The 249269-nt window shown below is 43.5% G+C and overlaps 4 protein-coding genes and 1 pseudogene across 7 annotated transcripts; 1 reads left to right on the top strand and 4 right to left on the bottom strand.

The window, feature by feature from the left end:
• Positions 1 to 16831: 16831 nt before the first annotated feature.
• Positions 16832 to 17193, bottom strand: LOC129519880 (endothelial differentiation-related factor 1-like; annotated as a pseudogene).
• Positions 17194 to 32838: 15645 nt separating this feature from the next.
• Positions 32839 to 83158, top strand: USP42 (ubiquitin specific peptidase 42). Its single transcript, XM_055339231.1, has 18 exons — positions 32839 to 32943; positions 37193 to 37442; positions 40256 to 40456; positions 63213 to 63323; positions 65273 to 65375; positions 66275 to 66342; positions 67047 to 67117; positions 68014 to 68096; positions 69112 to 69223; positions 70019 to 70159; positions 70338 to 70438; positions 71539 to 71692; positions 73097 to 73813; positions 73940 to 74034; positions 75921 to 77408; positions 78403 to 78704; positions 81023 to 81066; positions 82158 to 83158. Exons 2-17 carry the CDS (start codon positions 37202 to 37204, stop codon positions 81028 to 81030), a joined length of 3996 nt encoding a protein of 1331 aa, XP_055195206.1. The 5' UTR covers positions 32839 to 32943; positions 37193 to 37201; the 3' UTR covers positions 81031 to 81066; positions 82158 to 83158.
• Positions 83159 to 83362: 204 nt separating this feature from the next.
• Positions 83363 to 171680, bottom strand: CYTH3 (cytohesin 3). 4 transcript variants are annotated; one of them, XM_055339233.1, is made up of 14 exons: positions 150943 to 151041; positions 150486 to 150636; positions 107238 to 107320; positions 106613 to 106677; positions 106002 to 106068; positions 98020 to 98138; positions 93546 to 93626; positions 92338 to 92450; positions 92084 to 92232; positions 91779 to 91890; positions 86806 to 86882; positions 86647 to 86718; positions 86416 to 86570; positions 83363 to 86013 (listed from the first exon to the last, which is right to left on the bottom strand). In XM_055339233.1, exons 1-14 carry the CDS (start codon positions 151003 to 151005, stop codon positions 85941 to 85943), a joined length of 1380 nt encoding a protein of 459 aa, XP_055195208.1. In that variant the 5' UTR covers positions 151006 to 151041; the 3' UTR covers positions 83363 to 85940. The 4 variants fall into 4 exon arrangements, with proteins under 4 accessions (XP_055195208.1, XP_055195209.1, XP_055195211.1 ...); XM_055339234.1 differs by lacking the exons at positions 150486 to 150636; positions 150943 to 151041 and adding an exon at positions 171531 to 171680; XM_055339236.1 differs by lacking the exon at positions 150486 to 150636 and having other exon boundaries at positions 150943 to 151029.
• Positions 171681 to 201240: 29560 nt separating this feature from the next.
• On the bottom strand, positions 201241 to 219732 carry FAM220A (family with sequence similarity 220 member A). Its single transcript, XM_055340706.1, is given in 6 exon segments — positions 201241 to 201371; positions 201374 to 201557; positions 201559 to 201647; positions 201650 to 201803; positions 201806 to 201894; positions 219363 to 219732. Coding segments are annotated over 6 exon segments (1017 nt in total).
• LOC129519638 (small integral membrane protein 10-like protein 2A) lies at positions 218916 to 236155 on the bottom strand. Its single transcript, XM_055340354.1, has 2 exons — positions 235762 to 236155; positions 218916 to 219807 (listed from the first exon to the last, which is right to left on the bottom strand). Exons 1-2 carry the CDS (start codon positions 235945 to 235947, stop codon positions 219787 to 219789), a joined length of 207 nt encoding a protein of 68 aa, XP_055196329.1. The 5' UTR covers positions 235948 to 236155; the 3' UTR covers positions 218916 to 219786.
• Positions 236156 to 249269: the final 13114 nt, after the last annotated feature.

Genomic DNA, 249269 nt, shown 5'->3' with positions numbered 1-249269 from the left:
TCAAATAGTCATACTCTTTAATCCACATACAGGAATATATACAATGGTAATAATCAGAATGATGAAAAAAGGTAAATCTATAAGAGTGTTCATCAAAGTGTAGTTTATAATAGAAAAGCACTGGAATAAATCCAAATTCCCAAAAAGAAGAGCGGTTGGGATACACCCATGCAGTGAAACCTTATGCAACCATTACAGAACTTGAGGGTGAGAGTGGGGGAAGAGTATATTTCTCTCTTGGCTTTCATGGTATCACACAATTCTAGTTTTTCTCTATTTTGCTGGCCCTTCATCTTAGGATTCCTTTCTGGATTCTCCTCCAAATGCATAATTCTGTAGGGTTCTTGTCATGTCACTCCAAATTCTCTCAGGAGATAACCACATGCATTGCTATCACTTTACATAGTATCTCTAAGCTGACAACTCCCAAATGTATCTCTGTAGCACAGACTTGTTCTCTTGAATGAACTCAAAAGCATCTCAAATTTCTGAAAGCAAACTCACAATATTCCTCCTAAAATTTGTTTTCTACTACCTCTCTTCATTCAAGTAGCATATAATCCACCCACTTGTCCATGCCTAAAATGTGAGAGTCAACCTTATTCCATAACCAGACTATATCTAGGCTGCCCACAAATTAATTAAAAATAGAAACATGATATAGCATATAAACATGCAATATTAAACATGCAGTTAACTGGAAAGGAACCCAAATGGCCAATAAACATAGGAAAAGATGCACAAATTTCTCTATGTACAGGTAATGCAAATTAAACAGTGAAATAGTTTAAGATGTCAAACTATTATATTTTCAAAGTTAATCTTTCACACCAAGTGTGGGTGAGGATGTGGAGGAAAAGAAGCTATCATACATCACTAAAGACCTGCTTAGTGGGCAACCCCGGTGGTGCAGTGGTTTAGTGCCGCCTGCAGCCCGGGGCATGATCCTGGAGACCTGGGATCAAGTCCCACGTCAGGCTCCCTGCATGGAGCCTACTTCTCCCTCTGCCTGTGTCTCTGCCTCTCTCTTTCTGTGTTTCTATGAATAAATAAAATAAAAAATCTTCAAAAAGAAAAAAGACCTACTTAGTGATACTGAGTAAAGTCACATGGTGCATACACAAGATCCATTAATTTAATTTCCATTGAGGTTTCCTTTGGGTATTTCTACATGTGCCCAAAGATAGGTATATTATGTGTATGTCCTCATGTCTTATCATGAACATTGAAAACAACACAGCATAAGTTGCAGAAGGTTTTATGATAGTAATCATAATAAAATAATAATTGCTATTTACCGAGTACTATGTCAGCTCCCTCACCTGTTCTTTTTTTTTTAAGACTTTATTTATTTGAGAGAGATAGAGAGAGAGAGTAAACGAGAATGAGTGGGGTGAGGAGCAGAGGGAGAAGCAGGCTCCCTGCCAAGCAGGGATCTCTATATGGGGCTCAATCCCAGGACTCCAGGATCATGACCCGAGCTGAAGGCAGAAGGCAGACTCCCAACCCCTGCTCAACCATCTGAGCCACCCAGATGCCCCTCTGTCACCTGTTCTAAGTGCTTTCACAAATATTAATTCATTCAATCCTCAATACAAATTTACAAGCTAGGTGCTGTAATTAGCCTATTTTATAGTTGAGAACATAGATGTAAAAAAGAGCTTTTCTTTTTTTTTCTGATAGTCACAGAGAGAGAGAGAGAGAGAGAGAGAGAGAGAGAGAGAGAGGCAAAGACACAGGCAGAGGGAGAAGCAGGCTCCATGCACCGGGAGCCCGACGTGGGATTCAATCCCGGGTCTCCAGGATCGCGCCCTGGGCCAAAGGCAGGCGCTAAACTGCTGTGCCACCCAGGGATCCCCTAAAAAGAGCTTTTCAATAAACACCTTGCCTAAAGTTGCACTACCTGTTGTATTTGGGCAACCAGGACTTTTTTTCACATATCACCTTTCACTGCTCTCTACTTTTTTTTTTTTTTACAACAGCTTTATGAGATAACTTATATGTCACATAACTCATTCTAAAATTCTTTTTGAATGTACAAATGACTGGTTTTTAGTATACTCAGAGTTGGGCCATTACCACTATCTGATTTTAAAACATTTTTTGCCACCCTATAGAGAGATTCATTTGCGGTTAGATTCCTTTTGAATTCCCATATATGTTCCATCAATAGGGAAATGAACATATACACAAATGAATATTATAGAATTGTCACAATGATTCAACTAGATTCAAGGTGTTAAGTTAGGGCACTTCAGGGGATCCCTGGGTGGCGCAGTGGTTTGGCGCCTGCCTTTGGCCCAGGGCGCGATCCTGGAGACCCGGGATCGAATCCCACATGGGGCTTCCGGTGCATGGAGCCTGCTTCTCCCTCTGCCTGTGTCTCTGCCTCTCTCTCTCTCTGTGACTATAATAAATAAATAAAAATTTAAAAAAATTAAAAAAAAAAGTTAGGGCACTTCATGCAGTAGGTGGAGAAAAAAAGAAACAAAATGCATGCAAACACACACCAACAGTGTGGCCCTGAATTTGACCCTATGAAGTACAGTATGATGCCAGGTATGTAAAATTTTAAATATACAAAAAGCATATTATTCTGGGACATATATTTATCGTAAAAATATTAAAATATAGATGAAGAGTGCCTAGGTGGCTCAGTCAGCTAAGCAGCTTTGACTCAGGTCATGATCTCAAGGTCCTGAGATTGAGCCCCTCTGGCTCCCAACTTAGGGCTCATCGGGACTCTGCTTATCCCTCTGCCCCTCCCTCCACTCATGTTCTTTCTCTCTCTCAAGTAAGGAATGACATCTGACTTTTATTTTTTGTAAAGATTTTATTTATTTCTTCATGAGAGACGCAGAGAGAGAGGCACTAAGAGTAACCCTAAGGGATCTCCTGTATTCCAGATTCTTTCTAACTTTCACTGTGGAAGTAAGTCCCATTTCTCCTTGGTTGTCAGAATCAATTACCCCAGCCAGTATAGTAACTCCCTTTTTTACCTGTTGCCTTAGAGTCATGAGGAGCCTAAGGTGACTATTCAACAATCTTAACTTGCAATTCAGTTGAATCATTGTTGTGTCTACATTAGAAGAAACAAGACCTTTTGGAAATCCTTTTGGAACTAAGACCTCTAAGCCAGGAAAGCATAAGGTCACAGAGACAGGAAGAAAAATGCTAGAGTCACTTGGGGGTGATACTGAGTAGAGCAACTCCCATTTCAACTCCTTGATCTACAGACGCGTGGATCCTGAATGAGGGAGAAACAGCACCATATATTTATTGGGCACTGACTCAAAATATAAACAACCCTGAGAACCTTACCCCAGTCCTTCGAGGTGTGACCCCTAACTGGCACTGTAACTGAGTCCTCAAATGGCCATTGCATCAAGTCAGTTGCTTCAGGAAAGTAGGAAACATGGTAAGACAAGAGACTTCCATGAGCATGGGTCAACTGCCATACTTTATTTGCTAGAAAATGGGTTCCTTTATCAGAAGCAAAGCTGTGTGGAATACCATGACAGTGGATAAAGATATTCTGTAAGTCCACAAAGGGAAGTTTTGGCAGAATAATAATGATAATGATGATGATGATAACAACAACAGCAGCAGCAGCAGCAGCAGCAGCAGCAGCAGAGAAAGCAAATCTGTACCTATAGTATCTATTTTAGTAAAAACAAAACACTGCTCGTCCATGAGAGGAGTCTAATGTAATCGACCTGCCTCCAGGTAGCTGGCTGATCACTCCAGGGAATGATGCCATACTGGGGGTTCAGTATTGGTCTCTGCTGCTGGCAGATTGGGCACTCATGTGTAAGCTATAGCCAGGATAGTCTTGGTGAGTGGAAATCCATGGTTCACTGCCACCATAGCCACTTTGTTCATGAGCCCACTAGGTGATAACAGGAGTGGCTGACGAAAGAAGCTGACTAGTTAGTATCCATAGATGGGCCATCCTATTGACTTGATTATGAAAATCCTCTGCTGATGGAGTGACTGGGTGGCTCAGTGGTTGAGCATCTGCCTTTGGCTCAGGTCGTGGTCTCAGGGTCCTGGGATTGAGTCCCGCACTGGGCTCCCTGCAGGAGCCTGCTTCTCCCTCTGCCTGTGTCTCTGTCTCTGTCTCTCATGAGTGAATGAATAAAATCTTTTTTAAAAAAAAGAAAAAAGAAAACCCTCTGCTAAGATCACTCTTTGGTGAGCATTCACATGGCCTACAAATACCTTCATATTTTTCACCCATCTAAGAGAGATCTATCCATACCCGTTCCCCAAACTTCCTCATCACCAATTTTGCAATCATATTCCTTCCAAGTCCTTGACAATCCAGCCAAATTATTGACAACATCCCATGAATCAGTATATAATCAAATATCTGGCCGTTTCTCCTTTAAAGCAAAATGAACAATCAGATACACTGCTTGGAAGTTCTGTTCACTGGGAGGATTTCCCTTCACCACTCTCCTTCAGGGATGTTACAGAAAAGGGCTGTCATGCTGCACTTATCCACTTTCCAGTGATGCCTGCCTATTGTGCAGAACCACCTGAAAACAAGACTTGAGTCTTTTCTGTCTCTGTACAAGCTCTGATCATAGAGAACTCCCAATGAAGCCATACATGCAGGCTTGGAAAAAGGTATTGTAGCAGGAGTCAGGGCTGTGGGCATTTGAGCCATTTTTCATGTAATCTGTGCACTCAGGGCCTGCTTGGGCATGATCTCATATATACCACTTCCATGATGGATGTGCTTCTGTACACACCCAACTTTATAACTTACTGGATCAGATAACACCCAGTTCATGATAAGCAACTCAGGTTGTGTGGTAATTTGGTGGCCCATAGTTAAGCATACTCTATTAAGGCCCAGTACCAGGACAAAAGCTATTTCTCAAAAAGGAGAGTAGTTATCTGAAGATGAAAGCAGGAGGCCAGTTGGTTCTTGGGATGGGCCAGCCCTTCCACTGCATTTAGAACAAAATTCAGACTTCACTGCATGACCTACAGGATGTTTCAAGAGCTCCTCCAACCTTCCTTGCCAATCTCTGCTCAGGCCACTCTCATGGCAGTCTATGGGATCACACTAATGAATGAACAGAAAATAAAGATCCATGACTTAAGCATTCATGAGAGGGTCAGAGCAGAGGTGGAAATTGTTCTTGAGGTCTTAACCTCTAGAGCAGGGATAGAGTCACACAAGAAGTAGGACAGAAATCTCAATGACTTAACAATTGTTGGCCTTTGGCTGCATAGATAGCACCCTTACCCACCTTCTCCATCTATAGTGCATGTACAGTATAGCTTTTCCCTCACAATGAAGCAAAGACAAACTCTCTAAAGAGACAGAAACTTGGTATCCCTGAGTGGCGCAGCGGTTTGGCGCCTGCCTTTGGCCCAGGGTGCGATCCTGGAGACCCGGGATCAAATCCCATATTGGGCTCCTGGTGCATGGAGCCTGCTTCTCCCTCTGCCTGTGTCTCTGCCTCTCTCTCTCTCTCTCTGTGACTATCATAAAAACAAATAAATTAAAAAAAAAGAGACAAACTTTTTCATGGCATGGTTGAGAGTTCTCAAAGTTGATTATTAGAATGCAATGGTAATATTTTGTAGATCTCTATTGCCATAACATGCCACAGACTCCCAGTGCTTCCTTTGCTACTGGAGTCACAAACATCTTTCAATCTAGCCCAAATTAGAAAGCCAAATCCAGAAACCCTGGAACAAGAAATTGGCATTCCAGTTCCAGAATAGGCAGTGTATTTGTGTCTGTGTGTATTCGTGCACCTGGGTATGTGTGTGCACAATTGCCAACACAGCCTCTCCTCTACCAACCCCAGTACCAAGCCCCCTAATGAGAAGCCTTCCCATAAATATTTACATGGACTTCAAAGTCAATTCTCTTGACTGGGAAAATATTAGGAACATCAGAGGAGGGCAGCCCAGGTGGCTCAGCAGTTTAGCATCGCCTTCGGCTCAGGGCGTGATCCTGGAGACCTGGGATTGAGTCCCACGTCAGACACCCTGCATGCAACCTGCTTCTCCCTCTGCCTGTGTCTCTGCCTCTCTCTCTCTCATGAATAAAAAATTTAAAAAAAAATTTTTTAAAGGAACATCAGAAAGGGCAGCTCCGGTGGCGCAGCGGTTTAGCGCCGCCTGCAGCCCAGGACGTGATCCTGGAGTCCCTGGATCGAGTCCCACATCAGGCTCTCTGCATGGTGCCTGCTTCTGTCTCTGCCTCTCTCTCTCTCTCTCTGCGTCTCTATGAATAAATAAATAAAATCTTAAAAAAAAAAAGGAACATCAGAGGAAGCCACCACTAGCTACCTTTATTAATCATGTTACATATTACATATTACATATTATGGTAGAAGGTAAGTGCTATAAACCTTAACAGTTTAAAGTTAATGTTATTACCATACATGTTTGGAAATAATAAGATGGTAAGAGGTCAAAATTTGATTTTTTATTTAGTGGGTAATGAAGAGATAGTCTCAGTTGGATGGATGAGCACAGGGTTATTTAAGAATATTACACAAGGTGGGATGCCTGGGTGGCTAAGCAGTTGAGCATCTGCCTTTAGCTCACGGCATGATCTTGGCGTCTGGGATCAAATCCTGCATTGGGCTCCTTGTGGGAAGCCTACTTCTCCCTTTGCCTCTCTCTCTCTCTCTGTGTGTGTTTCATGAAAAGATAAAATATTTTTTTTAAGAATATTACACAAGGTAACTAATAATGAGTTTAGTTCACTGTGTAAAACTGTGGTTATGTACATTTTATCCTCTTCCCATCCTGCATCATCTGATGTTAAGGAAATTGTATGGTGTTGCATTCTCAGTTTGACCAGTGTTCCTAATTCCTTTATTTCTACTACAGCTTTAGGCATCCTGTAGGTATCTGGCAAATATGAGAGTGAGAGATTGGGAAATGGTCTCACACCAAGAAAGTTGGCCTTCAAGACCGCTCCCAGTGATTTCTGCTTCCTGGTCTTCATAGTCTTTTCAAGTTCCCTCTCACACTGTACTAAGGTAGGTCTGTATGATCACTAGCACACAGACAACAGATGGTATGAAACTTCTAAGATTAGTTTAAAAGACGCTGTGGCTTCCATCTTGCTGTTTCTTCCTTATTTTTGCTCGGCGGTAGGGGGGGGAGGTGGGGGCAAGCTGCCACATTATGAGCAGCCCTAATAGCCCATGTGATGAGGACCTGAGGCCTGCTAGCAACAGGGAAATAAACTTGGAAAGGATTCTTTATCCCCAGTGGATGGGATGCTGCCATCTTGAGATGTCAGAAGACTGCAACTGATGGACTGAGGCAGAAATACCAAGCCACACTGCTCTGATTTCTGACCCTCAGAAGCTGTGGAGGAAAACAGATGCTTGTGTGTATGTGTGTGTGCGTGTGCTAATTTGTTACACAGCAATAATTAAACATGCATTAAACTAGTTATCAGGCATCTAACCAGGGTAAGGAATGCCCTAAGCCAACACCTCATGAAAATTCTGTTGACCTGGCTGGCTCCCAAGCAACAGTTGTGATGTCATCAGTTAGAACCCTAACTTACAAGGATCTTGCCAACCACTTGACAGGAAATCCCAAAGCAAAGGGGACTTTTCAGGTGAGCACATCTGTCTGCTTTCCTCTTTACTTTCCCAAATAAAGTGAATAATCCAGGGATCTTCAAACCAAAATTGATTCTTACATTCCTTATGTCCACTGATATATTTTTAATTTTTTTATTTATTTATGATAGTCACAGATAGAGAGAGAGAGAGAGAGGCAGAGACACAGGCAGAGGGAGAAGCAGGCTCCATGCACCGGGAGCCTGATGTGGGATTCAATCCCGGGTCTCCAGGATCGCGCCCTGGGCCAAAGGCAGGCGCCAAACCACTGCGCCACCCAGGGATCCCCACTGATATATTTTAAATGGCAATTTCAACTGGTTACTGCCAATTAGAGTGGATCATTCCCATTTCAATCCTGGGACTTCTTTCAGTTTGGGGGCCTCAATCCCAGAGGAATGTGCAAGAAATGTTTCTTATTTTTAACAATTTTTATATAGGGTTACAAAATTGACAGGTATAAGATACTAGAAAATCATTAATAATATTATTAAAATGAATAGCTCTGTAAGCAAAAATCCCCATTTTATAAAACTAGGCTATAAAATATTTCAATGAAAATATCAGGATGCGTATTTGAAAAAGCAGATCTTACTTAATGCCTTCCAGTTTCCATCCAATGAGTCATGTAATGTAGACCTAGAACAGGTTTCGGGTAGCAGTTTTTTAAGCTCTTTTGAGACTAAACAGTGAAATACTGCACTATTTAAAATGTCTTTTAATATTCTTTTGGGAATTTCCCAATAATATTTTTATGTTCATATTCCCATAATCCCCAACTCTTCGCCCCTTAATCCCTTAATGGTGGATTTTATCTTCCAAACTACTCAAACGCCATTTATAACAGTGTTGGTACTCAAATGGATAGAAATGCAATTTTTAGTCATTTTAAAGTTATTATATAAGGAATATGTTTATTCTATATCCCCCTCCAAAACAAATGAATGAGAATAAAGTTCTATTTTAAATAGAATAAATCCCCGTCCCCCTTCCCTCCCTAGTCACTGTTATCAGTTTAGTGTACATTATTCTGTTTTTTTTTTTTTTTTTTTTTTTTGCTATTCGCTTACATAGATAGGTACCACAGTAAAACAGCATTGTTTCGAGGGCCTGTTTTTGCCTAAAAGAATGACTAAATACGTATTGTTCTGCAACATGCATTTTGTTCTCCACTCCAAAATACGTCCTGGGGAACTTCCAATGTTGGTACAACAGTATTCCATAACTGGGTATTCCATAGTTAATCCAGCCATTCCCCTAACTGAAGGGGAAATGAGGCGTCTCCAATAGGTCAATATTCCAGACAACCTGAAAAACCACCTCTGTATCCAGTTTTTTTACAGGGACTTCTGCCACTAGTAGCTGTGATTTTAAACACAGTCTTTAACCTGTGTCTCAGCTTCTTGGTCGAGAAGATTCTACTACCACCCAACCTTACGGGATCGCGGTAAGGATTAAACCCATTGATATATGTATGGCCAGCTCGTTTTAACAGTCAGCAGCGTTATCTTCTTTGATTAGGTCCGATCCTTTGGTCTTGGCTCTTAGGAGACTGGACTCTAGCTTGCATGCGCTGAGCGTGACCTTCCAAATCAGAGTTAAGTCTGAGGCTGGTGGGAGTGTCTGCCTCCGACATCCTTTATTCTCCCGCTTTAAAGTGCGATTTTCTGACAGTTTCGGCTTCTCTTTCCAATGGTTAACCCGGGTGAGCTCCACAAGCATCCTCCAACATCCTACTCTTGGTCCACAAGCCGTTCCCTTTACTGGGATATCCAACCTGGCTCCTCCCCACCACGCCCGGGGCCCGAGCCCTCTGCCGAGCCGCCCTCCGCCACGCGCTCCCGAGTCCCACAGGTACCTCCCAGCATCTCCGACCGCGCGCCCCGGCCGCCGCCAAAGCACCCGGCAGCGAAGGGTTTTCTAAATCCGTACGCGCGCCTTTCGCCACCGGATCCGGAAGTATCTCCTCGCGAGGCGGAAGACCCGCCCCAGCCTCCCGCGCGCGGCTGGCGGGGGGCCGGCCCTGCCTGAGGCTCCTCCCCTCCTCTTCCCATAGGAGGAGGGGATGGACTGGCCCGGCGCGGGCGTACCCCTGGCGCAGGCGCGTTGGTGGACTTGGTCCTGGGGCGGTGGCCTGTGGGGCGTGGACATTGGGTTCCTGCCACGCCCCGAGGGGGGGACCCCAGCCTGCGCCACTGGACGCCCCTCTGGGCGGTCTTCGACAAGGTCTGAAGCTCCGCCTGATGATCACAGCCAATCTCGGTCTTCCCCCCAAGAAGTAAGCAGTTTATCTGTCCAGCATCCTGGTATTTATATTGATTAGCACACACGTGTATATATAGGTTGCCGATCAATACACAAAATACCATATCGTAAGGTGGTAAAACACAGACTCCAAGTAATAATGTGAGGACATATGTGTGGGTACGTATAACTATATATACATATATATAAATACACGAAATATACTTTTATTATACATAGGAATACATGTGCTAAGATGTGCATATATACATATGATTGTATTTATATACACACAAACCTCAATAAATATATTTACTTATATACTATGCAACTCCAGTCTATAAAAATTTATTTATTTAAAGATTTTTTTTAAGGTTTTATTTATTTATTTGAGAGAGAGAGAACACAAGTAGGTGAGCGGCAGAGAGAGAGAGAGGAAGAAGCGGACTCCACACTTAGCAGGGACCCGGGAATCATGACCTGAGCTGAAGGCAAACGCCTAACTTCTGAGCCACCCAGGCATCCCAAGATTTTTTAAGTAATCTCTAAACCCAATGTGGGGCTCCAACTCACAATCCTCAGATCAAGAGCCACATACTCCACTGACTGGGCCAGCCAGATGCCCCAATACATATAAATATTTTCTATGTATATGTACATATATATACATATGTATTTATGTTCATATATACATACACATACCCCTACAGAAAATACATATTATTTAGGATTTGCGTGTTTTTTATAAAGATTTTATTTATTCATTCATGAGAGACACACAGGGAGAGGCAGAGACATAGGCAGAGAAAGAAGCAGGCGCCGTGCAGGGAGCCCAATGTGGGACTTGATCCCGGGACTCCAAGATCATGCCCTGGGCTGAAGGCTGGTACTCAACCGCTGAGCCACCCAGGGATCCCAGGATTTGTGTTCTTATTGCCCTACCAGATGCAACTTTACATATCAACCTGCAACTTACTTTTTTCTCTGGCTCTTTGAGAACCCTTCCCCCTTAAAGTAGGTCTATTCTTCTTCCTCCTCCTCCTCCTCCTCCTCTTCTTCTTTTCAGTTTGTTTCATGGTGTTTCTCAACTGGCCTATTCAGAGCTGTTGTGGGAGTGGTTAGGAACCAGTAGGAAATATTTTAGGATCTCTGGCAAAGGTGGTACTGGTGGGTTAAAATAGTTTCTTAACTTCCTGCCTCATTTTCCTAGCTGTAACATGGAATTATTAATGGTACCAAACTCCCAAGCTGGTTGTAGGTCCTCATGAGTTAAGGCATATAAATCACACAGAAGTACTTGATCCTTTGTATCTTTCAATAACTTTTATTCCTTGTTTGTATTTTGCCTTGTTAGAGATGATGCTTTCAGCTTTCTCCCTAAGGACGTTTGATTCTTTTTTTTTTTAAGATTTTATTTATTTATTCATGCGAGACACACAGAGAGAGGCAGAGACACAGGCAGAGGGAGAAGCAGGCTCTCCATGCAGGGAAACTGATGTGGGACTGGATCCCGGGCCTCCAGGACCACGCCCTGGGCTAAAGGCAGGCGCTAAACCGCTGAGGCACCCAGGCATCCCAGGATGTTTGATTCTATCTGCCAGACATTAAAGGACATCACTCAGACCAGTAATCACGAAGCCCAAGGAATGGTCTCTCCTTCGGTCTTCCTTTTTTATCCAGCCTTACTCTGGGATATTTTTCTGAGCTGAGGAGGCCACTAGGTTCTCCAAACCCTCACTCCCACATCTGCTGTTCCACCTGTGTTCCGCACTGCCTGCTCCAGCCCCCATTTCACCTGGTTCTTTGCTACCCATCTTTCTCAAGTCTCCTTCGCACCTCTTTCCCTTCCTAACATGACAGTGCAAGAACTCTTGATGTCTGACCAATCATTTTTTTCTCTCACTTATTGCAAACTCATAAAGAAGACCCTGCAGTTAAATGTGTTAATGAATGAGTTTATTGCTCAGAGGAACACTTAAAACATTTTAATGCTGGAATGACTACTCTTAATAAATTCTTAACATAAAAGTGTAAGGACACGTTTGTGAAAAGGAATTTCGTATTATTTATTACCCACCCGTTCCCGGTAGCTGTACAAAGTAGCTTCTCCTGGAGCAAACACATTAAATTTGCTGGCTAGGAATCCTAGAACGAACCTCTAAAGTTTTACACTTTTGAAATTTTTTTTGGCATATTATCTTTTATAATTACCTCTAAGCATTTTCTTTGTTATGCTCACCAATGCCTTAAGGGTGCATTTCTGGAATCAAACACTTGCCTTCTCAAGGTTAGTTTAGATGAATAGAGTGAAAGCCAAAACAAAATCAGATCTTTAGCCAAACAAAATTTTTATTAATAGTACTATACAAAGAATATGTAAACTCTTCTGGGAAAAATTAAAACATAGCATTTAAGTCAAGTTCCATTTGACTATACTCTAGCCCATCTTCTTTTCCCTTTTGAGAATTAAGCGCTTCTCATTTTCTATTTGTCCAAATCTCTTTCTATTCATTTACATGCATAGACATATTCCCATAGAAAGCATATAATATTTTGGACTTTTGAACTTTTGAATAAGTTTTTGAATTCTTACTACATATTGTATGTATTGTTCAAAAACTTGCTTTTTCAGTCAATGATTTTACTTCAGGAACTTTTTTATTCCTGCCTTTTAAATACTAACATGCAGAGCTTCTATAACAGAGTTGGACACAGTTGAAGAATATTTTCAGATATACCAGGAAAGATGGATTTCTATTGCCCACGATGCCCTCTTTCTGACTACCATTGCCACCTTTTATGCCAATGACTCCACCCCATTCATTTGCCTGGTGGCACTTTCCTGGTTTTATTTTTTTTAAGCCATTCCCTTTTCATTTTTGGTAAAAGGGGCATCTAATTCTCTCTCATAGTGTTTTTTAACATAATTAATGAGTTAGCATGTGTAAAGTCATATAGATTATATAGAGGATGTACCTTGTATACAATAGTATCACAATAGCATATGCTATTTATATATTATTTGATTAGCTCTAATGTACTTATTACCTGGTAAGCAACTCTTGGAGACTTCATCCCATCACAGACACTGATTGACAGCACTGAGATCAGAGAAACCATCCCGGTAATAGCAAAACTTCTTTAATTCTTCTTTATTGTACTAAGCTGAGACATTTTTCAAAAAGAGTTATGGATTTTCTCCAACAGCTCCTGAAGATAATCTGCATACTGAGCTCTTTCTCTCTTTCTTCCCTTACTGTCTTTTTGTTAAGATTTTATTTATATTTGAGAAAGAAAGATGGCAAAAGAGCATGAGCGGGATGTAGGGGGAAAGGGAGAAGCAGACTCCCCACTGAGCCGAGAGCCTGATGTGGGGCTTGATCCCAGGACTCTGGGATCATGACCTGAGCCAAAGGCAGATGCTTAACTGACTGAGCCACCCAGGTGCTCCCCCTTACTGTCTTTTATTTCAGCCTTTATGTATGCTGTCCTGTCTACCTAGAAAATCCCCTCTGTCTCAAGCCCCCATTTCCAGTTTTACAGTAAATCTGTGTATGTACAGTTTAATGCTGAGGAATATATGTTCTAACACTAATTGTGAGGTTATGAACAAAGTAATTAACCTCTGATCTGTAAAATTGAAATATTATACCTGCTTCATAGTCTTGTTGTACACAATAAATGAGTTAATATATTTAAATCATAAAGAAGAGGTGCCTGGGGCATAGGAACCTCTCAACCATTTGCTGGTATTAATAACTGTTCCTAATGATGATTCTTCATCTTTGCTCCTAGGAGGCTGATCTTTCCTGCCACCACTGGGTGACATCCGCTCAGATACTCTGACCCTGGTGGTAGTGTTCATTGGTCTTTTGCCATTAGAACCCAGGCAGAAAGATTTCTTCTGTGAGTGTGTGATTTTGTGTCTTCATTACTCATTAAGGTGAGTTAGACATTATGCTTCCGTTCTCCCCTGGTTTTCCCCCCACCCCCACACCTCTCCTGGAAACCTAAGAACATAAATGTTGAATGTGGTATGGTAAAGTTAGTGCAGCCACAGGAGGAAACAAATATGAGGCTTGGAAGGAAGAAATCTGTTGTACTCACAGGTCCCAGAGAGGGGAGGTCACCACATGCCATGCAGGGCCACAGGGGAAGCAGCAGGTGTTGGTCAGGTGGCAGAAGACCAGAGTGAGGGGGAAGCATGAGCCAGGATCTTTTTTGGGATTTCCACTCTGCATGGAGTCAGCAGTTTAGGATTGGCTAGTTGGAATAATTCCAGGAGGCTTTGGGCTATAGGGGTGGTCTCTAGTTGGCTGGTACCTAGCCCTGGATGATTTAGGGCAGAGGAAATATTGGCTTGTATGTTATCATTAGATAAGGAGGTGGCTGGGTCTGTATACTTGGGATTGGTTGGTTTGTACTGGTTGATCAAGCACTTTGCTATCTGTAAGATTTGGCTATCCCAGCCCTGGCAGGGACAGTCTCTACAGGCCAGCAAGCTTTTTAAGATGTGAGAGCATCATATAGACAATTTAAAAACAGGATTACTAAATGCAAATCTAGTTCCTTCTGACTAGAACATTCCTCTGCCTCAGCCCCACTTCACCTGACTTCCTATTACTTATCACTCAGGTCTGTAATGAAATGTGACGTGTTGCATTTACACATAACATATTACCTCCCTCCCTTTGTGTTAGTTTGCTAGGGCTGCCATAACAAATTACCACAGACTGGAAGCCTTAAGTAGGATAAATGAATCCTCTTATAGTTCTGGATTCTGAAAGCCCAAGGTCAGAGTGTGAACAGGGTTGGTTCCTCTGAGGCTGTGAGGGAAAGTCTGTTCCATGCGTCTCTCCCAGCTTCTGGTGATTTGCTGGCCATCACTCATGTTCCCATGGCCTATAGAAGCATCACCCCAATCTCTGCCTTCATCTTCACATGGTGTTCTTCCATGAGAGTATGTCTGTGTCCGAATGCCCCCTTTTTATAAAGACAGTCATTGGATTAAGGCCCTCATTAGGACCTCATTTTTTAAAAAGATTTATTTATTTATTTATTTATTTATTTATTTATTTATTTATTTATTTATTTATGAGAGAGAGAGAGAGAGAGAGAGAGAGAGAGAGAGAGAGAGAGAGAAAGGCAGAGACACAGGAGGAGGGAGAAGCAAGCTCTATGCCGGGAGCCTGATGCGGGACTTGATCCCGGGACTCCAGGATCGCTCCCTGGGCCAAAGGCAGGCGCTAAACCGCTGAGCCACCCAGGGATCCCCAAGGACCTCATTTTTAAAGTACTTGATTGCTTCTGTAAAGACCCTGTCTCCAAATAAGGTCCCATTCTCAGGTAGTGGGAGTTAGGACACCAACATATTTTAGGAGGACACAATTCAGTCCATAATGCTCCCCTCACAGCTCTCCCTTCATCCCTTTATGTTAGGGCCCTCCATTCTGCACTTTCCTAGTGCCTGTATCCACACCCCAGAGCCCTAAGCACACTTTATTGTAGATGTTACTTTAAAAAAAAGAGTTTATTTATTTATTTATGACAGAGAGAGAGAGAGAGAGAGAGAGAGAGAGAGAGGCAGAGACACAGGCAGAGGGAGAAGCAGGCTCCATGCAGGGAGCCTGACATGGGACTCGATCCCAGGTCTCCAGGATCACACCCCTGGGCTGAAGGTGGCGCTAAACTGCTGAGCCACCTGGGCTGCGCTAGATGTTACTTTTTGGAGCCAATTCTACTTCTTTCCTACCCAAATATGTCTCTGACTCCTCATTTTTCTCTGTGTCATACACACACTTATATGCTCAAGGGACACACTTAATGGAAAATTGATGAGTGAATAAAAGCATGAACTGTTGGGGGATTGGGGAGAGAAGATCACTTGTGTGCATAGCTGTAATCATAATTTAATGTTTATAGTCCAGAGAGCCATTTACAACATTTTCACTAACTTCCAGAAGGAATCCTCTTGGGATTCATTACATTACACTCATAACTTAATTAAAAGGTATTATATATTTAGTTTATCACCAATTTATTATGTTCCAGGAAGAACTCTTTGCAATCAGTTTTATCACAGTCACAATCTAATTTGGGGACACATGATACTGGTTCAATATTGAGTTATAACCCTGGCATTTGACATGTTTCCCTTGGTTATGTTTGATCACATTCTTCATTTAAGACCTGTGAGTTATTTCAGTTTGTTATTTATTATTTGCTATTTTGTTTCAGCTACTGTGATGAGAGTCACTGCTCGTAACATGTTCTGAGTTGTTCTTGTTGATTTATGGAGATCATTTGATTTATATATGTTTCTTTTTAAAAAATATTTTATTTATTTATTCACGAGAGAGAGACACACAGAGAGGTAGAGACACAGGCAGAGGGAGAAGCAAGCTCCTTGCAGGAAGCCTGATGTGGGACTTGATCTCGGGTCTCCAGGATCATGCCCTGGGCTGAAGGCAGCACTAAACTGCTGAGCCACCCAGGCTGCCCCTGATTTATATATGTATCTTTTTTTTAAAAAAAAAAATATATATATGTGTCTTTTTAAATCAGCTAACATTTTAGACTCTAATTGGGTTTCTATTGATTATACTGATTCTCTCTCATTTAATTTTTATTCTTGTGTTTCTACATTGGTCCAAAACACAAGAACCATATGTAATCATTATGGTAATAACACACATTATGGTTTTATTCCTGAATAGATAGAAGTTATTTATTTATTTACTTACTTATTTTTTACTCTACAAGGTTGTTTGTTTGACACCAGGTATGGTAGGGAGGGTTCCTGGGTAGGGCTAATGCCCCATGTTCCACTCAGCCACGTGAAGAGACCCATGCTAGAGCTGGTGGTCAAGGGCAACCAGCCAGATGAGATCAGAGGGAACATACTGATTTCCAGGTTTTGTGTTCATTTTGCCCTTGGCCCCTTTTTTGGTTGGCTTCCTAGTATCCTACCCTCAGAACTTGAAGCCAATAGCTCTTTGGATTTTGCCCAGAACTTGGTTATTAGGAATGGCCTGTCCACTCTTGTAGTCCACTGTGCCCTGAAGCTTTTCATTGATTTTCATCGCCAAGTCTTTCTGAGTCAGCCCCTTGCTCTGCTGGCCCTGCTGGATCACCTTGCCCACCTCTAGGGTCACCTGATGATGATCCAGCTTGGCCATAGTCTTGGTGATCAAATGCTGTTTGTTCTGGTCAGCAGCCCATTCTTGGAAATCTCCACATCTTCTCTTCATCTCTGAGCTGCTAAGATGGCCTGCTTGGATTTAGGGCCCTTTCTTCACAGGACTGTCACCATGTCCCACTTGTTCTTGGCCATGGCAGTCACGCAGGTCTGGCTGGCCATCTGGTGGCTCCGGGGCAACTGCTCGAGAACTGGACCTGCAATGTTCCCTCACTGCTTGGCTGCTTCCTGATAGAAGTTATTTTAAATTTAAGATGTTACATGATCCTTTGTATGGTATGTTTCCTCTCCTTCCTTTGAAAGTTCATGCCGTTATGCATCACCACTCTTTTCTGCATTTTTCTTCTGACTTCCATATCATCTCCTTATGTTCATGGGAAGGCTACAGTCCCCAACTCTGTTTTAGCCATCCTTCTCTTCAAATGAAATGATCACTCTCAATTTTAATAACAAAACAATGCAAGGTCACTTTGGTGTGTATAGTTTCCACAATTTTCTCAAGAAAGTGGGAAAAATGGTGTATCAGAATTAATGGCTCCTTGAACTCTCTGAAGACTCCCAGTGACCACAATTCTCATATTTTTCATGTGTAACACTTATATATTATGTCCAAGCAAAAAATTAGCATTAAAAAAATTCTTAAGAGTGATGTCAGCAAAAATGGTAGAGTAAGATTTCCAGGGGCTCTCTCTCCCCATAACACTGAAAATCTCCCTTAACACTGAAAATCCTGGTAAAAACTGTCAGAATCAACTTTATCAAAACTCTAGAAGATAGTCAAAGATTTATTTTTTTAAGATTGATTGATGAGAGACACAGAGAGAAAGAAGCAGAAACACAGGCAGAGGGAGAAGCAGGCTCCCTGAAGGGAGCCCAATGTGGGACTCAATCCCGGGACTCCAGGATCACGACCTGAGCTGAAGGCAGACACTCAACCACTGAGTCACCTAGGCGTCCCAAGTCAGAGGTTTATGGCCATGAGGCAAATGCTTAATCATGAGAAAGGTCACTGAAACTAGTGGGGATGAGGATCTGGCATTTTAACTTAGTCTTACCCCATCCTTTCCCAGTGCAGCAGCAGTCTCAAAGGCAGCCACCATTCCCAGTGTGCACATCTAGTCCAAAACTTCAGGAGACTTTGATCAAGAAATTCTGCTGGTCTGTTTCAACTTGCCTATGGGTCCTCTGAAGAGCTGACACACAAGGGACCTGCTTTTGTTCTTCCTAATCCAGAACTCTCTCAGGGTGGAAAGATGCCCATGGCTACATGGAGGATGCTCCTGGAAAAGAATGAAAGCCAAATGCTGTCTGGGGCAAGAAATAATGGTTGAGATAAATAAGAGACATTCCGAAAGCTGGGGAGGAAAAGCTAGAGAGTGAGAAACTTTGGTGAAAAGGGCTTTGAAAGACTCCCACACACAGTGGAGGACCTAGAAATCCATATGCATGGCCAGGGCAGGATGCATGCTCACAAAAGACCTGGGAAGATCATAAGCTTTCACCACTGGCTGGTCTTTAGACTCTGCATAAACAGAAAATGAAGGCTTAGGCAGAGTTGTAAACAGCCTGGTTAATTGTTGAAGGAATGCCCCAACACAGAGCTAATCTGCAAAAAACGAGGGAGTTTCTTTCTTTCTTTCTTTCTTTCTTTGCTTTCTTGCTTTCTAGAATACACCAAAATGTCCATCCAGTTTTTAATAAAAAAGTATGAAGTATGTAAAGACACAAGAAAGTATGGCCCATTCCCAGGATAAAAAAACTGAACAATGAATAGGGGGAAATCTGCACTATTGCTTTACTGTGTTTCTCCTTTACTCTCACACAAAGACCACACTTAAAACACTTCTGACACCAGATGTTCAGTGTTTTTTCCCACACCAAAGCAATTCTGTGATACTACCTGGGTGTCCCACATTCTAACTCAATTCTGACACTATCAATAGTGTCAGATCTCACAAGTCAAGGACCCACTCTCATGAGAATGCCCCCCCACTTCAGATGCCAATGGCAATTAGTAGGTCTTCAGGTTACCCACAAGTTCTATCTAACTTGGCTACAAATCAGAGGTTCTTGTGACTGCCCCCCAACCTTGGATTCAATTATTTGTTAGAACAGCTCACAGAACTCAGTTTACACTTACCAGTTTATTAAAAGATATGATAAGGGATACAGATGGCTGGCCAGATGAAGAAATGCATAGTATGAAGTCTGAGAAGGTCCAAAGCACAGAAGCTTCTGTCCCCATGGAGTTGGGCTGCATCAACCTCCTAGTACTTAAATGTGTTCACCAACCTGTAAGCTCTCTGAACCTCACACTGTTGGAATTTTAGGGAGGCTTCCTCATATAGGCATGATCAGTTATTAACTCTACTTCAAGCCCCTTTCCAAGGTTTTCGTCATGGCTTGGTTTTTCAGATGGCCAGCTCCCATGCAGGAGCTATCCAGGAGCCCACCCAGAGTCAACTCTTTAGAACAAAAGATGCTCCTACTGCTTTTATCACTTAGGAATTTACAAGGGTTTTAGGAGCCCTCTGCCAGGAATGGAAATGGAAACTAAATATTTTTTAAATAATAAATCAAAATATCACAAACAGAAATTATCCTTGAGAAAATACAGACATTAAAGCAACTATATTAACTATGCTCCAAGAGCTAAAGGAAATATTAAAAAGCTGAAGAAAACCAGAAGGATTATGTCTTAACAAATAGGGAACGTCAATAAAGAAATAGACATTATAAAAAAGGAAATAAAATAGAAATTTTAGAGCTTAAAAGTACAATAGCTGATATGAAAAAATTTGCAAAGTGCTTCAACAGCAGGTTTGAGCAAATGAATCAGCAAACGTGAAAATTGGTCTGATGAAATATTTCAACCTGAGAACCAGAAAGAGAAAACAGTGAAAAAAATGAACAAAGACTAAGTGACCGGTGGGACACCATTAAGTGGACTAACATATACATAATAGGAGTCCCAGAAGGAGAAAAGAGAGAGGAAAGGGGCAGGAAGAATAGTTGAAAAAAAGATATGGAAAATTTTCCAAATCTGATAAAAAAAAAAACCATGAATCCATATATTCAAGAAACTCAGTGAGGGCTCCTGGATGGCTTAGTCAATTAAGCATCTGCCTTTGGCTCAGGTCATGATCCCAGGACCCTGGGATTGAGCCCCACAATGGGCTCCCTCCTCCCCAGGGAGCCTATTTCTCCCTCTCCCTCTGCCTACAGCTCCCCTTGCTTGTGCCCCTTCTCTGTCAAATAAATTAATAAAATCTTTTTTAAAAATTCAGTGAACTCAAGTAGAATGAATACATATTTATACACACCAAGACATAGGACAAGAAGGAAAAAAGGAATCTTGAGACAGGGGAAGAAGCAACTTATAACATACAAGGATCTTCAGCAAGATTAACAGTAGATTTCTCATCAGAAGCCATGGAGACCAGTAGGCAGTGGGGCTGACATATTTAAAGTGCTGAAAAGACAAAACCTGTCAACCAAGAATTCTATACCTGGCAAAACTATCCTTCAAAAATGAAGGCAAAATTAAGACATTCCTGAAGAAACAAAAGCTGATGGAGTCTGTTACTAGTAGATCTTCTCTACAAGAAATGCTACAGGGGGTGCTACAAACTGAAATGAAAAAATACTACATAGTAACTTGAAGCTATACAAAAAAATAAAGAACACTGGTAAAGGTAATTACAGGTGAGTATAAAAGCTACTATTACTCATGAGAGACACACAGAGGCAAAGATATAGGCAGAGGGAGAAGCAGCTTCCCCATGGGGCACTCCATCCCAGGATCCCAGGACCACCACCTGAGCCAAAAGCAGATGCTCAACCACTGAGTTACCCAGGTGCCCCTGAAGTAGACTTTATTTTTTTAAATATTTTATTTATTTATTCACGAGAGACAGACAGAGAGAGAGAGAGAGAGAGAGAGAGAGAGAGAGGCAGAGACACAGGCAGAGGGAGAAGTAGGCTCCTGCAGGGAGCCCAATGTAGGACTCGATCCCAGGTCTCCAGGGTCACGCTCTGGGCTGAAGACGGCGCTAAACCACTGAGCCACCCAGGCTTCCCTGAAGTAGACTTTAAATCAAAACTGTTCTAAGAGACAATGAAGGGTATTATTTAATGATAGAAGAGTGAATGCATTGAGAAGATATAACAATTATGTAGATACCTAACAGAGCCCCCAAATATATGAAGAAAAAGTTGACAGAATAGAACAGAGAAATAGTTCTACAAGAATAGTTTGGAGACTTAAACACCTCACTTACAATAATGAATAAAGTAACTAGACAGACGATCAGTGGGGACATGAAGGAAGTGAACAAAACCATATGCCAGCATTGTCCAGGGCAGATCATATGTTAAGCCACAAAACAAGTCACAATAAATTTTTTAAAAATGGAATCACACAAAATATCTTCTCTGACTACAATGGAATGAAACAAGAAATTTAGAAGGAAAACTAGAGAATCCACAAAATGTGTAAATTAAACAATATTCTTTTTTAAAATGTATTTTTAAAGTTTGTTGTTATTTTTTTTAGTAATCACTACATCCAACATGGGGCTTGAATTCATGGCCCCACATTGAGTTGCATGCTCTTCCTGCTGAGCCAGCCAGGCACAGTTAAAAAATAAAAATTAAAAAATATATATATAATATACATAAATTTTATATATATTATATATGTTTTAACATATTTTTATATATAAAGTTTATTTATAAACAATACATTCTTTTTAAAAAATTTTATTTATTTGTGAAAGAGAGAGAGACAAGGGAGAGGGAGAGAAAGGAGAGCATACGTGGGGGAAGGGGCACAGGGAGTCCAGCTGGAGCCTCAATCCCAGGACCCTGAGATCATGAGTTGAGCTGAAGGCAGATATTTGACCCACTGAGCCACCCAGGCACCCCTAAACAATACATTCTTTTTTAAAAAATTATTTATTTATTTTAGAGAGAGAGAGATCACAAGCAGGGAGGAAAGGCAGAGGGAGAAGTAGACTCCCTGCTGAGCAGGGAACCTGATGCAGGACTCAATCCCAGGACCCTGAGATCCTGAACTGAGCCAAAGGCAGATGCTAAACTGACTTAAGCCACCTGGGCACCCCTAAACAATACATTCTTAAATAACAAATTGATCATAGAAGAAATCACAAAATAAATTAGAAAATATTTTGAAATGAACAAAAACAAAAATAATCAAAACTTGTGACATGCGGTGAAAACAGAAATTTATAGCTATAATGTCTATATTTAAAAGAAAGGTCTTAAATATATAGCTTATACTTTAAAGAACTAAAAAAAGAAGAGCAAACTAAGTCCAAAGTTAGCAGAGAGAGGAAAAGATAAAGGTTAGAGTAAAGATAAATTAAATCATGATCAGAACAACAGAAAAAAAATCAATAAAACCAAATTTAGTTATTTGAAGATTAATAAAATTGACCAAACTTTAGCTAGATCGACTAAGAAAAAAAGAAGACTCAATAAAATCAGGAAAGAAAATGGGGATCTTACTACTGACTTTACCAAAAAAAGCATTATAAAAGAATACTATGAATAATTATATGCCAACAAAGTATGACATAGATGAAATGGACAAATTACTAGAAACATACAAACTCCCAAAACTAACTCAAAAAGAAATAGAAAATCTGAATTGAATGTTTTTATCATGAGTTGGATTCTGTCAAAGGAAAAGCCTTTGACAGAATTAATTGAGAAGATCATGTTCTATTAATGTGGTGTATAACAAATTAGGATATTGAATTGATAATCCAAAACCTCCCAACAAAGAAATCCCAGGACAAGATGGCTTCACTGCTGAATTCTACAAAATATTTATAGAAGAATTATCATTAATACTTTTCAAACTCCTCCAAAAAATAGAAAAGGAGGAAACATTTTCTATCTCTTTATAAGGCCAACATTATCCTGATACTAAAGCCAGACAAAAACATCACAAGAACACTGCAGACCAGTGTATATCATAAATATAAATGCAAAAGTCCTCAACAAAATACTAGCAAGCTAAACAATGATTATAAATGTGACCAAATGGGATTTCTCAGGAATGTAAGAGTGGGGGACACCTGGGTGGCTCAGTGGTTGAGTGTCTGCCTTCAGCTCAGGTTGTGATCCTGGAGTCCTGGGATCGGGTCCCACATCAGGCTACCTGCTTCTCCCTCTGCCTGTGTCTCTGCCTCTCTCTCTCTCTCTCTCTCTCTCTCTCATAAATAAATAAATAAAAAATAAAAAAAAATAAATAAATAAATAAAATCTTTAAAAAAAGGATGTAAGAGTGGATGAACAAGTGAAAAATCAATTGGTGCAATATACCACATTAATAGAAGGAAGAGGAAAAAAGCCTAACCTCCTGATCATATTAATTCATATAGCAAAAACATTTGACAAAATCTAACACTTTGGGGATCCCTGAGTAGCTCAGTGGTTTAGTGCCTGCCTTCAGCCCAGGATGTGATCCTGGAGACCTGGGATCAAATCCCATGTCGGGCTCCCAGCATGGAGCCTGTTTCTCCCTCTGCCTATGTCTCTGCCTCTGTGTGTGTGTGTGTGTGTCTCTCATGAATAAATAAATAAATTAAAATCTTTAAAAAAAAATCTAACACTCTGTCATGAGAAAAACACCCAACAGACTAGCAATAGGAGAGAACTTCCTTATTATAAAGGAAATTTATTAAAAACACACCAAAAGCACAAACAACAAAAGAGAAAATAAACTCGGTTTCATTAAAATTAAAAAGTTTTGTGTTTTAAAGGACATTCTCGGGAAGCCCGGGTGGCTCAGTGGTTTAGCGCCTGCCTTCAGCCCAGGACATGATCCTGGAGTCCCAGGATCGAGTCCCACATTGGGCTCCCTGCATGGAGCCTGCTTCTCCCTCTGCCTGTGTCTCTGCCTCTCTCTCTCTTTCTCTGTGTCTCTCATGAATAAATAAATAAAATATTTTTTTAAAAAAAGGACACTCTCAAGAGAGTAAAACAACCCCTATCAGAGAAACTATCTCCCAATCATATATATTTTTAATGTTATTTATTTATTTGAGAGAGTGAGAGAGAGGGTAGAGCACAAGATGGGGGAGGGGCAGAGGGCAAAGCAGACTCCCCACTGAGCAGGGAACCTGATGTAGGGCTTCATCCCAGGACCCTGAGATCATGACCTGAGCCTAAGGCAGACACTTAAATGACTGAGCCACCCAGGCACCATCCCCATCTTATATTTGATAAGTCTAGTAACCAGTATAAACAACTCTTACAACTCAACAATAAAAAGGCAAATAATCCAATTTAAAAATTGACAAACTAGTTGAATAGACATTTCTCCAAAGATGAATGGCTAATGAGCATGTGAAATAATGCTCGACATCATTAGTCATTAGGGAAATGTAAAACCACAATGATACACCAGGAAAAGAAAAAAAGTAATAACAGGTGTTGGCAAGGATGTAAAGAAATTAGGACCCTCAAGTATTGGGAATGCAAGATGGTGCAGTCACTGTGAAAAATAGTATAGTGGTTTCTCATGTTAAACATAGATTGACTATATGACCCAGCAATTTCACTCCTAGGTACATACACCAAAGAATTGAAAACAGGTATTCAAGCTAAAACTTGTATATGAATGTTCATAGTTGTTCTATTCATGACATCCAAAAGGTGGAAATAATCCAAATGTCCATCAGCAGGTGAATGGATAAATAAAATGGGGTATGTCCATACAGTGGAATATTATTCAGTTGTAATAGGGAATGAAGTACTGATATATCCTACCATGTGAATAAATCTTGAAAACATGCTATGTGAATGAAGCCAGACATAAGAGACCTCATGGTGTGTGATTCCTTTATTTTATTTTATTTTATTTTATTTTATTTTATTTTATTTTATTTTTTTAAACAAGATTTTTAAAAATATTTTATTCATGAGAGACAGAGAGAGACACACACACATACAGAAGAGAGAGAGAGAGAGAGAGAGAGAGAGGCAGAGATACAGGCAGAGGGAGAAGCAGGCTCCATGCAGGGAGCCCGACGTGGGACTCAATCCGGGGTCTCCAGGATCACGCCCTGGGCTGAAGGCGGCGCTAAACCGCTGAGCCACCTGGGCTGCCCATGTGATTCCTTTCATATAAAATACTTAGAATAGGTAAATCCACAGATACAGAAACAAGATTAATGGTTGCCAAGATTAAGAGCAGATAGGGAGGGATCCCTGGGTGGCGCAGCGGTTTGGCGCCTGCCTTTGGCCCAGGGCGCAATCCTGGAGACCCGGGATCGAATCCCACATCGGGCTCCCGGTACATGGAGCCTGCTTCTCCCTCTGCCTGTGTGTCTGCCTCTCTCTCTCTCTCTCTCTGTGACTATCATAAATTAAAAAAAAAAAAGAGCAGACATTAAGCATTAAGAGTAAGCATTAAGAGTAACTGCTTAATGTGTAGGTTTCCACTTCAGGGTATTGAAAAAATTCTGGAACTAGATAGAACTAATGGTTGCAGAAAGCTGTGAATGTACTTAATGCCACTAAATCACACACTTTGAGGGGCACCTGGCTGGCTCAGTCAGTGGAATGTTACTCTTGATCTTGGGGTTGTGAGTTTGAGACCCACATTGGGTAGAGTGATTACTTAAAAAAATCTTTAAAAAGGGTCAAAATGATTAATTTTATGTTGTATTTTACCACACTTCAAAAAAGCAATGAAATAAAAATTATTAGAAATGCTTTGTAAGTAGCATGATAGTCTTCAATGGAAAGATCTCTAAGGAATTTCTGTGAAGTTATTAAATATCATGCTTAAAGAGTTTGGGTTTCTTTTTTAAAGATTTTTTTTAAATTTATTTGAGAGAGTGTGTGTGAGCAGGGGGAAGGGCAGAAGGAGAGAGAGAATCCTGAAGCTGACTCCCTGCTGAGTGCAGAGGCCAACATGGGGCTTGATCCTAGACCCTGAGATCATAACCAGAGCTGAAATCCAGAGTTGACCACTTAGCCTACTGAGTCACCCAGGCACCCCTGGGGTTTTTTATATATGTACAGCTCTGTAGCTTGTTTTTATCACTTGATAAGGTACCCTACAGAACTTTTACCCTCAAGTAAATATAGAATAGTTTCTACTCTGATGATTAGTATTATACAGACCTTTACTCTCCAATATGTTAGTGGCTAGTGAACAACCTGCTATGTGGCTCATACTACATGTTTAAATGATAATATTTGGGGTGTATTGGATTAAATCAAGTATATTATTAAAACTAATCTCACTTTTAAAAAGCCTTTTATTGGGATCCCTGGGTGGCGCAGCGGTTTGGCGCCTGCCTTTGGCTCAGGGCGTGATCCTGGAGACCCAGGATCGAATCCCACGTCGGGCTCCCGGTGCATGGAGCCTGCTTCTGTCTCTGCCTCTCTCTCTCTCTCTCTCTCTCTGACTATCATAAATAAATAAAAAGCCTTTTATTTTTATTTTTTAAAGATTTTATTTATTTATTTATTTATTTATTTATTTATTTATTTGAGAGAGAATGAGCAAGAGAGAACAGGAGTGGGGGGGAGGGACAGAGGGAGAAACTGAGCAGGGAGTAGGACACAGGGCTCAATCCAGGGACTCCAAGATTACGACTGGAGCCAAAGGCAGCTGCCCAACCCACTGAGCCACCTACGCACCCCTTACAAAGCCTTTTTAAATAGGACTACTAGAAAATTTAGAAATATGTATGTGGCTCACATTATTTATATATTTTTAAAGATTTATTTATTTACTCATGAGAGACACAGAGAGGCAGAGACATATGCAGAGGGAGAAGCAGGCTCCTCGCAGAGAGCCTGATGTGAAACTCGATCCTGGACCCCGGGATCATGCCCTGAGCCAAAGGCAGACTCTCAACTGTTGAGCCACCTAGGCGTCCCTCACATTATATTTTTATTGGGTAACGTCACTAGACATCAGGGTGTGTTTGAGGCCCACAAGAGTAGATTGAAGGCCAGGAACGAATCAGGGATCCCAGACAGGGCAGGTCTATATTGAATGCAATGTATATTTGCCCTGACCCTCCTCCCTGATGTCCAGATTTTGTAATTCTTACTAGATTTCTCCACGCCCCTCATTCGAGTTGTGTATTTTAGACATTCTCCCATTTAGGTTGTTTCTTTCAATATTATAAACAATTCTATGGATCCCTGGGTGGCGCAGCGGTTTAGTGCCTGCCTTTGGCCCGGGGCGCGATCCTGGAGACCCAGGATCGAATCCCACGTCGGGCTCCCTGCATGGAGCCTGCTTCTCCCTCTGCCTGTGTCTCTGCCTCTCTCTCTCTCTCTCTCTCTCTCTCTCTCTCTCTCTCTCTGTGACTATCATGAATAAATAAATAAAATCTTTTAAAAAAAACAATTCTACAGTGAGCATTCTCTAACCAGAGTAACTTAGACCTGTGTGTCCAATACTGTAGCCGCATGTGGACATTTTAGTTGAAATTAGTTGAAATTAAAACTGAAACCTAGTTCTGAGGCATCCTGTGCCACATTTCAAGGGGTGAACAGCTGCATGTGACTAGTGGCTACCGTGTTAGCAAGGACTTTATCATCACTGCAGAAAGTTCTCCAGGACAGTGTTGGCTTAGAGCTTTAAGAATGTGGATTCTGAAGCACCTAGGTGGCTCAGTCAGTTAAATGTCTGCCTTTGGCTCAGGTGGTGTGATCCCAGGGTCCTGGGACGGAGCCCCACATCAGGCTCTTTGCTCAGTGGGGAGCCTGCTTCTCCCTCTCCCACTAGTATTATTAAATACTAGTAGTATTTATGTCAAATACATAAATATTTTTTTAAAAAGAGAGAGAATTTGGGTTCTGCCACTTCCTAGTTGGTATGACCTTGCCACACATTAATTAACGTATCTTTGCCTCAGTTAACTCACCCATAAAATGGAAATGCCCTATAGTACCTACCGCATGAGGTAGTTGCAAGAACATGTGCAAATCTTTACAAGTGGTGTCTGGCACATAATAACTTCTGTTAGCAGTTACTAATATTATCTTAAAAACTGTTGAGACCTAGGGATCTCTGCGTGGCTCAGTGGTTTAGCGCCTGCCTTCGGCCCAGGGCGTGTTCCTGGAGTCCCAGGATCGAGTCCTGCGTCGGGCTCCCGGCATGGAGCCTGCTTCTCCCTCTGCCTGTGTCTCTGCGCCCCCCCCCCCCGCTCTCTATCATGAATAAATAAATAAATCTTAAAAAAAAACTGTTGAGACCTGAGTCTATCATTGGATGTTGATTGTCACTCTTCCAAACAGAGAAACTCTGAGCTCGGTGGTAGCCTCTCCCTTTGGCTACCACCAAGCTGTGAGTTGACCCTATGTCGAGAAATTTTTCTGATACAGTTCTGATCCAGTTTCCTTTAGATACTCACCAAGGTGAATTATTGTCATCAGGTTCTGCTTTCCTCTCTTTTGACTTTCTCTCTCCATCTGTTTCTGTGTCTCTCTGCTCTGGGTTGCCCTTACTAATTTCACCTTGCACATTGCCACTCATCAATCTGCAGGGGCTCAGTCTCAGGGAGCCTCCTGCAGGAAAGCCTCCTCTGCACTTCCCCTCCCACTTATCTGGCCCCTCCCACTAAACTGTTTTCTCCTACACTTCCTTCCTGCAATATTGGCACTCATTGCTCACCTGCTTTATGTAAAGATCCTAAAAGCTCACTGAAGGCGGGGACTAGCGCATTATCACTGCTCTCTCTGATTTCCAGAGTAGATGGCAGGAGGGTATTTATTTGGGCAATGAATGTGTGAGCTGTTTCAAGAGAAGGGAGCCATATACAGTTAAGTGTGAAGTGTATTAATGAATGGCTTTATTGCCCAGATGAATATTCAAGCATCTTAGTAAGTGCCACACGAGTCCTTTTAGGACTAACTGCATTGCATTTGTAAATTTATTTTAATCTTCATATTATAGGCATTTTATTGAATTCTGGAAAGAATTTCTTTGGGAACAGTTACAGTACCCTTAAAATCTTTACAAACTGAAGTATAACCCTTCATTCAGAAAATATTTTTTTTTAAAGATTTATTTATTCATGAGAGACACAAAGAGAGAAAAGCGGGAAGCAGGCTCTTCGCAGGGAGCCGGATGCGGGACTTGATCCCGAATCCCAGGGCCTGAGCCAAAGGCAGACACTCAACCACTGAGCCATCCAGGCATCCCCAGAATATCTTTAAGAAAGCTTTTTAGGGATCCCTGGGTGGCGCAGCGGTTTGGCGCCTGCCTTTGGCCCAGGGCGCGATCCTGGAGACCCGGGATCGAATCCCACATCGGGCTTCCGGTGCATGGAGCCTGCTTCTCCCTCTGCCTGTGTCTCTGCCTCTCTCTCTCTCTCTGTGACTATCATAAATAAAAAAAAAAAAAAAGAAAGCTTTTTAGGACTTGGTCATGAGTTCTGGGTCCTGCACAATTTTCAAGTTTGTTATTTATACCTTAGCATTTTGTTTTAGCTCTTGTGACTGTTATTTTTCTTTTCTTTTTTAAATTCATGAGAGACACAGAGACAGAGAGAGGCAGAGACACAGGCAGGTCCTACAGCTCCTTCAATGTATCATTCCTTTCCTCCCTAAGTAAGACTTATGCTTGTCCAATTGGGACAACCTTAGTGACTGGTCTAGTGGCCATGGGGGCTTTGGGCAGATCCTAAAGAATGCATTGTCTTGTAGGTATTTGCCTCATTTGAGGATTCTACATTGTCTTCAGGTCGGGGGGCTAAGATGGGTCACTTCTGAAGACCCAGAGTTTAGGGCAATCTGAAGTTCCTATCCCTAGTCTTGGGAATCTACCACTTCTTTATTAGAGCCCTGACTTCAGTGTTGGAGACTGACCTTGGCTGAGAAGTCAATCACTTCTAAAGTTTGGCTTCTTCGAAGTGGGCCCCTGAGCCTGGTCCTTAGGACTGCCAGCCTGTCCTCTGACTCCAGATGATGGTTATGGTGGGGCACTAAAACGTCTCTCTGGCGTTTATGCTTTGCTTTACATTGATGATGAATAGCCCAGGCCTATCATTTTCCTTCTTCAAAGCAGCAATGGTCATCGAATTTCACAGTTCTTCCAATGACTGTTTTCCTCACGTTCACAAACACCAGAGAGATTGAATAAGCCAACGCATGCCCTTCTACCCATTTCCCAACTCACTTTCCCCTAGGTGGGAGTCTTACACAATTGCATGGAGATCGGTGAATCACATATCACCTGGAATCTTATCCTTAGACTCTCTTGCCTAGGACCTTTTCTGGTACCTGCTGTCTAGTCAGGCTACCTAGAAGCAGGGCTTGAAACAGATACATGTGACATATCGAGGGTGTGCTCTGGGGAGAAAGAGAAGGGAGGAAGAGAGGAAGGAAAGGAGTCAACCTAGGATGTAGTGGAAGACGAACTTTTCTCTGATCCCACCGGAGCTCTGGAGTATGCACTGCACCACAGGGCTGGTCACAAGTTGAGGCAAGGCCTTTCTAAACTCATTTATCAGTGGGACATTGTTGTAGGCTATGAGGGTGGTAGGCGTGGTTAACCTCCCTGTGAGGCAGCGCCCCCATTCAGCCAAGAACAGCTGTCAAAAGGGGCAGCTGTAAGTTATTAGCAGCTATCACTCATAGCAGCTGGGAGGGGAATGGGTGCATCAGCCAGTAAAGAGGATCTGGTAGGGCATTTACAGCATCAGTACAGGCTCCCTAAGTGTCTAGAGGTTCTCAAAAAATCTAATTTATCATTCTACTACTTTTGGTTCTTTATCTGGATTGGAAGGCGAGGACATTTGGGGTGAGTTGGCTTCTGGCGTAAAGACAGTTTTTGTAAAGGCAGCGGGCTAAGTAATCTGTGAAGTTCAGAAGAACAGAGGCAAAGTGAAATCTCCAAACAGATTCATTTTGGATAAGCTCTGGTCTGGAAAAAAACAACTTTTTGGGGCAAGTTGGCTCACCATCTCAGCCAAAGACCCATCTGATCCTGCCTCTAAGAGCCTGTTTTGGTAGAGAATGAAAAGGGATGGTTAGAACATAACAAAAAACAAAACACACACACAAACCCTCTTCCTAAGTTGCTCAGGTACTGTATTAAGGGGTGGATTCTGGGGGTAACTTTGTTAATAGAATGCAGAATGAAAAATGAAATTAGAAGCCAAACATCTAGTGTGACTTCCAAAGGAAGCATTTTGAACTGCCACAAGAGTCAGGTGAATATTAAGGGTTTGGCTCTTTAATTCCTTCTTATTCTGTATTTGACATCTCAAAGTCATTTGAGGGAAGGCAAGTAAATAATTGAGTCCATCCCTGTGGCCTTTCTGCTCTTGCAGATCTCTCATTAGTGCTGAAAGGGCCACAGAGGTGAAATTCCATAACCATTCTTCATCAGAAAGTAAGTTGTGGTGTTCATCCCCAAAATGAGCCCTGAATTTTGGAGGTTTGGAATTCACCTTTTCCCATCTTGTTTCTTCAAAGTACTTCAATGTTCTGCTCCAAACACACAACTGATATTGTTAATCACACAAGTGATCTCTTTCCATAACAAGAGTGAAGTAAGGGCCACCATAAAAATATGTGCAGTCTTGTAAGGGGGAGTAGTGAGATTCTGATGGGGGATTCAAGCGGGGCTCCATGAGGAGGCACAGGCAGGGCTTCCCCAAGCAGATAGATGTAGGAATGGGGTGTTTGTAGGAAAAAAGTCTGCTATGGCTGGGACCCACACAAGAAGAAAGGTAACTGAGGCTTCAGTGTCAGGTGAAGGAGTTTAGACTATTCTGCGGGCAAGAGGCTGAAGGCTCTGAAGAGAGCAACGTTTGACCTGTGTTATGAAGGATGAAGGAGATCACAGGAAAATAACGGTGGAAAGGGAGTTGAGACTAGGAGGAGAGCATCAGAAGGGATACTGAGGGAATGGGTGTGGCGAGGAGGTGGCCTCGGCTAGGGTCGGGTGTGACTCGGTGTTGGACGTTAGACCGTGGGAAGGGCTCGGATTAGTGCAGGAGAGTGCCCTGTCCTTAATCAAAGCCGAGAAGCCATCCGGGACAAGCGGAGCTGCAGCGCTGAATCTCGCCGCGGAAACCCAGTAAGTGCTCGGGAGTAGGCACCCGGCACTGGGGAGCCAGAGCTGCTCTAGCTGTCCCATTAAGTGCGAGGAACGCTTGGACGGAGGTGCAGTCGTGACGGGCTGTCCTTTTCAAGGGCCAGCCTTCAAACTCTCCTTCCCGCCGAGTGCCTAGGAATCCCGACTGGCGCCCCGCGCGCTCCGGCGTCCTTAAATGCTGGATCGCTAGGCCGAGGCTCTCCCGGACCCGTGTCCGTTCAGGGGACCCTGGCCCGCCGCGTCACCGCGCAGGCTAGATGGGCCCAGGCGCGGCGAGGGCGCAGGGAGGGCGCGGGGAGGGCGCGGGGAGGGCGCGGGGAGGGCGCAGGGAGGGCGCAGCTCGGGCTACCCGGCCGCCGCGCGCTCGGGGCGCTCCGCTCCCGCCGGCCGCTCCGGGGAAAGACCGCCCTGGCCTGCGCCGCGCGGCTCGGCTCAGCCAATCAGCGCGCTCCTTCCGCGGCGCCCGGCGCTCCAGTGACGCGCGCGACAGCCTGCGCCGGCGGCGCTTTGACGACCGCCCCTCCCGCGCTCGCCCGGCCCGTTAGCTCCGCGCCGCGCCTCTTGTGCGACGGCCCCTGGGCGGCGGCGCGTGCGGGCGCGGCCCTGGCGCGCCCCCTGGCGGCCCGGCGGGGCGCTGCGGGCGCGGCGCTGACCCGGAGGCGGCGGCGGCGGTGCCCGGATGGAGGCACGTCATTGTCCCCCGCCGGGCGGCTGGGCTGTGTGCGGCGGCGGCGGCGGCGGCGGCCGAGGGGGATGGAGCGAGCGCCGAGCCGGGTCAGGTAAGCTCCCGCCTCCTTCCCGCCTGCCGCCGGCCGGCGTGGGGCCCGCAGAGCGCCCCGCTCGCCTCGGCCGCAGCTGGCCAGGCCGCCCCTGAGCCGGCGCGGCCCGCAGGGGACTGGCGCGGCCCCTCGCCTGCCGCCCCCTTCGCAGCCGTGGGGCCGCCCGGGACCCCGCGGCGCCGGTGGCAGCGCCGCTACCGCCGGCCGGGCCAGGCCGCTGGGGAGGGGGCGGCGGCCGGGGCGGTCGGGCGCCGGGAGAGCCGGGCTGCGCGGGGAGGCCAGACCCCCCTGGTTGCCATGGACACTGCCCTCCCACCCCCACCCGGCCCCAGCCCGCCCCCTCGGCCCGTGGGCCGGGCCGGGCGGGCGGCTCCAGGGCGGCCTGGCCCGCATGGGTCTGCCCGCGGTGGGCGTGTGCCGGTGCCGGCCGCGGAGCCCGGCGTCCCCGGCCCGCCCGCCGCCCCCCGCGTGGCTGCCACCTCTCACCCTCGGGGCGGCCCTCGGAGCCCGGGGCTCGCCTCCCCGCCCCCCCCGCGCCCCCAGGGAGACAAACTTTCCCACCCCGGCGCCCCTCGGCGGCGCGCCGGTCCCTCTCGCGAGGCGGTCCACCTGGCTCCTCAGCCGAGTGTCCGAGTTCCCCACGCCGGCCGCCGGGGCGGAGCGGGCACCCTCGGGGGTGGGGGGGCGGAGGGGCGGAGGGGAGGGGAGGGGAGGGGAGGGGCCGGCCCCGGCGGCGCGTCCCCCGGAGCGTGTGCGCCTCGGTCGGGTTCTTTATCCTCAGGGCAGGGAGAGCTGACTTACCTGGAGGGGGTCGGGGACGAGGGTGATCGGTTTCAGATGTTTGAAATGAAGATTTGACGGGACAGAAGTTTTACGATCCTAGGACTTTAACCTCGTTCTAATGAATGCAGTCGAGATCACTTTTGTTGAATGGCGCTTTTATATTCAGGGAGGCCTTAGGGTTTACTTGTTTATGGGAAAACATGTTGGTTATTTAAAGTAAAGACACTCGGATAATAGTGAAACTGGTTGAGGAACGTGTTCAGTTAACACCTCTCTTTCAAGGTTAACAACGGTATTATAGGTTCTCCTACGGTTTTGTGGCGTCTCGAAATTTTTTAAGAGAGTTGTAAATTTTAAAGATAATTTTACTCTCTGGGTTCATTCATCGTGCACAGGGGATATGGATAATCAGTTTTACTTATTTGTTTTTATTTAAGGTCAGTTTCACTTTCTTTTCCTATCGTTGAATCAAGTCTACCCTGGTTTGTAAAGCTTTAAGGCCAGTCGTTTTATTTACCTAAAAATAATTGAAATCAAGGCTTTATCTTTTTAAAGCTTGTGTGTTTTCCTTTTAAATAGAAATGTCACAAAAACGTGGATTACGTTGTTTATGAAGAAGAGTGTATCATTTTCTTTACATGTATTGATGTTATCCCTTTATGAGCAGTGCCACAGTGATTTTAAAGTAGAGATATGCTTTTCTTTTTTTAAATGAAAAAAAAAGCATATGCTATTTGATAGAAATATCATATAAGGGACTGAAAATTTTAAGCCTTCCAAATAAAAGATTGCACTTAAGGCAAAGGAAGCATTTGTGAACTCCATTTGTCTCATTCCTCTACACATATCCAGCCTTGATTCAAGTACTCATTTTTTTCAAACGTGCTTTTATAACTTTTTGTGTATCATTAGAAGATGCTGAGAGAAATTTTAACTTTTCACTGAAATAGCTGCTTAAAAGTCCTGATATAACCATAATGTTTAGAAGCTTTACTGAGAATAAAGAACTTCTTTAACTGTATGAATCTTAGGTCCTGTGCAACATTGTTTGACTTCTAGAAAGGATATCTCCATAGCAGATGGAATTTAGTTTGGATATTTGATGGTTTTAGGATAAGTAAGCATTCATTGGCCGAATATACAAATGAAGACAAATGGATAGTTTTGGTTTGTTTTCCTCGAATTATAATGCTATATGGTTTTTGATGATTGAGTTGTTTGCTTTCCTTAATTTTTTTTTAAGAGCCCGCCTCCCCGCCCCCCCCCCATCCCAGCCCCCAAAGGCAATTGGAGCAAGTAAAATGGTTTTATTTGGTCATTTGTTAATGATTGTCCTGAAGGGATGTTTACCCTGGGAAAATTGAGGCTTTTACTAGTAAATGTTATTGTAAATGAGGCCAAATTAACCTTTCCTCAGGACGCTGTTTTGACTTCTTCATTTTGCTCCTCCTTGTCTTCCTCCTCCTCCTTTGTTTTCTTACACATGCTTGCCTCCACTGTGTTCCATGGTGTAGACTTTATTTGGATAAAACAGCTCAAGCTTTCTTCCTGAATGAGGATCCTGTATCATAGAATTAACTTAAAATAGTTCCGTTTTTCTTATTTTATTAAGATGTAATCTGACATCTACTTTTTAATTTCTGCATAAGATTCCAGAAAAAATTTTAAGGTTGTGCTTTTGGGGCAGGGGACTGTAATCATGCCATCATTTAAAATTATAACAAATTTGAGGATTTTAAAAGAAGCTCACTGTGCGCAGACTGTGCATCACAGCATTTGTTGAGGTGGCATACGCATTGGTATTTATTCTTTCACTTGACTGTATTGAATATTTTTTAAGACAAGTTTTAAAAGGCTGTTCCTACTTCAAAGTAGGAATGAGATACTGTATATGAATGAGATACTGTATATAAATCACTCAGCACAAACTGGTGCTAAAAGCAAACACTGGTTACTTCCTATCTTCAGAATTCATTCATTTGCTCAGCACATGTGTGGCAAGCTTTCTGTGTGCCAGGTCAGGAAATAGAAATAAAAGTATGACAGAGAGCAATGAGTGAAACCGGCCATGGAGTGGGTGCTATAGCGCTACCATAGAAATCGGCGCCAGGGCGCTGTGGGGGCTCGCAGGAGGGGTTCTAACCCAGTGAGAAATGTTGTCAAGGAAAGTGTCCCAGAGGAAATGAATTCTATGCTGAGAAGTGGAAGTGGTAACTGGCCAGAGGTGGAAGGATGGAAGAGTGTGAGGTAAAAAAAGAACAGGAGGCGAGGAATCAGAGCAGGTAGGAATGGAACGTGGGGAGCGGTTCCTAGGTCAGGCAGGAGCAAGTCTGGGTGTGGGGATGTTGTACCTGGGGCAGTCGGGACACGCCTCAAAGAACGGTTATCTATAGAGGAGTGGCACACTGGATTTGGTTGTCACTGGACAGTTTACATTCCCAAAAGGATCCCCTTGACTGGGTGGGTATAGCCAGAAGGAACTCTTGCTGGGAATATTGGGCCAGGTGCCTGGTTCTACTTGGTGACTAAGTTTGGATTATAATTGCTCCATTTTCTAGACCCTGTGGACTCTGTCCAATTTCTCATAGGTCCATTATGAAAATTAAGTGAATCTATGTTCAGTGATTAACACAGTGCCCAGCATATAGAAAATGGTTAAGTGTAGCCCTAAGATTTAAAAGTAGGATTCAGAGAGAAAATTATAATTACTTTATTAACCTGTATTTATGTTCAAATTTGATGTCAGTAATATCTTATGGGTTTTGTTTAAAAAGTCACATATACCAAATAAATGAGCCTCTTCAGGAAAACTTTTCAAATGTGTGACTTCCTATTGTTTTTTGAATAATATATTTCAAACAAGTCATTTTGGACTTGAAGCTTAAAATTAAAGCTAGATAGAACAAAATATATGGGTTTTTGGCAAATGTATAGAATTGGAAATTGAGGTACCTGATTATAAACCGAAATATGAGACTAAGAAATTTTAGGGGGCTCTCGGGATAGAATGACAAGATCCAATCAAATATTTCATTGAAGTTTTTACAACTAAAATTGTTAACATGTTTAGATGAGCACAATGCTAAATGTTCCAAGGAAATGATTTCAAAATTTAAAAATACTGCTGCTGGTATATTACAGTGACTTGTTTGACAATGATTAAATATGACTAGATCTGAGATCCCTGGGTGGCGCAGCGGTTTGGCGCCTGCCTTTGGCCCAGGGCGCGATCCAGGAGACCCGGGATCGAATCCCACGTCGGGCTCCCGGTGCATGGAGCCTGCTTCTCCCTCTGCTTATGTCTCTGCCTCTCTCTCTCTCTCTCTCTCTCTGTGTGTGTGTGACTATCATAAATAAATAAAAATTTTAAAAAATGACTAGATTTAATGGTAGATTAAGATCTAATGGTAGGTTAAGTAGATTACTTTTCTCACTTTATGAAACAACTGTATTTTGTCTTTTGCAGAGTTGAACAATGACCATAGTTGACAAAGCTTCTGAATCTTCAGACCCATCAACCTATCAGAATCAGCCTGGCAGCTCTGAGGCAGTCTCACCTGGAGACATGGATGCAGGTTCTGCCAGCTGGGGAGCTGTGTCTTCGCTAAATGATGTTTCAAATCACACACTTTCTTTAGGACCAGTACCTGGTGCTGTAGTTTATTCCAGTTCATCTGTACCTGATAAATCAAAACCATCACCACAAAAGGATCAAGGTACTACTTTTTTAAGGACAAAATTCTTCCAAGAAACTTTTATATAAATGCTGTCAATGGTTGGTAGTTTTGGAGAGGGTCTTCTTTTGTAAGACATATTGCTACCCAAGTAGCCAGCAGGCTTCATTTTTCTGCACTACTTGTTTATGATTAACATGTATCATAACAGGGTTGCCTTGGTGGCTCAGGGGTTGAGTGTCTGCCTTTGGCTCAGGTCGTGATGCAGGCATCCTGGGACTGAGTCCCACATCAGGCTCCTCGAATGGAGCCTGCTTCTCCCTCTGTCTATGTCTCCACTTTTCTATCTGTGCCCCTCATGAATAAATAAATAAAACCTTAAAAAAAAGTATCATAACAAGGTAGATGACTTTTATTCAGTTACTATAACATTTGTAGTTTCTTTTATTCCTAATTTTTTGGAGGATAAACTTCATCTTGGTGAGATTTGAGATGGGCAGGCATTTTGTTAACTTGTCAGGTAACCATAGTTCCCTAGATGCCTATCTTAAGATTTTTGAAGATTTAAAAAAAAAAATTATTCATGAGAGACACTGAGAGAGACGCAGAGACATAGGCAGAGGGAGAAGCAGGCTCCATGCAGGGAGCCCAGTGTGTGGGACTTGATCCCGGGACCGCAGGATCATGCCCTGAGCCAAAGGCAGACGCTCAACCTCTGAGCCACGCAGGCGTCCCGGAAGATATTTTTTTAAAAATGGTTGCCTTTTGGGCAGCCTGGGTGGCTCAGCGGTTTAGTGCCGCCTTTAGCTCAGGGCCTGATCGCAGAGACCTGGAATCGAGTCCCACGTCATGCTCCCTGCATGGAGCCTGCTTCTCCCTCTGCCTGTGTCTCTGCTTCTCTTTCTCTCTCTCTCTCTCTCTGTGTCTCTCATGAATAAATAAATGAAATCTTAAAAAAAAATAAAGTTTCCTTTTAACAAATGGCTCCACCTAACTGTGGGTTTTTTTTAGTATTTGGAGTTTTGGCCCGTTAAAATCATCTCTGGTAATAAAGTTCTTTGAAAGACAGCAGATAATGTAAATGCTACATTTGTTGAAACTGTGTAAATGTGGTTACATTTGTTAAAACTGATCTGATAAAATGAGACATTGACACTTTGGTTGGTACTTCTGAGACTTCTGGATTTGGAAGCTTTGAAATGCAAAGAAGATAGATTAGTTCCGACTCAGAATGTCATTTGGCTTAGAATAATTTGGCCCTTGTATTGTTTTGCATCCTCATAGTAAATGTGGTATTGTGATGTGGTGGGTGGTGTGATTTGCTGAAGGTGTTTCAGTGGGAGGAGAGTTTATATCACAAAATAAACAATTCAGTGTTACACATAGAGTTTAAAGATTTTCACCAGCAAGACCTTCCCACAGCACTTCTTTTCACTGACTTGAACTTCCCATTACTTGCTGGGGTTCCTTTCCGTCCCTCAAGCCTTAACTCACAGCACCCTGCCATGCCCTTTCTGGAGCCCTTGTCCCACTCTCCGCAGACTCATTTCCTTTTTCCTAATTTTGCTTTCCATTCCCACTGAACTGAAGCCTACCTTTGCATACTTATTACCCATTAATTTCTTAGTTAAAATAGAGAGCCATCTGGTGAGGCGTTTCCATCTCCCAGTAGTGCCAAGGAACTGGCAAACTTTTGAAAAAGTAGTCCTCAGATGAATGATCAAACTTTCCTAAATAAGTTGTTTTTGAGCTTTATACCTGATTTCTCTAGCATAGTTATCATTAATAATCTGTTTATAAGTCTTGAAAATAAACATCTTTTTAGACTACTTAGAGCATACTTGTGCATGGATGGTGGTGCCCAAGAAACAGCCTGAGTTCAGAGCCTGTTTCTTTTCTGGTAAAATAAGAATGACATCACTACTAACTCTTAGAATTGAGACTGTCTGACAGCTAATAAGGAAGGATTCAATATGTGGAGTGCTGGTGGAGAGGACAGTGATGGTGGTGGTACTGAATAGAAGCATCCAAGCAGATGTTGTAGAGAGTGGACTCATCCTGGATTCTATAGATTGTGTTGGAAAATTTTTAAGTAGATCTCAAAGAGTGATTATGGTGAACTCTCATGTACCATCAGTCAATGTTGACATTTATCAACTCATAGCCAATTATACCTTCACCCATTTACTCCCCTGTCATTGTAAAGCAAATCCAAGACTTTGTATTTCATCTATGATTATTCTAGTTTGTGTATCTAAAAAATTCTTTTCTAAAATTTAAAGCATCAAAAAAAAAATTTAAAGCATCTTTAAATTAAAACTCCAGCCAATGTTAACATTTCTCTGATTGTCCAAAAATTTTTTTTACCATTTCATTTGTTGACATCAACATCAATACAAGGTCTATACTTTGCATTTGGTCGATGTCTTTAAGTTTCTATTAACACACCCCCTTTGGTCTGTACTATTGAAGAAACCAAATCATTTCAATTTCCCACATTCTAAGATCCTTCTTTTAAAATATCACTTTCTTCCCTGTATTTCTGGTAGCTGGTAAAAACCTAGTCTTGAGGGACTCCTGGGTGGCTCAGCGGTTTAGAGCCTGCCTTCAGCCCAGGGCATGATCCTGGAGTCCCGGGATCAAGTCCCACATCAGGCTCTCTGCATGGAGCCTGCTTCTCCCTCTTCCTGTGTCTGTCTGTCTGTCTCTCTATGTCTCTCGTGAATAAGTAAATAAAATCCTTAAAAAAAAAAAACTAATCTTGATCAGATTCAGTTTGATGTGTTGCTATTTATTTAGCTTGAGAAGCGTGCAAAGCTTTTTTTTAAAAAAATATTTCTTGTTTGTTTTTCTAGCCCTAGGTGATGGCATTGCTCCTCCACAAAAAGTTCTTTTCCCATCTGAGAAGATTTGTCTTAAGTGGCAACAGACTCATAGAGTTGGAGCCGGGCTTCAGAATTTGGGCAATACCTGTTTTGCCAATGCAGCATTGCAGTGTTTGACTTACACACCACCTCTTGCCAATTACATGCTATCACATGAACACTCCAAGACATGTAAGTGTTCTGGGCTATGTTACTTGTGTGGTGTTGTGGTATGCTAACCTACTTTCATTTTTTTCTCTGTAATGATAGTGAAGAATTAAGCCAAGAACTCTATGATCACTAGGAAACTGGTTTATTCTTTTAGAAACCATGGAAGAAGACTCTTAAGATTTGTATTCAGGTTTCATAAAAATCATTTTGCACCTAACTTGACCTTTGAAGTTATTTAAAAAGAAACATATTTTATCAGCATTTGCCATTTCTGAACCCCCTGCTGGCTTTCTACACTTGCTGAAAAATGTGATATTAATGTCTGTCGCCAACAGCTTGGGACAAGCAGAATTAAGAAATCCTGTCTTTCCTGGCTTCTATCCTGTATTGTAAGGCTTGATTCATTTACAGGTTTGTAAGCCTTAGTGGAGAGGAACCTCTTGTTACAGCCCCCAACCTCCTGAAAATTCATACAGGACTTTAGTGTGTGTGTGCGAGCTCAGTTTTCAACTAAAGGGCAGGAAATCAGTTAAAATATATCACGTCTTTAACAGGTGACAGCCAACTCAGTGGTTGACCAGTAAAATTTAGAATTTAGAAAATAACTAGTCTTTGAGGTTTGATCTTCTAAATATATTGTAAATATCCTTCATTCTTATAAACAGAGCCTCCCTGTCTTTGGATCTATATTAGTGCTGAGGTGTGTGCGTGCGTGCTATTCATTAATTATCAGGGTGAAAACTCCTTTTGCTGCTTCTTTTTGAATAGTCCTTTACTTGATGGAGAATTTAAACCATTTCTTTTAAAACTGCTTACCCCTCCCCCAAAGAGCAAAATAATGCTTGTAAAGAATTTGGAAAGTACAGAAAAATTTAAAGAAACCAAAGGAAAATCACCTAGAATCTCACTGCCCAGAGGTGTTTGGTATGCCAAGGGCTTTTAAATTACAGAATGAACATTTTGTTTACTCTCATTTTCCACCGAAGTTCATAATTCATTCCCCACAGACAGCTTTCCCATTACTTTTGTGTTTAATGAAAGTAGCATGTGGATTAAAACCCAGTCCTGGCACCTGGGCCACGAGGGGCGAGACCAACAAAAAATTCAGACGCTCCCAGTGTCCAAAATTAGTGCCTATCTTTTATGCTATTGGTAGCTTTCATTTGCTTTCTATTGTTCCTTTATTTAGATATCTTGGGGCATGGTTATATACATGTTAGTTACATCTCTTTATTATATATGTGATTATATATTTTCCTTTGCTTAGGTTTATTGAGGTATAATTGACATACAGTAAATTGCACATACTTAAAATATATATTTGATACATTCTGACATTTGTATACTCTCATAAAACTACCACTACAGGGATCCCTGGGTGGCGCAGCAGTTTAGCGCCTGCCTTTGGCCCAGGGCGCGATCCGGGAGACCTGGGATCGAATCCCACGTCGGGCTCCCGGTGCATGGAGCCTGCTTCTCCCTCTGCCTGTGTCTCTGCCTCTCTCTCTCTCTCTCTCTCTCTCTCTGTGTGTGTGTGTGTGTGACTATCACAAATAAATCAAAATTAAAAAAAAAAAAACTACCACTACAGTTAAGGTATTGAATATATTCATCACCCCTGAAGTTTCCTAGTGCTCCTTTGAAATCACTCCCATCCCTTCCACCCCAGGCAACCACTGATGTGTTTTCTGTCTACTATAGATCAGTTTGTATTTTTTAGAATGTCATTTTAATAGAATTACATAGGCATATATTCTTAAATTGCCTGACTTACTTCATTTAGTGCAGTTATTTTAACATTCCATGTTGTTGCATCTATCAATAGTTTTTATTGTTGAGTAGTGTTCCATTGCATGGATGGTACCACATTTTGTTTCTCTGTTCACCTACCTATTGATGGAATTTGGGTTCTTTCTCGTTTGAGGCCCTCACAGATTAAGCTGCTATGAACATTTATAAACAGGTCTTTATAAGGACATGTTTTCTTTTCTCTTGGGTAAATATCTAGGAGTGGAATGGTTCAGTCTCGTAGTATATGTTTGTTAACTTTAAGGTAAACTGCCAAGCTGTAGTTCCCAAAGGGATTCTGGTATTTTACATTCCCAGCAGCAGTGAGTGAAAGTTCCATTTACTCTGTATCTCCCCATAATATTTGATGTGGTCAGGCTTTCCAGCCTCAAGTCATTCTGATAAGTATGTAGTATAGCAAGAACTACCCTACTGTGGTTTTAAATTGTACTTCCCTAATGAGTAATGATGTTGAACATCTTTCCATATAGTTTATTGGCGTCTGTATACTATTGGCTAAAGTGCCTGTTCATATCTTTTGATTTAAAATTGGGTAGTGTTCTTGTTGTTGAGTTTTGAAAGTTTTTTTATATATTCTGGATACAAGTCTTTTATCGGATATGTAATTTGCAAATACTATCTTCCAGTCTGGAGAAGAACATTCTCTTCACACTGTTTTTTGAAGAGCATGTTTTAAGTTTTGAAGAATTTCACGTCATTATTTTTTCTTATCACTTGTATTTTAAGTGTTACATTAAGAAATCTTTGCCTCACCAGAGGTCTCAATGATTTTCTCTATATTTTAGAAGTTCTATAGTTTTAGCTTTTATATTGGTCAGTGATCCATTTTGAGTTAATTTTTATTAGTGGTGTGAAGAACGGATCGAAGGTCAGGTTTTTCAATATTGGATATCCAATTGTTCCAGCACTATTTGTTTGAAAGATAGTCCTTTCTCCACTAAATTGTCTTCTTAATCAAAAATCAATTGGCGTATCTATATGGATCTATTTCTGGGCTCTATTCTGTTATGCTGACACTGTCTATCTTGACACCATAAGACGGGGGTCTTGATTACTATGTATTTAAAAGTTTTGGGGGATCCCTGGGTGGCTCAGTGGTTTGGCGCCTACCTTCGGCCCAGGTGTGATCCTGGAGTCCTGGGATTGAGTCCCATATCAGGCTCCCTACATGGAGCCTGCTTCTCCCTCTGCCTGTGTCTCTGTCTCTCTGTCTCTCTCTCTCTGTCTCTCATGAATAAATAAAATCTTTAAAAAATAATAATAATAAATAAAAGTTTTGTAATCAGGAAAGCCGTCCTCCATGTTCTTATCCTTGTCCTTTTTCAAAGTTGCTATGGCCATTCTTGGTCATTTGCATTTCCAAGTGAATTTTGTGAACTTCTACAAAAAAGCTTCCTGAGGGTAGCCCTGGTGGTGCAGCGGTTTGGCGCCACAGCGGTTTGGCGCCGCCTGCAGCCCAGGGCGTGATCCTGGAAACCTCGGATCGAGTCCCACGTTCGGCTCCCTGTGTGGAGCCTGCTTCTCCCTCTGCTTGTGTCTCTGCCTCTCTCTCTCTCTCTGTGTGTCTCTATGAATAAGTAAATAAAATCTTTAAAAAAAAAAAGCTTTCTGAGATTTTGATTGACATTGTGTTGAATCTATGAATTAATTTAGGATGAGTTGACACCTAAACAGTATTATTTTCTGTCTTTAAACAAGGTATATATCCCCATTTATTTAGGTTCTCTGTAATTTTTCTTAGCAATATTGCTTAATTGTCAATGTACAAATATGTGAACTTTTTTTTAAGATTTTATTTATTTATTCATGAGAGACACACACACACACACAGAGAGAGAGAGAGAGAGAGAGAGAGAGAGAGAGAGAGAGGCAGAGACACAGGCAGAGGGAGAAGCAGGCTCCATGCAGGGAGCCTGATGTGGGACTCGATCCTGGGTCTCCAGGATCAGGCCCTTGGCTGAAGGCAGGCGCTAAACCGCTGAGCCACCTGGGCCGCCCCAATGTGAACTTTTAAATCAGATTTATCTGTGTTTCATATTTTTGGAAGCTGTCAATGGTAATACTTTTTGAAGTTTAATTTCTAATTGTTTATTGCTAGACTCTAAAAATGCAAATGATTTTCGCCTATTGGTCTTGTATCCTACAACCTTGAGTAAATGTATTAATTATGGTAGTTTTGTTTGTTTGATTGTTTTAAGATTTCTTAACATTTTATATGGAGTCAGTCATGTGATCTATCGATAAGGACAATTTTACTTCATTTCCAGTCTGCATGCTGTCTATTTCTTGCTATGATTCACTGGCCAGGACCTCCATTACAGTGTTGGATGGATATGGTGGAAGTAGATGTGACAACCATGTCTCCTTCTTCACTGTGGAGGGAAGACATTTTAGTCTTTCACTTTTACATACGTTGTTAGCTGGGGAATTTTCATAGGGGCACCAAGCATTTGCTTGAATGCTAAGCCAAATTTGCATTCCAGAGGTGAGCCCAGCTTGGTCACGAGGCATTATGATTTCTGTACATCATTGAATTTGCTAAAAATTTTATGTTCTTGACGAATAGTAATCTGTAGCTTCTTATAATTCCTTTTTCTGATTTTGGCATCAGGGTAATGGTGGCATCATGAAATATGTTGGGATTATTTACTTCTATTTCCCGGAAAACTTTGTAGAATTTGTGTTATTTCCTACTTAAATGTTTGGTAGATTTTAGTGAAGCCATTGGGGCCCTGGAGTTTTCTCATGGGTAGGTTTTTAACTACGTATTTAATTTCTTTAATAGATATAGGCCTCTTTGGGTTATCTATTTTTTCATCAGGGAGCTTTGGTAGTTTGTCTAAGGAATTTGTCTTACATGTCAAATGTACTAGCATAAAGTTGTTCATAATGTTCTGTTCTCCCTTTTTATTCATGTAGTATTGATCTCAGAAAATCAACTCTTGGTTTGTTACTTTGTTTTGTTTCATTGATGTTTGTTATCTTTTTATTACTTTTTTTCCTGCCTACTTTGGATTTAGTGCCCTAGACTAGTTTCTTAAAGGGGAAGCTTATAGGTCATTTAATTTGAGATCTTCTTTTCCATTCTGTTTAATGCCATAAATTTCCCTTGAAATGCTGCTTTACTTGTATTCCAGGCATTTTGGTATTTCATGTATTCATTTTTATTCAGGTCCAGATACTTTCTAATTGCCTTTGCGATTATTTAGAGATGTGTTTAGTTGCCAGGTATTTTGAGGATTTTCCAGAAATTGTCCTGTTACTGGATTTTAACTTAATTCTCTTGTGGTCAGGGGATGTATTTTTTATTGTTTGAATCCTTTTAAACTTGAGACTCGTGTTATGCACCAGAACATGGTCTAGCTTGGTAAATGTCCCATGTGTACTTTATAAGGATGTATTCTCTGCTGTGTTGTGTGGAGTTTCTCCATGATGGTCAATTACTTGGTAGTGTTGTTGAGGCTGTCTTCTGTGTCTTTACCACTTTTCTGGCTACTGTCAAATTTTGAGAGAGGTCTGCTGAAATCAGATATATTTGTAAATTTGTTTTTTTCTTTGTTTTGTCAGTTTTGCCTTGTGTTTTGGAGCTTTGTCATTTAAGATTATTATGACCTCCTTGATGAAATGACCTATTCATAATTGACAAAATTACCCTCTTTATCCTAGTAATGTGCTTGGTTCTGAAATCTACTTCGATATAAATAGAGCCCCTCCAGTTTGCTTACGAGTAATGCTAGTATGGTATATCTTTTTCCATCTTTTTACCTTTAACCTATTTGTGTCTATGCTTAAAGTGGATTTTTTGTATAGATAGCCCATAATGTAATTTTTTAAACAATCTCTGCATTTTATCTTGGGGTGTAACCCATTTGTATTTAATGAGATTAATTGATAAAGTTGGGTTTAAATTACCATCTTGTTGTTTGTTTTCTCTTTGTCCTATTCTTTGTACCCTTTTTCATCTTTTTCTGCCTTTTGGAGTAATTTTATGATAATCTTTATTGGCATATTTTCTGTAACTTTGTTTCCTTTTTTTAGTGTGGCTTTAGGGTTTGTCATACTTCTTTAAATGATCAGTTCGCCTTCAAGTAATATTCCACTTGTGTATTGTAAAGACTTGGTGGCAATCTTGGTGACAGTGTACTTTCATCTCCCCTCTCATGGCGTTTGTGCTGTTGTCGTCACACATTTTATTTCTACCTGTGTTATAATCACACAGTATATTGTTTATTTTTGCCTTAAACAAATTATAAAGGTTTTGCTTTAAATAGTTCAGATGTTTTTAGAAATCTTTTGTATTTACCTATATAGTTATCATTTCCAGTGCTTTTTAATTCCTTTATGTGGATTTAGATTTCCATCTACTTGTTTCCTTATGGCTGAAGGACTTTGCTTGCTGGTGATGAACTCTACTTTTAGTTTTATGTGTTTGTTTTATTCTCAGTCTGAAATGTCCTTATTTTTTGCCTTTTTAAAAGTTAACTTTTTTGTTTTGAGCTAATTGTAGATTCAGTGCAGTTGTAAGAATGACACAGAGACCTCTTGTGTACCTTACCCAGTTTCTCCAGTGGTGGTAACACTGTATTTCAATATCTCAACCAGGATGTTGACATGGATACAGTCCCGATACAGAACATTTCTATCATTATAGAATCCCTCATGTTCCCCTTTTATAGCCACGCCCACCTTCTTTGTGCCCTGATGTCCTCCTTTAACCCCTAGCAATCTAATCTGTTTTTCATTTCTATAATTTTGTCGTTTTTAGAATGTTATGTATATACATTAGGTTGTGCAGTATTTAACTTTTATGGATTGGCTTTTTCATTCAGCATAATTCTCTGAAGATTCATTTAGGTTGTATGTACTAATAATTTGTGGGGTTTTTGTTTTTGTTGTTGAGTAGTACTCCATAGTATGGATGTACCATGGCTTGTTTTAAGCACTCATCCACAGAAGGACATCTGGGTTATGTCCAGTTTGGGGATATTATGAATGGAGCTGCTATGAGCATTAGAGTGTACAATATACATGTGAACATGTCTTTATTTCTCTGGAATAAATGCCTAGGATTGCAATCACTGGGTCATATGGTAATTGCATGATTAATTTTACAAGAAACTACCAGTTTTCCAGAGTGGCTGACCATTTTACAGTCCTACCAGCAATATATGGGAGTTCTAGTTTCTGTGTATGTTTGCCAGCATTTGGTGTTATCACTATTTTTCATTTTAGCCATGTTGATAGGTATATAATGATACCTTCTTGTGGGTTATTATTATTTTTTTAGATTTTATTTATTTATTCACAAGAGACACAGAAAGAGAGGCAGAGACACAGGCAGAGGGAGAAGCAGGCTCCATGCAGGAAGCCCAATGTGGGACTCGATCCTGGGACTCCGGGATCATGCCCTGAGCCAAAGGCAGACGCTCAACTGCTGAGCCACCCAGACGTCCCTATTTTTTTTTTTAAGATTTTATTTATTTATTCATGAGAAACAGAAAGGCAGAGACATAGACAGAGGGAGAAGCGGGCTCCTTGCAAGGAAGCCCGATGTGGGACTTGATCCCCGGACCCAGAAACATGCCCCCAAAGGCAGATGCTCAACCACTGAGCCACCCAGGGATCCCACCTTCTTGTGGTTTAAATTTGCATTTCTCTAATGCCTAAAGGTCTCAAACATCTTTCTGTGTGCTTATTTGCCATCTGTATATCCTGTATGGTGAAGTACCTCTTGGCTGTCTTTTGTTCTTTATGGCATTCTTTGTTTTTATACTGTTGAGTTTTAAGAGTTCTTTATGTAATTTAGAAACCAGGCCTTTGTTGGATATGTAGGTTCCAAATAATTTCCCCCAGCCTGAGGCTTGTCTTTTCATCCTTTTAACAAGGTCTTTCACAGAACAAAAGTTTTTAATTTTGGCGAGGTGTCTTACTTGTTCCTTTTAATGGATTGTGCTTATGATGTCAAGTTTAAGATCCCTTTGCCTAGCTCTTGATTCTGGAGATTTTCTCATATTTTTTTTTCTAAAAGTTTTATAGTTTGACATTTTACATTTAGGTCTGTGATCCATTTATTTATTTATTTATTTTTAATTTTTATTTATTTATGATAGTCACACAGAGAGAGAGAGAGAGAGAGGCAGAGACACAGGCAGAGGGAGAAGCAGGCTCCATGCCCCGGGAGCCCGACGTGGGACTCGATCCCGGGTCTCCAGGATCGCGCCCTGGGCCAAAGGCAGGCGCCAAACCACTGCGCCACCCAGGGATCCCTGTGATCCATTTAAGTTAATTTTTGCATAGTGTGAGGTTAGGGTGAAGTCAATTTTTTGTCTCAAATGCCTTTTAGCCACTGCACGCACCATTTGTTAAAAAGGCTATCTATCCTCTATTGAATTGCTTTTACAACTTTGTGAAAAACCACTTGGACATATTTGTGTGTTTCTATTTCTGGGTTTTCTGTTCTATTCTGTTGAGGTATATGTCTGTCTCTCCACGTAGTTTTGCAGTTGTAGCTATGTAATAAGTCTTGATATCAGATAGAATGATTCCAGCCATGTAGTCTCTTTCAAAATTGTTTTAGCTATTCTCATTTTTCTGTCTTACCATATAAAGTATAAAATAATAGTGTCTATATCTACAAAAAATCTCCCTGCGATTTTGATAGGAGTCGTGTGAAACCTTCTCAGTTTGGGGAGGGAGAATTGACACCTTTACTTACATTGACATTTTCAATCTATGAACATGGTATGTCTCTCTATTTATTTAAATCATCTTTACTTTCATCCCTGTTGTGTTAGGATGTTTTGTCTTATTAGATTTACGTGAAATTTTTTTATTTTTTGAGGGATTGTAAGTGGCATATTTTTAATTTTGGTATCCACATGTTTATTGCTGGCATTTAAAGATACATTTTATTTTCATATGTTGATCTTATATCAACTGTGACCTTGCCAAACTCAGTGATTAGTTCTAGGCATTTTTGTTTGTTTTCTTTTTGTAGTGTTCTTGGATTTTTCTAATAGTCATGTTACATGCAAGTATGGACAGTTTTACTTATTCTTTTTTTTTTTTCAGTTTTACTTATTCTTTACTGATTGGTATGCTTTTTATTTCCTTTTCTTATTTCACTGGCTAGAACTTTGAGCAGAGTGGACGGACATCCTTGCCTTGTTTCTGATATTAAGGAAAGGAGCATTTAGTTTGATATTAGCGGTAGGTTTTTTGGTACATGCTCTTTATTAAGTTAAAGAAGCTTTCTGGATTTCTTTTTTTCTGACTTCTGCTGTCTGTCATGAATAAGTTGATTTTTGTCAAATCCTTTGTCAATATTAAACTTGATATGATCATGGGATGTTTAGTTTTTAGTTTGTTAATATGGTGGATTATACTGGTAGAGTTTCCAATATTGCGTCCTCTTTGTATCCCTGGAGTAAATTCCATTTGGTCACGATGTATAATTACTATTTTAAGTTTTTGTTTTAATTTCCCGGTACTCATCATGACAAGTACATTGCTTAATCCCCATCACCTATTTCACCATTGCCCCACTTACCTCCCCTCAGATAACCATCAGTTTGTTGGCTTTAGTTAGAGTTTGTCTCTTTTCCCTTTGCTTGATTTTTGAAATTACACATGTGAGTGAAATCATATGGTATTTGTCTTTATCTGACTGACTTTTTATACTTAACATTTTGCTCTCTAGGTCCATTCACGTCATTGCAAATGGTAAGATTTCATTCTTTTTTAATGGCTGAATAATATGCCACATCTTCTTTATCTATTCATCAGCTAATGGACACTTGGGCAGCTTCCATATCTTGGCTATTGTAAATAATGTTGGTACAAACATAGGGGTGCATGTATCCCTTTGAATTCTTTGGGTAAATATCCAGTAGTGCAATTGTGGGATCATAGGATAATTATATTTTTAATTTTTTGAGAAATCTCCATACTGTCTTCTATCTTCTAGAGTGGTTGCACCAGTTTGCATTCCCACCAGTAGTGCAAGAGGGTTCCTTTTTCTCCTTATCCTTGCCAACACTTGTTTCTTGCATTGTTGATTTTAGTCATTCTGATAGGTGTGAGGTGATATCTAATTGTAGATTTGATTTGCATTTCCCTGATGGTAAGTGAGGATGAACATCTTTTCATGTATCTGTTGGCTATCTGTAGGTCTTTGGAGAAATGTGTGTTCATGTCTTCTGCCCATCTTTTAATTGCATTATTTATTTTTTGAGTGTTTGAGTTTTATAAGTTCTTTATATGTTTTGGATTCTAGCCCTTTATTGACTATGTTATTTGCAAATATCTTCTCCCATCCAATAGGTTGCCTTTTATTTTGTTGATTGTTTCCTTCACTGTGCAGAAGCTTTTTATTTTGATTAATCCCAATAATTTATTTTTGCTTTTGTTTCCCTTGCCTCAGGGGACCTATCTAGAAAAAAGTTGTTATAGCCAATGTCAGAGAAATTACTACCTGTGCTCTCTTCTAGGATTTTTATGATTTCAGGATTCATTTTTAGGTCTTTAATACATTTTGAATTTATTATTGTATCTGGTGTAAGAGAGTGGTCCAGTTTCATTCTTTTGCATGTTGCAGTTAGTTTTGTTTTCCCAACACCATTTGTTGAAGAGACCATCTTTCTCCCATTCTCCTGCTTTGTCAAAGATTAATTGATCATATAGTTGTGGGTTTGTTTCTGGGTTTTCTATTCTGTCCTGTGTGTCTGTTTTTGTGTCAGTACCATACTGTTTTTAAGATTGCTTTGGCTATTCTGGGCCTTTTGTGGTTCCATACAAATTTTAGGGTTGTTTGTTCTAATTCTGTGAAAAATGCTGTTGGTATTTTATTTTATTTTTATTTATTTATTTTTAAATATTTTATTTATTTATTCATGATAGTCACACAGAGAGAGACAGAGAGGCAGAGACACAGGCAGAGGGAGAAGCAGGCTCCATGCAGGGAGCCCGACATGGGACCCGATCCCAGGTCTCCAGGATCGCACCCCGGGCCAAAGGCAGGCGCCAAACCGCTGCGCCACCCAGGGATCCCCAGCTGTTGGTATTTTAATAGGGATTGCATTAAATGTGTAAATTGCTTTGCATAATATAGACATTTGAACAATATTTGCTTCAGTCCATGAGCATAGAATGCCTTCCCATCTTTTTGTGTCCTCTTCAAGGTCTTTCAACAATGTTTTACAGTTTTCAGAGTACAGGTCTTTTTCTTTCTTTTTTTTTTTTTAAGATTTATTTATTTGAGTGGGGGTAGGGAGAGAACAGCAGGGGGAGCAGGAGAAGGAGAAGCCCCGCTGAGCAGGGAGCCCAATGAGGGGCTTGATCCCAGGACCCTGGGATCATGACCTGAACCGAAGGCAGTTACTTAACCTGAGCCACCCAGGTACCCTAGAGTACAGGTCTTCTACTTCTTTAGTTAGGTTTATTCCTAGATGTCTTACTATTTTCGGTGCAGTTGTAAATGGGTTTGTTTTCTTAATTTCTGTTTCTGCTGCTTTGTTACTGGGGTATAGAAATGCAGCATGATTCTGTAGATTGATTTTGTATCCTGCAACTTTACTGAATTCATGTATCAGTTATAGCAGTTTTTTGGTGGAGTGTTTTGGGTCTTCTACATATAATATCATGTCATCTGCAAATAGTGAATGTTTTACTTTTTCCTTACTGATTTGGATGCCTTTTATTTCTTTTTGTTGTTTGATTGCTGTAGCTAGGAGTTCCAGTACTATGTTGAATAACAGTGTTGAGAGTGGATATCCCTATCTTGTTCCTGACCCTAGAGAAAAAACTCTGTTTTTTTCCCATTAAAGATGATATTAACTGTGGGGTTTTCATACATGGCCTCTATTATGTTGAGCTATGTTCCCTCTAAACCTACTTCATCAAGGTGTTTATCATGAAAGGATGTTATACTTTGTCAAATGCTTTTTCTGCATCCGTTGAAATCAAATAGTTCTTTTCCTTTCTCCTATGGGTGTGATGTATCACATCGATTGATTTGTGAATATTGAACTACCCTTAAAACTCAGGAATAAATCCCCTTGACTGTGGTGAAAGAGTCTTTTAATGTATTATTGGATTTAGTTTGCTAGTATTGTGTTGAAGAGTTTTGCATCTGTGTTCATTAGAGATACTGGCCTGTCATTTCTTTTTTAGTGGTGTCTTTATCTGGTTTTAGTATCAGGATAATGCTGTCCTCGTGGAAGGAAAACTTCCAACTTCATTCTTTTTCCGTTTGTCTTTTGGAATAGTTTGAAAAGAATAGGTATTAACTCTTCTTTAAATGTTTGGTATAGGGAATACCTGGGTGGCTCAGCAATTTAGCACCTGCCTTTGGCCCTGGGTGTGATCCTGGAGTCCTGGGATCGAGTCCCACATCGGGCTCCCTGCATGGAGCCTGCTTCTCCCTCTGCCTGTGTCTCTGCCTCTTTCTCTGTGTCTCTCATGAATAAATAAAATCTTTAAAAAAAAAAAAAAACTTGGTATAATTTGCCTGTGAAGCCATCTGATGGTCCTGGACTTTTGTTTGTTGGGAGTTTTTTGATTGCTGACTCAATTTCTTTGCTGGTAATATGTCTGTGCAAACTTTTCTATTTCTTCTTGATTCAGTTTTGGGAAGTTCTGTATTTCTAGGAACTTAATCTGTTTCTTCTAGGTTGTCCAGCTTGTTGGCAAATAGTTTTTCATGACATTCTCTTATGATTGTTTATATTTCTGTGGTGTTTGTTGTTATTTCTCCTCTGTCATTTTCATTTTATTTATTTGAGTCCTTTCTCTTTTTTTCATGATAAGTCTGGCTACAGGTTTATCAGTTTTGATTTTTTCTTTTTTTTTTTAAGATTTTATTTATTTATTCATGAGAGAGAGGGGGGGGAGAGAGAGAGGCAGAGACACAGGCAGAGGGAGAAGCAGGCTCCACGCAGGTAGCCTGACGTGGGACCCAATCCCGTGTTTCCAGGATCACGCCCTGGGCTGAAGGTGGTGCTAAACCGCTGAGCCCCCCAGGCTGCCCAGTTTTGATTTTTTTTCAAAGAACCAGCTCTTGGTTTCATTGATCTGTTGTATTATTTTAGTTTCTATATAATTTATTTCTGTTCTGATTTATATTATTTCCTTCCTTCTGCTGGTTTTAGGTTTTTTGTTGTTTTCTTTTTTTTTTTTTTTTAGATTTTAATGGTTTTAGGTTTTGATGGTGGTTCTTTTTCTAGCTCCTTAGGTGCCCAAGAGTAGATTATTTGAGATTTTTCTTGCTTCTTGAAGTAGGTCTGTATTCCTATAATCTTTCCTCTTAAAACTGTTTTTGCTGTATCCCAGAGCTTTTAAACTGTTGTGTTTTCATTTTCATTTGTTTCCATGTATTTTTTATTTTTTTTTCTTTTATTTCCTTGGTGACCCATTCATTTTTAGTAGCATGTCATTTAGCATTCATGTATTCGTGGGCTTTTCAGATTTTATCCTGTGATTGACTTCTAATTTCATAGCGTTGTGGTCAGAAAAGATGCATGGTATGACTGGTCTTTTTTTTTTTTTTTTTTTTTAAGATTTTATTTACTCGAGAGAGAGAGAGAGAGAGAGAGAGAGAGAGAGAGAGAGAAGCAGGCCTCTCACAAGGAGCCCGATGCGGGACTCGATCCCGGGACTCCGGGATCACACCCTGAGCCAAAGGCAGATGCCTAACCAGTGAGCCACCCAGGTGTCCCAACTTTGCCCAACCAGTGAGCCATCCAGGTGTCCCAACTTTGGTCTTTTTAAATTTGTTGAAGCTTGTTTTGTGGGCTAATATGTGATCTGTTCTGGAGATTATTGCATGTGTATTCTGCTGTTCAGGAAGGAATGTTCTGAATATATTCATTAAATCCATTTGATGTAGTGTGTCATTCAAAGACATTGTTTCCTTCTTGACATTCTGTTTAAAAGACCTGTTTGTTGATGTAAGTGGGATGTTAAAGTCTTCTACTATTACTGCATTGTTATCCGTTCCTTTATGTTATTAACTGTTTTATTTATTTAGGTGGTCCCATGTTGGGTGCATAAATACTTACAATTGCTATATCTTCTTGTCGGTTGTCCCTTTTATTATTATATAGTGTGCTTCTTTTTCTCTTTTTACAGTCCTTGTTTTAACATCCATTTTGTCTCATATAAATATTGCTACTCAGGCTTTCTTTTGACATCCACTTGCATGATGAATATTTTTCCTAATTTGCAGGTGTCTTTAGGTCTAAAATGGGTCTTTTGACACACCTGGGTGGCTCAGTGGTTGAGTATCTGCCTTTGGCTCAGGTCATGATCCCAGGATCCTGAGACTGAGTCCTGCATCAGGCTCCTCACAGGGAGCCTGCTTCTCCCTCTGCTTATGTCTCTGCCTCTCTCTGTGTCTTTCATGAATAAATAAATAAAATCTTTAACAAAAAATAGTAAAATGAGTTTTTTTGTAGGCAGCATATAGGTGGATCTTGGTTTTTTATCCATTATGTCACCCTGTGTCTTTTGATTGAAGTATTTAGTTCATTTACATTCAAAGTAATTATTGATAGGTATGTGTTGATTTTATTACTCATGTTATTACTTGTTTTGTGGGGTTTTTTTTTAAAGATTTTATTTATGAGAGACACACAGAGAGAGAGACAGAGACACAGGCAGAGGGAGAAGCAGGCTCCATGCAGGGAGCCCCATGTGGGCTGAAGGTGGCGCTAAACCGCTGAGCCACCTGGGCTGCCCATTTGTTTTGTGGTTGTTTTTGAAGATTTTCTCTGATTCTTGTCTTTTTTTCTTGGTTTGCTGGTTTTCTTTAATGATATATTTGGATTTTTGTCTTTATTCTTGGCAAAATTATTAGTGGTTTTTGATTTGTAGTTATCATTAGATTTATATGTAACATCTACATGTAGCAGTCTAATATATGAAGTGGATGATTAAGTTTTAACCTGTTCTTTACTCCTCCCCATGTTTTAGGTATGTGGTGTCATATTTTACATCCTTTTGTTTTGTTTCTTGGCTAATTTTTGCAGAATTACTCATTTTTACTGCTTTTTCCTACCTTCATATAATCATTTTTGGTCTTTCCACTCAAAGAGTCCCATTTAATATTTCTTGCAGGACTGGTTTAGTGCCCACAAACTCCTTTAGTTTTTGTTTATCTGGGGAACTCTTTCTCTCCTTCCATTCTGAATGATAGCCTTGCTGGATAGAGTATTCTCGGCTGCAGGTTTTTCCCATTCAGAAATATATACTTTGAATATATTATGCCATTTCTTTCTGTCTTAGAAAATTTCTGCTGAAAAATCTACTGATAGCCTTATAGGGGTTTCTTTTGTATGTAACTGTCTTCTTCTGTCTTGTTGCTTGTAATAGTTATTCTTTATCACTATATTTTGTCATTTTAATTACAGTATGTTTTGGTGTATATCTGCTTTTGTTGTTTTTTTTTTTGGGGGGGGGGTTCTCTGTGCCTCTGAATCTGGATATCTCTTTCCTTCCCCAGGTTAAGGAAGTAGTTATTATTCAAATAAATTTTCTGCCCTCTTTTCTCTTCTTCTTCTGGAATCTCTGCAATATAAACATTATTATGTTTGATGTAGTTACTGAGTTTCCTAAGTCTGTTCTCATCTTGCATAATTCTTTTCTCTGTCTTTTGTTCAGCTTGATTACTTTCCATTACTCTTCTTCCAGGCCATTAATTTGTTCCTCTGCTTTTTCCAGCCTGTTCATTCCATCAAGCATGTTTCTCATTTTGTTTATTGAGTCCTTTATCTCTGCTGTGTTATATCCCTTATCTCTGTGTTAATGGTCTCACTGATGTCTTTTCTGAAATCCAGTGAGTATCTTTATGATAATTGCTTTAAATTCTCCATCAGTCATGTTACTTATAACTGTTTTTGCTTAGATCTCTGGCTGTGTCTTCTCATTTAGTCTAAGTCTCTGTGCCTATTTCTTTGTGTTAGGAAAGTTACCATGGCTCCTGGTTCTTGAAAGTAGTGGCCTTATGAAGAAGAGGTTCTGGGGGCACCTGGCTGGCAGGCTCACTACTTAGTGGGGAGTCTGCTTCTCCCTCTGTCCCTCATCCCACTGTACCTGCGCTCTCTCTTTCTCATGCATGCACATTCTCTCTCAAACAAATAAAATCTTTAAAAAAAGAGAGAGTTCCTGTAGTGCCCAGCAGTGTAGTATCCCCTGTTCCCCAAAGGCCTGGCACTTCTGGGATGTCTCCAGTGTGTGCTATGTTCATTCTGCTGTTGTATTTTGGTCACTTTATCTTTCATCCAGTTGTCTGCAGAGACTCTCTTTGCCTATTGTGGGCAGTGTTTGGTCCCTGGCTTGAATGTGACAACTTTTTTTACTAGATGTGCTCTGGTCTGCTAGTAAAATGAGATGTGTTACTGCTGCCACCTGGAACCAAGGTCTCACAAAACACCCTGGTGAGAAGATGTGTTGGCAGGAGTTTGGGCTGGTCTTCTGAGGAGAGGGACCTGCCACACTGGGACTGAGGGAAGTGTAACTGGGAAGGGTGGTTCTTCCACAGCACAAGGCAGCTTGGTGTAAGTAAGCAAGTTAGGTAGTGTGGGTGCTGCACTGATTCCCACAAGTGTCTCTGTGTTTATGCTGAGGGTGAAAGAGGACAGTGGTGCTGGCCAGTTCCTTCATTCCTTAGGGGGTCTCTCCCTGAACAGTTTCTCTGGGCCGTGCTTCGAGGTGAGCAACTAATCTCCCTGCTGTGTGCCCCAGGCCTTCTTCAGATGGCTGTTTGCCCTGTCTTTTCTCCAAGAGCCCCACTGGTGTCTTTGGAGCTCTACCAGAGCCAAGCACTCTGACCTTTAAAACTCCAGGGTTTAAGTGCCCTTGGTTGTAAGAACTCATGAAATTTGGACTCTTTTGCTTTCCAAGCCAGTGGCTCTGGGAATTTGTCTTCCCCACACACTGTCCCGTGTGCTGATTTGTCTCTCACCCTTCTCTGACACTACAGCTCCCTCCCCACAGCAGTTGCTGCATTTTCTCTTCCAATCTGGGTCTTTGCACTTGCTGCCTGGGTCTCTGTACTTCCTGCCTTCTTCATTTGGCTTCTTCTCTCCCTTCAGTTGTGGAGTTTGTTCTGCCATCCTCAGATTGATTATAGGATATTTAGGATAATTTGATAGTTGTCTTGTATTTATGGGGATGAGGAGAACCTAGAGTCCTCCTACTTGGCTGCCATCTCCCTTCTCTCTTCTGATGTGTAGTTATTTTTATATTTTGTTGAATTTTTTTTGTAATATTTCATTGTTTTTATGTATCTATTCATGAGAGATATTGGTCTGCAATTTTCTGCTTTTGTACCATTTTTATTTGGTTTGGTGTCAGGGTAATACTAATTTTACAAAATGAATTGGGGATATTTTTCTGTACTTTTGAAGATATTGTGGAGAATTGATGTAAATTCTTATTTAAACATTTGGTAGAATTTATCAGTGAAACTATATTGGCATAGAGATTTCCTTTTAGTGAGTTTTTAAATTACAAATTTAATTTTTGATATCTGCAGGATCTGTATTGTTATCCTTGGTTTTGTTTCTAATACTGGTAGTTGCTATAAATTTTTCTTTCAGTGCTGCTTTTTTGTGTGTTCAAATTTTTGATTTGTTTTTTTCATTTTCATTCAGTTCCGTGCATTTAAAAATTTCCCATGAGTCTGTTCTTTGATCCGTGGATTATATAGAAGCATGTTATTTAGTTTCCCGATGTTTATTGTTTTTCTTATTTCTAATCTCTAGTATGATTCCAATGTGGTAGAAAACATATCTTTTATTATTTCAATTCTCTTAAATATTTTGAGGCTTGTTTTGTGGCCCAGGATATGGCCTGTCTTGGTGTATGTTCCATGAATGCTTGAAATGAATTTGTGTTCTGCTTTTGTGTGAAGGGTTCTATAAACTGACCATATCCCATTGGCTGATGATACTGCCGAGTTCTGTATCCTTGCTGACTTTCTATTTCAATCATTTATTTACAGAAGGATGTTGAAGTTTCCAGCTGTAGTTGTGGATTTCTTTATATCTGTTTTCAGATTTTTTTAGATCTGTTTTCAGTTCTATCAGAATTTGGTCCTTGTATGTGGCAGCTTTGTTGCTTGGTACAAATACATTTAGGATTGCTATAGATGGATATATATTTTGATGGAATTTTTATACTGTCCATTCTCTGGTAGCTTTCTTTGCTCTGAAGTCTGCTTTATCTGCTATTAATATAGCTGTTTTTACTTTCTTTGAATTAATAAACATTAATTATGTTTTGTATGGCATATTTTTTTCATCCTTTTTCCTTTGGCCTGCCTACATTGTTACATTTGCCCTGAGTTTCTTGTAGATAAGATATCACATGGTTGAGCCATGGTTTTTTTTTTTTTTTAAGATTTTATTTATTCATGAGAGACACAGAGAGAGAGTGGCAGAGACAGAGGCAGAGGGAGAAGCAGGCCCCATGCAGGGAGCCTGAAGCGAGACTCGATTCCGGGACCCCAGGATTACACCCTGGGCCAAAGGCACGCGCTAAACCGCTGAGCCACCCAGGGATCCCTAAGTCAGGTTTTTTTTGTTTTTGTTTTTGTTTTTTTTTTTAAGGATTTTATTTATTCATAAGAGACGCAGAGAGAGAGGCAGAGACATAGAGGGAGAAGCAGGCTCTCACAGGGAGCCTGATGCGGGACTCGATCCCCAGACACAGGATCATGCCCTGAGCCAAAGGCAGACGCTCAGCCGCTGAGCCGCCCAGGTGTCCCTCAGTCATGTTTTTCAATCTACGTTGCTAATCTGGGTTTTTTAATTGGTGTATTTAAGAACATTTACATTTAAGTTTATTGACAGATCAGGACTTAAGTCTGTCCTTTGTGGTTTTTTTTTTTAAGGTTTTTAAGGTTTTAATATTTACTTATTTTACGGAGAGAGAGACAAGTGGAGGGAGGGAAAGAGATGAGCAGACTCCATGCTGAGCATGAAGTTTGACACAGGCTCGATCCCAGGACTCCGAGATCACAACCTGAGCCAAAACCAAGAGTCAGATGCCTCTGAATCAGATCACAACCAACTGAGCCAACCAGGTGCCTCTTTTCTTCCTTTTAGATGTTGTAGGGTTTCTTTCTTTCTTTCTTTCTTTCTTTCTTTCTTTCTTTCTTTCTTTCTTTCTCTCTCTCTCTCTCTCTCTCTCTCTTCTTTCTTTTTTAAATCATTTCGTTTTTGTTGAGAGAACTTCTCTTAGTCATTCTTTTAGGGTATGTCAGCTGGTGACAAATTTTCTTAGTTTTGCTTCATCTGAGAATGTCTTGATTTTGCCTTCATTCCTGAAAAGTGTTTCCACCGTACGTAGGATTCTGGGTTGACAGTCTTTTTCTTTCAGACCTTAAAAATTGGTTTGGCACTTCCTCTGGCCTCTATGGTTTTTTATCTGAAATCTTCAGTCATTTTTCTTTTGTTTATTTCATACACACACTTTTATAGGTAAGGTATTGTTTTTCTTTCACTGCTTTCAAGATTCTGCCTTTTGTTTTCAGGAGGTTAATTTGGATATATTTTGGCATAGATTTCCTTTTCCCCTGTTTGGAGCTTGCTCAGCTTCTTGAATCTGTAGAGACTTCTTTAACCAAATTTGGGAAATTTTCAGGTTATATTTCTTGTAATATTTTTTGAGTGCAGCCTCGTCTCTCCTCTCTTTCTAGGAATCTGATGACATGTGTGCTAGATGTTTTGTTAGAGTCCCACAGGTCCCTAATGCCCTATTCATTTTTCCCTCAGTCTGTTTTCTCTCTGTTATCCAGAGTAAATAATTTCTATTGTTCTGTCTTCATGTTTACTGCTTCTTTCTTCTGTGATTTCATTCTTCTGTCTAGCTTACCTACTAAGCTTATTTTGTTATTGTATTTTTCATTTCTCAAGTTTCAATTTGGTTTTTTTATGTTTCCTATTTCTTTGTTGAGTCTATATTTTTTATTTGTTTCTAGTGTGTTCATAATTATTTGTTGAGCCATTTTTATCATGGCTCCTTTAAAACCTTTGTTAGATAATTCTAACATCTCTCACCTCAGTGTTGGCCTCTTTTTATTGTCTTTTTTCACCCAGTTGAGAAATTCTTGGTTCTTGGTATGATGAGTGATTTTCAGCTGAAACCTGGACATTTTTGCATTAGAAATTTTATGTGGATCTTATCTAATGATTTTTTCAGCTGGCTTTCTATGATACCACTCTGGCAAAGGAAGTTGTATTAGAGTGAAATAGAAATCCAGCTTCCCTATTCCACTGACACTCATGGTATATGGGGCAGGGAGTTTGGGATTCCTCAGCCCTGCTCCCCTCCTGGTTTCCATTGACACCACAGTGGCTTTGCACTACTGGGTGATGATGAAAGTCCTGATTCTGAAACTATTCCAGTGGAGAATTAGAGGGAGTCTCCTTTCTACCGGGGGAGGGGGATAGAAGTCTAGGCTCCTAACTTGATCTATGCTGTGGGATTCGGTGTGGTTTGTAATCACCCAGTGTGGATGAAAGGTCCAGCTCCTAATCCATCTTCTCTAACATTGTTCCAGTGGGTGAGCTGGGATGCCTCATTACAGCCTGGCAAGTGGAAGTTTAGCCTATCGACTTGGCCTTTGCTGGTCTAGGGGTCGGGGGTCGTAGTTTTTTTGTGGTTGTGGTTAGAGAATTACTGTCTAAAAGTTCACTGTCTCACTTCCTGGTATTTTGGCAGAAGAAAGCAGGCTTTTACTGGGGCTTTGTTCTATTTGTTGGTGTTTCCAGGTTGCTGGCCTCTTCAGCCCTGGACTATAGGAGGCACAGAGAAAACCTAGGGAGCATACCACAGTGTCATTCCTGGGGTTCCAGAGTCACTAGCTTGTCTTTTTCTCTCTCTCATGGCTTTCTTCTGTTTACTTTACATCCAGTGTCCAGGACTTGTGTACTTATGGAGGGAGGAGGGAAAGGAACTTCTATTCCATCTTCTCTGAAGTGAGAGTCTGTCTCATCTTTGCTTTTGAAAGATGTTTTCATGGGGTATAGAACTCTGTGTTGACATTTTTATCCTAATACCCAGATGTTACTGCACTGTCTTGTGTTGTTTCTGACAGAAAGTCTGTTGTCAATTTTACCTTTGTTTCTGTGTACATGTTTTTACTACTAACTGCTTTTATGATGCTCTCTTTATTACTGTTCTCAGCAGTCCGACTGGGTGGTTCCTTGTATGGTTGTCTTTTGTCATCTTCTGTTTGGGATTTGTCAATGTTCTCAGATCTGTAAATGTACTGTTTCAAATTTGTGTGACTCTGGTCATTGAAAAAAAAACTCTTATTTCTGTAGTTAGAACACTATTAATCTTTTCTCGTGTATAGTTCTATGAATCTTAACACAGGTATAGATTCCTGTAAACTACCACCTCTTCAGGACACAAAACTGTAGAATCACTCTAAAAATCTCCCTTATGCTCTCTGTAGACAGTAATTATTTCCTGAGCTATTTGTTCTGTCCTTTCAGACTCCCAATCACAAGTATATTTAGGAACTAACAGGAAGGAGTCCCACTGCTTACTGATTATCAGCTTATCTGTTTGTTGTTGTTGTTGTTTGGGATTTCTGTGTTTCATTATGGATGATTTCTGCTGTTAAATCTTCAGGTTCAGTGATCCTTTCTCCCCTTCTGTCTAATCAATTGTTAATCTCTCCTGGTATGTTATTCATCTCAGAGATTCTACTTTTCATCTATAAAGTACATTTGGCTCTATTTCCGTGGCTCCTTAACATGCTCGTGCTCTTTTCTAACTCCTTTTTTTTTCTTTTCTAACTCCTTGAACATGTGACTATATGTATGATGTCTTTTTTAATGTTATTGTCTTTTGATTTTATTATCTGCCATTTCTGGATCTGTTTCTGTTTATTTTCTCCTTGTTATGTCATTCTTGCATCTTTGCGTGCCTTGTGGTCTTTGATTAGAACTTTATGTTCTGTGATGCTGGAGAGTTTTTTTTTTAATATTCTTATAAATATTTTTGAGCTTTATTCTGGGACACAGTTAAGTCAGTTGGAAATGATTTGAATCTTTCAAGACTTTGTTTTTTTAATTTTAGCAACTTTCTTTTTTTATTATTTATTTATTTATGATAGTCACGGGGGGGGGGGGGGGGCAGAGACATAGGCAAAGGGAGAAGCAGGCTTCATGCACTAGGTTTCCAGGATCGCACCCTGGGCCAAAGGCAGGCGCTAAACCGCTGCGCCACCCAGGGATCCCCCTTTCAAGACTTTTAAAGCTTTGTTAGGCAGATTCTGAGAAGCTTTTAGTTTAAGGCAGAGTTTCTCAGCTTCAGCACTATTGATGTTTAGAACCAGATAATGCTTTGTTGTGGGGGCTGGCCTGGGCTTCTTGTAGGATGTTTAGCAGCATTTGTGGCCTCTACTCACTGGATACCAGTAGAACCAGTTAGTCATGAGCTAAGAATGGTTTTCACATTTTTTTTAAAGTTGTAAAAAGGAAAAGAAAAGAAGAAGAATATACAACAGAGACCCCTGTATGTGGCCAACAAGACCAGAATATTTGCAGAGTGGCTTTCAGCCTCTTGTATGGTGACATTTTTGTACTATTTTAGACAAATGGTGGTATAAGAGACAACTTATTTTTCTAGTATAAAGAGTAGTTAAGATTACAGGCTTTGAATATGAAAAAAATATTTGAGTCTAATATCTATCTTCCACTTAATTTGACATTGGGCAAAAATTTAACTCTCTGAGCCCCAGTTTCCTCTAAAATTGAGCCAGTATATACTTATCACCTGGGTTTGTTGGTGAATTAAATGAAAATGAATGAAAATATGTAGCTGAAAGTGTGACACACAGTAGCTGTTGCTGTTACTTCACTTCAGGCATGTGCCCCTTATTTAAAATATTCTGTGATGTCTGTATGGAGTCATATTTTGCTAATTTGGAGGATTATGGTCTGTTATCTTTCAGGTCATGCAGAAGGATTTTGTATGATGTGTACAATGCAAGCACATATCACCCAGGCACTCAGTAATCCTGGGGATGTTATCAAGCCGATGTTTGTCATTAATGAGATGCGGCGTAAGTATCATTTGTAATAGTTTATGATAGTATTTATTAGGTGTAATTGGTCTTAATGGCATAATTGGTAAAAGACAAACTGCTGGTGTATTGTAGAAAACAAACATGTTTTATCGTACATGGATATGTCTTTAAATAATAACATATTTTTAGTAAAACATATGCTATAGAAACATACTTTGAAACCTTAAATAATAATAAATATAATAAAGTATTCAGTTTAATATAAGAAAAAAATTTTTTAAACTTTTAAGTGAGCTCCATGCCTATGGCAAAGCCCAGTGTGGGGCTAGAACTCAAAGCTGTGAGATCAAGACCGGAGCCAAGATCAAGAGTCAGACTTTCCACTGACTGAGCCACCCAGGCACCCCACAGATTTAAAAATTTTTTAAACTCACTTTGTTAATAAAATCATTGATAAGTTTTACGGTGATTTTTCCCCAGATACTTGAATTACTATGCTGAGTTATACTATAATGTCCCACTGATTTCTTTTTTTTTCCCCACACTGATTTCTTTAAATAGTTTTGAATTAGTTTTAATTCAGTGAATGGGTAATTTTAATTCAGTGAATGGGTAATTATATGTATATATAGCATCAAGAATTATGAAACTAGTTAATTATATGTTTAAAGCAACATGTAGACTCATAACAGCAAATTTGTGGATAATTTCACTTTATTTAATTTTTAAATGACTTGAAAATTTTCTTCTGCATTATAATGACCTGATAGGGTATGTGAAATGTTTTAATGCACTTTCTATATGTTTTTGTAATAAATTTTTACATCTTAATTAACTGAGTTAGGGAGAAAAATGCATACAAATAAAAAAGAAACCCTAACTGTTAATCTGGAATCTAGCAGGGTAATTATAGCTGCCGAAGATTAAGAGGTGTTCTATTGGCCCTTGGCACTATTAACAGACCAGAGGAAACAACACAAACATTTTTTATTGTTGTTGTTAAAGGTTTTATTTATTTATTCATGAGAGAGAGAGAGAGAGACAGAGACACAGGCAGAGGGAGAATCAGGCTCCATGCAGGGAGCCCAATGTGGGACTCCATCCCGCACCCAGGATCACCAGGCAGACTCTCAACCACTGAGCCACCCAGGCGTCCCCCGCAAACATTTTTTAAACAGTGTTGGATCCTGGCAGAATCTTAGCTAGGGGAAATTTTATTTCTTTAGTGTTGTGTATATATAAGGAATGACTAATATTTTTAAACCTAGACTTTAAGAAAAGGTCATTGCTGTTTGTGTGCACGTATATCCACAAGCTCACATAACACCCAGCACAGCCGGTGGGATTATGGGATTGCCACTTATGTATGCAGCACTGGCAGCACGTCATACGAGACAGCGAATATATATTCACATAGAGAAATTTCTCTATTCATGATTTATTGTGACATTGTCTATATCTTGTTGTTTGTTGTGTCATTTTGTCTTGTGGCTGTTTAGCCCATTAGAAACAGGGCTGCAGAGCTGCTCTGTAACTGAGATGCTAAAAACACAGTGTGTTCTGTGGGTTGTTGAGACAGAACTGAGATGGGTTCAGACTTTTATGTTTGCCGTGGATTCTCTTAGGGAGATATAGCACCAAATTTAATAAGATTGTATGTGCTAACATGTTTCGAACAAACATTTTGAGCATTTTGAACAAATTTTTGAGACAATACAGTTGAAGTTGAATTTATTCAAGGATAGTTTTTTAACTTGCTGCAAATCTGGAGTCTCTGGGCTCTTAGGAACTCTAGCCTATGTGCACTTGTAATGGTCTAAAAGGCATGGTGCTAGCTGTTCTTAGGATAGTTTGTGTTAGTGCTATGTCCTCATAAAATAATTATCAGGTATTTTCTAAACGACAGATGGTCATTACTCTGGGGAGTACAGCTGGGGCATGTAATCTGTGATGATAAGGCTGATGTCTTTACTTAAACTTCACAGGTATAGCTAGGCACTTCCGCTTTGGAAACCAAGAAGATGCCCATGAATTCCTTCAATACACTGTTGATGCTATGCAAAAAGCGTGCTTGAATGGCAGCAATAAGTGAGTATAGCAAAGCATTAGCCATTTCTTCCCTTGGCATCACTGGCCTATCAGTTCAGTTTTGCCTTTTACGATGAATGCACAGAGCTGTGTGTTTGCTTCACTCTGACTTTGCACTGCCTTTTCCTCAAATGATTTCCCTCATTTTAAAATGATTGAAACATTTAAAGGGGTGCTTACTATAACAATTTGAATTTAATTACAGATGTCAAGAATTGGGTATTGATTTGGCCATTACTTAATTTCTGAGTAGCAGCATCCCTTTGCAGATCTACAACTAACCACTTCTTTCTAGTTTCTCCAGCATTTTTCCTGCTCCTCTCCACCCTCTGAAATTTATGTGTGTTCCTTGTATCTTTCTTAGTTTGGTCAATTACCAATTCCTACAGTTTCTTCCTTAAAATCTAAATGCAGACTCAAGAGGAAGATTGCAAATACAACTAGATACCAAATCCTAACTCACTTGCTATTGTGTGAACACACTTGGTAGATCTCCTGTTCTCGTTCCCACTGTTGCTAGCCTGCCTTGACTGGGCTCTGCTCACTTGTATGACAGACCCCAGAGCAGAGGAGAATGCTCTCTACTCCCTGCCTTCTTCACCAGCCAGTCCACACACCCAGTGTCATAGGTGTACTGCTTGCTTCCAGGTCAAATTCCTGCCTCATGTCAAAGCCCTTCTCAGTACTGTCCTATCTCTTTCTGCCTCTCCCCAAACCCTCAGTGTGTTCTGGTCCAGGCAAGATGACACTCTGGCTGCCGTGCATACTGATGTCTTTTTATTCCGTGGCTTCCTGTTTGAATTCCTGTTCTTTTATAGATGTCCATGCTTTTAAAATTCAGTCATAGCATCTGTAATTTTTGTACAACTCTTGTCTCATATCACTGTTTGTTTTTTCAGATTAGACAGACATACCCAGGCTACCACACTTGTTTGTCAGATTTTTGGAGGATACCTAAGATCTAGAGGTAAAGTTTTATTTAAAGTTGTTGATAAAGTGATAATGAATATGGTTAGAAAAGTGCAGTAGGAAAGGTTTAGTACTGGAAAGTGTGTCTCCTGTCCCCCTCAGAGGCAGCCCCTGGCCCAGTTGATAGTATAGCTTTCCAGTACTTTCCTATGCATGAGAAGCCTGGGAGTATGTTAGATAGATCTCTTTCCTTTTTCTCTTAACATGATAAATCTTTTTACGTTTTAGTACATGTAGGTAACACAATCTTTCACAGCTAAAGTAGAAATCTATTTACTTGAGTCCCCTAACAATGGATATTTAGGTTGTTTCTAATTCTTTGGTGTTGTTATTACCATTAGTCATTCATGGAACATCCTTATACATTGCCTTTATGTTCATGTAAAAGTGTCTAAGTAGGATGGATTCTTAGAATTTCTGCATTAAGGGGTACCTGTATTTTAAATTCTGATGCTCCAGATCATCCTTCCAAGAGGTTATACCAGTTTACATTCCAACCAACAGCATACGTGGGCTGCATTCATGACACTTTGGCTCACACTGTGTGTAGCATTAAATTTTTTTGCCCAATCTGAAAGAAAAATGTACTTTATTTTGATTTTTTTATTTTGAAATAATAATATTGTGTTCTGTCATTTCAGTAGTTGGTATTGCCAGAAGGATTACACTTTGCTTATTCTTTGCATTTTATTTTCATTTCAGTCAAGTGTTTAAATTGCAAAGGTGTTTCAGATACGTTCGATCCATATCTTGATATAACGTTGGAGATAAAGGTATGTTTGCTAATTGTAGTGATGAGGTTAGAAAGACAGTCAAATTTTGTGTAACTTTTTCTGCAGTTCATTTATAACTTAGACTATAGGTACTAGAGAATGTGAATTGAAACATTTCCTATGCCAAGATTGTATTTAGAGGGGATTATGTAAGATATGTAGCAGGTATCATACAGACTTAAGAGACTTCATCTTTTTTCTGCCCTTTGACTTTTCTCTTGATAGGTCATGATAAAATCAGAATCTGATGCCGTATTAGCCCAATTTAGAGGATTGTCACTCTTTAGAAACTGTTTTGTTTCTTGCATTTTCTAAGCTATTTTTTGTTAAGCCTATATTTTTCTGATGACAAATGTAATCCATGCTTATGATAGAAATGAAGTGTTGCAGATAGGTAGAGGGTCCCATCCCTCAGGATGAACCCTTAACAATTTGATATAAACTGTTCCACACCTACTATTTACTGCTTATAAAAATAGGATTACACCTTAGGCCTGTTTGGCCGCTTGCCATCTTCATGTAATTCTGCTTGGGGGCCTCTCTCTATGTATGCCTTGACAGTCGTGCCATAGTGCCTGGTGGGTGCAGACACCATGATGTACATGTCTGATTCCTTGCTGGTGCATATTTGGTTTGTTTCCAGTTTTATGCTATTTTAAATAGTGTTGTGGTGAGAACTTGTTTACACATCATTCACTTTGATCCGCATGTTTTTTTTAACAAGGGGAAGATAATTTGATGTATACTTGTATAAAAGTGAATATCATAATAAAAGAGAAATTTATTTCTACACAAAAATTTACATTTGCTTTTATACCTTTGAGATATCTTTTTCTTTTCTCTCTCAAGTGGCAGTGAGAGGTCACATGGTACTGATGCTGTTGTTCTCTTCCCAGGCTGCTCAGAGTGTTAACAAGGCATTGGAGCAGTTTGTGAAGCCGGAACAGCTCGATGGGGAAAACTCTTACAAGTGCAGCAAGTACGAGGATGTGACCACAGTGCTGGGGTGGGATGGGGGTAGCAGGGGGGTGGGGAGCACATAACAGTGGGGTAACTTGCTGTGGTGTTGGGGGTGTCTCAGGAACCCCCTCGAAACTCCTGTGAGCTCCTGTGGTGTCTGGGAAGACACCAGGTTTCCGTGCTCCCAGGGTCGGAGATGTGCACCTCTGTCCTTGGGAGGCTTGGTGTCCCATTACTGGGAAGGTTTGTGGGGGGCAGTCCACGGTAGCTGCCATGTAGAAGGGTGCGGCCCAGATGATGTGTCTGTGGTAAGCAGCGTTTTCATGGACTCCTTGTTAGGAGAGGCAGTGATGGAGTGGGGTTTACCTTCTAGAGCGATGAAGGCTCTTCCCCTCTCATCCAGTTCTCACCTAGGATTGGGGTGGTATCTGCTGGAAACTTCTATAGTTGATGATTGATTCATTGCTATATTTTCCTGTGAAATCAAGAGAGCCTCTATTTGAAGAAAGTCCTGCTTCACATGTTTTAATAGATTTTCATTTTAGAATCAGGTACTATGGGTGATCCTTATCAAATACTCAAGTCATTGGGGAATAAAGCTCCCCACGACCACAGGGACTTCTACTCTAAGCTCCACAAATGTTCTAATCTTTACTTATATTCTTTTTGTATCTGGATAGGGATTTGTTTGCTAAGAATTATACTAGCTTGAAAACTGATTAGCTTTCCAGTTTGTTTTGAATTGAGAGAAGTCTGTAATCACCTGATTTTAAAATTATCAATGACTGGCTTCTCAGAAACTGTTCTAGCTTCCTTTTTACTTTCATGCTAATTGAGCAATCTCCCGTTATAAATTTTAGTGTTTTGATTGTTGATTGAGAGCCATGGTGTTTCTTAGCTAGTAGCTTTCTTTTAGGTTTGGTGGAAATATTTCAGATAAATAACAATGGAAAGACCAAGATACCAAAATGTGTGTGTGTGTGTGTGTGTGTGTGTATTAATCTTCTTAATCTTTTGTTTCTGTTTATTTCAAGGTGTAAAAAGATGGTTCCAGCTTCAAAGAGGTTCACTATACACAGATCCTCTAATGTCCTTACGCTTTCTTTGAAACGTTTTGCAAATTTTACTGGTGGAAAAATTGCTAAGGTATGTAGATAATATTAATAACCTTTTACATTGAGTCTCTCAGTAAATATCAAGGGCTATAAACGACCTAATTGAACAGTTCTGTTACCTGATTTCCTAAATTCTTCTAGTACTTAGTAGTGAGGAAAAAGCATTGAGCTAGTGGTGATGTGTTATGTGTGCTTGTGAGTGTATGTTGTTTCACCTTTAGCTGGTTAGACTTTCTGATGATAAAACTGGTAACTATGATCTGCATGTGGGCTCTGTGGTCAGGGAAGGTGGTGAGATACAGAGAGAGCTAGTGTTGTTTGAAATCCAAAGAGAAAAAAAAAAAAAAGAAATCCAAAGAGGATGCCACTGCTAGATCTCAATACTCTTTCGTTAGAGTTGATTTTCCTATTTGTTCATATTGTCTGATAGTAACACACTGAATTTTTGTATTTTCTTTCTACTTTCTAAAATAGAAAATATCGGAAATCAGTAGTACATAAGAGATCTAAACAATCCTTTCCCAAAGTAGTAAAATTCAGTGAGACAGAAGTCCAGAATTAGTGTTCCATTGCATCCTTGGCCTGTTCAGAGGATTCACTTCATGTAGATCCTTGTTTGCTGCAAAGAAATCAAGAATACAACAGGAGCACATGAAATAACTTGGGCTCCAGGCTAATTGTCTTTTGAAATGTAGTTCATTGTGTTAGGTTTTTGCTTGAACATCTGAGGGTACTGAGCCTTGTGCACAGGTCTCCACGTGGATATGCAGAATGATCTGGGCCTTCAGAAGTAACCTTCCTTTATCCTCTTTCCATCTCTGTTTAGGATGTGAAATATCCTGAGTACCTTGATATTCGACCATACATGTCTCAACCAAATGGAGAACCAATTATCTATGTTCTGTATGCAGTGCTGGTACACACTGGCTTTAACTGCCATGCTGGCCACTACTTCTGCTACATCAAAGTAAGCAGACTTTACTGTTTTTAAAGTAGACTCTAAGGTAGCTCTGGCACTCTTAGGGGGCAAGGTGGGACTTCTACAGCTAAAATATGAAAGCCCATGTTTCTTATATTTCTCTTGCTCAGTGTTCCCTCTTTGTCTAATTATATCTGATTTCTCTTTTGTTGGCTCTCTTTTGCAGGCTAGCAATGGCCTTTGGTATCAAATGAATGACTCCATCGTATCTACCAGTGATATTAGATCGGTACTCAGTCAACAAGCTTATGTTCTCTTTTATATCAGGTATCATCAGGAAAACAGATTTTCACATTTTCTGTTATGTCATTTCTCTTCATCTCATCAACATATTTAAATTAAATTTTTGGTTATTTTCGAAACAGCAACTTAATGGAGACAACAGAGTAAGGGAGGTAGTTTTGGGGTATGGATTAGGAGTTGGATTTAGCTTCCAGCTCCTTGGCAAGTTGACAGTGAAGCATGCCGAGAAAGGGCATGGTGATGGTGTAGGAGGGTAGGCTGCTGCTGCTGGAAACACACAATGTGGGCCTGGGGGCTGAGGAGGCGATGTGTTAGAGGCCTTAGGAAGGGGCCTCTGAGGACCTGGGTGTGGTCACCTCTCAACCACTGAGCATAGGCAGCCAGTCACCTTCCTGGGGCACACCTGGGTTGGCACCAACTCACTTCTCTCTTGTTGCTGCTGCATACTCTGACTTCACTAATTCCATTTCTGCAAGTATGTGGTCTTGGAAAAAAGTCTGATATGTGCTCCAAGGTATTGATTTATAATAGCTGAAAATTAAGAACATCCTAAAAATTCCAATATTAGCAGAATGAGCGTGTAAATTGTAGCATAATCCATAATAGTTGGACTATTACACAGCTGTTAAAAATAATTCTTATGATGCCTTTATTTTCTTTAACGATATGAGGAAGTGCTCAATATATATATGGAGGAAAAGCGGTTTGAAATCTTTTATACTGGTATTGAAAAAATCAACACAGGCTTAAAATTTGGAGGATATTCCAATAAATCTGAAGAGTAGATGCCTCTCATGGGTGAGATGAGTTACAATGTTTGTGTTTCTAACTTCTGAATACAGACTTCCTATAATCGGATATATTGATAATTAGAAAAATATAAATAAACAGAAAATAATCCCTTTCAGGTAGTGGCATCTCCAGAATACACAATCAAAAATACCACTTGTATGGCTTTTGTTATATCCCTGTTGGAGCATCTGCCACTAACCTTGACCTAAGGAGATCCTATGCATAGCTCTGTGCACGCCAGCTTCTCAGTCTGTTCTCTGGGGGGCTACAGATGAATCTCTCCTAAGGTTGTGCCCTCTGAAGCCCTAACCACTGTCACTTTCTGTCCCCAGGTCCCACGATGTGAAAAATGGAGGTGAACTCACTCATTCCACTCACAGCCCTGGCCAGTCCTCGCCCCGACCCGTGATCAGCCAGCGTGTTGTCAACAACAAACAGGCTGCGTCAGGGTTTATCGGACCACAGCTCCCTTCTCACATGATAAAGGTAACATTCCAGAGGTAGGATGTAATCTCTGTGGTAACTTTGGTATTGTTCAAAGCCTCTGGTTAGCACTGCTGTGGCTGCCATGTCCTTGTACAACTGAATTTCTTGTCAAAAAAGTTAATTATAAAGTATTTTAAATATACAGAAAATCTCAGCGTATGAATGTAATAAACAAGAAGAAAGTCTGAGTATAGGTATATTTAAATGCTAGAGATTTTTAGCTCTCACTTTGGACTTCCATTCTGTGAGTGGACTAAGTATTTGGGGATCCCTGATGGAGGCTGGAAACAGAAAGCAACCCTTTCACAAAGAATATTCTCAGTGTGTTCCTGTAGCCCTTTCAGGAGTGTGGTGTGTCCTGTCTGCCACCCAGCAGGTCGGACACACTTCCTGGGAGAATCAGAGGGATGCCTCAGACACGTGACACCCATATCTTCAGGAGAGAAGGCCAGACATTCACTGGCCTTATGCAGTGATGATGGACAGCCTGTCTGCGAATGGAAGCACCCCTGCCACCTGCTCCAAAGTTCTTAAGCCTTTCCGTTTGAGTGTGATTTGTTTTGAATCAGCAGATTGTCTAGTGTGCTGTTTTTTATGGATGTTGGAAAGTATTTGGATTATAGTCAGAGTCGCAAATCAAATGCCTCTGGGAGCTGGGCAGGTAATGGGTTCCTGCATTGGGCTCTTCTTAATAGTGGCATCAGGACACCAGCCAGCTAGAGAGAATGTGTCCTGTGTGGAGAGGTGGCTAATACTGATTTTTCAAGGTTTTTTGTTTTCTTTCATGTGAAACCCTTCAAAGTTAAGTTTAGCAAATAAATCAGATATTTAAGAAAACTCTGTGAAGGCCAGGCACAACGTCTCTGTGAATGAGATCTCACCCCTGGCCACCAGTTTGCCTCTAGGATAGAGCTGCATAGGTGGAGTCTGGAGCAAAACAGCTCATGAGTAGGATTCACAGGGGACAGCACCCGAAGCAGCTCTTCTGTGTTTGCCCATGCCACCCATCTCCCTGGCTCCTGTGGTCAGTGGTAATTCCCCACTGGTGGGCAGTTCCTTCTGCCTATATAGCAGTGGGCTTCCAGGAAACCAGGCTGAGGAAAACATGTGACTCTGTGCCCAAGGGAGCCTGTTTATTTCTGTCAGATTGGAGCAGAAAGAATTTGGGCTTGGAGTTCTCAGAAATAGTTGTTGATTAATTACCAGAGAACACTGACCCATGGAAGGTTTATGGTGGTCAGAAGCAGATAGGAGGAAGAGGTGTTCCTAGGTGGGCACCATGATATTCCAAAAAAGAAAAAAATGAGCAGAAAAGAAAAAAATGAGCAAAATGGGCCTCCAGCCAGAGTGGATTCTTTTGTCCATTTCTGGGGCTCTCACCAGCTGGGGTCTTCTTTCTTCCAGAACCCACCTCACTTAAATGGGACCGGGCCATTGAAAGAAGCGCCGAGTAGTTCCATGTCAAGTCCTAGTGGAAATTCCAGTGTCAGCCGGGCTGGTTCTGTTAATGCTTCGACTTCTGTGCAAAACTGGTCCGTTAACAGGCCTTCAGTGATTCCAGAACATCCCAAGAAACAAAAAATCACGATCAGTATTCACAACAAGTTACCTGTTCGCCAATGCCAGTCTCAGCCTAACCTTCACAGCAGTTCTTTGGAGAACCCAAACAAGCCTGTTCCCTCTTCTACCGTTACCAATTCTTCTGCAATACAGTCTACCTCGAGTGCATCTACGACGGCAGTTTCTAGTAAAGTCACAAAGCAGATGACCCCAAGCGAGTCCTGTTCCAAGCCTGTGATGAATGGCAAGTCCAAGCTGAACTCCAGCGTCCTGGTGCCCTATGGTGCTGAGTCGTCTGAAGAGTCTGACGAGGAGGCGAAGGGCCTAGGCAAGGAGAATGGTCTCGGTACGATTGAGAGTTCCAGCTCTTCTGTGCAGGATGCAGAAGACGATGAGGCCTCTCTGCTCGAGCTTCGAGAACCTCTTGCTCTAAATGGTGCTGACGGTACAGACAGTGACCTGCAGGAAAATGGTCTGTCCTGTGATGGTGCCAGTTGCCAAGTCCCACCTGCGCTACACTCAGAAAATCCCTTTTCGAAAGCGAATGGTCTGCCCGGGAAGGTAAGGGTGTTGGGGGTTTGGGGGGCGGGGAGGTGGGTGGGAGGAGGGTAGGCTTTCGACTCTCAAATACAGCTGGCCACTGTCCAGCGGCAGCAGGATTTGAAAGAGCTGTGTTTTTTATTATAGTTGATGCCTGCTCCTCTGCCTCCTCTCCCAGAAGACAAAATCTTAGAGACCTTCAAACTCAGCAACAAGGTTAAAGGCTCGACAGAAGAAACCAGGTAAGATAATGACAGTGAGGAAAGGAAACCATGACCATGTGCATGCGCGCTGCTACTTTAACTCTGCACACATCTCATCGTGAACCTTTTGGATCCTGGAATGATTTGAATCATGATCTAGGGAATTTGTTAAGTGCCTCTGAGAAAAGGAAAGGAAAAGTTTATTGGAAAAATTACCATTTTTCCATGAAAACGATGTCCTTGAGCTAACACTCTGTTCTCCTGCCCGGCCCCGTCTCTCTAGCTTAGGAACATTGCAGCATGCTTTCGAATCTGCCCCTAGCGCTGTCTCACTTCATCCTTCAGTGACATATGTATGAAGACTCATTAAGGTTGTAGGGCAAGATTTCTTGACTCCATCATGTTGCAAATATTTTATTCTGTTCCTTCAAGAATCCTTAAATTGCAATCATAGGTACAGTCTGTCTCTATATTTAATGTTTTGTTTTACTTTTTTAAATCAGTACATTTCCTAGGTATCATTTAACAGGAGTGAAAGACAGGAATATATAAGGCAGTGGCGTTTGGGTTTGCACATGTCCGGGTGGGCCCATGCTCCTGCACGATACCCCGTGCGTGTTTTTAGCTGTACACACATTTACTGTGAGCCTCACTGTGTGGAATGTGGCCTGGTGTCTGGAGCACAGTCTCACGCACACATTTCACGGTCAGGGGTATGATGTTCTCATGAGGGACTTTTGGTGACATTCTAATTATCTCTGGATTTACACAGTAGTTGTGTTCCTGGAAAATGTCATGTCCATGAAAACTGCCAATGATACCGTAACTTGGGGTTTTCCCCCATGTGGACATCAGGATGTGGGAAGTGGAATGCTAACTCTCTACATTCCACTCCCCACTGCCTTCTTGGCTCCCTGCCTGCTGGTGCTAGTAGGGCTCCCCTATCTCTGTGACAGCCCAGGATGCACCCCACATTTCAAAATGGCCCCTGGGAGGTGGGCTGTACTTCCTGAACAGTGGTCAGGAAGGTTTAGTTATTGAAACGGAGTGGAGTAAATCTGTAGGCGAAGAACACTCCTTTCCAGTTGACCTTCAAGAGGGGCCAGCGTGAACCCTGTCACTTCAGGGTTCCTTTTGTTCCACTTTCCTCTTGTTCCTTTCCTTGTCTAGTTTAGTTTGTCCTGTAATGTCTTGTACATGAGGATTACCTGTGTAGATGGTTGTATACACAGAACCACACACAAACTATAACCTAGTGGATGTAGCTTTCCATGCTGGCTTGAAAATCTCATGGTCACACTTGAGGTAACTTGTCTGTACTGATCGCACCTGTGTTCTCTCTCCCAGGTATTCTCTCACTAACGTGGGGCCCCTGTGGGGCTTTCCTCGTTTGCTGGCAGTTTTCATTAACCTCGAGCATGCCTTGGGAGCTCTATAGTGGTCAAGGGCACACAAAGTTCATGTACTGCAGGAAGGTTTTCTGAAATCTCACTAATTCCTCCCAGTTCATAAGTTTCAAGGAGGCGTTGGTTCTGTTTGGAGGCAGTGACTCTACCTCTGAGGCTTGGGAGAAACACAGAGGAAAAAGTTAGAGCCTTTGGTCATCATTTGATTTTTCTGATTATTCGCAGTTATTAAGAATTAGACGTGTATCTGAAAACAGAAGGAGCCTGATAAGTGCAAGATTACCTGAAAAATGGGGAAGTAGATAAGCCTGATAGAGAATTTTGTATTTTTATTTAATGAGGAAAAGAGAAAATTTGAAGTTTCCAAAAATGATAAGCCTGGAATTGGGCTCCTGCCAGATAGGTTAAAAGCATAGATTATTTAGTAAACAAATGTTTTGAAGTTTTTGTCCCTGTGAGCCATAAAGCAATCAAGCCAATGACTGACTTATTGATTTCTTTGTTTTGATGGGGCTGCAGTACACCTGGACCAGAGGAGAGTCCTGCAGAGGGTCCCGGTGCGGAAATGGAAGCTGGCAGCCCCTCTCCAGATCCCCGTGAGAAACTGGAGACACTCACAAATCTTAGCAGCAAGCTAAAGAAGACTCTGCCACCCTTAGACCCCAGCGTCAAATCTACCAAAGAAGAAGTCTCTGAAAACATTTTAGCAAAACCTGAGGAGTCTTTGCCTAGTGCCAACACTCTTTGCAGCAGCACCAAGAATACCACGGGGGACGATGTGCTCCCTAAACTATCTGGCCCTGGGGATTTGATGGACGACCAGAGCCAACCACTCCAGGCTATACCTGGGGCATTCATAGAGAGCCCACGGGCCTCGGCTGCTGTGGAGACAGTGGGGGGTTCAAGCCCAAGTCCCCCAGTACGTTCCGAGGGGGCCTGTGAGCATGAACTCTTAGTCTACATCAGTCGAGACAAGTGCACGGACACGGAGGACCCTCCCAGGAGCACAGGCACAGCTGTTGAGGACTTGCCCTCTCCCCAAGTAGACAAGATGACAGAAAATCATTCAGAAGGGGGCCCCGAACAAAGTAACAGTGAGAAATGTGAAGAAAATAAGGTTGGACAGAAGATTCCAGATCATTCTCCAGTTAAGGAAAAAATCAGTATCCTAAGAAAAGTTGATCGAGGACATTACCGCAACCGTAGAGACCGTTCCTCTAGCGGAGAACGTGCACGGGAGAGTAGGAGCAAAACAGAGGACCACTACCACAAAAAGCGCCACTCGTACCTGCGGGAGCGAGCCAAGCAGGACCGCTACAGGACGGAGCCCTGCGGAGGGGCCCAGCACCACCCCTGTCACAGTGAGCGGCTCAGCCCCGGTGAGTACCGCTCCCTGGGCCGGTACAGCCACCACCACTCCCGGAACCGAGGTGGGTCAGACCAGGACTGGAGCAGATACCACCACTCAGAGAGTGAGCACTCCTGGGGCCGGGAGAAATACTACCCGGCCAAACTGAGGTGGGACAAGTGCAGGTATTACCACGACAGGTATGCCCAGTACACGGCCAGGGAGACGCGCGAGTGGAAGCCCTTCCACAGCGCCCGCGACTACGCCAAGGCAAGCCAGTACGGCAGCCGGCCCTCCAAGGACTACTACAAGGGGAGGAAGGGCTACGAGCCGGTCACCAAGGGCAGGGAGCGGCACCACTTCAGTCCCCGGGCCGCCCCCCACGCCCTCCTCCCATACCCCGAAAAGTACTCCCATGAGAAAATTGCACTTGTAGCTGATGACGCCACCTGTAACCTCGCCGAGCGGTTTCATGAGCACGAGAACAGCAAGTCCCGGAAGCGGAGATATGACAGCATGGACGACAGCGATGGTCACATCGAGAAGAAGGCCTGGAGGGGCATACAGAAGGAGCCCTTGGAAGAGCCCAGAGCGAAAAAGCACAAAAAATCAAAGAAGAAAAAGAAATCCAAAGACAAACACCGCAGCCGGGATTCCAGGTGAGGGTGGCCTGCGTACGGTGGGAGAGGCCAGGCCGTCCCCATAGCCCGGCAGAGACCCACGCAGGGCAGCTCTGGCGGTGGCAGCAGCAGTGGCAGCTAGATTCGTATTTCCCATCCTGTGGGTTGTGACCTGACACCTGCTAGATCTTGACCCAACTCTGTGCTGACACTCCCTTACTTCATGGTACCGTGAAGTGCCTCAACCTCCCTTTGTGAGATGGTGATGCCAGTTTGGGTCCGTGCTTTCAGATCTGTGGGAGGAAGCATGCCACGGTCTGTACCTGAGAACTTGGGAGTTTTGGACTTCGTGACTGGGGTTAATATTCTTACTTGTCGGATGTAGTTACATTTTATTACCTGTTAATGTTTTCTTGCAACTCAGAGGCCACTGGGCGGCAGGTATAGGGAGCCCGTCCCCCGCTGCTGTGCCCACCAACGGCGTGGGTCTGAGTGACCACTGCTTCCCTCAGCCTTGTCCGTCTCTCTGGCTCCATTCTCTTGAAAATGACTTTTCAGTGACAAGATGTGTGAGCAGAAGCAGCAGTGCTCTGTACCCAACACTAGAGACTTGACGTCTGTTGAGATGGAAACCCTGGGGAAAGGTCACCAAGAGCCTTAGGGAGACACACGGTTACCCATGGGAAAGCCTCCTTCCCTCCTGTGTGTCTGAGTCTCCTGGCGAAAGCATATTTTCCCCTCACCCTCTAGTTTGAGGAAAAAGTAGTAAAGTCCTTCCTCTGGACTTGTGGCCAGCAGCTGTAGCTCCTGAGTGGAGCTCGAGGCAGTGGCAGGTGGGGTCCAGGTTGGTGAACTCATACCCTGGACCCCAACACTTCCTGCGGTGAACACAGCACTTTTGTACTTAGGTAGGCTCTTCACCGGCGTGTGCGTGCTGAGTGTCTGCTGTGGTGGGGGTAAAAGCCAAGGACCAGGCCTCTTGGAGGTGGTTTTGGTTTTTTGGTGGTTTGAGTTCTGGCTTATTTCTCCACAGGCATCAGCAGGATTCCGATCTTTCAGTAGCATGCTCTGATGCCGACCTCCACAGACACAAAAAAAAGAAGAAGAAAAAGAAGAGGCACTCCAGGAAATCCGAGGACTTTGTTAAAGACTCAGAACCGCACCTCCCCAAGGCTGCCAGCCATGAGACTGTTGACCGTTTCCGGAGACCGGACGGCACCCTCCCCCTCACCGACGGGCTGCCTCTGGAAGGTGTCGGGCCTTTCCGTGAGAAGAGAAAACATTTAAGGATGGGAAGCAGGGATGACAGGTGTCCTCTGTCTGAGTGTGGCCAGGGTAAGAGGAGATACTTGGAATTAAGAATATAGAAATGATTTCTTGTTAACAGAGGGGAAGAAGCCCTCAGATGGCAGAGAAGGCCATGCGTTCCAGCGGGAGCCCTAGTACCTGTCCGCTCCCCCCTCGGCCCCCAGCCGCACGGTCCCAGCTACGGGCCGAGGCTGTACATGTGCCAGCAGCTCAGTGACGCGGACTGGCTCTGCGGGGCCTCTAGCGACATCTCTGGAGGCTGGGGCTCTGGCTGTGTGTGTCTCATGAAGGACCAGGACTTTTGTTTGTAAGCCGTTTCTGATAGAAATATTTTCAGTGTGTTTTTTCTCTCCTGAGTCTTTAAACCTCTTGTATTCTGAGTATAACCTGAAACTCAGTTTGAGGAATGTCAGCTGTCAGCCCTTCGTGGAGCCAAGGCCTTGCAGGTGCTTGTACTGTGGGACCCTGGCTCTTGCCGAGTGAATCCCTCCGGCCTGGGGTTGGGGGGCTTGGATTCTTACCACCTTTGCACCGTGTCTTCCAATGTCATTCCATACCCCTTTCTGCTCTGACTGCACTTAAAGCAGTCCCTCTTCCCATTCTGATTTGTGTCTGTGACCCTCGGCTGTGGGCACCCACAGGAGCCAGGGTGCTGAGCAGGGTCAGCCAACTGCAGCCCATGGGCGCCACCTGTCTCCATGTGGCCTGCTGCTAAGAAAGGCTTTACAGGCTTTAAATAGCTGGACAGTTCCGAAGGAGGACATTTCATTGCACGGGAGGGTTGTGTGGACCTGATATGCAGCGTCCGGAGCTGTGCTTGGGGTGAGCCAGGCCCACTCAGTTACATGGGGCCACACTGCCCTGGTGAGTGGCTGCCAAGAGCCTGAATGGTCCCACCCAGAACCTGGTTATGCTCTGGCCTTTTGTACAGAAACCTCGCCCACCCCTGCCCTAGATGCCTGAGGTGCGCTTTCAGGACTTTGATGGTTGCCCAGAGGCCCTTTGGTTCTTGACTGTGTTGTGAACTTGAGTGGGACATCCTGTGTTTTGGGGGCAGACCAGTCCCTGCAGTGGCCCACTGTCCATGTGGCTGTTGAGTGAGGAGGGACAGACAGGTCCCAAGGGTTGGCATTAGAGAACTGGACACCATGAGGGAGGTACTGTCCCAGCGGGAAGGGATGTGCAGTGTGACGTGCCATGACATGCCCAGGGGGCACGGGATAGAGAAGAGTGGGAAGTGATGCTGGACTGTTGTCTGCTCTGGGTTATTTTTTATTTAAAGATTCTATTTATTCATGAGAGACACACAGAGGCAGAGATACAGGCAAAGGGAGAAGCAGGCTTTCTGCGGGAAGCCCAATGTGGGACTTGATCCCGGTTCTCTAGGATCATGCCCTGGGCTGGAAGCCGTGCTAAACCACTGAGCCACCCAGGTGTCCCTCTGCTCTGGGTTTTTTAAAGAGATTAATTATATGAATCTTCAGACTGGTTTCCCATGAGCATTTGGTGATTTGGGGAAGGGCTTGGCCTGATGAAGATGGAGTCCTTTCTGACCTCTCTGGTGCTTTGGGAGGAAGTGTAGTGGGCATCATCCAGGGGATTCTGCTTTGTTGCCAGAATCTTCCCGTCCCAGCTGCAGGTCTAGGCCGCGGCGCACAGTGGAGGGCGGCTCCCCCACAGAGATGGTTCTAGAGGGAAAGCAAGCTGAGTGTGAACCTTGGTAGTTGGCATTTGGGGGCCCAGACAGGTCTCCAAGGGCTGCAGTCACGCTTTGTGTCAAGTGGTGGCTGTTTCTGTTCTGTCCGATTACACTTGGTGGCTGGTGTGTTGCCAGCACTTCTGGGGAGAACAGACTGAGGAACTCGTGTGCCTGTCCCTTCTGTCCTCCTCAAGGACAGGGACCACCTGCTTGGCCTTCCATGCCCAGCATCCCTGTCTTCCGAGAACGCCTTGCCTGCCTGCCGCGCGTCCCCTCTTCTTGGCACGTTGACTGCTCACCTCTCAGATGCCTGTCCTCGGGCTCCATGAGACTCTCACTTCAGTGTCTCTGGTCTGAGATCTGTTCTGTCCTCCTGTTAAAATGCTGATCAGTTTGATGGACTGAGAGCAAACTGTTCCCACAGCGTATGTATGGCTTTCGCTCCCCAGGCATCACATAAAGTCTTGCTTTGAGGGGTAGCAGCGTGACAGTGTACACCTGCTTGTCTTGTGCGGGGCAGGTGTCAGACACCCAATCCCCGGGAATGGGCTCTAGATGTAACCACTTGATGCAAGCACACAGCACAGGCACGGAAAATTCTGCAAAAACAGTATTAAAATCTCTTTCCTGATTCTTTGCTTTCTAGGTGATTGAAAACTTGGCCTCAAAACAAAAAATTCACTAGTTATGGTAAGCAGCTTTCCTGTCTGTATATTTCATACTTGTTTGTAGAGGCACCAAGGGGGACACACACAGAGTTCGCAGCCTTGGGGACACAGCCAGTGCTGCGGGGAGCAGGTGTGGGAGGTGCCTCGTGAGGGAAGCAGACTCCTCTGACCACCAGGCCAGTGGTGGAGCTGTGCTTAGTTAGACCCCTGTTCGTCAGCTCTGGCTCTGAGATGGTGTCCCTTAATCCAGGCGGCACCACCTGCTCCCCCTGCCTCCCCTTATGGTAGGAAAATGAGAGAAAGTTGAAAGCGCAGGCGACGAGGATGGAGAAGCCCCTTTCTCCACCTTACCCACTGGCCTGAGGGGCTCCGCCCACACACAGGCACCCGTCCCGTGCTTGGGGCACAAGGGGCTAGCATGCCCCACACCTGACGCGCTCCCCAGCTGGCACAGCGTCCAGGCCTGGAGCAACAGGTCCCATAAGGACCTAGAAATCACACCGATTTCAGACAAAAGGAACTTTGTGTTATTGGAATGAGGTTGGATACCTTCTAACAGATCAAAACTTTGCCAGTGTCTAGTGATTGACTACTGGAATTTGATCCATGGCCGTGGGAGATAGTAATTCACGTCTGCGGTTCAGGACGATGTGCCACCTTGCTCTGGAAGGGACTTACGTCCAATGTGTGACTTGTAGTCAGCAAGGGGGTGGGGGGTGAAATGGATTTCACTGTATTGTCTACCGAAGATTAACGTGCAACTAATGCTTTCTCAGTGTGTCTTAAGGAAAAGACCTAAGCCTAAGTAAGGAATTAGTCTTCTCTAGTGAAAGGGAATTAATTGAAGGAGCGAGCCGATTAGCCGAGGCCCAGGCTTGGCGAGCCCAGCAGGTGGCTCCCTCCGCACGTCTGGCCCGGCAGCCCCCTTCCTGTCCTGCCCTTGGAAGGAAGAAGAGCTCCCCCAAAAGGCCTGGTGCAGCTGTGCTGACAGGAAGCCCACGAATGAGTTGTCCCATTAGGGATGCCCGGCCCTGCCCGGCCCCCTAGCCCCGTGGCCCCTGTCCTGCCTCGGGAGGTACTAATGCGTGCTGCTTGCCGCCTCTTGTCTTTCAGATCCAACGTGTTCAACAGAAGCCATCCCCAACCCAGCTTAAATTATAAATATAGAAAATAACTTTGTTCGAATCTGCGTGGTGCTTCTTTAGTAAATACTGTACAGATTTTACCATGGAGAACTTTTTTTTAGTTTTTACCTTTTCGTAATTACCCTTATTCCAAATGGACGAACACTTTCTACAACTGCTGACCATTGTAAAACACCGTGTATATAAATCCCATGGACAGTAACGCCCTGGACTGGAACATCTCAAATGCTGCTTAATCAGACTCAGGTGGACCGCTCGCATTCCATGGAAAGCTCCTCCCAGTTAGACATCCGGCGCGAGACCAGCCGGGAAACCATGGAATTATTAAAAGTACAAACTGACAGTGTGTATATTTAATTTAAAGACTTATTTAAAGATTCACAAGCTCTCAACTAGACTTGAGAGCAGTCTGTTTTCTGTAATGTCTGATACTAGAAACTAATTTGCTTCATATTTTAGTTGTATTCAAGATTTGAAAATGTATTTTATAGACAAGTTCTGTTTTTGAACTTTGTGGAACTATTCCAATCAATTTACCAGTTATGATGAGTATTTACATTATGAATGTATAATCCAAACATTATTTGTAAAGCCTACAGTATGTTTTTATTACTTAACACTTTTTTATACAGTGTCTCTTGTCTTGACTATGATATTGGAGTCTGAGTTGTCAGCTTGGTCCCTTAAAGTTTCTAGTTACAGACAAAATCATACTGTGATTTTATTTTTAATATGGATATGCTATCAAACTGTGATACACTTATAATTCACTGGTCCTGCATCAGGAGATGGAGTGGGGAAAACTGTATTTAATACAGTTTGTATCTGAATAATCTGTATGGTTTATACAGTTTGTGTTGTTCAGAGATGTCTAAAGTTTGATCTTTGTTTTTTTAAAGATTAAAAAAGCACTTGCCCCACTGTAAATATACAGCATGTAAAATTTATATAGTATATAAATGGCAGCAAATTAAACATTTTGTGTCTTATTCTTTACTGCTGTTTCTTCCCTTTGCTTACCACACCCTTCTCACCAACTTTTTCCTGCTGCCTTGACTTTCTTAGCCTCTGGAGCCCAAGCTACAGCCTCCCTTCTCGGCCTGGGAGGACGGAGGGACAGGGAGAGGGTTGCCCGACCCAACCATCTATTTTAGAGAACCAAGTCACAGACCATCTTGTTCAAACAATGCATTTTTAATTTTGTGAACACAGTATTTGCAATTTGACGGCCATACACCTTCCATTTTTACTATTCATTTTACAACAAAATATTGATAGGGTATTCATGCAGGTGGTGGGAGTATATACACTGAATAACAAACACTCCAGAAAGCTCTATGTACATTATTTACATATTAACTATTTACCGTAAATAGAAATGTCTAAGAAAAAATAAGAAAATGTGAAATCACAACGTGTGGTTTCAGGTCTACAACAGACCTAACTTCCCCAGCAAAGCACATCTACGTCAATAATACGCATTTTAACTTTAAAAAATATGCATTGCTTTATATGAAGCATTAAATGCTGCTTCACCTATAAATAGCTCCTATTTTGATTCAGTTTGGTACCACATTAAACTGTTGACAGTTGTTCCGTGATCCTGAAGACACTTGCTTGCCTGGGTCCAAGGTCATCCAGTTAAACCTCGAGCGTTCACGGAGGCCTGCCTGGCGCGCCCCCCTGCACTGCCACCTGCCCTTGGCCTCGATTCAAGTGTGCCACGCAGACATGGGGGTGGGGAGGAGGCTGAGGTCCGGGAGGCATCCTGGACAGGCCTGCCCGCAGGTGGAGTGGGTCCGACGGCTGGTGTGCCCGTCGTATTAATACTGTCACCACATAGACGGGGAACGAGAGGATCTCCCGTAACATGGGGGGCAGGTCCCACGGATTCTAAGCACCGTGGCCTCTGCCTCGCTCCTGGGGAAAGAGCCATGACTGGGGAGGAACAGTTCCTACCGGGCTTTCCTGAAGCTTGCTTCTCCCAACCCCGCTGAGGCCAAGCCCGGGGCCAGAAAGCCCTGCTTCCCCAGGGGCCTAGCTGGGGCGGCCGCAGGACAGAGGGATGCTCTCTCCCTCGCGGGAGCTACCAATCAGGCCACCGCCGGGGCGCTCTTGAGCAGCGCTGGGCCCGGGCTCCGGGCACCGCGTGTCCGTGGAAGACCAGAGGCCAGAGTTGCATATATGCCGGCACATATACTTGCCTTTCTCAAAAACTACAGTTTCGAATTTGAGGTATCAGTACAGTAACAAAGCCTAAAAGCTTGGGAATGAAACAATCAGTTCAATGCAGGTCAGAGAGTCGTGGGCTCAGACCCCTTTGCATTTAGTGGGACTTAAAGCTACGTCAAGGTCAGCGGCGTCGAGGCCAGGGGCCCGCAGCCGGTCAGTTCCAGCACCAAGGCAACTCACAGGAACAGTCACTTGTACTTAACATCTTCACACAGGTGCTCACGGTCTGAGGGCTGCTTTCCGGAACTTGCATGTGGCACAGGACGGTCCGGGGACCCACCGCCAGAACAGCCGTGTGGGCCAGGGGGTTCCATCCCAAAGACCCAGATGCAGCATCCCAGCACACAGCACCCCAACCTCACCCACCAGCACCCCCGTTCTGCTCGGAGATCCACCTTCCCTCCGGCAGCCGCCCTGAGCACCTTCCATGAGATCAACAGCAACCTGACAACTACCTGATGGTGGATCCTCTGAAGTTCCACCAGCAGTGCATATGGGGGGTTTTACACTATTTACAGGAAACCCTCAGTGCCCCGTGCCTTCATCCCACAGCGTCCTCTCTCCCTGCTCGTAGCGAGAGAGTAAGTCTCTGAAAACATGGAGTAAGGTTCGTTCTCGTTATTTGTCTATATGTGTTAGGTTAAAAGATCTGGTCAAATTATCATCGGGTCTGTAAAAAGTATTTGTTTTGCCAACAGGTTTTCAATAGCGAAGACTGACCCACATGGAACCGCTAGCTGGCGGGCCACACAGGCCAAAGCAGCCGCTCCGTGGGGCTCAGCACCCAGGCTGCGCAGGACTGCAGTCACAAGAGAAACACCCAGAACCATCACTTCGATGTTAAAGATCTGCCTTTTCAGAGGGTACTCTGTGGGGGCACAAGGTCTGCGCTGAAGAGTAGCCCCGGGGCCCGCCCACCCCCTGGAGCCCAGCCCTGGGCCCCTTGGGGGCACCGAGGTGCCTGCCCCTCTGCACTGCACATGTGTGGACAGAGGTTTCCTCAGTGCACGTACTTGTGTCCTGTACTTGTGCCCAGGAGTTCTGTTTATAGCTGCCATTCTAAAAATACTGTTAGAAAGTAAGTATCTTTTGTTATAATTTCAGAATATAAAAAGGCATATAAAAGCTATAATCCTATATATCTGAGAAAAAACTCTGAATAAAAAAGTGGTAGCTTTTCCTTTCTTGTCCTGATAGAAAACGGCGGCTTCTAGAATGGTGAACACAGCCACGGGGAGTGCGCGTGTGGCCCGCGGGGCACGAGGTCCTGTCCACAGAGGCGGCATTGGGACACGCGGGCGGCGCCCCGCACAGAAGGCCCCTCGGAGCTCGGGCCACGCCCTCGGCGACCCCAGAGTGGCGCCTCCGTGAAGCCGCCGCCCGGTGCAGGCACTGCCTCCTCTGGGGAGGCAGCAGGAGGGCGAGGCTGGGCCCAGGGTGTCTGTGCGGGGAGGCTCCCAGTCAACTTTCTGCTGTGGGATTTCGGCTTCCACTTTCACCTGTTCCGGCCAGGAGGGATCTATTTCTTATTGGCAATCCTCCTCTTCCTCGTAGCCAGCATGTCATAGAAGGGATCCCTGCTGATGCTTGCTCTGGGGACAAAGGACAATCCTGAGGGCGGAGGGCGGCTGTAGCACGTCTCTGCAGCCAGGGGTCAGGCCCGGCACACAAGTGTGCATGCGCTCAGGCAGTGCTGCGTCTGTGCAGGCACTCCCACGCATGCAGGTGTACACACTCATGCACATGCATTCCCCACGCATGCATGCCTACTCGTGCACACCCACGTGCAAGCATTCCCACGCGTGCAGGCGTACACACTCGTGCACTCCCACATGTACCGGCATACACTCACATGGATGTGCACTCCCACATGCACACGTACACTTACATGCATGTCCTTCCACACGTGCAGGCACACACGCTGTCCCCAGCAGAACCGCGTACACAGATAGGACGGGGCCCTGGGGCTCTGAGCAGGGGCTTGGGGCACGCACCTGATGGATTTCATCCACTCTTCCTTCTCCTCGGGGCTCGGGGCAGAGATCCGGTACACGACGTGGTTCCCCTCCACCACTCGGCCGTCCGCCTCCGTTTTACAGGCCTTGATGACCTGGCCCTTATGGCTCGGGTTATAAAGCTCGAAACAGTTCTGGTGGAGACAGAGGGCCGTCACCCTGCGCCGGGGCCGCCCAAGGGCAGGGGCAGCAAGAGGGAGCCCCGCTTACCGGTTTCCGGGGGTCCTCCACCTCTCTGATGCTGAGGTTTTCCAGGGGAATGATGCCCCTGGGCTCCTTGTCCTAGGAGAGAAGAGCGCATGGCCAGCCTTGCTCAGGTCCGTGCGAGGGGCCTGGTCCCCGGGGCACCGCAGCCGGCCCCATACTTACTGTCGTGTACTCGAAGTAATAGAGGCAGTTGTCGGTGAGGATGAACCACCGGCGCTTCCAGGTCTTCACCCGCCCTCCTAGAAGCAGAAGGACCCCGTGAGTCAGAGCCCCAGGTGCTCGGAACTGGGACCTACAGAAATTACCGTATTTTCAGAAATGTCACCAGGAACCAAGCTCGGTTTTACGCTCCCTTCCTCGTGAAAACGTTGGACATTCCACTCAACACTTAGCCAAGGCCTAGACAAGCCTTGTGGCCTGTGGCCTGGCTGGTGACAAGCGGGCGCAGGGCGCTGCCAGGGCCCCACATGCACCCCCACCCGGGGCCATCATCGGCGCCCCTACCACGGCCACGGCCACCTGAGCCCTCTACTAAATTCAATTGCTCTCCAAACCGGCTTTCTGGAAACGTTAGTGGTGATGAATGGGCTTAATATCCCCGCATGGAAATGACAACAGGATGAAGTCAGTGCCACTCCCCGGGCCTGTCCGGGTTGTAATCCTGTTACCTCAGGTCTCTGGGTGGCCCTGGGATCCATCAGGATCAATTATTCCTCAGTCCGGGGAATTACTCGATTGAATTAATCTCTTAACAAGATCAAGACACACATGTAAACACACACGCGTGCACACACACACACAGCTCGTCTGCATCTCTTCTCCTTTCACTACAGAAAAGGAAATCTTTTACCCTTAAATATTCACAAAATGGGCTTCAATTTCCAACCCTGGCTCCTGACATAAAGTTCAAGAAAACACAATCTACTAGAAAAACATACACATGGTAACAGGATCAAGCGGTACGTGGGCAGGAGCGGATCTCCCTACTCTGTCTCGCCTGAGGTGGCATCCGGGCGCAGCTCACCCACCTTTCTCTATTACGTGAGCAGGTGAGGGCTGTCGGGGCTGAGGGACGAGGGTGTGCAGACAGGATGAGGGGAGGAAGGCTGTGTGGGTCACGTGGGGGGAAGGGGTCAGGAGGGACAGGAAGGCACACTTGCCAGCTTCCCAGTTCAGCCTGGGGCTGAGGCAGGACAGCCTCCCAGTCATAATGTCTGCAGAAATCCAGGCAGGGAGGACACCTCACTTCAGGGGGAGAGGCACGACCACTGGGATTTGGTGCCACTGGGCCAGGTCCCGGGGAGGTCCCTCTGGGATCCCTCAGCCCTGCCTCACTGAACAGACATTGGACCTCCTCTGGACAGCCTTGGGCAGGCCAACATCCGGCCGGAGAGGCTGGCGTGTGGGATGGGATGCCTGGCAGTGGGGACAGGGCCTCAGCTGTGTGGGGAAGGCAGGCCTGCTATGTCTCCCCCGTCTCTGACCGACACCCCCAGCTCCAGCCACCTTCACTACTGCTCCCTGTCTGAAGGGTCTGTGTGCCTTCCCCAGATTCCTGTTGCCCCCTCCACACCCCCAGGCCTACAGACACGTCCCCTCCCCATCCCCCAGTGTCTCTCTGAGCCCCAGCTGGACCCCTGCTCCCCACACCCCTGTGCAGCTACCCTGAGACTCTCGGGGGGCTTCCCTGGAATCCTCTGCTCCCCCTGGACCAGGCCTCATCTGTTCTTCTGAAGAGCCAGCACAGAGCTGGGTAGAGGAGCCCTCTTTATTCTCCAACCTCCCGAAGCACCCCACGGAAGCCCAAGTTCACAGGGCAGTGACCCAGGAGACCCCTGTCCCAAAGTCCTCCAGTGATAGGACAGCAGGGACTCTCTCCAGGTACATCCCCTGCCCCCACGAGGTCTTTCTCTGGCCCCTGTCAGCCTCACCACTGTCTCCAAACAGCAGCCACAGGCGTCCCTTGAAAGGACAAGTTCATTCCAGCTCTCGATGCCTGAAGCTGCCAAAGGCTCCCACCTCAGCTGAAGACCCCAATCCCTCGGTGGCCTCCATGGCCTCCTCCTGGCTCCCCTCCCTGCCCCTGCCCTTCCTTCTGGCTGACATGCCAGCTGCAGCTCCGACTCTCCTGCCAGCACCTTCCCTCTGCTCGCCCCACAAGCAGTTCTTGGAGAATCCTCCCAGGAGTCCTGCGCCATCCACTTGTCCAGCACCTGCTCTTCTGTCCACGCTCCTGTCACTGGGTCACTAGGTGGCGGTCTAGGTGTTCCGCTCACCTCCAGGCCCCACCGCAGGCGGTCCAGGAAGGCTTCTCAGCACTTAGCCCCTGGGCTCCTGCCCCACTGCTCCTGCGCTCAGTCGCATGTCCAGGGGAGCCCCAACCCTGGTCCAGTTGTCACAGCCAAAGGGCCTCCCAGCCCTAGGTACGCTTACAGCTCAGGGCCTGCCCAGCAGGGGCGGGCGTGGTGAGGGGGCCACACTTTTGGTGTTGGAGCCACCCCAGGTTTTGCTGCAAGGGAACAGACAAGCTCTGCATGTGTGTTCCTGGCTGAGCTTCAGGAGATGGGGATGGACACACACACACACACACACACACACACACACACACACACACACACACACTTTCACTCCTGCAGAAAGGAGCCTTGCTTCTCCACCCTGTGAACTTCCTGCTAGTTCCATGGCCATTCCCAGGCACACGGCATGTGGGCACACATTACCCTGCAACAGGTTTTCTGCAGGACAGATCAAGTCTGATCCACGTTCCTGTTTTCAACACAACTGATCCATTCTCAAAATTCAGCGACTATAAGGCCTTTACTTGACCATCATGAAGAAATGCTACAATGCTCCCATGCTCTCGCAAAGCATGCAGGCCTTTTGAAAGTGCCACCTGCCCTAAGACTACATTTTTTATGAGAATCACGAAGCAAGGCCACGCAGTGACCTCTGTTCCTATCTAAGCACATGCACAGAACACACACTGTTTCCTACCCTTGTGTCATAGGCCTCTGGCCAAGCACTTCTGTGTCCAGGCCTTGGTCTGCCCTGTGCTGGATAAGGGCCCAGAGCTAACCCAGGCCAAGCTAATGCATCTTTAGCATCAGCTTCCAGCAGATTTACTGCTTTCTTGGTCTTCAGAGCCCAACACCAACCGGCTGCCCCTTAGTAGCCAGGCCAGTGTCAATACTGCGGGGAGGCGGCCTGTGGGCAGGATGGTCTCCAGGCCTCAGCAGCTCTGGAGAGCAGACCAACCTGGGGAAACGTGCTCTCTGGACGGCTACAGCTCTGTGAACACAGCGGGTACAGAGGTTGCCTGGGCCAGAGGGAGGCAGCAGCAGGCTTGCTGGCACTCCGGGAAGGTGGCTCCTGGGCAGTCACTGGGCTGGCCAGCTCAAGGTCTGGGCAGTGCCATCACTGCTAGGTCTGTGACAGCTAATGAGAACACCAGTGTCATAACTTACACACACACACACACACACACACACACACACACACGCAGCGGCGGAACATGGAAGGAGCAGACCTTGGTCCTCCCACCTACCCGCTGTGCCAAGGCCATGTCTGGCTGTATGGGGCCCATTGGGCACCTACCCAGCACCCAAGCCAGTTCTGTGGCCCCTAAGGGTGCTCTGGGCACTGCTTACATGTACAACCAGAACACAGGTTGGAATATAAGGCCTGTTGTGCCTTTACCTCCCTCATTTTGTTCTGTCTTTAGAAGCAGGCGCATCTCCCACTGGTGCTGAGGCCACACCAACTGCCAGGCAGGCTTGCACTGTCACTGTCACTGTCACACGAGGGGCATTCCCTGGCCATGCAGGAACAGCTGCTGGTGTGTCAGACACATCCCTCCTCTGCCCTCACCCCAGGGCCACAGGTGTGACGTGACCTCAGAGATGCATCTCGAAGTCCATGAAAGTATTCAAGTCCACGCTTAGGGCTCTGAGTTTCCAAAGATCTAGAACTCCCCTAACTGGCAGCACAGGCAGAGAAGTTGGAGCAAGACCCCAAATCAGAATGGCTGAGCCCCAGCACACACCTTCATGCCTCTTACCCACCCTTGATTAAAAACACAAAGTTGCCGGACTTCTTGATGTCTTATAGTATGTTCTCAGAGTGCCCGGATGGTACACAGTTGTCACGTCTCACAGGCTCTCATGTCACAGTAAGGCAGAAATCCCAATCTCCCCAGAGTAAAAACAAAACACCCCACCCTAACAATTCATTAAATTGCCCAGAAAATATCAATGTTTCTGTACTTCTTTGTCAATGGTTAGGAAGCCTTGTAAACATTTCCGGATTCCGTCCAAGGGTGGTGCAAACATGCGTTGTTTGGTTAGTATGAGAGGCAACCGGTGATGTACGGGAATGGAGCAGGCAACCAGCAGTCTCGTGGCTGCTCAGGCCCTAAGGACACTGAGGGGCAAGCTCGTTCCCACACGGCATTCCCATGCGCTCCCGGGCGCAGAAAGGCTGGCATTCCAGCCATGCCTCGCCTGGCCCCAGAGGTGTAGGTGTCACATTCGCTGCACCCTGCATGAAGCTAACCCCGGCAAGTCCAAAGCCACATGGGTCAGATGAATGGCAGCCACAAATCAGAGCTTCACACAGACCAACGGGGGAGAGAAACTGAGAGAGGAATGAGCAGCTGGGGAAGGGGCAGGAAGCCACTGGGTACGTACCTCCTAACGCAGAACAAGCAGGGACAGCCCGTCACAGAACAGAAAGGTGGGAGCCACAGGCAGAAGGAAAACAAGAAGGCACATTTAAACCACTCATCAAAAATCAGCCACACCAAACCAAGAGAAAGGCACGCAGGTTCTCGCAGTAAATGCACCTGCCTCTGGTACAGAAAACTGCCTTGGGTCTATCTGGATGCTAAGTGAGCAGTTTTCTCGGACACTCGTGCAGCCCGGGCGTTATTCTCTGCCGTGGACACTGACAAGATGGCCTCGTTCGGACAGGGCAGGGCTCAAAGCAGCAGCCATCAAGTCTGGGGCGTGCGGCCGGCTACCGTGGGCGGACTCGGCCCAACAGCCCTTGCTTCTAGCGGTTCTGCCTTTGGTCGGGAGCCTTGGGGGCCGAGGGCTGGGGGCTCCGAGCGCGGGGCCCACCTGCTGGCCGCCACTCACCCAGCTTCAGGAGCCAGCCCTCACGGTCAGGGTTGAAGAACGTGTGTGTCAGGTCATTGCCATCATCCTCGGGGATCTTAAACGGCTCGTTCTTGATACTCTCGTATAAGTTCTGCGAGGAGCACGGGTGACAATGGTCTCAGGGATGCAGCCGGGGGCCAGGGGTGGGGAGGGCCCAGTCAGCACTGTGTCCCCAAGGGCGCCAGGCTCAGTGGGACCAGGGCCATGAGGTGCCTGAAGGTTAAGGGGCGGCGGTGGCAGCTCCTGAGGGGCGAGGGCCAGTTCCGTGGAAGAGGGAAGCTCACCCGCAGCAGCTCCTCCGGGAGATCCCCTCCCTCATTGATGCCACGGTTCATGGTGACGAAGCGCTCAGCCGTGGGCTTGTCCCGCACATTGTGGTTGTGGAGGCTGGTGTTGAGCATGATGATGGCAAACGACAGCACATAGCAGGTGTCTGAAAGAGGACAGAGGGAGCCGGGGCGCTCAGCCGCCTGCCCGGCCAGAGGCACCCCCTCCACCCAGCAGAGGCGCACAGTGCTGGGGCCCAACCCTCACCGACCTGTGGACTGGAAGACACCCGGGTTGCACAGGCAATAGCGGGACGCAAACGCCTCCATCATGCGGTCGATCTTCTGAGCCTCCCCCGGAAGTCGAAAGCTCCACAAGAACTGCCTGCGAAGACACCAACACCAGGGGATGATGGTGTCTCTCCCTCTAGAGGACCCCCAACCCGGGAATGTTCCAGGCAGCCCCTGGATGGCAGAGGGAGGCACTGGGGGCAGAGCCCCAGGACCCGCAGGAGCAACATGGCGGCCGCCACTTGCTGCCCTCAACTGTCTACCCAGGGACAGCCGGCACCACCCGCAGGAACACGTTGGGGACCCCTGGCTCCAGCCAGAGACTGACCAGCTAAAAGAAATGGAACCCTGGCTGCCATGACCACATCCCAGACTCGCCAGGCCTGTGTCTCTGTGTTGCAGAGTTGTCAGCACCTCCTTCAGCCCAGGCCAGCTGAGACACTGAAGAGGACAAATGGCAGACAGCAAAGCCACCCCCAGCTCTGTGCAATTTGCAGAAGCCGTATGGGGACAAGGGCCAAGAGCAGGACAGAAACATGGTCAGTCACACACTTTGCAGCCACAGAGCAGGAAGTAGTCGCAACGGAGACTGCATGGCCCTGGCTTGGGGGACAGCCATCGGAGCCTCAGCTGGGACACCAGGAAGGAAACCAGATCCTCTCGGTGGTGCAGGAAGAGCAGAGCGTACAGGACGATGCCTCGAGTGGACATCCAGAGGGATGACCTGGCACCTCTACCACGGTAGCCGGCAAAACCTCAGGGCCACACAGGGCCATCCTCTTGCATTCACCCCGATGACATGTAGTGACGGCTGGCTTTGCCTGGACAAGGCAGGGACTAGGGGGCAGCCTCTGACAGCAGGCCGTCCACACGCTCCCCACCCACACTGGGGCATCCACGAGGCAGGCATCTGAGACCAGATGCCCCAGGAAGCAGGCCCATGCCTAGGCCGCCCCAAGACTCTGCTGCAGCAGTGGGAAGAAAGTATGCACTGACTACTGAGTACCAACTGAGATGAAGGAGAAGCAAAGGAGTGGGGAACGGCACGCACACCCAGCGGTCCCACCAAGGCGAGCACAAGCTCGGTCTGTGAACGCCTACCCAGGCCCTTGGGCAACACCCTCTGAGGGTGAGCCCCGGCCTCCTGCTCCAGCACCTCCCCACTAACAGCTGAGACTCTGACACTTACCTTAAGGCTTGGACAAGGTTCAGATCAGCAAATTCATGGAGTTCGACAAACGCCTGGAGAACTTTAATATTAAAGTCGTCCCTGGGAAAGAAAGCAAACACAGTCCAAGTCCACTGCACAGAATTTCAATCATCTCAAAAGAAAGATATTTCCTACATCCAGCAGGTGCTTGTGGTTTTCCATTTTGCCTAACTGGAAGTTAAGATGTATTGCATTGCATGTTCATTCTCAGACTTAGGGCTACTAACACCCCTGGCAGCTTCCAACATCCCTATCTGCTTCCACTTTTCTTTCATCCTTTGCCCTAACACCTTCTAATATATGACAGAAATGGTTTTCACATTATGCTTATTACATACTGCCTATATCATGCCAGCAGAATATGGCTCGAGTGGATGAATCCATCTTTTCTAACACCACAACCCATGTGCCTAAAACAGAGCCTAGCATGGACTCAGAACTTAGTATTTTTGTGGAACTCAAAACCTGCAGGCACTCAGTACTTCTAGCAACAGGAACTGCCAGACTTCATATTACACAAATGTCATAGTTCATCTCATGCACTTGCCACCAAACGATGGAGAATTCAGACTCTAAACCTCATGGCACAGACAATTAAATGAAGTGCTGCAACCCCTGGGCCACTGTTCAGGCTTTCTGTGGGTTTGTTTTTAGCAGCTTTGTCCTAACATAATTCACATCCCATGCAATTGTCCTATTTCAAGCATACCTTTCTTTCTTTTTTTTTATAAATTTTTATTTATTTATTTATGAGAGAGAGAGAGAGAGAGAGAGAGAGAGAGAGAGAGAGAGAGGGAGAGAGGGAGGCAGAGACACAGGCAGAGGGAGAAGCAGGCTCCATGCACCGGGAGCCCGACGTGGGATTTGATCCCAGGTCTCCAGGATCGCGCCCTGGGCCAAAGGCAGGCGCCAAACCGCTGCACCACCCAGGGATCCCTCAAGCATACCTTTCAATGGCTTTTAATATATTCACAGATGTGTACAACTGTTACCACTATCAATTTCTGAAGACTTTCATTACCCCAATCCCAAGCACTTTCATTTCACCTATCTCAAGCACTTCATGTAAAGGGAGGAACACAACACATGGTCTTCTGCAACTGGCTTCTTCTATTATCTCCCTGTTTTCATCCACGTGGTAGCATGTACCAGCACTCTGTTTCTCCTTTTACCAATTAATATTCCATTGTATGGATGTACCACATCTTATTTATCCACCAGTTGAGGGACATCTGAGTTGATGGACATTTGAACTGCTTTCACTTTTTGGCTAACAAGAATAACGTGGCTACAAACATTGGTCCGGGTTCGTATGTATGTTTTTACTTATCTTGGGTGTATACCTAGGAGTAGAATTACTGGGTCACGTGGGGACATTAGTATTTTGAAGCACTGCCAACTACTTCCCACAGCTACTGCATCGCTTATCCTACAAGCAGTGTGTAAGAGGTCTGATTTTCCCACATCCTTGGCAATGCTTATTATCTTTTTATTATGATTACAGACATCCCAGTGGGTGTGAAATGGCAGCTCACTATGGTTTTGATCTGTAGCTCCCTGATGGGGGCTAAGGATGCTGAACATCCTGTCGTGTGCTTATGGCCTTATCATATATTTACACATCTTCTTTGGAGAAATGTCCATTCAGATGTTTTTCATTTCTAATTGTCTTGTTACTGAGTTGTAAGAGTTCTTTATATATTCTAGATAGCAGTCCTTCTCAGACTTATACATGACTTGGAAAGATTTCTATTTTGTAGATTGCCTCTTCACCTTCTTGATGACATCCTTTGAAACACAAGTTTTCAATTTTGATGATGTCCCATTTACCTAGGTTTTTTTTTTTTTTTTTTTTTTGCTATTTATGTTTTTGGTGTCACATCTAAGAAACTCTTGCCTAATCCAAGGTCACAAAGATTTGCCCCCAACATTTTCTTCTAAGTGTTTTATAGTTTCCTTCTTAAATGTAGGCCTCTGATCCAGTTTAATTTTTGCATATGGTGAGTGGTCCAGTGGTATTCTTTTACATGTGGATATCCAGGTATCCCAGATCATTTGTTAAAAAAGACTCTTCTTTCCCCCACTGAACTGTCCTGATAATGTTACTGAAAATCATTTGACAGGAGTGATTCTCGATGGTTCTGTTAAGCTACCTTAGACTTAGGTCATGAGATCTCAGGGTCCCAGGATCATGCCCAGTGTCAAGCCTCTCTGCCCCTCCCTTACTTGTGCGCTCTCTCTCTCTCTCTCTCTCTAATAAGTAAAATCTTAAAAAGAAAATCATCTCACAGTAAATTTAAGGGTTTATTTTTTAGATTCTCCATTCTATTCCATGACCTAGAAGTATACTCTTACACCAGTTATCATGCCATCTTGACTATTTTAGCTTTAATCTGTCTTATAATCATAAAATGTAGGTTCTGCAAAACTCTGTTCTTCTTTTCCAAGATTGTTGCTATTTTGGGTCCCATGAATGTCTACATTAATTTTAGGATGAGTTTGTCAACTTCTACAAAGAAGCAAGCTGGGATCTTGATAGGGAATGAGTTAAATCTGCAGATCAAGGTAGGTGGTACTGCCATCTTTGTAATACTAAGTCTTCCCATCCATGAACATGGGCCATCTTTCCATTTATGTAGGTCTTCTCTTTTTTTTTTTCAGTTTTATAGTTCAGAATAAAAATTTTATGCTTTTTAAGTCCATTCCCAATATTTTATTCCTTCTAATGCTATTATAAAAGAGAGTTGTTTTTCTTAATAGCTTTTCCAAGCTTGCTCATTGCCACCATTTAGAACTATAATTGAATTTGACATAACAATCTTATATCCTGCAGCCTTACTGAACTTATTAATAATGCTTTTAGTGATTCCTCAGGATTTTCTACATATACAATTAAGTCCTCTACAACAGTTTTATTTCTTCCTTTCCAAAGTAGATGCTTTTTTTTTTTAAGATTTTATTTATTTATTCATGAAAGACACAGAGAGAGGGAGGCAGAGACACAGGCAGAGGGAGAAGCAGGCTCCATGCAAGGAGCCCGACGTGGGACTCGATCTCAGAACTCTAGGATGACGCCCTGGGCCGAAGGCAGGCACTAAACTGCTGAGCCACCCAGGGATCCCCCAAACTAGATGCTTTTAATTTCATTCTCTTGCCTAACTAGAACTGCCAGTACCATGTCAAAGAGAAGTGGTGAGAACAGTCAACTTTATCTTGTTCTTCTTAGGAGAATGCATAAAGTGAACTTGTAAGTTTTACAGGTGCCCTACATCATACTGAGGAAGTTCCCGTCTTTTCCTGGCTTGTTGAGTGCTTCTGTCCTGAAGCAGTGAATGCTGTTAAATGCCTTTCCAGCATCTATTAGGATGATCATGTGGGTTTTACTCTTTATTGTATTGAAATGGTCTATCGCTTTGACTTTTGCATGCTGAACTAACCTTGCATTCACAGAATAATGAATGTATGTATGGGGATGAATGTATTAGCATAGAGTCATTTTTACATATTGCTGGATTTAATTTACTAATATTTAATTGCGAATTTTTGCTTCAATAGTCATAGGAGATACTGGTCTATCTACTGTTTTGTGTTTTTTTTTTTTTTTTTTATTGTGAGGTCTTTGGTTTGGGTATCAGGTAGTTGTGGCCTCACAGAATGAGTTAAGTGTTCAGCTTTCCACTTTTGACCAAGTATTTTTAATAAAAAGCTAGAAACAAAAACCACTCTGGTTGAACAACTGTTAGGCTCTTGTTTAAAAACTCTCTTGTTTGGTCCTTGACTCAGGGGACATGATTCCTGCCCTAACCTGTGCTAAGCACAGCAAATGGACTGTTAACTGGAGAAAGCTGGGAATGTAAAATCTGACCAGCTTCTCTCCATTTAAAAAATTAATAACTTCCCACGTTCACTCATCAGCCCCAAGCAACAGGGGAAGAAAATCATGAAGAAATATGGTCTATTTCGGGGCAAAACTTGAAAAGAAGATTAAGATGCTTTCTGAGGGGGCACCTGGGTGGCTCAGTTGGTTGAGTGTCCGACTCTTGATTTTGGCTTTGGATTTTGGTCGTGATCTCAGGTCTCAAGTCAGTTTCCATGCTCTCAGTGGAGAGTCTGCTTGAAGTGCTCTCTTCCTCTGCCTCTCCCGCTCCCTACTCTCTCTCAAATAAATAAATAAATCTTAAAAAAAAATAAAAAGCTGCTTTCTGAGGTACAAAGAAAGGCAGCGTCAGTTTCAGTTCTGCTGTGGCTCCCGAGTAAAGGCTTCCAGAGATCACAGACCCCACCTGGCCCAAGAGACCCATACCTCCCCCAAAGGCAGAGAGAGGACATGAGAGCATAGGGCCAACTCGGTGGTGGGGAGTGGCCCACACAGCCCTGGACCCACAGGAAACTGTGACAGACCTTGATGTGGAGGGCGAGACCAGGTTGCGCTGCTGATTCTCCTTCAACTTACCTCTCACCCAGATAGTCCCCAATCACGGTCTTATTTAGGCCTTCTCCTTTATACAGGAACTGGGCTACGTCTTCTGGGGAGTTCTGCAGCAGGTCATTTTCTATTAGAAACTGAATTCCCTGAAGAGGGACATAAGGAAGAAAGCTCTGGTTAGGAGGGTCGCCCAGACTCATTTTTCACAGACAGAAATACATCCAGAGTAATGATCTTACTGGCTGGGGTATGGCAAAAACAACAGGACAATCTGATCCTCACCCCCCAGAGTACACTTTGTCCATCAGAGGAAAGCACATTCATTCCTCCTGGCACGTTAATGGGCTAAAAGACAAATAAACGGGTTACTGAGAAAATCATTTTAAGGAAGTTATTGGAGATGATAAAGGCAGAGGTGGTAACAATAGCAAATTTCCCAAGCTCAGAAGATCAATCTGCTTTGTGTGTGAGAGCAACGTGTCATATGTGGTTGGCTAACCCATGCCCTCCACAAGCTCCCCTTTATCCTTGCTGTTCCTCACTAAATAATCACATTCCCAGCTTCCCTTGCAACTAGGAGTGACCTTGTGACACAAATCTGGTCAGGAAGAAGTCTGTAGGGAGTGCCTGGGGAAGCTGTCACTTTCTTGATACAAAGGGACTCGTGAGCAGCCACTGCTCCTTCTTCTTCCTTCCTGACTTGAATGCAGACATGAAGACCAGAACCCTTACAGCCAGTGGACCAGAGAAAGGCCCCGATGAACACAGGGCCTGTGTCCTGCCACTTGACACCCTTCAGCCACCTCTGCTATGTAAGAGGAGAGCCCACTGTGTAAGCTGTATTGGCTGTGGCTGAACATGCTAACTGATCACTGGGCCAATGAGCTTAAACTGGTGAAAATCCATGCCCACCTTAAGGCCCAAAAGGGCACAGGTGACAATTTCTAAATGAAAGGCTGCAGGGGTACTGTCCTGGCCCGAATTAGCTATGCTCCTCTCCTGAGAAGCCCTAATAATAGCAAAATTTTACCTCTGACACAGCTTCTGAGCTGGTTTCAAAATACACGTTGGCAAAGCTGGGGAGGGGATTCTGTCCTCTATTTGCTGGAGGTTATTTCTACAAATTCAGAGAGATTTTCCAGCTACAACTCCCCATGCCCGGGACCTGGGCTTCCTCACTCCATGTGCTCCATCTGAAAGTCTTTGTCATTTTTTTCAAACACATGAATGTCTACAGCAGCCTTATCTAAAATTCCCCAAAACTGAAAACAACCCAACACCTCATCAATAAGAGAAGAGATAAATCTATTCTGGTAGATTCCAAATGATGGGACACAATACAGCAATAAGAGAGAATAAGCGTACAACATCGATGAACCTGCCAGACGTGGCATAGAGTAAAAGGATGACACAGTGTGTACCTTAATTCCATTTATATGAAGTTTTAAAACAGGTAACCCCACTCTATGGTGATGGGGTGGAATTCATTCGCTAGGAGGAGACACCAGAGAGACATTTCTGATGCCCTATAACCACATCTTGCTCTGGGTTACACAAGGATTTCAATTTGTAAAAATTTGTCAAGCTGTGCATTCAAAGTTTGTGCACCATATGCTGTTCTTCAAAAAATGAAAAAGTTTACCAAAAAATCAGTATGTCTGACTATCCTAAATTAACTCTCATCTATTTCTGGTGGGAGCTAAAGTGAAGACCAGCCCCCCGTCCCCCACCATATCATCCTCTAAGTGGGAAGGCATCCACACAGTATAAGGAAGCGTTCCATCCCAAGTATGCGCCTATCCTACCCAGTCCCCTGAAAGCGAGGCCGGGGACAAAGGTGACAATGCTGGTGTTTATTCACCCACAGAGAAGCATGCTGGATGGGGAAGCAGAGCTTCCTGCTTGTTGCAGTGGTCTGTGAGGGAGGGGAGCCCAGGGCAGGAGGGGGGCTGAAGTTTACAGTCTGACCTAACATCCCTGGAAAAGTGGTCCAAGGCCACAGCTGCCCTGGTCTGCCTGTCTTGACTCCGTGTCCCAAGGGTGGGTAGAATCAGCAGACCCTGCTGCCCCCCCATCCAAAACTGCAAGGGATGGGGAGAGAGCATCCAAAGGACCCGAGGTCTTGGGACCAAGGGCCCAGCAGATACAGGTGTTCCCTGGGGGGTGCCTGGTTGGCATCTGGGTGACATCCCTGGCCTGGTCTTTTGTGACCACTGTGGCTGCAGTACTAGCCAAAAGACAGGGGACAGGGGCCCCACAATTATGAAACCACCACTGCAGGCTGTCCTGTAGTCAGGTCCCTTCTGCTGCCATTACTCTCTGTGCACCTTCCCTGGGGCCATGGCTTTGCATCCATCCCGCCCCGTGCCCCTTCCAGCCTCCCAGCCTCCCAGAGGTCCCCAGAGCCCCTAGGCCCAGCAACTGCCACAGTCACAAAGTCCCAGGTACTCCATCAGCCTACGCTCTGCCCAGAACTGAATGGGCCTGGGGATGAGGTTTTCTGAGCTCTGGATGCTCATGACCTGCTCTAAAATTCAAACACTCAGGAGCTCCTCAGGGAGGCTATGCATAGCCTGAAAAACCAGATTTGAGAAGACCAAGTAGGTCCAGAACAAGGTCATCTCTTCTGTGCCTCAAGGTTATGGGAGACAGCCAGAGGAGCCCCAAACCAAGCTCCAGCTCCCCTCTGCAAGAGGTACTGGAAAACACAGCACCACAGGGGTAAGCCCAGGCCAGGGACTGGAAGAGAAAATGGAGCCAAAACCCAGAGTCTGAGAGAGCAGTTACGAAGGAGAATGGAACTATTATCAGGGAGGAAAAACCAAGAAGCAGAAGCATAGGACAACAACACAGGAGCCAGGGAACATGCATCCTCATACAGGACAGAAGCGGCGGCATCACCATCCATGTGACACGCAGGCTGAGTGTAGAGTGGTGGGTCCGCAAGCCAGGGAACACCAAGGATCACGATCCCCCGTGGAGGGAAGCAGGGAGCAGACTCCCCATCAGAGCTTCCAGAAGGAACCACTCTGCCCACACCTGGATCTTGGACTTCTAGCCTCTGGGCCTGTGACACAACCCATCCTTGTTGTTTCAGGCCATTGAGTTTGTGGTCATTTATTACAGCAACTCTGGAGACCCAAGTATGCTAGATAAACGTTAAGGAAAGAAAGTAAATGTTCTGGTATCATTAGACAAGGTTAATGTTTTAAAATATCATTTAGGAAATCAAATAGGAGAATCTGCTGGAGGGGGCCACCATTCAACCCACTACTCATCTACTTTTCCTATTTCCTGGTTTTCAACCCTGGTGCTATGGGTCCTGGGTGCGTGTCTCCATCAGGACACATCTGGGCTTTATTGTTGTTTCTTCAACCTGATGTCAAGGTGCCTTGTAAGCAGTAACTGAGCACAAATTTATGGTGATTATGGATTTGCTACCACTTGATTCCTGGGCCTTCACGTACACTGGGTATTTCTCATGTCTTTTCAGCTTTCTGTTGAATTAAGTTTTCTTTATTCGATGTTTCCTAGTTTGGAAATCCTATCTTATCCCTAACTTCCAATGGTTACTCTTAAAATTTTAATATTTAAACTTACATTCATCCATGAATGTCCAGAAAACCTTAGCCAACCTTTACTTCCCTGCTTCCCTTCTCCCTTGCTATGGATACAGCTGACCCTTCAACAACACAGGGGTTACTGGCCCCCCACGCCCCACATAGTCGAAAATCTGCATGTAACCTTTGACTCCTGAAAAATCTGACTCCTAATAGCCTCTTGCTGACCAGAAGCCTTACCCATAACACAAGCAGTCAATTCACACATTTTCTACATCACATGTATTCTATATTTGTATTCTTAAAATAGTATCATAGTATTATAACCACATTCTTATAAGCTGGAGAAAAGAAATTGTTACAAAGAAAATCGTAAGGAAGAAAAAATACATTTCCAGTACTGTACTATATGTTTAAAAAAAACCCATGTGTATGTAAATGGACCCTCGCAGCCCAAACCCAGTGCTGCTCAAGGGTCAACTGTATTGAGGTAATCTGGGGGTTTTAATTTGTTAAACACTCTTTCAGTAATCAAGCTCTCATTTAGACTTAACCATATGTTTGGCTGGTTTCTTTGCATCTCTGTTTCATAGTGCAGCTGCTCTTGGATTTGGGTCGGTTACAGGTGTGCTGCTCCAATCGTGATTTCTAGAGTTCACAGAAGGCATTAGCAGTTACTTTTGTGAGACTTTGCATATCTGACATGTCTTCACCTGCCTCCTCACACAGGTGACAGTCTAGATATACAGAATTCTAGGTTTTATTATTTTTATCTTATTTGGTTTCTCGCAGCTCCACACCAGCCTCCCCAGAACTCCAGATTTTAAATCACACTTCCTCAGACCTTGGAAAACACTTTCCCTGCTGTCTTTGCTCCAGTGTTTCTGGTGAGATTCTGGTTTCTTCCTAGATAATCTGGTCTTTCCGTTCTGGAAAGTCAGTGAGTTTCTCTTTATTCACAAGCTTTCTGGTATTTTACTTGATATTTCTATGGATCAGTCTCTGAAAATTTTATCCTGCTTGGCATTTAGTGAGCCCTTTGAATTTGAGAATTTTCTCTTAATCTAGTTCTGAAATACTCCAATATTAATTTGAAATACATCCCCCACTGTCTTCTAGCTTCTCCTCCTGGAACTTCTATGGGATAAAATCCGAGCTGCCAGACCTGCCCCCCCACCCCCCATGAGTCTACACAGAGCTATGGAAAATATGGAGGGAGCATCATCCACCCTGCCAGCGTCCCTGATCCTGCCCCACACCGTGGGTTTTCACAGGGCTTTGGTTCTTCACTTCCACGGATCTTTCCCACAACTCCTCGTTTTTGCACCAAGGATAAGCCAACACCCTATCATCTCTGATGATATTTTAATATACATAACATCTTACTTTTAATGTTTCCTCCTATGTTAGTTCTGCTGTGGAGTTTGACTTCTCTTTCATGGGGTCGAACAGTTTATACATTCAATGATTCCTGGCTGGGTGTTCACCTTAGTATTTAAGAATCTCTGATAGTCTCCCTGAACGCCATTTGTTTCTGGAGCAAGTGATGCGGCCATTGGGGTGCTCAGAAGATGGTCTCCAGAACAGGTGTTTCTCCTCCTCCTCCTCCTCCATGAGGCCAGCAGAGAAGAGACCCCTCCATCTCCCATGTGGAGGCACACACCACTATTTGGCGCAAGCTCAGCCAAGGGTGAGTGGTCTGGATATCCCCTCAATGGTCCCAAGCCCCAAACGTGCTGCCCTGAGTGAGCTGAACCCCTGATGTGGTTCTCACTTCCCACGGCAATTCTTTCCTGATGTGCATTGGGCTACTGTTCATCTTTTTATCTTTCAGGGTTCCCTCAACTTCTAGTCCTCTAAGTGAACTCGTGCTTGTTATAGAGCCATACATTATATTTTTAAAGACATTCCAAGGAGGCTGGGAATAAAAAAGAAGCTGTAGTATGTTTCCAGCTTCTTTGATTGAACCGATCTTTCCTCTTGCTCACTTATAACCTGACTGCTACTTCTGGGTATCTAATGTCTCTGCACAAACAAAAGCTCCTTGCTCAAAATGATACCACTCTGTGACTTAAAACATTTCCTACTGGCCTGGAAGTCTTTACTCTGATGATAGCCTGTTTCCCAAGCCCACATATGACATCACTCAGTGCTGTTATGGACTGAATGTTTGTGTTTCCCCAAAATTCTGATCTTGAAGCTCTGACCCTGTGTGATGGTATAAGAAAGCGGGGCCTTTGGGGGATGCCTGGGTGGCTCAGTGGTTGAGCACCTGCCTTTGGCCCAGGGCGTGATCCTGGGGTCCCGGGATCGAGACCTACCCCCTGCATGGAGCCTACTTCTCCCTCTGCCTATGTCTCTGCCCACCCCCCTCTCTCATGAATAAATAAATAAAATCTTTATTTAAAAAAAAAAAAAGGAACCGGGGGGCCTTTGGGAGGCAGTTAGGGTCAGGTGAGGTCATTTGGGCGGGGCTTTCATCTGATGGAGCTAATGCCCTTATGAGAGGAGACACCAGGGAACTCTCTCCTGCTTCTTCTCTGCCATGTGGGGACACAGTGAGAAGAAGGCCATTTATAAGTTGGGAAGAGAGGTCCCACCAGAACCCAGCCATGCTGGCATCTCAATCTCGGACTTCCAGCCTCCCAAACTGTGAAAAAGTCAGAGTCTACTGTTCAAGCCACCAGTCTATGGTATTTTGTGAAGGTGGCCCCAGCAGACTCAGACCAGTGCTATGGTCATCTATAAAGTGGAATTTTCATTACTTTTCCCCTGCAGGTCACATGCAGACTAAATTTAGCATCTGATTTTACCTAGCAACATGATTACAAATAAGTTGTTGGGCAGAGCCAATAATTAGTATCTTAGAAATTTTTTGGGGGATCCCTGGGTAGCTCAGCGGTTTAGTGCCTGCCTTCGGCGTAGGGCATGATCCTGGAGTCCCAGGATCAAATCCCAAATTGGGCTCTCTGCGGAGCCCCATCGGGAGCCTGCTTCTCCCTCTGCCTATGTCTTTGCCTCTCTCTATGTCTCTCATGAATAAATAAATAAAATCTTTAAAAAATGAAAAAAAAATTTTTCAGGTAATAGGATGCCTGAGTGGCTCAGCAGTTGAGCATCTGCCTTCAGCTCAGGGTGTGGTCCTGGGGTACTGGGATTGAGTCCTACATTGAGCTCCTTGCATGGAACCTACTTCTCCCTCTGCCTCTCTCTGTGTATCTCTCATGAATAAATAAAATCTTAAAAAAAAAAAAATCTTTCAGGTGAAGAGGTCTATATGTAAAATGAAGCCTGTAGAGCAACTGGCCATGGCCTAGGCAAGCAGATAAAGCCCCTGCTTGCTTAGATGTGGTGAAGAGGATCCCCAGGGCTGAGCAGGGTTCCGGGACATCCAACCCCAGAGTCCCACAGGAGCTCAGGGAAGTTCAGTAGTTACAGGCCTGAGTCTGAGATGGATTCCTGGCTCAGGACACTGGGCAGGTCTCGGTGGTTCTGTGCCCCATTGTCCCCAACGGCACAATAGGAATTAAAATGGAACCCACCTCGTAAGATTAAGTATACTAATTACAGTGCTTCATTAGCAGTTCCCAACACGTGCCAAGTGCTCAATAAACGTGAGTCAGCCCTCATGATTATAAAGCTGACACCTGGTGTTGGGAGACTATGAGGACAGGCAAGAACCTGAAGAAGTCATGGAACCACTAAAATATAGGTTATTTGTGTTTCACTGGGGGAGGACGTGGGCTCATCCATGACCTTGCTGGCGCACTATCCTGCACTGCACCATAAAACATTAAGGTCCAGTTTTTAAAAGAGCCACTTGTGAAGTATCACTCGAGATGCTGCCAATGCTTAGCACATCTGTTGATTAAGCCAAATCTGTGAACTCGACTCAAGAAAGGGGTTTGTGTGGCAGGTTTCATTGCTTTCAGGTGTTTTCCTTGACAATCCAACTTGAACACTGTATTGGCTGAAGTCAGGAGAGCTCCCTGACCCTTCATGCAGACATCTTCTCTCAAAGGTGAACGAAAGGAACAAAGTCCTCTGACTTGAAGCATTTAACCCCCCAGCAGCCCCACAGGCTGCAGCTCTGCCCACCAGCCCCAACCTGTGCCCTGACCAAGCACTCCTCGAGCTGTGGGCCATGCTTCAGCAGAAGATATAGTGCTTGACCCAGCCCCACCAATGGTCCCACTATTGGTCGGCACACACCCATCACTCCCAGGAGGCCCAGCCTCGCCTGGAGCCTCACATGCGAAGACCAGGGACCAGATCAACAGAGCTTCTTCTTTACCCTACTCACCAGGATCCCCTACATAGTAAAAATTTAACATCAAGTCTCAGTATTTTTCATGAGGGCAGATGACCACCTCTGTCCAAAATGAGAGAGCCAGTCAAATCGGTGAACCTCAATTTCTTATATGTCAGAAACCTGGGATGTCTGCTTACCTTTTTGGGATCCATGTTGAATTTCTTCCTCCCCATGGCTATCTGCTTGTTCCTCTGGGTAGTTTTGCTATGCATTTCAAACAGTGAAGAAATGGTTAGCCAAAGTTTGCGCCAAGCGCAAGGGGGCGTGCAGTCTCCGTGGCACTTTGGTCAGCATCTCGGTGCAGAAAACTGCCTAGGCTCCCCCACGCACCCCTCTCCCTCCACCCTCTACCCCCTAAAGCAGAAGTAGCACACATGGCTTCCCCAGGCTCTTCTCTACACTGGATTCCTTCTCCAGAAAAAGCCAATAACAAGGAAACGACTATTTAAGGGAAGCACAGTTCCCTGCTGTACATAAAGGCTGCTTCTGTGGTTAATTCAGAGGGGCCTGTGCTTCCAGAGAAGAGAGAGGACAGGCTGTGGCTGTGGCCCCTGAAGAAGCACCCTGACTCCTCCACGGAGAGCAGGAAGGGGTTGGGGGGTGGAGAGCAGAGGAACCAACGGCCCCACAAAGGCTGCCCCACTTTGAGTGTCTCCAACGGTCCCGCCCGCCCCTGCTGTGGTCACATGGCAGCTGAGGCAGGGAAAGAAGAGGTTAGTAACTCAGCAGTGTGGCACCAACTGTTTACCTCTCCTCCACTGAAGTCAGATTGTCAATCTCAGTCATCACTTCGGCAATTTCATATTTCAGCCTCTGTCAAAAAAAGAAGACAGACATTTGGGCACAGGCTCCTTACCGTCCCCCTCCTAGACACAGATAAACTTTAGCCTCCCAGACAGAAGCTTCCCTGAGGTCTCACGTGGGAATCTTAGGGATGGAAAAATCAGTACTTTCTATCCAGACAGAGAGAGCTTCACAGTCAGAACAGCCCCAACTCTGGAGAAAACACAATTATTACCTATCCACCTCTTACCAGAACAAGCTCAGAGGGGTCAACCAGGCAGATTCTAGAGTGTCTGTGTGTAAAACTGTCCTGAGCCACTCACTGTGGCTCCTCCTCCCCACCCTCTGACCATGCTCCCTGCCTTCTTCACAGCCATGGTCTTCTCTTCTCGGGAAGACCGGGGAGAAGGTGCCGAGGCCAGTATCAGGCCCTTAACCACCAGTCTCAGGGTGAGGTTCTATTGCTTGCCTTCACTTCATGTGTTAGGATACAGACACACGAGATTCCCACTTTTTACATTTTCATGAAGCTACTTGACTATTTGACCTAAAAGCAAAAACCAACTAGAGTTTTTGGTTTGCTTTTTTACCTCAATGTCATCAATAAGTTCCTTCTTTCTTCGACGAATGTCTAAAAGTTCTTCTCTCTCTTCTAATGAGAGGTCTTCAGGCACTGGAAGAAAAAAAAATCAAACTACTACCAGTCTGGAGCCCATGTCGGCAGTATCTAGGGAGGTTGAAGAAGGGATGTGAACAAGCTGGTGGGTCTGTAGGTAGGCATCCAGCCTGAGGAGAACCCTAGGTAGACCCCACATAAGATATTCATAGCAGCATTGTTTGGACTAGAATAAGCACCCAAACATCCACTAAACATGGTACATTTTTAAAACAGAATCCCACGCAACAATAAAACATGGCTGAACTGAGTTAACACAGGTGAGCCTCTGAGAATGGGGAAGTAAAGCAGGCTGGACACTGGATATGGCCCTGTTTGTACAGGCTAAACGTCGAGCACACACTTTTGGAGGTGTGCACGTCTTGGATATGTGCATGTATGTATGAACACAAGTGCACACACAGGAATGAGAAATCCCAAGTTCTTGATAATGGTTCCTTCTGAGAAGGGTGGATGGCAGGAAACATATTCCAGAAGGACACAGGTAAGTGTCAGTGCCATGGGTGCAGGGTGGCCAATATGGGGGTAATTGAACCTCTATATCATTATTATTGACAGAGTTGTTCATAATAATATCTTAATGATTAACCTTTCCCATTCCTATCACGCATTCTCTCTCTTCTTTAACTGTGTCTCAATTGGTATTTCACTTAGCTTTTCGAAGGAGCTTTTTTGATTTTTAATACTCCTCTATTGTGCATTTAATTCCCATTTCATTAATTTCTTTTTTTTAAGATTTTATTTATTTATTCATGAGAGACAGAGAGAGAGAGGCAGAGACATAGACAGAGGGAGAAGCAGGCTCCCTACAGGTAGCCCGATGTGGGACTCGATCCCGGATCCCAGGATCAGGCCCTGAGCCAAAGGCAGATGCTCAACCACTGAGCCACCCAAGCATCCCTCTATTTCAATAATTTCTTGAAAGAAATAAAAGATTAACAATCTGATCAAACAGCAAGAGAGCACACAGAGCTTCCATAAGTGAAGATAATACGGTCATGGCACAGAGGTAGACCCACTGACCAACACATCAGAAGACAGTAGCCAGGAAAGTGCCCCCCAGACAGACAGAAGCTTGATTTATAACAGCTGACACCACAGCTCAAAGGCAGGGTGCGCACTGGTAAGTAACATGTGCTGTATGTGATACAAGTAACATGTATCTTGTGTCCAAGATGAAGCCAAATCCCTATTTATCATCATAGGAATTTTCAACCAGCTACACGTAGAACAAAGGTTTAAATGCAAAGGCAAAACCACAGGTTTTAGAATAGGAAAGGATTTCTTAAACAAGATAGGAAAAATGTAAATCACAAACTAAAATATCAATAAATTCACCTTGAAATTAAGAACCTTTGTTCACCAAAATTCCACACTATAAAGTGAAGAGCTAAGCCAAACACCATTAAAAGGTTGGTATCCAAAATACAGAACTCATACAAAGAAGGGGGAAAGAATTTAAAACCAAGGTTAGGAAATTGGCAAAAGACCTAAACAGCCACAAAATCAAAAAGGAATGAAACAATGGACATGTGAAAAGACATTAACTCTCTTAATCATGGGAAAAGGTAAATTCACATCTTAGGGAGAGACCTCTACTAACAAAGTAGTAAAATTCAGTTAAGGCAATTTCTTAGGACTTAAAAGCCCTGGGGCTCAATGGTTAGGTGGCTGCCTTGGGCTCAGGTCATGATCCTGGGGTCCTGGGATCATGGATTAAGCCCCACATCAAGTCTGCTTCTCCCTCTCCCTGCCGCTTTCCCTGCTTGTGCTCGCTCATTCTCTGTCAAATAAATAAAATCTTAAAACAACAACAAAAAAGCCAGACTGGACCAGAAGTGATTCACTTAACCAAGGTGATGAAGCAGAATCAATGAGGAGAGAGGGAGGGGGCAGACAGAGGTGGAACCTGACTCCAGGCCCTCTAAGGGCTTGGGAACTGGTGGCAGCAAGTAAGTCTGAGGGAGGGCAGAGCTCATAAGCTCTGAGGGAGATTGAGCTCATAAGAGGGCTGGATGAGGCTTGTGAGAGCTATGGGACCCCTTGATCTCCTCTAGCTCCCACAGAAGACTACTCACCTCCAGACAGAATCAGTCGGGGGCCCAAGGGTAACCCAACACACATGAGAACACCACACCAAAGACAAGGGACGCTAGCGGTGCTGACACCCCTGTCACCACCATCACCACCAATCTTCTCCCCATGGGTCTCCTGGCTACTGGCAATCATCCTTTACCCACCTGCACCATCATGGACTAGAGGTAGGAGGGTCTTCTCTGCAGAATCAGATCAGCTATAGAATGCAAAGATACTGATAAGGGGGAGGGGTGTCTGCCAGCAACCAGCATACTTGGATCACCTCACAAAGAAATTGATCAACGAGGCCTCTTGACACACTCAGAGCTTCCAATGACCTTTAGCCTTGCACTCGCCAACATGCAAAGTAACCAGAACAAAGATGTGAAAGTGGTTACACTTTGGGGAACAAGACATTTTGTGGGTAGCCAGGGTAATGCTCGTCTCCCCCACTGTGGCTCTGCAGAACCACTGACTGATACACACGTAAACGATAAATATAAAAACTTGAAACACGTACATGCACGTCAAACTCACCCATTTGGGGGGTGGGATGGAGAAAGGGAGAGAGAGTAAAAAAAAAGAAGTCTGTTCAGACTGGAAACTGGTACGGCCACTTCAGAAAACCAATTGCTGCTGTCTGTTCCTATGGAAGATGTGCCTAAGTGACGGGCCAGTAATTTTACTCCTAGGTGTAAACATACTAAATTCTTGAGCACTGCAACAGATGATATGTATGATGTCAAAGCAGCACACTTGGTAAAAGAGAAAGGAAATGGGCTAAATGCTTATCTAGAGTAGGATGGGAAAATATGTTGTACATTCAAGGCAGGAAACTCCTGACCCGTGATAAAAAAAAAAAAAAAAATCACATACTAGCACAACTACATGGACCATCTCAGAAAAAAGGGAGAAGAACACTTTCTATTTCAAAAACGAAAAAAAAAATATGTTGTTTGGGTATACAAATATCTACATAGTAAAGCAATAAAGACAGGGATCCCTGGGTGGCGCAGCGGTTTGGTGCCTGCCTTTGGCCCAGGGCGCGATCCTGGAGACCCGGGATCGAATCCCACGTCGGGCTCCTGGTGCAACGAGCCTGCTTCTCCCTCTGCCTATGTCTCTGCGCCTCTCTCTCTCTCTCTTTCTCTCTCTGTGTGTGTGACTATCATAAATAAATAAAAAAAATTTTTTTTAAAAAGCAATAAAGACAATCATTGGGATAATAAATACAGAATTCAGAATATTTCTTAGGAGGAAAGAAAGGGATACACAGGATACCTCAAGAGTAGTATTATGCTCCAAAGGAATGCTCTTTTGCTAACAAATACTATTCCTGCTACCAAATAAAATTTTTTTTTAATTTTTAAATCTTTAATGAAAACAGGAAAAAAAAAAAAAAAAAAGAAAGTAAAAGAAAACAGGGCAGCCCAGGTGGAGTTTAGCGCTGCCTTCAGCCCAGAGCGTTATCCTGGAGACCCAGGATCAGCCCTGTGTCTCCCTGCATGGAGCCTGCTTCTGCCTCTGCCTCTCTCTTTCATGAATAAAATCTTAAAAAAAAAAAACTTTAATGAAAACATTTTTTAAGAATTTATTTATTCATTCATCATAGAGAGAGAGATTGAGAGAGAGAGAAAGAGAGAGACAGAGGCAGAGACAGAAGCAGAGGGAGAAGCAGGCTCCATGCCGGGAGCTCGATCCGGGGTCTCCAGGATTATGCCCTGGGCCGAAGGCGGTGCTAAACCGCTGGGCCACCCAGGGATCCCCTGAAAACATTTGTTTTAAGGCTAGGCAGAACTCTTAGCCCCGGAGTAGATGTCCAGACTACATCTTCCTCCACAAAGTGGTTACGACAACACAGGGAATTTAGGTAAAAGCAGAGAAAGGTCTTATATACATAGGACAACCTAGTGTATTTCAGTTCAGAAAATTCAGTGCTGTTTAGTAATTAAAACCAACAGTCAAGGGCAAAGAAGGAAAAAAGCTGGCCAGATGCCTCTCCCTAAATCAGCCAAAGAGATTTCTTATTTTCAGTGTTCTTCTGCTGAGTTCTCCACACAGAGAGGAAGAAAATAAGACTCAGAAAGGCGAGGGCTGTCATGCAATCATCAACATTCTCATTTCTTTTCAGAAAGTCCACCTCTGGCCCCTCCCTCCAACCCAGAGGATGAGTAGGGCTGGCTGAGAGCACAAAGTGATGGCCCCATAACAATCTCAACACCCAGATGACCTGTCGCTAGATCCTCAAGCTTCTACGCATACCCTTTAGCTACTCTTCATTGATGCCCATCTTTTCCTGTGACTTTAAGACCCCAATGACTTAAGTAAATCAAATACTGACCATTTATTTTACCAACACTTCTGACCAGATTTTGCTGGTCTAAAAGAAACATTTTGTAAGGTAGGGTAAGGTGTAGAATAATGTTCTTAGAGCTTCATACTGTCCCATTTAGGGACTGTAATGGTACTATGTACTTTGAAATACTTCTGAAAAAAAAAAACTTTTTCTTTTTTAGAAAGTAACAATCATTAAGCCTATTTGATGGACATAGGAGTATCCATCATCCATTTCATATTCTAAGGGTTGAAATCTGTCATAATGTGGAATAAAAAAGAAACATTCCTGTTATTCACTGGCCAGCAACATTTTTTATGGTCATATCTACTAGGGTATTCAGCTGAAGTATTAATAGGAAATCATGGGATGCTCCCTGGTGCATTACAATGAATAAATAAATAGAAGGAATAGAAATATGTGATAAAATACTAGACTGATTTCTGCCTAGGTTCTGTAACTTAAGTATCTCACTATCCTAATACTTCTCCTGACACCCAGAATGTGCAGTGAAAACCAACATTTAGCTGTGGCTCCAGCTGTCGGAGGAAAAGTTCTATCTGTATCTCTCTGCATCCAAAATAACTTTTGTAGTCACATAATCTGCTGACACGCAGGTGCTTTCACACATGCAGGCACCACACTAAAAATGGAGTAAGCAGTATTCAGAACAGACATCCTTAGTTATCAAGACCTTTTCCTATAGCAACACACCCAGGGGAGGCAATACACAGTTTGGATCCACTGCCTGACATTACCATCATTTTGTCCTGTTGACATGGTTAAGTAAGATAAAACAGAAAATTCTCACGGTTGATTTTTTCCCCCTAAGAAAGCTGGTACTTGATTTAATTGAAAACATAATACATGGGATACACAGCCAAATCCAAATACTCACACACACACACACTCTGCACATATAAAAGGACATTTAATAAAAAAAAAATTTCTCCTTCCAGCTTCAATAAAACCTGTCTCTTAAAAAAAGGAAATTTACTGGAAATTACTGGTAATATTCAGTGAAATCACTTCAGTTGAATGCTCCTATCATGAGCTTCTACATGGAATCCCAACTTTGCAGAGGCAGTCTTGAGCAAGGCCCTCCGTGACCCAGGACTCAGTTCTTCACCTGCCAGAATGACCGGGAGACTGGATACACTCCATTACTAGATTATCACTTCGAGTTCTAAAGCAGAATGAATTTATGTTAGCTACAAAGCAGCAGGTACCATTTCAACAAACCAAGTATTTTCACGAGGGAAAAGCAATGTGGAAAGAAGGCAAGAGATTCCTCATTTTAGTACAAAAACGTTCCAGTGACATTTCCTAGGAAGCACCAGGAACAAATTCAGGGGATTCAGCCTAGGTTCTAGCCTCTTTCAAGCTCTCACCTGCACAGATGGACATCAGCAAAACCATAGTGATGAAGTCTGTGTTTTGGGTTCAGGACTGCAGGACTTTAATGAACGTACTTAAGTGAGGTCCTTTTGCTTCTGGTCAAGATGGAGTAATAGAGACTAGACTTATATCCTGCCTAAAATGGCTAAATGAAAAACTCAGACCCAATTCAATCTACACCCTGAAAAATGTCTCTCAAAAGTGAAGGTGAAGGGTGTCTGGGTGGCTTAGTAGGTTAAGTGTCTAGCTCTTGATTTCAGCTCAGGTCATGATCTCAGGGTCATGAAATAGAGCCCCATGTTAGGCATGGAACCTGCTTAAGATTCTCTCTCTCCATGGTGCCTAGGTGGGCCAGCTAGGCAGCCAGCTCTTGATTTCAGATTGGGTCATGATCTTATTAGCAGGATCCTGGAATCGAGTCCCGTGTCAGGCTCCACACTCAGTGGGCAGTCTGCTTGGGATTCTCTCTCTCTCCCTCTCCCTCTGCCCTCACTTCCCTCACTCATACTCTCTCTAATTAAAAGAGAGAGAGAGAGAGAGAGAGAAAGAGAGAGAGAGAGAGAAAAGATTCTTTCACTCTGTCCTTCCTGCCTCCTTCACTATTAAAAAAAATTGTTTTTTGAAACAAAGACATTTCCAGACATAAAAACTTGAAAGAATTCATCAGTATGTGATCTGCACTATAAAAAATTCGAAAGTCCTTTAGGCACGGGGGGGAAAAAAAAACTAGCAGATGAAAATCTGTATCTCCACAAAAGAATTCAGAATACTAATGGTAACTATGTGAGTAAACATTGTTTCCTCATGATGTGAGTCTCTTTAAAAGATTTACTGTTCTGTTTAAAGCAAAAATAACAAATGTGTTAGGTCAATAATATATGTAAAAGCACAAAGCCTGGGAAGGGAGAAATCAAAATTAAATCAATAGTGCTTTAAGGTTCTCATCTTACAGGTAAAGTGGCATAGTATCACTTGATGGTAGACTGATGAATTAAAGCTATAAAATATCTTAAAACCACCACTATACAAAGACTGTGAAAATAATCCACTAAAATAGAATATGCAGAGCATCCTGGGTGGCTCAGCAGTTTAGCGCCGCCTTCAGCCCAGGGCCTGATCTTGGAGACCCCGGATCAAGTCCTATGTCAGGCTCCCTGCATGGAGCCTGCTTCTCCCTTGCCTGTGTCTCTGCCTCTCTCTCTCTCTGTGTGTCTCTCATGAATAAATAAATAAAATCTTAAAAAAAATCAGTGAAAATTGGAAGATTATGACACATTAAAATATAATCAGATGGTATCCCAAAATTAAGTATTTTCTAATTTTCAAATTATATTAATAATCTAGTTTATCTAACAGATTCCAATCTACTAAGAAGCTACAATTTGGTTTACTCCTATAAATATCTAAGGATTTTCCTACAAACTTCACACACACACACACACACACAATCTTTCTTAAAGTCAATCAGCGGCTCTCCAACTTTTTCCAGGGGAAAATAATGGTCCCCAAGTATGAACCATGGCCAGAAACCCTATGTTTTAGTTACAATATGTCAAATGCAATCCCTAAAAATTACCCATTGCACAAAAGTTTGATAGTAGTAGATAAAACAAAGTTCAATAATCACATGCAGCTAAGTCACAGCTCCACATTTTTGGCTACTCAGTCCTAACTGAAAGTGATGTCATTTACCCTTAAAATTTTACCTTAATTACTATTAATACTAGCTTTCTTGTTATGACTTGGGTTTTTGGTTTATTGTTGTTGTTGTTGTTGTTGTTTAGAGTTTTAATCAGCTCAGGGACAGACCAATTCCACGGGGCACAAAGAACAGTGGCAGAGCATGGGATTCGCAACTGGTCGGTCCTGTTGACTTGTTAAATGGGAATTCTGTACAAGTTGTGGTTTAACCCACATAGAAATAATATCTACCTAACACTAAAAAAACAGGTTAAATTAGCATGAGTTCCTAGCTACTATTGAAGTACTATAAGATCATAAAAGAAGATAAATGAGGTTGAGGGATCCTGGCTGAAATGCCACCACATGCATGGACCCAGACTACAGAAATTCATTAATTGCCAGCCAATTCACAGAATGGTGGGACAAAATAAACCAGTGTCCTGTTAAGGTGTTTACTTTGGAATACTGTTATGTTATGTAGTAATAAATAACTGATACATTTACAATGAACATAAATGAAAATAGGACCAAGTTTAAAAACATGGACTTAAAAAGATCCAACTAAATGCCCTCTACAATGGGCACATGTAAAATAGAACAATACCTAATGATTGAGGTGAAAGGGTAGAAAGCTCTGCCAGACAAACCTTTACCAAAGTTAAGTTGCTCCCCCTACAATATCTTAGGAAATCAAAGATAGTCACTAGATAATGACATATTGTTCAATTACACACAACTAACAAGACTGAATTTGTATGCCACTAACAAAATTGGCTCAAAATACATAAAGCAGAAATTCACATATATGTAAAAATGGCATTTTTCCCTAAAGGTTAAAAAAAAAAAAAAGGAAAGATACAGATTTGACTAACACAATTCACAAGCTTGCACTATGGACAATACATTTCAACAATTTTAAGATGTACTTTTTTTTTCACATTTTAGCATCTTTGAAATTAACTGTGATATATAAGTCACTACCTTCCTATCTGTGAATGTTTATTATTGCTAGAGGCATAATTGATCTTGATGTTTCTGCCAAACACACACACACACTATATAATAACCATCTGATGAAGAGTTATTGCTTGGTTATTGCTTCAAACTTTTCCTTGATACTTTCTGGTAGAATCACCAAAGTCAGAGCATAAAAACTTACAGAATTTGAAAAATCCCAAAGACAACAAAGCAGTACTCTTTTGGGAAATGATGCATCACCCACAGAGGACAAGACTGTGTAGAGAAACACAAATACTTTCCATAGAGTGATTCTGAAGAGTGGGACTCTCTGAACAAGTTTTGGAAATACCCTGACCAACTTATTTTGCTCCTATTTTACTTTTTATATGAATGCAAAATGGAAGCACAATTCTAAAGAACACATTGGTCCAAGAAGATGTAAATGACAAAATTCTGAAGTGAGCATAATGAATAGCAGTGCCTGCATGCTAGTAAATCATGGAGTCACAACTGAAAAACATTTATTTTAGAAAAAAAAGTTAAGTTGAAAATAAGCTAAGCATTCACCTCCACGGATTAGAAGAATAGCAGCTGCTTAAACACAAAGGAGAAAATAATACAGAGAAAAAATTCATTTAAAAAGTACCACAAAGCCACTTTGGCAGTACTTCAAAAAAAATAAAACACAAAGTTTACATATAACCCTACAGTCCCTCTCCCAGGTATTTACCAAGAGAACAAGGACACAAGTCCACACAAACTGGAATGTTCACAGCAGCACTGGGAACAACAGCCAGTAAGTAGAAACTACCCAAATGTCAGTCACAAGATGAATGGATAAACCCAGTGTGGCCCATCAGATGCAGTGGTATATTATGCAGCCACAAAAAGGAAAAAAGCATTGACACATGCTTGAAAACATTATGCTGAGTAAAAGAAGCCAGCCCCAAGGGACTACACGTTGTATGACTCTCTTTATCAGATGTGTGCCCAGAACAGGCAAAACAAATTTATGGTGACAGAAATCAGAAGAGCAAGGGATGCCTGGGTGGCTAAGTGGTTGAGTGTCCGCCTTTACCTCAGGGTGTGATCCCGTGGTCCTGGGATCAAGTCCCACATCTGGCTCCCTGCATGGAGTCTGCTTCTTCCTCTGCCTCTCTCTCTGTGTCTCTCTCATGAATAAACAAATAAAATCTTAAGAAAAGAAATCAGAAGAGAGGTTAATCTGGAAAGCAGAGGAGGGTACTGAATGAGGAGGGGTACAGAAGAGCCTTGTGTGGTATCGCAAACAACCTAGATTTTGATCTGGTAGTTATACATGCGTATACACACATATCTATGTAAAACAGCTTGATTTCTTTTTTTTTTTTTTAATTTTTTTTTTTTTTATTTATGATAGTCACACACACACAGAGAGAGAGAGAGAGGCAGAGACACAGGCAGAGGGAGAAGCAGGCTCCATGCACCGGGAGCCCGACGTGGGATTCGATCCGGGGTCTCCAGGATCACGCCCTGGGCCAAAGGCAGGCGCCAAACCGCTGCGCCACCCAGGGATCCCAAAACAGCTTGATTTCTATGCACACTTAACATTTGTGCACAGAAGCATTGTATTTACTGTCTCTAAAAGTTTACTTATGGATAAGTAATCCCTTTTTTTAAAATTTTTTCAAAGATTTTATTTCAGAGAGACAGAGAGTGAAGAAAAGCAGGGGGAGAAACAGAGGGAAAGAGAGAGATAACATCTCAAGCAGACTCCCTACTAAGCGTGGAGCCCAATGTGGAGCTTGATCCCAGGACCCTGAGATCATGACCTGAGCCAAAATCAAGTGTCAGATGCTTAAACCACTGAGCCACGCAGGCACCCTAAGTAGTCCATTTTAATCCTCAATAAAGAGAAGAATTAATTTCCTGCAAAAGATACTAAATAAAATGACATTCTAAGAACCTGCCACTCACAGAACTGATGCTCATCATGACCTAAGGACAATCTGCCCTGAGGTATAAGACAGGAGTCAGATAGTATCACTGCACCTCTGCCTCACATCCTGTGGCTGTTATTCTTCCAAAGTCCTCTCCACCTCAGATATGCACATCTATCACTGTTAAGAATTTTTGTACAATACAAAGATAGATAAAATCAGCAATAAACTCAGAATGAGAGCATTCATGGCAAGTTTTTAAGTGAACTGCTTTGTCTTACACTCACATGGAACTTCCCTTCCCACCAGATCCTCCTCTGCCTTCATATATAACCCCCCTCTGATGACCAACATGCCAGCCTGTCACTGACACTGGTGGCCACCAAGGAAGGGCAAGAGAGCTTCTGTGGCAGCGTGTGTCTTACAGGCAGTGGTAAAGAAAGATTTATTCCCTGACTCCATCTGGAAAACCCACACATAAGAGCCAATGACTCGGCCATCTATCTGGAATCCATATCTGAAAGTGTTTCATTGAACCACGGACTCCAGCTCATCTTCTATAGCAGTTTCTTATACATGGTCTTCCAGCCTTCTCCATCAGTAGCACTTGGAGGTATTTGTTGAAAACAGTGTTCCTATCACATGCCTATCAGATCAGAACCTCTCAGTATGAGGCCTAGGGCTCCAAATTTTAACAAGCTTCTCAAATGATTGTGTTGAACACTAGAATTTGAAAACCATTGCTAAAAGGTGGCTATAAACATATAAGTCCTGAACTTAAAGCATGAATGCAATGTATTGAGTACAGAATGCCATCTGATATAGTAATTAAGAGCCTGAATTCTACAACCAGACTATGTCTCAAAGCTGGTCTCTTGTCTGTTATCAGCTGTGACCACTTTGGGCAACTTACCCAACCTCTCTGTGCCTCTGTTTCCTTGCCTATAAAAAGGTTAATATATATTACCATGTAAAAAAGCTAATCAAAATCAAGTTCTCGGGATCCCTGGGTGGCGCAGCGGTTTGGCGCCTGCCTTTGGCCCAGGGCGCGATCCTGGAGACCCGGGATCGAATCCCACATCAGGCTCCCGGTGCATGGAGCCTGCTTCTCCCTCTGCCTGTGTCTCTGCCTCTCTCTCTCTCTCTCTCTCTGTGACTATCATAAATAAAAATAAAAAAAAAAAATCAAGTTCTCTTCTTGAATGTTATTTGCAATTTCAAATTAAATTTACTTCAATCATGAAAAATTAATAGTGAACAATGAGACTTTCTCTCTCAAATAACTGAATAACAGAGCAAAATACGCATCTGGACATTAGGCTTGTTTAATTGCCTTTCCTGCCCCCCCGCCCCCCTCCAGAAGGTACAGTGCAAGGTAGAAGAGGGAGAGGGAGAGGGAGCCGCTTCACAAATACACATGAATAAAAATTGTGTGAAGACAGTTTGGCAGTTCTGCAGAGCTAAACAGTCTTATAAGACAATCCTGCAATCACACTCCCAGGTAGTCACCCAAGTGAGCTGAAAACATGCAAACACAAAAACCTGTACACATGTGTTTACAGCAGCTTTATTCATAATTGCAAACATTAGAGGCAAACAAGATGCCCTTTAGCAGTACAAAAGAATATTATTCACCACTAAAAATAACTATCAAGCAAAGAAAAAATGTGGAGGAACCTGAATGCATATTACTGAGTGAAAGAAGCTAGTCTGAAGAGGCTGGATAGCGTATGATTCCAACTACATGATGTTCTAGAAAAGGCAAAACTATGGAGACAGTAAAAGGATCAGTGGTTGTCAGAGGTTAGGGAGATGAGGGATGGGATAAATAAGGGAGCACAGGGGATTTTAGGGTGGTAAATCTACTGTGTATCATACTATAAAATGGTAGGTACATGTCATTACGCATTTGGCACAACCCACAGAACTACACAGAACAAAGAGCAGAACCCTACTGTAAACTCTGGGGGTTAGGTAATAACCATGTATCAATACTGCCCTGTCAATTTTAACAAATGTACCACACTAATGTAAAATGTTAATAATAGGGAAACCTAACGGGGAGGAGGAGCTTATGGCAATTCCATAGCACCTACAAGATCTATTGCTTCCTTCTTATCTAACCTGGTTATGCATAAGGTTGATAAGATTTCCCACAGTAATATCAAATTACCACTAGCAATAAAAACTGACTCAATCCTAATGTAGGCTACTGCTAACCTTTGTTCTGTGAAGCTCTGTGCTTCCTTGCCACTATAAGCAAGAGCTGGCCACTTGTACCATTAGTACAGAGAAAGGAAATATGTTATACTGATTTTTTTTTTAAACAGTCTTTTAGTAATCTCTGCACCCAATATGGAGCTCGAACTCACAACCCCAAGATCAAGAGTCTCATGCTCTTCTGACTAAGCCAGCCAGCTGCCCTTTTATCCTTATTTATTCAGCTTTGGGCAGAAGGGTGAATTTTTTTAGAAAATTTAAAAAAAAAAATTTAAGCAAAACCCACCCTACACAAAACTAGAATTGTTGGGCAGCCCAGGTGGCTCAGTGGTTTAGCGCACCTGCCTTCGGCCCAGGGCGTGATCCTGAAGACCTGGGATCAAGTTCCACGTCGGGCTCCCTACATGGAGCCTGCTTCTCCCTCTGCCTGTGTCTCTGCCTCTCTCTCTCAATCTGTGTCTCTCATGAATAAAAAAAATATATAAAATCTAAAAAATAAAAAAAACTAGAATTTTTTTGCATGAGAAGCGAGATAGGGCACCTCTTCCTTTGAGGGGACTTATATCTTACTTCTCAAGTGTTTTAGAAAGAGTAATGATAGGATTTTAGAACACCACTTCTAACAAGGGGCACCTGAGTCAACAAAGAAAATCCCAGAGGGATGTACATGACAGAAAAGTTCTCTGTGAGCTCTGACAAGAGAAGCTCCACATTTGAAAGGGGCACTCGACAGTCAAAAAGAGAACAAAGAATTTCCCTGAAACAAATGAGGACAAAGAGGACATGCTGGAAAAAGTCTTTTTAAAAAATGACTGTAAACTTCCCAAATTTGCCAAAACAAAACAAAAAAAACAAAACCCACAAATTCAAGAAGGTGAGCAAACTCCAGATAGCACAACCCAGAGATCTATGCTAAGTCAAATCAACCATATGCTTCTGAAAGAGAAAAAAGGCTGAATCAGCCACAGAAAATGACATCTTTCCTACAGGTTAGGAATAATTCAAATGGCTGGATTTCTCATCAGAAGCCATCATGGCCAACAGAAGTACTGCAACAATTTTCAAGTAAAGAAAGAAAAGAATGGTCGACTCTCCATTCTGTACCTGGTGAAGTTATTCTTCAGGAATGAAGGAGAAAATTATTCTAAGGTGAAGGAAACTGAAATTTGTAACGAGCAGACCTGCCCTAAAGAATGACTAAAGTTCCCTAAACAGAAAGGAGATGACAAAATAAGGAATGTTGGAATTCAGAAAAAGAAGGAAGGACAACAGAAAGAGTAAAAATGTGGGTAAAATGCGGGTAAGTACAAGAACCTTTCCTTCTCAAGTATTCTAAATTATGGTTAAGATAAAAATTAGAACTCTGTCTGATGTAGTATGCAGAAAAAAGAGTTAAGTGATATAAAAGGGAGGTAAAGTTTCTCTAGTTTACTTGAAGTAGAAAAGTGATGATACCAGTAAACTATAATTATATAAATATGTAATTATAGGGACGCCTGGGTGGCTCAGTCAGTTAAATGTCTGCCTTCGGCTCAGATCCCAGGACCCAGGGATAGAGCCCTGCATTCCCTGATGAGCAGGGAGCCTGTTTCTCCCTCTTCCTCTGCCCCTCCCCCTGCTTGTGCACTCAAGCTCTCTCTCAAGTAGATAAAATCTTTTAAAAATTATGTAATTATATATTTTATATATATAGCTTATACACATACATGTGTATACACGCACCTTGAGCAACCACAAAAAAAGCTATTCAGGGCAGCCCAGGTGGCTCAGCGGTTTAGCGCTGCCTTTGGCCCTGGGGTGTGATGCTGGAGACCCGGGATCAAGTCCCACATTAGGCTGCCCGCATGGAGCCTGCTTCTCCCTCTGCCTATGTCTCTGCCTCTCTCTCTCTGTCTGTCATGAATAAATGAATAAAATCTTTTAAAAAATTAAAAAATTAATTTAAAAAATTTTTAAAAGGTTCAAGTAACTCACAGGAAAAGTTCAGAGAAATGGAAAAAAAAGAAACAGGAAAAAAGTGAAGTGACAATTTAAGCTCTGATACATCAGTAATCACCTTAAATATAGAAGGTCTAAATAAAGCAATATTAAAAGACACAGATTAGCAGATTTTTTTTTAAATGACCAATCTGGGATCCCTGGGTGGCCCAGCAGTTTGGCACCTGACTTTGGCCCAGGGTGCGATCCTGGAGTCCCGGGATTGAGTCCCGCATCGGGCTCCCCGCATGGAGCCTGCTTCTCCCTCTGCCTGTGTCTCTGCCTCTCTCTATGTCTATCGTGAATAAATAAAATCTTTAAAAATAATAATAATAAAAATAAAATGACCAATCTACGTGCTAGCTACAAGAAACCCACTTCAAATATGACAAAACATCTAGGTTGAAAGTAAAAGTATGCAAAAAAAAAAAAAAAAACCTTAATCAAAAGAAAATCTTCAGAAGTGGCTATACAGATCTTCCTGGACTTATGGCATGTTTACATCCCAATAAACAGTAAGTTGAAAATATCCCAAGTTCAAAATGCATCTGGTACATCTAACCTACCAAACATTATAGCTTAGCCCAGCCTACCTTAAATGTGCTCAGAGCACTTACATTGGCCTACAGTTGGGCAAAATCATTTAACACAAAGCCTATTTTATAATAAAGTGTTGAATATCTCAGGTAATGTATTCAATACTGTACCAAGAAGGGAAAATAGGATGGTTACATGGGTACAAATTGATGGTCAGTATTTTGGTTATTTACTCTCTCAGGATCGCATGGCTGCCACTGCCCAGCACCATAACAGAATATTGCACTATATATTACTAGCCCGGAAAAGATCAAAATTCAGAATTTTGAAATGTGCTTTCTACTAAATGTATATCACCTTCACACCACTGCAAAGAAAGCATATCCAATCATTGAAAGTTAGGGATTGTCTGATTCAGTATCAGACATTGTAGAATTCAGAGCAAAGAAAATTATCAGAGATAGAGACATTATATGATGAAAAAAGGGTCAATCCAAGGTTAGCTTGGTTTGTGGGGAAGGGGCACTAAAAGCACTCACAAGTATCCTTCCCTAAGGGAAGCAGGGGAGACTTGACACCAAGGCGGCAATGGGATGACAGAAGCAAGATGCTAGGCTGCCAGCTTTGCAGATAAAGAGCATGAACCCAAGTTGGAAAAAAGAAAATGGATTCTCCCCTAGAGCTTCCAAAGATAGCCCCCCCTGCTGACACCTGTATTTGGCTCAGTGACGCTGGTTTCAGACTTCTGACTGCCAGAAGTGTGCAAGAATAAAAATGTGTTGCTTCAAGCCACAAGTCTGTTAGATTAGCTGTAGGAAACAAATACAGAGTTCAGTACCTGGTAGTAGGGTACTGTTGCACAAATACCTCAAAATGGAGAAGGAACTTTGAAACTGGATGACAGAAAAGGCCTGGACTGCCTGAAACAGAAGGCTAGTGGAAACGCGGATGCTACAGACTGCCACTGAGGGCTCAGGAGCAAGTGAGGAGCGTAAGAGAGACAGTATCATCTGAGGATACTTCAATCGTCAAACACACCACTGGTAGGAAAATGAACAGTAGGGGATCCCTGGGTGGCTCAGCGGTTTTGCGCCTGCCTTTGGCCCAGGGCGCAATCCTGGAGACCCGGGATCGAGTCCCGAATCGGGCTCCCGGTGCATGGAGCCTGCTTCTCCCTCTGCCTGTGTCTCTGCCCCTCTGTGTGTGTGTGTGTGTGTGTGTGTGTGTGTATCATAAATAAATAAATAAATAAATAAATAAATAAATAAATAAATAAATAAATAAATAAATAAATAAAATGGACAACCCTCTTAACAAGATAAAAAGACACATATTAGCAACGTGAGGAAGGCAACAGGGCAATCCCCCCAGCACCCCCAGACATCAACAGAATAAAGAAATACTATAAACTACACTGAGATCAAATGTACCATTTCCTTAATACCAGAAACAACTACCACTCACCCCAGATGAAGTAGATAATTTGAAGAGCCTATGACAATTAAGGAAAACAGAGTCTATAATTTTTAATTCCCAAAAAAGAAATCTCTGGGTACACATGGTTTCACTGAGAATTCTGCCAAACTTTTAAATAAGCACTAATTCTATACAATCCCTTCTCCAAAAACAAGAGGAAGGAACATTTACTTCGCAATTCATTTTCTGAAGCTAGTACAAACACTAAAGCCAAAAGGAGAGTAAAACAGTACAAAAAAGTAAATTACTAGCCAGTATTTCTCAGGTAAATATTGACATAAAAATCACTGTACATGTATCTCAAGGAAGAAATAAAAGTGTCCCTTTTTGCAGATTACATGATAATCCACCTAGAAAATTCCAAGAAACCTAACAATAGGGGTACCTGGGTGGCTCAGTGGTTGAGTGTCTGCCTTTAGCTTAGGCCATGATCTGGGGGGTCCTAGGATCGAGTACCGCATCAGGCTCCCTAGGAGGGGAGCCTGCTTCTCCTTCTACCTATGTCTCTGCCTCTGTATCTCTCTCATGAATAAATAAAATCTTAAAAAATAAAAAATAACCTAACAAGCCTTCTAAAACTTAAAAATAAGTTCAACAAAACTGCAAGATACAAGACATCATATAAAAATCAATTGTACTTCTATGTACAGCAATGAACACGTGATAAAATTTTCTTAAAGATTTATTTATTTATGATAGACAGAGAGAGAGAGAGAGAGAGAGAGAGAGAGAGAGGGGCAGAGACACAGGCAGAGGGAGGAGCAGGCTCCATGCAGGGAGCCCGATGCGGGACTCGATCCCGGGACTCCAGGATCGTGCCCTGGGCCAAAGGCAGGCGCCAAACCGCTGAGCCACCCAGGGATCCCCACGTGATAAAATTTAAATGTTACCTCCATCACTTGAAAAATAAACTTGAGTATAAATCTAACAAAAACATGTATGCTGAAATACATGCATGCTGAAACTACAAAATACTGATGAATGAAATTTTAAATATCTAAATAAATGTAGAGACATGTTGTGTTCATAAGACTCACCACAGTAAAGACATAAATTTCCCCCAAATTAACATGCGTTTAATTTAATTCCTGTCACAATCCCAAAAAAATGGGGCGCCTGAGTGGCTTAGTCACTTAAGTGTGTGCCTTCAGCTCACATCCTGATCTTAGGGTCCTGGAATCTGGGTTGGGCTCCTTGCTCATCAGCAGGTTGCCTCCTTCTCCCTCTGCCGCTCCCCCTGCTTGTACATGCCCCCCCCCCTCAAATAATCTTAAAAAAAAATCCCAGCAAGATTTTTTATAGATATAGAGAAGATTCTAAATATATCACTATATATATATATATATATATATATATATAAGATTATTCTAAAATTTATATGCCAAGTCGAAAAAATCAGAACAGCTAGAGCAATTTTGAAAAAGATTAAATTGGAGTAACACTGAAAGAGATCTCCAAAGAGTCATTCATGGAGCCAACTGATTTTTGACAAAGGTACAACAGCAATTCCATAGAGGATGGTGAGCTTTGCAACAAATAGGGCTGAAGTTACTGGATCTTCATAAGCAAGATAATGAACTTTGACCTAACCTTCACACTTTATATAAAAATTAACTCAAAACGGATGACAGAGTTAAATTTCAAATGTAAAAGAATAAGGCTTTTTGGAGAGAATCTTGAAGGAGCTAGAGCTCAGTAGAGTACTTCGACAGGACACCAAAAGCTCTAACCATATGAGAGAGTTAATAAACCAAATCTCATCAAAACTAAAACCTTTGCTCTGCAGAAAACGCCGGTAAGAGGATGACAAGGCAGGCTACAAATTGGGAGAACTTTCTGTAAGCCATATATCCGATGAAGGACTCTACATCTAGAATGTATTTAAGGACTCTCAAAACTCAACAGTAAAAAGCAAACAAGCCAATTGAAAACAAGCAAAGCATTAGAAGAAACATTTCGTCGAAGATGATCCACAGATGGCAAAGCAGCACATGAAAAGAAGTTCAGCATCACTAGTCATTAGAAAAATGCAAACAAAGACCACAAAGAGCTATTATTACTTATTATTACAAGAGCTAACATAAAGACGACTGACAGAGGATCTATGGGGAACCTGGATCTCACACACTGCTAATGTGGACGTAGAAAAACTCTGGAAAACTGCGGCAGTTTCTTATAAACTAAACACACACTTACCAAATGACCCAGCAATATCATTCCTAGACATTTAACCCAGAGAAACTTAAAAATGAAATGTCCACACAATGTCCATTATATGCAAATGTTCATAACAGTTTTACTTATGACATCCCCAAACCGGAAACAACCCCAAGCATTGTACAACAGGTGAGCAAATAAAGACATTGTGGTCCATCTATATACACCTTGGGATATAACTTTGCAACCAAAGTGAATGAACTGGGGATCCCTGGGTGACTCAGAGGTTTAGTGCCTGCCTTTGGCCAAGGGCGTTATCCTGGAGCCCCAGGATCAAGCCCCGCATCAGGCTCTCTGCATGGAGCCTGTTTCCCCTCTGTGTCTCTCATGAATAAATAAATAAAATCTTAAAAAAAAAAAAAAAAAAAAAAACAGTGAATGAGCTACTGACACATGCAACAACTTGATGGGTCTTAAGGGTATTATGCTGAGTGAAGGGGGGAAAAAAAAAACCCACCCAACCTCAAAAGGTTACAGACTATGATTCCACTGACATAATACTCTTGAAATGACAAAACTATAGAAATGGCAAACAGATTAGTCGTCGCCTGAAATTAAGAATGGTCTGGGAGGGGGATCCCTGGGTGGCTCAGCGGTTTCGCGCCTGCCTTTGGCCCAGGGCGCGATCCTGGAGTCCCGGGATGAGTCCCGTGTCGGGCTCCCGGCATGGAGCCTGCTTCTCCCTCTGCCTGTGTCTCTGCCTCTCTCTCTATCATAAATAAATAAAAAATAAATCTTTAAAAAAAAAAAAAAGAATGGTCTGGGAGAAAGGACAGCAGGTATGACTATAAATGGGCCGGCAGGACACAGAGATCTTTGTGGTGACGGAATAGTTCTGTCCTGACTGCAGTACTGGTTACATGCATCTACAGGAGTGATAAGATGATACACAAATACACACACCCACTGCATCAATGTCAATGTCCTGCTTTTTGAAACTGTATTACAATGACACAAGATGTAACCAACAAGAGGAACGGGGTAATGGGCCATGTAAGACCTTTCTGTACAACCGTCTTTGCAACTTTTTGTGAATCTGTAAGTCAAAATTTTAAGTTTTGAAAAGCATTCGTATCACCTAAGGAAAAAACTAGGTGTCTTCTATACCCTGATGACCAGAAAGAAGAACTGGTACACTCTGATCTCCAGATCAGGTATTATGTCAAGAGTATTATGTCAGTGAGAAGGTCAGGGAGAAGTGGCAAGGGGAGTGAGGAAAGCCACTGGCTCCAGAGCACTGTGGTCCCTCCTGGGGTGGGGGAGTGCCAGGTTCATCACAGCCTCTATGGGGTCAGGATGGGGATGGGGTCAGGATGCTAATGAAACACCAGCCAGAGACCAGAAATGTCAGGGTCCATCTACACTAAGTGAATATTAGGGCTGACTCAATCTAAAAATACAACACCATAAATGGAAACAAGGAGAAAATGTCCAACCACTGTTTCTGAGCTGCACATGGCATCTTAGCTATATCCCTGCCATGATAACATCCACTGACCTGGAGGATTCAAACATTTTAACATCTAGGGAAACAGCAGCCCAGGCAAATGGTACTATGAAAGGCTGACTCTGAACCTGAACCAATTTGTTAGATGCTACACTATATGACACTATAATAAAGATATGCTCCACATTTCCAGTAATGGTTAATTTTTATTGGACAGCACAGCTAATATGACAAAAGAACATTTTAAAAAGTGGTTCCACAGGAGGCACCTCAGTGGCTCAATCAGTGAAGTGTCGGACTCTTGATCCCAAGCTCAGGTCTTGATATCAGGATCCTGAGTTCAAGCCCTGCATTGGGCTCTGTGCTAGGCATGGAGCATACTTTAAAATTTTTTTTTAAATAATAAAAAATAAAAAGTGGTACCACATAACACTCTAGTTGGCCTGCTCTTAACAGTCAATGAATCAGTAACTAACAAATTTAATGTGAACTAAACACTTGCAGGCAGCCTTTACTGATAGGCAAGTAATTTTCTCCATCATTTAAAGTAAGCAGAAGTAAGGGTATCTCACTTCTTCTCTCACTTCTTCACGTGTATGGAGGTTAGGTATAGGTCTGTATACAGAAATTAATTCTCCAGAATTGCAGGAACAGATAATGTGTGTGATTACAGAAGTCAAATCATCAAAACCTGTGAGTTTTTATGCAAATACACTCTTTTCAGTTTCCACACATAATTCTCACTGATTCACAACTCTATCCTGTTCACTCATTTTTTCAAGTTTTTCTATCACACCAAAAGCAAAAACACATGCTCATGCAGAAGCAACAAAAGAAAAAGCAGCTACAACCCCGCCACAGAGATAACCACAGTTAACATTTCAGATTCAGTCTTCCAGAGTACAGTCACATATGCAAAATCAGATGAGAAACAGTGCAAAAACACTTGTTAAGTGTTTAAGTGGGATGGGACTAATGATGATCTCTGATGCTTAGGCAGGGGGGGCATCCAGGTTGTACCAGTGTGCCTGGGTCCTGTTTAGTGCCACTTGTTTTCTTATAATTAGCAGCTTACTCTTCTCCGCTTGACTACACAAACCAGCATTTCATAAAACACCATTTTACCCTTTAAAAAAAAAATCAACTTGTAGAGATAATAGTAATCAATAACCACAAAATTCAAGTCTCAAGTATCACAAAACCAAAACATGGCTTTTACTTCAAAACTAAGTTTAGTAGGTCAAAATTTAATCTCAACCCTTCTTTATTTCAAATCAAAACTCACTCCCAAAGGGCAAAGGCTGCACTCAATGGAAAAATTAATCTAAATAGCAAGACCAAACAGAGAAAGAATGATTAGCTTTTATGCATCCACTTATTTGCAAATGCCAATTTCGTAGGTCCTCCATACTTAGTTTACAAAAACCAAATATGCTTGTGTTGTTTTACAGAACTGTAGCTATAGCTTTCACAGAGAGTGACAGTCAGTACTGCATCAAGTAAAGGTGAGCAACTTTCACCACATACAAGCCTGTGCCCTTACCTTTCATTTTTCTTCCAAAACCTTGCCTTCAAGCCATGCTCTTTCTTCGATCTTCCAACTTTTTCTCTTTCCCACCAGCTTCTTTCCATCAATCTATAAACATGTTCAAATCTCTCGTCCCATCCACTGTGACAGATCTGAAGGAATGAGTTCAATCTCTTTTTTCTTCATATAAACTATTAGAAAGAGTAGTCTGTACTTGCACTTTCTTAAATATAGAGATGATCTGAACACATTAATAAGCTTAAGTCTACACTTAGTATAGACTGAAAGGTATTAAAGTCCTAATAACAGCAGTGTGCTATGAACTCATACAAAAATAGGTTAAAAGATCAATGGAAAAGAATATAGAGCCTAAACACAGAAGCACATATAAAAGATATTTAAAAGAATAACCTCTTCAACAAAGAGAGCTGGAACAACTGAATATCCACATACAAAAGAACACAGTTGAACCCCTACCTCACACCATATATAAGAATTAACTCCAGGGCACCGGGGTGGCGCAGTCAGTTGAGCATCTAACTCAGTTCTGGCTCAGGTCATGATCTCAGGGTTATGAGACTAGGCCCCACATCAGGCTCTGCACTCAGCATGGAGTCTGCTTGGAATCCTCTCTTCCTCTCCCTCTGTCACCACCCACACCCCGCATGCACTCACTCCCTCTCTTTCTCCAAAATAAATAAATAAATCTTTAAAAAAAAATCAACTCCAAATAGATCAATGAGCTACATGTAAGAGCTAAAGCCATAAAACTCTAGAAGAAGACATAGGAGTACATCTCCATGACCTTGGATTTGGCAGTGCATTCCTAAACACTCAAATCACAAACAAAAGAAAAAATAGATAAATTGGACTTCATCAAAATTTAAAACTTTTGCAAAAAAACATTATCAAAAAAAGTAAAAAGATGACCTACAGAGGAGAGAAAATGCTTGCAAATCATGAATCTAATAAGGGTCTAGTATCCAGAATACATAAAGAACTCTTAAACTCAATTGCAAACAACCCAATTAAAAAATTTAAAGCACCTGAACATTTTTCTAAAGGTACACAAATACCCAAGGAGCACATGAAAAGATCCTCAATGGTATTAGTCATTAAGAAATGCAAATCAAACCACAATTAGATTGTACTTCAGACCAACCAGAATGGCTATAATAATTTTAAGGGGGCTATAATAATTTTTTAACCAAAGATACTAACAAGCTTTGGCAAGGATGTGGAGAAATTGGAACCTTCATACACCGCCAACAGGAATGTAAAATGGTTCGGTTGTCCTGGAAAATGGTTTAGCAATCTCAAAAAGTTAAAGAATTACAAAGGATCCAGGAATTCTACTATGTATGTACCCAGAAGAACTAAAAACAGACAAACAATTACTTGTACAAGAATATTCATAGAAGCACTATTTAAAACAGACCAAAGGTGGAGATAAATATCCATCAACTGATGAGTGGATTAGCAGGTTGTGGTGTGTGCACATAGTGGAATATTATTTAGGGGAAAAAATACTAATATCCACTACCACATATATAACCTTGAAAACATGATGCTAAGTGAAACATGCCAGATGCAAAAGACCACATATTATGTTTCCCTTGATGCTAAATGTCCAAAAAAGGCAAATCTCTAGGGACAGAAATTAGAATAGTGTTGGTTGGGGCTGATGCAAGGAAAGACTGCACCCAGTAATGAGGGATCTTCTTGGGGTGATGGAAAGGTTCTAAAATTGACTGGGTGATGACTGTACAACTCTATAGATTTACTAGAACTCACTGAACTATATAGTATAAATGGGTGAATTTTGGAGCACCTGGCTGGCTCAGTAAGAGGGACAGGGGTTCCTTGATCTTGGGGTTGTGAGCTGGAGCCCCATGTTGGGTGTAGAGATGAGACTTAAAAATAAAATCTTTTAAAAAGCTAAAACTTTTTTAAAAGGGGTAAATTTGATGGATGGGGATATAAATTGTGTCTCAATAAAGCTGTTAGGAAAAAAAAAAAAAGCTTTTTGATGAATCCTTCTGTTTTGAGATCCTAGCATCCAGGATCCTTGGTTCCCTACTCTGCCATCATGTGCCTGTTTGTCATTTATACATTCTGTGCAGTCCAACAGTAGAAAATCTAGGGGAACCTGGGTGGCTCAGTGGTTGAGCCATCTACATTTGGCTCAGGTCGAGATCCCAGGGTCTGGGGATCAAGTCCCATGCATTGAGCTCCCCTCAGGGCGCCTGCTTCTCCCTCTGCCTACATCTCTGCCTCTGTCTCTCATGAATAAATAAAATCTTTACAAACAAAACAAAACAGTAGAAAATCTTGAACATGCAGCACACAATGGTGAGGCTCAAAACAAATTCTAAACCAATGTTTAGCCTGTTTTATGCTGAACTAAACATCTAATGTTAATAAAGTCTGAAATACAAGACAAATCAAGACAATACAGTATTACTTATGTCACACTGTCCAAAGAGATGTGTACATATTTACTATCACATATCCAATGGAGCATTCAGAGAAATTACTCTGGGTATACAGATAAACATTGTCCAAATAGGGCCTACATTACTATGAAGCTTGCAAAAAATTAAAGGTGGAAAAGGCTTATGCTGAAAATGTTATTTAAGAAGAGGGTTGGCACCTGGGTGGCTCAGTTGGTTAAGGGTTTGACCCTTGGTTTCAGCTCAGGTCATAATCTCAGGCTCCTGAGATTGAGTCCTGTGCTGGGCTTCACACTCAACCCAGCGTCTGTTTCAGATTCTCTCTCCCTTTCCTTCTGTCCCTCCCGCTCATGCGCGCACACACACACTCTCTCTCTTCTCTCTCAAATAAATAAATATTTTTAAATAAATAAAAGGGAGGGGAAGGTAATTTTGGTTTTGTTTGGTTTCTCTTTTTTTTTTTTAAGATTTATTCATGAGACACGGGGGGGGGGGGGGGCAGAGATACTGGCAGACAGGGAGCCCAATGTGGGACTTGATTCTGGATCCTGGGATCACATCCTGAGTCAAAGGCAGATGCCCAACCGCTGAGCCACCCAGGTGTCCCAGCGGGAGGTAATTTTGACTCTCAACAAAGAAAACCCAATTTGAATGTTCATCACCAGGAGCTCAGAAGAACAACAACTTGTGTCACTAGCCTGGAAAACCCTCCCTGAGGCAAAAAGGGTATGCTCTTAAAAGGCGATGTGCCTGAGCTCAGCTTCTGCTTTTAAGCTGAAAAATGAGGCAGTTCTCCAACTAAAAACCCGAGTTCCTCCCATAGCCACACCTACAAATAACATTCTCCAATAACCTCCCCTAGAACCCGACTCAGGTATGTTCTTATTCCTCGTCGGGAAGCGTGAACCACAACTCAGTCTTTAGCCGACTGGATACAGCTGTATAACATCTGGCATTCCACTTCCCATTCACAAACATCTGAAAGGTAGAATGCTTGAGGAATTTAATGGTAATGGGGTGGGGAAATGAGGGAGTGCTATTTTAGGACAAAGCAGGGTGGAAATCCATGTGGTTTCTATCTCACAGTCCAGGAAGGATGGTGGGGTCAGCAGTCTGGGCTGGAAACCCCACCGGAGAGTCCTGCAGCTACTCCATAGCTGAGGTTCTAGGAAATGTCCAGTTTTCTCCTGAAATTTCAGGCCGAAAAAAAAAATTTTTTTTCAGGCCGAGTTATCAGGCTTTGTAATGTCATTCCAAGCTCTGATTCAGTCAGGATCTCCAGGTAAAGCAACAGGACATCTCGAAGGTTACAAGAACATATCAGTTCCTGGGCAGCAGAAGCTGGATGAGGAAGGCTGGGCATTTCAGACTCCCCAAGCCTGGCAGACCTGGCACGTGGGTGTGCTCTCACTCTCCCCTAAATCCAGGGAATGACAGGAGAGGCTTTAAAATCAATCAATCAATCAATCATTAACTGCTTAGAAAAGTGGAAATCATTACAAAAAAAGAGAGAAGGGATCCCTGGGTGGCTCAGTGGTTTAGCGCCTGCCTTCGGTCTGGGGCGTAGTCCTGGACTTCCAGGATCAAGTCCCACGTCAGGCTCCCTGCATGGAGCCTGCTTCTTCCTCTGCCCGTGTCTCTGCCTCTCTCTCTTTCTGTGTGTCTCTCATGAATAAATAAAATCTTTAAAGAGAGAGAGAGAGCAGATAAGAACAGAGCAAAGGAGGGGTGGGGCACCTGGGTGGCTCAGTCAGTTAAGCACCTGCCTTCAGTTCAGGTCATGATCCCAGGGTCCTGGGATCGAGTCCCACATCAGGCTCTTTGCTCAGCAGGGAGTCTGCTTCTCCCTTTGCCCCTCCCCCTGCTCCTGTGCTTACTCGCTCTCTAATAAAAATAAAATCTTAGAAAAAAAAAAAAAGAATCAGAACAAAGGAAAAATCAAATCCAAGGAGAAAGCAAATGTATATACATGCAAAGTTTATGGCAGTATTACTACTGCAAAGTTTGCAACTCAGAGGAGTCCTAAAGCCTCAAGTCGCTGGATATAATATGTACAAATAGTTTAAAATTGAAAAGTTAAATAAGACAGAGGGACTCATAATGAAAAACATATGACCATCTCAATAGATGGGAAAATAGCATTTGATAAAATTCAACAGCCTTTCCTGATTTAAAAAAAAAAAAATCCAGCAAACTAAGAATAGAAGCTTTCTTAACCTAAGGGAAGGATCTCTGGCAGAAACCACCAACAAGCATCAGACTTGGAAGCACTCCCACTGAAGATGGGACTGAAATGATGCCCCTATCACAGTTGCTGTTCAATGCAGAAGGCCTGGCATATTTCCCCAATCTGGGATGGGGCTCTGCTTAGGAAACCAAAAGGAAGCATTTCCATCAACTATGCTTGTAATAATTCGCATATTTGTCTTTCTCCACCCAAATGGGCTGTCAAATTCTTCACCTATCTTCCAAGTCAGTAAGACCTCATAAAACTTCATTGAAAGTATCCCAGAAAATGTTATGATTTCTCAAGCGGAATATTCCACACTGAATGAAAACAAGTAACCTTCTCAGATGGTCCACAAGTTCTAACGTTCTGGAGAATGCATTAGGGGACCCAGATCTTTGCTCCGGGTCTGTTTATTTAATCATGACCATGTGGTAGGCAGACGAGATTTCCAAAACCACCAGGTAACTTACTCAGGTTTATTCTGACTAAAGTGCTCCTACTTGAAAACTTTGCTGATAACAAATGTGAAAATGTGAAACTTTCCTTCACTTTACATCCTGATTTAAGTGTTTAACTCTGCTAATCTAAGGCTCACAGAAGAATGGTCTAAAACTGTGTTTTCTTGATTCTCCAGTCTTCATGATCCAACCAAGGCCGGTCCACCTTCTCTCCAGCTGCAAAGAGGCCTGTGAAAGAGGACAGGCTGCAACAGTATGGCACATCCATAAGGGAAAAACAGTGTGTCCCTGGCCTAGAGGGACACTTCCTTTTCTATATACATTTGCTTTAAAGTCATACTTTGCCATAGCTACAGGAAAGAACCTACTCGACATGACCTCTAGCCAGGCTCTGTTCAAAATACTTAGCTCCAAATATGGAGTATTTTGGAGGAAGGGCAGGGGTTGGAAAGAAGTCTTTGTTAGAAAAGAATCAAGCTCTCAAGTTCGCGTGGGAGGGTAAGATTCAGCGGTCAGGCCACACTCAAAGAGCTAAACTGGTCGCAAGGAGGCTCCCCCCAAATGACCTTACAAATAAAAAAATGAACAGTTTTAAAGCCAGTAGAGGAGGCGGAAGAACTTCTTATCTGCATCTAAACCATGCTGAACTTTAACATCTAGCTTCTGGAAATCCGGGCTGTTCCTCTGAGAAGTACCCTCCCACTCTTCCAACCCCTCCCGCCACCCAGATGTACAACAGGATCCCCTCACACTTGAGAACACTCTATTTTGGAGAATGTAAAACCTGCCCTTTTCTTTATAGGCTATTTCTTCCTTCCACTGTTTTACCACCTTCTTTTCCTTCATTTCTGTGGTGAGAAAGGAACCTAATTTTGTTAGACATTTCCACCAGTAATCAGTGACTGAGGACATGGTGACAGGAGAGCATAGGACACTGCAGTGCCAAAGGAGCCTCTTCACATTCTGAAGGCTCCTAGAGCACATACAAACAGGATACAGAGGGCCACTGTCTATGCACACAACAACCACACGTTCTCGGAGCAGAGAGTAGCAGATGTTTAACAGCTGTCCAGCAGCAGAGTAAAACAGAGGAACAGAAGGTAAACCTTGAATTAGCCAAGGCAAGTACAGGGAAACCCAAGGAGAAATACACAGTGACTCAAGTTAGCCAGGGCACCAGCCTACCCTGACTGGTCGGCTTCTCCCATTCACTACTAATCGATGGCCAAATAAATAAAAGCAGTTACATCTTGATTTTAAACACGTTCCCAAAAAATGATCAAACATTTCTGCTTCTACTTTTAAAATACAGTGTTGCCAAGGGAGACCGCCAGAATAGGCAACTGTGAGTCCACAGCCCAACTCCACCCTCATGCGAGTTATTTTATCTCCCTATCAGTTTCTCATCTGAACCGTGGGGCTCACAATACCTATCTCCAGGATTTTTGTAAGAATTACAAGTGAGCTAACACTCCAAATGCAAAGTGCCTAGTATAACATCCGGCACCTAGTAGATGATTAGTTAAATGTAACAGTGAATAAGTACTGTCACTGCTGTTATTGTAAGTAATTACTATTAACATTCTTCACCCAGAAACTTATAAGGAGTTTATCCTTCTCAAAGTGGAGCTTCAGATACCCATTCTGCTAGGGGGAGAAAGAAGAAATTTTTTTAGTGTCTTTTTGAATCCATGGAGAGCGTCCAATGACTAATGCAAACCCCCAAAGGGACAAAACTAGTCAAAAACAAAAACTTGGAACCCCAAGGGACACCTGGGTGGCTCAGCAGTTGAGCGTCTGCTTTCGGTTCAGGTCATGATCCTGGGGTCCTGGGATGGAGTCCCGCCATCAGGCTCCCTGTGGGGAGCCTGCTTCTCCCTCTGCCTATGTCTCTTCCTCTCTCTCTGTGCCTCTCATGAATATATAAATAAAAGCTTTATTTTTTTTTAAATTTATTTATGATAGCTACAGAGAGAGCGAGAGAGGCAGAGACACAGGCAGAGGGAGAAGCAGGCTCCATGCACAGGGAGCCCGATGTGGGATTCGATCCCGGGTCTCCAGGATCGCGCCCTGAGCCAAAGGCAGGCGCCAAACCGCTGCGCCACCCAGGGATCCCTAAATAAAAGCTTTAAAAAGAAATTTGGAACCCCAATTTCCATCCTACTCTCTGAGGTGCCAGACTGAAGGAAAGCCTTGTGTCTTGGAGGACAGACGTTATGACAGACAGTTGGCTCCTCACGGGGCAATTTCCATGGCACAAAGTGTGACGGAGCCTAAGTGTTCCCGGGAGACAAGATGTGAGCTCGGGCCACAGAGCACAGCAAGGCTGCTCCATGCTCAGGTACACAAATGAAAAGGGCCAGGTACAAAGTCTTACATATATAGGCTTCCGGTTTGCGTTTTGAAAAATATACACATTCACTCACAGAGAAGCCAAGTTTCACAAACCAAATGTGAGAATGGTAGAGTTATAGATGGCTTTTACTCTATTTGTCATTTTCTGAAATATTTTATAAACTTGTACTTTTACAATCAGAAAAAAAAAATCAACAATGCTACCTCCATCTCAAAGTAAGCAAGGACTCTGTGGCTATGCAAGTTAGCACACAGCATGCCACAGTCCTGCCAAGTGCTTCTGCTATAACCTTCCAGGCAGGGTTTCCACATCCCCTTAAGTTGCCCAGGGCTCCCCGAGGGTCCTCTGGGCCTTTCCCCTCCACCAACTGTACCAACGACACCCTGGAATTTCTCATTTATTCTCTCTCAATATTGCCAAACACCTGCTTGGTAGCAGGCTCCATGGCCTATAATGCACAATGAATGAAACCAGAAGGACCCACCCAGCTTATGCTTTCTGTCCAATAAAATGGAAAGATCACATATACACTATTATTACAAAATGCCTATAAGATCTAGGAGGGAAAAGAGAGGATAACAGAAAACTCAGATTGAAGGTACAGGAAAGCAAAGGAGGTGGCATTCACATGGAGTCCCAGCCCCAGAGGCTGAGGAGCAGTCAGCAGACCAAGAGCAGGATCAGGGCAAAGGGTATTCTGGGCCAGGGGAATAGTATGAGCATAAAGACACAGACCTTGCAGGAGGACACAGCTGCTCACAGCTCATGCAACATCATGACAGCATTTCTCAGGCACATGAGGCCACCACAGTCTCCTCAGGAGCCTCACTACCTGTGGGTTTCTGCAAGCCCAAAAGCTGGACTTACTTGCTCATATGCCTGGAGCAGATCCATCCCTCAAGTTCTCATGCACATTAACCACACTCAGCATGTTTCTTTCGCAAATCAGCATGCACACTGATCAATTTACAATAAGAAGTAAAACTGCCTAACACACATGAGTCCCTGAGTCTACACTTACTGCATTCTCTCAGTGTTAACAGATCAATTCACAGAGATAAATATAAACCTGTCACAGGTAAGACTAGAAATTACCATGACCATCTCCTTAGCTTCCAAGTGGGAAGCCTATTTATAATTGGAAATTTGCCATGGGATCAAACCAAGAGGGCGGAGCTTGAACAACAGTTTAAGGGCATCGGGATCCTGGCCTGATACCCCCATCTCCATGGATGGCAGCTAAGCAGCAGCCGTGGGCAACCTAAACAAAACTGTTGACGTGGCCTGGCTGCACCTGTGGTTCCAACTGCCTAGCTTTCTTTGGCTGCGGTCAGTTTCCCAGCTCTCCAGACTTCCCGCAGGCTCTGTAACTTCCCCTGAATCTTTCCAATGATTCCCTTATACACTTACAAGAGCTAGTTAATTTCTGTGATTTGCAATCAAAACTCCCAAGGGCTATGTTCACTTTCAAGCATCAAGCATTAGCTATGGTGTCTGGTGCTCCCGACGCTCTACCTCCCTCCCTGTGGCAGTGTCTCTCACTCCCCTAATCGATTCTATCTCAGTCTCCGGGTATCTATCCTAGGAGTCCTCCTGCTTCCCAACTCCCTTTAATATTGATGCTCCCCAAAATCCATCCCTCTGTCTTCCACCTTCATCATCCCACACTGCACTGGGTTATCTCCATGCTGTGATCACCTCATCACCCAGGCGTGAATTCCTCCAGTATATTCAACCACCTGCCAGACATCTTCTCCAGGTGATCCTATGGATGCATCAATGTGTCCAAAAGTTAAGCCATCAGCTTATCCTCTACACACTGTTCTACTGCACACCTTGATTCAAGCCTTTACTATAAGCTTCAGGTTTGCTTTGTCTTATATCCAAATCCCCTCAATTCTGCCTCAGTAAGAAGTTTATTTTGTCTAACACAATAGATGTCTCTTCATCTGTAGTCCCAGGTTCTATCCTCAGTTGAGATCTTATCACTAATCCAGCCTTTATAAGACACAGGGCTGATAAAGTCACCCTCCTTGCAGAGAGTCCCAGGTACTAACCTTTGCCAGGCATAGCAGGAGCCTGGTAAGGCAATGTTCTAGAGGCTGTCAGAGATCTCTGTTAACAAGGAGGGTTCTGTAAGCCAGCCCTCTCTTAGCTGGGCAACTACTAGGCCGGTAGGAACCCGCTGCCCTAGAAAAAGAGCTCAAGTATGTTCCAGGTTCTGGCCAGGGGTTGCCCTCCCAGTTTCTCAAAACCCACTTGTCCAATGTGCATCTGGGATGGGCAATCTTTAGGAGGAAAAGGAGACCCTCATTCTTTCCTGGTAGAAGTTCAAAGGGAACTTGATACACTGGATGTCCCCAACCAAGGTCGCTGGCAAGCAACGACATCAAAAGCCCCAAAGAGGATGTTACCACAGGTGACTCAGCCTCAATATTGAGGCCAGGATACTCATAGCAAGGGCTCACAGCCTGTGCTCAAGACTGGAAGCCCCAGAAACCCAGGAAGCCTGCTGGGCAGGCATGCTTAAGGGAAGAACAGTGGAAAATGTGAGTACCTACTAATGGAGCTGTTACTCTAGGATCCTCAGTTTTTCCCAACACATGACCAAATGGACTCCTGGGATTTAAGGAATCCTTGGAGTTCTACAGGACAATTCCTAGGTCTAGAAGAGTCATCCTGAAAGAAATTGTGGACTTCTAATAATCACTAGTGAGAGGGTTTGTGTGATTTATTGAAAAAAAATAAGGAACATGGCCCAAGCTGATGAGGAAGGCCACCCCGTTGTCAATGGTTTCTCCCCCACCTACTCAGAAAAAGACCAAGAACCTGGGATGCATCATTCAAGTGTCTCTCATCACATCCTAAAGGTTTCCAACCATTGCTCCCAACAAACCAGCAGCCACACCGAATGCTCACTCCCTGAGTACATCATGCTTCTCTGTCACACGTGTGTTCCCTCCCGGCCTGTGGACCACCTCTCATCCTTTACAGCGCCAATATCCCTTGTCCCACGATGTCTGCCCTGATCCCAGTCAGAACTGTGTCTTCCTAAGGACTTCCAGTGTTAGCTGCATATCTGCTTAATGTCTGCTTAGCACCTGCAGCCCTGCACTCTGTGTCTCACTAGTCACCTCCCTACATCCTCCTCACTAAGCTGGAGCGTCACCATGTCTTGTGTCCTTCCATAGTTCTCAGACACCTACTACAGGTTCTTTCTCATACGTGTAGTCACTGCAGAGGTACTATGAAACAAAAAATAAAAGGCCACTCATCAGTCAAATAACACAACAGCTGTTACCTAATTTATACAGCTTCTTCATCTCTGGAAATCCAGTAGAACAGTCAGGGAGACCAGTCCCATCAGGCGTGAAACTTCCTGGTTTTTTTTTCTCTTTACTACTCTACACTGCCAAATAATAAGGTCTCCCATTAACGACAACCAACAGAGGTCAAGATATACAAATCTACCACTGTTTTAAGAAATTTTGAAGTGTTTGTATAGATAGGATTAGCTGTTGCTTAAAAATCAAACCTGCCTAGTCAGTTGAGGACCTCACAAGTAAATATCCCTTTAACAACTAACAGCTTCAGCAAACCTAACTTCCTGTTATTTTGGGGGTGGGGGCGGGGGGGCAGGGTGATCAGACCATCAGGGCACTTTAACGGGTCTTTTTTCAAATAACCATTCTAGGATTACATCCTAAACATGAATCCTAAGCTTTGAAATCCTAACAAACTATGCCATCCACGCATGGATTTAGAAATTCTGGAGATTATATTAACAGCAAATAACCATTTCTTCTGGTTAACTTGCAGCCCCTATTCTTCTGACAGTGTACTTACATCCACCTGCTACTGGGCATGGTTTCAAAGAGATTACTGAAACTTCTCCATTTCCCAACTACTATTCTAAAAAAGAAGTCTCTCTTCTCTTTAATACAAACAAAGCTTCATATGAAAGACAACTTAATCAAAACAGTTGCCTCAAGGTCAGGGGTCAATAAGCCTGGACCAGCTTCTAACTATTTGAGAGGGAGGCAGAGATGATGATGACGTGTTTCTTTACTCAACAGCTCAGAGAAGGCTTGTGTCCAAACAGAGGAACACTTGGTGAGAAGCAGCTCAGCAAACTCCTGATTCCAGGAGCCACATGTCATGCAGGACCTGAAAGGCCTTCAGTGCACTACAGTGAGTGCTGCTTCCACATCCCCCAAGAGCTGAGGCTGGCATTATGTGGCCCGCTGGGAACTGGAGGCACAGGTGCAGCCAGATTCTGCAGGGCACAGCTGCCTCACACAGTCTGGAGCTCCAGCCGGTGTTCAGAGGATAGCTCATGTACCCACTAATGAGGCTCTAAGAACAAATGGCCTCAGGACGCCTGGTTGGCTCAGCGGTTGAGCATCTGCCTTCTGCTCAAGGCATGATCTCAGAGTCAGGGATCTAGTCCTGCATCGGGCTCCCTACGAGGAGCCTACTTCTCTTCTCTCTGCCTCTCTCTGTATGTCTCTTATGGATAAATCTTAAAAAAACAAACAAACAAATGGCCTCGGTGGCATTTGTTACTGAGAAGCAGCATCCACTTCTCATCCATCTTGTCCTCTGGTTTCTACTGAAAACATAGTTTTTATTCCCACAAGAGCTCCTGCCAATTAGAAAGTTCCATTTATACATCTACACAGGAATTTGACTACTTTCTTCCTAAAAGGTCTCAAATCAGCCAACTTCCAGAGATGGCAAGAATGGCAAACCCAAGGCTCCACTCATGAGAGTGTTCACCATTTTGCTAGAACACGAGCCTGCAAATCAGTTTGGCTGAGGTGTTAGGCAATGAGTCCAGAGTCATCTGAGGGGCAGACACCAAGGTTTTCACTCATTCTCACATTCTATGGAAGAAAATACATTTCAAACATCCGAGATAAACTTGATACTTTATCCAATCTCCTGAGGGGTTGGTTATCATTCAAATCTAGGAAAATGTCCACTGAACCTGCTTCAGAGTAAGAATGAGGGATTCATATTTTTAAGTTGCATCCTTTTTTAATGAATTGCTTTTTAAGTTCACTTCCATAAAAATCCGGAAAAAACGTTGTGAATCTTCATTATCTGTTTAACTGCTTCATTTGTTACCAAAAGAACCACCCTCATGTTTCCATTCAAAGGTAACTCCTCCCTGCAGGTAACTGTTCAAACAATTCCCACTCAACAAATTTTTCTCTTTTAAAAAAAAGAATGAGGGCAGACCGGGTGGCTCAGCGGTTTAGAACCGCCTTCAGCCCAGAGCATGATGCTGGAGACCCAGGATCAAGTCCCACATCAGGAGCCAGCTTCTCCCTCTGCCTGTGTCTCTGCCTCTCTCCCTCTCTCCTGTTTCTCATGAATAAATAAATAAAATCTTAAAAAAAGACTAAGAAAGTAGTATGCTCAGCAAGGAAGTAGAAGCGAAAGTAGGATAGTAAACAAAGGGACTCTCACTGAAGAGGCAGAAGTGCTTTAAGGAGCTCCTGGGTGGCTCAGTGGTTGAGCATCTGCCTCTTGCTCAGATCGTGATCCCGGGATCCTGGGATTGAGTCCCGCACAGAGCACCTCACAGGGAGCCTGCTTCTCCCTTGGGCTGTGTCTCTGCCTCTCTGTGTTTCATGAATAAATTAAATCTTTATTTTTAAAAAGTGCTTTAAGTATGATACTCTAATAATGGACACGTCATCATCCATTTGTCCAAATCCACTCAACGTACAACACCAAAGGCAAAGCCTCAATGCAAACTATGGTTTTGGGATGATGATGACATCACTGGGGGTTCATGGATGGATCGTAACAAGGGTACCACTCCGTGAGAGATGTCCACAGTGGGGGACAAGAGGAGGCAGCGGGAATATGGGACAATCTGCACTTTCTGCTCAATCTTTTTTTTTTTTTAAGATTTATTTATTCATGAGAGGCACAGAGAGAGAGAGCGAGCGAGCGAGCGAGAGAGAGAGAGGCAGAGACACAGGCAGAGGGAGAAGCAGGCTCTATGCTGGGAACCCGACGTATGACTGGATCCCAGGTCTCCAGGATCACACCCTGAGCCGAAGGCGGCGCTAAACCACTGAGCCACCTGGGCTGCCCACTTTCTGCTCAATCTTGCCGTGAACCTAAAACTGTTCTAAGAAATAAGGTCTATTTTAAAGGGGAAGGGGAACCCTTCCTCCTCACTCCCCTCTGGGGTCTCTGCCTGTTGTCAACCACACATCACCACGGTGCCATCTTCAGCTCCATCTTCTCCCCGCCCCCCCTTCTCCTTCCACCAACATATATGCTCCCAGTTTAACCACCATTGTTAGTTAATGGCTTCCAAATCTGATTTTGCCCTACTATCTCTCTCCCAAGTTCCAACCCTGCATCTCCATATGGAGGGCTCACTAGAATCTCAAAATGAACATTTTTCAAAACAGAACTCAAAAAAATGACCGATGCAATTGACACAAGAGACTACAATCATAAGAAAAAGCTGGAAAGGAGAAGATAAAGTTATCATTTGCCAAGGAAATGACCATATCAGTGGAAAACCTAAGAGTACAGACCAAAAACCTATGTTCCAAAAACAATTTGGTAAGCTAGTGAGATATAAAATTAATGTACAAAAAAAATTAATGTACAAAAACCAATACTTTTCATAAATTCAAATAACCAGATAAATAAAAAATGGAAAAGAGTACTTCAATAACAATAGCAATATCAGATATCCATAAAGAGATTTAATAATAAGTGCACAAAACATATGGAAGTAGAAGGAAAACGTGAATATGCTCTTGAAAAACTAACAAGTTTGAACAAATGAAAAGGCATACCATGTTCTTGGATAAAAAGATGCAACATCAGAAAGAGGTCATTCTCCCCAAGGTCATCTATAAATTTAATGCAATCCTGGGGATCCCTGGGTGGCTCAGCGGTTTGGCACCTGCCTTTGGTCCAGGGTGCGATCCTGGGAGTCCCGGGATCAGGTCCTGCATCGGGCTCCTGGCATGGAGCCTGCTTCTCCCTCTGCCTGTGTCTCTGCCTCTCTCTCTGTGTGTGTATCTATCTATCATAAATAAATAAATAAATCTTTTTAAAAAATAATAAAGTCTTTTTAAAAAATTGGGGGGCAGCCCCAGTGGCACAGTTTAGTGCCACCTGCAGCTCAGGGTATGATCCTGGAGACCTGGGATCGAGTCCCACATTGGGCTCCTGCTTCTCCCTCTTCCTGTGTGTCTCTGCCTCTCTCTCTCTCTCTCTCTCATGAATAAACAAATAAAATCTTTAAAAAGTTTTTTGATGCAATCTCAACACAGCACCTATTTTCTGTTGGGGTCAGATTCTAAGGGTCATAAATTAAAACAAGCAGGTAAGAATAGCCAGGAAAATTCTGAAAAGGAAGAAAAATGAGGAGTAAAAGACTAATCCCAACTGATAACCATCTGCTGGGGCACCTGGGTGGCTCAGTTGGTTAGCATCCAACTTTTTTTTTTTTTTAAGATTTTATTTATTTACTCATGAGAGACACAGAGAGAGAGGCAGAGACACTGGCAGAGGGAGAAGCAGGCTCTTAGTGGGGAACCCAAAACGGGATTTTAGTCTCAGGACCCTGGGGGATCATGACCTGAGCCAAAGGCAAATAATCAACCACTGAGCCACCCAGGCACCCCAGTTAGCGTCCAACTCTTGATTCCAGCTCAAATCATGATCTAAGGGTCATGAAATGGAGGCTCCCCGCTGGGTGTGGGGCCTGTTAAAAATTCTCTCTTTCCCTCTCCTTCTCCCCCCCACCAAATTTTTTTATTTTTAAAAATTAAAATTTAAAAAAATTTAAAAATACCATCTGCCTCATTAGGAAAACCAAGAGTCACTGATCTAACAGCAGACAGACCAAGGGAACAGAAGAGTTAAGTCCAGAAAAGTTCAAATAAGCTGGAAATTCAGTATATGATAAAGGCAGTGAGGTAATGACAGACTTTTTAATAAATGGTGTTGAGACAACATAGCTTTTTGAGAAAAAAGATAAATTTGTATCTATACAGCATACACCAGGATAAACTCCAAATCTCCAGAGGTTATAAAATAAAACAGACAATATGGGCAAATTCCTTTATAATTGTGGAATGGGGCAGTGTTTCCTAAGGATGACTCCAGATTCAGACACCACCAAAGAAAAAAATGAATACATATGACTGCATAAAAAAGCACATTTTTCGTGGCAAAGCAAAGTGAAAACACCAAGTAAACAAAAAGGCGAAACAAAGTCACAAGAGAAATGGCAAATCGAGAAATAACATTTGCAATCCATGGAAACTAACCCCTCTAACAGACACCTTATAGAAGCCCAAAAGACTAGCAGCCCACTAGATTAATGGCCACATGATGAGAAAAGCAAGTGAGAGTCTGAGAGGCTACTTCTGACCCATCAGGCTCTCAGAAGTCCAGAAGCTGGCCAGCATCTCCTGGCCATAGGCTGTGGGCAACCTGCAGTCTCCCATCTTGCTGGTGGGAGGTAAAAATAGGAATAATGACATGTGGAGCCAAGTCTGGTAACATCTACCAGCATTTTAAATCCATTTTCCTTTTGGCTCGGATATCTCACTTCTGAAAACTTAGGTAAATTTGCAAAAAAACCTAACATATTCACAAGGCTATTTCCTGCAATATAATATCAAAAGATCAGAACAAACCAAGTGTCACTCCATCAATAAAGTGCTGGTTAAACAAACTGGCTGTTTAAACAAATATTCACAATAGAATGTTATGTAACTGTTTTTTAAAAAGTGAGAGGAAAAAGAAAAAAAAATGGAACTAAGGCCATGATTAAGAGGGAAAGGAAAAAAAAAAGAAAATTTAAGTGAGAAAGAGCTCTAGGTACCAATAATGAAGGACTTCCAGGAAATTAAATGAAAAAAAGACAAAGCGTAAGAAAAAGCACGAGGAAGAATATATATGAATATATATATTTTTTTAAAGTAACCTCTACCCCCAACATGGGGCTCAAACTCACAACCCTGAGCCCGAGACTCACATGCACTAATGACAGAGCCAGCCTGGCACTCCTATTTCTTCTATTGTAATTGCATAAATAAATATCCTATGGACAAATTTCTTTTTTTTTAATTTTTATTTATTTATGATAGGCACACAGTGAGAGAGAGAGAGGCAGAGACACAGGCAGAGGGAGAAGCAGGCTCCATGCCCCAGGAGCCCGACGTGGGATTCGATCCCGGGCCTCCAGGATCGCGCCCTGGGCCAAAGGCAGGCGCTAAACCACTGCGCCACCCAGGGATCCCCTATGGACAAATTTCTAAGAAGCAGGATGCAGCAGAGAACAGGCTCATGTTTGTTCACACAAGTGCAATAAACCTTTCTGCAAAGGAAGGAAGGGAATGCATTAGGGACACTTTCCTACCCATGAACAAAAGCACCCAGGGCCCAGGCTTTTTTTCTTTTTTTTTTTTTTTATTGGAGTTCGATTTGCCAACATATAGAGTAACACCCGGTACTCATCCCGTCAAGGCCCATTTCCAATAAACGTAGCCCAGAGGGGGTGAGCTCAAGAATAGAGCAAGAAGCTTTGATTAACAGAAACTCCAAGTTTCTAAATCAGTATGCTAAATCACCACCATGCCCACTCCCTCCCAACTCCTTCCTGACCCTACTGCTCCAAGAGGCTAGGATCCCAGCTGCCTAGCAGTAATTCCAGGCAGGACCACAAGCACCGACTGAGCCTCCAAGTTGCCCAGACAACTGGGTTTCTGTGAGACCTGCATCCACGCAGGCTCTTCTTCCTGTCCCTGAGCCCTTGGGCAGTTCCCTCCCAAGGTAGCTGAAGTGAAGAGATACAAGCCTAGCCCACTGCTAACTCCAGGTGCTCAAAAATGCTTCTCCTCTACAAGAAGTGCCAAGCCAGGAGCTTCCCCTCCACTCCCAATCTGGCTCAAGAAATTAACAGAACGAGAGCAGAGAGCAGGGTTTCCACCTACAGATGGGAGGAAGCAAGCTGTTCTCGAGGAGCAGAGTGAGCCCTGGGGACTGGGCCCATGTCGCTGTTGGAAGGGCAGCATCTGCCCAGGCCTAGGCTGGCTCTGAGGTCTGACCACTCGTAATGATCAGTGACCACAAAGCTATGGAAGAAGAGGCTCTGGGATCCAGCAATTCAGGGCCTTCCACAACTGGCCAGGCCCCAGCAGCGAGTCCCCTTATCATCAGTCTGTGGGCTTGAACCTCCAGCAAGCTGGATTGGGTTAAGAACACTTTTTCTACTCTAGCTTCTCCACTCCCCCTGGCAGGAATGGGCATTCTGGAGAACCACAGGGAAGCTGAATTGGGGATACATTTAGTTTGGGATCAGTTTGGATATATTTATGTGGCTTCCAGCCACTTCTGAGTACAATTATAACCAGCTATCCCCAAATGGACAAATGCCTTCTCGGACGTCTCCTGCCCCCTGGACCTACTTATCTGATGGTTACGACACAGCAGTAGCCTTGGGGTGGTAGCTCCATATGAACACATCTTCCAATTCCCAGCACCAGAAATGAGGGTGATGGAGGATAAATTAGGTTTGAACCAGAGTCAGAAGGTTGTCTGTGGAAAACTTTTCCAATCATCAGATATGTAAAAAATTATCAAATAGAAGATCTGATTCTCACTGAAGTCTTATCAAAATGGAAATTCTGTCAGGAATCTCACTTGATGGCACAACATATAATAAATACACCGTATTTTTTTCTCCTTCAGTGTTGTGAAAAATTTATGAGAATCCCTACACTTAAAGGTTTTATAGCTATAGTCCTAAACTAGCAAGTCTGTGCTGAAGCTGCATGCTTGATCAGCCCAATAAATCAGATGCATCTCATCCTGATGACGTCTGGCAGTTCCAGACTTTACAGATGAAATGACACACAAAACTGCCACCTAAGCAACAAAACAGCCTGAAGAAAACCATTTTCAGGTGACAATTCCCAGGCTCATCTACAAGTCATGACTAAATGGCGTAACCCAAAAACAACTTAGAGGAAATTTTTAAATGCATTCTAATTACCTTTGTATGTGTATAATTTCAGAATAATTCTGTTTTTCAGCATGTTTCATCATTCAAAAATTCAAACACAATGTGAAGGAAGTACCCAGGCTAAAATATAATGATTTGGGACGCCTAGGTGGCTAGGCGGTTGAGCATCTGCCTTTGGCTCAGGGCATGATCCCGGGGTCCTAGGATTGAGTCCCACATTGGGCTCCCCGTGGGGAGCTTGCTTCTCCCTCGGCCTGTGTCTCTGCCTCTGTCTCTCATGAATAAATAAAATCTTAAAAATAAATAAATAAAATGATTTATAAGGAATGTATTACTTGGTCACTTGTCTAAAATATATTTCTCAGATACACTTGGGTCTTCATCCATGGTTCCTGAAAACACATCAGAGCCATAAGGTAAAATGAATGCCTCGTTATTAATGAAGATGACTCTTAGACCTCACTCAAGTGCACAGGCTGGTTGCTAGGAGGACCATGTGATCAGAGGGTTGGAACTTTAAGGTCCACACTCCTCATCACTTCCAGGGAGAAGGGTAAAGGTTGAAACAGCCAATGGTCAGTGACTTAGTCAATCATGACCATGCAATGGAGCCTCCATAAAAACCCAAGAGGATAGATATCTTCCTGGTCCTTTATGGAGAGCTTCCACACCTAGGGAATCAGAATGCTTTCACATGCCACCACACCACACCCCAAGCTCCAGAAGGGCAGAAGCTCCTTTGCCTGGGACCTCACCCTATGTACGCCCTCATCTGGCTACTGACTCCTATCCCTTATCATATCCTTTAACAAGCTGGTGAACTTCAGTGTTTCCCTGAGTTCTGTGAGCCACTCTAGGAAGTTAATTGAATCTAAGGAGCAGGTGGGTCAGAAGCACAGGTGACAGCCCAGGGCTTTCCAAAGGCCTCTGAAGAGCGGAGTCAGGAGCAGTCTTATAAGACCAAGCCCTTAACCTGTAGGATGTGATGTCTCCTGGTGGACAGTGTCAGAAAGAATTCCCAGACACTCTGAAAAACTGCTTGGTGGGTGGGGATGCCCATCTCACACTGTAATTGGATCCAGAAAATCAAAAAACTGGTAAAATCCAAAAACAGAAAAAGAAGATGAGGATAAGCTTCAAAATAGAAAAAAGTTCTTATTACAATGTAAACTTAACGCTGATGACTGAAAAGAATTTTTTAGAAAGATTCATTTGAGAGCACACATGAATGCCAGTGGGGGGGTGGGGGCAGAGGGAGAGAAAATCCTGAAGCAGGCTCCCCACTGAGTGCAGATTCCCAACATGAGGCTCAATTCCAGGACCCCCTCGATCCCAGGACCCCGAGATCACAACCTGAGCCAAAACCAAGAGCCATATGTTTAACCAGGTGAGCCACCCAGGCACCCTGATGACTGAAATCTTAAAGAAACTTTCCTAAGTTAGCAATAATTTTTTAATTATTTTTCATTCAACCATCCTAGAGGAAAGACTGGATTATCTTTCTATTCTCTTTACAGCAAGTATGTTCCAAGATTACTGTTGTGTGAAGGGATCATCAATTAGCTAGAGATGGCAACCCAAAACACAGGGGGAACATACTATAAAGTTGTGCCCAGAATAGAAAGGGATTGTACGATTTTTCTGGGTTTTGACTTATTTGTGGGTTTATGAGGTTTTAAAAACTTATAAGCTGTTGTGACTTTTTTTTCATCCTAAATGAATTTTCACTTTGATACTTAATTTTGTATTATTTTTCTTAAAGAGGGCATTCCAAATTTTAAGCATTTCAGGCCCCAGGAAAGCTGTGGCTGACCACAGGTGCCGACCAAGGCAATAGAGAACTTACTCCACTTTCTTTTCTTCAGCCTTCCTGCCCTTGGCAGGTTCATCTTTGAGAGAAGGGACAGACACCCACCCCCTTACCTTATCTTCTGGGACACTGCCACCCTTCCTAAGCCTTTCCTCCCCTCAAAGAAGTCCCTGCAGATCTGTCCAAAAATACTTCAAAACAGCACAGGGATGAATCACAGAGGACCCAAACTCCTAAACAAATACACTTAGCAAAATGGAACATTTCCCACCAACCCCTCCCCAAAAAGGCATATGCTTCTTAAAGATTTTCCAAAATGTGCACCAAGCCGGTAACTGTCATCTACATAAATTTTCAAAGCGAATGAAGAAAGCAAAACCAGACCGCAATAGTTTTACCCAACGTGACCTTATCCCATGATCAGATATATAGGTTTGTTTCCTTCTCATAATGTGGAATGTGAACATCCTACTTTAAGTTTTTTAGTAGTTACCTTTAAATTACTTTAAAACACACACACACACACACACACACACTACTACCCACATTTTTTTTTTTTAAGATTTTATTTATTTGAGAGAGAGGCAGAAATAGCATGAGCAAAGAGGGAGAAGCAGGCTCCCTGCTCAGGGAGCCCGATGTGGGGCTCAATCCCAGGATCCTATGATCATGACCTGAGCCAAAGGCAGCCACTTAACTGACTGAGCAACCCAGGCACCCCCTACCCGCATTATTCTTATTGTCAATGTCTAAAATAAAACAAGGTATCTCTGCTTTGTAGGAAGAAAAGGTAGGGCTTTTACTCTCCCCCACCACCCACTTCTCTGCTTCATCCGTGTAACAGAAAAACTGTAAACAGACTCAATCCCAGGACCCCATGATCATGAGCCAAAGGCAGACGCTCAACTGAGCCACCCAGGTGCCTCTGTTTAATGATACCCGGGCCCAATTTCCCCCCAGCACAGAATGGCTGCTTCTCCGCAGGACGCTACTGAGCATGGTAGCTTTGTCCAGCTCTAAGCTTGTAAGGGAGAGAGCTGAGACATGTAATGAATGCCTCACCATTTGTGATGTGAACTTCATCTCTGCAAATATGCTTCTCTGTGAAGCAACCCGGTTGGTTCTGGGATCTCGTTTCTGTACAAGATTCTCCGTCTGGCAAGGCTTCTACTCCAGACAGATGGGGTGCTGCCCACTGCACCGGAGAGGATGGCTGCAAAGCCAGGGAGAAGCCCGGCTGAATCTGAGCACGTGGAGGCCACCCGTGTCCTCCGGCGGCCGGATTCTGCTGATCCACGATACTGCCACTGTGGAGCAAACCCACCTGCGCTCCCCGCGATCACGTGGCACCACCAGGCCTTGCCCACTCTCTGCCCTCCCCAGATCTGTAGGTCCTCCCACAGCAGGTCCTCTTACTTAACATTGCTCACAACCCTGCCCTCAGGAGACAGTGATGAGTCAGTCACAGCCCCGCCCGCAGCCCCCTTTCAGTGTCCCCAGACTTCTGTTGCTCAGTCACCTGTATCCGGAGGGTGACAGGAGGGAGGAACAGGAAGGAGGATTGCTGGGGCTCCGGCCACATCTTCCCTGCACGTCTCCAATGATCACATTTTACTGTTCTATTTCAGAATTCTTGTTCTTCTGTGGTCAGACGTTCTTTCTATAAAAAATGTTGCATTAAGTTTTCTCCCTCATGCTGTTGAGTTTTTTTTTTCTTCTGTCTGGAGGTTCTTATGGTCGGTGTATATTTAAAAATGAGATGTAGCTGGTTGTGTGGTAGAAAGTTTCTTCTCTCACTAGATTCCATCTTGAATGGGAAGGGCAGCTATGTTCTCTGCCCCATGAGAGCAAAGCCTGTCCACTGGCAGGCTTCACTCCAGGATGCAAAGTCAGGAAACTCGCCTGCAGGATGACAAGCCTCCATCTGACAGAAGGAAAAGCAGCCTTCCTTGGGGTGCAGACACATACCCAGAGAGTCCCAATTCTCCCCCAGCAGAGAACACAATCTCTGTAAAGGAATAATCACCTAAGGGTAAAATGCTATCAACTGCCTGCCTCAAAAGAAGGGAGAGAGAACCCTGCGGCACAGCACGACCGCCCCCACGACTGGAAATTCTCCTCCAAATAGGCAACACGGTCCACACTCGCCCACTCTCAGAGCTGTGGCCGGAGCATAGCCCACCCTGCAGACTCCACACCCTCATTCTGCCCTGTCTGCTAACAGGTTTCCAATTTCTCTTTCTTCTGCAAATCTATACAGCTCTCCTCTACTGCTGGGCATTTCCCAGTGTTGCTAGCATTTCCAATCACGTCTTGTCCTATCGTTTGCTGAGATTTGGTGGGGGGGGGGGTGATGTTAAGGAGTTTGCTCTCCTACGTCCCCTACTAGGGTCACTACCAGCAAAGCCTCACAGAACCTGAGAAGTAGATCCTTCAGCCTTCTATGAGCAGATTTCAGTACAGCCCCCTGAGAAATTCAGTTTCTTGAACCCACAGACTCGTCTTCAGAGAGTAAAACTTGTCTGCAGACAACATGGTTCTGCTCAGGATGCAACCGTGCATGATTATAAACTCAGGGCTTACCACACAAGGACTCAATTTAGCCCTTCTACAAATAAGACTGAAAATCAACTTCAACTTTCTCTGTGGGAAGAAGACACATGCACACCTAAAAACCTTCAAGACAGCATTCAAGCCACAGATTCTACCATGTGACAGGTGAGCACAATCTCTCCAACCACTCCCAACATGAAAACAGGTCCAAGTCTCAGTGCCACTCACAAGAAAGCATAGGTACTTTATCCTGAAACATGTCATAACATGGATGAACCTGGAAAACGGAATCCAGCTGCAGCTTGGATGAACCCACTAGTGAAAGCAGCCACATATTCTACGATTCTGTTTACATGGGATGTGCCAAGCAGGCACATCCACAGGCACACAAAGTAGATTAGTTGTTGCCAGGGGCTAGGGAAAATGACTGTTGTGGGGGACAGGGTTTCCTTCCAATGTGATAAAAATGTCAGTCTAGGGGCACCAGGCTCACTAGAGCATGTGACTCTTGATCTCAGGGTTGTGGGCTCGAGCCCGTTGGGGGCTTTAAGATAAAATCTTAAAAAAACAAAATTCTGAGGTGCCTGTGTGGCTCGGTCAGTTAAATGTCTACCAACTCTTGGTTTCAGCTCAGGACCGGATCTCAAGGTCGTGAGATCAAGCCCCACCCACATGGGGCTCCCTGCTCAGTGGAGTCTGCTTGTCCCTCTCCCTCTGCTCCTCCCCCTCCTCACACTCCCAAATAAATAAAATCTTTTAAAAAAGTTCTAAAATTAGGTAGTGGTGGTGGCTGCACAACACTGTGAAAATACTAAAAGCCACAGAATTAAAAAAATTTTTAAATAAATTAAAATAAATTAAAAATAAAAGCCACAGAATTGCATACTTTAAAAGGGTGACCACTATGTTACGTGAATTACAGTTCAATTTCTAACAAAAGATTTAGTACCTTATCACCAAATCAGTTCCAAGGTTCACAATCCATGACTCCTGTCATACCTTTGTTGGATCAAACATTACTTCAAGAACATAAGGGCCTCTGACAGCTTACAGAACAGCAAGCCTAATCATTTATAGATCTAAGAAGCTACCAGGCTATTCTCAAGTTGAAAAAAAAGAAAAAAGGGCAGCCCGGATGGCTCAGCGGTTTAGCACCGCCTTCAGCCCAGGCCCTGATCCTGGAGTCCTGGAATCATGTCCCACCATTGGGCTCCCTGCATGGAGCCTGCTTCTTCCTCTGCCTGTGTCTCTGCCTCTCTGCCTGCCTCTCTCTCTCTCTCTCTCTCTCTCTCTCTCTCTCTCTCTCTCTGTCTCTCAGGAATAAATAAATAAAATAAAATCTTTAAAAAAAAAAAAAACCCTTTGTGTAAAAATGAGGCAGGAGAGAGGTGGAAGAGCAGTGTAGAAAGCTTCTTGAATGGTTACAAAAATGTGTCTTTCAGTGGGAGGCAGAAAACAGCAATTTGTGAAAACCCAGGAGACTGAGCCCACCTAGTATAAAACAGGCAAGGATTCTTCAAAATAGCATTCATGCTGGTACTGATATGGCAATGACCTGAGGAAGAGGACAAGGTTTTCTTAAATTTGCTCAGTAGTCCTCACTGATTACATCCACTCAAGTGGCACTGGTTTATTTTTTCCCTACAAAGTTTCAACAGCCTTAGGACACTGAACAATATTTTTGTGCTGAATAATAAATCAGTGTATTGTGGATGCCCAGAATCACAGAAATGTAAAGAGACCATCTAAAAATAGAGCGTGGCATTTCAAGGAAACCTGTTCACAAAATCGAATCTAAAAAGAACAACTCGGAAGACAGCCACAGGGCTGCCCGATTTTGATTTCTTCTCAGGCAGCACTGGTCTCAAATAGCCCCAAAACAGGATGTCTGGCGACAATTAGAAGAAATCTGAGAAATCTGACCTCCTTAACATAAAAAAAAGAAAAACAAAATGTTCGAGACACACAAGTATGTGAAAATCACTAGTCTTATGATAATTACATTTATCACAAAAGCTATTTTGAAACATATAATCCACCTTCAGTGACAGGGTGATGATATGTACTTGGTCCTTACAAGACAGACCTGATCAAAGATGCAAAGCTTTTAGGGCAATTACATCGAAGTGGACCTGCAGATTTGAAATTTAATTTGACTGAACTGCTGATTCCGCATTATCTGCTGTCTGGTAATGCACTCACATGGGTATCACTGATCAGACCCAAGGAGAGGGAGTTCTGCTTCCTTCGATGGCCCACTGCCACCTCTCCACCAGCTAGAACATTTTGAGAAATCCCTGCCCCGGGCAGCTCAGCGGTTTAACACCACTTTCGGCCCAGGGCGTGATCCTGGAGACCCAGGATCGAGTTCCATGTCAGGCTCCCTGCATGGAGTCTGCTTCTCCCTCTGCCTGTGTCTCTGCCTGTGTGTGTGTGTGTGTGTGTGTGTGTGTGTGTGTGTGTGTGTATGTCTCATGAATAAATAAATAAAATCTTAAAAAAAAAAAAGTCCATGCCCCACTTGACAGGAGAAGGGTTCGGTCTCTGGGTTCCCACAGTTCCTATTTTCTGCCTCCCGCTGAAAACAAGCCTCAGCCTCGCATATATGTGCTCTGGTTACACAGTAATATACATGATATGATTAAGAGGGAAAAACTAAAATGCCTGCTAGGCCAGTCACAAACAAAATGAGTACTTCAGGGTGGAATCTAAACCAGCCGTCTGAAAGGGAGACTCCTAGATCCTGTCACTGTTTCTTGAATACTTTTATAGAGTGTCACTTTTTTCCCACCCTGCCCTCTTCCTTTACTGAATTTTCATACAATGAGTTTGCTATGACCATCACCGGATATACTAACAACAGAAAAGTTACAGCTGGATCCTGTATTAGTCTCAGCTGCAGCTAAAGTTAAAAATGTTTAAGGCCTATAGGAAAAAGGGGGAGGGGGGGAAGAAGAGGGAGGGAGAGGCGATTGAGGAAGAAGGGGAGACTCATTCCTAAGAGATTTCAGGTTTGTTCTTCATCCAAGGACCTGGCAGCAAAAGCTGCTCTTTTGTATTATGTAAATAAAGTTTGTCTTACTAAATCTTCCAATTCTGAAGCTCCTTTCTTTATAAAGCCATGGCCACATATTAAAATAAAATTCTTAATCACCTCCATATGAGGACAAGTCTAACCACTGTGTATATTTGTTCCAAGTTCACCGTTGCACATACTCCATTGATATCTGAGCCGTTTAGTAACTCCTTTTGGTTACGGATCTAATCCACAGTTACCAAAGAACAAGAAATATGAATGTGACTCTGACCTTGAATCATCACATAGATGATTTTAACATATTTATAATTTCAAAAAATGACATAAAAGAAACCAAAGCACTTCTCTCTCCTTTTTTTTTTTTAAGATTTTATTTATTTATTCATGAGAGAGACAGAGACAGAGGCATTGACATAGGCAGAGGGAGAAGCAGGCTCCCTATGGGGAGTCTGATATGGGACTCTATCCCAGTACCCCGGGATCACAGCTCAAGCCGAAAGCAGACGCTCAACCACGGAGCCACCTAGGTGTCCCTCTCTTCTGTTTAGACATGTAACCTATATTATAGGATGCAAATGATATTAGGCAACCGGCGTGGACACTTCAAAAAGAAAAAGTCACCATCACCCCCCAGGAAACAACTGTTTTAAAGATCAAGGAGACATAACTAAATACAAGGTGCAAACCCTGATTAGAGCCTAGATAGGAAAAATAGATATAAAAGATATTTGGGGGAAAGCAGAATTGGGACTGTATTTAGAAGAATATTACAGAATTACTACTAATCAGTTTTCTTCAGTATGGCAGGGATGTGGTTATGAGGACAATGTCCTGACAAGAAGAATGATGAAGTATTTAGGGATAAAGTGTTGTGATGTATGTAACTGGCTTTCAAATGATCCCCTCCCCACCCACCAAAAAAATTAGTTTGTATTAGAGATAAAGCAAATGTGGCAATATTTTAGCAACTGGTGAATAAAGGTAACAGGTATAGGAGTATTCTTTCAATTTTACTGTAGATTTGAAAATTTTCAAAATACAAAGCTGGGGGAGGAAAGATAGAGTAATTGTACTGCCAATTACCAGTTACTCCTAAACCCGAACACAGCAGTTCCTCTGCTTAGTACACAAAGGGGGGCAAGGGGCTTCACATGTTGATGACCATGTTCTTAATGCCTGTTAATTGTTTGGGAGTTTTGACAGGTTCTTCACTAAATAATTTCACTTGGGTTTTTTCATGTCAGTTTCACATACAGGAAGATTGAAGCTTAAGGAGATTATGCATACAGGCTCAAGGCAGGAAGGACCAGAGCTGCATATATTTACTTACAAACTATGTCAACAACAATCAGTTCGACTGGTTAAACAAACTTCTGTAAGTATACACAGAGACACAAATTCTCAGAATCAACCATTAACATTACAGCTGACTGTTTTCTGCCCTGAAATATCCTTCAGTGGATGAGCATCATGACATAGCAAACAGACAGGAATTCTGCAATCTTAATTCTCTTAATTAATTAGACCACAAGGGGAAAGGGGCCCTTCAGTCACACAGGACTGAGATTATCTCGGAAAGAATGACTACATGATTCATCCCAACAGAGTCAGCCACAGAGAGGCATAGCCAGGAACAAGGAGGCTGCCCAGCATAGCCAAGATCTTCTGGTTCCAGATTTTGATAAATGGAAGTAACGGTCTCTGGATGGATGGAGGGAGGGACAGACATTAGCCAAAAAAACATCGCTAAAACATGCAGGAACAGTCTTGTAAAATTACGGGTTTATACTAAAAAAACAGACTCCTCTCTGGAGCATTTGGGGAAGTGGTTCAGGTATCACCACCCAGGCTTGGCTATTAATCTTTGACAAGTGAAAGTCATTAACTTAACAAGGAAAATGGCTCTCCTGTCAAATCTGTTCCTCAAATTCCCAGTCAACAATCTATGTTGTTGTTGTTTTTTAAAAAGTCTTATTTATTTATTCATGAGAGACAGAGAAGAGGCAGAGACATAGGCAGAGGGAGAAGCAGGCTCCATGCAAGGAGCCTGATGTGAGACTCAATCCCAGATCCCAGAATCACACCCTGAGCCAAAGGCAGACAGCAAACGACTGAGCCACCAGGCATCCCAACAATCTAGGTTTCTTGACTGCTAACACTATGAAGATAAAACCACAGACACCAAGCTAAGGTGATGGGAGAACTCCCATGATGGTCTCCCCAAGGAGACGCACTTGGCTGCACGTGCTCATGACTCCAGGACTTGGAACTCCAGGGCAGGTCTATACCACCTCTGCAGGTGGCTGGAAGGACTAGAATGGCAGGCTTCAATCCCAAGAGTGAAACTTTCTCAACCTACCCCAAACCTTCCTAGATAAAAATGGAAGAGAAAGGTAAAGTTTCTAAGAAGCAGCCTGAACACATCTGAAATAGACAGTCTTTATCATCTTGACATGCAGGATAGTCTGTTCTTCACCAGGATCTTATTACTCGATGACAAAGACAAAAAGAGAAGGCCCCAGGCTCCTCCTTCCGTAAAGCAAAAAAGGGTGGAGGCAGTGCAAGAGGTAGGAGACACTTAAATCCTGAAACCAAATGTCTAAGCACTAATAGCAGCAGAACCCAAGGGAAATATCTCAGCTTATGTTCTTTCCGGATTAAAAAAAAAAAAATTAGTCATGTTCTGCATGTCCAGCCAAATTACTGGGCATCTGTGAGGCAGAACCACCATGGGGGTGCCGAATGAGTGTGGGACACACACACGCTGCACTGCCTGTCCGCTTGCCACCACCGAGAGGAAAGGAAGAAGTTAGAGCACTTGGGAGAACCAATGCGACCACAGGAAGGAGGGAAGAAGGCATCTGACTTTCTTTCGTTTAAAAAAAAAAAATGCCACGGAAACCATTTGACTAGTAAACGGCTTAGCCACTATTTTAAAAGAAAAGGCTAATTTAGGGGATCCCTGGGTGGCGCAGCGGTTTGGCGCCTGCCTTTGGCCCAGGGCGCGATCCTGGAGACCCGGGATCGAATCCCACATCGGGCTCCCGGTGCATGGAGCCTGCTTCTCCCTCTGCCTGTGTCTCTGCCTCTCTCTCTCTGTGTGTGACTATCCTAAGTAAATGAAAATTTTAAAAAAAGGCTAATTTAGAAACATGTTACTTTCGAGAATCCACAACAGACGTTCTGCAAGTCCCGAGAACATGCCACATTCTGGAAGAACACTTATCCGATATTAAGATTCCTTCTGTGTGGGCAATGAAAGACACCATTTTATTCTCAGGATGCTCTGGGCTCTCAGAAGTGTGGTCATATACCGAAAAAGTCTGCAACCGCTCAGCCCTCCCACACTTGGGATATACGGCCTCACCGTGTGAACAAGCCAAATGCTTCAAAGTCACTAAAATCCTCCAATTTTCCCATACTCTAACACAAACAAAAATGAATTCATTTGTCTGTCTCAATTCAAAAAAATTTTAATTTAATTACTGCAACTTGGAAAAGGACATTCTTGATCATTTTATTTCCTCTCTACTAAGAACTAAAAGGAAGTCCTGTCTTCTAACGGAATAGAAAATGGCCAATGTCTGCCACTTTTGATTGCTGCGTGTTTAAAAACGTTCATGTTAAAACAAATGTAATCATTAAGGAATTGTCAAATAAAACTATGAATGGATTTGTAAGCATATGAATATATATTAAAAGTAGAAGAAATTAAGCTCAAAAAGAAAATATAACCTCTCTCAGTTCTAAAAGTAACAAACACATATGCTTGATGAATACCTACAGAAAAGAGGTTTCTTCTCTGCACTCCTTAGGGACAAGGTCCTTGCTGAGTGATGACACAACAGACCTGCCTCTGCTACAGCCAGGATCTGGCAAGATGCCTGTGCTCCTTACAGAACGCCTCTTAACCCTGTAAACAAGAAGGGCATTTATCGTCCCACGTGACAGGAAGTATGGACATAGGGAGGCTCCGGGTGGGTGACATTCAGCAACTCAACCACATCCTCAAGGATCCAGCTGGTCACCCTCAGTATGCGGATGGATATGAGGGACATCATGAATGTAAGGTGGCCACCCAGCCAGGCCAGCAAAGTCCACCCGAAGACAAGGAACTGTTTCTTCCTTATTTTTCCAAGAACGGAGAAACCTTTCCAAGAAGTACCCCCAGCAAACTGCCCTTCACAGTTTACTGGCCAGACTTGGTTATACTCCCCTCCTCTGATCAATGATAAAGAAAGAGGGATTTCCTTCCCTGGTTTATACCTTTTAAGATTCATTCTCTCTAGGGCAGCCTGGGTGGCTCAGCGGTTTAGCGCCGCCTTCAGCCCAGGACATGATCCTGGAGTCCCAGGATCGAGTCCCGTGTCAGGCATCCCTGCATGGAGCCTGCTTCCCCCTCTGTGTCTCTGCCTCTCTCTTTGTGTCTCTCATGAATAAATAGATAAAATGTTAAAAAAAAAAAAAAAAGATTCATTCTCTCTAGTGGTAATAAGGTCCCCTTCCTTGTAAAGAACCCGGGACAAAGGAAGAGGAGGATGAATCTACAATAGGCAGCCCACAGTGTCACAGAGTCAAGTACAGCCATGTGGACAGCCACCAACTGAACAGCGACGGTCAAGAGAGAAAGGAGCAGCCTGATCATTCTTGCCCCTGCCCCTCAAAATATCTACATCCCATTTTACGGTTTAAAATCAAGAGCTGTTGGGGCATCTGGGTGGTGGGTAGCCCAGTGGTTGGGCATCTGCCTTCAGCCCAGGGTGTGATCCTGGAGATCCAGGATCAAGCCCATCAGGCTCCCTGCATGGAACCTGCTTCTCCCTATGCCTGTGTCTCTGCCTCTCTGTGTCTCTCATGAGTAAATAAATAAAATCTTTTAAAAAATAAAATAAGGGCAGCTCTGGTGGCCCAGCAGTTTGGCGCAGCCTTTGGCCTGGGATGTGATCCTGGAGACCCGGGATCGAGTCCCACATCGGGCTCCCTGCATGGAGCCTGCTTCTCCCTCTGCCTGTGTCTCTGCCTCTCTGTCATGAATAAGTAAAAAATCTTTAAAAAAATAAAATAAAATGTGATATGCTAACATATATGCTTCTTAATAATACACTAAATAATAATATCTAGGGACGCCTGGGTGGCTCAGTAGTTGAGTGTCTGCCTTCAACTCAGGGCATGATCCCGGAGACCCGGGATTGAGTCCCATATCGGGATCCATGGAGCCTGCTTCTTCCTCTGCCTGTGTCTGCCTCTCTGTGTCTCTCATCTGTAAGAGGTAACTCTTAAATAACAGCTCTTGATTTTTTTAAAAGATTTTATTTATTCATCTTACAGAAAGGAAAGAAATATTTAATAATTATTTTTAAAAACCTATCAACCACCCTAACACTTAAATCAATTCTAGAAATAGCTAAATAGTTACTGCTTTAATGAACCCTCTTATTATCAAACTGTGGTTTTAAAGAACCTCGAGAATGTAAAAAAATAAATGCAACCCAGATGTTCACTAAAAAAATGAAAACAAGATTGTTTTTACTTCATAGCAACCAGTAGGTCAACCCATTTCCTCCTTCAGAGAATTCTCAGAGGACCACAAACTCCACTCGAAGACCATGTGTTTCATATGTATCTGTCCACAGAAAAAGGAAACTCTGCTGTCCAAAATAAACGGAGAATATTATATGTTCCCATGAAAGTGAATTAGAAAATTGCAGTGAGGCCGGGTTTACACGCTGCCAAACATCTGGATGAAAACTGGAAAAAAAAAATCACTAATTACCTAGATATTGGGAAATACTTTTCAGTCATCATCAAAATGTCCAGATTTATAGTAAACTGCTTTTATTAATTACAGAAATCAGTTTTTCAAAAGCAAGAGTAATTAAAAATAACCCTGAGAGTTTAAAACGGAACTTATTTTCTACTATTTGAATACTACTCCTGGTGAGTTATTGAAAACTAAGTCAGCTGAAAGAGTAAATTTGCTCTGAGAAAGCAAATTACCAAATCTTCTTAGACAACTAAACTGACTCAGGTGAATATAGTATTTACATAATACTCTACGTATCCCAAATAAATGCTTGCAGAATTGTCTTCAGACAAATTTATAAAACCCTGCAGAATCTGATGTCTATTCTTTCGTGTTAACTGGGGAGCTGACTATAGCATGTCGGTAAGTTTAATTTCAAAAATCAGGATGAAGAGCCATGTATCTTCTATTCTTATTTAAATGATTTACTATTCTCCCACCACTCCAAAAGTGATTCTATTTTAAGCAGCTTTTCAGCTACTTGGACACCTATATTTTCACCTCCCACATTTCAATAGGCCATCTTCTCGCAGACTGATAAACCTGCTTCCTAAAGGATCTGCTAATAACTTTTTAAAACGAATCCATCTCTCCCAAAGTTATTCATGCTAAGAGCGTGACCAGGCCAACAGCAACACTGTACTAACTCACCCAGTAGGAATTACTGTTGGTCCTCTACCTAAATGATTTACCTAAGAAGCGTTTCAAGGCAAAACACACAAAATCCTTCCCTGGCCAAGCCCCACCCCTGTGGCTTTCCTGCCACTCTCATCCTGGGGGAAACTTCCACACCCAAGGGCGTGGTGCCTGCTTTTCCTAAAGCAGGCAAACATCTTTCCCGGTCCCTCCTAAGCCTGCTCCCTGCCTTTCCCCCAGGCCAGTAGACACTTCTCTGTCCAGTGCACCTCTCAAGCACAATCAGGGCACCCTCTCTTCCAAAACACGGCTCCTCCCTTAACTTCTGTACAACCTCTGAGAAGCCCCCGACATCACTGGCTCCCCTTTCCCAGTCTGCTTTATGGGGCTGTCCCCAGCCCTGGGACTTTCCCCTTCCTTTCAACTTGCTTCCCTAAATGATCTCATTCATCCAGTCCCATGAACTGAAATGAATGAAAGCCTTTCCAACACATATCTCCCACCCAATCAGGTCTTCTAAGCCTCCAACTCTCACAGCCGCCTGCCCTTCTACCATCTCCACTGGGATGTTTAACTTACAAATCCACGTTTAAAAATCCTAAGATGATGCTTCTCGTAAAAGCTGACTAGTTTGTTACAGACCAACCCGTCTGCCAAGAACAACTAAAAGAGTTGACAAATCATAAGAAGCAACTGTGTGAAGGTATCAGGGATCTACCAATGCAGTGTGGACTCAGGAGGCCAGGATCCCAGAGACAAGTGCAGAGAAGTGAGCCCAAAACCTGAACCACTTTTCTCTTTGAGACATTTGCCAATTCACTGCAGAAGCCAAGAGGCCAAAAAGCTAAGCAGAAACAAGTGGTAGAGAATCTGATCAGGCCGGCAAAGCCTCCAGCAGACTCAGGGGACCAGGGAAGAGCTCAGGGGCTGCCAGATAGAAGGAGCTTAGTAAACACCCCAGGCTTTCAGAGAGGACCACCAGACAACTACGCCAGGATGGGGGTAAACCAGAAGCAGACCTATGCTCACAGTTCTAAAGTGGTGTTCCCCTACTTCTGCCTGCCAGAAGCCTCCCTTGAGGAAAACTGCCCGAGTCTCAAATTACCTCCACAATTTTTTATACTCATTGTCTACAAGTTAATTAACAGGTATGTCTAGAGTCAGGAGCACATGACTGAAAACCTAGGGCAGAATAGACAACAGAATAAACTCATGGGCTATCCAAATACTGATATTATCAGACACGGACTTTAAAATAACTATGATTAACAGAACAAGGAAATTGGGACACCTGGGTGGGCCAGGGCGTGATCCCAGAGTCCTGGGATCCAGCTCCGCGTTGGGCTCCCCATGGGAAGCCTGCTTCTCCATCTGCCTATCTCTCTGCCTCGGTCTCTCAAAAATAAATAAAATCTTAAAAAAAAAAAAATAGAACAAGGAAATTAGTTTACATGACAAAAAAATTTCAGCAGAAAATTGGAATCCAAAAAAAGAATCAAGAAAGTTGGGGGCATCTGGGTGGTTCAGCCCCTAAAGCTTCTGCCTTTGGCACAGGTCATGGTCTTGGGGATCCTGAGATCGAGCCCCACATCAGGCTCCCTGCTCTGTGGGGAGTCTACTTCTCCCTCTTCCTTGCTGCCCCCCACACTCGTGCTTGCTGTCTCTCAAATAAATAAAATCTTTAAAAAAAAAATCAAGAAAGCAAAAGGCAGCAGTAACTGAAATTAAAAACTCCAGAGATGGGTTTCATTGCAGGCTGGAGACGAAGAAAGGATTACTTTGCAGGAATATGGGTCAAAAGGAAATATTCAGAGGGAAGCATTGAACAGGTAACGAGGATGAAGAGTCTGAGAGACACACAGAACATGATGACAAGGTAGAGTCCCAGAAGGAGAGATGGGGAATGCAGCCAAAGGATCAAATGAAGAGATAATGAGCACCAATTCTCCAACTCCAACTCTAACATAAGATTAAGTCTTGTCACGACATCACCGAAAAGCAGAACCACCACCACCAATCCCAACAAGGACAGATTCAAGGAAACCACATCTGGACACATCACAGTAACAGCTCAAAATGAAAGGCAAAAAGAAGAATCTTAAAAGCAGCCTAAGCAGGCGAGGAGGGGGTGATGGGGGAGAAGACATTACCTTCAAAAGGACAAGACAGATACAGCTGACTTGTCAACAGAATCCATGGAAGCCAGAGGCACTGAAATGACGGGTCAAAACATTGCAAGAAATTAACTTGATAACCTACAACTGTAGACCCAGTGAAACTGTCCTTCAGAAGTGAGAGCAAAGTAATGACATTTTTGACAAAAAAAACACATAAGAATTCTCCAAATGGCTTTCTCCTATCCCCACCTCCTCCGACCTTCTATTCTCAGACAGCAGCACCAGCATCACCACCTTGTCACATGAGCCAGAACCTGGCGGGAAGTCCTCTCTGATCCCTGCACCTCTGGCCTCCCAGATGTCGTCGGCATGTCCATCTGATTCTCCAAAACACATCTCATCACTGGTGAAGCAACGCATCGTTTCTTCCTCAGGAGACAGGCCAACGCTTGGAAGTCTGATACATGCCCAGAGCTGAGGAGCTTGTCCCCAGTGAGAAAACAGTCTGTGAGCAGGTAAGGAAACCAAGAGCATGCCTATACTCGCACGTGCAGTTCTGAAGCTGCCGTCTAGAAAAGCGCCCCAACGTCTGAAGAAGCAGACAAGTCCAGGAGTTCCCCTGGGTATGGTTTGTAACAGCAACGTAAAATTTACAGAGAAGTCCAACAGAGTGGATGCCTGGGTGGTTCAGCAGTTGAGCGTCTACCTTCAGTAAGGGCGTGATCCTGAAGTTCCGAGATCGAGTCCTGCACCTGCGGGGAGCCTGTTTTTCCCTCTGCCTATGTCTCTGCCTTCTCTCTCTGTCATGAATGAATAAATGAGATCTTAAAAAAAAAAAAAAAAGAAGAAGGAAAAAAAGTCCAATGTGGGACAAGATACATAAAATGTTACAGCAATTCTGTGAAATAAATAGGGTCTCCAAATGGTAACACAGATAATCTCAAATGCAAGCTGCAGAACATCCCAGATAGGATGATGCCATTTTTATAATTTTAAACAAACTGAGACCTTTACCTCATCTACAGGCACACACATATATGTTAAAGTATGAAAACCATACCACGGGACCCAAGGAAACTCACATCCGCCCTTAGGAAATACCCTAAGGAGCAGGTGAGTCGGACCAGGAATCATTCAACAAGTGACCTTAACTTTATTTGACATCTGTTAACATACATTCACTGAAGGCCTACTATGTACTGTGTTCTAGGTCATGAAATATAGTAAAAATATTTTTTAAGTTTTTAAAGGGCTATTTAAAAAAAAATTTTTTGTAACAGTATGTGGCATACAAAGCCAAAAATATTTACTACCTGGCTCTCTTACAGAAAGCTGGCAGGCCCCCGGAATAGAGCATACGGAACCTCACTGACAGGTCCTGGGGGCCACAGTACAGATACAGAGAAAGTTCTAGGCTGAGAATAGTGCAGACTCAGAGAGGGGATGACATGATCTGCTCTAAAGGGATCGTTCTGGCCACTATACAGGGAAAACATCAGGCAGCTAAGGCAAAAGAAACAAAAGATGGCCCCAAAATTTTGGCCAGAGCAAGAACAATGTTGCCGTATGCAGAGATTGAGGCTTACCTGTAATGCTTGATTTTTTTTTTTTAACAAAAGATCTAAAACAATGTAACATTGGCAGTATTCTCTTAACTCTGAGCAATGGGAACATGAGTGTTTCACTGTTTTCTGTTTTTTTTTTTTTAAGTGACACCCTCAAGGTGTATATTTTTTAAATTTTTTTTAAATTTTTATTTATTTATGATAGTCACACAGAGAGAGAGAGAGAGAGAGAGAGAGAGAGAGAGAGAGAGAGGCAGAGACACAGGCAGAGGGAGAAGCAGGCTCCATGCACCGGGAGCCCGACATGGGATTCGATCCCAGGTCTCCAGGACCACGCCCTGGGCCAAAGGCAGGCGCCAAACCGCTGTGCCACCCAGGGATCCCTATTTTTTAATTTCTTTTTAAATTTATTTATTCATGATAGAGAGAGAGGCAGAGACACAGGAAGAGGGAGAAGCAGGCTGGGAGCCTGACGTGGGACTCGATCCCGGGACTCCAGGATCGCGCCCTGGGCCAAAGGCAGGCACCAAACCACTGAGCCACCCAGGGATCCCCTGTTTTCTGTGTCTTTACATAGATCATATATCTCTTTCCTTTCACTGCTGCCTCGGCTGCCTAATCCCCCAAGGCCCTGTGACTCTCACATGAACACCTGCCATGCTCCCACTTCAGCAGTGAGGACCCCACATCCTTCCTCCCCTCCTGGGATCCACCCTCCACTCAGTGGCCAGGATCACTCTTCTTAGAAAGGCAGGGGGTGCAATGGCAAAGAATGTGGCCTCTGGAGCCAGAATACCTGGACTCGAATCCCTGCCCCACCCCTGACTAGCTGTAACATGTGACAAAAGTCGTTTAGCTTCCCTATGCCTCCGATACCTGCAAATGGTGACTTTAAGTGTCTAACAGGGTAACAACAGGGTAAGTTAAGATACGTAAAGCACGCGGAACAAGGCCCAACACAGAGAGCGTTATGTAAACGCTGGCTAAAATTATTGAAACATAAGTCATATGCCATTGCCCTCTTTAAAATCCTTCATCGTCTTCACATGCTTAGACCAAAATGTGAATTCCTTACCTACTGAAACTGCTGCCTCCAGCCCACACCCTGGCCCGCTCTCCCTTTAGGCGACACCTGACAGAGCATTTCCTCCTAAAGGCTTCCCCTGGCTACAGGCTTCCCCTGCCTCTCTACACCCCACCCCCACCCCTCGACCCCAGGTGATGTTCTTTAACACGCTCAGCATGATCTGCCATTATTTTATGTGTCTGTTTACATTTCCTGTCCATCTCCAATCTCAACAAAAGCTCTGGGAATGCAGGAAATTCATCTCCCTTATTCATCGCTACTCACCCTTGTGCTGAAAGCACAGGACCTGGCATTTGGTAGGGCTGTTACCAATATTTGTTGAATCAATGTTTGAGAAGAGAATATGCTCTAAAAACACCGATTGTGTCACATTTTTTAAAAAGATTTACTTATGAGAGGAGCAGAGGGAGAGAGAATCCTGAAGCGGACTCCCCTCAAGGCCCCACACAGGGCTGGATCCCAGGACCCTGATATCATGACCCGAGCAGAAGAGTTAGCTGCCCAACTGACTGAGCCACCTAGGTGCTCCTAAACATTCAAGAAAACAGTGATTTCCTGTGCAAAGATTGAAAATACAGGTAACCTATTTTATAATTTTCTACATTTTTTTTAAAGATTTTATTCATTTATTTGAGAGAGCAAGTGTGCATGTGCTCATAGGGGGAGGGGCAGAGGGAGAAGGAGGCTCTTGCTGAGCAGAGAGCCCAAACTGAGGCTCATGATCTCAGGCCTGGGATCACCACCTGAGCCAAAGTTGGAAGCTTAACCTACTGAGCCACTCAGGTACCCCTAAACTGTTATGCTTTAATATATAAAAATACTCTCAGGGCACCTGGGTAGCTCAGTTGGGTAAGCATCTGACTCTTGATTTCAGCTCAGGTCATGATCTCAGGGTCATGAGATAAAGCTCCGCAGGCTCCCGCATCGGGCTCCACGCTGGGCATGGAGCCTGCTTAATATTCTCTCTCCCCCTCTGCTGCCTCACCCCCCTTCCCTACATGCTCTCTAGAGTGTGCATGTGGTCTCTCTCCCTCTCTCTTAAAAAAAAAAAAAATCATGAAGTGCTTGCTCTTTCCTTTCTACAACTTCATTCACCATCTGGGTATAAGATGCATTTGATGAGGGATCCCTGGGTGGCGCAGCGGTTTAGCGCCTGCCTTTGGCCCAGGGCGCGATCCTGGAGACCCGGGATCGAATCCCACGTTGGGCTCCCAGTGCATGGAGCCTGCTTCTCCTTCTGCCTGTGTCTCTGCCTCTCTCTCTCTCTCTGTGACTATCATAAATAAATAAAAAAAAAAAAAAATTAAAAAAAAAAAAAAAAGATGCATTTGATGAGGCTCCTGAAGGTGGACACTTGGGTTCTCTTTTACTATCACACACAAAGCAGTGAATAATCATGTACCTATAGTATCTCCAACATGCACAAATACACCTGCAGATTAAATTCCGAGAGCTGTTATCGCTGGCTCAAAGGATTTACACACGCGCAATTGTTTTAAAAAGCTGCTGCTGCCCAATGCCGCTGTATCCATCAGGATCCACCCAGAGAAACAGAAGGCCCTCTAAGGAGCTGAAATGGAGGAAATTTCATACAAGGAGTTGGTTACACACATGATGGAAAAGCTGAGAAGTCAAACAGGAAATGGTAAGAGAACCCAGAGACCAGCAAGAGCAAGAAGCTGCTATCATTTCTAAGTTGGAGGGCCAAATGGAGGAGGTGTTTCTAAAGCTCAGAGGACTCAGTCAATGGCCAGGAGCTGGAACCACAGGAGACAAGGCAACTACCAGAGACGGTCTGAGGCAGAACAAGAGGAGGAGAGAACCCCATTTCCCCCCTCTTCCAGCCATCAATCTCCCCCACCCCGCATCGCCCAAACCCAGCACCAAGCCAGCTGACTCAAAGGTCTGGGAAATGTTGCCTGCAGGGGTGAGTCCCTTGGCCGGCCAGCCAGGGAAGGGCAGGTGATGGATCTGAGCCAACAGGATACAGGCTGGCGCTGTAACTAATTTACCCTCCTAGAGCCAACAGATGGTTTCAAACGTGGGGGTCCCTGCTTGTCTGACAGGTGAAAGGTGGGCTCTCAACCTGGTCTTAATTTGTATTTATTTCATTACGAGTGAAGCTGAGCACCTTTTCATGTGAAGCACACGCTTAATCCTCATCTACACCGTTTGGGAGGCGGGGAGAGGAAAACCGGTAGAGTCATTCACTTCATCTGCCACAGATGGTCCACTCGGGAGCATCAAGCAGGCAGATTCCCAAACTGAGCATTAAGATGGTGGCAATGAGCCAAACTAGCCAGTCACCTGCCAAGCAGAGACAAAGCTCAAGAACTGTTCTAGAAAATTGAGAGGCAACAAAGCCCCAAAGGAATTAAAAATACCTTAACTACACTCTGCACACATTATAAGTAACAATGTGTTCTTGTAATCTTGTTCCTCCTCAGAACTGCCTTCCTACCATTCACATCACCGTCCTCTCCCCTTATCTTGCATTGAAAGAACAAAATAATACCCTGGACAAAAATTTAAATTATAAAAATAATTCATTTTGGAAGTCTTTTAACCCCACTCACACAGAAGCAAAAAAGGGCTCTTAAGTGATCTTCCGTGCCTGTGTAACTACCCTTTGAATAGATTATTTACCCTATCTGGTAAACAAGCTGCGGCTCACTTCCCCATGTACAGTCCAAAGTTCTATCCTATACTCTAAAAATATAGTTTTTGTTGACTGGCAACTGAAATTATTCTCTTTCAAAGGGCTGGACTTTATTTTCAAAAATGTGAGGTTTTAAAGCAAAGACTTTTTTTAAAAAAATCTAAATGGCAGTAATAACTATAAAGAATTTTAAAGAGGTACATGTTAACATCTCCAAAAATAGTTAAATATAAGCACATCAAATGTATACAATAATCACTTTATAATGACTTATTTCAAAACTCTAAGGCTCTCACTTATCCAAAAATATACTTCTAAGATTGCCAAATTTATTTTCAAGTGTCTTCTACAAGGAAGATGAATGAAAAAACAAAAACAAAAACCACCTCATCGATAAAAGTTGTCTCTGAGCACCTACCATGCTGCCGGGTATTTTAGCAGACAAATAACTAACTGCTCATTGTTGACTGTTCTAGTGAGGGAGATTAAAAACAATCACATCCCTTTCCTAACACAGGATGTTTTATAAGTTTTTTTTTTATTCAAATTTGAAAGTAATACACATCATTTCAGAAACTTGGAAAATAGACAAAACAAAATATCCCTAATATCACCAGATTTTACATTGCTTCAAGCACAATATATAAAGCAACTGCTTGTTTTTAATGGTTGGAACATTTCATCGATAACCACCCCCCCCCCATAATTTAGCTCACCTTTCTCCTATCAGGCATTGCCTTTCCCAATTTTCTACCATTACAAATAGCATAATGCACATCTTTGGGTACAAGATTTTTTATTTATTTTATTTTTTTTTTTCTGAATCTCTCTCCTGGGAAAGCAACCTTGCAAGTAAGTTTTAAAACTTTTGATACGGGATCCCTGGGTGGCGCAGCGGTTTGGCGCCTGACTTTGGCCCAGGGCGCGATCCTGGAGACCCGGGTTCGAATCCCACATCGGGCTCCCGGTGCATGGAGCCTGCTTCTCCCTCTCTCTCTGTCTCTGTGACTATCATAAATTAAAAAAAAAAAAAATTAAAACTTTTGATACTTAATAACATCCTTTGTTACAACACTCAAGATCTATAAACTGCAGGGCCACACTGACTTCCTTTTCTAATCTTTACATCTGCCTTTTACCTTCAAGCTGGCTTCATTTTTGTATTCACAGAGTCGGAAATGCCTTCCAAACAAAATCGCCAAGCCAGCAATGTCAAACGTTTAAGTATTATGGCCGTTTATTTTCTAAGAAGGAAAAACTATTACATGCCTGTTGTTACCAAATCCTGACAGGCAGGAAGCAGGGTATCTATGAGAATCCTTTGCTTAGAGTCTTCAGACAGACAGCCTGGCTGTAGGAGGGCTTGCAACTGGGCTCCTTCTTTCCACAGCACTTTCTTTCATAAACAACACACCCACTCGGTGCCACAGTGCTACCCCTAGCTTTAACTGTGAGAACTGAATTTGCCAAATGCCACCGAGGGTGCCAAATTCCCACCATCGCAGCCGCATCGCTTCTTGGGGCACCAAACGTTTCCCCCTGGACAGCACTTACAGTCCAGAAGGCACCTTGATTAACCACTTCAGCCTGAAAGCGTTCGATACTGCTGATTCTTACAGGCAGCTGCTCCAGCAGCCTGTAATTAAGATTTTTTTTTTTTTTCCCCAAAACGCTCCCTCATTACAAGAGGTTCTGAAGATTCGGTCGGTCAGCATAAAGGAGGTTTTCAGCACAGTAGAGAAAAACCTCAACTTCGGGTGTCCCTGTAAGATAGGGGTATTAACCCTGCACTTTCCAAACCAACGACCCCCTCCATACACACGCGTAAAGCTGCTGTACAGACATAATTCGCAGCATGACACGACAGTAATTTGCATGCCACTAAGTAATCTACAACGAATGCAAATCCTCCTGCAAGGGGTAACCGAACGTCAGGCACACACAGCCTGACGGTTTTCGGTCTTGCCTCAGCGCCGGCTGCCCCTCCCGACTCCGACCCTCGGCTGCTCGGACTTACTATTTTCTTGGCTGACCCTGTATAACGTTCCTTATTTCGTAAGATGCGTGTGCTCTGGGTGCCCCCTCTTCGTTGAAGCCTCCTCACCGACCACTTCTGACCCAAAGCCCGGTGCACGGGCACGGCTTTCAACCCTGTCGCCCCACCCGTCCCTCCTGAACCTGGAGGATCCCCAATTGGAAACTTTCCCCTTCCCATTTCCCGGGGATACCCCCCCTTTCCCACCACCTGAGAAAAGACGCCACGGGGGTCAGCCTCCTGCGGTCAGGCTCCGGAGGGCGTGGACGCCCTTGGCGACGAGAGGCGGGGAAGGTCGCCCCCAAGGTACCCCCGCCCCCGGAAGGCGACCCCCCGAGACCTCCTCTGAGCCCCCAGCCCGGGGCCACCCCGGCCGCACGCGACCCCGGCCTCGCCTCGGACCCCCGCTCCGGCTCGGCAGCGACCCCGCCGGTCCCCTCCCCTGTGCCCCGAGCCGGCGCGCCGCGGGCCTGGATGGTCGCCAGCAGGCACGGGCGCTGCCCGGACCTCCGACCCCGGGCCCCGGCCGGGCCGCCCCGCTCCCGCCCGGCTCCCCGCGAGCCGCGACCCCCGCCCCAGGCCGCCAGCCGGGCCGGCCACACCTCCGACACTCACCGCCGCCGCCCTCGCCCCCGCCGCCGCCGCCGCCGCCGCCGTCTTCGTCCATGTTGAGGCCGCTCCGGCTGCCGGCGAGCCCGGGGCCGCGGGCGGTGGGCGCCGCGGGTGCGGAGCGCGCGAGCGGCCGGGCGGCTCCAGCAGCGCGCGCGCCGGGTCGCGGCCCGGGCCTCCTCCTGCCGGGCGGGGCGCTCGCCGCTCGGCGCGCCGTCACGTGACGCGCAGGCCCCGCCCTCAGCTGCGGTGGGCGGGGCCCGGGGCGCGCGGCCCCGCCCGCGGGAACGCGCCCGGCCCCGCCCGGACCGCTCCGCGCGGGCCGGGTGGGGCTGAGCGTAAACCCTGGGGGCGGGGGGCGCGGCGACCCCTGCCCCGCCCCCGCGGGGACTGCAGACGCCTGCGGGGTCCTGGGCGCGGGATGCCACTTCTGCAGACGCCCGGCGCCGCGGGTCCTCCTCGCACGTGCGCTCAGGAGAAAAAGCTCAAGAAACGCACGCCTTCAAAAGTCGGGCCTTCCCGCTTCGGCCCCAGGGCATTTCCGAGTAATTCCAGGCTCTCAGCTTCCTGGTGGATCCTGGAGGCGCTGCTTTGCCGGTGGGGAGCGTACTTTGAAATTAACCAAGTGCCAGTCTGGTCTCCAACCCAGACCCGCACACCCGGGGACCCACCTCAGCGGGCTCTGCAGGGGCTGGTCGGGTCGGCGGGCCTCGGATGCTCTCGCAGTGTCTCTCCAGTCTCCTTTGGAGAGCTGCCAGCTGCCCTGGATTTAGGCCGCCAAAGGAGCTCTGAATTCAATTTCCCGTGGGCGCAGCCAGGGTCCTAAGCGCAGGCCTCGTGGACACAAGGCCTTGGCCTGCCCTGCCCCAGATCTCTGCATTTCCTTCCTCACTGGGCGTCTGGCTTCCAGGGTCTCCCCCCAAGAGCTGAATGGGTCCCCTCCCCAGCCTTTCTGTTCATCTCGCCTGAACTAAATTGCATTAAAGAAAAGAAAACGCTGTAATGGAGGAGGTAATTCATCTCTAATATAATTTTCCAGCAACTGTTTTATATTTGCAAATGGCCTGTTTAGTGCAAGGATCCTTCCGCTGTCATTTATCCAAGTGGACAGTTTTTACCTTTTTGTTTCAGGTTGTGGGATGATTCCAGAGTCCACAATCTCCTAATAACCTCAAGAATTAAACAGCCATCCTTCCTGTGCTTCAGAGTGACAGGGCACACTTCTGGGAGCAAAGAAGATATTTGGCAGCTTACATAACAAATAAGCAACAGAAAAGGGGTCTGGGTGTCATGAGTTGTAGATTTGACCAGCCTAGAGATGTGGCTTCCCCATCTTGTCCCTGTCTGCTTGGTTATCTTGAAGATAACCTCATGGTTACCAAGAAAAATGACAGCACATATTGAACTTGATAATGTGATATGTGGAGCTTTGAACTCAAAGATACTATCAATTAGAAAAGCCTTTAAATGTCAAATTACTAATTCTTTATGCTTCTTAATGTGTGATCCAAGGTGCTTCTCTCAAAGTATAAACCTGAAAATTGCTCTCTGATGTCCATCTAAGACAATTCCCATCAGAGTAAAGCATGGCCTGGTTATCTGCAAGCAGAATGTTGTATTATCACCACGGCTGAGCCCTGGCCTCCATTTTGACAAAGCCTGCAAAAATGTTGTGGGAATACAGGCTTAGGGTGTCATTTTGTTCTTGAAGGGAGGAATCAGAAGACTTCAAAACCTTCACTACTCGGGATCCCTGGGTGGCGCAGCGGTTTGGCGCCTGCCTTTGGCCCAGGGCGCGATCCTGGAGACCCGGGATCGAATCCCACATCGGGCTCCCAGTGCATGGAGCCTGCTTCTGCCTCTCTCTCTCTCTCTCTGTGTGACTATCATAAATAAATAAATTAAAAAAAAAAAAAAAAAACCTTCACTACTCAAAGAAATCACTATCTAATGGGAAAATTTGATGGGGAGGGGAGGGCTGTTCTCCAGGATCTCTTAAATCCCAATCCCACCAAGATAGCATTTATCTAATCTGCTCACATGCAAGTTGCCCCTACATATAAGAATATTAGGTATCCTATTTACCCACTAAGATAGGCATTCAGTATATGGCCAGCATATGTGTGGTTTACTCAGAAGTTGAAAGTTTTATAAGTGGATTTGTAAGAAAGACAATCTGTGTGGTAGACCTTGTTCCAAGATAACAAGTGTTAAAACCCCGTTGCAATCACTCAGACAATAAATATTTAGGCACCTGCTGTAGTCCAGGCACTGTCCCAGGTGCTGGGAATATGATGATGAAAAAGAGCAAGTCAGTCCCTGTTCTCAGGGGACTTAAGGCCTAGCAGGATTAGAGCCATTAAGCAAATAATTACACAAATAATTTTGTAATTGGCTTGTGATGTCCTACCCTGTTTCCAGCCTTTCTCACAGTGTTTGCTGTTTCCTGTGGATTGGCTCTGAGCCTTGAAACTCCTTCAAACCGAGATTCTAGTCTGTATTTATTCCATCTCTAGCATCCACCACAGGGCCTTGCCATGTTGGAGAAAGGGAGGAAGCAACATTTGTTACTGCTGCTGAATGAACAGAGAGCCATCAAAACCAGAAGACATTTTGAAAACATGTTGAAACCCATTTATCAGCCCTCTGACCGTTGCAGAAATAGTTTTAAGAAATCAAGAATGTGCACATTCCAGAAAGGTCAGAAGACTCCTCCTTTGTACATTCATCTCCATCCTCCAAATGATAGAGGTCTGTGAAATTGGATAGAAGCATCCTCTCCTGGCTCTAAAGTCACAGGAGCCAAAACCCTGCCAAGACCGGTGTTCTGCTCAGTCAGAAGGAGGCTGCCCAAGCCGCCTGAACTATGGCTGCTTTCAGCCCCTGCACAGAGCTGTTCCCATCCCCTCTGATAGTGGTCAAGAAAAGCAGAGACAGCAGTGACCATCAGCAGATGGGAACCTCACTAATCCATTGCATCTGCTCAGGAGTCTGGTCCAGTCCAGGGAAGGCAAGGTGCACACAGGGCTAGCTCACTGTCAGCTCATGGTCACGAAAGGAAAATAATATTTTCTGAAATCTAATTTCATCTCAGAAAGAAACATCATTGAAGAATCTCATTGGAAAGGAGATGATCTTGTGCAGATTAGCATTCTCCACTCGGCCCAGGCAAACAACAGGGGTCTAAGTGTCAAGTCATATCCTCATTAAATTTTCAAAAGCCCAGACATCATGTCCTCCACAGCTTCCGCTTCTCTTCCCAGGTTTTTTTTTTTTTTTTTTTTTTTTTTTTTTTTTATTTATGATAGTCACACAGTGAGAGAGAGAGAGGCAGAGACATAGGCAGAGGGAGAAGCAGGCTCCATGCACCGGGAGCCCGACGTGGGATTCGATCCCGGCTCTCCAGGATCGCGCCCTGGGCCAAAGGCAAGCACCAAACCGCTGCGCCACTCAGGGATCCCCTCTTCCCAGGTTTTAAAGCAGTTTACCCTGATCCTGTCCTCTTGCCTGGAATCCACACAATTGATTCTTAAATTGTAAATTAGTTTAGACTGATTAGTAACTTGCATGTTCTTGCATGAACTTGCAGTTCATGGTAAACTGGGGGAAAAAAATTTGGCCACCGGTTCAAGCTATTTGTCTTTGGGAAGAAAGGCATTATACTCATTCAAGGTGACATCAATATAAAGAGTTATTACACACAGGGTGTCTTCTATAGTAATAAAAAACTGGATTTTTTTTATCTAGCTTTTCATTTTTATAGTACATCCCTGACCTACTGAAAACAATTTAAAAAGGTCCCCTTCATAAGTTGGTCAGAGTCTGCAGTGTGCAGCTTAAAGTCATCAGAAAAACCATCGTGGGGTGCAGAGTGTACTAACGGACAAGCAATTAAAAGGGAAAAGGGTGAAAATGACAAACATAAAGACATAGAACATCTGTCCTTGATCATGGTCCTCTGAATAGAAAGTGAGCTCTTAGCCAGCAGCTAAGTGACAAACAACACCCATCACTGAGTGCTGTGTGACCCAGAGGGCATAACCGTGCACAAACAAATGGGATTCTGCACTTTGACTTATAAGGCCATGAGTTCTGGTCATCCATTGCCTTTGTGAAGAAGCCACATAAACCCAGTAAGGTCATTAGGTCCCAGCCATGATGTGTCACAGCACACTACCTCTAGTAACTGTATAATGCAGTGTCTAAAGTCAGATAGCCCAGGCACTTCCATTTCTTGTCTGTGTGACCTTGAGAAAGTTGCTTTACCTCTCTACACCCTAGTTTCTGCATCTGATATGTGACCACCACCAACCCTGCCCCATACAGTTGTTCTGGGAGCTAGAACTTGATGGTACCATAGGCAGTGCATGGTGCACAACAAGTGTCAACCAATGCTCGTCACCTTTGGGCACAGAAGCATAATTTCCCCACTCACTCTGCACAGGCCAAGCAGAATCCATCTGACAAAATGGAGAGGCAAAGGTGAATCTCAGTAAGGACTCCCACTGTCACTGCCACCCTCTAGCTGCCATCTTTTCCCCCCATGTCTGCCTTCTCGAATGTCCCTTGCCATGTTCCATGCCCTCTGCTTATGAATTGTCCCACACTTCATATCTGAACAGTCTTCTGAAGAACTCAGATGCATAGAGGAATCTGGGAACTCTGTGACCCTCTTCTGATGTCACTTTGTTCCATAACTTGTTTCTTTTTTTTTAAGATTTTATTTATTTATTCATGAGAGACAGAGGGAGAGAAAGAGGCAGAGACATAGGCAGAGGGAGAAGCAGGCTCCATGCAAGAAGCCTGATGTAGGACTAATCCCAGGACTCTAGGATCACACCAGGAGCCAAAGGCAGACGCTCAACTGCTGAGCCACCCAGGGGTCTCTGTTACTAAGGTTTCAAATAGGCAGACTCATTATTGAGGACCCTAATTCACTGGAATAAAAACATGAAATGGTTGTATGTCTTCCAATCATGGCACCCAATGATACAAAGTTCAATCTGTCTCCATCAACATACAGGGCAGATTCCAAACATCCTGATCACTTTCATTGTAAAAAAATAATGTGGTTTAGACAGACTTCTGATTCCAGAAAGATGAAATAGAAGTCATTTTCCCTGTCCCTCCTGCTAAGTACAAGTCCATGGACATTGTATATGAACCAAAGAAGACTCTGAAAGGAGAAGAGGACTAGGCACCTTGGGACCCAAGGAATGATATGATGGTGAGTTCCTTGGGTTTTCTTTTTGCCTCAGAGATCTCAGACTTGGTGCTGGAGAAGCCAGAAATCTAGAAACACCAACTGGTGCAGAAAAGAGGAGAGGAGAGGAGAGGAGAGGAGAGGAGAGGAGAGGAGAGGAGAGGAGAGGAGAGGAGAAGAGAAGAGAGGAGAGGAGGAGAGGAGAAGAAAAGAAAGGAAAAGAAAAGGAAAAAAAGGGGAAAGAAAGAAAGAAACCCAACAAAAGCCTGCTCTCTCTAGCCAAAAGATCAGGAAAAGTGCAGCTTGGCAAGGCAAACAACCTTTTAGACAATAAGGCTGCATTCCAGCCAGCCCCATCCCCACCAATGTCAGCAAAAGTCTGAGTGGGGAGCCTAGACCTCCACCCTTCTCAAGCTGAAAGGAGGTGTCCCAAGCCAATGCCCCCTCCCAGAATGATATCAGAGAAGGCCAAGTGGAAAACCTATACCTTCATCCCAGCCAGGCAGTAATGAGGCCCCATCTCTCTCTACTAGGATGATGTCAGAGAAAGTCTAGGGAAGAGTCAGGACTCTGACCACCAGCAGTGACGAGGCCATCTGGTCCCTGAGTATCATTGGAGGCCATGTGGGGAGCAATAATGAAGACCTATCCCCTCCCCACCCCCCAACCAAGGTAGTTTCAGCAGAGATGGGGGGGGGATGCTAAAATTGCATCTCCATTCAGCAGTAATAAGGTACCCTTTACCCCAACCCAGAATATCCACAGACACCAAGTGGAGAACCTGGATTTTCACCCCCACCTGATATTAAAGAGGAGGCATACATACCCCGCTTCCTTAGCTGGAGGTGTCAAAGGAAGCAAGCATAAACAGAATATTTATCTAAGACTGCATAACAATACCAAAAAATCCAGGATAGAGTTGGAAATCACTCATGACACCAAGAACCAGAAAATCCTGGGTGCAGTGAGAAAAGGCAATTGATAGATGCCCATACCAAGATGACAGAGATGTTAGAGTTACCTGAATTAGATTTTGAAGCAGTCAGTAGAAAATGTTCAATGAGCAATTATGAACACAGGTGATACAAACGCAAAAATAGAATGAAATATATGAAGGAATGGAAGGTATAAAGAAGAACCAAATAGAAATTTTAGAATGGAAAAGAAATAACCAATAAAAGCTTTTAAATCAATGGGTGGGCTTGCAGAAAAATGGAAGAAATATACACACACACACACACACACACACACACACATACATACATGCCAGGGTTGGATGGGGTCTATTCCAGGGATGCAAGGCTGGTTGAGCAGTCACAAATCAATCAATGTAATCTATAGATTAAGAAGAAAAATCATATGATCATATCAATAGATGCAGAAAAAAACATTTGTCAAAATTAAACACCCATTCATGATAAAAAATGCTCAGATACTAGGCATAAAGAGGGACTTTTTCAATTTGATTTTTTAAAAACTCTACAGGGGCACCTCAGTGGATCAGTCACATAAGCATCTGCCTTTGGCTCAGGTCATGATCTCAGGGTCCTGGGATTGAGCCCTGTTTTGGGCTCCCTGCTCATTGGGAAGTCTCTCTTCTCTCTCCCCCTGCTCTGCTCCCGTGTACTCGCTCTCTCTCTCACTCGCAAATATATAGGTAAAATCTTTTAAAAAATAAAATAAAGGGGCAGCCCAGATGGCTCAGCGGTTTAGCGCCGCCTTCAGTCCAGGGCCTGATCCTGGGGACCCAGGATCGAGTCCCACGTTGGGCTCCCTGCATGGTTTAAAATAAAATAAAATAAAATAAAAAATAAAACTCTATATAAAAAAAAAACCTACAGCTGACAGAACACTTAGTTTTGAAAGACTGGTGTTTTTCCCCTTAGATTGGGAACAAAGCCAGGATCCCACTCTCACCACTGCCACTCAACATAGCACTGGAAGTTCTAGCCCACACAATAAAGCAAGAAAAGATATTAAAGGCCGACAGATGACAAAGGAAAAAACTTAAAGTGTTTCTGTTTATAGACAACAGGATTGTCTACATAGAAAATCCCAAGGAATCTATAAAACTATCTCCTAGAACTTCTAAGTGAATTCAGTAAAGTAACTGAATCAACATAAAAATCAACTGTATTTCTATATGCTAGCAATGAACACATGAAGATCCCTCACTACACTGTCCCCAATGAACCCCTGCACCTCTAACTGCTCCCTGGAGGACGCCAACTGCACAGTGGTTACCTGGGGGCAGGCTAGTGTTGCCTGGGGAGGGGCACAAGGGAGCTGTGGAAGTTTTAACCTTACAAATTCCTACAAAGGCAGTAGTGCTTAAAAGAGGAGAAAGAGTGGAGTGTAGGTAGTCTGGCTTTGAATCCGTGTTTCTATGTATCAGGCTTGTGTGTTTGGAATTTTGGATCATGGCTGCCATTTGGAGTTTCTGTATGTGTACTGAGGTGAACAGCGTCCCCCCCATCCCCAAAGTCATGTCCATCTGGAATCACAGAATGTGACCAAATTTGGAAGTAGGGTCTTTGCAGATGCAATTCATTAAGATGAGATCATACTGGAGTAGGTGGGCCCTCAATCCAGGGACCAGAGTCCTTATAAGACAGAGTGAGGGCACACACAGAGGAAAGATGACTCTGGGCCACGGAGGCAGAGACAGGGTGGTGCAGCTAACAGCTAAGGAAAGCCAAAGGCTGCTTGCTGGGAGCCACTGAAAGCTAAGAGAGGCACCCTTTGGCTATGCAGACACCTTGATCTCTCCAACTTTTGGCTCCAGACCTGCAAGAGAATAAATTTCTGTTGTTTTGAAGCCACCCTGTTCCGTGATCCTTTGTGACTGCCGCCCCAGGAAACTCATACCGTCCGCATCTGGTGGTCTCGATCAATTGAGGAGGTGGAGTCTTCCCTGGATGCCCAGAGAAGGGCAGTCTCCTCCACCCTCAGGCGGTCCCTGTGGCTTCCTCCCAAGGAGAACGAATTCCAGATTCTGTTTGGGAACTGAAGAACTATCTTCTACCCAAGGAAATAGGGACACGCCCTCAAGCATGCGGCATTTGTGTGTGAAAGACGGGCTGGAAAACCAGTGCACAGAAATCACATTCTTGTCCCGCTGCAGAATGCACTGCCCGGGGCGCCTTCTCCTCTGGCGCCGGCTTGCTCAGCAGAAAGCTGCAGGGCAGCTGGCTGAGAGCTTAGTCACAGCCTTCCAAACCCTCCTCCCTTGCTTCCAAGTTCAAAGAGGAGAAGAAACAAGAAGCAAGCCCTCCCACCCACCCATCCCCTCCCCCCACCGCAGGACATTTGCAGGGAGACACCCTGTCGCAGCAGGTGAGTCAGGGCGAGTGTCCTCAAGACTTAAAAGGCTTTCAAGTCTCTTGGCTTCTCCCCAGTGGAGGCAGAGACTTCTCCAGAAGTCTCCCTCATTCTTCACTTTTCTGCCTCCTTTTCTCTAGCACCTCCATCAACTGCATCAACATCTTCATCACTGAATAAGTGAAACAATGTGATAGGATAGGAACTACTATTTTTTTAAAAAATTTTAAAAGATTGTATTTATTTAACACAGAGAGAGAGAACATAAGCAGGGGGAGGACCAGAGGGAGAGGGAGAAGCAGGCTCCCTGCCAAGCAGGGTTCTTGACTGAGACTTGATCCCTGGACCCTAGGATCATGACATGAGTTGAGGCAGACACTTTACCCACTGAGCTATGCAGGTGCCCCATGGGGCTACTATTAAGTACCTGCTGTGTGCAATCTCAGTACCAAGTGTCCTCCTACCTACCCTGGAGTCCTCCCAGCTTCCTGACCAGGTAGACACTTTCAGCCCTCCTTAGAGACAAGGGAGCTGAGTCTTACAGACACAAATTAACTTATTTGAGGCTACATAAGGAGAGGATAGAGGGGCCAGAAATGGTCCTGCCTCTGCTGCCCCTGTTCTGTCAAGACACTGTTGGGCCTGGGGAATACAAAAGAAAAGTGAACACATTCTGGTTATTCCTGGACTGTCATTCACATAGCCAGTCCCCAGCCTGTTGCCCACATGCAGCCTGATGTCCTCACCTACATCCCCACCCCCCACTCCAAGACTCCTTCTTTTCCTGTCTTCTGTCATTTCTTTGTTCAGCTCCTACCACGTGGCACAGGTGTCAACTGAGCACCTGAATTCACACCAAGGATTGAGTTTTTTTCTTTCTTTTTTTAAGATTTTATTTATTTATTCATGAGAGACACACAGAGAGGCAGATACATAGGCAGAGGGAGAAGCAGGCTCCATGCAGGGAGCCCAATGTGGGACTTGATCCCAGAACTCTGGGATCACAACTTGAGCCGAAGGCAGATGTTCAACTGCTGAGCCACCCAGGTGACCCAAGGATTGAATTTCCTGATTCTGGTCCAAGGGTTTGGGTTGGGAGTGGCTGTTTCATGGGTACAGGATTCCTTTTGAGGTGGGGGAATGCAGGTACTTTGGCACTAGACACCACCCTGGGAATGTGCCAAATGCCACTGAACTGTTTACTTTAAAATGATGAATTTTGTGTGATGTGAATTTCACCTCAATAAATTGAAAAGGGTTGGTGGGGGGGGTGCACTTGGGTGGCTCCATTGGTTAAATGTCCAACTCTTGATTTTGGCTCAGGTCATGGTCTCAGGGTGGTAAGACGGAGCCCTGTGTCAGGCTCCACGCTCAGCAGGGAGCTTGCTTAAGAGTCTCTCTCCCTCTCCCTTTGTCCCTCTCCACCTTGATCGATCTCTCTCTCTCTCTCTCTCAAAATAAACATATCTTTTAAAAAATTAAAAATGTTTGGGAAGTGCCCAACAAAGGAATTCTATAGCAGATTATTTTTAATACTATCCCAGCTTAAAAGCACATCATCCTTGCTGGAAGCACGCTCTCATCAGATGTATGCAAGCAGCAGGAAACAAGTTCTTGAGACCCTTGTGGGTGTCAGCAGGTCATTAGATGAGCCATACTGGGACAGGGTTTCACTTACACTGTCCTCCATCCCATTTCAGCATCCTCATGCTTACACATCCTGCTAATACTAAAAATGAGGCAAGACAGGATATCCAGAGATTGAAGGTGAAGCTTGCCGAGAGGTGACTCAGTGAAATGGATTCTCAGTGCCCCTCAGAAGTTATGACTGCTCCTTGCAGCACTTCTAGAAAACCAATGGCAGACAGAACTGCCCGCCCACGTCCTGGAGCACCCACCCCAGGGAGCATGATGAGACAGCTTCCTAATTGCTGGGCGGCCTCTGAATGCTGTGACCCTCTGAGACATGTCACCTGGCAGGTTCTCCAAGAGGTGGTTTGTCCCACAAGCTACAGGAGGCCAGAGCAGGACCAGCCTGGCCACAGGTGAGGATGAGCAAGCTGTGAGCCTTCTTTTTTTTTTTTTCTTCAAGGAACCAGTTCCTGGTTTCATCTGTTCTATCGTGGGTTTGTTTGTTTATTTTTTCAATCTCTATTTCATTTATTTCTGTCTAATCTTTATTAGTTCCTTTCTTCTATTGGCTTTGGGCTTTGTTCTTCCCTTTCTAACTCATTTAGATAGAAGTTTAGGTTGTTTATTTGACATTTTTCTTGTTTTTTGAGGTAAGCCTGTATTTGCTATAATCTTCTCTCTTAAAACAGCTTTTGCTGCATTCCAAAGATTTTAGTCTGTTGTGTTTTGATTTTCATTAGTCTCTATGTATTTTTTTATTTCCTCTTTAATTTCTTGGCTGACCCAGCTGCGAGCCTTCTTGACAAGGAAAAAAAGAAACAGAGCAAAAAGGCTGCTGAACATTCCCAGCAGAGGTGCCCAGATAAATTATCGAACACACATGTTCACAGCAGCACGATAACAACCAGAGGTGGAAACATCCCTTGTGACCATCAATGGATGAGTAGCAGATCCATACCACAAAATATTATTCAGTCATAAAAAGCAACAAACACCATAGCGCTGACACCTGCTATGACAAAAATGACCCCAAAAATCATTGTGGTCTGTGAAAGAAGCCAGATACAAAAGATCCCATATTGCATGATTCCAGTTAGATGAACTATCTAGAATAAGTAAATTCATAGAAACAGAAAGCAAATTGGTGGTTGCCAGGGATTGGGGAGAGGGGCTTCAGGGAACAGGGCATGACTCCTTAATGGGTATGAGGTTTCCCCTTGGGGTGATAAAAATGTTCTGGAACTAGTTAGAGGTGAAGGTTGTACCAACATTGCAAATGTACTAAATGCTACTGAACTATATACTTCAAAATGGTTAATTAAAAAATTTATATATATAAATATATATATATAAGTATATATATATATATTCTTTGAAGATTATTTATTTTAAAGAAAGAGAGCAAGCACATGAGCAGAGGGAGGGGCAAAGGGAGGAGAGAGAATCCATAAGCAGACTCCTCACTGAGTGGGGAGCCCCATGCAGGGCTTGATCCCAGGACCCTGAGATCAAGACCTAAGCCAAAATCAAGAGTTGGCTGCTTAACCAACTGAGCCACCCATGTGTGTGTGTGTGTGTGTGTGTATAGTGTGTGTGTGGTAAAATATATATAACATGATAATGACGATCGGACATTCACATTGCTGTGCAACCATCACTCCCATCCCTCTCCAGAACCCCAACATAGACCAAAACAGAAACTCTGTCCCCATCAAACGCTCACTCCCCCTCCCCTTTCTCCAGCTCCTGGCAATCACCATTCTACTTTCTGTCTCTGTGAATTTGATGACTCTAGGTACTTCGTGTAGGAGGAATCACATAGCACTTTCCCTTTTGTGACAAAATGGTTAATTTTATATTATGTGAATTTCATCTCAATTAAAAGAAAGAAAGGAAGGGAGGACGGAAAGGTGGGAGGAAGGAAGGAGGTAGAATCCATCCTAGCCACCTCTTTACCTTGACCATTTTAGCCAAAGAGAATCTGAGTCAGGGTCTCCATAGCCCCTTCTGCATGCACCCTGCACCCTCCACTGTCATCCCCTGGAATGAGACCAAACTGGCAGGACATCAAAATCAACTGTGGGCTGGGGGTGGGGGTGGGGGGTGATGGGCACCTCTTCAGGGGCCAAGAGGTGCTGGTGGGAGGAAATGCTGTCCTGGGCCTCAGACACTGGCTTTGGGCACAAATCTCACATTCAAGTGCCTGAGAAAAGTGGCTCGCTGTGGTTTCCTCCCTAAGTGTTAGAAAGCGGACAGCTCATTCCTGCTAATGGAAAGGTGAGTACCTGCTTCCTGGATTTTGTGAATGGGGTAAAACCCCAGGAGAGAAAGCTCCCACACAGCATCACTAATTGCACCCCATCCATTTGTTTTCTGAGTGTAACTTCAGGTTAATTATTTATGACAGGGCTCCAAATGAAATGTTAGTAAAAGACTGGCTTCTTCCTCTAATTGCCAGGTTTCTGAGAAGCAGCTCAGCCTGGAGGGATTTTGTGATTAGAATGAGAGGAAATCTAAGAAAGTAAAGTGCACATTGGCCTGGCCCAAAAGAACAGCCAGAGTACTAAGAATGAAAAGGAAAAGTGCATTATTAATAACCAGAATATGGAGGGACGCCTGGGTGGCTCAGTGGTTGAGCATCTGCCTGTGACTCAGGGCTTGATCCTGGAGTCCCAGGATCGAGTCCGGCATTGGGCTTCCTGCATGGAGGCTGCTTCTCCCTCTGCCTATGTCTCTGCCTCTCTGTGTCTCTCATGGATAAGTAACTAAAATCTTTAATAAAAAAGAAAATAATAACCAGAATATGGAAAGGGAGAGAAGACAGAGGAAAGGTGGTTTCCCTGAGAGTCCTTCCAATGCCTGGCCCTCCCCTGAATCTCCCACAACCAGAAGCCAAGGGGAGCTGCCCACTGAGCCATCCACCAGATGTCAATGGTTGCTCATTGGGCCTGAAGATGCAACAGCCTGAGTCTTCCTTCTGGTGGGAAATCCTAGAGTCAGGGAATGGTTCTAAAATAGCAGGGGCTTCCGGTGGCCCAGCGGTTTGGCGCCACCTTCAGCCCAGGGTGTGATCCTAGAAACCTGGGATCAAGTCCCACGTCAGGTTCCCTGCATGGAGCCTGCTTCTCTCCCTCTGTCTCTGCCTGTCTCTGCCTCTCTCTCTCTGTCTGTCATGAATAAATAAATACAATCTTAAAAAAAATATAGCAGGGGCTTGCCCATGAAATCAAATAGAACCCTAGAGGTGCCTGGGTGGCTCAGTCAGTTAGGCATCTGCCTTCAGCTCAGGTCATGATTCTGGGGTCCTGGGATCAAGCCCCACATTCTCCCTCTCCCTCTGCCCTTCCACCTGCTTGTGCACACACTTTCTGTGTCAAATAAATGAATAAAATATTTTAAAAAGCAAACAAACAAAAAACCAAATAGAACTCTGGCTCTCCCAAAGATGGCACGTATGGCACATTCTATTTAACTTCTAGCTATGCAGTAGCAACAAATACCCAGCCCTGGGATCATTTACACTCTACAAGATGAAGATGAAAGAAAAAATACATGGAAAAGAAAAGGGAACCAGCTTTCAAACAGTCCTGCTCTGCTATTTACAGAAGATTTCGTAGGGGAAGAAATCACAATCATATTCACTAAAACACAATTTAAATTTTACCTGTTTATCTATGTATCACCCTGTCCCCAGCCACAGTGACAACTATGAGCTGGCTTCTTTATCAGTTTAACTCCCAAGTATTCTTCCTTGGAGGCAAGAAGCGGCTTATCAGGACACGGTGAGAAGTTCCTAGATGAGGACAGTCTGTAGCTCAGTCACTGGGGATTTTGCTCATTTCTATCCCAGCCTGCAGCTCGGAGCTTCTGTGAATTCTAGGACATTTTACTTCCTCACTCACGCTCCATGCACCTCAGCAAAAATTCTTCATTAAGGCGTAGGATTTAATAACAGACACACTTAATTATAGATGTTGCACTTGCCTGTCCTGGAGGATTGATAACAAAGTGTCTCCTAGAAAACCCAAGACAAGGAGTAATGAAGGGGCTCAGACGGGCAGGCCAAGGGATGCCACCAGATGTTGAAGACATGGACAGATGATGAAGAAGGGGGGACTTGTGGGGAGTAACTGAAATTCTCTCAGGGTTATTCACCAAAGAACCTGCCCAACAAGGCCCCTGGTGAGGCTTCCACTGGGGTACACAGGACCAGGTTGGAAAATGTTCCTCTGGCTTTTCCTCTTCTGGGAACATTCCACCACATTTTCTTCCCTGGTCAATTCAATACCTCCAAAGTGCAGTTCTGACCTCCCCTTCTCCAGGGAGCCTTCTTGGAAACTCCACCTCTAAAGAAATGGATTTCTGCCCCAGGGAAAGGAGACCAGTACCCAACAATGGGATTGTCCACCCCATGGTGCTGTGAGCACTTATCACAGGAAGCATTCAAGCAGAGACAAGAGAAGATGCTCTGAACTGTATTTCTTCCAAAACTCCTTCCAGCTTTTGTGTGAATTTTCAAGCTAACAGGACTCAGAAGGTCATTACCAGAGCATCACAATGGGTGCTCTTCAGCCAACATTCCATTCTGGGAATTGTGCAGGGAAATAGCACTGATGGTAATCAAAACTCATCATGGACGAACTACAGTGACCAAGAAAGCCCCCCACCCAACTTCAAAATACGGTCTCCATGTGAAGATGTGGGTAACTGGTACCCTCATGCCTGGCTGGTGGGAATGCAAAATGGTGTAGTCATCATGGAAAACGATTTGACAGGGATCCCTGGGTGGCGCAGCGGTTTGGCGCCTGCCTTTGGCCCAGGGCGCGATCCTGGAGACCCGGGATCGAATCCCACGTCGGGCTCCCGGTGCATGGAGCCTGCTTCTCCCTCTGCCTGTGTCTCTGCCTCTCTCTCTCTCTGTATGACTATCGTAAATAAATTTAAAAAAATTTAAAAAAAAACGATTTGACAGTTCCTCAAAAAACTACATGTAGAATTATCATATGATCCAGCAACTCCATGCCTAGGTATATGGTATGCCCAAGAAAATTGAAAACAGGTATTGAAACAAATACTTGTATACACATGTTCATAATGGCATTATTCATAATTACAAAAAGATGGAAACCACCCAAATGCCTACCAATGAATTAATGGATAAATTATGATATATGTGCAACATACATGTGTTAACTTTATATTGTCATATATACAAACATATGTAATGTATCATATAATGTTATTATATGTGTGTTAATATGTAATAATATATAATACATTATGTAATGTGATTATATATTATATGTGTTAATATATAATAATATTTATAATGGAACGTTTCTCAGCCATAAACAAGAATGAAGTACTGGTATATGCTACATGGATGGGCCTTGAAAATATAATGCTGAGTGAAAGAAGCCAGACACAAAAGGTCACATGCTGTATGATTCCATTTATATGAAACAGCTAAAATAGGCAAACCCCCAGAGACCGGCACAGATTGGTGTTTGACAGATGCTGGAGGAAGGGAGGGATGGGGAGTAGCTTGCCACTAATGAGACAGGGCTTCCTTTTGGGAGGATGAAGCTCTTTGGGAACTAGAACTTTGAATTGCAAAACTAAGTTTTGAGGCATCGAAAAAAAACCCAAAACCCACAATAACAAGTGTTGACAAGGATGTAGAGAAAAGGGAACCCTCATGCACTATGGGTGGCACAGCCACTATGGAAAACAGTATGGAGGTTCCTCAAAATATTAAAATTATGATCCAGCAATCCCACTTCTGGGTATTTATTCAAAGAAAACAAAAACACTAATTTTTAAAAAGATTTTGTACTTATTTGACAGATGAAAAAGAGGGAGAGGAAAAACAGAGGAAGAGGGACAAGCAGACTCCATGCTGAGTATGGAGCCTGTTGCAGGGCTCAATCTCATGACCCTGAGATCATGACCTGAGCCAAAATCAAGAATCGGATGCCCAGCCAACTGAGCTACCCAGGTACCCAAAAACACTAATTTGAAAAGATATCTTCAATCCCTGGCTCATTGAATGAATGGATAAAGAAAATCACATATATACATATAATTAAATATATAATACACAATGAAGTATTATTCAGCCATAAAAAAAAAGAATGAAATCTTGCTATTTGCCACAAAATGTATGGACCTTGAGGGCATTATGCTAAGCAAAGTAAGTTGACAAAGAAAAATATAGTATGATCTCACTTATATGTGGAATCTAAAAACAAAGAAAACAAAACAAATGAGCTCATAGATACAGAGAAAGGACTGGTGGTTGTCAGAGGTGGAGCTGGGGAATGGGCGAATGGATGAAAGGTGTACAGACTTGGGGCACCTGGGTGGTTCAGTGGTTGAGCATTTGCCTTCAGCTCAGGTCATGATCCTGGGGTCCTGGGATCAAGTCCCACATTGGGCTCCCCACAGGGAGCCTGCTTCTCCCTCTGCCTATGTCTCTCTCTCTGTCTCTCATGAATAAATAAAAATAAAATCTTTAAAAATATATATGTGTACAATATGATCCTAACCATATAAGAAGGAAAAGTCATATATAGAATATTCCCAAAAAATAAAATAAAATAAAATAAAATAATAAAATAAGGGCAGCCCGGGTGGCTCAGCGGTTTAGTGCTGCCTTCAGTCCAGGTCATGATCCGGGAGACCCCGGATCGAGTTCCACATTGGGCTCCCTGCATGGAGCCTGCTTCTCCCTCTGCCTGTGTCTCTGCCTTTCTCTCTGTGTGTCTCTATGAATAAATAAATTTAAAAATCTTTAAAAATAATAATAATAATAATAATAAAATATTGCCAACAAAACAGACCAAAATACTCATACTGGTTGCCCTTTGGTAAGAGGTCTATAGATGACTTTAATTTCGCTGGGTCTATTTTTCTGTATTTTCGATATATTCTATTATATGGTGATGTACTGTAATATCTAGGAAAAAAATATTTTAATTTTTAAGTGCAGCCTAATCAAATTGAGGAAATATTTGAAGTTTCCACTGTAGCTTTTCTCCATAGTTAGAGCAGGCACACATTAACGAATAAAACACACCAGCCCTCAAATATAGCAGCCTACCCTCTGCATTCTTTTCAGAGATGAGAAATTATTCTACAAAACAATTTTAAAACTCAGCATTTAAGAAAAAATTATTGAAAATAAAGTCCATGTGTATTCATAATATCTTGATTTGTCATTATGCTTTGGCTTAGTTAATTCCTATTCTCTTTTATTCTCATGAACTGAGAAGACGCAGCAATGGTGCAGCTAAAATTTTGCCTTTGCTAATAACTTAGTTTATGAATGTTATAAATATAACCGATTTTTAAGGGAGAAAGCACATTCTTGGCAAAAAAACAAATGTCTCTTAAGATGGGCTTAATTAAAACAAAATACTCTCTAAATAGAATACCTCACCAGAACTCATGAAAATTTTAGAAGTTGAACATGACAAAGTGGGTTTAAAAACATGAGAATATTTAAAGCAAAACATTCTTCTTTGTAAGTGTCCCAAAATATGTCTAAGAGTGCATGAAAAGTCAAGACTACAGAACAAAGACTCTGTGTTTGAAATTTTAATATGCACATTAAAAAGACCAAGAAATATGACCGTAATCTGAGTAAGATTAGACAAAACCAGGAAGGTGATAAAATAACAGAAGGAAGTGCCTTTCAACATAAGAATTTTAGGCTTATACAAGAGACCTTAGCTCTTAAAAAAGTGACAATGGCAAGGAGCCATATTCAAAGCAAAACTTCATGGTTCAAAGACAAAAGACATTTTAAAAAATTATTTCCATTTTCCCACTTTGAAAAGGCCTTTTCATTGCAGTTTACTACGAAATTTTACTATATTTTCCAAAGTAATCTTGGCCACATACTGTGTAAGTCAGGAAGAACCAAGTCTTCCCGATCTGAAGTTCTGAAAACAGTTACAACTGGAGGGGGCACCTAGTGGAGTCTCAACTTCTAAAGGATTGGTTAAAACAACCTCTGAAGAGCAACAGCCTTTAAAATGTATTTGCCGGGATGCCTGGGTGGCTCAGAGGTTGAGTGCCTGCCTTGGGCTCAGGGAATGATCCTGCGAACCCAGGATAGAGTCCCACATTGGGCTCCCTGCAGGGGGCCTGCTTCTCCTTGGGCCTGTCTTTGCCTCTGTATCTGTCTCTCATGAATAAATAAACAAAAATCTTAAGAAAAAAAAGAGTTAAAATAAAATAAAATATATCTGTTAACAGGAGCCTGGCTGGCCTTAGTTGGTACAGAGTACAACTCTTGATCTCAGATGTGAGTTCAAGCCCCATGTTGGGTATGGAGCCTACTTTAAAAATAAATAAATAAAACAAAAAATAAGATGGGGGCACCTAGCTGGCTCAGTCAGAAGAACGTGCAACTCTTGATCTCAGGGTCCTAAGTTTGAGCCCCATGTTCAGGGTAGAGATTACAAAAAAAAAAAAAAAAAGATAAAAAGCAAGCACCCATTGCTGACACTTAAAGGGTGAAGGGTGAACGGTGAACTTTAAGAAAATGTTGGGTTGGCAACATTTATCAGTGAGGACCCTGAATTCCTGCATCTGCTCACCCAGGGCTTCATTCACCTGGTATCCCAGGCCCAAGGCTTCATTCTGGATTATGGACCCATCTAAGAACAGCTGTGTGCTTGAAAAGCATGTAGGACTAAATTATATCTAATTTTCCTTTAGGTGATTAAGTTCCTAACTCAAGAATCTATCACTTTTTTACCTTTGAATCTGGAATTCTCAAGGCCTGAAAGGGTTTTAAGGTAACTCCTCATGGTTGGATAGACTCAGAGTACTTACATGTTTCCCAAGCAGAGAACCTACTTTCTGTTTCCAAAAATATCAAATGTTCTGAGCATTATCAAGTTCTTTATCTTTTTTTTTTTCCAGGCAGCACTGGAGCAGACTGGAATAAAGTAAGGTAAAATACCGCCTTCTTAGTGATTCGTGTTTTCCCTAAATTATGGGTCTTTTAATGTTGTGATTAATCTCCCCAGACTTTCATTATAGATGAGTAGGAGTTATTACTTGGGTAAGGATTGAGTTGAGGTAATTGAGCTGCAGTTGTGTTTTAGAAAAATCGGTGTAGGGGTAGGCTTGGAGGGCCAAGGTGGAAGGCAGAAAGACATGTTTGGAATCTGATGCAGGTAAAACATAAAGGCTCAAGCTAAGGTAGAAGAAGTGGAGATGGACAGAGAGAAGTAGCCAGATTCGGGTATATTAAGCAGATAGAATTGGCAGGACAGCATTGGTATCATTGTTCTAGTTACAACAGCTGTGTAACAAAAAGCCCCAAACCTACAGGTATAAAACCACCATTTATTACATTGATGGATTCTGTGGGTGAGGCATGAACAATGAAAATGGCAAGGATGGCTTGACCCTGTGCTATGAGGTCTGAGGCTTCAACTGGGAAGACTCAAAGGCTGGGAGGGGTGAGGGAACTGGATGGTGGAGGCTACAATCATGTGGAAGCACCTTCACTCACATATTTGAAAACTGAAACTGACTTCCAGCTGGGACCTCAGCTGGAGCAGTCAGCCAGAATACCTACACATGGCCTCCCCATGTGGTCTGGGCTTCCCCTACAGCATGTGGGCTTCATGAAGGGTCTCTGGCATGACCATGCAGGGCTCCAAGCACTGATGTTCAGTGAATGAGGCAAAAGCTGCATAGCCTCTTATGACCCATCCTTTAAGTCATGGAGTGTCATTTATATCACATTAGTTATAAGTGAGTCATAAGTCTGCCTGCATCCAAGACCAAGGGGATGATGGCGTTACACTCCATCTCTTGATGGGGTGACAAGATTCTAGAAAAGCATGTGGGATGGAAGATGCCATCGTGGCCATCTTTGCCAAATGCCATTTGCCACAATCATTGGCCTTTTCCTATGTGCCAAGTGCCTGTCATTAGGCTGAGCTCCCCTTCTTCCTTCATTTCCTCCTCATGGCGACCATGGGAGAGGGGTCATCTTCTGACTTCACAGAGGAGGAAACTAGGGCTTGGTGAGATTGTTTTCTTTTCTTTTCTTCTTTTCTTTTCTCTTCTTTTTTTTTTTAAGATTTTATTTATTTGACAGAGTGCATACAAGCAGGGAGAATGACAGGCAGAGAGAGAGGGAGAAGCAGACTCCCCTCTGAGCAGGGAGCCCGACACGGGCCTGGATCCCAGGACCCTGAGATCATGACCTAAGCTGAAGGCAGATGCTTCACTCACTGAGCACCCAGGAGCGCCAGAATGTTATTCATCCTTAAAAGCTAAGGAAATTCTGGCATCTGCTCCCACGTGAATGAACCTTGAGGACATTATGCTAAGCAAAATAAGCCAGTTGCAAAAAGACAAATACTTTATGACTACTTCTAGGAGGTCCCTGAAGTTGTCAAACTCCGAAGAGACAAAGAGGGAGTGATGGGGGGCAAGGGAGGGGGAGGGGCGGAGGCTGAGTGTTTGATGGGGACAGACTCTCAGTTTTGTTTATGGGATGAAAAGTTCTGGAGATGGATGTTGGTGCTGGTTGCACAACAGTGTAGGTGTGGTGTTGTACCACTGAACCCTATACTTCAAAATGGCTAAAATAGTAACTTTTATTTTAGGGATACTTCACCATGGTTTAAAACAAAACCAGCAGAGGCTGTGGGAGGGGGAAATCTTGTGGACAAGATTACTATTTAATGAGAACAGCCAGGGCCCTCCTTCATACTTCTTTTGTTGTCCTTTGATAAGAGGATTTTTAACAGCTCTTCAGAGATGAAATTGTGTTACCACAGGTGGGCAGGGGTGGGGAGATGGTTTGGGGAAAAAAATTTTTTTTAGGTTCCTTTTTTATCACATTATTTTAAATTAAATGTTTAAGTTTGTATCCTTCTGTTGCCCAGAAGAAAGATGAGTATTCTAGATATTCAAGAGCTATGCCTTACGTTGCTGAAACATTTTCTCAAATTTTTCTATTAGAAATCTGTGTAAACTGGGGCACCTGGTTTAGTTCAGCATCCACTCTTGATTTTGGCTCAGGTCTGATCTGAGGGTCATGAAATCGACCCCGTGATGGGCTTCACGCCCAGCGCGGACTCTGCTTCAGATTCTTTCCCTCTCCCTTTGCCCCTCCCCTCTGTGTCTGCTCTCTTGCTCTCTAAAATAAGTAAATAAATATTTTTTAAAAATGGGATCCCTGGGTGGCGCAGCGGTTTGGCGCCTGCCTTTGACCCAGGGCGCGATCCTGGAGACCCGGGATCGAATCCCACATCGGGCTCCCGGTGCATGGAGCCTGCTTCTCCCTCTGCCTGTGTCTCTGCCTCTCTCTCTTTCTCTCTCTGTGACTATCATAAATAAATAAAAATTTAAAAAAAATTAAAAAAAAATAAAAATATGTGCAAACTGGGAAATCATACCTCTGACCTACCTTGACAAATATGCTATACTTAAATAAAGTACCTAGGGGTGGCTCAGCGATTGAGCATCTGCCTTTGGCTCAATGTTGTGATTTGGGGGCCTTGGAGTGAGTCCCACATCTCAGGATCCGCACAGAGAGCCTGCTTCTGCCTATGACTCTGTGTCTCTCATGAATAAAAAAATAAAATCTTTTATAATAATAATAATAATAAAGTACCTAATCTTTTTTTTTTAAGGAGGTGACTAGGAGCAAAAAGGAAGGGGTGAAGGAGTGAGTGGTGTGGGGTGGGCTGGGGTGTGGGAGAGGAGATCTCAAAGAAGGGGAGCCCAGGGCAAAGCTCACGGCCAGCCATGTACCTGCTTCTGGAAGGGCACAGAGGCTGGTGGGACTGCTATCAGTGAGCCAGAGGCAGGAGAGGAGGTCCACAGAGAACAGAGCACGGTTGACATAGGGCCGGGGAAGCACTGTTGGGACTTGGACTTTTAGTCTGGTCACAAAGTGAGACAGGAACTTTTGTGCAAAACACTAGATCCATTTCTACAAAACAGCAAAACAAAGGTCCCAAAGCTCTGTTCCTGGGGCTGATTGTAGCTTGACACCTAGAGTTCTTTTTTTTGCCCAAAGCTGAATTTACACCAGGGTAGGAAGCTCCTAAGGACACATCTAGGGAAGAGGCTAAGAAAACTTTCATACATAAAATATAAAGGGCCATTGGTCCACATTATTGATTTTTCAGTCAGAAGCAGGAGCTCATTTAAAATTGGCAGCTGCCTTGGCTTTTAGATTCTGAAAAACCATATGCTTCAGGATGATAAATGCCAAACATAAATGAAACATAAAACACAATGGGAACTTTCCTGCCTTTCAAGTGAATGCTTTCATTGCAGTTCTAAAGTCTTGTGTGTATAAGTGGACAATTATGCAGATGTTTAAAAGCATGAAGTAGGTCTCCACCAGTCAATGTGTAAAAATGTCCATCATACATTGAGAAGTGAAACAAAGGCAAGTTTTATTATTTTTTTTAAATATTTTATTTATTTATTCATGAGAGACAGAGAGAGAGGCAGAGACACAGGCAGAGGGAGAAGCAGGCTCCGTTCAGGGAGCCCGAAGTGGGACTCCAACCCGAGTCTTCAGGATCAGGCGCTGGGCCAAAGGTGCTAAACCACTGAGCCACCCAGGCTGCCCCAATGGCAAGTTTTAAATGGTTCCTATGCCACCCCATTTGGTTAAAATAGAACGTGTTTATGCAAGTATGTCTATAGTGTATGCATAAGAAAAAAGCCTCTTGATGATCAGTTAGTATGGTTAGATCTGTACTAGGATGACCAAGAACTTTCACATTCTGTATTATATATTTCTGAAGTGCTGGAATTTTAGAATCATGAGCACATATTACCTCTGAAATCAGAAAAAGCAATAAAGATATTTTTTAATGGAATATCCAGGATATGTAAATATCTCTCCAAATTCAACAGTAAAAGAACAATCTACATAATAACAACAAATAAAAAGGGGCACCTGGGAGGCTCAGTCAGTTAAGTGTCAGATTCCTGATTTTGGCTCAGGTCATGATCTCAGGGTTCTGGGACCAAGCCCTGAGTCAGGCTCTATGCTCAGTAGGGAGTCTGCTTGAGGATTCTTTCTCTCCCTCTTCCTCTGCCCTTCCCCCTGCTCACTGTCTCTCTCTCAAATAAAAAATAAGTGAATCTTGAAAAACAAACAATATCTAATTTAAAAATGAACAAAAGGCATGCACAGATATTTCACCAAAAAGGATATACAGATAGCAAATAAACACATGAAAAGATGTTTTTTAACCACTTTTTAAAATATTTAATTTTGGGCAACCCGGGTGGCTCAGCGGTTTAGCGTTGCCTTCAGCCCAGGGCATGATCCTGGAGACCCGGGATGGAGTCCCACGTCAGGCTCCCTGCATGGAGCCTGCTTCTCCCCCTGCCTGTGCCTCTGTCTCTCTCTCTCCTCTCTGTTTCTCATGACTAAATAAATAATATCTTTAAAATTTTTTTTTTTATTTTTAAGAGGGGCACCTGGGTGGATCAGTTGGTTAAGCATCTGCCTTCGGCTCAGGTCATGATCTCAGGGTCCTGGGATCGAGCCCTACATCAGGCTCCCTGCTCAGTGGGAGACTGCTTCTCTCTCTTTCTCTACCCCTCCCCTCCTACTCCTGCTCTCTCTTGCACTCGATCTCTCTCTCTCTTTCAAATAAATAAATAAAATCTTTTTAAAAATATATTTTGTTTTTAAGTAATCTCTACACCCAACATAGGACTCGAACTTACAACCTAGATATCAAGAATCACATGCTCCACCAACTGAGCCAGCCAGGCACCCCTGAAAAGATGTTTAACATCATTAACCAGTAACAAAATGTAAATTAAGACCACAATGAGATACCTGTCATTGGCTAATATTAAAAACAGTGACAATACCAAATACTGTCAATGATATGGAAAAATTGGATCATGCATACAGCTCTGGTAGGAATGAAATGACATAGTTATTCTGGAAGAATAGTCTGGTAGTTTCTTTCCTTTCTTTTTTTTTAAAGATATTACTTAATTATTTGAGAGAAAGAGAGAGAGAGCACGAGCAGGGGTGTAGAGGGAGAAACAGACTCCCTACTGAGTGCAGAGCCCAACATGGGGCTCTATCCCAGGACCCTGAGATCATGACCTGAGCGAAAGGTAGACACTTAACTGACTGAACCACCCAGGTGCCCCTAATGAATTATTTTCAACATGTCTTTCAAGTTGGTATGTCAAAAAAAGTTCCACCATCCAACCTGATCGATTTTTACTGGCTAACCCAGGACATCTGTATACACCACTATTTCAAAAAGTCTTATCTATAAACCACACTGGTGCATGAAAAGATGCAGATTCTAGCCAGCCTTTCTAAATTGGGCTATCTTGGCCATCTGCATGGCTATTACATATTTCTAGTGGCTTTTATGACCAGTCTAGCTTGAGAACCATTGGTACATATAGTTTATGCAACTGAAATCAGAGAAAGTTAAAAAAAAATATTTTGCATGGCTGATAATAAAATACTGGGGAGTTGACTAAAATAACAACGGTCTTATTAGGACGCCTGGGTGGCTCAGCGGTTGGGCAACTGCCTTCAGCCCAGGGCGTGATCCCGGAGTACCCAGTCAGGCTCCCTGCATGGGGCCTGCTTCTCCCTCTGCCTATGTCTCTGCCTCTCTCTCTCTCTCTGTGTCTCTCATGAATAAATGAATAAAATCTTTTTAAAAATATTTTAAATAATGATGTATGGAAATATACTTTGGTAAGCAAATTCATCTGAGTATCACAATCAGTTGAAAAGATGCTATGTAGGGGCACCTGGGTGGCTCAATGGTTGAGACTCTGCCTTTGGCTCCGGTCACGATCCTGGGGTCCTAAGATCAGTCCCACATCGGACTCTCAGAGGGGAACCTGCTTCTCCCTCTGCCTGTGTCTCTGCTTCTGTCTCTGTGTCTCTTATGAATAAATAACAAAGTCTTAAAAAAAAAAGAAGAAGAAGAAGAAGAAAAACCCATTTTAAAAAAAGAAGATGCTTTGTGGACAAGAGAAAAAAAGTTTTTTTTGTTTAAGGGAGGCATATGCTCATGTCTCAATCCCTCCAAACTGAAATTAAACACATGCCTTTAACCAAAAAAAAAAAAAAAAAAAACCACACACATGCCTTTAGCCTTGACATTAAAGCTCAGTATAAATTAATGTCTTTCACCTTCTAGTTTTATTTGAAATGCAAAATGGAAATAGTAATAGATTGACTGAACTGATAATTTATTAAAAATTGAATTCTGGGGCAGCCTGGGTGGCTCAGCAGTTTAGCACCGCCTTCAGCCCAGGACCTGATCCTAGAGACCGGAGATTGAGTCCCACTTCGGGCTCCCTGCATGGAGCCTGCTTCTCCCTCTGCCTATGTCTGCCCCTCTCAATCTCTCTCTTTCTCTCTCTCTCTGTGTCTCTCATGAATAAATAAATAAAATCTTTTTTTTTAATAAATAAAATCTTTAAAAAAAAGTTGAATTCTGGAGGTGCCTGGGTGGCTCAGTGGTTCAGCATCTGCCTTTGGCTCAGGTTGTGATCCTGGGGTCCGGGGATCGAGTCTCACATTGGGTTCCCAGGAGGAAGCCTGCTTCTCCCTCTGCCTCTCTCTGTGTTTTTCACAAATAAATAAATAAAATCTTAAAAAAAAAAGTTGAATTCTGTTTGCTAAGGTAGCTGGTCAAATCAGGAAAGCAGAGGGACCCAAAATCTAGCAGGCAGAGCATGGATATTTAATAACTTAGCCAAAGAGAGTGCCTGGGTGGCTCAGCTGGTTAAGCATCTGCCTGCAGCTCAGGTCATGATCTCAGGGTCCTGGGATCGAGTCCTGCACCGGGCTTCCAGCTCAGCAGAGTCTCTCTCTTCCTTTCCCTCTGCCCCTCTCCCTGCTCATCCTCACTGTCTCTGTCTCTCAAATGAATAAAGAAAAGATATTTTTAAAAAACCCACAAGTGCCATGTTAAGTAGTTTTCAGGTCTCCCAGCACACCTCAAAGTTACTGTCCAAATAAATTCAGTGAACCTTCTTTAAACCCATTTGTGAGTTGTCCCCAGTCTTGAAACCACAATTGTCCATAGCTCGGCAGGGATGGAGCTAGGCCACCTGCCTAGCTCCATAGCTCGGCAGGGATGGAGCTAGGCCACCTACCTAGGCAGCCTAATGTGAGAAGTGCCTACACACTTACCCCAGTAGGCACTCAGATATCAAAAAGCTACATAAGCTTTTTATTTTCACTTTTAAATCTTTCTCTACAGAATGTACTTGTTGCACATATTTTTCCTCATGGAATGTTCTCTTTAACCACCAATGCTGATGATCTTGCCAATAACCAGATTTGAACCTTAGCCATCAAATAACCCTCCCTGGTGCCTCCATGGTACATATACAATATTTAGGACATATCTGCACTTAGAATTAGCAACTATGAAAAAAAAAAGAATTAGCAACTATGAGGCCAAAAATTAGTTGTTTTTTTAAGTAAGCTCTATACCCAACACAGGGCTTGAACTCAAGACCCAGAGATCAAGAGCCACATGCACCACTGATTGAGCCAGCCAGGTACCCCAGTTTTTAATCTTAATTTTAACCATACTGCTAGCTAGAAAGTTTAAAACAAAAGGAATGTCAACGTTACTAGACCCAGTTATTCTTTTAAACTGTTACTGAGTAGTATTTCAATGAATTTAAGCTCTCAAGTACACAATGACTCTATTCCCAATTGTAACTATCATTTGTTGGGTGTCAGCTGTGTGCAAGCACAGGACAAAGTACTTTGCATGCTTTAGTACATAAGATCCTCCATAATACCCTTAACAACATAGACATTATTAACACCTTTTATAAATAAAGTAGGGGTGCCTGGGTGGCTCATTGGTTGAATGTCCAACTCTTAGTTTCAGCTCAGGTCATGATCTCAGGGTCATGAAATCTGAGCCCCACATTGGGCTCCACACTCAGTGTGGAGTCGGCTTGGGATTTTCTCCTTCTCCCTCTGCCCCTCTCCCTGTTCATGCATGCTCTTTCCCTTTCTCTCCATTTTTTTATTTTTTTTTAATTTTTATTTATTTATGATAGTCAGAGAGAGAGAGAGAGAGAGAGAGAGAGAGAGAGAGGCAGAGACATAGGCAGAGGGAGAAGCAGGCTCCATGCACCGGGAGCCCGACATGGGATTCGATCCCGGGTCTCCAGGATCGCGCCCTGGGCCAAAGGCAGGCACTAAACCGCTGCGCCACCCAGGGATCTCTCTCTCCCTCTAAAATAAACAAAATCTTGGGACGCCTGAGTGGCTCAGCAGTTGGGCATTTGCCTTTGGCTCAGGTCGTGATCCCAGGGTCCTGTGATCGAGTCCCACATTGGGCTCTCTGGGGGAGCCTGTCTGCCCCTGCCTATGTCTCTGCCTCTCTCTCTTTCTGTGTGTCTCATGAGTCAATACATCAATCTTTAAAATAAATAAATAAAACAAAATAAACAAGATCTTTAAAAAAAATGAAAAAGAAGGTAGCTGAGGATCAGAGTTTACATGCCTTCCCAGGGTCACACAGCAGCGGTATATGGTGGAGGTGGGATTCAAACCCTGGTCTGAATGACTCCCAAATCTTTCTACTGAGCCCCCTGCCCATGGAGCTTTCTACTGCCTAATGGTGCGTGTGTGTGTTACAGAATATAGAAAACACACAATTTATCATTTTAACCAGTTTTAAGTGTCTAGTTCAAGGGCATGAAGCATATTCACATTGGTGTGCAACCATCATCACCACCCATCTCCAGAACTTTTCCATCTTCTCAACCTGAAACTCTGTCCCCATCCAACACTGACCCCATCCCTTCCCCCAGCCCCTGGCACCCACCCTTCTACTCTCTGTCTCTATAGCTTTGGCTACTCTAGGTCCCTTACAGAATTAGAATCATACAATATTTATCCTTTGTGTCTGGCTTATTTCACTTGGCATAATTTTTTTTCAAGGCTGTTTTTTTTTTTTTTTAGATTTTATTTATTTATTCATTAGAGACACACACAGAGAGAGGCAGAGACACAGGCAGAGGGAAAAGCAGGCTCCATGCAGGGAGCCCGACGTGGGACTCGATCCCAGGATCACGCCCTGGGCTGAAGGCAGACAGTTAACTGCTGAGCCACCCAGGCGTCCCCCTCAAGGCTGTTTTAAGTTAAACAACTTCAAACACTTCCCAAATGGAAATACAACCTTTGAAGACAAGCCTGCTTCTGGGCCTGTCAGTGGCTGCCAGGGTTCAGGGAGGCTGAGATCCGTACCCCTAAAGCTATGAGGAGAGCCTCAGGACCTATTGATTCCCAAACATGCAGAAACAAATTAAATCCACCAAAATAAACCAGGTACCCACAGAGTTGACCCAAAGATGTTAACAGACTTTCTTTCTCCCTTCCTTCCTTCCTTCTTTCCTTCCTTCCTTTCTTTCTTAGGTTCTTTCTAGCTTAGGTTAAACAGGATTTCTTTTTTTTTTTTTTTAAGATTTTATTTATTTATTCATGAGAGACCCAGAGAGAGAGAGAGAGAGAGAGAGAGAGGCAGAGACACAGGCAGAGGGAGAAGCAGGCTCCATGCAGGAGCCTCATGCAGAACTTGATCTCGGGACTCCAGGATCACGTCCTGGGCTGAAGGCAGGTGCTAAACCGCTGAGCCACCCAGGGATCCCCAAACAGGATTTATTTTCATTTGTAAGAGAACCATCTAGCAACAGATTTATTCAATTCTCCTAAAAATGGTGGCATTCTTTTAAACTATTCTTTCAGAAGCAGCAGTTCCATAAATGGAATATTGGATTCAACCTAAAAATGTGCCCCTACCTTGTTAACTTTACTATTCTGCATATGATCATGATAAAAGATTAGGATATTCTTCACATTTCCAAGCAAAATCCGAAGCAATACGCTTGTTCTTATCAAACCCCTAAAAACAGCCGTTTGAGAGTAAAGCAGCAGAGCTTTATGCATTACATCACCCTAGTGAAGCTACAGGTTCCAACTCATGCACCAACAAATCTACATAGCTAGCTTTTTTTTTTTAAGATTTTATTTATTTATTCATGAGAGACACAGAGATAGAGGCAGAGACATAGGCAGAGGGGAAAAGTAGGTTCCCTGCAGGGAGCCTGATGCGATGCAGGACTCAATCCCAGGACCTAGGATCACGACCTGAGCCAAAGACAGACACTCAACCACTGAGCCACCCAGGGGCCCTACAGGGCTAGCTTCTACATTTCACTTTTATAGAATTTATTTTACACCTATTGTACCAAACAGCATTTTGTCTTTTTTTTTTAAGATTTTTATTTTTTTAAGTAATTTCTATACCCAACGTGGAGCTCAAACTCACAACCCCAAGATTGATAGTCATGTTGCCCTTCTGACTGAGCCAGGCACCCTACCTACCCTTACAGTCTTCCAACATTATAGCAGTTCAATTTCCATCATTTGACAGTGCATTTATGGGACAATCTGCAGGCAACTCATTTTAGCAGACAAATTAAAGAACACTTTTAACAGACATGACTGTCCTAAATTGTTTATTAGGTAAGAATTTCACAAACATTAATTATATTAGTGGCAAGGTGGAGCAGGAGAGGATCCTTCCTTCTCCATGCCCCCCTGCTAGAACCACCAATGGTGTGCCAGAACTAGGGATGCTTTCCAAGGCCACATTCTCACGGCTTGCAGATATCAGCCCTCAGGTCTCCCTGTGCTCATGAACTGGTTTGGTGATCCACTGGGGGTCAGGATTTCTTCTGATAGCTTTATAGAATGGATCAATGAGGATAACCTCAAAGAATGTGTATGTGGAATCTCTGCCAACCTAGTAAGAATTCAAGACCATAAGAGCCACAGTGGCCACAGTAGTGTCCAGCTCATTCCTCTGCTATAGACTGTAGGCTTTGGGCAAACTTGAACTGGTTGACACCATGATGGACAGTCTTGCTGCAGCCTTAGGCAGTGGGTGTTTGCGGCCACTATGTGGCACACGGATCCAGTATATGACATAACCTTGCTTGGTCTTGTACCTCAGTCTGCATGCTTTTTCAGGCCAGGTTTCTTGGGGCATCCCATGGAGTGCAGAGAGCTGGTACTGCCAGAGAGCTGGTACTGCCAGCCGTGCATCCAAAGAAAAAAGTGCATTCCATTGGACTTGTTCTTCCTCCATAGCTCCTTGGTATACCTGTAAGCACCTATCCTGGCTTACCTGTGAGCTGATAATTGCCCCCAGATCGAAAGGAAAGGGCTTTTCTCCTCAGTAGACTATTGCTTTAACTTAAATTTTTGGTGCCATATTTTTGGGTCAGGTATGTATTGTTTATCACTGATGACAGACAGTAAGCTTCCTGGTTTTAAACAAAAGAAATCGGGGATCCCTGGGTGGTGCAGCAGTTTGGCGCCTGCCTTTGGCCCAGGGCGCGATCCTGGAGACCCGGGATCGAATCCCACATCGGGCTCCCGGTGCATGGAGCCTGCTTCTCCCTCTGCCTGTGTCTCTGCCTCTCTCTCTCTCTCTCTGTGACTATCATAAATAAATAAATAAATAAATAAATAAATAAATAAATTAATTAATTAATTAATTAATTAAAATAAAATAAACAAAAGAAATCTTGGTTCCAGGAAGGACTTCACTACCTACAGAGATTCACAGCAATCCTCGGCCTTTCTTCTTTCTCTCACCCCAGAAGGGTTCATTGAACAGAAGAAATGCCAGCATTTCCCCCAGATTCAAGCTATTTAACAAGAGGCTATTTTTGCTAATCTTTTGGATTAGTTTTCCTAACTGCTAGAGAAACGGCGCCTTAAAAAGGAAATGTTTCTGCCTTCAAACTTATACTCACTCAGTTTAAAATAGTCATGATCATTTAAAAAAATATAATGCCATGCAAGTACCCAAAAGATTTACCTCCAAACGTCTAGCCAGCTAAAAATAACCTCTAAACAAATAGCAAAACCTGGGTAAGCTCCCACAGAAGAAACCAAAGGCAACAGATCCCAGAGAAGTGAGGACCTCTGGGCTGAGGAACAGACCAGCTCTTGGCTTACTTAGTTTGATCCAGAGTAAGAATCAAAAGCGGATGTAGGGTACCAAAAGCTAAGGCAAGGAAAGCAAAAATAGACTCCATCATGCTAAAAATGTTCTGCATAGCAAAGGAAACCATCAGTAAAATGAAAAGGCCACCTTTGGAATGGGAAAAAAAATTTGCAAATCATGCATCTGATAAGAGGTTGTTAATATCCCAAGGCTACAAAGAACCCATAGAACTCAATGAGCAAACAAACCCAATTTAAACCTGGACAGAAAAAACTGCAGAGACATTTTTCCAAAGGAGACAGACAAGTGGCCAACAGGTACATGAAAAGGTGCTCAACAATACTCATCATCAAAGAAATGCAAACCAGGGCACCTGGCTGGCTGGGTAGGAAGAGCATGCGACTCTAGATCTCAATGTCATGAGTTTGAGCCCCATGCTGGGTATAGAGATGACTTAAATAAAAAAACTTAAAAAAAAAAAATGCAAACCAAAGCCACAATGAGATCTCACCTCACACCTATTAGAATGGCAGCCATCCAAAACACAAGAGATAAGAGCAACAAGCCTTAGCAAGGATGTGGGTAAAAGGGAATCTTCCTGCTCTGTTTGTGGGAATGTAAATTAGTGCAGCCACTAAGAAAAACAGTATGGAAATTCCTCAAAAGACTAAAATAGAACCACCATATGATCCAGCACTCCCACTGCTGGGTATACACCCAAAGGAAATGAAAACAGGATATTGAAGAGATATCTACACCCCTGTGCTCATTGCAGTATTATTCACAATTGCCAAGAAATGAAAGCAATCTACATGTCCATCAGCGGATGGATGGATAAAGAAGATGTGAGGTACATATACATACATACAATGGAAAGAAGGAAATCCTGCCGCTTGTGAAACATGGATGTAGCTTGAGAGCATTATGCTGAGTGAAATAAACCAGACAGACAAAGACAAACACTGTGTGTCATCACTTGTGTATGGAATCTAAAAAAAAAAAAAAACAACAACAACAACAACAAAAAAAACCTTAAACAGAAAAGTAGAAAAGTGGTTGGCAGAGGCTGGCTTGGCAGGGGGCAGGAATAGTGAGAGGTTAGTAAAAAAAAAAAGAGTACAGGGATCCCTGGGTGGCGCAGCGGTTTGGCGCCTGCCTTTGGCCCAGGGCGCGATCCTGGAGACCTGGGATCGAATCCCGTGTCGGGCTCCCAGTGCATGGAGCCTGCTTCTCCTTCTGCCTGTGTCTCTGCCTCTCTCTCTCTCTGTGTGTGACTATCATAAATAAATAAAAATTTAAAAAAAGGGGGGGTACAAACTTTCAGCTCTAAGATAAATAAGGTCTGGGAATCTAAGGTAAATAAGGTGACTATAGTTGATAGTACTATATCTTATAATTGAAATTCACTAAGAAAGTAAAACTTAAATGTTCTCACCAAACATTATATATGGTGATGGATATCTTTTTATTTTATTTTATTTTATTTTATTTTATTTTATTTTATTTTATTTTATTTTTTCATGAGAGACAGAGAGAGACAGAGACAGAGACACAGACAGAGAGAGAAGCAGTCTCCATGCAGGGAGCCCCATGTGGGACTCGATTCCGGGACCCCAGGATCATGCCCTGGGCTGAAGGGAGGTGCTCAACTGCTGAGACACTCAGGCATCCCCAGTGATGAATATTTTAATGAACTAGATGGGAGGGTGAACTATATATTATATATATATAAAATTGTCATGATGTATACTTTAAATATCTTACCATTTTATTTGTCAGTTATACCTCATAAAGCTGTGGGCATAAAAGCTGAAGTGAAATTTATTCCTATGGTTGCAAAAATGCAACGGAGCTTTTCAAAGTCTTGTGTAGAAAAGTATTAAAATACATAAATGTTAACACCAAAAAATCTCCCCTGAGCAGAGTTTTTTGGTTGGAAGGAGGGGATTGGAAAGGGGGGTGCCAGTAGATAGGAAAACTCTTAGTGGGCAGAACTGATGTAGGCATTACAGGACGTTTAGCTTCTCTGGCTCTCACCCCATCAATGCCAATGGCACTTCCCAAGTCATGGAGTTAACCAACACCCACATTTCCAAATGCCCCTAGCTACCCCTCAATTCCACATAAGAACCCCTGATTGTGGTACATCTGTCTGCAACTTTGGCTTCCCTAGCTCCCATCCCATTATTCCCTTTATTTCTCCCCTTAACTGGCATAGAAATACTGGTTGCACTTTTTTTTTTAAAGATTTTATTTATTTATTCATGAGAGACAGAGAGGAGAGAGAGACATAGACAGAGACAGAGAGACAGAAATACAGGCAGAGGGAGAAGCAGGCTCTATGCAGGAAGCCCGATGTGGGACTCGGTCCCCGGTCTCCAGGATCATGCTCTGGGCCGAAGGCGGCGCTAAACCACTGAGCCACCCAGGCTGCCCCAAAATACTGGTTACACTTAAATAGCTTTATTGAGATACAACTTATGCGCCACACAACCCATCCATGCAGAGTATATAATTTGGGGTGCCTGGCTGGCTCAGTCAGAAGAGCATGTGACTCTTGATCTTGGGGTTGTGAGTTTGAGCCCCAGGTCAGGCATAGAGATTACTAAATAAATAAATAAATAAATAAATAAATAAATAAATAAATAAATGAAACAAGATGAAGTGTACAATTTGGTGGACTCAAATATTCACAGGGTTGTGCAAGCACCACCACAATCAAGTTTAGAACATTTTCATCACCCCCAAAAAGAGAGCGACATCCACATACGAATGCCAGGCCACATTAGTTCCCTTCCCTCCTCTAGGCTGTAAAGTTCATATAGAGAAAAGGTGGTCATGTCAGTGTGTGTGGCAATGTTTTCTCTCTGATTCTCCCTATGGGCCTTTGGAGCAGCCCAGTAGATTTTCTTGGCACTTTTGGGCAGGTTCTCTAAGAAGTACTGACCAGTGCTATAGGTAACCTTCCATCTGAGCAGTGGAGGGTCAGAGGTGGGGGCCTCAGGTCTGCAGACATCCCTCTGGGACAAACACCCCTTGGCTCTGAGGGTGCCTTGGTCATCCTGGGCTGTTAGAACAAAACACCACAGACCAGATGGCTTGAACCACAGACATTTATTTCTCACTGTTCTGGAGAATCCAAGTCAAGATCAAGGTGCCAGGAGGTTAGGCTCTTGGTGAGGGCTGTCTTCCTGGCTTATAGATGGCCACCTACTTGCTGTGTCCTCACATGGCAGAGAAACAGAGTGCTCTCTGGTCTCTTCCTCTTCTTCTTCTTCTTCTTCTTTTTCTTCTTCTTCTTTTTTTAGAGAGAGCTTAATTTATTTGGCAGAGAGAGAACATGAGCAGGGGAGTGGCAGGCAGAAGGAGAGAGAGAAGCAGGCTTCCACCAAGCCAGGAGCCCAATGCAGGTCTCGATCCCAGGACCCTGAGATCATGACCTGAACTGAAGGCAGACACTTAACTGACTGAGCCAGCCAGATGCCCCTCTTCCTCTTCTTATAAAGACACTAATCCCAGTGTGGGGGCCTCACCCTCCTGAACTCATCTAAAAATAACTACCTCCTAAAGTCCCTATTTCCAAATATCATCATATCAGGGATTAGGGCTTCAACCTATTAATGGGGTGGGGTGAGGGTGGAGTTAGTGGCACACACAATTCAGTCCATACAGAGGGTTAAGGTCTATAGCTGGAGAAACAGGGTAGTCACTCCACTCTCAGGAATAAGAGAGCCAGACACAGGGCGGGCACAGAAGTCCTCCCATAACCAAGTAAGAAAGGCAGCCTGGGGCCACTGGGCATTTCATCTGGCTGGGTCTCACAAGACTCCACAGCCTTGGTCATTTCTCAAGTCTTTTTTAAAGTTTTTTTTTCTTTTTTTGTAATAAAATATACCTCATATAAAATTAACCATTTGTAAGAGTACAGTTCGGGGACAGTAAGTATAGGACACTGTTATGAGAGATCTTAATACATAAAGGCAGTGTAGTGTTTGGGTGATGTTGGGTTTGGGTGTTACTCTTCTCCCCAACCCGTGGATGCTCCAGACCATCTTGGGTCCTGCTCACCGTCTATCCTTAGACCCTGACATGCAGCCATGGTGAAATGAGGACATCAGATTCTTATTCCAAATCCTGGGAACCCCAAATTACTATTGCAAACATTTCAAGCCGTGGCCTGCCTGATTCAATGCAGCGTAGGATTCTCAACCACACATTGGGTCAACGAGCCAAATTCTGTTGTCTGGTCTGATTGTTTAGAGGATGTGAGTGTTTCCCCAATGAGCCAACCTCACCACTTTTATGAGCCCCACAGATCCCAGAACAGGGGTCAAAGGGATGGACAGCATGATTACTAATAGCTGACCATACTTTGTCTATGAAGCATTGGAACCCCGGATCAAACAAATCCAGCCAATCTAACATCTTCTGCTGTAGTTTTCAAGAACATGCTATGTTTTCAGACTGAAGAAAGCAGTCTCACATTATGTGTGCTGACATTCTGTTGTAAAGGAGGACAGAGAAGGAAGGCATGCCTTCTCAGACCATCTCCCGGGGATGGTGCAGGCCTAGCAGGAAAGCATTCACTTCCTGCCCACAAATGTGACACGCATTAGGTCACATGGGGAATAAGTTCCAAATCCTATTTTTGGAGGTAACAAGGGGGAGGCCAGCCTGGACGTTGGAAGGAGCTCAAGGATTCCTTGGTAAAACCCACAGGTCTAGGGAGACAACTGTTTCCAAGACCTGCCTCAATTCCTCAGGCTGTCCTCTCTCACGGCTTGAGTCCCCAAGTGGCTCTAGAGAGGGGCCATACAGGATGTTCTCATGAATCATTTCAAGTCCCATGACTAGGGCCAAAGTCAGGCTTTCAACCTGTGTCTGTTTTTGCTTGGGAGTGTGCTAAATCACGGTGCACCCTTCTTCCCTAAAATCACCAGCCAGGGCGACAGTCTTATAGAAGGTGACAGTTTTTCAAAAGGTGCGGGGTTGAAAGAGACTTTAAAACCAATTGCCACAGGACAATAAAATGGTTAGGACTTAACTGAGAGGGTCCACGGGTTCTACATTTTAAAATATATTTTTAAATATACAGAATCATATAAAGACAGAGAGGAGGCCACTAGAACTTGTGTCACAGAACTTCCATGTAGTTGCCACTGTGTTAAATTTTCACATCTTCCTTTCAAAGAGAGGGAAGCCTGGCTGGCTCAATCAGTAGAGCACACGACTCTTGATCTCGGGGTCATGAAGTACTTCGCTGTGATGGTTCATTTTATGTGTCAACTGGACAGGACTAAGGATGCCCAGAGTTGGCAGGACATTATTTCTGGGTGTGTCTGGTAAGAGTGTTTCCCAAGAGATTAGCATTTGAATCAATAGACTAATAAAGATCTTCCCAAACCAATGTGGGCAGGCAGCATGGGCCTGAATAGAACAAAAAGGCAGAGGAAGGGCAAGTTCTTTTTTTTTTTTTTTTTAAGACTTTATTTATTTATGTAAGGGAGAGCACAGGAGTGGAGAGGAGGGCAGAGGAAGAGGGAGAAGCAGACTCCCCAGAGAGCAGGGAGCCCGCTGCAGGGCTGGATCCCAGGACCCTAAGACGATGACCTGAACTGAAGGCAGATGCTTAACCGAGCCACCTAGGCACCTCACAAATTCTCTCTTCTTGAGCTGTGACATGCATCTTCTCTTGTCCTCAGATCCCAGGGCTCCTGCTTCTGGTCTCTGAGTGTTCTGGTCTTGGAGTGTTCTAACACTGGCTCTCCTGGTTCTCCAGCTTGCAGAGAGCAGCATATCGTGGCATGTCTCAGCCTCCATGGTTGCATAAGCCAATTCCCATCATAAATCTCTTTTATGCCTCTGTACGCTATTGATTCAGTTTCTCCACAAAACCCTAATACACTCATGAATACAATAAAAAGTAAGAGACTAAGACAATCCCTTCTTGTAGAGCAACAGCTTACAGAAAATCATGTGCAAACTGGTGATCCCTTTCCTCCTCACTTCAAGAGAATGGTGTTTTTGTCTTAGTTTGATGGGGGGGGGGAGGGTTACAATTAAAGTCATGCACTCCAATATGTTAAAGGTCTTCATATCCTGAAGAAGCAAAATTGTCAGGGATCCCTGGGTGGCTCAGCAGTTTAGGGCCTGCCTTTGGCCCAGGGCGTGATCCTGGAGTCCCGGAATTGAGTCCCGAGTTGGGCTCCCCTTGAGGAGCCTGCTTCTCCCTCTGCCTGTGTCTCTGTCTCTCTGTGTGTGTGTCTCTAAGTAAATAAAATCTTAAAAAAAAAAAAAAGCAATATTGTCACAAGCACATCTGTGACATACCTTGTGTCCAACAGAATATTTCCACGATAGAAATGTCCTTTCTCTGAGCTTCCGCTGCTATAGCCATGAGCTATGTAGAAACTAACAACTTAAAAGGTGGCTGGTATGAGTGAGGAACTGGATTTTTTTTTTAATTTATTTTAATTATTTTTAAGTAGTCACATGTGTGGTAGGAGCTACTGAATGGGATAGCCCCGGCATAATTTTCATAATTTTAGATTCATTTAAATTGTTTTTTTGTTCTTGTTTTTTGTTTTTAAATCTTGGACAATCAGTAGAAAAGCTTGAGGCTGACCTGGGCAATGCAGCCAGAGATTAGAAAAGATTCAATACACAGTTAGGGGATTTGGCTCTAATCCTTAGAGACCTTGTCAATACCAAGCAGTTAGCAGACAAAACTTTAATTCTTCGTTGTGATCTTTCTCATTTTCACAATCTGGTCAAAAAGCAAATATCAGCACTTTTATAACAGCAAAGACCTTTCCACTTCCCCATGCATACCTGCTTTTACCTCACTTCTTTTGCTCATTACTTAATAAGGAACAAATCTGAACTGCTGGGCTCAGAGAAGATAGTGGCTTGGTTTTATTTCAAGGAAAGTAATCTCTACATCCCACATGGGGCTTGAACTCACACCTCTGAGATCAAGAGTCATATCCTAAAAAAAAAAAAAAAAAAAAAGAGTCATATCCTCTACCACCTGAGCCAACCAGGCGCCATTGGGGCTTGGTTTTACTTTCTGCTCTGTCTCCAACACCTATGAGGATGCCTGGTACATAGTAGGCACCCACTGAATACTTCCTGGATGTTGAAAGACTATCTTGAAAGGAAGTGAACAGGAAAAACAAAACAAAACAAAACATGAAAAATAAATCAGCAAACTGTTTAAATCATAATTCTGCCAGTTACCGGCTATGCTATCTCATCTTTGTGTCCTCAAACACTGAAATGAGAACCACTGTGTTTCAGGATCATTCTGAAGGTTTAAAAGAGTGTTCCATGGGCGGTCACTGTCTCTGCACTGGGCAGGGGTGGGAATGGCTATTAGCTATCAAAGTGATCAACTGCCTGATGGTTCTTTGGGGTTAGGACATTATTGTTAGTTTCTCTTTTAATAAAACATTGTCATTCTAAATAAGCAGATATGGTGAACCATGTGCATAAAAATATGAGCTTCATGGGACGCCTGGGTGGCTCAGCTGTTGAAGCATCTGCCTTCAGCTCAGGGCCTGATCCCAGGATAGAGTCCCATATCAGGCTCCCTGCATGGAGCCTGCTTCTCCTTCTGCCTGTGTCTCTGCCTCCATCTCTGTGTCTCGTATGAATAAATAAGTAAAATTTATTTTTAAAATGAGCTTCATGACATGAAGAGTTTTATAAGGAACTCATGCCAGGTTTTGTGACCCTGCAAAATGTATGTGAGCAGCTCTGAATAACTACATTCTGAATCAAGCAGGAGAGAGGGAGCAAAATCCTAGCAATTTTTCCCCAAGAGAGTAAAACGGAAACATCTAACAAAGAGGAAGCCTGGGGTTTATTCAAACAAACTGCTTTATTTTAGTAAGTCCTAAGTGGTACTCAGAACATTTCCAAGAAATCAAATAGTTTATATGCTATTTATATGTATGTACTCAATTATCACAATTAATCATTTAAGAAAATTCTCTGAGAGATCTTTTACAAAAAGGCACTGGAAGGAGGAATATTTCACTGATGTTACAGAACAATAGTATTTCCCAATATTTTAACAGATTCTGACATTTTAAAAGCATTTCACTATGAGCCATGAAAGAAATCTAGAGTTATGGTTTCTGTTGTGAAAATCTGACTCGTTCCTGTGGCAGATTTCCCCATCAGGGTCTCCCAAGAGGCTCTCATAGGTGGGTTAGGCTCAGGACAAGCCCACTGTGGCCCAAGCTGAGTCAGCACAGACCCACACCACACCAAGCTGAAGGGACCTGTTGGGGCTCAGCTGCCCCAGGAGGCTGTGTGTAGCCCTGGGCAGAAATGAATTCTCTGAGAAGCCCCCTCAGAACAAAACCCATGGGCTTCTTAATACAGTGGGAAAATGTGATTTCAGGGGCGTCTGGGGGGCTCAGTCAGTTAAGTGTCCAACTCTTGATGTTGGCTCAGGTCTTGATATCAAGGTTGTGAGTTTAAGCCCTGCTTTGGGCTCCACGCTGAGCATGGAGCTTACTTTATTTATTTATTTATTTAGATGGAGCTTACTTTAAAAAAAGAGAAAAGAAAAAAGAAAATGTGGTTTCATACTGAAAGTCAGTTTCCAAAATAAAAAATAAAAATAAACTCACCAAATTTATTTATCTAACACATTTATCTTCTTGTTTTAAAGCACCATCTATAGGTATTGAGTTAAAGAGCTAAATCTTGTTAAGGCTTGATAAATCACTCTCATTGAGCTTAACAAACCACATTGAACTGGATTAAGTACAACATTTTTATATTAGTTTTTGAGTTTGAATTTGGATAAACAGAAAAGAAAACCCCAAGTTCTTGCCTGTAGGGACACTCCCTATGTGAACATATGGCTCCCTCTTGTGGCAAAAGTGAGCCTCACATGACAGAGGGGGGCCCGTGGAAAGGGGGGATTTGCTTCACACCCCATTCATTCCCCCCCAATTAGACAGCTCATTCAAATTACCCTGGAGTTGACTAAATACACAGTGTCAAGGCAGGAGTACCCCATCCACTGGATACTCCACAGGAGTATCCCATTCACTTGTCCACCTTCAGAGGGAGATGAAAATGTGCCACTGAAATGCACCCAGATTAGTAAAGGCCACAAAATAAAGACTTGGGGTGCCTGATTGGCTCATTCGGTGGAGCGTGCAACTCCTGATCTGGGGATTGTAAATTGGAGCCCCAGGTTGGCTGTAGAGAGTACTTAAAAATAATAAAAAATCATTTAAAATAACAAAGGAACCACTTGACATTTTCACACATTTGACCTCATCAGCCAACTCAAAGTGCAATACACAATGCCCCTCACATGTACAAAAATAAAGGGTACCTTAAAAAAAAAAAAAAGCCCTGTATCAATGGACAGGTTTTTTAAAAAATATTTTTGAGAGAGCGAGAGCACACAAGCAGGGAGTGGGGGAGAGGAAGGAGCAGACTCCCAGCTGAGCAGGGAGCCCAACATGGGACTCGATCCCAGGACCCCGATATCTTGACCTGACCTGTAGGCAGACGCTTCATTGATTGAGCCACCCAAGTGTCCCAATGAACAGGTTTTTTTTTTAATGATTGATTGATTGATTGATTGATTTATGATAGACACACACACACACACACAGAGAGAGGCAGAGACACAGGCAGAGGGAGAAGGAAGCAGGGTCCATGCCGGGAGCCCGACGTGGGACTCAATCCCCGGGCTCCAGGATCACACCCTGGGCCAAAGGCAGGCACCAAACCGCTGAGCCACCCAGGGATTCCCCCAATGAACAGGTTTTAAAAGAAAACCCAGGTCTTCTTGGTCATGCTAATAGCCATATTAAAATACTGAAACTGAAAAAGACGATGCATTTTGCTGAGAAAGGATGCTTTAAGCCCTGGGGTGTGTTACTCACAGGGGCAGGTTCCTTGGCCTAATTGTTTCTCATCTGGAATGAACTGGGCATTTTCATCCCTTTTTCTGGATCACCCTTCTCCCAACACACTAAAACCCAAGGCTCCTGGGGCACCTGGGTGGCTCATTTGGTTGAGCATCTGCTTTGGCTCAGGTCATGATCCCAGAGTCCTGGGATGAAGCCCCACATCAGGTTCTCTGCTCAGTGGGGGCCTGGTTCTTCCTCTCCGTTTCTCAGTCCACCTGCTTGTGCTATCTCTGCCAGATTAAAAAACAAAAACAAACAAAAAAACCCAAAGGCTCCCTCTGTTATGAATCTGAGTAATGAAGTAGACAAGGTCAAGTTTGAGAGTGAAATGCTATAGTTTTTTTTACCACTTCTGTGGCTCCAGGTGCTGGGGCACAAGGTGGCAGAAGGAGGGTAGGCCCCTCACTGCTGTGTTCTCAATTTCTGGATGAATTCAGATGTGTCTGCTGGCACTTGCCACATACAGACAAAGCACCTGTAGTGAGAATAAGACAACAGCCCTCCTTTTCCAGATCACTCTCCTACAATAAGCAGGTTTTTCTGAACAACTGTGAGTCCTTAATCAAGTCTTGGAGCAGGAGCAGTGGTGACCAGAAATGCCCTAGCTATGGCATCCCTGTGGGTGTCCCACAGAAACCAGACACTTCAGGATGTGCGAGAACTCAGCTGACAAGAGGCAGCTGTACAACAGTGATGGTTAGTTTTACATCAACTTGATTGAGCTGAGGGACTCAGGATGGCTGGTAAGACATTATCTCTGGGTGTGTAAGAGCACTTCCAGAAAAGAATTGATAGATTGAGGATGGAGCGCCCTCACAAATGTGGGTGGGCATCATCCAACCAGCTTGGGGCCCGAATCGAAGGAGGCAGAGGGGGCACTTTAGCTCCCTCTTCGCTTGAGCAGAGACATCCATCTGCTGCCTTCAGACATTGTGTTCCTAGTTCTTGGGCCTTTAGATTCGAACTGGGAGCACCATCAGCTTGCAGAGCTGGCAGGCCTTCCCCACTGACTTTCCCATTCTCCAGCATACACACAGCAGATGGTGGGACTTCTCAGCCTTCACTATCAGAAGGGCCAATTCCTCTAAGGACTATCTTTACATCCTATTGGTTCTCTCGATACATCAACCGATGTCAAAGGAGCAGAAAGAGGGACGCCTGGGTGGCTCAGCGGCTTAGCGCCTGCCTTCAGCCCAGGGCATGATCCTGGGGTCTCAGGATCAAGTCCCACATTGGGCTCCCTACATGGAGCCAGCTTCTCCCTCTATCTCTGCCTCTCTCTGTGTGTCCCTCATGAATAAATAGGTAAAATCTTAAAAAAAAAAAAAAAAAAAAAAAAAGGAGCAAAGAGAGACACGCTTCCTCCAAGTCATCTTACTAAGCAGCGGCAGTTAAGAGTGCTGGCTGAGGGGATCCCTGGGTGGTGCAGCGGTTTAGCGCCTGCCTTTGGCCCAGGGCGCGATCCTGGAGACCCGGGATCGAATCCCACGTCGGGCTCCCAGTGCATGGAGCCTGCTTCTCCCTCTGCCTGTGTCTCTGCCTCTCTCTCTCTCTGTGACTATCATAAAGAAATAAAAATTAAAAAAAAAAAAAAAGAGTGCTGGCTGACTTCAGTTTAACAGGAGGTAAGCTTCTCAAGTTAGAAAACAGAGCCTAGCAGCACCTGGGTGGTCTAGTGAGTTAAGCACCCACTTGATTTCAGCTCAGGTCATGATCTCAGAGTCCTGAGATCAGGCCCCACATCCAGCTCTGTGCCCAGTGCAGTCTGCTTCTCTCTCTCCCTGTGCTCCTCACCCCCCTTGCTATCTCTATAATAAATAAATCTTAAAAAAGAAACAAAGCCGAGTGGTGCCTCAGTGGCTGAATCGGTTAAGCTTCTGCCTTTGGCTCAGGTCATGATCTCAGGGTCCTGGAATCGAGCCCCAAATCAGGCTCCCTGCTCAGTGAAGAGCCTGCTTCTCCCCCTCCCTCTCTCCTCCCTGTTTATGCTTGTTCTCTCTCTCTCAAATTAAAAAAAAAATTTTTTTTAAGATTCTATTCCCTAATCTTCAAACAAATCACTCATTTTCTGAGAGCAGAAAAAGACCCCTTAGTGGGCAGGAGATGGGAAAACAGGATATAAATCCACTGCCTTAAAAAAACTGATAGCATTAATCAGTTAATTGGAGAATTCTCTTGTCAATACTGTGGTGAGGCACAGCTGCCCTAGAAACACTCTATATTGTTATGTAACTAAACACTTTGAAAAATTAACTGTAAAGAGCTGCTCAAGACACTACCAGAGCAAAACTGCAGGGAAGCCTGCTCTTGCTCCTGTAAATAACAGATCTGTTTACCAGAACACATAGGACTGAAGGACTCCTCAGCCCCAATGAGTGGGTCATTTGTTCCAGAAAACATGTATCTGTGAAGATGGCCTATCCTAAGCAGCAAGTCCCTTTACCAACAGTCTCTTCCAAATTTCAGTCAATCCAATGTACAGCTCAGATTTTGTGCAGAGTTTGAAGCACAAATGATTTTATCATTTTTAAAAATTTTTATTTATTTATTCATGAGAGACACAGGCAGAGGGAGAAGCAGGCTCCATGCAGGGAGCCTGATGTGGGACTCGATCCCGGGACTCCAAGGTTACACCCTGGGCTGAAGGCGGCGCTAAACCGCTGAGCCACCCAGGCTGCCTCACAAATGACTTTTTAATTGACCTGATTGATCAACTTTTGATAAAAATAATTTTGGAAAAATGAGTTAACATTTAAGAAGCAAAGAGGAGCCAAGTAGAAGCAACGATCCTATTAAATCCTAGGTCTCTCAGGAGCCTGGGTGGTTGTCAGTTAAGTGTCTGCCTTTGGCTCAGGTCATGATCTCAGAGTCCTGGGACTAAGTCCTGCATGGGGCTGCCTGCTCAAGGAGGAATCTGCTTCTCCCTTTTCCTCTGCCCCTCCCCCACCCTGCTCAGGCCTGTGGGTTTTTTTTTTTTAAGATTTTATTTATTTATTCATGAGAGACAGAGAGAGAGGAAGAGGCATAGGCAGAGAGAAGCAGGCTCTCTACAGGAAGCCCAATGTGGGCCTCGATCCCAGGATACCCTGGGCGGAAGGCAGGCGCTCAACCCCTAAGCCACCCAGGTGTCCCATCAAGTTTTTAAAAAATTAAAAATTCAAAAAAAAAATTAAAAATTCCAGGTCTCTAACTTCACGTCTGCACTGAATGTATCATACAGATGGGGTGTGTTTCAAAGCTTCCACCACTAACCAGTGCTAAAAGGCAGTTTCTAGCTCTGAGCTCATCTAGCTTGTTGAGGAGACCCCTTAAATCTAGCTATCTGCGTGGTTTAAAAAGGATAAATTTTAAATTATCTAGGGGAGAATAGAGGGAGAATTCTATAGTACATTTCTTTTTCTATGTGAAACTACAGTAAATAGTCTGTGTGAATTTTTGAATACACTGATTTACAGAAAGCTCCAAATAACACACGCCTTGTTGTTTACAAAACCAGTAGTCCTGCAATAAGGATTGATTTAAATGCAAGTTTCTTAATTTCTCATTCCTTATGGGCTTGCAACTTCATAATCACTTCAACATCTCACTGTTCATTCCAATGTTAAAAATTATGATTGCCAAATGTGAAAAACCAAGTCCAAGATTTTGTACTATGGGGAAGAGCTTCTAAGTTTAAAATGATTGATTAAAAAGAACAGAATCCATAAAAACAAAACACCAAAACCTATATATAAACTTCTAAAGCAAACTTGCCTGTTTTCATTGTCAAAATGATACACCTAAAAAATTTCAAATGACTTTCCCTTTTAGAATACATGCATCCCTATGTCTATAGCAGCATTATTTACAATAGCCAAGATATGGAAGCAGTCCAAGTGTCCATCAATCGATGAATGGATAAAGATATGGTGTGTGTGTATATATGTGTGTATACATAATGAAATATTAGACATAAAAAGTGAAATCTTGCCATTTGCAATGACACAGATGGAGCTAGAGAGTATTATCCTAGGCAAAATTTAAATCAGAGACAGGTATTTCACTTGTAAGTGGAATTTAAGAAACAAAGGGGGGAGAAAAAGAAACCAAGAAGTGACTCTTAATTATGAAGAACTGATGGTTATCAGAGATGAGGGGGTGGGGGGCGGTTAAATAGGTAATGGGGATTAAGGAGTGCACCTGTCATGACCAGGTGACATACGGAAGTACTGAATCACTAGACTGACTGAACCTGAAATTAATATTACACTGTAAACTGGAAAATTAAAACTTTAAAGATTTATCCTTTTTATAATTCAATCACAGAAATAATTTATCTGAAAGCATATCCTATTTCTATACTAATTGCCTCAAGAATAAAAATGTTTATAGAAGGCCTTATTTTATAAAGTCATGAAACCTTAGGCCAGCCCGAGTGGCTCAGCAGTTTAGTGCCACCATCAGCCCAGGGTGTGATCCTGGAGACCTGGGATTGAGTCCCACGTTGGGCTCCCTGCACGGAGCCTGCTTCTCCGCCTCTCTCTCTCTGTGTCTCTCATGAATAAATAAAATCTTAAAAAAAAAAAAAAAAAAACTTTTTTTTTTTTTTTAAGAAACTTTAGTGAATTTATATCATTTCTCCACTCTAGAACTTTCCATAGGAGATTGTCTTCAAACAGGAACTGGACACAGGGTCAAAAGGAAAAATTTTGGTCAAGTATATGTGTATTAAAAAATCAAAGAAAAAAAGTTGCTAACGCGAGCATTCCCCCAAAGTGACATTCAGAAAAAAAAAGCTTATTTTAATATGACCATGTGAAGACATTCTAAATTTATTTTTTTTTAAATTATTTAGCATCTGATACTAAATAGAGAATTCTGTATTTGTTCTTTGCAACTGGTTGAAATTTATGTACTTGCAGTTTACAAAATAAAACAGTCGATGGATCCCAGAGTTCTATCCCAAAGGAACAGACTTAGTTTAAAAAAGAAAAAAAAAAAAAGGAGGAGGGGATGGCTTGACAAGAAAACACTTCTCTGTTGTCCTCACATCATCCATCATGACCCCAGAGGGTCCACTAAGCAGGGCTTTCACCCCCACCCACCCCCAACCCGGACAGTGTCCTTTACACTGGCCGCTATCACAGTGAGCACCACCCCAGAGGATCACAACACATTCTCACTATGTCCTGGGAGGAAAGTGAGAGTAGAGTTCTGACCTGGCTTCGCAGATTGTCTTTCAAGCTCTGCTTCTGGTCTTCTAAGTGAGCAGCCTACTTGGACTGGTGCTAAAAGACTTTCAGTAAGAGGAAGACAGCACTAATAAATGACAAGGTGAATCAAGACTACACACAGAAAATAAGACACTTATTATGCTAAATAACACATTTTATTTTTCATTTTCCCAAAACACTAAAATAGCACACGGCAGAGTAATTTAGGACACAAATGGAGAGAGGCAATGAGTAACCCCGAAAATGGCTGTCTTACTTTAGGACTCCTTAAAAACTCATGCTCTGAGGTGACCTTGATTGGAATTCTCAACAACCAGAGGGGTTACCTCAGAAAAAAGGCTAGTGTAAGAGATACCTCCGCTCCTGGAAACTGGAAACATTCTACAGGGGAAATATGAGGTCTGTCTCCCCCTACCTGAGCTACAGCAGATGGTCTCAAGCTTGTTTTATTTCAGGTGACAGGGCTAGGGCTCCGTGTTTGAGAAAGGATTACACTAAAAGGACATTGAATATTTCAACTTTCACCATAAGGACTCCATTTAAACTGAGTTTCAAGGGGGAAGGAAAGGGATATGACAAAAATCAAATTTTGCTGCTGACCGAAATTCTACAGAATGCAGAAATGGTGGCAGCTCACAATCACATCAGCAGGGCTGAGAGCAAGTAGGGAGGAGGGGACTTGTACATAAACAGGCACTTCCACCTGATGATCAGACAGTCTAAGGAGACAGTATCTGGGACAGTAGCCCTTTAGAATGAATGCTGAAGATACATAAAGAATTTTGTTAAATCTTTACATTGTAACCTGACATTTATATAGGATGTATTAATGTTATTGAAAAGGTATCCCAATATTGAATGTCTTTCAAGCACATGATAAAACATGTTCAAAAATCTCTTATATCAACCAACTTCCCATGAGTTCATCTGATCATACAAACTGAAGCAGGAACTTCATGGCTGCCCTGTTGGCATCCAGACTCAGTGTGAAAGCAATCATTGTAAGACAACTTTTAAAATTAATCTCACTATTTTTATTGTTCTGCTTGTGCCTTAACTATGGCATAATGGATTTGCTACTTCAAAAGCTGGTAGAGCTAGTAACCCCAGTGTTACCTGCAGATGGTTTGAGGTACTTTTTATACTTGAAAGCATTTTCTTGTTTTCTACTGTTTGCTCTGAAAACACAGGCTCTAAATGGCCAAGGAAAACACATTTTGTCTCATCATTCAGGAAAACTTCAGGGCATGCATACAACAGTGTAGACAGGACGAAATGCAAGCAAGACAGTTCCAACTCGAGGCCTGACCCTTCTGGCAGAGCACTTGGCGGTTCCTCCTCAGAAATCCCCATTTCTAATCTTTTCTGACAGCACAGTAGTCCTGACCCCCAAGGCTCTCCTTTGTGGCACCATCCTCTGTGGCTGTTGATTGCTCTTGGTCCCCCTCCCAGCCAGTCCCTCATACCACAGGGCACCCCAGCCAAACACTCTTCTGCAGGAGCACAGAACAGATCCAGAGTCTTGCTCTGAGCCGCAATGGAAGCTGAATTTCTTCTTAATGATTCTTTCAAACATGGAAGCACTTTATTGCCATTGAGGAGCAAGAGGCTGGTCTCACTGAGAGCATTTTTCATTTCCATTGATAACTCCTCATTTTGTGAATTTCCATCCACATCAACCACAGATGTATGCATCCAGGAAGAGGAAGGTATACCTGACAGGCAAGGGCTCTCCCCCTGCGCTCTTCCAAGTCCATACAGCAGCCTGTTTGAGTCCTCTCCCACCCCCTTCACCTTCCCGAGGCAAGTGTCCAGAGCCCCGACTCTGTCCCTCATGCTGTGTGTTCTCTGATGTGGAGACTTGACCACACGAGGGTCAGCAGAAGGCCTTCAATGGATCTCAATATGAACCTGGAAGAGATAATCAAATTAGGGTATTATTACGAAGACAGGGTCTTAAAAGAGCGTACACACACCAGGTATTTCCGAACAAATATGAAGATCTCTTTAACAGTTTCTGGTACCAAGGATTCCTACATTTTGACAGAAAACATGATAACCTACCAATCAGAGATCACAACAAAAAGAACATACTTAAAAAAAAAAGTACGTTATTAATTCAGCGTTTCCTAAAAATATGAAAAATGAACATTCTTAGGGTTTGTACGTTTCACAGCTATTTAGTTATTTCTGTAGGTTCAATAATCAGGATTGATTGTCCTCTCTTTAATCACGATGTAACTGGATGACTTGATCATGCAGACCAAGGCCCTACCTGATGTGTCCTATTTGAGAATGCTTCTCAGTGACTCAAGCATGACAAGCTACTTTTAAGGAATCAAGGTCAACTTTATTTATGGATCTAATGCCCACAAAGCCCTTCCAGGAAAAACCAGCATGGAGGGTCCTGGCATGTAACACTGCAGCCTCAGGGTGATAAGGAAGATCACTGGCTGCCATATCAGGAACCTCAGCAAATTCTGGAGCCTTAATAAGGGAAGAATTCACCCGAATTTATAGGTACAAGTAAATATGCTAGAGAAAGGTTCTTGGGCTTAGCTCCCCACTCTCAGACTAGCAAATAATAGAGGCTTTTGAAAGCCCAGTCTGAGATTCTACGTTGAAAACTTCAGGACAGAAGTTGATTTGTGACTTCAATGGTCATTTAAGAGCAAATTCAAGGTGACCAGATGGTTAACACTCTCACTGTACTTGGAACCCTAATGGGACCAGCCTTTTTCTGTGACCAAGAATAATCTTTCTTTGATATCATTATGTCTCCAGTGGGGAAGATGTGTCAGGAAAGGCTGTGAAAGGGCCCTGAGGTTGACAAACCACAAGTTGATTGGGCATGCTGTCCAGTGAGTCCTTGAGTTACCTAAATTTATGGAGCCTTGACCCTCTCTCCAAGCTGCTTTACAACCCTCTGAGTTGTAGGAAATGTGAGAGGAAGGCAAAAGATTTCTCATCCAAAGAAATAAAAATTTTGTCTAGGCAACTGATTATTGCCTGTGATACTGACCAGTTTTATTTTTATTTTTTTTTTACCAGTTTTATACCCATTTGGCATTCCTGATTACGTGTGTGCTTGATTTGTCTAAATTCTCCCTTAAACTGATTCTAACATCTCATTACTTCATTAACTGAGTTAAAAAAAAAAAGAAAAAAGAAAAAGGGCAGCCCCAATGGCGCAGCGGTTTAGCGCCGCCTGCAGCCCGGGGTGTGATCCTGGAGACCAGGGATCGAGTCCCACATCAGGCTCACTGCATGGAGCCTGCCTCTCCCTCTGCCTGTGTCTCTGCCTCTCTCTCTCTCTCTCTCTCTCTCTGGGTCTATGAATAAACAAATAAAATCTTTAAAAAAAAAAAAGGTGACCCGTGTTCTTTCAGAAACCAACCAGGGATGTCTGGGTGGCTCAGCGGTTGGGTAGCTGCCTTCAGCCCGGGGCATGAACCTGGAGTCCTGAGATCGAGTCCCACATTGGGCTCCCTGCATGAAGCCTGCTTCTCTCTCTGCCTGTGTCTCTCCCCCTCTCTGTCTCTCTCTCATAAATAAATAAATAAATAAATAAATAAATAAATAAATAAATAAATAAAATCTTAAATTAAAAAAAAAAAACAGAATCCCAGAGCATTAAACATAAAAATAAAGATATGCATAAACTCTATTTAATAATTTTTCTAAGAGGCCACCTGAAGGAAGAGACATCTAACGAAAAAACACAACTCTGCTGGGAGAAAGGGAGGCTGAAAATGTGGGATGTGAGACAGGAGCCTGGGAGCTCATTTTCCAGAGTAATACACAGACAAAGCCTGAGTGAAGAGTCAGGGAGCAACAAGCATGCAGTTCAGAGACGGAGGAATATGCACAAGGAGAACCAGCTGTAGCTGAGGCCTGGCTGCGGGGACAGAGAGATGGGGGTCAGGAAGCTGCAGTTTCTCTAACTAGGGGAGCTCAGAGACTCCAAGCTAGGTGAGTGTATACGTATTACATTTTTTAAAAAATTGAGACTATACTGAAAGAGAAAAACAAGAATTACTGGAAGCTGACACAGAAGCAAAGTGAGTGAAGGGATGGGGGGCCAGGAAGCCAACCAGGGCTAATGAGAGGCAGTGGCTGCAGCTTGAGGAGTGTGATGACATCCGCGGCGATGCAGAGCCACCAAGGGCTGTTTGGCCAGGTCTGCCCTTTGGATTAATTACCTGGCTGTAGTGTGGTGGCTAGATGGGAAAGGAAGCACATTTCCAATGAGGAGGCTATTACAATGGTACAGGAAAGAAGAGGAGAGACAAAGTATTTTTCCAGTTGGTGGCCAACAGGTTAGAAAGGTGGCTGTCACTTCTGGGTAGCAAAGGCATCATTAACAGAGAACGGAGAGGAGCAGCAGGTCTGGAGGGATGTCAAAAGACTCAGATAGGGACACAGAGAGTTTGGCTGCGGGAACTGGGCATGCATTTTGATTATGAGTAAAGTTGTTAGCTCAAAGAGTGATGTCAGAGTTGGGGACCTAGATTCTGAAGTTACCAGCTTTGGAAAGGTGGATAAAAAGAAGACAGTGGGGTACAGAAGGCCAGGATCTCCAAGATGTAGCGAGGGCTCCCTAGCCACCAAGGAGAAGACTCAGAGCACCTCAGGAAACTCCATGTCACAGATGCCAACAGCATTGAGTGCTTCAGAAAGAGGGTGGTTAGATGTGCTTCTTGCACAAACAACTTAGTTCCAGATAAACTCTAAATGATCTTCTAGTCCAGCAGTTGTTGGGGTGACACTACCTCAAGGAGGGAGAGAATACTAAATCATCTTTGTCTAGTTCATTTTATTTCATTCCTCTTTTAACTTTTTCTGTTTTACAATATATACCGTATTTTGGTGGAGCAAAAGATACAATTTTTTTTTATTTATTCATGAGAGACACACACACACAGAGAGGCAGGGACACAGGCAGAGGGAGAAGCAGGCTCCATGCAAGGAGCCCGATGTGGGACTCGGTCCCGGGTCTCCAGGATCACACCCCGGGCAGCAGGCGGTGCCAAACCGCTGCGCCACCGGGGCTGCCCAAGATACAATTTATAAAAACATACATCTCCGTATATCTGTAGGGCATGCTCAAAACTTTTTACCAATAGAAATGTGACCATTACTCTACAGAACTGATAAAAATGTACCTGAACAGTATAAAGCAATACACAGATGTTAGATGCAATTTTATATCTCACAAATATGAGATCTAACTGACATAACATTATATTAGTTTCAGGTGTACAATATAAAGGTTCAATATTTGTATATACTACAAAATGATTACTCACCATAAGTTGACATCCATCACCACACATAATTACAATTTTTTCTTGTGATGAGAACTTTTATGAGGTGCAATCTTATTTTATTAAGTGTGGATTCTGGCTACAATTCAATACAGCTGACCCTTGAACACATGGTTGTGAACTGCACGGGTCCACTTATATGCATGTCTTTTTCAACAAATACAGTACATCCCGTAAAATGTATTTTCTTTTCCTTTTGATAATAACACTTTCTTTTTTCTATATTATTTTTTCTAAGAATACAGCATATGACACAAAATATATGTTGACTGTTATTGGTAAATTAGATTTTTGAGGAGTCAAAATTTATTTATTTATTTTTTAAAGATTTTATTTATTTATTCATAGAGACACATAGAGAGAATGAGAGGCAGAGACACAGGCAGAGGGAGAAGCAGGCTCCATGCAGAGAGCCTGACACAGGACCTGATCCAGGGTCTCCAGGATCACGCCCTGGGCTGCAGGCAGTGCTAAAACCACTGCACCACCAGGGCTGCCCAGGAGTCAAAATTTATACATGGATTTTCAACTGCACAGGGGTCTGCACTCCTAACACCCACCGTTGTTCAAGGATCAAATGTACTTTCAAAGCTTACCAAGTTGGGGTGCCTGGGTGGCTCAGTTAAGCAGCTGCCTTTGGCTCAAGTCATGACCCCAGTGCCCTGGGATAGAGCCCACCACATCAGACTCCCTGCTCAACAGGGAGTCTGCTTCTCCCTCTGTCCCTCACCCCACTCTTGCTCTTTCATGTGCATGTACTTTCTCTCTCCTCCTCTCTTTCAAATAAGTAAAATCTTCAAAGCTCACTGAGTCAAAAATATAACCAAATTCTCTAGACAGTTTTTTTTTTAAAGATTTTATTTATTTATTCATGAGAGACAGGGGTGGGAGGGAGGCAGAGACATACAGGCAGAGGGAAAGACACAGGCATTTCCTTCCATGCAGGAAGCCTGATGCGGGACTCGATCCCAGGACTCCAGGATCATGCCCTAAACCACTGAGCCATCCAGGGATCCCCTAGATAGTTCTTCCAAGTTAACTTTCCAAAGCACATTCTTTCAAACCTTCTATTTATTTTACCAATTTGAAATGCAGTAAGAATGAACATTTTCCTGAAATGGGAGCATTTTCATATATATATATGTGTGTGTATACCTATTTGTGTATGTGTATATATGTGTGATATATGTGTATATATACATATACATATATATATATATATACATATATCAATCCCAGGTCCCTGAGACTTAAGGCAAATGCTTAAGCAACTGAGCCACCCAGGAGCCTCTCAAATGTTTTTTAATACATATTAACATAGTTTTTTTAAAAAAACTTTTTTTAAGATTTATTAATGAGAAACACACACAGAGAGAGGCAGAGACATAGGCAGAGGGCGAAGCAGGCTCAATGCAGGGAGCCCGATGTGGGACTCAATCCCGGGACTCCAGGATCAGGCCCTGGGCTGAAGGCAGCGCTAAACCACTGAGCCACCCCGGCTGCCCAGTTTTTTTTTTTTTTTTAATTATTATGAGAAACATGTCATTTAATAGGGGTCAACTCTCAAGAAAATTAGTTTCTAATCACTTTTAGTACATCCTTGTATAAAAACTTAGAGCAGTTCAGAAAGATGAAGAATTTCCAGAATTGTGTTAAAATTTAAGCTAAGCTACCATTAATATAATCATGTATTTAGTAATGTTAGAATACATTGTCCTGAAAATCTAGTTCTTCAGTAAATTCAGTAATAAACTGTGTATTTAATCTCTTGACAAAAATACTTTAGGTCAGTGAAAACATTTTGGCTCTGATCCCTCAACCAGTTAACGAAAACTTCTAATACTAGACATATACATTATTTTTTGAGAGCCAGCAGTAACTTTCAAATAATTTCTAAACAAGCGAAATATTTTTTATTGAAGTATAGCTGACAATATTTCAAGTGTACAACAAAATGATTCAACCCTATAAATTATGCTCTGCTCCCCGCAAGCGTAGCTACCATCTGTCGCCATACGACACTATTATGATACCACTGACTGTATTCTTTATGCTGTCCCTTCCATGCCTTTGACTTATCATTCCATAACTGAAAGCCTATATACCCTTCCACTCTCCTACATCCATTTTTCCCATCCTCCCACCAACCACCTCTGGCACCCATCAGTGTGTTCTCCGTATTTTTGGGTTTCTTTTTTGGTTTGTTCATCTGTTTTGGTTTTTAGATTCCACACTTAAGTGAAATCATATGGTATTTGTCTTTGTGAAATATTTTTATAACTCTTCCCACTCTAATACATATATAGGTACATTACATTGTACTCAATACGCATAATTATATCATTAACTGTCCTTGGCCCTAGAAATCTCATCTTCTGCGCACCCCCCTCCTCGCCCCGTGTTAAGTCTACAAAATAAGCAGCATAAACTCTGGCAAATAAACTTATCCACCGACACTGAAACAACAGAGTGAAGAAAGGAGTCTGTTTTGAAGTTCAAGAGTATCATCCAGGAAAAAAAAAAGTGTAGTACTGGGAGTAAATTCCTGAATATACTCCCTCACCCCACATCCCCCACCCCCCAAAAAAGATGACAAAGGTTGAAAATGGAACCACAAGACCAGAGGGGTGATGTGCAGAGGGAAACAAGATTATCTAGGTGTGTCCATGATCTCTAGTGCAGATATGAAAAATCATCCTCCACAAAAATCCCTGCCTGCTGGAGGCAGCTGACCTGCTGCATAACAATAGGCCTGACCCAATTAGGCAGCTGCTGCCCTCTTGGACTGCTGTCATCCTACCTTCTCTAACCTGAGCTATTAATGGCCTCAGGGACCTGACAGTCTGGATACCACTGCTCTCTAAACTAAAAATATCCTGGCCTCTATGCTTCTGAAAGCCAGCTGGCAAGGCTATTCCCAAAGGGGGCTGGGAAGACAACACAGCTCAAAGAGCAGGGTCAGAACAATGGGCTTGCTGTGGAGTCTCACCTTACAATGGCTCACAAACATGCTCCAGGCCCATCCCAGCCTCTCTTGGCTTCCAGAGCTTCCAGGCATGAACATCAGTATTTAACATCTCTGTGCTCATGACTAAAGCATGACTGAGGAGATGGCCCACATTCCTCAAATTACTACCAGCATAGGGATGCCTGGTTGGCACAGTCTGTAGAGCACACAACTCTTGATCTCAGGGTCGTGAGTTCAAGCTCCATGTTGAGTGTAGACATTACTTAATAGAAAAAAAAAAAAAAACTGTAAAAGGGGTGCCTGGATGGCTCAGTGGCTAAGTATCTGCTTTTGGCTCAATTCGTGATCCTGGGGTCCTGGAATCGAGTCCCATATCAGGCTCCCTGTGAAGAGCCTGCTTCTCCCTCTGCCTATGTCTCTGCCTCTGTGTGTCTCTCATGAATAAATAAAATCTAAAAAAACAAAGAAAAAAAACAAAACAAAAAACCTGTAAAAAAAGATATGGTGCTCCCCAGCTCAGAGGATGAGAAAGAGGAACAACTCATCATCTCCAGATTAAGCTGAATCATAACCACAGGAAACACTAATAGTACAGAGTTCCTGTTACTAATCTTTCAGTACATCCAAATCGTATCTGCCCTTAAAAAGCCAGTCATGCAGCTCTGGCTAGGCACCACCCGGTTTCCTCCTTCTTTTAACTTGACAGCCAAAGGTGAGCTCAGACATTGGGGGCCTCAGGCAATTCTCTGTCCTCTGCATGCTGTGAGGGTGTGAAAGCACCTAGCATCTTCTCTGACAGGCCATAAACAGCAACTATCATTGTCAAGAGTGTTTTAGGGAATGAACAACAAAATGCAGGCTGAGGGGTTCTATAAAGCAGAAGACATGGGAGTGACCACTGGGTGGTAACATGGATGTGACTTCAATGCAGACCGTGTGTTTCCATGGAGGGGTAGAAGCCAAGGCCCAGGGGGCAGTGGCCTACCAGTGAATGGGGAGCACCGAGAGGTAGGTATCTCCTGCATCACTGGAGAAAACACATGGTACAAGAACCCCAGTGGAGGGCAAATTGGGCTTTTAAATTAAAAATTTACAAATGCAAATAACCTTTCCTTCGGGATTTTACGCCTATGATTTTCTGCTACAGATTCAATCAGCAAGTGTTCATTGAGCTCCTGCCCTGGGCCAGGCACTATTCTAGGCACTGGTGTTAGGACAAACAGGGCTCTTCTTCTTGAAGCTTACTTTCTAGTTAACATACACTCAAGGACTAGCTATTCACACAGTTTTCATGGCAGCGCAACTTATTATAGAAAATTTAGGGATCCCTGGGTGGCGCAGCGGTTTGGCGCCTGCCTTTGGCCCAGGGCGTGATCCTGGAGACCCGGGATTGAATCCCGGTGCATGGAGCCTGCTTCTCCCTCTGCCTATGTCTCTGCCTCTCTATCATAAATAAATAAAAAAAAAGAAAATTTATAGAAAATTTATATTAATATATATATTATCTACATATATGTGTCTATGTGTGTATATGTTGTTTTATATATTATAGAAAATTTATAATATATATATTATCTACATATATATGTGTGTCTGTGTGTGTGTGTGTGTGTATGTATGTTGTTTTTACCAAGATAAAATAAGTTTAATTCCTCATAGCCTATGAGTTGGGAAGGCCTTCTAACTAGGACAAACTCAAAAATCAGAAAAGATTGTTACATTTGACCACATAAAAATAAACTTTGGGGGTGCCTGGCTGGCTCAGTCAGTAGAATATGCCACTCTTGATCTCAAGGTTGAGAGTTCAAGTCCCATATGGGGTGTAGAGAGAGAAAGAAAGATTAAAAAAAAAAAAGTAAACTTCAGTATGTCAACTAACTATACCCATAATCAAAGTCAAAACATAATAACTAAACAAAAACCCAAACTTTTTAAACTCTAACAGATACAAGGCTCTAAGAAATTAAGACAACAGAAAAAAGGGCAAAAAACAAGGGTAGTTCACAAAAAAAGAAATGTGACAAGTCTTTCTGTGACACTATGTCCTTTAAGGAAGGTGTGTTGGCTCAAACACCAGAATACAGCCACATCCCAACCACTCCCGGTATCACCCCTGCTGCCACCTTGATCAGGAGCCACCACGATTTCCTCCCTCCTGAATTCCTGAGTATCTCCCTGCTTCTCCCCTCAATTCTGAAGTGAAGAAAGAGTGATCCTATTGAAATGGTTAAACATAGGATTACCCTAGGAGCCAGCAATTCCACTCCTAGGTAATATCTAAGAGAAATGAAAACATGCCCAAACACAAACCCTATATGTGAATGTTCCTGGCAGCATTACTCATAGTAGCCAAAAAGTGAGAACAGCCTGAATGTCCAACTGACAGATATAAAAGAAGAGGCTAAGGAAGTGTCACAGATTGGAGATGTGTCATCTAGTAGTGCCAGGTCCTGAAAGAGAAAAATCACAGTGGGAAAAACCGGTGAAATCCAAATGTATGGAACTGATGCTCATCTCTTAGTTTTCAGCTGTGCTATGGTACAGTTAGCCTCCAACAGAAGGCGGGTGAAGGGTCTATGGGAACTCTCTGTACAATTTTTGCAACTTTTCTCTAAGTTGAATCATTTCAAAGCAAAAGTAACAACAAAAAAGTAACAACAAAAAAGTAATCCATTCTGGCTGAGATTTAAAAAAAAAAAGAAATCCAGTGTGGGGTGAGGAGATGAAGATGGTGTAGGCTTGAGGAAATAGATAAAACAAGATTAACAAAGAGTTGATCCTTACTGAAAAGGGGTGATGGAGACATAGATGTGTGTGTATATATGTGTGTGTGTATGAGTTTATTATACTACTCTATTTTGGGGTACATTTGAATATTCCAACAAAACTTTAAAAAAAATCCTTTAAAAAAGTAAATCACATTAAGTTCCATCTTATTTTTTTAAAAAAGATTTTATTTATTAATGAGACACAGAGAGAGGGGCAGAGACACAGGCAGAGGGAGAAGCAGGCTCCATGCATGTAGCCCGACGTGGGACTCGATCCCGGGTCTCCAGGATCAGGCCCTGGGCCAAAGGTGGTGCTAAACCATTGAGTCACCTGGGCTGCCCCTAAGTCCCATCTTAGTGAAATATTTCCCACTTTACTCAAGAGTACAAGCCAAAGTCCTTATGAAGGTAGGAGCCACCATCCCGTGTTTCCCCTGTCCCCCCAGTTGGTTACTGTGATCATGTAAGAACAGAAACTCAGCGGGGGGCGATTGGCTGGCTCAGTTAGGAGAGCTTGTGTCTTTTCCCCCTAAAGATTTATTTTTTAAAATATTTTATTTATTTATTTGAGACACACATAGAGAGAGAGGCAGAGACAGAAGCAGGCTCCGTGCAGGGAGCCTGATACGGGACTCGATCCCAGGGATCCCAGCCAAGCCCACGCCTTGGGCTGAAGGTAGGCACTAAATTGCAGAGGCACCTAGGTATCCCCCTCCAAAGATTTATTTCTGAGAGAGGAGGAGCACTCACAAGCCTATGAATGGAGGGAGGGGGAGAGGGAGAGAGAATCTCAAACAGACGCTGCACTTTTCCACGTGAAAGCAATTCATTTTTTTTTTTAATTTTTATTTATTTATGATAGAGAGAGAGAGAGAGAGAGAGGCAGAGACACAAGCAGAGGGAGAAGCAGGCTCCATGCACCGGGAGCCCAACGTGGGATTCGATCCTGGGTCTCCAGGATCGCGCCCTGGGCCAAAGGCAGGAGCCAAACCGCTGCGCCACCCAGGGATCCCGCAATTCATTTTTATTGGCCCTTATAAAATCATCAGAAGGTGCTATGGTCTGAATGTGTGTCCCCCCAAAATTCATATGCTGAAACCCTAACCTAAATATGGTGGTCTTAGGAGGTTGAAGCCTCTGGGAAGTGTGTAGGTCTTGAGAGTAGAGCCTTCATAAATGGGATTAGCGTTCTTAAAAAGTGGCCCACAGAAATCCCAAGCCTCTTCGACTATGAGAGGACAAGCAAGAAGGCACCAGCTAGGAATCAGAACTCTCACAAGGGCTTGGCTCTGCTGGTGTCTTGATCTTGGACTTCCCAGACTCCAGAACTGTAAGAAATAAATGTGCGTTGTTTATAAGCTGCCCTGTCTGTGGAAGTAAAGAACCACTGGCCCTTCTCTACAGATCATTTGAGAAGCAAGGCCTACGCTCTCTCCTGACTCAGCAGCACTCTCCCCGGGTACCAACAAACACATTTATGAAAAAATAGTTTTTAACCTTTTCTTCACTTTATATATGGTTGGTATCTTTTAACATTAGTACATAGAGATCTAACATGCACACTTTAATATCTGCTTGGCCCACTATAGGACTTTTTGTAAGACTTTTTTTTTTTTTTTATGATAGTCACACAGAGAGAGAGAGAGAGAGGCAGAGACACAGGCAGAGGGAGAAGCAGGCTCCATGCACCGGGAGCCTGACGTGGGATTCGATCCCGGGTCTCCAGGATCGCGCCCTGGGCCAAAGGCAGGCGCCAAACCGCTGCGCCACCCAGGGATCCCACTTTTTGTAAGACTTGAAACAACCTGGGATGCCTGGGTGGCTCAGCGGTTAAGCATCTTGCCTTCATCGGCTCAGGGCGTGATCCTGGAGTCCTGGGATCAAGTCTTGCATCAGGTTCCCTGCATGGAGTCTGCTTCTCCCTCTGCCTATGTCTCTGCCTCTGTGTCTCTCATGAATAAATAAAATCTTTTTTTAAAAAAAGGCTTAAAACAACCTGATTCATGGATACAGGTGTTCACTGTACAATAAAATTTTATACAGGTTGAAAAATTTTCAAAATTTATTAAAAAAAACCATGATGAAAGCATTCACTTGAATGTAAAGATTCTATAGTATTGTTATATTTCCTGAATGTTTGGTACTTACCATCTCAAAGTATAGTTGTTCCCTATACAATTGTTCCTATAAAACAAATTCCTGAGCTGATGCTTTTGGCTTGACTAAGATTTCACAAAGCTTATAAGCTTTTACATTATCTTAATGATCTATAATTTCCCCCAATCAAGCAACAGAATAACACACATCTCAAGCTTCATGTGACCCTGCAACTAGGATCTTGGGATCTTTACTACTTTTTGAAATTGTTTGGATATAAGATCATGTAATCAGAGTCAAAGCCAAAGTTCTTCCAATGCTCCTTACCCCCCCAGTTCAAATCTCCAGCCACCTTCTTCATGGACCAGCCTCCTGCTGTTCTGGAAAATACCAGGCTTGCACCAGCTATATAGGGCCTTCTCTGCACAGAACAAGATACTCTTCTTACCCAAACATCTCCCCATCTCCAAGGCTAAAGCCCTCACCACTAAGGTTTTGTTCAAATGCCACCTAATTAATGAAGCCCTTCTGCTCTATTTAGAATGGCAACCAGCTCTCCCTACCTACACTACTGAACTCTTTACCCAATTAGAATGAACGAATATAGATTTTCAAGTGATAGGCAAACACGATAAAACAGGGAGCTGTGAATTTAAAAAGTCTATCAGAAATGACACTATGATAGAGCAGTCAGAAGCGAGGAAAAGAGGGGTCACAGGGAGGGAGGAACCAAAGGAAGCTTCCTGGGCCTAGTCAGCACAGACCATCCATGCCAAGGAAGACACTGCTCAGTGTGACATCTACCTTCACCATGTCTTTTCTCTTTTTTGAGGCCTTCTCTTTTTTTTTTTTTTCCTTGGGGGTGGGGGTGGGCAGAGGGAGAGAGGCTCCATGCCCAGTGCAGGGCTCAATCTCACCATCCTGAGATCATGACATCAGCTGAAATCAAGAGTCCAGATGCTTAACCGACTGAGCCACCCAGGCTCCCTGAGGTCTTCTCTTTTAATTTTAAGAATCAAGGTGAACTGGGCCTAAGATACTGGATTCTTCTCGTGGGCGGCATAACAGAAAAATTGGAAGCATAAATGGTTATATAGGTTCTCAGTATAATCTATCATTTTGCCTTTACTAATTTTAATTTAGTATTTCTTACAGATTCTCATTTTTCTACTCCTGTGTTTCAGAGTCTGTATAAGTAGGATGCTAAGGACTCCAGTAGATTAAGGCTTGCTTGTGAACAATATATTTTTTTAAAGATTTTATTTATTTATTCATGAGAGACACACAGAGAGAGAGGCAGAGACACAGGCAGAGGGAGAAGTAGGCTCCATGCAGGAAGACTGACGTAGGACTTGATCCTGAGACTCCAGGATCACGCCCTGGGCCGAAGGCAGGCACTAAACCCCTAAGCCACCCAGGGATCCCCAAAACAACTTTTTTCTTAAGCTTGCAAACTATATTTTAAAATCATAGGGCAGCCCAGGTGGCCCAGGATTGAGTCCCGCGTTGGGCTCCCTGGGTGGAGCCTGCTTCTCCCTTTGCCTGTGTCTCTGCCTCTCTGTGTGTCTCTCATGAATAAATAAAATCTTAAAAAATAAAATAAAATCATAAAGCTCCTCAGTTTACAAAGCCCTTTTGCACCTATTTTCTCATGTAATCATCTTGCATATTAAAGAGGTATCAACCTCCTGGAAAGGTCTCACTACCCTACAAATGATGCAGGGCCCTAAGCAAACATGTGGGCCAAAGCATCCTTTACTATGGCACCCGTCACGAAGAGGGTAGGGACAGTGTGCTGAGTAAAAAGGCGGCGACCCATAGCTGTCCTCTCTCTCAGATTCTATTTCCCACAGCACTTCCCTTTACAAGAGGCCAGAGTAATTAAACCCTTAAGTCAGGTTAATTTAATTAGTGATTTTCCACAAATGAACAGAAACTCTAAACCTGCAGGGGCATTTAAAGTAGATTAACTATCCTAGTAAAGGAGAGAGAGACCCTGCTCCCATACGCTCCCCATCAGCACGTGAAATGACTGCCACCACACCTGATTAAGCCTGAGATCGAACCTGAAATACTCACACAGGTCTTAGCTCGCCCCCAACGTACTGGGTGGCCACTTTGTGACTCCCTTGCCCCCATCTCACCCTTGAACTGAATGACAAGCCCACACTCCACTCCTACAGCTCAGCTCTTGGGCTTCTCTACAGCTGCACCTGGACTATCCATGCCATGTCATCCACCACGGTGTTTTAGGCTTGGTATGTACTGAGCCCTTCTGAATGCCCAAACCACTCCAAATAGAGTTAATCTGTCTCCTCCTAAATACATATACTCTCAATCATTACAGTACAGATTCCTTGTAATAAAATTTGTACTTAAACAACAGTTCCTGAGATTCTCAAACAACTACAAACAATTGTGAGATTTGGAAACCCTAAGCATATTAGAAATGGGAGTCCTTTATTCCTTATTGCTTAGTACAAGCAAGCCTTCAGTACTCTCGAAATGAGAGGAAGCGCAAGATCATATAGATATTTTGATCATTGCAAGGCCTCTCTGAAATCAGAACTGAAGTGAGACTGTACCAGCATTCAAAGATTCAAAGAAAGAACAGCCTGTGCAAATGCCCAGGGGCAAAAAGGGGTTTGGTGTGTGCAGACAGGAGTAAAGAAACTGAAAGAACAGTAAACAAGACGCAACTCAAGTAAGTTAGAGGTAGGCAAAAGCCAGATCTGCCGAATAAAAATATGTGAATTGCATTCTATGTGCAATGAGGAGCAGTTTTACTCTCTTGTTTTATGGGAAATGACACTTATGTAAAAAAACAAAAAACAAAACAAAACAAAAAAAACTACTGCCCAGTGCAAAACAGATGATCCAGGTGAGTGGTCATGGTAGTTTGGAGTAGAGGGTAGTCATACGCAGATAAGCGGACACGTGACAGAAGTGATTTCTTTAATGGTACAAAATGTGGTATTTTTTTTTTCAAAACGTGATAATTCTTAACAACATTACGTACTAGGTTATCTCTTATAGTTCTTGTAATTCAACATGTGACTGCAAAACATTAACGCAATTCTAAACAAATCGTTCCAAAGTAGGAGTTGGGGGCAGGGGGGAGGCACGGGGAGGGTGTGTATCAAATATAGCCTGCTAACATGTTGTTTTGGCCAAGTTTACTTTTTTAGAATTTGAGTTAATTTGGTATCTAAAAATCAGTATTTCCAATTTCTCTTCAAAATCACTGTATCTGGCAACCGACCATTGGCTAGTGGCAACTGGCTAGAGCACAAGCTTTCTAGTTTACCCCAACCCCCACATCCTGTACCCTTTACTCATTCATATCACCTGCTGGAAAGATATTTCCGTTTTCCACTCTTCCAGTCTGGTACCGTAACTTAGGTGTGCCACAGGCCCTTGTTCATGTAAAAACATCCCAATTCGGATCTTGACATAGGCAGAGTCATCTCATCTTACCTTAACACACAATATTTTTTTTTAATTTTATTTATTTATTTATGACAGTCAGAGAGAGAGAGAGAGAGAGAGAGAGAGAGAGAGAGAGGCAGAGACACAGGCAGAGGGAGAAGCAGGATCCATGCACCGGGAGCCTGACGTGGGACTCGATCCCGGGTCTCCAGGATCGCGCCCTGGGCCAAAGGCAGGCGCCAAACCCCTGCGTCACCCAGGGATCCCCTTAACACACAATATTGATCACTAATTGGTTTTAAGTAGCCTGCCATCACCAGTGATAGACACCAAAATGTTAAGGTCCAGGCAGCGACAATTCCATTCTGATACAACCAAACCAGAGAGGACCAAAAAACGACAACACCTGCATGGTCTCAACATGCCTGATCCTACCAGTCAGACTTTCTCATTTTGCACACCAGGGAGCAACGCAAGTACTGTTAGACTGCAAGCTCCATCAAATGGATGTCCCTCCTCCATCAAAGCCTATGCCAGGCACTCCAAAATGTGTAAATGTAATCCAAGAGGTGCTCAGCATCTGGCCATCTATGACACACTTGTAAAGGAACATTCTCAATCTGACGACTTTTCATCCCACTAGAAAGGGGCATCTGTAATTCAAGGGATGCAGAAATGTCATTTACAGTGATCTCCAGGGTGCTGGGTGTGTGAGCGCCTACTATTCCACGCCTGAACAGTGTCGACGCTCTGAAACCTCTTGCGTCTCTACCTCTTCCACTTCATTTTCCCCTCTTCACGAACCTCACCCCACTTTCACTCCGACCAGAATAAATAAGACACCTCTATCAAAACACTGACCCGTTTTAAGTTTCCAAAATAATTTTTTGAACATTTGTAAAGTTCGGGAACTAGCAAAGTCAACCAAAACCCAACCACTTATAACGGGGGGCGGGGGGCGCGCAAAATTTCCTCTTCACGGCCTTTCCAGCGGTGCCAGCATCCACCATCCCCGCGGACCCCCCCACCCCCACGCCCCAGCTGTAGGTCCTCGGCCCCGGGTCACGCCGCTCCACCCCGCCCCCAGTCTCGTTTGCAGAACGGAGACAACAATAACCTCAGCGGGTTTTCCTCCCGTGGGGCTGCAGGAAACATGCTCGTCGCCTGGCATACACTGAGCGTCCAGCTGGGCAGCTCCTGTCAGCATCCTTGCCGTCCCGGGGCGGGGTGGGCCGGGCCGCGCTGGGCTGACAGGCGCTCGGGGAAGGTCACTCACCTGCAGGCGGACGTTGAGCATCATCGAAGCCACGATGTAAAGGTACGGGAAGTTGATGCGCAGCCGCCAGGCCAGGTCGAAGAAGATGAGCAGCGTGCGAGTCAGCCCCTTGCAGAAGACCCCATAGGAGCGGGCGGCGGCCGAGCGCGAAAGGCGGACAGCCAGGCCGGACAGAGCCGCCGCCATATAGACCGGCGCCCGCCGCCCGCCCGCCGCGCACCGACCGGCCGCGGACCCGGGCCGCCCGGCGCTCAGAAGCCCGCCCCCGCCCCTCGGCGCCGCGTCGCCCCCGGGCCTCCGCCCCGGCCGCTGGGCCGCGCTCCGCGCGCTGAGGGAGCTAGGGAGGCGGCGGCTGCGAGGCCGGGGGCGGGCGGGCCGGCTGTGGGGAGGAGAGTCGTCGCGTCACACTGGAGGATGCACCTCCGCGAGCCGCCGCCTGGTCCCAGCCCGGCCGCGCGGCCTGACGTCACAATGCCCGCGCCGCGCCTGCGCACCTCTGCTCCGCCCCCAGTCCCGCCTTCTGCCCCGCCCCCTGTCACCTTCCGCAGGTGAGGCGCGCATGCGTGGGTGAGGCGTGGCGGGATGCTCCCGCAGAGGGGCGGATACTTTGTCTCCGTCTGCCCCCTTATGGTAAGCCGGAGAATTAAAGGAGGTGAACCGTGAATTAGATTGTGCAATGTCAATGTCCTTAATAACGGAAAATTGTACATTTAAAAATTGTGAAAATAGGCAGCTCTTCCTGCCCATGGGTCCTGTCCCTGTGCTTTAATAAAACCGCCTTTTCGCACCAAGATAAATAAAACAATTGTTAGAGCAAGTTTTATGTATAATCATAATTATAAAAAGCAAACAAAGGGAGGCTTCCTGGGGCGAAGGGGCAGATCATGCTCCCCAGGTAGATGGTTTCACGACCCCAGCCATTGCTGTTCAGGGCCCACTTATATAAAATCGAATCTTCAAAAATTATGATATTAATTAAGCCCGTAGAGTGAAAAGTCAAAAGAGTGAAACTTTCAAAACTTCTAGTATTCTGTGTGTGTGTGTGTGTGCGTTTTTTTTTTTTTTACAATGAGTTTTTACATTCCTACTTCAGCATATAGGTTTCTATCAAATATTTGCATGATAAGAAGGTAGACACCTTATTTTTATTCTCAGGCCCGTATTTCACGTCTTCACTTCTGCCCACTAGTGAAAATATGGGAATTTGGTACTGGTGAGGGAAAAAGAGTTTCAATGACAAAATTAAAAGCAAATCTTAAATCCTTTAAGAAAGCAACAGCGTAGGATCCCTGGATGGCTCAGCGGTTTGGTGCCTGCCTTCAGCCCAGGGCGTGCTCCTGGGGGCTCGGGATCGAGTCCTGCGTCAGACTCCCCTCAGGGAACTTGTCTCTCTGTGTGTCTCTTACGAATAAATAATTTTTTTTTAAAAAAGAAAGCAACATTATGAAACAGATTTATTTATTTATTTATTTATTTATTTATTTATTTATTTATTTATTTATTTAGTGAAATAGATTTAAATGTAAAAATTCTGTGCCCTAAAATGGGTTTGCGTTTTTGGAAGTTATTTAAGGGGCACCTCCGTGACGAAGTCAGTTGGGTATCTGACTCTTGGTTTTCCTTTCAGTCCTGGTCTCGGGTGGTGATCTCCAGCTTGTGAAACCCAGTTCCCTGTGCTCTGCACTGAGCGCCGAGTCTGCTGGGGTTTTTTTCTCCCTCTCCCACTGCCTCTCTCTCTCTAAAATAAATAGATCTTTCTTTTTAAAGCGACTCAGGGGACGCCTGGGTGGCTCAGTAGTTGAGCATCTGCCTTTGGCTCAGGGTGTGATCCTGGAGTCCCGGGATCAAGTCCCACATCAGGATCCTTGTATGGAGTCTGTCTCTGTCTCTCATGAATAAATAAATAAAATATTTAAAAAAATAAAAGTCATTAAAAAATTCTCTACCCTAAAATAAATTCACATTCAAAATCATTAAAAGATTTTTTTTGGAGGGTGGGGGCAGCCCCGGTGGTTCAGTGGTTTAGCGCAGCCTTCAGCCTAGGGCCTGATCCTGGAGGCCCCGGGTTCCAGTCCCACATCCAGCTCCCTGCTGGATTCATTTTTATAAATAAATAAAAAATTTTTAAAAACCTACTGGTTAAGAAGAGTTGCACTTTATTCAGGGGAGTGCTTGGCTGGCTCAGTTGGTGGAGCATGCGACTCTTTTTTTTTTTTTTTTTTATGATAGTCACAGAGAGAGAGAGAGAGAGAGAGGCAGAGGGAGAAGCAGGCTCCAGGCACCGGGAGCCCGACGTGGGACTCGATCCCAGGTCTCCAGGATCGCGCCCTGGGCCAAAGGCAGGCGCCAAACCACTGCGCCACCCAGGGATCCCGTGACTCTTGATTTCCGGGTTGAGTTCAAGCCCCACCTTGGATGGGGAGATTATTTAAAAATAAAAAAATCTTGAAAAAAAGGGGAAAATTGCATTTTTTTTGATGCTCACAATACTATATTTACTATCCATTGTGTTTCGGGCCAAGACCATTTTATTTTTATTTTTATTTTTAGATTTTATTTATTTATTCATGATAGAGAGAGAGAGAAAGAGGCAGAGACACAGGCAGAGGGAGAAGCAGGCTCCATGCAGGGAGCCTTATGTGGGACTCCATCCCGGGACTCCAGCATCACGCCCTGTGCCAAAGGCAGGAACTGAACCGCTGAGCCACCCAGGGATCCCAAGGCCAAGACCATTTTAAATAGATATTTCAGGGGTTTTAGGTTCTGGATAGTTTTGTTGTTATTAAAATGATATTTTTCAAAGCATTTGCACAAATCTTTAGTTCCTCTTATTTTTGCAGCATATTTTGCCACATTTATTGCTGCCATTAAAAGCTCACTTCCCCTTTTTTTGTAAGCTATTTTTTCTCTCAGCACTCAGTGGATGCTATCTTTGAGGATGCAGAATACATGCTGCTGAGTTATCATCTGCATTCAAGCTATCCTTCCCAAAAAAGCAAAATGAACACTTCTTTATACAGTATTTAGAAAAATAAAGATTTTGAAGGCTAGAGTCTTCAGTGGAAAATTTGCCAAAGACACAAAATCAGTCTCACAATGTGTGAACAGGTTTGGAGATCAGCTGAATTTATTCTTAGACCTGTAAAATTTTTCACTGGTGGAGATTTGGCAGTCCTGTTTATTAGAAGTATGTTGAAAGACCAGATGGGCTGCAGGGATGTGAGATATGGATATATATATATATCTCCTCCCTGGTTACTCATTTCTTTTCTCTAAATGCCATTGAAGCAATGAGGCATATTTAACAAGCCATTCAGTTACCATAAACAACGGTAAACAACATCACCACACTGAGCAAGGTAAAAAGCCTTATGTAATTAGACACAATGGGAGGTTAAAGAGAACACGAAGGAATGTTAACAAGATTTGAAGTTTAATATATATCCAGGTTAACTAGTTCCAAGCTATAGAGTAGGCTGGTAAATTAGTCTAGCTTCCTGACTTAACATTTAACTCAGCCCCAATTTTCTGGCATCTCTAGGAAGACATTCTGCTAATTATAATTTGAGAACCAGGCAGAATTAATTATAAGTCAATGTGAAACGTATTTTCAGGACACCTGGGTGGCTCAGCTGTTTAGTGCCTGCCTTCGGCTCAGGGCATGATCCTGGAGTCCTGGGATCGAGTCCCATGTCAGGCTCCCTGCATGGAGCCTGCTTCTGTCTCTGCCTCTCTCTCTGTGTCTCTCCTGAATAAATAAAATCTTAAAAGAAAAAAAAGAAACGTATTTTCATAGAGGCATGTAAAGTGTATAAGAGAAGATAGGAGAAAAGATGCCAAGGCATATAAGAAAATAATTTTATTAAGCCTTGATCTAGAGGTACCAGGTGAGTTATCTACAATCTTCTTTCCTGCTGTTGGAGCAGCGACTCAGGTGAGAGAAATAGTTGTCTTTTTTCTTTCCAGCTTCAAATGATGAGAAAAGCACAGGGAAGCAGAGTTCCACCTTCAGCAACTTCTTTTAGCCCCGTGACCTGGTTCTGTAAAATGAGGATAAGGACACCCATCCTACAGGGTATTTGTGAGAAATAAATGAGAGCAAGTATGCACTGGCACTGTCCTAGGCAGATGGAGGGCACCCAGAAAGTGGTAGTTATTTTCATGCTTAGGGCCCTTGAGTCCTTGGAATACAAGTTTAGTGGCTCCATTAATAATCATAAATAGGGGCTCCTGGCTTGTTCAGTTGGCAGCACATGTGACTCTTGACCCGGGTGTCATGAGTTCAAGCCCACGTTGGGGGTAGGGCTTCCTTAAAAAGAAAAAAAAGAAATTCCAATTCTGAGGCTCTCAATGTAATAAAAAATAAAGAAATAGAAAAATATAAGGTTACCAAAAATATATATAGTTCTCAAAAAATCATTGTAATTAATAATACTTAACTATGGATCACAAGCAACCCCAAGAATGAGGCACCTCAATGATGTGGCTGGAAGAAAGGATGGACCCAAATGATCCAAAATGTTGGTCAGAAATAATTTATATTCCTTTGCTCATTCCCATGGAAACTTGGAAGGGTGGGGCGAATTTAAACATGAGAGCTCAGTTGCCATTATAAGAAAATTCAAGTTTCCAGTCTCTCACTGAAGGACCCTTTCCAGGCACTCCTATTATTTCAACAGATTAAGGTCAATGTGAATCAATGACACAGTGCTAGTATGGAGTCATTCTTAAGTGAAAAAAAAATAAGGACAAAAGTATGCAAAAATATACACATAGGGACGCCTGGGTAGCTCAGCAGTTGAGCATCTGCCTTTGGCTCAGGTTGTGATCCCAGGGTCCTGGGATCGAGTCCCACATCAGGCTGGGAGCCTGCTTCTCCCTCTGCCTCTCTGCCTCTCTCTGTGTGTGTCTCATGAATAAATAAATAATATCTTTACAAAAAAAAGATTTAAAAATCAGGGCACCTGGGTGGCTCAGTGGGCTAAACTATCTGACTCTTGATTTTGTCTCAAGTCACGCTCTCCAGGTCATTGGATCAAGCCCCACATTGGGCTCAGCATGGACTCTGCTTGAGAATCTCTCTCTCTCTCTCTCTTTCCTTTCACCCTTCCCCCAGCTCATGCTCTCTCTCTCTCTCAATAAATAAAATCTTAAAAAAGTTTTCTTGTAATCCCTAAAACTCGAAAGCAAAATGAAACAGATGAACCTGTATACCCAGTTGGTGGCATAACAGAGAGGAACCATTCCAAGAAACATTACAGCTATAATCTGTACCAAAAAAATTATAAAAAATTTAAAACTGCTATAAACTCCTAAATCATTTTCAATAATGATTTTGTTGATGGTACTATTGATATTGTTATTCTGAAACTGCTCTGTGTTTCTGGTCAGAGTGGCTAAAATTAACAACTCAGGAAACAACAGATGTTGGCAAGGATGCAGAGAAAGGGGAACCATCTTACACTGTTGGTGGGAATGCAAACTGGTGCAGTCATTCTGGAAAGCAGTATGGAGGTTCCTTAGAAAGTTAAAAATAGAGCTATCCTATGACCCAGCAATTGCACTGCTAAGTGTTTATCTAAAGGATACAAACATAGTGATTCAAAGGGGCACATCCAACCCAATTTTTATAGCAGCAATGTCCACAATAGCCAAAATATGGAAAGCACTCAGATGTCCATCCGCAGATGAATGGATAAAGATGTGGTGCGCACGTGCGCGCGCACACACACATACACACGAATATTACTCAGCCACCAAAAAGAATGAAATCTTGCCATTTGCAATGATGTAGATGGAACTAGAGCAAAGAATGACAAATCCCATATGATTTCACTCACATGTGGGATTTAAGAAAGAAAAGAGATGAACATAGGGGAAGGTAAGGAAAAATAAAATAAGATGAAAATTGAGAGGGAGGCAAACCATAAGAGACACTGACTCTAGGAAACAGTGTTGCTGGAGGGGAGGTGGGTGTGCAGAAGAGATAATTGGGTGAAGGGCATTAAGAAGATGTAATGAGCACTGGGTGTTATATGCAACTGATGAATCACTACTACCTCTGAAACTAAAAAATCAATATGAAATTGTTGTGTGTTTGTATTGTGATGTGTGGGCAGCCCCAGTGGTGCAGCGGTTTAGTGCCGCCTGCAGCCAGGGGTGTGATCCTGGGGACCCGGGATCGAGTCCCGTGTCTGGCTCCCTGCATGGAGCCTGCTTCTCCCTCTGCCTGTGTCTCTGCCTCTCTCTCTCTGAATAAATAAATTTTAAAAAATGTATTGTAATGTGTAATTATGTTGGTGTTGAGAACAAGGGGTTTTTGCATGGGAAAAAGGAGTTGCCCCTATAAGTTTGAGGAGTGTAAGTAAAAGCACTATAGTCCTGAATTTGAATTGGAGGTATGGCATGAACTCAAATGTCTTTATCTTAATAATATGAGCATGGGGGTCTGGGTGGTGCAGTCAGTTAAGTGTCCGACTCGATTTTGGCTCAGGTCATGATCTCAGGGTCATAAGATGGAGCCCCACGACAGGCTCGCTCGCTCTCTCCCTCTGCCCCTCCTTCACCTCTCACTCTCTCTAAAATGAATAGCTAAATCTTTAAAAAGATGAGTGTGTGTATGTGTGTGTGTGTGTATGTGTGTGTTTCCTAGCTCTACTTCTTGAAAAAGCCAAGGAATAGTGAGTGACCAGCCTAGTAGCAATGCATCTCTAGTCCCCAAATTGAAGTCTCCAAATATATTTTTCTGTTAAAAGGCAGATACCTGGGATCCCTGGGTGGCACAGTGGTTTGGTGCCTGCCTTTGGCCCAGGGCGCGATCCTGGAGACCCGGGATCGAGTCCCACGTCGGGCTCCCGGTGCATGGAGCCTCCTTGTGTCTCTGCCCCCCTCTCTCTCTCTGTGTGACTATCATAAATAAATAAAATTTTTTTTAAAAAGGCAGATACCTCATTTGGGGCAGACAGTGTACGTACAAGATGAGCCAAGAACTTCCTGTCACACCAGGCAGCAAGGAAGTTTTCATAGACCCCTAGGGTACTGTTAGAAAGAGTCAGAAACCAACTTAAAGAGATTCCCATGGCCAAAAATGCGACAATCTGAACAGCAACAAGGGTAGTAACTTCAGTAGTATGAAGCAAACTAAGTATGGGCAATCTCTGAGTTCGTTACAGTACTTGTATTAGTTTCCTCAAGCTACCCTCATAAATGAACACAAAACAGCTTAAAACAACAGAAATTTGTTTTTTCGGGACACCTGGGTGGCTCAGCAGTTGAGCGTTTGCCTTCAGCCCAGGGCGTGATCCTAGGGTCCCAGAACTGAGTCCCACATCGGGCTCCCTGCATGGAGCTTGCTTCTCCCTGGGCCTATGTCTCTGCCTCTCTCTCTCTCTGTGTGTGTGTGTGTGTCTCATGAATGAATAAGAAATCTTTTTTAAAAATTTTAAATAATAATAATAACTAAAAGGCAAAATCAAGGTGCTATCATGGCCATGTTCCCTTCGAAGGTGTCTGGGAAGAATTTTTCTTTGGCATTTCCAGGTTCCAGTGGTTGCCAACAATTGGTGGCATCCCTTGATTGATAGCTGTATAACTTCAATCTCTACCTCTTTCTTTGCATGGCTGCCCTCTGTGTGTATCTGTGTGTCCTCTGCTTGTAAGGACACCAGTCATTGGATTTGAGGCCACTCTACTCCAGTGTACTTCATTTCAACTAATGACACATATGAAGACCTGATTTCCAAACAAGGTCATATTCTGAGCTTGCAGGTGGATAAGAATTTTTGGGGAGAATGCTATTCAACCTGGTTCAGTACTTCATCACAAAACAAAACAAAAAATCTTTCCAGTTACCTTTGGAAAATGCTTGGAGACAAACTCATTTTTATAAACTAGTAAATAAGGGGAAAGAATGGAGCATTTATCCTACTTCATTTGTATAAACTTTACTTCAGGATCAGTAGTTAAGGATATGTTTCTCTTTATAGACAGGTCCAGCTAATATATAGATCAGGAATGCTAGAATCAGAGTATCATTGTTTTATAGACCTTAAAAATTAATGAATCTAAGCACTAATCATTGATGAGTGTTAACATCACACACACACACACACACACACACACACACACACACAAAAACAACCAGACATGTGACTCCTGAGGAAATGCATTGGAAAAAAAAATTGAATCTGAATCAAACCTTGAGATCTAATTACCAGAGGAACATATTAAATGTCTACAATGATGCAGCCAGCAAAATCAAGATTGTGACATTTAGAAAAAGATACTTAAAAAAATTAAAGGAAGGCTTTCAAATCTCAAAAAATACTTGAGAGAGTTAGCTATCAAATCCAATGTATGGTCTTTATTTCCAAAAAGTCAACTGGAACAAGGGTGGTGCATTGGGAAAACTTGATAATTTTAAGGAATCATTATTTTTTTTAAGTTTACCTTTTAGAAATACCTACAGAAATATTTACAGATGTCATAGGTAATGTATGGAATTTGCTTCCAAATAATGAGGATGGGGGAGAGTGAATGTAGGTGACCCAAAATGACCCCAAAACTGATCACTACTAAGTCAAATGCTGTATATATGGAGATGCACTCTATTATTCCGCTTTTGCATACATTTGAAATTTTCCATTAAAAAGCTTAAAAATTGGGGCACCTGGGTGACTCAGTAGTTGAGTGTCTGCTTTTGGCTCAGATCGTGATCCCAGGGTCTTGGGACCAAGTTCCACATCAGGCTCCCCAAAGGGAGCCTGCTTCTCCCTCTGTCTTTGTCTCTGCCTCTCTCTGTGTCTCTCATGGATAAATAAATAAATAAAATCTTTAAAAAAAAAAAGGTGTGTGACAATCAAATGCATGACATTCCAAAAGTCATAGAACATCTAGGTAAGCCCAGGTTATCCTCCTTGATGTTAACTGTCATGAAACAAATCCCAAAATTTATTTAGTGTCTATGCTTAAAGTTTTATATGGTGAAACAAAAAGCTAAGCATAATGCAAATTGCAAATTACTTTTTAGGAATCAATATGGTGGTTCTCTATAGTCTCATTTGAAATTCTTCTTTTTGACCAAAGTGAGCATCCCTGTGATGCCTTTTTTTAATGAGTACTACTTGAAGACAAAGGAAGCCAACACTGAATAGCCTATTAGTGTTTCTTTCTGCATGCTAACTTAGTACTCTCCCACTGTAGCCCTGGGAGTGTACATCTGTGGGGCTCCCCCAGCTTCACAGGATAATGTAGAGTGGCTGTCGTCATTCCATGTGACCCTAATCGCTGTCTCTTGTTTGAAGCCTTGAAGTTTGGGAGTGTTTTACTACCTAGCAATAGATAACAGATACATTAAGGACAAAAGTTTTTTTAAAAATGCCAGAATCTCTAAATGGGCCGGATTAACAAGGGCTCAGGTTTTTTGGGAACAAAGTTTTAAGCAGAGATTCTAACTTTGATACTGGCCAAAGGCAAGGGGATGTTTGGAAGGGTAATAAAAGCAGAAGTGTTAAATGTCAGCTACAGGCTTGTGCCTGTGGAAATGGGGGCTGAGGATGGTATCTACCTGCATGTCCTTGCTCGCTGTATCATACTACTGTTATTTCAAATCTTTGCCATCTCTTTCCTCCCCCTGTTCTTTATTATTCCATATAAAAAGCGTTGGTGCTGGTTCTACTTCTTCTTCTTCTTCTTCTTCTTCTTCTTCTTCTTCTTTTTTTTTTTTTTTTTTTTTTTTTTGCTGGTTCTACTTCTATTTGGTCCACAAGTTGCAAAACTTGAGATGGGTCAGAAGGCAGAGAGCACTCCCCAGAGGTCCTGGACTTGGAGCCTTTGCAGTCCCTGGACCTGATTCTGTGTTTCTCTCCCCAGGATGGATGAGTGCATTCTTGGTTGAGTGTAAGATCGTGATGGTTACATTAGGGTGGGTGGGAGCACCTAAAAATATTTCATGTGTGGAAAGATGTATGTGCTTGAGTGCCATGCCACCAGAGGGCACATGGTGGATGTGGCAGGAGCCAATAATTGTCCTCTGGGATCCACTCTTCTCTACTTTCAGGGACAGACTTTTTAGCAGGGCCTGTATCTCCTAGCCTGCACTGCCTCTTGTTGTGGTCACGTGACTAAGTTTTGGAGGATGGGATATAAGAATCAAGGCAGCTTCCAAGATCATCCTGAAGAGACACAGGACACACAGTCCTCCATGTTTCTCCATCCTGTGCTTGGAACTTAACATGCTGGCTAGAGTTCCATCTGGGTCCATGAGGAAGGAGCTGGACCCTGAGGCATCATAGATAAGAGGAACATACCAGTCTGAATTACTCACCTCTGGATTTTTGCACACCAGTGAAGTAAACTTTAATCTTGTTTAAGTGGTTGTCACCTTAGGTCTCTGTCATTTGCACTGAAACTAATCCTAATGAATAGTGGATATCTTTTCATTTTCCCTGGCCAGCCACATCTTCCTGTTCTTCCAGGGGGACTTCCTCCCAGCGGGACCATTCCTTGTGGTCGTGGTAGGCTATGAGTCACTGGGTGGACTCCCTTTTCCCAAACAGTCCACCCACCCCCCCACCTTGCCCGGAATGGAAGCCTGAGTGGAGTGGAACCTGCAGGCAGGTGAGTCTGTTATTGTAGTATTAATGCCCCAGAAACCTTTTTTTTAAGGTTTTATTTATTTATTTGACAGAGAGAGAGAAAGGAAGAGAGAGAACAAGCAGGGGGAGTGGCAAGCAGACAGGAAGAAGCAGATTCCTCACTGAGCAGGGAGCCCAACATGGGGCTTGATCCCAAGACCCTGGGATCATGACCTGAGCTGATGACAGATGCTAAACTGAGCCCCTAGAAAGAAGATCCTTGAGGTCCCTGGAGTGGCCCAGCACGCTGTCCTTTCTGAGCCCAAGTTAATCAACTTTTCCTTAGATTCTGTGACCTCCCCAGTGTTCTTTCCATCAACATCTTTGTTTTTTTTTTTTCTCAATCCAGAGTAGCTTTCTGTTGCCTTCAACCCAAGAACCATAGCTAATGATGTCTCCCCACCTTTCCTTTGCTTTCCCATTTTTAAAGATTTCATTCATTTATGAGAGAAAGAGAGAGAAAGAGAGAGAGAGAGAGAGGCAGAGGCAAAAGGAGAAAGAGCTGAGACTTGATCCTAGGACCCCAGGATCATAACGAGCCAAAGGCAGGTGCTCAACCAACTGAGGCACCCAAGCACCCCATGCTTTCCCATTTTTTCACCTTTGGTTGTGCCAGTATCCCCACCCTGATACCTCTTAGTCACCATTGTCTCATAATAAATCATCCCATAACTTAGGTGCTTAAAACAACAACAATCATTTTATTATCATTCTCACTGTCATCGGAGTTGAGTGGGCTCCACTAAACGGTTCTCATCTGGGGTCACTCATGTGTTTGCAGTCAGATGACAGTTAGAGCTGCTATCATCTTAAAGGCTTCCTGCATTTTTGAACATAGAAATTCCTTGATGCTAACTGGGTATACAACAATTTAACTCAATTCTGACACTAACAACCTGGAGTTAGCATCCGATTCTATAGGTTCAAAATCTCAGTCCCTTACATGGCCTCTTCTTCAGATGCCAGCCGCAGGTCTGGGGGACTATTCGTAATTCTGACAACCTATAAACTCAGGGGTTCCCAGACCCTTCTTCAGTTTTGATAATTCACTAAAATGACTCATGGAACTTACTAAGCCACCATTATACTTATGGTTACCAGTTTATTATGAAAGATACAAATTAACAACCAAATACAGAGCCCAATAGGATACAATGGGATACTACTTAGCCTTAAAAAAAAAAAAAAAAAAAAAAAGGAGGAGGAGGAGGAGTGAGGCCCAGAAGGGTGACTCAGTCAGTTAAGTGTCTGCCTTTGGCTCAAGTCATGATTTCAGAATCCCAGGACCACACAGCCGCCCCCACCACCACCATAGGGCTCTCTACTCAGCAGAAAGTCTGCTTCTCCTTCTCCTTCTCCCTCTCCTTCTGCCCCTCCCCACCACTCATGCTCTTGCACTCTCTCTCAAATAAATAAAATCTTTTTTTTAATCTGTAATCTTTATTACAGAAGGACAAATACTATGTGATATCCCATATATAAGGAATCTAAAATAGCCAAACTCATAAAAGCAGAGGAGAATCATGGCTGCCAAGGGATGGAGTTGGGAGGGAAATGGGGGAAGTGTTAGTCAAAGGGTACAGTTTAGTTGTGCAAGATGAATAAGTCCTAGAGATCTATGTGTAACATAGAACCTATAGTTAACAATACTGTATTGTATACTTAAACAGTTGCTAAGAATGTAGGTCTTTTTTTTAAGATTTTGTTTATTAAAAAAAAAGATTTTGTTTATTAATTCATGAGAGACACAGAGAGGGAGAGGCAGAGACATAAGCAGAAGGAGAAGCAGGCCTCTTGCAAGGAGCTTGATATGGGACTCGATCCCAGGACCCCAGGATCACAACATGAGCCAAAGGCAGACACTCAATCACTGAGCCACCCAGGTCCCCCAAGAATGCAGGTCTTATGCTAAGTGCTCTTATAACAACAAATAATTATAGCAGTAAGTAAAGGAGGCAGGAGGAAAGTCTTGGAGGTAATGCATATGTTTACAGCATTAGATTGCAGTGATAGTTTTGTGAGTGTATATTTATTACGAAGCTCATCAAGTTATATACATTAAATATGTATAGCTTTTTGTCAATCATACCTCAATAAAGTAGTTAAAAAAGAGTTGAAGAGGACAAGGTCCAAGTTGAGAGAGGCAGGGCTACCATGCCTTCTCCTCACAAAACCCAGGCATACCACTCAGCACTGCCACCTGTTAGCCAACCTGAAAGCTCCTCCGGCCTCATTATTTCAGGAGTTTCTTTGGAGGTTTCATTACACAGGCACCATTAATTAAGTCGTTGGCCACAAGATCAAATTCAATCTCCAGTCCCTCTCCCTCACAAAGATGATGTAGTAGGTAAGATGGCCAATATCCTCATGGAAGGGATGCCTGAGTGCTTATAACTGAAGGAATATGAATCATATTCTGGGGCTTTGCTTCTTTTCATCAAGTTGGCAAACTACATGCACTTTAGATCTGTTTGATTTCCTTCTTGAAATCTCTTAAAGTGAATTTAATTTTTATTCCTGTTTTGAGCTGGTAATAGATGCCCATTGTTTGAAGGGAGTAAAAGAGCTGTAGGGGCCAAGGGCAGGCTTCCCAAAAGTGTGCCACTTTGGCATATTGATTATTTCATTTTTTAAAGATTTCATTAATTTATTTATTTGAGAGAGAGAGAGAGAGAGAGAGAGAGAGAGAAAGAAAGAGGGTGAGAAGGAGAAGGACAGAGGGGGAAGGAGAGAGAATCTCAAGCAGACTCTGTGCTGAGGGCCGAGCCTGACAAGGAGCTTGATCTCAGGATCCTGAGATCACAACCTGAACTGAAACCCAGCTGAATACTCAGTCTACTGAGCCACCCAGGCACCCTAGCATACTGAAAAAAC

Source organism: Nyctereutes procyonoides, unplaced genomic scaffold (assembly GCF_905146905.1).
Source record: "Nyctereutes procyonoides isolate TBG_1078 unplaced genomic scaffold, NYPRO_anot_genome, whole genome shotgun sequence".
NCBI lineage: Eukaryota > Metazoa > Chordata > Mammalia > Carnivora > Canidae > Nyctereutes > Nyctereutes procyonoides.
This window is presented reverse-complemented; position numbering and strand designations above follow the sequence as displayed.

Bases quoted from the DNA above. Each gene is read 5' to 3' on its own strand.
- USP42 (XM_055339231.1), top strand. From the start codon at position 37,202: ATGACCATAGTTGACAAAGCTTCTGAATCTTCAGACCCATCAACCTAT. The intron at 67,118-68,013 runs GTATGTTTGCTA...TTCTCTTCCCAG, and splicing joins ATATAACGTTGGAGATAAAG to GCTGCTCAGAGTGTTAACAA. The intron at 74,035-75,920 runs GTAAGATAATGA...ATGGGGCTGCAG, and splicing joins GGCTCGACAGAAGAAACCAG to TACACCTGGACCAGAGGAGA.
- CYTH3 (XM_055339233.1), bottom strand. From the start codon at position 151,005: ATGTGGCCGGAGCCCCAGCAATCCTCCTTCCTGTTCCTCCCTCCTGTC. The intron at 106,678-107,237 runs GTAAAAAAGCAA...TTTTTTTGACAG, and splicing joins AACTTATTGATGACATTGAG to AGGCTGAAATATGAAATTGC. The intron at 86,883-91,778 runs GTGAGTGGCGGC...TTCTGCTTCTAG, and splicing joins GGGCTGGCTCCTGAAGCTGG to GAGGGCGGGTGAAGACCTGG.
- LOC129519638 (XM_055340354.1), bottom strand. From the start codon at position 235,947: ATGGCGGCGGCTCTGTCCGGCCTGGCTGTCCGCCTTTCGCGCTCGGCC. The intron at 219,808-235,761 runs GTGAGTGACCTT...TATCTCTTCCAG, and splicing joins TGCTCAACGTCCGCCTGCAG to GTTCATATTGAGATCCATTG.